This window comes from Mustela putorius, unplaced genomic scaffold, assembly GCF_011764305.1.
Source record: "Mustela putorius furo isolate JIRA1106 unplaced genomic scaffold, ASM1176430v1.1 tig00003909_pilon_pilon_pilon, whole genome shotgun sequence".
NCBI lineage: Eukaryota > Metazoa > Chordata > Mammalia > Carnivora > Mustelidae > Mustela > Mustela putorius.
In genome coordinates this window covers 41,232,807-41,483,663 of record NW_025422057.1, presented here as the reverse complement: position 1 = coordinate 41,483,663, position 250,857 = coordinate 41,232,807, and the positions used below count along the sequence as shown (strand labels likewise).

Below are 250,857 nucleotides of genomic sequence, written 5' to 3'. Positions count from 1 at the left end.
AGTCCATAGTCTCTCATGGTTCACCTCCCCTTCCAATTTCCCCCAGCTCCCTTCTCCTCTCTAACTCCCCTTGTCCTCCATGCTATTTGTTATGCTCCACAAATAAGTGATATTATTCTTTTTTTTTAAATGTTTTAAAATTTATTTTCAGCATAACAGTATTCATTATTTTTTCACCACACCCAGTGCTCCATGCAATCCGTGCCCTCTATAATACCCACCACCTGGTACCCAACCTCCCACCCCCTGCCCCTTCAAAACCCTCAGATTGTTTTTCAGAGTCCATAGTCTCTCATGGTTCACCTCCCCTTCCAATTTCCCTCAACTCCCTTCTCCTCTCTAACTCCCCATGTCCTCCATGCTATTTGTTATGCTCCACAAATAAGTGAAACCTTATGATAATTGACTCTCTCTGCTGCCTACAGATCTTCAGAACTTAAGCTATTGTTAGGAAAACTGCAGACAGTTTTATAGAATTAGACATTAAAATGGGTTTTGGTCCATATGCATCTGCACATGGTGTATTTGGGGAAATATGGGGAAAACACTAAACACAATAAGTATATTATCTGAGGGAATGTATGAGTTGAATATATTTGCCATGAGAGATGAACATAAATTGAAGTATTTTATTTAGCGGACATGTCTCTGCATACTAATCTTTTATCAATTGTTGCAACTATTCTTTTCTGGAATGTGGCTTGTTTCCCCCTCTATTTATTGCCTTTTAGTAAGCCAGAAGTTCTTGATTTTAATGGGTTGGCATGTCATTTTGGAAAACGTTTAAGATTTGTATTGTTTTATATCCTTTTTTGTAGCCTATTTAAGAAATTCTTCCTTGTTAAATTGTAACACATTTTATATTAAAGTTTTGAAGATTTATTTCATATTGAAGTATATAATTGATCTTAAATAAGAAGTGTGATTTATGCCAGGAATCTAACTTCATGTTTTATGACATATAGAGCAACATGTCCCAGCACTGTCCTTTTCCATTTGTTGACTATTCCATCTTCTTCTGAATGGTTTGCATGTCACCTGTGATGTGTTGCAAGTCCCATGCAGGTGTGGATGTGGATCTGTGCTCTCTTATCCATTCCATGCATCCATCTACTGGTTTATAGTGATAGTGTCAATACCACACTTTTTAAAATTATATAGTGTGGATGACTGTATTTTTCCTTGCTGTCCCTTCCTCTTGTAGGGAAGGATTGTGCTTCCCTACCACATTCATGGTAGGCTTGGACTTGATTCCACCAGCGAAATGTTAACAGAAGTATACATGCCACTTCTGGACAGAAACTTTAAGAATCTAGGTATGATTCAGGTGGACCCAACAGCCTGGTACCTGAGCAGCTGTGCTGTTCAGTGCCCTCCTGGGAATCTGAGATGGATGTATATATGTGGGAGAGTGAGAAATATGGGTGGAAAATAACGTTTGTGCTTTTAAGTTGATCAGATTAGGAGAGGGTTGTTATCAGAAGACAGCCTGGCCAAATCTGATACACACAGGGCAATGCTTACTAATCTAGCATACAGAGTTCTACAGCAAGCCCTAGCAGGGACAGGATAAATCATCCACCTTATTTTTCTTTATAGCCATTGTTCTGTCATGTAAATTTTAGAATCAGCTCATCAATTCTCCACTCCCTCAAACTGTCTTAATATTTGATTACAATAACGTTAAAAATATAGATACATTTGGAGAGAGTTGAATCTGCTATCTGGACTCCACATGCCAGAGAACCTGGTTTTTTCTCCATTTATTTAGGTCTTTTTGTTACCTTTCGTGTAAAATTTCCCATGAAGATCTTAATCTCTCTTGCTAAGTTTTTGAACTGTTATTGGTATTGTGGAGAAATGTTTTAATGTATTAATTATTAACCCAAGTTGCTGGCTCTCTTATTCTAAAACATTACTGGAGAATCACTATATATTATATAATTTGTATTATATTATATATATACATATTATATATAATATATAGTGATTCTCCAGTAATGTTTTAGAATATATATATATATATATATATATATATATTCTCTACAGATACACACACACACATACACACATTTTGCTACTTCCCCTGTTAAATGTTGCCTAAAAACTGTGATGGAGGAATTCTTGATTTTAAAGAGATTGCTTCTAACACACCAGCATGAAGAATAATCTATATTGAAGGCTTTTGATAGACATACTTTATGAGATTAGGTGTTTTCCTACTAGTCTTGGTTTGCAACAAGTCATGAATAAATGTATTTTCCTCCAGTGATCTATTACTGTAGTTAATTATATTAATGCATATAAAACCAACTTTAACATTTTATTTAAAAAAAAAACCAGCTTGGCTATGAAAATATTGCTAAAACACTGCTGGATTAAATTTACCATTAGTTTGTAATTACCCGTGATTATGAAAGAAGCTGGCCTACAATTTCTATCTTTGTACTATCTTTTTCTAGTTTTAATGTCACATAATACTGGCCTCATAAAATGCACCTAGGAGTGGTTTTACTTTCTTTTCTCTTGGTAAGACTTTGAATATGATCACAACAATCTGCTTCTTGAATATTTGGTATGATGTCATCTGTGCATGTTTTCTTTGTGGAAAGTCTTGAAGTTACCCATATAATTTAATTAATATTTGTTGAATGTTATAGACTTGTAGCGCCCATCCCCAAATTCATATTTTGAACCCTAACCCACAATGTGATTGTTTTTGGAGATGACAGAGACTTTAAGAAGGTGATAAAGGTTAAGTGAAGTCTGAAGGCTGGGGTCTCATCCTACAGATCCGGTGTCCTCATAAGAAGAGGAAGAGAAACTAGAGCTCTCCTTCCGTGCAGACACAGAGAAAAGGCCAAGTGAGGATACAACAAGAAGGCAGATGCCTGCTGCCTTTTGTCTTTTCAGACAATGTCTGAAAATGTCTTTTTCAGAAATGTCTTTTCAGAAAACAACCATACTGGCACTTTGATCTTGGACTTTCAGCCTCCAGAACTGTGAGAAATAAATTTCTGTTTAGTCATCCAGTCTGTGGTACTTTGTTATGCCAGCCAGACCCAACACACACTGGATTATTTAGTGCTTCTATTTCTTTTAGAAGTCATTAAGGGGGCGCCTGGGTGGCTCAGTGGGTTAAGCCTCTGCCTTCGGCTCTGGTCATGATCTCAGGGTCCTGGGATTGAGCCCCGAACCCGGCTCTCTGCTCAGTGGGGAGCCTGCTCCCCCCCCCACTCTCTGTCTGCCTCTCTGCCTGCTTGTGATCTCTCTGTCAAATAAATAAAATCTTTTAAAAAAAAAAGGTCATTAAGTATTAAATTTTTCTAGTAATTTGAACATGTATTCACATATATTGGAATAGTGTTGTTCAGAATATATTTGACTTTTATATTTCTGCTCTATCTGCAGCTATACTTTCTTTATAATTCTTATAACTTAATTATGTCTTTTCTTACTCTAGGAGGATATTGCCCCCAGGGGTGAAAATTAGTCTTTTTTTTTTTAATTCAATACCTTTCCTTTATTTTACTTTATTTTTTAATTTCTTTTTTTACTTTATTTTCAGCGAACAGTATTCATTGTTTTTGCATCACACCCAGTGCTCCATGCAATCCGTGTCCTCTCTAATACCCACCACCTGGTTCCCCCAACCTCCCACCCCCCACCCCTTCAAAACCCTCAGATTGTTTTTCAGCATGGTTGACCTCCCCTTCCAATTTCCATCAACTCCCTTCTCCTCTCTAACTCCCCATGTCCTTCATGCTATTTGTTATGCTCCACAAATAAGTGAAACCATATGATAATTGACTCTCTCTGCTTGACTTATTTCACTCAGATGAATCTCTTCCAGTCCCGTCCATGTTGCTACAAAAGTTGGGTATTCGTCTTTTCTGATGGAGGCATAATACTCCATAGTGTAGATGGACCACATCTTCCTTATTCATTCGTCCATTGAAGGGCATCTTGGTTCTTTCCATAGTTTGGCGACCGTGGCCATTGCTGCTATAAACATTGGGGTACAGATGGCCCTTCATTTCACTATATCTGGAGCAAATAATCCTAAAATTTATGGAATCAGAATTTATGGAATCTTGAATTTTTTCTCTTTCCTATTTTAACTATTTTATCAATACCTTTTTTTTGAATTATTAATTTTTTATTTTTTATAAACATATATTTTTATCCCCAGTGGTACCTTTTTAAAAATCTTTTAAAACTTTCATTTTTATAGTCACATTCTGTTATTTCATTGTATTTAACCTTATTTTTGTATACATATAAGTTTTTCTTTCTTTAAAATCTTGGGATATGGTTTCTTCTAACAGACCAAAATATACCCTAAATCTAGCATATAGCTTTTTTTTTTAAGTCTTATCCTGATTGTATTCCCTCCTTTTTTTTCTTCATTTTTTTCAACCAACTTCTTATCTTATTAATTCCCTTTCAAAATCTTTTTAAATTTTCATCTTTACAATCATATTCCACCCCTTCATTGTGTTTACTCTTATTTTTACATATATATGGTTTTCTTTCTTTAAAATTTTGGGAGGCAGTTTCTTCTAATGGACCAAAATACACCCAAACATGTGTGTGGCTCTGATCTATTCACCAGCCTAATCATATTTTTCCCCTTTCTTCTTCCCCTGGATTCTGATATTTTCTAATTTGGTTAATGTATATTTTTCTGTAGCATTTTGTTCTCTCATTCTTCTATTCTTCTCTGGAAAAAATGATGAGGCAGAAAAACTCACTGCAAAACAAAAACAAAAACAAAAAACCAAGGCATTATCCACTGCTAGAGACTTAATCAATAAGGGCACTAGTAAGATGTCAGAACTAGAGTTCAGAATGATGATTATCAAGGTGCTAGCTGGATGTGGAGAAAGGGGTTTTTGCTGGGCTCAAAAGAGGCATGGAAGATACTAGAGAATACCTTTTTGGAAAAATAAGACCCTTTCTGGAGAAATAAAGGAACTAAAATCTAACCAAGTTGAAATTTTTAAAAAAGCAATTAATGAGGTACAATAAAAAATGGAGGCTATGGTGGCTAGGATAAATGAGGCAGAAGAGAGAATTAGTGATATAGAAGACCAAATGATGAGAATAAGGAAGGTGAGAAAAAGACAGATAAACAACTACTGGACCACAAAGGGAGAATTCGAGAGATAAGTGATGCCATAAAATGAAACAATATTAGAATAATTGGGATCCTATAAGAAGAAGAAGAGGGGGCAGAAGGCATATTGGAGCAAATTATAACACAGAACTACCCTAATTTGGGGAAGGAAACTAGCATCAAATTCCAGGAGGCACAGAGAACTCCCCTCAAAATCAGTAAAAATAGGTCTACACCCTGTCATCTAATAATAAAATTTACAAGTCTCAGAGACAAAGAGAAAATCCTGAAAGAAGCTCAGGACAATAGGTCTGTAACATATAATAGTAGAAATATTATATTGGCAGCAGACCTAACCACAGAGACCTGGCAGACCAGAAAGGACTGGCATGATATATTCAGAGCACTAAATGGGAAAAATATGCAGCCAAGAATACTATATCCAACTAGGCTGTCATTGAAAATAGAAGGAGAAATAGAAAGCTTCCAGGACAAACAAAATCTAAAAGAATTTGCAAGCACCAAACCAGCCCTACAGTAAATACTGAAAGGGGTCTTCCAAGCAAAGAGAGAGCCTAAAAGTAAACAGACTGGAAAGGAACAGAGACAATTAACAGTAACAGTCACCTTATAGGCAACACAATGGCACTAAATACATATCTTTCAATAGTTACCCTGAATATAAATGGGCTAAATACCCAATCAAAAGACAGGGTATCAGAATGTATAAAAAAAAATAAGACACATTGATATGCTGTCTGCAAGAAACTCATTTGGGACTGAAAAACTCCTCCAGATTTAAAGTGAAGGGGTGGAAAACAATTTACCATGCCAAAGGACATCAAAAGAAAGCTGGGGTGGCAAACCCTCTATTAGACAAATTAGATTTTAAGCCAAAGACTATAATAAGAGATGAGGAAGGACACTATATCATACTTAAAGGCTCTGTCCAACAAGAAGATCTAACAATTTTAAATATCTATGCCCCTAACATGGGAGCAGACAACTATATAGACCAATAAATAACAAAATCAAAGAAACACATAGACAATAATACAATGATATTTAATGTCCCCTTCACTGAAATGGACAGATCATCTAAGCAAAAGATCAACAAGGAAATAAAGGCTTTAAATGACACACTGGACCAGATGGACACCAAGGATCTCTCCAGAACATTCCATCCCTAGGCAACAGACTACACATTCTTCTCCAGTGCACATGGAACATTATCCAGAAGAGATCACATCCTGGGTCACAAATCAGGTCTCAGCTGGTACCAAAAGATTGGGATCATTCCCTACATATGTTCAGACCACAGTGCTTTGGAGCTAGAACTCAACCACAAGAGGAAAGTTGGAAGGAACTCAAATACATGGAGGCTAAAGAGCATCCTTCTTAAGAGTGAATGGATCAACCAGGAAATTAAGGAAGAATTTTAAAAATGCATGGAAACAAATGAAAATGAAAACACAGCTGTTCAAAATCTTTGGGATGCAGCAAAGGCGGTCCTGTGCAGAGTATATAGCAATACAAGACTTTCTCAAGAAACATGAAAGCCTCAAGTACACAACCTAATCCTACACCTAATGAAGCTGGAGAAAAAACAGCAAATAAAGCCTAAACCCCATGGGAAAAGAGAAATAATAAAGATCAGAGCAAAAATCAATGAAAAAGAAACCAAAGAACAGTAGAACAGATCAATGAAACTAGGAACTGGTTCTTTGAAAGAATAAATAAGATTGGTAATCCCCTGGCCAGGCTTATTAAAAAGAAAAGAAAAAGGATCCAAATTAATAAAATCATGAATGACAGAGGAGAGATCACAACCAACACCAAAGAAATACAAACAATTATAAGTGCATATTATGAGCAACTATGCACCAGCAAATTTGACAATCTGGAAGAAATGGATGCATTCGTAGAGATGTATAAACTACAACTGAACCAGGAAGAAAGAAAACCTGAACAGACCCATAACCAGTAAGGAGATTGAAGCAGTCATCAAAAATCTCCCAACAACGAAGAGCCCAGGGCCAGGCAGCTTTCCCAGGGGAATTCTACCAAACATTTAAAGAAGAATTAGTACCTATTCTCCTGAAATGGTTCCAAAAAATAGAAATGGAAGTAAAACTTCCAAATTCATTTTATGAGGCCAGCATTCCTTTGATTCACCAAACCAGACAAGACCCCACCAAAAAGAAGAATTACAGACCAATATCCCTGATGAACATGGATGCAAAAATTCTCACCAAAATACTAGCCAATAGGATCCAACAGTACATTAAAAGGATTATTCGCCATGACCAAGTGGGATTTATTACAGGGATGCAATGTGTTTCAACACCAGCAAACCAATCAATGTGATACAATACATTAATAAAAAAAGAACAAGGACCATATGAGATTCTCAACAGATGTTGAAAAAGCATTTGACACATTACAGGATTTTTTATTGATCAGAACTCTTCACAGTGTAGGGATAGAGGGACATACCACAATATCATAAAAGTCATCTATGAATAAACCACAGTGAATATCATTCTCAATGGGGAAAAACTGAGAGCTTTTGCCCTAAGTTCAGGAGCTATGGCAGGGCTGTCCACTATCACCACTGCTATTAATATAGTACCAGAAGTCCTAGCCTTAGCAATCAGACAGCAATAAGAAATAAAAGGTATCCGAACCAACGTCAAACTCTCACTCTTTGCCAATGATATGATACTTTATATGAAAAATCCAAAAGACTCCACTCCAAAACTGCTAGACCTCATACAGGAATTCACTACAGTGTCAGGATATAAAATCAATACACAGAAATCAGTTGCATTTCTATACACTGATGACAAGACAGAAGAAAGAGCAATTAAGGAACTGGGTGCATTTGCAATTACACCCAAAGCCATAAGATACTAGAAATAAATCTGACCAAGAAGGCAAAATATCTGTACTCAGAAAACTATAAAGTACTCATGCAAGAAATTGAGGAAGACACAAAATAATGGAAAAAATGTTCCATGCTCATGGATTGGAAGAACAAATATTGTGAAAATGTCTATGCTACATAGAGCAATCTACACATTTAATACAATCCCTATCAAAACACCATCAACTTTTTTCAAAGAACTGGAACAAATAATTCTAAATTTATATGGAACACAAAAGACCTCAAATAGCCCAAGGAATGTTGAAAAAGAAAGCCAAAGTTGGCAGCATCACAATTCCAGACTTCAAGCTCTATTACAAAACTGTCATCATCAAGACAGTATGGTACTGGCACAAAAGCAGACACATAGATCAATGGAACAGAATAGAGAGCCCAGAAATGAACCCTCTACAGCCAACTAATCTTTGACAAAGCAGGATAGAATGTCCAGGAGAAAAAAGAAGTCTCTTCAACAAATGGTGTTGGGAAAATTGGACAGCCACATACAGAAGAATGAAACTGAACCACTTCCTTACACCACACACACAAAAAAATAGACTCCAAATGGATGAAAAACCTCAATGTGAGACAGGAATCCATTAAAATCCTTCAGGAGAACACAGGCAACAACATTTTCAACCTCAGCTCCAGTAACATCTTCCTAGATACATTGCAAAGGCAAGGAAAGCAAGGACAAATGTGAACTCCTGGTATTTTATCAAGATAAAAAGCCTTTGCACAGCAAAGGAAACAGTCAACCAACGATAAGGAGAAGATATTTGCAAGTGAAATATCAGAAAAAGGGCTACTATCTAAAATCTATAAAGAAATCGGCCACAGCAACTTCTTTCATGACTTGTCTAAAAAGACAGAAGGAAAAAAAGCGAAAATGAACTTTTGGGAGTTCATCAAGATAACAAACTTCTGCACATCAAAGGAAACAGTGAACAAAACAAACAGGCACCCCATGGAATGGGAGAAGATATTTGCAAATGGTGCTACAAACAAAGGTCTGATATCTAAGATCTATAAAGAACTCCTCAAACTCAACATTCAAAACATAGATAATCACATCAAAAAATGGGCAGAAGATCTTGACGAAGTCCCAAGATCAAAAGCTTCTGTACAGCAAAGGAAACAGTCAATTAAACAAAGAGGCAACCCACGGAATGGGAGAAGATATTTGCAAATGACAGTACAGACAAAAGGCTGATATCCAGGATCTATAAAGGACTCTTCAAACTCAACACACAAAAAACAGACAATCATAAAAAAATGGGCAGAAGATATGAACAGACTCTTATCCAATGAAGACATACAAATGGCTATCAGACACATGAAAAAATGTTCATCATCACTAGCCCTTAGGGAGATTCAAATTAAAACCACATTGAGATACCACCTTACACCAGTTAGAATGGCCAAAATTAGCAAGACAGGAAACAGCGTGTGTTGGAGAGGATGCGGAGAAAGGGGAACCCTCTTACACTGTTGGTGGGAATGCAAGTTGGTGCAGCCACTTTGGAGAACAGTGTGGAGATTCCTCAAGAAATTAAAAATAGAGCTTCCCTATGACCCTGCAATTGCACTCCTGGGTATTTACCCCAAAGATACAGATGTGGTGAAAAGAAGGGCCATCTGTACCCCAATGTTTATAGCAGCAATGGCCATGGTCGCCAAACTATGGAAAGAACCAAGATGCCCTTCAAAGGACAAATGCATAAGGAAGATGTGGTCCATCTACACTATGGAGTATTATGCCTCCATCAGAAAGGACGAATACCCAACTTTTGTAGCAACATGGACGGGACTGGAAGAGATTATGCTGAATGAAATAAGTCAAGCAGAGAGAGTCAAGTATCATATGGTTTCACTTATTTGTGGAGCATAACAAATAGCATGGAGGACAAGGGGAGATGGAGAGGAGAATGGAGTTGATGGAAATTGGAAGGGGAGGTGAACCATGAGAGACTATGGATGCTGAAAAACAATCTGAGTGTTTTGAAGGGGTGGGGGGGTGGGAGGTTGGGGGAACCAGGTGGTGGGTATTAGAGAGGACACGGATTGCATGGAGCACTGGACGTGGTGCTAAAACAATGAATACTGTTATGCTGAAAAGAAATTTAAAAAATTAAAAAAAAAATGGGCAGAAGACATGAACAGACACTTGTCCAAAGAAGACATACAAATGTCTAACAGACACATGAAAAATGTTCATCATCATTGACCATCAGGGAGATTCAAATCAAAACCACATTATGGAGGGCACATATTGCATGGAACACTGGGTGTGGTGCATAAATAATGAATTATGTTACGTTGAAAAGAAATTAAAACAAAAAACAAACAAAAATAACCACATTGAGATACCACCTTACACCAGTTAGAATGGCAAAAATTGAGAAGGCAAGAAACAACAAAGGTTGTTGAGGATATGGAGAAAGGGGGAACCTTCTTACACTGCTGGTGGGAATGCAAGTTATTGTAGCCACTTTGGAAAACAGTGTGGGGAAAAAAAGGAAAAGTGAATTGGGGCAAGTTGGATGGGGAGGTTAACCATGAGAGACTGTGGACTCTGAGAAACAAACAGGGTTTTGGAGGGGAGGAGGCTGGTGGTTGGGTGAGCCTGGTATTGGGTAATTAGGTGGGCATGTATTGCATGGAGCACTGGGTGTGATGCATGGATAATGAATCTTGGAACACTGAAAAAAAAAAGAAAAGAAAAAAGAACTTATAAAATTCAATGCCCGAAGAACAAATAATCCAATCAAAAATGTACAGAAGACATGAATAGACATTTCTGCAAAGAAGACATTCAAATGGCCAACAGACACATAAGAAAGTGCTCAACATCACTTGGCATCAGGGAAATCCAAATCAAAACCACAGGGAGATACCACCTCACACCAGTCATAATGGCTAAAATTAACCAGTCAGAAAATGACAGATGTTGGCAAGGATGTGGAGAAAGTGGAACTCTCCTACAGTGTTGGTGGGAATGCAAGCTCATGCAGACACTCTGGAAAATAGTATGGAGGTTCTTCAAAAAGTTGAAAATAGAGCTACCCTATGACCCAGCAATTGCACTACTGTGTATTTACACTAAAGATACAAATGTAGTGGTGATGAACATTTTTTCATGTGTCTGAGAGCCATTTATATGTCTTCATTGGAGAAGTGTCTGTTCATATCTTCTGCCCATTTTTTGATATGATTGTTTTGTGTCAGCAGACGAATGGATAAGATAGATGTGGTCCATATACACTATGGAGTTTTATGCTTCCATCAGAAAGGACGAATACCCAACTTTTGTAGCAACATGGACGGGACTGGAAGAGATTCATCTGAGTGAAATAAGTCAAGCAGAGAGAGTCAATTATCATATGGTTTCACTTATTTGTGGAGCATAACAAATAGCATGGAGGACATGGGGAGATAGGAGAAGGGAGTTGGGGGAAATTGGAAGGGGAGGTGAACCATGAGAGACTATGGACTCTGAAAAACAATCTGAGGGTTTTCAAGGGGCGGGGGGTGGGAGGTTGGGGTACCAGGTGGTGGGTATTATAGAGGGCACGGATTGCATGGAGCACTGGGTGTGGTGCAAAAATAATGAATACTGTTATGCTGAAAATAAATAAAAAATAAATTAAAAAAAAAGATACAAATGTAGTGACCTGAAGGGCACATGCTCCTGAATGTTTATAGCAGCAATGCCCACAATAGCCAAACTATGGAAAGAGCCTAGATGTCCATCAATAGAAGAATGGATAAAGAAGATGTGCTGTGCTCTGTGTGTGTGTGTGTGTGTGTGTGTGTGTGTGCAATGGAATACTATGCAGCCATCAAAACCACAAAATCCTGCCATCTGCAATGACATGGATGGAACAAGAGGGTATTATGCTAAGTGAAGTAAGTCAATCAGAGAAAGACAATTATATGATCTCACTGATATGAGGAATTTGAGAAACAAGACAGAGGATCATAGGGGAAGGGAGGGAAAAATGAAACAGGATGAAACCAGAGAGGGAGATAAAACATAAGAGTCTCTTAATGTCAGCAAACAAATTGAGGGTTTCTGGAGAGGATGGGGGTAAGAGGGTTGGGTTGGTGGTGTGATGGACTTTGGGGAGGGTATGTGCTATGATGAGTGTTGTGAATTGTGTAAGACTGATGAATCACAGACCTGTACCCCTGTAACAAGCAACACATTATTTGTTAATTAAAAAAAAAAAAGAAAAGAAAAGATCCTTGGGGAGTTTATCATGAAAACATAGGCTGGGAAGCACTGTCTTGTTTTTTGTTTGTTTTTAATTCATTTATTTATTTGAGAGACAGATAGTGAGAGAGAGCACGAGAGGCAAGAAGGTCAGAGGGAGAAGCAGGCTCCCCATGGAGCTGGGAGCCTCATGCAGGACTCGGACCTGGGACTCTGGGACCATGACCTGAGCTGAAGGCAGTTGCTTAACCAACTGAGCCACACAGGTGGCCCGCACTGTCTTGTTTTATGATCAACTTCATTATAACATTATCTATATTAGTAAACTTTTCAAATAACCTTTAGCTTTTTTATTACTTTCTATTGAATTTTCTCATTCTAGTTAAGTTTTTCTTTCTTCAAAAACCTTTTCCCTTTTGCTTTATAGGGTTTATAAAATTATTCTTTTTCTAATGTATTTAGTTCCATGCTTAGCTCATTTATTTTCACTCTTTTCTGTTACATGAAGTTCTGCACCTCATATTATCCTCTAAGTTTCTCTTTTAAAGAATCTCCTAAGTTTCTAGATGTGATATTTAATGTCATTTAATCTTAAGAATATTCATTTATTTATTTTTAATTTTATTTATTTTTAAAATTTCTTTTCAGTGTTCCAGAATTCTTTATGTACCACACCCAGTGCTCCATGCAATATATGCCCTCCATAATACCCACCACCAGCCTCACCCAAACTCCCAACCCCTGCCCCTCCAAAACCCTCAGATTGTTTTTCAGAGTCCATAGTCTCTCAAGGTTTGCCTCCCCCTCCAATTTCCCCCAACTCCTTTCTCCTCTCCATCTCCCCATGTCTTCTGTGTTATTTCTTATGCCCCACAAATAAGTGAAACCATATGATAATTGGCTCCCTCTCCTTGACATTTCACTCAGCATAATCTCTTAAGAATATTTAAATTAAAAATTTGATTTGTCCTTTGATCCATTATTACTTACACATAATTTAAAATTTGAATTTTATGTGCTCTTCAAAAATTATTTTTGTCATTGGTTTACAACGTAATTGCATTATGAGAACATGGTCTGTATGATGTTGCTTCTTTGAGTTTTATTTGGACTCCTTTTAATACATGACTGGGTAGAGGATGCTTTATAAGTCCATTAAGCCAAGTTTATTGTGTTATTCAAATATTCAACAGTTTGATATTTTATAATCTTAAGAAGTGAGTTTTGCAATTTCCTAGCATAATAGTGAATTTGGCAATTTCTTCTTATTGTTTACCATTTTCATTTTATAGGTGCATATCATTTTAAAATTGTGTAGCTTTCTGGAAAATGGAACTCTATCATTAGGAACTCACCCTCTCTAACCCTAGTACTGTTTTCCTGTACTGAAGACTGTAGTCCTTTGGTTTGTCCAGCATTCCTGGCATATCTTTTTTCCATTCTTTTACAATCAACTTTTTCATTTCTTTATGTATTAGACAAGTCTCCTTTAAAAAGTTTATAGATAGCTTAACAACCACCACCTGAGGAATTCTGCCTTTAACTGGTGAGTCAAGTCAGTTTGCCTGTGGGACCTCTGGAAATACACCAGCCAGATCTCTGACCTCCAGGGAGATGGATGCTCTGGGATCACTACTCACCATCATCACCCACCCCACTTTATCAAGAGGCAGTACCCTTGCTGGCAGCCAAGTACTAAGCCCAAAAGGGACAGTGTTGCAGACTCCTCCAGTGGCCCCAACACTTCCTGTAAAGATGGCTGAAATTTTCTGGAACTATTCCGTTCTTTGAGACCATCCTACTCATCCTACCTTGATTTTCTCCATCCTTTTTAAGAGATAAACTCTCCCAGATGGTGACTATCCCTGTGATTTTCAGTATAGAGGTATTTCCAGTGGTCAGCATGTTTTCCTGGCTCTGCTGCTCACCAATGGTTCTTGAAACCCTCTCTTTTATCTGAGTTCAGTTTCCTTTGTTCTGAAGCACTTTTTTATGTTCTGTTACCAGATTTGTGTGGGTGATAAACTTAAGCTATGTACATCTGAAAATATCTGTTTTCTGCTTACTCCTGAATAATGGTTCAGTCAGATGCAAAATTCTAAATGGACAGATTAGTTTTCAGGCTATCCTACTAGATATTTTGCAATTTCACTTAGGCTATATAAATAAAACAAGTTTATTATGTTGTTCAAATATTCTACAGTTTAAGGAATAGTTTATAATCCTAACAGATGAATGTTGAAATTTAGGGATTTGGTATCTCATTTCCATATTCGCAAATGGGCTTTCTTCGCCAAATAAAGTTTTGCTTTGGGGATGATCCCCCAAAGTTTTAATATATCTTCTGAATCAGCTCTCCCCACCTTAGATTTCCCATTTTTGTCTGTTACAATCTTATCTTTGTAATAGATTCTCCTAAAGCTTGGGCAAAGTACAGAGCCTTGACATCTTATGTTGCTACACCATTTCTCCCTGGACATCCTGAGCTTTTACTGAGTGAGTGAATTAAGGAATGAAGGAGCAGGGACTCAGGACTAGTTTTTCTTTCAGTCCCTGAAGGATTCTCTTTCTTTTCTAATCTGCTTTACACTCCCTGAATCCCTGAAGCCCACACCTGCTACCATTGCACCAACGGTTCAGTTACTTGAGTCACTTCTCCCATCTCCTCTCAAGTGTCACTACAGGGAGAAGTCCTATGTTGTTCAATTATTGGCACAAAGGATGCCTACTCAGAAGCCATTCCCTTAAGCCCCTTCTTAGACATTACCTACTCCACCCTCAACCAGTAGTTAAGTTCCCAGACTCATTTGCACTCTGTCAGGTCACAGAACTCACTACTATCTGGTATAATCCTCCCATATCATAACTGTGGAGGGTCACCAGAGGCAGAGTGGCAGAGGGAAAGCTCCCAGTAAAACCTGGGAGATTCTCAGGGTGTAGCAAAGATACAACTTGTGTGGCCACTCAGCTAGGATGGGGAAGGAATATCTTGAACTCTAATGTGGACTCTTGGTTATACATGGTGTATTCACAAGTGTGGGATGTGACCAGCTGGGTTGATATTTCAGCTATCACTTGAGCCAGCAAACCTAAAAAGGAAAGGTCTCAGCCCCAATGGTGAGTGAGCAGTGGCTAGTGCAGCCTTAGCTCTGGCCCAGGTGCCACCTCCAAAGACAGCATGGGGCCGAATGCACCATGGGGTGGCCTATGCCAAGATGTCTTCTTATGTACCACAGCCTGGAGGAAGCCAACACTGGGCAAAGCCAAGTGGGAAGGTGGATCTAGGTTCCAGGAGGTGAGTCTGCAGTCAGTGTCTGGTGAATGGGGAATAAAAAGAAACATGCTTTTAACACTTTGTTATGGGTGAGGCTTCATTTCTCAGAACATAGTATATCTTGTATTAGTCAATAGAATCATGGGTAGTGGCCCAGGAAGGTTGAGAGATTGAGGAAGAAGTATCCTTTATGGCAGGGAATGCTGGATATTGCCAGAGACCCTATTGACTTGGGGAGCCCAGTATCCAAAGCTTTCTAAGACCCATCAGTTTATATCCTATGATCCAAGTTCTTAGAGAGTTTGGAGAGTCTGGGATTGAAATCAGTTTCAATAGGACAGCCATGGGATGTTACTGAAAGATATGTGTATGACTCTGAAAGTTATTTTGTTGAACTTGGCCTGAGAAGAACCAAAGAAGACAAGAAAGCCTCCTCTAAGGACACAATATTAAGAGTGACAAGAACACATACTATCAGTGATGAGAACCCAGAATGAACCGAGTTTCTTAACGACAGTGGAGGATAGCAAAGTGTTCATTAATATTGGATGGGAGCAAGAAGAAGGGGGCTATATAGACCCATTCACTGCCAGGGGAGCTTCTGTCTTATTACTGGAAGTTTGTAATTTCTGACCATGTTTTCCCATTTCTCCCACGTGTTTCCTTTCCTCTGGCAACCACCAATCTGTTCTCTGTATCTATGAGTTTGGTTTTTGTTTTTAAGTTCACAATAAGTAAGATCATACTGTATTTATCTTACCCTGTCTGACTTATTTCACTTAGCATAATGTCTTCAAGGCCTATCCATGTTGTAGCAAGTGCAGAATTTCCTTCCCTTTTATAACCATATGTATATATATATATGTATATATATATATATATATATATATATATATACATATTATCTATCATCTATTTATCTATCATCTATTTCCATTCATCTGTCAGTGGGCACTTACATTGTATTTTGGCTGTTGTAAATAATGCTTTATTAAACATAGGAGTGCAGATATTTCTTCAGGTTAGCAATTTTGTTTCCTTCTGATATATACTCAGAAGAGGAATTACTGGATAATATGATAGTTCTATTTATAATTTTTAAAAAATTTTCAATATATTCTTTAAAATTTCTGTATAGTTGACATGCAGTGTTTTATTAATTTCAAGTGTACAATACAGTGATTCAACAGTTGTACAGATTACCTAGTCCTCATCAGTATGAGTATACTCTTAACTCCTTTCACCTATTTCAATCATCTCCAAATCTACCTTCCCTCTGGTAACTAGCAGTTTTTCCTCTATAGTTAAGATTCCATTTTTTGGTTTGCCTCTTTTTTCTTTGCTCATTTGTTTCTTAAATATCAAGTATAAGTAAAATCATATGGTATTTGTCTTTCTATGACTGAGTTATTTCACTTAGCATCATACCCTCTATAATTTTTTGAGGAAACTTCTTAGTGTCCACAGTTTACATTTCTATCAACAGTGCACCAGGACTGCTTTTTCTTCAAATCTTCATCAGCATTTGGTATCTCTTGTGTTTTTTATGATATCCATCCTACTAGGTCTAAAGTGACATCTCATTGTGGTTTTGATTTCCATTTCCTTGTGATTAGTGATGCTGAGCACCTTTTCATGTACTACTGTCATTTGAATGTCTTTACTGGAAAAATGTCTGTACAGGTCCTTTGACCACTTTAAATTGGATTATTTGTGTTTTTTCCCCAGTATTCCAAGATTCATTGTCCATGAACCACACCCAGTGTTCCATGTAATACATGCCCTCTTTAATATCCACCACCAGGCTCACTCAAGGGTTTCCTTATCTATCTTGTATATCAATCCCTTTTTAGACATGTGGTTTGCACATATGTTTTCTCATTCTGTAGGTTTCCCTTTTTATTTTGTTTAACATTTTTTTTAGCTGCACAAAAGCTTTTAATTTTCCCAGAACCATTTATTGAAGAGAATGTCTTTTCTTCATTGAGTGTTTTTGGCTCCCTTGTCAAATATTAGTTAATGGTATATATAAAGAATTATTCCTGGGTGTCAGTTCTGCTCCTTTGTTCTATGTGTCTATTTTTAAGCTAGTACCTACTGTATAGATTACTATATCACTGTTACATACTTTGAAATTAGAAAGTGTGATGCCTCCAGGTTAGTTCTTCTCAGGTATTTTGGTTATTTAGAATCAACTGTAGTTCCACATGAATTATAGAGTTTTTCTTCCTATTTCTATAAAAAAAAAAACTCCATTGGGATCTTGCCTGACATTGTCTTGAACCTATAGATGGCCTTAAGAGCATGGACATTTTAACAATATTCTTCTAATCCATGAATACAGTATATCTTTCCATTTATATATTCCTTCTCTAATGACTCACAGTTTCAGTGTGCTGATCTTTTACTCCTTGGTTAGAGTTATTCCTAAATATTTTGTTGTCCTGCTATTGTGAATGGGATTGTTTTCTTTTCTTCTTTTCCAGACAATTCATTGTTAGTGTATATAAATTCTAGTAATTTTTATATGTCGATTTTGTATTCTGCAACTTTACTGAATTTGTTAATCAATTTTAATAATGTTTGAGTTCTTTGGATTTCCTATATATAAAATCATGTCATCTGTGAACAGATTATTTTACTTTTTCTTTTCTGATCCAGATGACTTTTCCTCCTACATTATTGCTGTGGCTAGGACTTCCAGTACTAAGTTGAATAGAAGTAATGATGCTGGGTCACTTCGTCTCGTCTTGTTCCTGATCTTAAAAGCTTTCAATTTTTTTATTAAATTTTCAGCATAACAGTATTATTTTTGCACCACACCCAGTGCTCCATGCAATCTGTGTCCTCTCTAAACCCACCACCACCCTCCCACCCCCCGCCCCTTCAAAACCCTCAGATTGTTGTTTCCAGAGTCCATGGCCTCTCATGGTTCACCTCCCCTTCCAAATTCCCCCAACTCCCTTCTCCTCTCTAACTCCCCATGTCCTCCATGCTATTTGTTATGCTCCACAAATAAGGGAAATCATATGGTAATTGACTCTCCCAGCTTGACTTTTTTCACTCAGCATAATCTCTTCCAGTCCCGTCCATGTTGCTACAAAAGTTGGGTATTCGTCCTTTCTGATGGAGGCATATTACTCCATAGTGTATATGGACCACATCTTCCTTATCCATTCGTCCATTGAAGGGCATCTTGGTCCTTTCCACAGTTTGGCGACCGTGGCCATTGCTGCTATAACATTGGGGTACAGATGGCCCTTCTTTTCATGACATCTGTATCTTTGGGGTAAATACCCAGGAGTGCAATGGCAGGGTCATAGGGAAGTTCTATTTTTAATTTCTTGAGGAATCTCCACACTGTTCTCCAAAGAGGCTGCACCAACTTGCATTCCCACAAACAGTGAAAGAGGGTTCCCCCTTCTTCACACCCCCTCCAAGACATGTTGTTTCCTGTCTTGCTAATTTTGGCCATTCTAACTGGTATAAGGTGATATCTCAATGTTGTTTTTTTTTTTATGTTTTTTTTTTTTTTTTTTTTTTTATTTTTAATTTTTTATTTTTTATAAACATATATTTTTATCCCCAGGGGTACAGGTCTGTGAATCACCAGGTTTACACACTTCACAGCACTCACCAAAAAAGCTTTCAATTTTTGATGATAGATTTATGATGTTGTTTGGGAGACTGTCCTATATGGCCTTTATTATGTTAAGGTACAGTCCTTCCATATTCAATTTGCTGAGGCTTTTTTATCATGAATAGATGTTGGTTTTGTCAAATGATTTTTCTGCACTGATTAAGATGATCATAAGGTTTTCTTCTTTCATTCTATTAATGGGATGTATCACATTTATTCATTTGTATATGTTGAGTCATCCTTGCATTCCAGGCATAAATCCCAATTGATCATGATATGGGGCAATTTTTGCATTATAATCATCAGTGGTATTGGCTGGTAGTGTCCTTTCTTAAGGAGTCCTTATCTAGTTTTGGCATCTGGGTAATACTAGTCTTGTGAAAATGAGTTTGGGAGTTCTTTTCAATGTTTTGGAAGAGTTTGAGGACAGTTGTAAATTCTTTAAATGATTGGTAGAATTTGCCAGTAAAAGTTTCTGGTTCTGGACTTCCTTTTTTTTGGGAGGATTTTGATTACTGATTAAATGTCCTTACTCATTATCAGTCTTCTCTAATTTTCTATTTGTTCATTATTCAATATTGGTAGGCTGTATTTGCTAGGAATTTTCCATTTCTTCCAAATGATCCAGTTTGTTGGTGTATAATTGTTCATGGTAAATTTTTATGAACCTTTTTATTTTTGTGGTATCAGTCATAATGTCTTCTCTTTCATTTATAATTTTATCGATAAGTCCTTTTTCTCTTTTTCTTGCTTAGTCTCAGTAAATGTTTGTCATTTTTGTTTATCTTTTTAAGGAACCAACTATTAACTTTTGTTAATCTTTGTATTTTTTAATTCTTGATTTCATTTATTTATGCTCCAATTTTTATTGTTTCTGCTCTTCTGCTAATTTTGTGCTTAGATTATTTTTTCTAGTTTATCAAGGTGTAAAGTAAGGTTACCTATTCAAGATCTTTTTTTTCCCTTGCCTTATATGTTTATTGTATAAACTTTCCTCTTAAACTGTTTGTTCTGCATCCTATATGTTTGGTATGCTGGGATTCCATTTTCATTTTGAAAGATATGTATTTTTTATTTTCCTTTTATTTCCTCAAATTCCACTGATTGTTCTAGAATGTGTTCTTTAATTTGTGTCTATTTAATATTTTCTAGGTTTCCTCATGTTATTAATTTCTAGTTCCATACCTTTGTAGTTGGAAAAGATACTTGTATTTCAATTTTCTCAAATTGGCTAGGGCTTGTTTTATGGCCTTTCACATGATCTACTTTAGAAAATGTTTCATTGATTCTTTAAAAAATTGTGTATTCAGCTGTTGTTGGATGGAATGTAATGCATATGTCTGTTAGGTCTTGTTAGGTCTATAGTGTTGTTCAAATCTACTGTTTTCTTATCAGTTCTGTTTGGATGGGCTTTCTACTATTAGAGTATAGAATAGGTATTAAAGTTCCCAACTGTTATTGTATTGCTTCTTTTGTTCTGTTAATAATTGCCTTATATATTTAGGTGCTCTAATGTTGGGTGCATAAATGTTTGCAATTATAATATCTTCCTGATGGTTTGATCTCTTTATCATTATAATAAGGACCTTCTTTTTCTTTTGATCATTCTTGAATAAAGTCTCTTTTTGTTTGATTTAAATATAGCTATTATTGTTATTTTTTGGTACCATTGCTTTAAATATCTTTTTCCATGGGGTGTCTGGATGTCTTAGTCAGTTAAATGTCTGACTCTTGGTTTTGTCTCAGATTGTGATCTCAGGGTTGTGGGATAAACAGGTTCTGCATTCAGCAGGGAGTCTACTTGAAGTTTCCCTCCCTTTGCTCCATCCCCAACTCATGTGCGTGCATGCACATACTCTCTAAAATAAACAAATCTTATAAATAAATAAATAAATATTTCCTTTCCTTAATTGTCAAACTGTGTTTCCTTAAGCCAAAGTGAATCTCTTGTAGGTATCATATCATTGGATCTTTTCTGGCTTTTATCCATTCACGCACTGTACATCTTTTGATCAAAGAATTTATTTTTTATGATTAAAGTAATTCAGAAAATCAACAAAGAAACAAGAGCTTGGAATGACACACTGGACCACATGTTCTACATATATCATAGATATATGTAGGACATTCCACCCTAAAACAACAGAATACTCAGTTTTCTTGAGCGTGCATAGAACTTTCTCCAGAATAGATCACATACTGGGTTCACAAATCAGGTCTCAACTGATACCAAGAGAATGAGATTATTCCCTGCATATTCTCAGACCACAATGCTTTGAAACTAGAGCTCAATCACAAGAAAAAGTTTGGAAGAAATTCAAACACTTGGAAGCTAAAGACCATTCTGCTCAAGAATGTTTGGGTCAATACCCAGTAGGGCAATTCCAGGGTCATAGGGAAGCTCTATTTTTAATTTCTTGAGGAATCTCCACACTGTTCTCCAAAGTGGCTGCACCAACTTGCATTCCCACCAACAGTGTAAGAGGGTTCCCTCTTCTCCACATCCTCTCTGACACATGTTGTTTCCTGTCTTGCTAATTTTGGCCATTCTAACTGGTGTAAGGTGGTATCTCAATGTGGTTTTAATTTGAATCTCCCTGATGGTTGGTGATGATGAACATTTTTTCATGTGTCTGATAGCCATTTGTATGTCTTCATTGGAGAAGTGTTTGTTCATATCTTCTGCCCATTTTTTTATATGATTATCTGTTTTGTGTGTGTTGAGTTTGAGGATTTCTTTTTAGATCCTGGATATCAGCCTTTTGTCTGTACTGTCATTTGCAAATATCTTCTCCCATTCCGTGGGTTGCCTCTTTGTTTTGTTGACTGTTTCCTTTGCTGTGAAGAAGCTTTTGATCTTGATGAAGTCCCAAAAGTTCATTTTCGCTTTTGTTTCCTTTGCCTTTGGAGACATATCTTGAAAGAAGTTGCTGTGGCTGATATTGTCAGCTTTGGGTCAATGGGACCAAGTGCATTTGACATCCTATGACTACTCAGAGCTATACACATGGACTATCAAAAGGGATAGATCTGGCATTTAGAAGGACTATTGGCAGTACTTTCAGCCAGGTATTTGAGGGCCTCTAAACATTTTGCTAATTGAGTCTTAATAGTGATGCCAATGTATCTAATTCTTAAAATTAAAGAAGACATGCACAATAAAATTGTGGTGAAACTGTCCAGACAACACACACTTGTCAAAGCACCCAATAAAATGGGTTCTCTGATCATTATGAAGCCAGAGGTTTTCCCAGGTAGGGACACTCTTTTCTAGCAGAATTTTAGCCACAAAAAAACAATGACCTATTTATAAGGGAAAGCTTCAGTCCAGTGGGAAAAAAACCCCAAATCATCACAACAGCATCTTTATATTTATATATTTATATTTATATTTATGAGATGGGGAAAGCTGTATGAAATATATTTGTGCAGATAGGTTTACCTGGATTATGCTTTGAACAGGTGGGATAAGAGCAGTAGGTGCTTTTTGGGCCTTATTATCTCCCCACAAATATTGGCTCATGAACACTATCATTTTGTCAGTAGACTAATGTATATACAATGTTAAGTAGTGAGAATTTTATAATTTCTGGTAGGGCTGGATTTTTATTTGGTAAAAACTAGAGTTTTCTTTTTATTAAGCCAATAGTTATTTTTTTAATTTAAATTTTATTTTATTTTTTCAGTGTTCCAAGATTCATTATTAGATTTCCAATATTGGTTTTCCCTTTCTGGGGCCAGTTGTTGGGTATCTCTTGTTAGATTTTTTTTTAATAATTTTTTATTTTTTATAAACATATATTTTTATCCCCAGGGGTACAGGTCTGTGAATCACCAGGTTTACACACTTCACAGCACTCACCAAAGCACATACCCTCCCCAAGGTCCATAATCCCACCCCCTTCTCCCAAACCCCCTCCCCCCAGCAACCCTCAGTTTGTTTTGTGAGATTAAGAGTCACTTGTGGTTTGTCTCCCTCCCAATCCCATCTTCTTTCATTTATTCTTCTCGTACCCACTTAAGCCCCCATGTTGCATCAACACTTCCTCATATCAGGGAGATCATATGATAGTTGTCTTTCTCCGCTTGACTTATTTCGCTAAGCATGATACGCTCTAGTTCCATCCATGTTGTCGCAAATGGCAAGATTTCATTTCTTTTGATGGCTGCATAGCATTCCATTGTGTATATATACCACATCTACTTGATCCATTCATCTGTTGATGGACATCTAGGTTCTTTCCATAGTTTGGCTATTGTGGACATTGCTGCTATAAACATTCGGGTGCACGTGCCCCTTTGGATCACTACGTTTGTATCTTTAGGGTAAATACCCAATAGTGCAATTGCTGGGTCATAGGGCAGTTCTATTTTCAACATTTTGAGGAACCTCCATGCTGTTTTCCAGAGGGGCTGCACCAGCTTGCATTCCCACCAACAGTGTAGGAGGGTTCCCCTTTCTCCGCATCCTCGCCAGCATCTGTCATTTCCTGACTTGTTGATTTTAGCCATTCTGACTGGTGTGAGGTGATATCGCATTGTGGTTTTGATTTGTATTTCCCTGATGCCGAGTGATATGGAGCACTTTTTCATGTGTCTGTTGGCCATCTGGAATACTCTTGTTAGTTTTTCCAAATGATTACCTGGGGAATATCCCTTTGGTCTATGACAGTGGTTTAGCCAAACTACTGGTTTCCTTGAGAGCAGAGTTTTTGGTGGAAATATCAGTGAGGTGGTTTACTTCTGCCTCTAGGGATTGAGGCTGGAATGTCCAGGCACCTTAATAATAACCAGAGCAACAGGTAAATATATATATCTAATAAATTTTGGGTGGAGGAGCCATTTTAAAATTTTATCCTCAGTGGAAATAAGGACACATCATTGTTTCAATAATATTCTAAAGTAACGAGGTTCCCCAAAGGCATACCAACTATTGGTATAAATATTTGTGCTTTTTACTCTTGGCTAAGGTACCATCTCAAGTAAGGGCATTAACTTAGCCTACTGGGCCAAAATAGCCAAAGGGACTGACTGACTTCAAGAAGAAGTTGCAATAGCATAACAATCATGATTCTTATCATTTTCATCGTTTCAACCATCAATAAATCATGAAAAATCTGCTGTTGGTAGGGAAGACTATTGAAAATTGTCATGAGAAGTCAAAAGGTAATCTGTCAATAATAAACAGTCATTAAGAATTTTGCATGGATCCATATAGAGTCCTTGCTCCAAGGTCAAATGCCCGAGGAATCAAACATGAGCTTGAGTAAACTGCAATTTTTCTTTGGCTACTGGATGTTCTTTTAAGGCCAAAGGTTTTCACAGGTGGATGCTATTTTCCTGTGAAAAGGTGTGAGAAGGGAAGCAGAGCAAACTGTTTAAGTATTTTAACAAAGCAGAAATTTTTCTATCATCCAAATCAATTTGGAAGGCTTATAAAAAGTAAGAAGGACTCTGTGAAACTCGGACTGTTATTGTCCAGGAGGATTTCCATTCTTCCCAAGTAAAAGCAAAATGATATTGGCTATGCTTCTCAACTGAAATACTAAAAATACATTGCATAATTAATTACAGTGAAAAATTTGCTGGGATGTTAGGGGGTTAGGGGTTAGAATCAATAAAGTACCAAAGGAAAACAGTGTTATTTATTACTTGAAGATCCTGGACAAACTTCCTTCCTCAGTTATTGGCTTTTCTCACCGGGAAGATAGCGGCATTATAGAGATTAGTACAGGGGATAGCGAGACCTTAATTCTTGTAATCTTCTGTTATGGGCTTAATGCCTTGAAAGTCGTCTTTATTTATAGGGGATTGATTAATTCTGGGAAGAGGCTTTGAAGGATTCATTAGAATCTTGATGGGAGTTGTACTGTGGATTCTGCCAGTATTGGTTGAAGGATTTTTTTTCCCGTATAGAAGATTGTAGCTGATCGAATAGGAACAAATGATCATTGTTCCCAGCTGTAGGGCCAGATACAGCAAACAAAAGGTGCTGAAGTGTTACTTAATTCTCTGGCTGGATATTTTGATTACTACTGTCAAATTTCATAACTATTTCCCCCCATTTGAAAGAAAGAAATTCTGGCATGATAATTTTCTAAAATATCTCAGCCCAATATGTGAATAGGGCAAAGGAACTAAGGAGAAAATGGTATGTATCTCTCAAAGGGCCTAAACAAAGGAGAATAGGTTCAGAGACAAGAACCTGTTGAGGTTTATTACAAACCCCTACTATTTGAACTGTTTTAGTACTCTGAGACTGGGGCTGCTTTATAGCAGTGGGGTTGAGTTCTGAGAGTGTAGCTTCAGTGTCAATAACGACAGAGACAAATTCTGTCAATAGCAATTGAAGTTCTAAAGAAGAAAGAAACCACCTGGAGGGTGGTTTTCTTTGAACTGATTAAAAGGGAGGATTGTGAAGGATCCCTGTAGCTCCTTGCCCCATCATTAGGAAATAAGGAGAGACTGGAAAGAACGACCAGAGGTCTGAAGCTGCCTGGAGTGTGTAAGTTTGTAATTGCCTTCCCCATCTCCACAATGTCCTGGTGCTTTTCTTTCTTTTCTTTTCTTTTTCTTTTTTTTTTAATTTCTTTTCAGTGTAACAGAATTCATTGTTTATGCACCTCACCCAGTGCTCCATGCAATATGTGCCCTCCATAGCTCACAGCCTTCCACTGAGATCAGGATGCCCACTTTCACCACTCTTATTCAACGTAGTATTAGAAGTCCCAGCAACAGCAATCAGACAACAAAGAGAAATAAAAGGTATCCAAATTGGCAATGAAGAAGTCAAACTCTCTCTTCGCAGATGACATGATACTTTAGATGGAAAACCTAAAAGACTCCATCCCCAAACTACTAGAACTCATACAGCAATTCAGTAATGTGGCAGGATACCAAGTCAATGTACAGAAATCAGTTGCTTTCTTATACACTAACAATGAAAACACAGAAATGGAAATTAGAGAATTGATTCCATTTACTATAGCACTAATAGCCATATAATACCTGGGAATAACCTAACCAAAGAGGTAAAGGCTCTGTACTCGAGGAACTATAGAACACTCATGAAAGAAATCGAAGAAGACACAAAAAGATGGACGACCATTCCATGCTATTGGATCAGAAGAATAAACATGGTTAAAATGTCTATACTGCCTAGAACAATCTATCATTTTAATGTCCTGGTGCTTTTCAATAATAGCAGAGACTAGGAGATTGTAAGTTCTGTAGAGTAGTCTTCATTTGCTGGAGCTAACAATTTAGAATTGTAGTGGTTTTTCTTTTAGGTGAAACAGTTTGCCAAATTAAATAAATCTGGAGTGAACATAGTTTCCCATTCCTTCTTGGTCCTTTTATCTAAAGAAGAAAGATTCTACCTCAGTCCATTAACAAACACAGAGTTAAATGCTATTTCGAGGGCTTCCGTATCTAAAGGAAAACCAGAATTTTCTTTAAAAAGCAATTTGGAGTCAACTGTAACAGTCACGGACAGGTTTACTAGGCTTTTGAGAGTAAGACTGAATTTTGTTTCAATCAACAGCCTTAGGAAAAGCTACTACAATTGCTCAGTGGAGATTTCTAGCAAGTGTTCTAGCATCTTGACAAAAAGGGTTCTCTAAATCTTTTTCAGGATGTTCCCACTGGGCTAGTTTTATCCAGTGTTTAACCTTGCACTTACCAACAAGCATGTGGAGTAATTGATATAAACCTGAGAAACCTGTTGGTAAGTTTGAAGTACTTCAGCAAACTTTCCCTCAGTTGCTTTAGGGAAACTCTTTAACTATGTCTTGCAATTCAACCTTAGTCCAAGGAACATAAAATATCTGGGGTTTATTTAGATTCTCAGAACACTTAACTTTAAAGAAACAGGTTTTAACAGATTCAGGAGAGGAGGGAGTAAGGACAGGTTTGGAGGAAAAGTAAGTTTGACAGAGAGCCTAGGATTAGGGCCTGAGCACAAAGTGGTTGCCAAGTGTCTGTGGACAAAGAAGACAGGAGAGGGGGAAAAAGTTCTCAGAAGCCATTTTAACTTATTTTGATTGTTTGCCTCAGTTAATTTAAGAAATAGTCTTTTGCAAAGAGCAACCTTAGAATCCTGAAAATGTTTGGAAGTTTCAAGATACCAGTTAAAATAGGCAAGCCATTCGGTTGGTTGTTTGTTTTTGTTTTCTGGAGCCATGACTTTCTAAGTTAATTTAGAGAAAATTAAATATGGGGAGATTGAAAGTTCCCCATAATAGCGATTGAAGTTCTAAATTAGATTAGGTTGGCCCATTTAGTTATAAGTGTGCATAAGGAGAGACCATGGTTTTTAAATATAAAATCAGCTAGCATCCCAGTGGTGGTGGTGGGGAGCCTCAAAGCATTTTGATAACTGGGATCCCATTTCTTGGAAGTTTTTTCCCCTGGAGCATGAAGAAAAATTTCGAAGTGGCACAGTTTCAATATGAATACCCTGGTTTAAGAAAGAATCAGACGAAAGGCCAGCACAGTACAATTGGAACAGTCCAGTTCCAAACAATAGTCAGGCCAAAGGCTAAACAGGATTCCCAGAAAGGACAAGGCCTTAAAACAGATTCTGAATAAAGCCAGGAGAACTCGAGCACAAAGAGTAGACCTCAAATCCAGGAGAAAACTTACCCTCAAACTCCAGGGTTGGCAAGAAAGTAGTGAGTCCAATTAGCTCTGGGGATACCGGCATCTTTTTACTCACCAGCCTTGGAATTGTTGGGGGTCTTCTCTGGATCCCACTTCTGACTGCCAAATACTGTTAACTTTAGAAGTAAAACTGTCAGTTATTTTACCAGCACAGATAGGTTTATTCAGGAATAGCAATTTGGAACAGGCAAGTTACTGCAAAACCATACACAAGTCCTGAGAACAAAGGAGAGGAATGTTCTTTTACAGAGGAGTAGGTAAGTTGGGAAGGCTATTATGAACAAAAAGTCACTAGAGAAAACTGAGAGTCTGAAATATAGTGAATCTGCATTGGCTGAGTTAAGACACTTTCTCATTGGCAGGGCTGTTGCTGGAGTGGGAGGAAACCTTTCTTCCTCCTGTGGTGTATAAGCTAAAGTACTGGGACCTTGCAAGATAGGTCTCTTCACACCTGTGGAGTCTGCAACTGATGCACCGAGAGAGGGGTCTGAGAGCTCCCCCTGCTGGCCTCCTGACTCCACTTCAGTGAGGCCTCTATTTCCTTGACCTCCTTTGGTTCTGGCATTGTTTTACTAATTTTGTTTAGTTTTGTGTATGTGTGCTCATGTAGTTCACTAAAATTCTTTAAGAGGGTTATTCTGACTTCTCTTTCAGAAAGCTCATATATCTCCATTTCTTCAGGCTTCACTTATTGGAACTTGATTACCTTCTTTTCATTGTGTCATTTGTACTAATTGTGATTCCCGGCGTTTTATGTTGGTATGTGTACATTTGACTGAGCAGTCTCCTTGTTCTGACTTTACAAGTTTGCTCTGGCCAAGACAGTTCTTCACCAGTCAGTTCAGCTTGGGGTTCTGGAATGGTCAGTAGACGGTGTACTTGAATAAGTGGGGCTTGCTATTGGGGTTTCTATTTGGGGGAGACCACTATCCAAGCTCAGAGGTTAGTGGGATGACACGGGCTGGGAACAGCTGGATAGCACCACTTTCTTGATTCCAGCCTGAGTATGCTTGTAGAATGGGCTCTGTAGTTGCCCCAGTTGTCTGCTCAGGCTTCCTCATGCTCTACTCAGTAGTATGTAGAGCCATGAACCATTTTCCTTAACTATACAGGATTGCAGAACAGATTCCAAGGCCAGCATGGTTCACTGGTTAGGGGAAAACATCAGGCAGAACTGTCCACAAAGTTCCCTGCCCATATAGAGCCACCACATTGGTTCTGCAGTTGGGAAGAGTTAGTGGATGCGTTCTTTGCTTGGATGCCATGGTTACCAGTGCAATAGGTTGGGCAATGCAGCTTTCAGGTGTTCTAGTTGGGCTTCCTGAGCAAGAACTTGGGGCTATACTCTTCAGTGGATGGGGACAGAAATTTGCTTCCTTTCCTGGGTGAGGGACTACAACAGGCTCCAAGGGCTGCATGTCTTGTTGGCTGGAGACCTGAATCAGGAGGAACTGCCCCAAAGTTCCTTGGCTATATGGGACCATTGGCTTGAGTCTGTGGTGGGCAGAACCATTGGCTGAGGTCTCTATTCAGGGACCACTGAGAAGAGGAACAGTCTGCCAATATCTGAACACTGGTTGCTATAAGATCTGCCTATCTTTTCCATCCCAGTCCAATATCACATTCAATCCCTGCAGCTTTCTCCTTTGATTCTGGTAAGGAGAGACTAGAATGGGCCTTCTGGGAATGTGCCCTAAAACTGGGAAAAGCTAGATGTCCACCTTAGGCTCTCTTCTTCCCCCTCAAGAAACCACAGGCCTGGTGGGAGTCTGGGGGTTCTCCTGCAGTGCAATGACAGCCTGGAAGAGGGGTGATGAAGTCAGAGTTCAGTCATTTCTCCTACCTTTCTCAGACACTGGGGTCCATAGAGATATTTTAATCTCACTCCCATGTTCTGGGATTTTCAAAATGGAGTCTTTTCTATAGATAGTCTTCAAACATGTTAGTGTGGAAGAAAAATGTTGATCAGGTCAACAAAGGCTTAATGAGAAAGGATTTGAAAAATTGGGCAGTCTGCCTCTGTCAGGAGGAAAGCAGATTTTAAAGCTCAGGAAAGTGGGTACCATAATTTTCCTTTGTATCATGAGAAATACTAAGGGTATGGAAAGGGAATTAACATTTCTGGAGAAGGCAGTAGATGCCAAGGCCTTTCCCAATGGTGTCATGGCAGTCACGTAGCAGGGTGGATCTGAGGGTGTACTATCCCCATGCGCTCATGTCCAAAGCAGAAAGGCTCAGACATGGCCTCCATTCTGACTGCCCTGACCTCACCAGATATGTCTTGATATCTCTTGGCTCATCTTCCTGTCCACTCCTGGAGCACAAAAAGAAGACATTAGTTACTGGATACCTGAGTATTTACCAGGCACCTGGCCCTGTGCTGGGCTCATGGCAGCCCATATCACTACCCTCAAGGCGATTGTGTAGAGGAGATACAGTTATCCCCATCTTTTCAAAGAGTTAATTGAAGCACAGGGAGATTAAGTGACTTGACAAAAATATTAAATAAGAACCAATGACTGGTAGACACAGGGTGTACTTCAAGGACATTATAGACTTTCTTCAAAGAACAGAATTTGGCTAAACCCACATGTGACAGATGAAGAACAGGCTGTGGGGAGTGAAACTCATCTATGTCCACACCCACAGGACACCAGAGTGCTTTGTCCAGACAAGAGCAGTACAGACTGTACATCTCATGCAGTGAAACAATGTTCACCAAGTAACAAATTCTTGTTGATCAGCAATAATTTCAGCTCCTTTTGACCATAAGCCAAGCCTCAATATATATGTCCAATTCAGTACACAGAAGGCAGCAGAACCTATGGGTCTCTTGGTATGAGAAGAAAATGAAACTGGCTCAAAGATTCTGAATGACCACAAGCCCAGTCACAGATAGTGAGTGTCTGAATGTGACCAAAGCAGTCCTAGCTATAGATACGGGTGATCAAAGTGTTCTCCAGACTTCTGGCCCAGTCTGAGCAAAGGATCTGAACATGGGAAAACCTAAGCATGTGGCTCCCAGATGAACCAGGAATGTGCTCTTCATGGGGTCTAGGTCTGAGCCCTACAAATATTATAGAGTAGCTATCATGAGATTACTGACCTCAGTGCTGACATGACAAGGGGTTCAAGTGTTGACCAGACCCTGAGGTTCAAGACCAACTCTGCCATGCCCAGGGTTTGTGATCTGGGGCAGGTCACTAGACCTCTCTGTGCCTTATTTCCCTCCTTGGTAAAATGGGCATATTACTTGTAACTGCTTGGAGAGATACTGGCAGGATTAAATACTGAAAATACGGAAACTTCTTAGACTGGCAGCAGGCCCACAGGAAGAACTCTATAAAAATGAGACATCACTACTATTCAGTTCCATGGAGGACACCTTTAATAAGCTGGCTTCACCCTACTGTCAAAGGCAATGACAGAAGGAGGGACTCTACTACCTGGTAAGGCAGTCAGTGTTGGCCAAAATATGGAGGTGTCACCACACCCCCCACCAGTCCTAGCATGCGGGTCAGCCACACAGGAGAATCTCAGTGGGTGGGGGAAGCCAGCAGACCTCCAGGGGGGAGCTCAGTGGTGAGGCATGATGGTGAAGGGGTCAAGAAAACTCTCTGGCTGGCTCCCAGTAAAGGAAAATTCCCTTTACAGCTTCTTTGACTTAAGTTTGGAGGCACTGGGTCATAATAACTTTCTTGTTATTCTGGAGAGGATGTGCATGAAAATGTAGGTGCCAGACCCAAATTGGCCTGTGAGCCTCAGGAACACCACCTCTCCATGTCTTGGAATCCTCCTGGCAGGTGCCTAGACACAATCTCTGACCCACAGTCCCGGAGTGCAATGGTCAAGGGCAAAGAGCAAAGGCCTGCTGGCCCATGGCGAGCATTCCCATGCTCCTGCTTACCTGGTCACCAGGCTGACACCGACACCACATCAATGGCAGCTGGTGGCAGCTTTGAACAAAGTCACACAGGGTATCCAGTTTGTCCTGAGAAGCAGATGTAGCCATGAGGAAGCTGTAGGCATGGCAGTCACCTCCAGAGGGTACAGTTCTCTCTGGCTTGAGATGGTCCCAGAGGGCTCTATCCCCAGGAACACACTGAGTGAGCCCTAGAGCATCTACCTGGGGCAGGGACCTAGTAGCCTTTTATATTTGGGGTCTCTGGAATCGGAAACATGTCTTCCTCATGCTGGGCTGCCTAGGGCCTACCCATCCTGGTTTTCACAACCCCCTGCAGAGCTGGGGGCTCCCTATTGGGTGGGGGCCTAGCACATCCTGAGGTGAGAACATTTCCTGCAGGCCTTCTCCTTCACGAGGCCCTGGTCCCTCCATGTCACTGGATCCCCAGGACAATGGAGTTAGCTCAGTCCCTCACCCTCCTGAGCAGACACATGAAAGGCTCGCAGGAGCCACTGGTATTTCTGGATACTTTTAATAGTGAATAAACCTTGCTCAGAATTCTCCTGTAAAAAATTTTGTTTCTGACCCATAGGATCCTGATTATGACTGAGCTTGTGTTTCGTCATCCCCCTGCTGGCTGGTGAACCCCAAGCCATTGCTGGAGCTGCTGAGCAGCTCTGAGCGAGCCCAGGACTGCCAAGCTATAGCCAGCTACCAACTTCTGCAAACCTGGGCCCATGCCAAGGGGGAGACACTAGTGCTGGGTCCCGCGAGGTAGTGGAGGCAGGGACCATCCCTTCTGTTCTCTCCTGGGTCTGGGGATCAGGATGCAGTCTGCTTTTCCTCTAGTGCCAAGGGATCAGTGTCCATTTCCATAAAGTTCATCTCCCCGAAGCCACGGTTCCCGTGGGCCATGAACGGACTGTTTCCTTTTCTTCCTCAGCCTACCTGGTGGTCATAGCACCCTCCCTATAGAGCTCTTCCTACCTCTATGCGACTCATGTCTTCCTCGTAGGGACAACAAGGGATGACCACTGGAGTGCATCTCTGTATACACGTGTCTGACTCCTACGAAGAGAAAGCACAGCTTGCTTCTTTGTCAGCAGCTCCTGGACAGAGGCACATGACATGTGGCCCCTCAGTGGCCACTCAGGAAAAGAGCACTGCTAGGAGGTTTAGAGGAGCCTCAAGGAGCACCGTGCTCTGTGACAGTCTCCCCAGGGGAAAAACAAGCAAACCCAATGCACTTGCAAATATGGCACTTTCCCAGAAGACCACCAAACTCTACCCCGTCCCTTTGGTCTCCTGGGGCTACCCCTGGGGGAGAAGCCCAGTCGTGTGTTTCTGCAGTGTACAGGAGGGCTGTCCAGGTGGGAGCACTGGCAGGGGACAGGGCCGCACTCACCCGACCCTGGCAGATTCTTTCTCAGCACGTGGCACTGCGCCCAGTCCCTGTACAGCCACAGGCAGTGAGGCCTGCTTCCTACCAGCCTAAAGGGGGTACCAGACTCTGGTACCCCCTTTAGGACACGGTCTAGCCATATAACTCTTTTTTTCCAAAACCAGGTTTTGGCTCCCACCCTGGGATATCTGAGCCTGCTCCCTGACCCTGGCTCTCTGTGCTCACCTGGACTGGGTCTGTCTTCCAGCTTGATGCCAGGTAAGACACCTTCCAACCTCCATAACCCTTCATGTCCCTAGAGTCCCACCCTAGCCAAGCTCCTGGCCCTGCCAGGGGACAGGGATGGAAATCAATGACATGCAGCCCAACATACATCAGAGTCCAGGCAGAGGACCAACGTTTGAAGTCTAAGGTTCCTATTCTCAAAGTTCACCCGACTCTCTCAAACAGTCCTTTGGAAATTGACCCAAAGTCCCTAAATTTTAATAGGGATCCCGGTGCTTGCTGAAACGGGCTACCTCAAGTTGCTAATTCGGGGGCAAAGTCCCTGGAGCAGCAGAGCTGCACACATGGGAAGGGTGTTATGAGTCCCAAGTCCTTCTGAGCCACCCCCCCCCACCCCACTGTCCCTCAGTTATTCTCTTCTTTCTGCCAGCTCTCTTTGCGCAGGGAGCTGGGAGGTGCTGGGGCAGGGAGTGCAAATATCCCACAGGCAGCAGGAGCCCTTGTGTGTGAAGTTCAGTGTGGGCATCGAAGATGCAGACCGCATCAGGACCAAAATCATGACTTACACTTTCTATTATCTCCATTGGTGGTGGCTCCTTGTCAGTCTAGAATGTTAAAAAGAGACACGGACAGAGGCTGGAGTGGCATGGAGGGAGCTGGGTCCACCATGCAGACAGGAGGAGACCTTATTCAGCAGCAGGAAAACAGAACATGGACTTTAGGGTGACAGTCTATGAGCCCACTGCCCATGATCTCTGGCTAACCAGCTGCACCGCCCTGAGCCTCAGGCTCCTGGGTTATTCAAAGGGGATCGGAGCTCCCTCCAGGGTGCACGGGGAGACAATCGGAGTAGGCTTCCTGGTCCTTGGCAGAGGCACCCCAGCTGGTAGTTTTTGTCAGCAGCCTTTCCATCACATGAAGATGGGAGAACTTCCCCCACTTCCCTTCCTCCCCTTCCCGTACCTACCAATTCCTAGCAGCCCTCTCTGATCCCCACTGTGGGATGGCAGTGCCCACCTCCTCTTTCCGTCTTCACAGCTCCCCCTCCGGCCCAATGGGACCTGCTTGTGTCCTGCAGGTTTGTTCTGTCCTTTCCCACGTCTACTGTCCCCTCCTCCTTCACCAGCTCTGGCCGGGGCCCTTGCAAACCCAGCGGCCAGTGTGTCTGCCCTCCTGCCTCTCCCAGGGCCAGTGTCTGTCCTTTGCTAGGACTCTGCTTGCCATACCCATGAAGGTGACAATTTACCCTCCATCCCCAGATACCTGTCCTGACCAGACACTAGACTGTGAGTTCCTGAGGGCAAGGCTGGTGGCAGGTCCATTCCTGTCCCTCTGTGGCCAGCAAGGGGCCCAGCATGCCCTGGCCAGCAGCAAGGAGAAAGGAAAGCCAGGCCTGCTGTACAAGGGCAGAAAGTCTTGTTGGTGTCCAAGGCTCAGATGTCCTAGAGGTCAGGAACCCTCCTAGCCTGGAGGGTTCTCCCTTAGGGCTCTCAGTGCCTCCTGTAGGGGCCACGCTCTTCCCTCAGCACCAGAGGCCTTATCTGGTGCTCAGTCTGCCTGAGTCTCCAGAAGCCTGGCTGCTGTGAGGCCTCCCTGGCATCTGGGTCCTGGAGTGGCTTCTCCCCAGTGGCCAGGACAGCTCACAGGCCACCTCCAGAGACATGCATGAGGCCAGTGGTCCCTCAGACACAGTCTATCTCTGCCCAGGAGGAGAAGACAGGCCGTGCCTCTGGTTCTTCCTGTGAGGACCTGGTTGCTGATGGGCAGCAGCCCCAAGGCAGAATCTAAGGGTGGAATGGGCTTGGATCCCTTGTGGTTTAGGCGGGCCATGTCCCAGGCTGTGCAGCCAGAGCTCACTCACGTTCTTACAGCAGCAGATGCAGCAGATAACCACAGGGATGATGAGCAGGGTGGGGACGAGCACTGGGTAGAGGAGAGATTTGTCAAGGATTGGCTTTTCTGTGACAACCATGGGCCCTGTGGACACTGGTGTGACTATTGCTTTCCCAGTCATCCCCCATGTGACAGTGGTGGACACTGTGATCGTCTACGTGGTTGTCATAGGTGTTGTAGGTGTCCGCTTGGTCGTTGTGGGTGTTATGGTTGCCTGTGTGGTTGTCATAGTCATAGATGTGGTTGTAGTGAGTGTCGTGGTTGTCCGCGTGGTCATTGTGGTTCTTGTGGTCATCGTGGTCGCGGTGGTTGTCATGGTCATTGTGGTCATTGTGGTTGTTGTGGCTGTTGTAGGCGTTGTGGTCACTGTGGGTATTGTGGTTATCTCTGTTCATTTTATGGACTTTAATGGGTCACCCTGCAAAATCCAGTCATGTCAGAGACAGGGGTGGGCATGAGTGACCTCTTACTGGGAGCATACCCTAGTACCCACACCAGACCTCCCCATCCACCTGTTCCCATGGACCTCCGATTTCCCCACCCCAGGGAACACTGAAGGCTGGAGGACAGACACAGCACCCAGAGAGCGACTGAAGAGCCCTGGGCCACAGAGTGCACCACCAGCCCTGCTCAGAGGCTCTGTCCCAGAGCCCTGACCAGGGAGCAGAATCTGCATGGTGGGACAAAGCCAGTGGACAAAGACACTACACCCCTCGGCGGACATGTTGCACAGCCCTGCCCTAAGCTAAGTGGTCTCCTTTCCCAGAGGCAGAGGAGGGAGAAGACTGAGGGTCTGTGTCGAGGAGACAAAGCGGCTGAAGTGAGAGGCAGGGTCAGAGCCCAGGGTGGTGTGGCTCCTCCTGAGGTCTTTCTGACATGTGTCTGCAGGGGGCGGGCTGTGGTTGGTGGGACTCCTGGTGGGCACATGGGTGAGTCAGTCTGCTGATTCAGGAATGTATGTCCGGACATAAGCGAAGACACAGTCGGAGGACTGTCAGCACTGCTGGGACTCTCCCCAGCTGGGACAAGACACTACAGTGGTAGCAATTAGGCACCATCATCCCTCCTCCCAGGCAGCTGTCTTCTCCATCCTAACCCTCTCTGTCGCCCATGTCATGGTGCCCTATGCCAGGTATCCAGGAGACCTGGAGCTCTGAGGAGGAGGAACCTGGGAGCAGAACCTTCTTTGTTTATGTGCCTGTCCTTGAGCTGAGCCCCAGGCCCTTCCCACAGCTCTGGTTGCTTCCCCTCCCATTGCAGGAGAGTAGGGTTAGAGAGCGCTAGCAGAGAGGGACAGCTGAGGATCATGAGAAAGCAGTGGAGGTAGAGGGGAGGCTGATGATCTCTGCCAAATGACTGCGGGGGGCGTGGTTCCCAAGTGGGCTGGGGCTTGGGCCAGTGATGGGCATGTGTGGGTTCGGCTGTACCAGCAGCTGCATCCATATGGTGGAAACACACCCTAACCCACCCTCTAGATGTCCTGTGTCCGGGACCTGGATTTGGAGTGTCCCAGTGTCCCAGAGGTCCTGGATTCTGGCTCCTAGCCCACAGCACCCAAGCCTCTCTCAGCTAACTGGCTGGAATGCAGGATGGAGCCCTGAGCTCCCCCACAAAACAGCAGGGCCAGGAGAGGTGGCAAGGGGGGAGGCAGGTGTCAGAGCTCAGCACCATTTCTAGGGTCTGCTCAGGGCTCTGGCTGTCGTCTTTCATGTGCCTCCAGTGACATGAGTTTCTGCAAGGCCTAGAGAGGTGGCTGCATTGCAGGGACTCCTATGGACCTCCTCTCAGGGCACCTGAGAAGTCTGAGTATGGGGACAGCTTGCCGATGACAGGATGAGGGCCCCAAGCTGGCTGTGAGAAGCTGCCCCAGCTGCCTGTCTGCAGGAGCTACTTGCTCAGGCCCTTGCTACCATGTCCCCCTCTTTTGCATCCAGTACAGGCACCCTGGACTGCCCATGAGGAGGGCTGCAGTTCCACCATGGCACTCACAGAGTTCAGGCTGGTGGCTTTTATGTTCTCCTCAATGAAGGTAACCCCATTGTTTAGGCTGTATTCAATGATGATCACCCTGAAGCACAGAAAGGTCATATGGTAAGAACCACCTGGATAGGTATAGTTCTTATACTCTGTTCACACCACAGCCCGCAGCTTTTCACATTGCAATGGATTGCTCATCACACCTTGGGGCCACCTTTGAGCATACAGCATAGGTAAGGGGGCTCACCCTAAGCACTTGAGGTCAACCTCTACAGTAAAGGCTGACCAGGCATGAACTGTCTTCCCTGGGGTCAGAATCCCTCATGGCCATGGGCTAAGTTTCAGGGAGGGTGGCTTGGTGACTGACTCCTCTATTTACAGAGTACATTGGCTTAGCTTGGAAAGGTTGCCTGGAGCAAAAGGACCATCCTTGGGGACGACAGGTCTTATACTTCTATCTTCAGTACAGACTGGGCCACAGCAGATCCCCAAGCATCTCAGAGCACCACTGGTAAGAACAGTCATGAAGAATGCCCTGAGCATTCTGAAAGACATGTGGTGCACCAGGAAAAGTACCATCCCACATTCTATACACCTCGTGGTGACAAAAACTGCCCACATGGCCGCTGACCTGAGATACTTACTTTCCAGGCTTCTCAAAGATATGTCCTGGGCAAAATAAAGATTCATCATCCTTAAATATGGCTTTTTTATCTAAAAGAAATATCACAATGGAATAATGTTAATGCCATGTCCTTTCATCCATCTCTTCCTTTCTGCCAGCCCCTGGCAAGCAGAGTTAACACTTTGAAAGACACCAGCTTCTCTCCTCTGTCTTCCTCTGAGCCCCTACTGTGCACCAGGTTCTCTAGAATGTTCCAGTTGGATGGAAAAGCCTGGCTGAGTCCCAGTTCGCAAGGGACTGGAGGGAGACAGACATTGAAATAACTAACAAGGAACAAAATAAATGCAGACAGTGAAAAGTGCTGAGACAAGAAGCAAGGGGAGGACAGAGAGTGGAAGGGAAAAGACACAGCTTAGGAATGGGGAGACCTGTCCTGTCCTTAAGAGATACCATTTCCTTTTACAGAAGTAGAAATCTGTATTCTTCAGTGACTTCACTGATGTGATGGCTGGGATTTGCTTCAAATACTCCATGGTGAAGGCATCAATAAAACCAGATTGTCCAGCATTGATAATTATTGAAAGTAGGTGAAGTTGTGTCAAACTCATTCTACAATTTTTGTTACTTTTCTTTACTGCTGAAAATTTCCACCCCAAATGAAGTATCTTTGAGGAGAGGATGTTAGAACTGAAACCAGGTGAGGGGAAAGCCAGGGAAAGATCCAAGGAAAGAGTGTCTGGCTCCTGTGAGCAGCATGTGCCAAGGGCCTGGGGCATAACTAGCTGAGGTTATTGTGGAGAGAAGTGAGTGAGAGGTGGGAAGGTCATTGTGAGCCCTGGGAAGGGGTTTGATTTTTATTCTAACATGATGAATCTGACCAGGGGCTGGCCAGATCCGCGTGTTGGATATTGAGGTTGTTGGAGCAAAAGCAAAGAGGAAGCAGAGTTGATTGGCAGGGTTTGGCCACAATGCCTGGGTGGATGGTGGTACCATTTAGTGAGGTAGCAAAGTATGAGAAAGGAAGAGGCCCTCTCGTTGTCTTTGTTCTCTCTCTCTCTCTCTCTCTCTCTCTCTGTGTGTGTGTGTGTGTTTTAAATGGGATCCTGGGAGTTGGCACTCAAGAGGCTCAGAACAGTTCTGTTTCTTGCAGCTCTGGCACCCTCTCTCTCCTGAGACCAAACTCTTTTCATCCCTCTAACTTTGGTCACAAGCCAGGACTATTCCCTACAGAACTATTCGTTTCCATATGGACCAGCCCTGGCTTAACTCAATGCTCATGTTAGCTATGAGCTCCTGAACTGTCTGACCCCTCCACTGGGCTGATGATGAATGCTAACCACCACATAAGATTTCAAGAAAGGCAGTTGTGGCTGAGAGGTAATTGGGGTTAATGGGGGAAAAAAACCCCTAAGAAATGCAATTTACTTTTCAGTAGGGTGTTCACAGTCCAGAGCAGAGAGGAACTGATGGCAGGTAGCTGGCATACTGAGGGCCCAGAAGCTTGCTGAAGTGGAAAGGAATTTTCAGACCACTATTAACTGATTAAGCTGAATACTTTATTTATTTAAACTAGTATAAAATTTCTCAAAATGTAAAAACATTACACACTAAAGACAGAAAACATAAGGCACATTGCAATACTGATTTTAAAATTTTCTATAGGCTTCTCTGTATTTTCTAAAATGTTTTCCCAGACATACAAACCTAAGAAAAATATAATTAGAAAAAATTGTTTCACTCCCCATCAGTACATCAGAGGTTTTGGCAATTAAAAAAAAAAAATCCTCCTAGGCCACTTGCTACGAGCCATTGAATGCATGCAGATGGCCAACTGCTGAAATGCAGAGGAGTATGTGTTGGATTCTCCCATGTAAGGCCCTGGCACCAGCCCACACTGGAGAGAAACACTGGTGATCTCCAGGGTGCGAACCAGTACAGTCACAGGCCACAGAGGAAGTATCTGAGCACATTTTCTAGGAGATAGGTTGCGTCCACCACTCCTTAAAAATGTCACCTGAGAGGGGAGGAGTCAAGATGGCGGAGAAGTAGCAGGCTGAGACTACTTCAGCTAGCCGGAGATCAGCTAGATAGCTTATCTAAAGATTGCAAACACCTGAAAATCCATCGGCAGATCGAAGAGAAGAAGAACAGCAATTCTGGAAACAGAAAAACAACCACTTTCTGAAAGGCCCCTCCCCCAGAAGATCAACAAGAAATCCAGCCGAGACCAAGTTCATCTACCAAGGAGTGCGGTTTCAATACCAAGGAGAGCAGCAGAATTCTAGAAGAGGAGAAAGCAAAGCACGGAACTCATGGCTTTTTCCCTGTGATTTTTTTTAGTCTCGCAGTTAATTTAATTTTTTTTTCATTTTTTGTTTTTTTTCTCGCCTTCGGGTAAATTTTTTTTTAACTGTTACCTTTTTCTTTTTTAACGATTTTTTACTAGTTTATCTAATATATATATTTTTTCTTTTTTATATTTTTCTTAGGTGTTTTCTTTTTTTTTTAAATTCTTTTCTTTTTTTTTTTTCTCTCTTTTTTCTTTTTTTCTTTCTTCCTTTTTGAACCTCTTTTTATCCCCTTTCTCCCCCCTCAAGATTTTGGATCTCTTCTAATTTGGTTAAAGCATATTTTCCTGGGGTTGTTGCCACCCTTTTAGTATTTTACTGGCCCCTTCGTATACTCTTATCTGGACAAAATGACAAGACGGAAAAATTCAACACAAAAAAAAGAACAAGAGGCAGTACCGAAGGCTAGGGACCTAATCAATACAGACATTGGTAATATGTCAGAGCTAGAGTTCAGAATGACAATTCTCAAGGTTCTAGCCGGGCTCGAAAAAGGCATGGAAGATATTAGAGAAATCCTCTCGAGAGATATAAAAGCCCTTTCTGGAGAAATAAAAGAACTAAAATCTAACCAAGTTGAAATCAAAAAAGCTATTAATGAGGTGCAATAAAAAATGGAGGCTCTCACTGCTAGGATAAATGAGGCAGAAGAAAGAATTAGTGATATAGAAGACCAAATGACAGAGAATAAAGAAGCTGAGCAAAAGAGGGACAAACAGCTACTGGACCATGAGGGGAGAATTCGAGAGATAAGTGACACCATAAGACGAAACAACATTAGAATAATTGGGATTCCAGAAGAAGAAGAAAGAGAGAGGGGAGCAGAAGGTATACTAGAGAGAATTATTGGGGAGAATTTCCCCAATATGGCAAAGGGAACGAGCATCAAAATTCAGGAAGTTCAGAGAACGCTGCTCAAAATCAATAAGAATAGGCCCACACCCCATCACCTAATAGTAAAATTGACAAGTCTCAGTGACAAAGAGAAAATCCTGAAAGCAGCCCGGGAAAAGAAGTCTGTAACATACAATGGTAAAAATATTAGATTGGCAGCTGACTTATCCACAGAGACCTGGCAGGCCAGAAAGAGCTGGCATGATATTTTCAGAGCACTAAATGAGAAAAACATGCAGCCCAGAATACTATATCCAGCTAGGCTATCATTGAAAATAGAAGGAGAGATTAAAAGCTTCCAGGACAAACAACAACTGAAAGAATTTGCAAACACCAAACCAGCTCTACAGGAAATCTTGAAAGGGGTCCTCTAAGCAAAGAGAGAGCCTACAAGTGGTAGATCAGAAAGGAACAGAGACCATATACAGTAACAGCCACCTTACAGGCAATACAATGGCCCTAAATTCATATCTCTCAATAGTTACCCTGAATGTTAATGGGCTAAATGCCCCTGTCAAAAGACACAGGGTATCAGAATGGATAAAAAAACGAAACCCATCTATATGTTTCCTCCAAGAAACACATTTTAAGCCCGAAGACACCTCCAGATTTAAAGTGAGGGGGTGGAAAAGAATTTACCATGCTGGGGCGCCTGGGTGGCTCAGTGGGTTAAGCCGCTGCCTTCGGCTCAGGTCATGATCTCAGGGTCCTGGGATCGAGTCCCGCATCGGGCTCTCTGCTCGGCAGGGAGCCTGCTTCCCTCTCTCTCTCTCTCTGCCTGCCTCTCCATCTACTTGTGATTTCTCTCTGTCAAATAAATAAATAAAATCTTTAAAAAAAAAAAAAAAAAAAAAAAATTTACCATGCTAATGGACATCAGAAGAAAGCAGGAGTGGCAATCCTTATATCAGATCAATTAGATTTTAAGCCAAAGACTATAATAAGAGATGAGGAAGGACACTATATCATACTCAAAGGGTCTGTCCAACAAGAAGATTTAACAATTTTAAATATCTATGCCCCCAACGTGGGAGCAGCCAACTATATAAACCAATTAATAACAAAATCAAAGAAACACATCAACAATAATACAATAATAGTAGGGGACTTTAACACTCCCCTCACTGAAATGGACAGATCATCCAAGCAAAAGATCAGCAAGCAAATAAAGGCCTTAAATGACACACTGGACCAGATGGACATCACAGATATATTCAGAACATTTTATCCCAAAGCAACAGAATACACATTCTTCTCTAGTGCACATGGAACATTCTCCAGAATAGATCACATCCTCGGTCCTAAATCAGGACTCAACCGGTATCAAAAGATTGGGATCATTCCCTGCATATTTTCAGACGGCAATGCTCTAAAGCTAGAACTCAACCACAAAAGGAAGTTTGAAAAGAACCAAAATACATGGAGACTAAACAGCATCCTTCTAAAGAATGAATGGGTCAACTGGGAAATTAAAGAAGAATTGAAAAAAATCATGGAAACAAATGATAATGAAAATACAACGGTTCAAAATCTGTGGGACACAACAAAGGCAGTCCTGAGAGGAAAATATTTAGCGGTACAAGCCTTTCTCAAGAAACAAGAAAGGTCTCAGGTACACAACCTAACTCTACACCTAAAGGAGCTGGAGAAAGAACAAGAAAGAAACCCTAAGCCCAGCAGGAGAAGAGAAATCATAAAGATCAGAGCAGAAATCAATGAAATAGAAACCAAAAAAACAATAGAACAAATCAATGAAAGCTGGTACTTTGAAAGAATTAATAAAATTGATAAACCCCTGGCCCGACTTATCAAAAAGAAAAGAGAAAGGACCCAAATAAATAAAATCATGAATGAAAGAGGAGAGATCACAACTAACACCAAAGAAATACAAACTATTATAAGAACATACTATGAGCAACTCTACAGCAATAAATTTGACAATCTGGAAGAAATGGATGCATTCCTAGAAACATATAAACTACCACAACTGAACGAGGAAGAAATAGAAAGCCTGAACAGACCCATAACCAGTAAGGAGATTGAAACAGTCATTAAAAATCTCCAAACAAACAAAAGCCCAGGGCCAGACGGCTTCCCGGGGGAATTCTCCCAAACATTTAAAGAAGAACTAATTCCTATTCTCCTAAAACTGTTCCAAAAAATAGAAATGGAAGGAAAACTTCCAAACTCATTTTATGAGGACAGCATCACCTTGATCCCAAAACCAGGCAAGGATCCCACCAAAAAAGAGAGCTATAGACCAATATCCTTGATGAACACAGATGCGAAAATACTCAACAAAATACTAGCCAATAGGATTCAACAGTACATTAAAAAGATTATTCACCACGACCAAGTGGGATTTATTCCAGGGCTGCAAGGTTGGTTCAACATCCGCAAATCAGTCACATCAATAAAAGAAAGAACAAGAACCATATGATACTCTCAATAGATGCTGAAAAAGCATTTGACAAAGTACAGCATCCCTTCCTGATCAAAACTCTTCAAAGTGTAGGGATAGAGGGCACATACCTCAATATCATCAAAGCCATCTATGAAAAACCCACTGCAAATATCATTCTCAATGGAGAAAAACTGAAAGCTTTTCCGCTAAGGTCAGGAACACGGCAGGGATGTCCATTATCACCACTGCTATTCAACATAGTACTAGAGGTCCTAGCCTCAGCAATCAGACAACAAAAGGAAATTAAAGGCATCCAAATCAGCAAAGAAGAAGTCAAATTATCACTCTTCTCAGATGATATGATACTATATGTGGAAAACTCAAAAGACTCCACTCCAAAACTGCTAGAACTTATACAGGAATTCAGTAAAGTGTCAGGATATAAAATCAATGCACAGAAATCAGTTGCATTTCTCTACACCAACAGCAAGACAGAAGAAAGGGAAATTAAGGAGTCAATCCCATTTACAATTGCACCCAAAACCATAAGATACCTAGGAATAAACCTAACCAAAGAGACACAGAATCTATACTCAGAAAACTATAAAGTACTCATGAAAGAAATTGAGGAAGACACAAAGAAATGGAAAAATGTTCCATGCTCCTGGATTGGAAGAATAAATATTGTGAAAATGTCTATGCTGCCTAAAGCAATCTATACATTTAATGCAATTCCTATCTAAGTACCATCCATCTTTTTCAAATAAATGGAACAAATAATTCTAAAATTTATATAGAACCAGAAAAGACCTCGAATAGCCAAAGGGATATTGAAAAAGAAAGCCAACGTTGGTGGCATCACAATTCCGGACTTCAAGCTCTATTACAAAGCTGTCATCATCAAGACAGCATGGTACTGGCACAAAAACAGACACATAGATCAATGGAACAGAATAGAGAGCCCAGAAATAGACCCTCAACTCTATGGTCAACTAATCTTCGACAAAGCAGGAAAGAATATCCAATGGAAAAAAGACAGCCTCTTCAATAAATGGTGCTGGGAAAATTGGACAGCCACATGCAGAAAAATGAAATTGGACCATTTCCTTACACCACACACAAAAATAGACTCAAAATGGATGAAGGACCTCAATGTGCAAAAGGAATCCATCAAAATCCTTGAGGAGAACACAGGCAGCAACCTCTTCGACCTCAGCCGCAGCAACATCTTCCTAGGAACAACGCCAAAGGCAAGGGAAGCAAGGGCAAAAATGAACTATTGGGATTTCATCAAGATCAAAAGCTTTTGCACAGCAAAGGAAACAGTTAACAAAATCAAAAGACAACTCACAGAATGGGAGACGATATTTGCAAACGACATATCAGATAAAGGACTAGTGTCCAGAATCTATAAAGAACTTAGCAAACTCAACACCCAAAGAACAAATAATCCAATCAAGAAATGGGCAGAGGACATGAACAGATATTTCTGCAAAGAAGACATCCAGATGGCCAACAGACACATGAAAAAGTGCTCCATATCACTCGGCATCAGGGAAATACAAATCAAAACCACAATGCGATATCACCTCACACCAGTCAGAATGGCTAAAATCAACAAGTCAGGAAATGACAGATGCTGGAGAGGATGCGGAGAAAGGGGAACCCTCCTACACTGTTGGTGGGAATGCAAGCTGGTGCAACCTCTCTGGAAAACAGCATGGAGGTTCCTCAAAATGTTGAAAATAGAACTGCCCTATGACCCAGCAATTGCACTATTGGGTATTTACCCTAAAGATACAAATGTAGTGATCCAAAGGGGCACGTGTACCCGAATGTTTATAGCAGCAATGTCCACAATAGCCAAACTATGGAAAGAACCTAGATGTGCATCAACAGATGAATGGATCAAGAAGATGTGGTATATATATACACAATGGAATACTATGCAGCCATCAAAAGAAATGAAATCTTGCCATTTGCGACAACATGGATGGAACTAGAGCGTATCATGCTTAGCGAAATAAGTCAAGCAGAGAAAGACAACTATCATATGATCTCCCTGATATGAGGAAGTGGTGATGCAACATGGGGGCTTAAGTGGGTACGAGAAGAATAAATGAAAGAAAATGGGATTGGGAGGGAGCCAAACCATAAGTGACTCTTAATCTCACAAAACAAACTGAGGGTTGCTGGGGGGAGGGGGTTTGGGAGAAGGGGGTGGGATTATGGACATTGGGGAGGGTATGTGCTTTGGTGAGTGCTGTGAAGTGTGTAAACCTGGTGATTCACAGACCTGTACCCCTAGGGATAAAAATATATGTTTATAAAAAATAAAAAATTATATTTAAAAAAAATGTCACCTGAGCAAGGCAAGGCCCAGACTAAGCAATAAGATCGCCTCTGTCTGCTTTCCAGCTCTTTCTACAGTGGCTCCAGACCTTGGGCAAATTCATTATTACCCCTCTGCCTCATCCCAGAGCTATACTAAGAAATAACAATAGGTCTGTTTTGAGAAATTAGGGACATGGTATATGCAAGGCGCTTAGCGCATTACTTGGTACAGTAAGGGCTCCATGAACATTGTTCTCCAAATAAAGGCTTCCTCAGTCCTTAAGCCACTCCTGAGAAAGTACTGAGTGAGGAAAATCTAATCCCCTGAGGCCATCTACACACTGCAGCTGTGGGAATGTGGCCACAGCAGGGCCCTATCTTGTTCTGTGTGCCCACAGGAAAGAAGAGAGACTAGAGATACCCCAGGGGAGAGCATTTGCTAAGGATTGATTGGAGGAGGATGTCACTGAACATACTATAATCAGGTCAAATGATGGCATCAGGGGGCTAAATGGGAAAGCAAAGGACGACACAGCAAGTCTTCCTGCCCCCCAGATCTCTGGGGAGAATCACACCCACTTCAGCACTAAGGGCATATCTGCCTGTCCACCCGTGTACTTCCTCAAGCCATTCGACCCTACAGAGGTACACCTGAGCCTGTTTCCCAAACGTTGGTTTACATAGGCAACATGGCTTAGTTAGTTCAGCTACCATATTGGCCTCATTTTATGGCAGAGAAAAGAGAGGCTGAGAATAGATTCCTCATTTGGTGAAGGTCACACATGTGACATACGCCTGTGCCAGGATTCCAGGGTCCGGGCCTGGCAGCTGGCAGCCTCTCTCCGTCCCAGGTGATGTACCCTCCGGGGAAACTACCAGTGCACCTGGCCCATGCTCAGAGCCCCAGGGCTGCCTCTGTTTCCACCAGCAATCTTCATGGATTTGGGTCCTTGTCACTCAAAACAAGTGAGTGCTGAGCCAAGGGAGGGGAGAGCAGCTCTGGGGCACACCCCGCACCCAGAGCCATTCTCAGTAGGGGGAAAGCCCTGCTCCAAGAGGCTCTTGTGTTTTGGGGTTGATGACTTCCCAAATTCTCAGTCAGATCCCTCCTTCCCCTTGTCCACATGGGTCTATCCTCACAATGTTCACAGTGCATGGTCAGCAAGGGCTCTGAAGGCCTGGCTGGCTGAGGGGAAGGCAGCCTGAAGTGGGGGACTTGTCACTTGGAGGCAACATTGGGGCTACTTACCCGTAGAAAATGCTGCTTTGAATTCCAACTTGTATCTGCAAACAATTTCATCCTTTGTGTATAGATCTAAGGCAGTATCATAAAATGTCACAGCATATTCTTCTGCAAAGGCAACATTTGAAGGTCTGTGTGAGGCAGAACTTAGGGCTGCCTCCCGTCTTATCTGCTAGTTATAGCAGGTCACCCCAGAATATTATTCCCAGGGTCTCCTCCTGAGGAAGCAACTATGTTCAAACCAACATGTGTGACACTCCAGGGCCAGATCCTCACCCAGTGTCACTGAGAGTCCTCTCGGAGTGCTGAGGGGACTTGAACACTCAGGGTCCCCTCACATCCATCCCTGACCCACGGAGCCCATGAAGGCATCCAGCCTCATCTCCTCCATGGGGGCAATGCTAGTCCTGGTTTTCAAACCCTGAAATGCCCAAGTACTCCCTGAGGGGTACAGGCAATGCTCTCCATGGGGTCTCCCACATGAATGAGAGAAGAGCCAGGACCACAAGCCTGGAGACAGCCCTGTCCCATGCCTGAGCTGGTTACCCAGGCCTGGTGCCTGTGTGACTTTCTGATGCTTAGGGTTTTCTCATCCTGCCTCTCCTCCTCTGTGCAGGCTGGAGATCCCAGGAGTAGGACCTGGACTAAGGCGTGGCAAGCAAGGAGCCCAGGACCCTGTGCAGAAGAATTTGCCAGGGAAAGAGAAGTCCAGTCTCAACTGTGGTTCTGGAAGTTTACAGATGATTACATCTCCACTGCCTCCTCCTGAAGCTTCATGGACATTACTAATCCACCTGGGGTTCAGCAAACACTTCCTCTCTCAGTGTGGAGACACTGAGATATTAGACCTTCACCAGGCTGCTATATGCCCCTGGTGCTTCCTGGTGCTGGAGGTAAACAGCAGGGGACAGAGAGGATAGTTAGTAGATAGGCTCTAGCCAGGAGGGATAAATCCTAGTAAGGATTTAGCCAGGATAACAGGCAGGTCTTCAGCTGCAAGCGCAATGTCATTAGCATCCTCCTCTGTACCTTTCCCAGCATAGGTCATTCCAGTTCCTAAAGCTTGATTTGCCTTAGGTCAATGAGTTATTGGAACAATTTCTCAGAATTCCAGTGCAACCTTGGATATGGCTGTCCTGATTTCTCCTACTTCAGTTCTTACTGCATCTCCCACTGATTGAGGGAAAGTTTGAAAATTTTCTGCTTTAAAGAAAACAGATTCTTACTCTGTATATTTTGCAGACCTCCTGACATGGTATGTTTGTCTTTAAAGTATTTTCTAAAAATGGAAGTCAGCACTCAAAGTCTACATAGTTTCCCTAAAAATCCAGATTACTGGATTTTTGGAAAATGGGAACACCTGGCATCAGTGGGTTTACAATTCTGCAAGGCAACAATTGGCTTAGCCAGGGGCCACAGTCCTGCTCACAAGGGAGCATCTCCCTGGCGCCAGTGGCTGCCTTTTCTCCATTACACTGCAGCACATCATCCTTGGCTTTCCCTGACTCACTGTTTCAGCTCATGGTACCTGCTTGGCCTCTGAAGGCTCCTGACACCAGCGTCTCTGCCTTAAAGGAGCATGAACCACATGGAAGCAAGATGAGAGTACTGAGGACTTGATAGAGGACAGAAAAGTCCAGCTGTTGGCCTATGCAAAGAAATCTGCATGTAGTCTACTCCGGGTAGACTTCATATCCCTAAGGAACACGTCCTTTCCCACATACAGTAGCCAGTACCACAATGCTGCTTTGAATTCGATTGCGCTAGGCTGCCTACTCACTGCTCACCCTGCCAGCCATGACACAGCGCTCCGTAATTGGCCTGAAACAAGCAGTTGGGGTTATTTCCCCTGAAACCATTAGCCAGCCCAGCTAAGGCCACCCTGAACACAGCTGCTGCCCCTCAGTCTCACAGAAGTAGCATTTACACATTATCCCAGGATTTTTTATTGCAAAAAAGTATTTCCTTGCAAGACAACAGTAAATGCATAGCCCACATTGTTATTAGATACAGGCAGAGAAGGGAAAATTCAGCGGGCTGTGTGTGTCTGCAGGTGAGATCAGGCTCCAGAGGAGGCCAAAACAGCAAGTAGACTCTTCCTGCCACTAGCAAACAGGCAGAAGGAACCAGAAGTGGGCAAATCTGTGCCAGGCCAAGGTGTGTAATGCCGGTGTTCATCCAAAATAACACTCCCCACGAACAGCATATTCTATGGGCTGATCTATACTTTCCCTCACCTCCCAACATGCCCGCACTAGGCATTATGCCCTAAATTACACAGAAGGAAGCTGAGGCTAAGAGAGGGCAGGTGGCTTTCCCTGGAGCCCTGGCAGGTACAGGGCTAGGATCTGGCCTCATGTGCCCAAGGCAAGTCCCACTTCTGCTCTTCTCTTAGTTCTGAGCAGCTATCACCAGTTTGCGCAGGATATAGGGCGGCCGATGAGGGCAGGGCTGCCTGACAGCCTGGGACCTCACAGAGCCTGCACTCCTCGGGAATCTTGCACACTGTCCTTCTGCCCACATGCCCCCTTCCCATGAGGTGTGCACTGTAGCCCTCGGGGCCCTCCTCAATCATCACTCCTCCTCTGTAGCAGTGCCATCTGTGTCCCCAGGCACTGCTGCTCTCAGAGGGTCCTGTCACTTTGGCAAAACTCTGTAAGTGGAAAGCAGGGTGATGGGCTCAGATTTTTGAGCAGAAGAGATGTGGAGTTAAAGGATTTTGCTCTGTCCAGTAACTGCGCCTTCTGCTCCAAGACCCCCCACCCAATTCCTCCAACAGTAACCACCACTGGATGAAAATGAAGCACAGACTAACATCGGCTGGAGGGAGCTGCATTTCCTACACAAGGGGCCATTGCATCGCAGCAGTTGGGTGGCATGAGGACCCAGATCCCCTGGAAGGGAGACTGGTCCTTCTGGATGGAGAATTTTCTTTCTGGAGAAGAAGTTGTACAGTGGGCCTCCCAGGGCTTCAGAGAGAGGAGCTCCCCAAGGAGGCCAGGAGGAAACCAGCAGTGAGGAAGGGCAACCCACTGACCATGTGACTGACAAGGTCACACAAGTGGACGTGACTGCCCTGGGGAGGGTCAGGCTCTGGGAATACCCCCTGCTGTTCAGCACAGGCTCTTTGGGAGAAATCCGACTCTACTGACCAATACTTATCCTGTGTGTCCTCTTCATGCTGCAATCCTACTTGTGGGATTGACCCAGGGAATCCTGACCCATGCCCACAGAGTGAGCCTCACGGTGTTCACAGCCTGCTGTAGCCACGTTAGGAACAACCAGAATATTGACCAGGGAGACTAGTGAAATAAACTTCCTCCATCTGTAGAATGGAATATGTGCTGATGGTTGGGGAATGTTACATACTGCATGACCCCATTCATGTAAAAACATCCTTGGAAAGCATATTTAGATAGCTCTGTATAGACATACGATGAACTGTCTATGGTAGTTATCTCGGGCAGACAGAGGATGGGATGAAAGGGGAGCTTGATCATGGTAGATGGATAGCAGCTACCCATGTTGGTGGCAAAGGTGTCTCTGCCCAGCACCGTGGGTCCTGCCTTCCCCCTCTGGGGGCTCCTGCCCCACACAGCCCACCCTGCCCTCTGCACACAGTGCAGCCCTGCTCACTGGATCTCTGAGGAGAGCCCTCCTCTGCCCTGGGTCCTGCTACGTGTCACCACGGACTCGCTCTGGGCCAGTCACAGACAGAAAAAAGAATGACAGCGTGCCCCCTCCAGCCTTCCTCCCTGACACAAAACTCCAAGTCCAGCCAGCACACACACAGGAAGGATGAATCTCCAAACCACCGTGCCAAGAGTACCAGAGCAAGCATGATGTTCAAACACGGTGTTCGTACCACATGAGTCCACCGAGAGGATGTTTTAAAGCAGCAAACTAGCCTATGGGAGAAAAACTGAGAAGGGCAGTTGCCTTCAGGATGGGGGGAGGGGGATCGCCTGGCAAGTGATCTGAGGGGTTTTCTGTGTCTTCCTGGGGTGTGCATTTACCAGAAGTCATCAAATGATACACTAAAGTTTGCTGCAATTTAAAAAAGAGAACTCTTAACAAATATCGGTGTAAACAGTGAAATACATACAGAATGATGGGTTTTGGGGATGAGGTAGCCTGATGCCTGTAACTGGTTTGAAGCGCACAAAAAATTAAGATGCATTGTGTCTGTATTTGTGTGTGGGCATAGATGGGTGTTTGCAAGACAGAGAGAAAGCATTAGATAGACAAAATTATAATGAAATATGGTCAGATATTAAATATGAACTGTAAAACCCAGGTAGTAGAGATGGGGCTGTTTCTTGTACTGGTGTTTCCACTTTGCTGTAGGTTTGGAAATTTCCTTCACAAAGTCTGAGAAAATATCAAAGTACTGAATGGTAAAAATAAATGGTGACACAGCCAAGGCAAAGTCACGGCAGGTACAAAGTGACAAGTGACTAATGAGAGGGACAGACCAAGGGCTGTGTGAATCCAGGGGGCCAGTGAATCAGGGAAGGGGCAAGGGGCAGACTCCTGGGAGTGAGGCCTCAAGGGAGGGGTAGACTGAACCCGGGAAAGTGGACAGAGGGGCTTGCAGAAAGCCCAGTGTCACCCCGTGCCCCAGCCTTAGAGCTGAGGGAGGACCTGCCTGGCCTTGATGGGGGCTAGGGACCTCACACTCTCAGGCCAGGCGGGGGTTGGGAAGAGGCTTGCTCAGTGCCCTCGGGCCCTGTGTAGGAGATGCCAGCCTGAGCCACCACAGTGGAGAAACTGAGTCTGTGCTCACCCTGCCAGCTTTTCTAGGTGCTCTGGCCATGGGATTTATTCACCATGCAAAGACCAGCACTCAACAGAAGTCACACTAACACCAAACACCCACACAGGGCCAGAGGGCACTGAGCTGAGGATGGGCTGGGGACCAGACATAAAGGCAGGAAGGCTAGCAGAGGCCTCTGCCTCACCCTGGAGAGTACCCTGAGGGGCTGAAAAGGTCCTGAGTCTCATGTTCGTCCTCTGTCTGCTTCCCAAGGCTCTCTGACCCACTGATTTATTTCAACTGACAGCCTGATGAAATGCCTCCTTTGATTTCATTTGGGGTCCAGGATCCTGCCTTGAGCTTGGCCTCTCAGTGACTGTCACGTTGTGGCAGCTTCCTCAAGAGGGCAACAATTGAAAAGGTCAGAACAGGAATGCTGAGTTAAGCTGTCAGTGGGTGTGCGGCAGGCACGTGTCACCCCGGCCTGGCCACCATGGGGGACGGACGATGACTGCCATTTGCACCTGCAGTTTGACAGGCTGCTGCGACGCCATGGCCTGTGCGTGTCCAGGGGACATAATCAGAGAAACGAAGCTGTCAGGTCAGCTACACGGCTCAGTGCTTTAAACCAGAAGAGCCTACTTATGTGGGGTCTCTTGCCCACCTCCCTCCTCGCGCAGCAGGTTGGTGCAGAAGACAGGAGGAATCAGAGAGTTGCGGGCCCACAGCTTATTTGGCTGGAGATGCTTTCATCAGGGATGATTTCCCCACACCCTCCACACATGGCCTCAGCCCTGGGGTCGGGGGCACCATGATGATGGGAATATTAGTACCACTACTCCTGCTTAGGGCTGACCAACTTCTAGACCCTGTGCCAGTCCTCATAAAATCCCCTGGCCTTCCATCTCACATCTGCTCATGGGTGTTATTGCTACTTCTGGGAGACAAGACGGGAGCTCACAGATGTTCAGTGGTTTGTTCTGGGTGGCATTTCATGGGCAGCACAACCAGATGTGAACACAGGTCTGTCTGACCCCATGGTCTGTGGCAGTATGCCCCTACAGTTAGGAGTGCAGAGGCCAGAGCAGGCCTCTGGGTCTGCATCTGGCTAGATCCAGCTCAGTGCTGTTAGCAGTGGAAGAAATGTGCTTCTCCCTCCACTTCCGCTGTACTGATCCCCAGTGGGCACACACAGAGCCCATTACAGAGAGGGGGCTTCTGTCCCAGTAGTCACTGCATAGGAGTTCTCACCAGACTGACACAGAGACCCCTGGATGGGGAGAGGGCACCCTTGTGAAGTTCCAGATGTGAGGGAGAGGAGTTCCCCATATAACCACTGGATGAGATGTTAGCTGTATTTGTATGGATGCCTTCTGTCTGGCTGTGTTCCCAGTATGACGCTGGCCATTGAAATGTGTTCAATTCTTTAGTCATCCATTGAGATAATGTTTCTCTTCTGCACGTTGCTGATGTGGTAAGTTACACTGATGCTTTACATACTGAATCGGACTTGTATTTGTGGGAGTTGTCTCTAATTCTTCTTGATGTGCTGTGCTTTTTATATATTCTCAGATTTCATTTTACAGTGTTCTGTTGAAGGTTTTTAAATATATCTTTTCTTGTTATGTATAAACTTTTGACTGTGATATTTAAAAAGTAATGACACTGTTCTTATTGTGGTAATCATTTCACGATATATGCATGTCAAGTCTTTACATGGAATACCTTAAACTTATACACAGGTATGTGTCAATTATATCTCTATAATAATGGGGAAACAGTTATTAAGGATATCATCACACCACAACCCATGCTTGACATGCACACTCCAGTGAAACATAGCTGTACTACTATGCTCCATGCACACTCATATGCCCAAAATGTTTCTGTACAACTGTGTTACATGCACATACGACACTCATGCAATAAACTTTGGCACCCATATCTCGAGCCTTCTCAGCCTAAGAGAAAGAACCCTTTGAGTACAAAGTACCAAATACATGGAACAAAATGCTGGTAACAACTGGTTGGACTCACTTCAGACGTAGTCTCCTCAAATGCCTTTTTTTTTTTTTAAAGATTTTATTTATTCATTTGACAGGGAACACAAGTAGGCAGAGAGGCAGGCAGAGAGAGAGAGAAGCAGGCTCTGCACTGAGCAGAGAGCCCGACGCAGGGCTCGATCCCAGGACCCTGGGATCATGACCTGGGCCGAAGGCAGAGGCCTTAACCCGCTGAGCCACCCAGGCGCCCCTCCTCAAATGCTTTTTGCGTCAATGGTCCTGTGTTCAGAGCAATATCAGACTGGCAGCACTGTTGCCTGCAGGGGAAATGGGGAGTGACTCCATTGGTAGGGGCATAGAAAATGAGGCTTTGCAGGCTGCTGGAGCCACAACACTGCTCCCCGTACCTCCTTCTCCAAGTGAAAAGTGCCAAGACCTCAGCACCTGCCATCACAATCATCTGGAGGACTAGAAGGCCAGATCTGGAAGGAAAAGGAGCCTTAGCCAGGATGTTAGATGAAGATGGTCTGGGCAGAGCACAGCCTTTCCCAGTGTTGGAAACACAGTCGCAGGATGATATCAGCCAAAGGGAAGGAAAGGAAGGGAAAAGAGCCAGGACCAGAAATGTAATGGAGACAAAGTGTGGGCAGCAAGGGGGGAATCCATCACTTTTTTCGGGAAATGGAATCTTGTCTGCTCTAGGTCCCCTGGCTTTTCCGTTTTCTTGTTCAGGCATCCCAAGTATAGTTCAAGCACCTCTCAGTTACCAAGAACTTAGAAGGTACACATATGGCCTCATATTACTCTGAGACACATCACTAGGGATGGTTTTCATTTTCAATGCACAGAGGAGGGAGCCATGGTCCAGAGAGGACAGCACCTTGCTCCAAGAGTCAGTGATAGTAAGGGGCTGACCAGGGTCTGCACCAGACCTCCCTGAGGCCCAGGCCTGCTCTGCCCCCAAACCTGCCCATAGTGAAGTCACCAGGCAATTTACCTTTAGCATTTTCTTGTTCAATATGCTCATTTGCCTGCAAGGAAATGGAAGAGTATTGGGGGAGGACAGTGGGAGGACCCAGGAATACTCTAAAAACTCCATAAAGCAGAAGTCATCAGAACTCTAGATTCGGTACCTTTTTAAATCCTTCCTGCATATTTGTGGCTCCGGTAGGCACTATATTCTAGAGTTTAGTGAGCCCATCACTTATTTCATTTCTAAAAAAAAAAAAAAAAATCAGAAAAGTGGTTGAAGTGTAATTTGGTCTTGATATTAAAGGCAGCCCCAAGCCGTTCTGGAGCCACTGTGCAGTGTGTACATGTCTGGCTGGGACAGGACATAAGTTAATTAGCTGGGTCATGACCTTCAGCCCCCTGTCCTTGCTATTGACAGGCCATGCTCAGGCCTCCACTGTCTCCATTCGGGTGAGCATAGGGTGGGGGATGCTGCTTTGCTAGTCCCATGGGTATGGCCTGGCTTTCTCTGCACTCATCACTGTGTCAGGCACACAGACCTCGGGGACCCCCAAGGGCTTGCCTTGACCATCCACGGTCAATATGGGGCACACCCATGGAGGTGTCACTGTGAATCCCACTCACGATGTGATGGGCAGGGATGCTAGAAGTTACTAGGTCCCTCAGGAAGGCACACTATCCTCCAACATGTAAGGCTGAGTTTGGAAAAGTCATCCTTCTGATTGATGCTCCTGCTCTGTCCCATCCTCCCTTGCCACAGACCCCTGAGGTTGACCCAGTACCCCCAAGGTTCTTTCCCTTCTGGACTGGTGCTAAAGGAAGTAGCAAGATGCTTTGTGAGTACGCTGGGGCTCCTGAGCTCATGTGCTCCTGAAGAAAAAGGCCAAAACCTGGGGAAGTGGCCCTGAGGAGTGATCCCCTGGCAGCCACGGGTCTGTGGCCAGACAACTGCTGTGAAGGCAGATCTCATAGGTGGGATGGGGACATAGGAGGGGCTGGGTGTTTAGGTTCAGGCCAATCCCATGTGACAATCTGGACTGGCACAGCCAGTCTAGGAGAGTGTGGACCCTGAGAAGGCTTCTCACTGTGCAGATGTTGCTGTGGGGGAGACTTAAGAGCCCCAGGTCCAGCCCTGCCCAGCCCACCCAACCCAGGAGGTGAGGCCTGGGACCTGAGGCCAGTAGAGGCCACACCAGGCACTACCCAGCCCAGCAGAATCATTCTCCTTCTTCTTGCCATATTTTGGATTTTTTTTTCCTGAACCCTCAAATATGGGGTAACTCTCATCCCTTCTTAATCTCTGGCCTAGGAATCCCCTGGCCAGGCATACACTTGCTTGCCCCAATGCCCCCAGGGAAGTGTTGCCTCTCCAGCCCTACTCCTAGCTCTGAACTTGGAAGGAATACAGGCTCTTATCACCCTCAGACAGACTCCTCTTAAGGTATTACTCCCTTGCCAAAACATAATTACTCATCATTTCCACTCTTCTGGGCACACTGATACTCCGTACCTTCATTTGGGGAAGATGTCACTATATTCACTGTCCAGAGAGGACCAGGAGGCCTTCCCTAAGCCCCCACACAGCTTCTCACATCTGGGCCCCGAGACTCTCACCTTGGAGAAGGCAGAAGCCTTTCCCTCCCCAAAGGACGGCCCTTCCACCAGAGCCCCATGCCCAGTAGTCTTGCATCTCTCTGCCACCTGCCAGCATCACCCCCAATGAACATGCTTTCTTCCACCTCATATGCACTCAGGTCTATCTGTTCTAAACACGTAACCACACATATGCACAAATCCATGCCTCCACTAATGCTTGGAGCAGCCAGCCCACGCCCTGCTTCTCCTGGAGTCAGACATGGGAGTGCTGTTTCCATGCACTGACATCAGCACTCTGCTGCTCCTGATTGGTCTCCATGGTATTGAATGGCGGCTCTATGTTCCAAATCCTGTGTCCATCCAGTTCTAAGGGTGCTCAGCCTCTTTTATGTATCCCCCCTCTCTAAATTAGGTTTCAGCCATTTGTGTTCATGAGAATCTTAACCACCATAATTTTCCACTTTCAGACTTTTGGTAAACTGCTGGGCCCACCATGGTCCACCTAGGATGCAGGCACATCATGCCTTTCTCAAGTGCCCTATCCCAGCCTTGTGCTCAGAACCCTACTCATGTTCTCTCTTGTCTCAGACCCACCAAGGGAGCAAAACCCCTCCACTGAAAACATCGATACTTCGATGCTGCCCATCCCTTCCTTCCTGTGTCTGATCTGTCTCCCATCCACCCCTCCTCCCACACTGGACCAGGGCAGAGAGTGATACACAACACAGGTCACTGTTCATAAAGGACCTGCACATCTGCTCCATACAATCCTAGGAGTCCTCACATATAGCACATTCTTCAAAAATCAAATAGCATGGAGGAAAGCATTTAGGACAGCTCTAGGTCAGGGCTTAGAGTGGTGGAGATGGTCTAGCAACATATCATCTGCCAATGTCAGTGAAGCCAGGGCTCAGAGAAGGCTAGGGAGCCAGATCTGGGAGTCAGGGTGCACAATGAGTGGACCTCAAGCCAGAGCAGCCTGCACTCCATTGGCCTTTCCAATGTGGCTTCAGGGAATACTTCAGCTTCCTGGATGTCCCTGAGACTCTGCTCTTCATGTCTGCCATGGGGGATCCAATCAGTGCTTACCTGTCTGAGGTGAGCTCCATAAGGGTGTGGCCCTGTGTGGAGTAGGTAGTGAAGGGCATCCGCATTTTCAAGCTAGGGAGGAAGCATGTGCTTGTGAGAAGCCATCAACACAGGCTCAAAATGATGCCAATAAAGCTAAAAACAAAAAACAAAACAAAACAAAAAAACACCCAAAACCACCCCCCCCCAAAAAAAAGTTTCACTGCAGCCAGTGAGAGGCAGTCTATGTCAGTTTCTACAGTTCCCACTATAACTCTTCTGATTTCAGGTCCATTTCCCAAACACTGGAAGTTCCCACAAATGTAGTGAAAAACTTTGAGGCTGGTAAGATGTGTCACCTCCTCAGAATAGAATGCCAAGATGGCATCCTGCTCCCTTCTTACATTCTTAAAGAATGTATTCCACACACACATGCACATGCACATACACACACACACACACACACACAAAGAGGCATATACACAACATATCACAAGGAGATAAACACCTTCACATTCCTGCATGCGGAGCTCGCCCCTGTCTTCTCTTCTACTTTAACATTCTTTGGACCTTCATTCCCTTCCCTCCTAACTCCTTCTTCATCTCCTTCTCTTGCCAAAGAAATTATTCTCTTTCTTGGAAGCCATTTATATACATCCCTTCCTTTCCAACTAATTTTATCCACTTAGTAACAGACTTCTTTTTATGAAGCACATCCTTGATCATGTGAGACCCCTACTCAAGAATCCTATACTTTCTATAGGAAGTAGGAATTTCCAGCAGGAAATTCAAGCCCTGTGGCTTGGCATTAAGAGCCCCTATACTCTTGGCTCCAAGTTGACTGGTCCAGCCTCATCTTCAAGTCTTCTCCTGACTAAACATTTTCTACCATTTCCTCCACAAGACATCTTCTTAATGGTTCCTGTTACTTTGGCTTTCCCCATTCTTCAAGGTCTAGTTCAGATTTCCACATATTCTAGGTAATTATCCTTGACTTTTTCCTCTAGGAATTCTTGCTTTTACCTTTATATTGCCGTGTAAGACTTTTGTCCCTTTCTCTTGGCCATTGGTATCATTTAACCAGGTGTTCAGTTACTGAACTACTGGTCAGTGTGCTTTAACTTCCTTTCCAAGCTGGTAAGGTTCTCAGAAGCAGACTATGTCTCCTTTAATTTCACCTCTCAGGCAAGAGCCAGCAAAATATGCTGAGAAGCAATGGACAATTTGACTTTCCCTCTTTCCTGTTTCAGAACACCATTGTGAGCACTGTGCTTTTGGCCTGAGGGACTCCCATGTCCACTGAATCTAAGCAGCTGTGTATCTTCCTGGCAGAGGAAAATACCCTGCAGCATGGAGAGCCTTACTTTGGAAACTTCTTCACTGCATCATCCAATTGTTGTTCACACTCTCTGACCTAAAAACAAAGACTTGAGTCAGACAGAAGAGGCATATACATTGGGTGGGAAGTTTCTGCCCAATACCTCCCATAGCTCCTTTAGCAAGTCCTCTTTATCCCACATAACTGAAGTCTGCCACGCACCCTTGGTGACCTCTTTAGGTCACCCTGGTGGTGATTTTCATCAGTGTGGATGGTGGGAATGTTGAATAACCAGACCCATATGCTTGGGACCATGTGAGTTCCAGGGAGGAAGGACTTTGGGTGGCAAACCAGGATGGTTGGTTTGGTTATGGTAGGTGGTTACAGTAGGTGGACAAGAAATGAAGGAGGATACATTTGCTGGAAAACACATTCTGATTCTGACATGTTAGCTCTCTTGGTTCCCCATTTTCCTTTGGAATAGCTATTAACAGCCATATGCTCCTCATCTATTCTTTAAAGTTGTATAGTGGGGTGCAAGGCAGGGCTTTTAGCACTGCATTCTATTATATACCTTTTTGAACCAACAGATACAGCCTCAGAAGGTAGCCCAAGCCAGTCCTGTAATCCTCTGCTGGATTCTGGATTCTTGGGTATCAGGCTACCCTTACATACTTCCTTAGATTGGGGATCCATTGTAACCCTAAGTCTGACCTGCCAACCATCCCTCATGATACACACAAATTCTTCTCACACCTTCATGGTTTCCAGCACTCACAGAGCAGGAAGAGACATTCACAATAGGGGACTACACCTCAGGCCAGGAAGGATGTGCTACTCAGACAACTTTATTTTCCTCCATCCTTCAAAGCTGAGCCACTCTGGACATGAAAGGCCTATTCGAAGACCACTGCAAGAGGAGAGATAGGAATAGACCTGGGACACTGATGTTCTGTTGCCATCATGCGCTGACCAGCAAGGAAAGCCACAGATCCTTCCTCTCCCTATTTTCCATTTCTTACTCATCAGCTCCCACCTTAGTTCCTGGATAGTGAAGATGCTGAATGGGGGTGGAGCCTTATGATATCCCCTATGTCTAGATGAGAAGTTCTTAAATGTGCTCTACCAGCCCAGGGTTCAAAGATCTTTGCAGTCCAACATACATAATCTATAGTTCTGTACTAATTCAAATTTATGATTCGCAAATGAGGTTCACTAAGTGTTTTGTTCAAGATCCTGCTGATGACAAAAGGTGAAACAGTTGGATACCTAGCCTAGACTCTTTTTCTGGATCTATGACAAGTCATGTCTTTCCCATGTCATATGAATTAAAGAAACCCACAAGGAGGCCCTTCCTCTTTCCTCCAGTAATGACTACATCAATTTCCAAGTAAGATAAAACATGGAAATATTAATTACTCAACATAAGTTTATCTACATTGGTCTTTTATTACAGAGGAACTAAAGCTATTTGGGTTTAATAAACATGTTGTATGCAACACTGAAAAGTTTATAGTGAGGAAGAATATACTTCCAGAAATTATGAAATGTATTCATAAATTTGCCAATCTTCAGAATCTTGGGAGAAGAGTACATAATAGCTCACCTTTCAGTTTTCACTAGTAACTAAAGTTTCCAAGGGCTAATAATTTTAATTAATATGTGCAATTAAAACTACTAGAAATCATAAGACAAATGACTCTCTACTGGGAGAACAGAAAGTATTTTTGTTAAGAAAAGGTATGAGATATGAAAACGAACTTTTGTTAAGGGAAAAGAAAGTAAATTTGTTCTAAAGAGGATGGTCATTTTAGAATGGAAAAAAAAAAGGAATAGAAGATAAAAACCAAATGGAAGTAGAAAGCAGAAAGCAAGATAAAATCTTATTTAGTAAAGCTGATGAAAAATGAATGAATTTATTGTTGGGTTTTAAAAATAATGGTATACCTATGCAAAATTAAAATGTAATTCTTTCTTTTGTTGAACAGAAAGTTTTCTTAAACTATTGGTGTGCTCTTCATAAGAGATTAAGAAAGGTTGTTATTTACCCTGTAATCTATTTTGAAAGCAAATATATTTCATCTTACCAGAATAATTTCTTGTGCTTCATGTTATCATTATCAGGTCTTTGATTATTTGGGGGTACTGAGCCTTCTCTATTAAAAGAGCTAAACTTTTTTTTAGCAACTATGTAACTTTTTTAGTTTGCCTTAGAAATCTTTGTCACTTTTGTTGAATAGCTAACCCAGATCACCTTTTCTTTTTTTTTTAAAGATTTTATTTGTTTATTTGACAGACAGAGATCACAAGTAGACAGAGAGGCAGGTAGAGAGAGAGAAGCAGGCTCCGTACTGAGCAGAGAGCCTGATGTGGGACTTGATCCCAGGACCCTGAGATCATGACCTGAGCGGAATGCAGCGGCTTAACCCACTGAGCCATCCAGGCGCCCCCAGATCACCTTTTGATATTTTTTATAAACTTCCCATAGAAATTCTAAATGAAGTCCTTTTGATCTTGAATTAACTTTGATATATATAAGAAGGCCCCTGGAACATCTCAAAAGATTTTTTTCTCTCTTTATAAAAGATACATGTTAGACTAATTAGGTTAATTTAACATGTCAAATTACATGGGAAACATTGTCAAATAATAAGTGATGCTAAACCTTCTTTAGGTTATATTTGTATGGATATATGTTACTGATATATGTTCCAGAGATTGTATGACATTTCTAGAAATCTGATATGTGTTGGTATAATGTTATCAGTCATAATTTTAATTATTATCTTAAAATGTCTGTCAGAAAAAATAAAATTTTCTTGTCAATTTCATTGTAACAGACTCTCATGAAATCTTTCCAATTGGCTACCTTTAAGTCTTTTGACATTTACAGTTATTGCTTTACTTTAATGCTTTTGCAAAAGTGCTTCCTCTTCAAAGAGATTCATGAAAGGGACTGACAAATATTTTACAGGTTTTTTTTAAAAAAGATTTTATTTATTTATTTGAAAGACAGAGATCACAAGTAGGCAGAGAAACAGGTAGAGAGAGAGGGGGAAGCAGGCTCCCTGCTGAGCAGAGAGCCCAATGCAGGGCTCCATCCCAGGACCCTGAGATCATGACCTGAGCTAAAGGCAGAGGCTAACCCACTGAGCCACCCAGACACCCACGAATACAGGTTTTTGATAACTTTAAGAGCATACTTTCAGCTGGTTATACTACAAGAATTTTTTTTAAACTCTAATTGAGAGAATTATAGATTCATAAAACTGTTAACAAGAATTAAGTACACAGGACTGAAATAACTGATAAGGATGATTATAATTTTGTAAGACTTTGAAACATTGCTGTTTTGTCTACATTTTGTTTTCCAGAGTTAAGAAGCATCATTTCTCTTTTCTTTTAATCTATCTATAACATAGCAATTTGCTAAAGCAAACTTTTTACAACAAAAATGGAATACTGTTGGCCTTTGTACAACATGGGTGTTAGAGGAGTGCCAACCCCTTGTGGAGTTGAAAATTCACATATAAATTTACCTCCCCTCAAAATTCAACTGTATTTTAAATCACACTGTGATTTAAAAGTAAGGTAGAAGTTGCCAAATGACTAGAAGTGAAGGGAAGGTGGAGGAAAGATGTAGGGAAGGCTGGAACAGCAAGCAGCAGGGTTCTGATCTGTTCCTGGCCCTCTTATGTGAAGCTTAGATCATGGAGATCCCAAACTGAGAGGCATAAAGAAACCAGTTCTGTGGAGGGATTCTTGCCAAAGTGGTGGGTCCAGTCACTGGCCAGAGTCAGCGAAGGACTACAGAAAAAGGACCTCTGGGATGGGGGTCTAACAGAACACCAGGTGCGGGATAGCAGCAGGCAGCAGACAGCAGACAGCAATAGGGTGCTGTTCATGGTGCTGAAAATTCTCTGGGCTTGGTAACTAATACCACCAGGGAACTGGAGGCTTAAGGCTTGTCATAATTTCCTGCAAGTAGGAACTGCATTACAACCACATAAGAGGGGCCAGATGGAACAAGTGACCTAGAGAGATGATTAAAAATGCTCTGTCTTCCCCCAGACTTTGCTTGGAAGAAGGGTTCCCGGGGCACCTGGGTGGCTCAGTGGGTTAAGCCTCTGCCTTTGGCTCAGGTCATGATCTCAGGGTCCTGGTATTGAGCCCTGCATCGGGCTCTCTGCTCAGCAGGGAGCCTGTTCTCCCCTCTCTCTCTGCCTACTGCTCTGCCTACTTATGACTTCTTTCTCTGTCAAATAAATAAATTAAAAAAAAAAAAAGGAAGAAGGATTCCCATATTCCTGGGTAGAGAGCAAGGAGTGGTATAAGTACTGCCTGCTAACTGATTCCACCACTGGAACTCTGTGAGCTCCTAAAGGAGGGCATGTGATGTGATGAGCACTGGGTGTTACATGTAACTAATGAATCATAGAACGCTATGTCAAAAACTAATGATGTGCTATCTGTTGGCTAATTGAATTTAAACTTAAAACAAACAAACAAAAAACCCCAAAACAAGAAAGAAAGGGAAGGGAGGGAGGGAGGAAGGAATGGGCATCATTTAAGGATCCAGCTTTGCTAACTTTGGATGCAGATGAGGAGAAATGTAATGTCTCTTTCTACTGATGTCCAGTATTTATATTAAAAAAATCTATGTATAAATGGACCTATACAATTCAAACCCCTGTTGTTCAAAGGTCAACTGTAGCTGTCTTTTTCTATCTGACTCCTCTATTATCCAGAAATTCTTGAGTATTTTTGTTTTACATGACAATATAGGTATTTGCATAAGTTCAATGAAAATTTGTTCTTGTTATAGGACAAAATTGGGCAACTGCTTAGTCTGGTTTCTTAGCCTAAAAAGGCTTTTAAAAATGAAATCTAAGTTATGACAAGGTTTAAGAAAACAACATGGACTTTATAAAGGCAATAAATCCCCTTAGCTATCACCAAAGCTTTAACTGGAATATTGTATTTGAGATTATATGCTAAATCACTATTCTTGCTCTACTTAGGAAAATAACCATACCCAGTTTAATAGGATTAGACATGTTTTGCAAACAGAGTAGTCTTACTATGATAGTCTCTTGCAGAAATTGGAGGAATTGTAGAGATAAAAAGTATTTTCAATAGAAACTATAACACACCCTGATGGGTATCAGATTTTAGACCTGTTCACTGACTTTGAATGTTGTTATCTACTTGTAAAATGAAATGGATTCTAAATTATTGTTTTTCTCCAATATTTGTCTCCAACTCTCCAAACTAATGGTTTCAATTTTCTTCCACCCTTATATTAGGAATTACCAAGAACAAAAACTGCCCTTTTCCCAAAGCCCTGCAAACTGAGCTGGATAACTTGATATGAAACTTCATAGAAATCAACACAATGACTCATGAACAGATAATTTTTGTGTCTCTTGCTATGTGGGCCACTCAGAACATTTACTTTAGGATCCAGTAACATCACCAGAGACAATCAATTTACAGAAGATGCTTTGAACCAACATCTAGGAACCCAATGACTAGAAGTCTTCTCATCTGGCTTCTCTCTGAATTTAGAACCTTATGAAGAGTCTGCTTCAATCATTGACTGTTTTCACTGAAATGCCTCGAATTAAATACCTGATTGCCGACATGGTATAAGTCAAACTTTGGAAGTGCACCTACAATACCATCTCCTGAAATGAGATGTCACTGTTTAACTGAACTGACCTATTCTTGAGACTAAGGGATGGGTTCAATGGGAGGAAACAAACTACCAACTCAACTTCCAGACTGAAAATTCTTGAGGAAATTTCAAAGTGTGCCTGATTTAAGGATTATTTCAAGCTGTTAAGGTGGTTTTATTTATTTATTTGACAGAGAGAGAGAGGGAACACAAGCAGAGGGAGTGGAAGAGGGAGAAGCAGGCACCTCGCTGAGTAGGCAGCCTGATGCTGGGCTCGATCCTAGGACCCTGGGATCATGACCTGAGCTGAAGGCAAACGAGTTAAGGTGGTTTTAGATACAAGACTCAAGCTAACAATGAGGAGTCTCTGACATAGCAATTACTTCCTGCTGTAATTATTTCAACACTGATATTATATACATTAAAATATGAGAAATTAATAAATAAGCCACTTAACTAAACAGGTGGATGTCTCTTCTGGTATTTTCTTTGATTTATTTGATACCAACTGGTTTTATTCATGTATGCACTGGCTAAGGTACATTCTTCAGTTTCTTACTAGTGTCCTCCTGATAGTCAGCATGGTAGTCTCCCTGGTGTGCTATATTCTCTCAAGAGTCTTAAATATATGTCTGCAACCATCATCAGTACATCAGATGGTCTCAGTGCACTTGGAGAAACAAAAAAGATGAACAGATAAATAGCAAAAACAATTCTTCCAATGTATCTGACATCATTACCTCAAGCTTAATGACAAGACAAGAACAATTTAACCCTAATGGTAACTAAAAGTGGCACTAATATCAATTTTTTAAATTTAAATTCAATTAGCCAAGGTAAGCTCATTGTTTGTCTTTGACATAATGTGCAATGATTCATTAGTTGAATATAACACCCAGTGCTCATCATACTGAATTGTTGATCAGTCTCTCCTATATGAAAGGATGACCAAAAGGGGGGAATTATTAAAGTGTTAACACAAAGAGCCATTGTACTGAGGTGGCTCTAATGCCTTGAAAGCATACATATGCACACCAAACACAAGTAGCGAAATAGGCTTTCCCAAATAAGGCAACTGCTTAAACTATAATTATTCAAATAATTTCTTTGATTTTCTTCCACATCTTCTCTATATAAAACTCCTATCAGTGGAGTGTCCCTAACAACTGGGCTTTTGAGCTTCCTGATTCAAATCTATGCACACTCAAATCCTTAAAAATTATAAAGTGCCTCAGTTTATCTTTTAACACCAAGGAAGGTGGCTGTGAGCTCCTCTCCCATCCCCAATGCGCCCACAGTGACAATGTCTAGAATTCCAATGTCCTTAGAATGAATGGATCTTGAAGCTCTGCTTCTCCCCTCTACATCAGCTTCTCTTTCCACATCCATACCACACAGGCAGGAGCTGTCTTGGGGTCAGTCCATCCATTCTCCTTTCACGGGACACATCTGCCCTGGGATCCTACCCATTTTTCCCTAGCCTTTCAGGCCTCCTGGGAACTCCCAAGACCTTCCCCTTTTCACTACAGCTGTTACTTCTATCCTTCACTCTTTCTTACCCATGCTCCCCAAGGAAGCCAACTGGCTCTAACAAAAACAGATCTGATCCATCTCTCGTCTGATAAGAGCCCTCCTTCCATGGACTCCCAGTTACCCTTAAGGTGAAGTACACACCTCCTCCTTCAGCTTAAGGTTAAGTACCACTCCCACCCCCATCAGCCTGTCTTCTTCCTTCACCCTCTTTCTCCTTACACTTGGATCCTCTGGGATCCCCTGAGAGCCTCAAAGCTCAGGTCTTTGCAAAGTCCACTCCCTCTGCCTGGAGCTCCCTGGCTTTCACATACCAATAAGGCAGGCACACTGGGAAAGTCACTCATTTTCATCATTTTCAGTCTAATGAATGACCAAATAAATAAGGAATCCAATGAATAAACTGGAAGCAAACCTTCAAGACCTTCCTACAGGTGACAGATTCCTTTTATATTTAAGATGAGCACACGTATTCTCAGAAATTTACCCAGCCTTGAAGTCTTTGAAATGGGCTTTGGAATCAGACATTTCGGAGTGTCAGTTCTGGTTCCATGTCTCTCTCCTTGAGGGATCTGAATCAGGCAATGCCAAACCTAAGGGCCTAATTCCCTGCCCTGAGAAGCCTCCCTCCATCATCAATAAAATAGGGATAATTACATTTATCTACAGTTGTGAGGAAGATTCAGTGATGAAGCTGTTTTCCTACCTTACTCTTACCCCCAGTCTAGAGCCATACTTGGTCTCCCCCATCCAATCTGTCTGGATTCCTGTGAACTCTAGTTTCAAATTAAATGTAGAATCTGGCCATTTATCATTATCACCCCTACCTTATTGGTCTATACCATTATCAGGTCACCTGTGGACCTCTGCACCAGCTCCTCACTGCTGTCTTTGTGTCCACAAACTATGATCCTTTTAGAACAGGTTCTGATCACATACTTCTCCTCTGCCCAAAAACATGGTCCCCACACCAAACCTCCTCATAGTCCTATCAGTCCTGCCTTTTCTGACCACCTCTTTAGAATGCCTTCTCACTCCCCCACCTCACACCTTCTTTGGGAGAGAGGAGAAGAGACCAACCCCTATTGTTTAATGTTGTGCAGCAAACTAGCTTAAATGATACTGAGAAAATCACTTGACTCTCCAGAATCTGTTGCATTACCCCAAATAGAAAAATAGATCTTGCTCCTCCAAGCAGGAGGAGGCTTAAAGTGGTCAACACATTGCCTGGCATACAAAAAGTGCTCAATTAATATTGTTTTATATTCTACCTGTGACAAGAGCCCTTCATATCCATTGCAGGGTTGGACTGTGCCCACATTGGGCATAATAGCAGAAAGAGAGGTTTGGACTGGGGCACTGTAACAGGATGGCACCAGAGGGAGCCCTTTGGACTCAATGCTATTCTCTGCAAAAACTGACAGAAAGGGAAACTTCATTTCCTCACAATTCCCATCCATACCCCAGCCCCAATGAGAGAAGTGAGAAACCACCATCCCTTTGGGCTATGCCAGGTACCAATGAGGCACAATCTGCTCAGGACAACTCAGAAGTCCCTCCATGGGACAGTGTGAAGGGACTTATTCAGTGGGCACAGTAGCTTCCACCTCTGCTGGCTTTCCTTAAATGCTAGTGGACCGGGCATACATCTCCCCAGTCAGTAGCCTCCATGGAGAATAGAAGGAATCAGAGGCAGTACAGCCTAAGAAGCTGCAATCAGGGCATGCAGGAAGCTACTTCAAACCTCTAGATGCCTCCCACCTTTCTAGGAGATCAAAAATGCAAATACCTTCCCTACTCTACATCCCAGGATGCTTTTTTTCCCCCAGTGTGGCTTTGAGAATGACAAAAGTGCAGTAAAATGGGCTCTGGAAATAAAAAAGTGCTTTAACATTTTATTGACAGTCATGTTACTGTTACTGTAGATTTAGTAAAGTTCATTCTCAACCTATTAGAGAAGTTGAAAATGGAACCAAGGTAATGTTTGCAATCTCTCCAAGCATGAAGATCCACCTTCTTTCCTTCTTAAGGGCCACAAATTGTCTAATGCATAGCACAGCTGCCTAGGACAAAACCTGGTCAGATCAAACTATTCTGAAAGTACACACTTTCAGAAAAGTGGTCTCCAAGTTGTCAAAGAAAGAAGGAAAACACTTAGCAGCAGGAAAGCAAAGAACTTCCCAATCAGTGATACTATAAGAATGCCCAATGGAAGCAACATGTCAATCTCTGTGGTCCTATAAAAACAGAACTCATTTGGGTATAAAACAACAGACAAAAGCCCAGACCCATAGATAGCTTCTAACAAGTGCTGAGGAGGAGCTTCTAGCAATCACCTCCCCTCCGACTGTTTAAGGGCATTCACATTACAGAACCAGGCCATGCTGATGGAGGGACTGAGAGCCACCCAGAAACTCTATGGTGGCCTTTTTTCCTTTCTAAAAGGAAGAGTCTCAGGGAACAAATTCTTGGGGCTTTCCTGCTTAAAGAGGGTTTTATGTTAGGTCTGTCAAGAATTTTACCACCTCCCCTTTCCCAGAGGCTGGGGTCTCCTTGAACACCTTCATGCCAGCAGTGACCATGGGGTCAGAATTGCCCTGAGGGGCACCCCGGATCAGGGTGGGAGGGCTGCTTACGTGTTCAGGATAAAGTAGAGATCAAAGGCACCCTCGCAGGTTTTCACCTTCTCTGTCTTGCTCCTGTAGTACCTGGTGCCCTGGTGGGAGTTTCTTCAGCCTGGGAGGTGGTGCAGGAAGCTCCCTGTGCTCAGCAATGGAGGTGGCAGCAGCAGGAGCAGGAACAGGGAAAGTGCAGGGCCTGGGATGCAGATGCTGCTGCTCCCTATTTTCTTAGCTGTCCCTGAGGCCCCACTCTCTCCTGGAGCAGAAGTGGGATTAGTGCTGGCCATGCCCAACCACCACAGGCCTCTGCCTCACCCACTGTCTCCCCGCAACCCCTGTGCCCTGAGGCCTTGTCCCCTCCAGCCCTTTCCCTAAGATGCTCTGAGAGCCCCACCTGGTACCTGCCCTTTGGGCAGAAGAGGCCAATGGCTGGCTCTGGAAAGATGGCCCCACTGCCTTAGTGGCCCTTCCCCTGCCCCCACAGAGGCAGAATTCCCTGTGGTGTTCCTTATGATGGACAGGAGGGTTGGCATGGTGACTTTGTGACCTGCAGCTCTGCTCAGTGTCCTGCCTGTTGACAACCCCATGTGGGAGTCATGGGATCTTTGAATGGGGGATAAGATGAGGCTGCCATTTTTCCCTTATCCCAAACCCTCCAGATGGCCATTCAAATTCTCAAGACCCTGCCCTTTTGTAACTCAAAGCAGGTAGCTGAGGTGGTTTAGATGAGGCCATCCCTGTGGGTGAGAAGGTCCAGGAACCGGGATACTAGAGTACAATAATAGTCATTGGTGTGAACACCCATGGACATGGAAGGATCTAGAAGGTCAAGAAGGTTTGTGCAAGCATTCCAAAGTCCTTTGTGAATGAGGGACACTCCAGTTAGGTACTGCTGTGTAACAAACCACCCCAATGTAATGACATACAAGAGAACCATTTCCTATGTGCACAGGTTCTGTGGATCAGAAATGCAGAGAAGGCTGAGAGGGGATGGCTTGCCTGTGCTTCATGGAAAAAACACAGGCATGGACAACTCTGAGTCAAAAGTGATTGCAAAAAGTCAGTAAGCAATGTAAAAAGCATTTAGAAATTCATTAACTGATTTTATTTTCTTCATTTTTTATATACACAAAACAAGAATGATATATACTAAATATCCTTCTAAGTTTAAAATAGATCTTCCAATGTTTATTATATAAAAATTACAAGTGATAAAAAGGCAGTTTTGTTTTCTTTTTTTGGAGTGGTATTTAAAACCATGGAACATCTTTTTTTATTAATTTTTATTAACATATAATGTATTATTTGCCCCAGGGGTTACAGGTCTGAATCGTCAGGCTTACACACTTCACAGCACTCACCATATCACATATCCTCCCCAATGTCCATAACCCCACCACCCTCACCATACCCGCCCCCCCCAGCAACCCTCAGTTTGTTTTGTGAGATATAGAGTCTCTTACAGTTTGTCTCCCACTTGCTCCCATCTTGTTTCATTTTTCCCTTCTCTACCCTCCAAACCCCCCACTCTGCCTCTCAAACTCCTCATATCAGGGAGATCATATGATAATTGTTTTTCTCTGATTGACTTATTTCACTCAGCATAATACTCTCTAGTTCCATCCACACTGTTGTAAATGGCAAGATTTCATTTCTTTTGATGGCTGCATAGTATTCCAATGTATATATATACCACATCTTCTTTATCCATTCATCTGTTAACGGACATCTAGGTTCTTTCCATATTTTGGCTATTGTCGACATTGCTTCTATAAACATTTGGGTGTATGTGCCCCCTCAGATCACTATGTTTGTATCTTTAGGGTAAATATCCAGTAGTGCGATTGCTGGGTCATAGGGTAGCTCTATTTTCAACTTTTTGAGGAAACTCCATTCTGTTTTCCAGAGTGGTTGCCCCAGCTTGAATTTCCACCAACAGTGTAGGAGGGTTCCCTTTCTCCGCATCCTCTCCAACATCTGTCCTTTCCTGACTTGTTAATTTTAGCCATTCTGACTGGTGTGAGGTGTATCTCATTGTGGTTTTGACTTGTATTTCCGTTATGATGAGTGATGTTGAGCATTTTTTTGATGTGTCTGTTGGCCATCTGGATGTCTTCTTTGCAGAAATGTCCGTTCATGTCCTCTGCCCATTTCTTGATTGGAGTATTTGTTCTTTGGGTGTTAAGTTTGATAAGTTCTTTATAGATTTTGGATACTAGCCCTTTATGTGTATGTCTCAATACCATCCTTTTCGATTTATTGACTGTTCTATTTTCTTCTGAATGATTTTCATGTCACCTCTGATGTGTTGCAAGTCCCATGAAGGTATGGATGTGGATCTGTGCTCTCTTATCCATTCCGTGCATCTATCTACTGGTTTATATTGATAGTGTGAATACCACACTATCTCAATTATTATAGTGTGGATGTTTGTATTATTTTTCCTTGCTGTCCCTTCCTCTCGTAGAGAAGAACTGTGCTTCCCTACCACATTCAGGACAGGCTTGGACTTGATTCCACCAGTGAAATGTTAACAGAAGTACATGTGCCACTTCTGGACAGACACTTTAAGAATCTAGATATGATTCTGGTGGACCCAACAGCAATCCCAATGGTAGTGCCCTCCTGGGAATCTGAGGTGGTTGTATATATGTGGGAGAGTGAGAAACATGGGTAGAAAATAATATTTGTGCCTTAAGCTGATCAGATTGGGGGGTTGTTATCAGAAGACAGCCTGGCCAAATATGATACACACAGGGCATTGGTTACTAATCTAGCATACAGAGGTCTACAGCAAGTTCTGGCAGGGGCAAGATAAATCAGCTACCTTATTTTTCTTATAGCCACTTGTTCTTTCATGTAAATCTTAGAATCAGATCATCAATTCTCCACTCCCCCAAACCCTCTTAATATTTGATTACAATAACATTAAATATATAGATACATTTGAAAGGATTTGAAATTGTCATCTATTTTTTAAAAAATAAATAAAATAAAATAATTTTAAAAAATTAAAAAAAAAATGAAATTGTCATCTAGCCTCACCTATTGGTGAACATGGCAATAGCTCTGTTTGGTCTTTTTTAACGCTTTCATATAAACTTCCCTACGAACATCTTAAACTATTTAGCCACATGCCTTTCTATACTGTATATATACCAATATATGTCTGCTTATGTACATGCATACATATACACACATATATTTACATACATATACATATACATATAGCTGCTATTATAAATGGCATTTTAAAAATACAGTTTTTAAACTGTTAATTGGTGTTGTGGACACATTTATTAATTTATTGATTATTCAGCTAACTTGCTAAACTCTTTTATTCTAAAATATATCTGTAGAGCCATTTGGGTTTCTATAAAAAACAAAAAACATGGTGCTGACTAGTTCTCTAATGACATGTTGACTGGAAGATGTGATAGAGGCATTCTTGATTTTAGAAAGAATACTTCTTTTGGTGGACATCTTCTAACAAATTAGGCAGTTTCACTACTCTTCTTAGTTTGCTACAAATCATTAATGAGTTATCTAAGTTCTTTTTCTGACCGTTTTGTGATGGATTTAATTTTTCCAGTAATCTATTAATATGATTAACTACATTAATGTGTACAAAACCAATTTTAATATTTTATAAATAAACCCAACTTGGCCATGATTTCTGTAAATACTGCTAGATTGAGTTTAATATTTGTTTAGAATCTTTTTTTATTTATATACATGAGAGGGGCTGATCTGTAATTTACTATTTTTATGCTGTCCTAACTCGTTTGTTAGGTAATAGTAGCCTCAGAAAATGTGCTTAGTGTGTTTTTGCTTTTCTTTCCAAGATCTTGGAAATACTTTCAATGTGATCCTAACAATCTGCTCCATGTATATTTGGTATAATATCATCTGTGTCTGGTGTTTTCTTTGTGAGAATTTTTTAAACTACTGGTATCATTTATTTAATGTTTCCTGGACATTATATATTATTATATATTATATATTATATATTCTTGATTTGTGTTCCCCAACCTCAATTCATATTATGAAGCTCTAATAATGTGACTATTATTTAACTATATATCTAATATATAATGTCACATTACAGTCACATAGTACTCTATACTATGAGGAGGTGATTCACGTTAAAGGAGGTCATTAGAAATTGGCTCTCATCCTATAGGTCTGGTTTCATAAGAGGAGGAACTTTTTTTGTGGTACTTTGTTATGGCAATCTGAGGAGATGAACACACTGGCTTATTTTGTGCTTGTATTTCTTTTATCAGTCATTTAGATACCTTTTTTTTCCTAGGAATTTGGACATTTGTTTCCATGTATTGGCATAAAGTTGTTCAGAATATGTTTGAGTTTTCTATTTCAGCTCTATCTGTAGTATATCTTTTTAATTGCTAATATTACTCATATCATTCCTTAGCCTATGCATTCACAACAGGGAGCATATTGCCCCAAGAGGGTGAAAATATTTCTTATGGTTTTTAATTACAAAGCACAGTACGTAAAGAAATATACAGTAAGTTCTTGGTATTAAGATTTCATGGGGGTCTATAAGGAAAAAAATTTTAAAAGCTCCTGGGGGAGGTTATAATCATCATCATAATCATCATTGAGAAGCACTGTCTTGTTTTATAATCAATTTCATTAGAATATTATCTATAGTAATAATCTTTTCAAGTAACTTTTGGCTTTGTTTTACTACTTTACTATTTTTTGGTGTTTATTTTTTCTCTAAAATATTCTCCCTTTCATTTTCTTTGGGTTTCATTTTAGTATTCTTTTTCAAATACTTTTAGGTTAATTATCAGCTCATTTATTTTTCACCATTTTTTCCCCATAACATAACCATCTTTGGCCACAAATTTTCCTCTAAGCTTCTCTTTCACTAAAGCTATATAAATACTCACATTAGGGATTTGATGTCTCATTTCCAGATTCATCAAAAGAAAAGTTTTGCTTTGTGGATCTTCTAATGTATGTTCTGAATCAGCTTCCCCCCCACCCCAGATTTACCATAAAACATTTTTTTCTTTTTTGACGATGTTATTCGTTTAATAGATGCTCCAAAACCTGGGGAAAAGCAATGAACCTGTCCCCTTCTGTCCCTGCATCCCCTGCCCCCCACGGGCATCCAGAAAACTGACTGAGTGACTGAAGGAAGGACGGAGCAGGGACTCAGGGCTGTTCTCTCTTCAGTCCGTCAGGAATCTCCTTTCCTCAGTCTAATCTGCTCTGCACTCCCTCGCGCTCCAACAATGGGACCCTCACGTCTGGCTGCCATTGCAACCATTCTGGTGACCTGACACACTTCTCCAATCTCTTCTCACCTGTCACTACGAGCTCATTCGAGTCCTGTCATGAATGTCCCCCCTCAGAAGCCGTTCCCTTTCGCCGCCCAGCGGCGCGTCCCACTTCCGTGGGTGCTTAAGTTCCCCGACACCTTTGCTTTCTGTGAGGTCGCAGAACTCACCGTGGTCTGGCGCAGTGCTGCCATCTCCCCGCAGAGGAGTCCCCGAAGCAGAGGGACAGTTCCAACGAAGTTTGGGAGATTCTCGCGGCGATGCAGAGATGCAGTGGGCTCCGCGGCTCAGCGGGCAGGAGGAAGAATTGCCCGGACTCCGGGAGTGTGTGGGGGGGGGGATCCCCGCACTAACACCCGAGCCGCAACCTGGGACCCCGAGCCCCACGGAGAAGTCGCGGCGTCTAGGGCGGGTGAGCAGCGGCAGGGGCGGCTCCGCCGTGGCCTAGGCGTCACCTCCCTAGGCACTCGGTGGCGTGGCCCGCATCGGCACGCTCCGCTTCAGCCCCGCTGCTGCGAGGCGTGGGCGGACGCCGAGACCCCTGGAGGCGGATCGGGGCTGGCGGTGCAGAGCGCGGGAGGCCTGCACGCCGCTCCTCTCTGAGCGGGTTGCGTCGACTCGCAGGCCCCTCCCGGAAGGGGCCGTGGGGGTGGGCTGCCCGAGGCCCCGCCCCGGAGGCGGGAGCAGTCCGGGAGGGCGGGGTCCGGCCGGGCCCCCGGGGTTCGTGCGCCAGGTTCCCACTCGCGTGTGGTGCGGTCCGACCTGGAAGCGGTCGCGGCTGCCAGCGCCTCTCCAGCGCCCAGCGCCGCGGAAAAGCCGAGGTGAGACGCGCCGTCCTGCCCCCGGGACGGGCTGCGAGTGGACGTGGGGGGTGCGTTTCATCCCACTTCTGCTGGCCTTTCCCCAGGGCATAGTGAGCAGTTCTGCCCTCGACTGCCTGGCTTTTTCCTCCCCTTGGGCGCCAGCGTCCTTCACCGCGCGCGCCCCCCCCTTTTTCTCCCCGTGCCCCCCAGTCCCTGCCTTCTGCCTCTGTCTTTTGTCTCCTTGTCTCTTCCTGTTTTTCTCCGTCGTCTATCTCACTTTTTCTTGTCTTTCTCTTCTTCATTACCTACTTTCCCTGTCCTACCCCTTCTCTTTTTCTTTCTCTCTCTTGGTCTTCGCCACCCACCCCCCCCCCACCGCCCCAGGAATTTTGTCTTTTGATTTTTTTTTTTTTTTCTCCTAGGATGACTTTTGAGGCTGCAGTTCTTTTCATCCATCTATTTATCCATCCACCCATCCTCTCATCCTGGGTTGCTCTGTTATACTCAGTTGGAGCTTGCGCTGGGCACTAGGGTAATAATGGTGCCTCTGTTCCAGATCCTTTCTCCAACAGACTCTATCCAAACATTTGGGCATTCAGCGCCTGTTTTGGGAAAAATACATAAATGATCTAGTTATAAATATCTGAGGTTTAGGGTGAGCTGGAAGAAAATAGTTCTTAGAGACAAGGCATTGAATGAATCGTTTTCTTGACATTTGCCTGTAGTAATAGGCACAGACAGCACACCAGGAAGCTAAATCATGCAGAAACATTGAGGGGACATTGGGACCCACACCATCCTTCCTTGGAAATCGTGTAAGGCCAGGTTGATAGGGAGGGGATGGGTGGAATTCAGAGCTTACTTGTGGGAAGACAATAGAGATGACAGGGCTTTTCATGTGAGACCATTGATAGTTAAAATATGAAATTAACTGTATGTTTCTAAAATAGATACTTGTCAGTGCTGCTGATGTGCAGAATTTAAGTTCCATAATTATGGTGAATCAGGCAGGCATTTTATAGCAATTATTGTGGCATTTAAGATTAATGTTTTTGTGTACATTAGGTTGGACCACAGTTGAAAGTATCCTCATCTTAATATCAAAGATTGTCTTAGACACATACTAAGTGAAGAAATCTAGAAAAACAAACCTGATTCATTTGGGGAGAATAAAGTAGAAGTATTGTATATTAAAGCAATGTTTTTCTTCTTGTTAAAAATGTGATTTTGTTGGAGGGATGTGATTTCATTGTTTTATGTTATTTTTACAACATATAGCTGTATGTTCAAACACACACATGCACTATATATATATAAAATTATATATATATATACATATATATATGTATGTATGTATATATATATATATGTTTGTTTTTAAAGCTAACCTAACACAGGTTTTTAAAAAATAATTTTACCTTTTGGTTTATTATGATTTTAATGATATTTCAGTTTCTTTGACTTTTCAGTTGTTATGGGAAAGGAAATGTGACCTTCCATAAATCACACAAACAAAAGTGAAGCATGATGGAAGAGGATTGCAGTGTATTTATTGAAAGAATTTTTTCATTTTAAATCAAAGAACATTGGACAAATTCTTAAGTATATGCATGGAACTTTGATTCAGGGGGTTGTTTTCTGTGCTGAAGAGTCAAATTGACTTTTAAGTCATTGTACTGTGGACTTCCAATGTATCAGAACTCTGGAGAGGTGGGATGGAAGGGATGCTTTTGCAAATGATTTAAAACCATCATGTCTGCTTTGCTTAGCAGATTTCTTTTTCAGAAACCCAGGAAATGACAACTTTTCTTTAAAATAGGTAATACTGTATGGTGACTAACATAATAGAAAAATAAAGTTTTATTTACTTGTTTTAAACATTCATTTTTTTAAAAAAGAGATAATTACAATAAAAAGATTTTTTCAAGGTTATGTGTTGAGCTGCAATGCTTTTGAATTTCATTTCCTGCTTTTGGTAGGCTGTATCTCTCCTTTCTAGTAGATGATGATGCTATGATTGGCATCAGGTAAAGTCTGGATGAACAGTTTGATATACAAGCTATAGACTTTCCCCAGAAGGTTGCCAGTGGCATTGGTCTACATGGCCAAGCTATGTTAGGACTCCAGTTGAACATATTATGGGCCTGGTGACTGGCTACATTCTGGGAATTCTGCATTTGGTTTTGCTTGAACACAGCAGGCATTGTTGCTGAAGGAGTATAGGCAGAGCTGGACGTAGAGCCTGTGGGGATTGGCTGGAAAGATCTCTTTTCTCCCAGCTCTGTGGCATCATCAGCCAGCCTCCAGGAAAGCCTGGATAGCTCCCCAGTTTTTAATTTTCTCAGGGTTCTGGAGCTAGGAGGATGCATGTGTATTTCCCTTTCAGGAAAACCCAGGACGTTAGAATTCATATGTAGAAGAGGTGGATAGATAATTATTCTCTGGCACCTTCCAGAATGGTCTGAGAAGCATCTCCAAGGTCTAAGGAAACCAAAGGATTAGAGCACAGGAGATATTATCTGCCTTGTTTGTTTTAGCTAAAGAGGAAGGCAGGCAGAGGAAGACATAGGTGGTGGTATAAATGGTATCACTGAATAAGATCCAGTTTTTAAGTGAGATGCAGCTTGGAAAGGCTGAAGACTGGTCAGCTAACTGAGGTTCTAGAGTACCCCCAGATACCTCAGGAAAAGGAGGTCATCCAGTTGTTTACTAAAAGTTCTTTCTTACATGAATGAAGGGGGAAGGAGGAAAACAGGCAGGCCATTTGGTCACTCATTGTGCACTGGTTCACTGTGCACTGGTCACTACTGTGTACTGGCTCCTGGGAGCACATGAGGAGAGGAAAGGCAGCCAGGAAGTTGACTCTTACCCTTTGCACTTGTGTGATAATAATGAATAAATTAATGCTACCTAACATTTATTGAACCAGGCTCTTTAGCACTTTCGATACCTTAATCGATCTAATATTTACCAACCACCTGATGAAGTAGGCCCCAAGGTGATCCTTTTTCAGAAAGTGTCTTTTTAGTTGAGAAGATAGGCAGAGAGAGGATCAACACCTTGCCTGTGGTCACCGGGTTGGTAAGAGCAGAGTTGAGTTTGGTCGCCGCATCTGACGTGAAAGCCCATGCACTTATCCTCTGTGTGATATGTGGCTTGATGATCATGGGATGGCCTGGGCATAGCATGAACGGAATGTGACCAGGTGAAAGAATGATCAGAGTCTGCACTTGGTGCCCTGGAAATGGGTAATAAACAAGGACACATGTGCTTGTAACATTGTGAAGTGGGTGAAGCTTCATCTCCCAAGAATGTAGCCCTTTTTGTGTTCATCAGTGGAATCCTCACTGGTGGCCCAGGAAGGTTGAGAGCCTGAGAGAGAAGTATCCTGTATGGTAGGGAAGGATGGATATAGTCAGACACCATGTCAACTTGGGGAGCTCAGATTCAAAGGGTTTCAAAGAAGATCACTTATAAACCCGTGATCTAAGGGCTCAGAAATGTTGGAGAGTCTGGGATCAAAATGAGGTCCTTTCAATAGGAAGACTATGGTGTGGTACTGAATGATGTCTGTGTGGCTCAGGGGGTTTCTTGCTAAGCTCAGACTGAAAAAAATCCAAGGAAGACAAGAGAATCCTTCTCAAGACACACAACAGACTGATGAGGACGAGCAGATCGTGTCAGGAGGTGAGAGCACAGAATGAACTGAGACCATTGAGGAGAGTGGAGGGACAGCAAAGGGTCCCTTACTATTGCATGGGAGCAGGGAGAACAAGAGCTGCATAGATTGAACGTCTGGCAGAGAACCATCCTCCAGTTACAAAGGGCATTGGAAGGTCCACGTAGGAAGAAGGAAGAAGCAGCAAGGCAGCACGAGCAGCTGTGCATGTGGTCTTCTGACCCAGAACTCACGGTCAGGGCACGATATGACCCCAGAGATGACATCGTGTCTCTGTACAGGTCATCTGGGAGGTGGATCACAGGAGAGGTGCGTGAAGCCTGGAGCTGGATGAGACCCAGGGTCCAATATTGACCCTGGGAAAGGGTCTGTGAGCCATTTGACAGGAAGAGATGAGCATCAGGAGTTGGCACAGGCTCACTGGGGACAGGCCACGTCAGACACACATCATTTTTCTCGTTGAGAGGCTTCTATCTGGCAATGTCACATAGTAGACCGGTTAGATGGAGCCTCAGCCAGTGTTGTAGGACGTGGTTTGTACTTAGCTGAGTAATCTTAGCCCAGCAAGGCTGATGCATGAGAGAGGTGACCCTCAGGGAGCTTGGTCATGCCAAAGGTCCCCAGCCAGCCAGTTCAGTACCCTTGTCTCCTCCTTTTCTTCTTCTTCTGCTCCTCAATATTATCATCATTATTATTATTTTATATTATCTCCTTTTCTTTATCCTCCTCCTATTGGTCCCATTATTATTATTAAGATTTGAATAATAAAATTGATGGAGAATGAAATCGGATGGATATCTAATACAATGATTGACAGAAATCAGACCCACAGTGGTCTCAGGAAGCTGGAAGGCAGCACTGCACTCAGCAATATGGCATTTGGCAGGTTGGAGATGAATACACTTGGGTTGAATCATGCAGCTTCCCTCATGTGGTTATGGTGAAAATTCCATGCAATAAGGCGTATGAAGCCTCTGTTGTCTCTGGCATGTGTTCACCTACATACTCAACAAACAGTCACTGCTATGTTTACATGATGAAGCATCTCTGGCAGTAAATATTTCATTCTGCAGTAAGATCCCATGTTTCAAATCTGAATGCTGAAAGCAGAGTTGTCACGTCTGTGGCTCAGGGCACTCTGGGTATTTCTGATGATTGGGTCTACATGGCTGCGGTTGGCTGAGGTTGCCCAAGCTGAGAAGGCAGCCCAGTGAGCCTGTATGCAGAGGGGTGCAGGGTACAGCCCAGCCCGCTGTAGCATGGGTGGACATGGGAGGACAGTAGCATGGGTGCCTGTCCAGGCTTGGGAAAGACATCATGTCATTCTAAATTGTTATCTGGAGGGTTTTCTGAGGCATATCTGGGGGGAGAAAGAGAGATGGATTGGGGGGAATGTGTGTGTGTGTGTGTGTGTGTGTGTGTATGACGATATAAGTGCGAGTGTATGTGTGTGTATGTGTGTATGTCTGAGTGTGTACAGGTGAGTGTTTGTATATACGTGTGTATATGTGTTTGTTTTTCTGAGTGTATGTGTCTTTGAGTGTGTGTGTGTGTGTGTGTGCATGTGAGTCTAGTTCAGCCAGTGCTGCTCACAGTGGGGGGGGAAGCTTGAAGATGGGTGTTCTAGCTTCAAGAACTGGCTGGTGGAGTTGATTAGGGAAGGGCAGGGAGGAAAGCCTCCCCAGCAGAGCTGATGGTCCTCTCTCGTCCTCATGGCCATGAATGACTTCCCTCCAAGCCTTGAGCACCTCCAGGGCAAAGTGGAGGCTGGTCTGCCTGAGTAGGCCCAGCAGACCGGCCCAAGAGGACAGTTGAAATGTGAGCAGAGGAGAAGGAAATGGATTAATGTCTGAGGAGAACCAAGTGTGGGCACTCTGGCGAGTGGATACAGGGTAGACCCACGCTTGCTCCAGGGCCAGGGCCAGGTGGAGAAGAGGTGGCTGTCCCCCAAGAGTGGGGTCAGGGCCCAGACCCACACAGGCATGCCTGAGCATTTTATTGTTCAGCCTTTACCCTCTGGCCACGTGTGCTGCAGGAACTCCATTCCCAGGTGCTCAGTGTCCTGCCACGTCTGATGGTGTGGAAGGAAAATGGACACACTGAGCAGCAAGACTGCTCTAAAAAATTGAAAGCTTTTCATAAATCAGGGTATAAACACATTAGATTTGTCAGCTGGGTCAGAACTCCCAGGTGGTTGACACCTTGTGTTCTGTGCGAACACAGTAGCTGCTGCCTGGATGCGGGCAGGTGCAGGGGCAGTGCTGAGCCTGGTTCCTGTGGGGCAGGGCCCGTGGTGTGGTCCTTCCTCCCTGAGGGAGTCCTGGAGGTGAAAGCAGGTGGCACAGTGCTCTGAGTCTGGGTGAGCGGCTGCATCTGCAGCAATCAGGCTTCTTTGGATGCACAAGACAAAGATGAAGAGCGCATGTCTCACTGGTGTCGCTTCCTCTCTGTGCAGAGTCCTGTGGTCCAAGCGTGGCTGGTGCAGCCAAGGGGAGCTCTCCAGTCTCAGGGCTCCTCCCTGGGCCAAGCCCTCCAGAACACCAGCACCCCCGAAGACCAACAGCTGTTGGGGCCTCTACCTTCGTCAGCCGGCTTACACCCTGCTGGTGAACATGGCTGCTGGGAAGGGTGCTGTGTGGAGCTCTTCGGCTGAAAACAGATGGCGGCTTAGTGAAGCCGACCAGGGCAAGGGTTGCAAGCCAGTGCTGCTGGAGAAAACCAACCACCTGGACTCTGAGGCTGCCCCAGGCAGTGGGGGCCAGCATGAGGCTTGTGCTGAACTGGTGCCATCAGCCACCCCAGGCAGACTCAGACTGGGAAGGCCAACGTCGCAGAAGGTATGCTGGGGACAGGGGCAAAGCGCCTTCACGGAGGTGCCTCGGCTCAACAAGAGGCTGGTGGGTGTGCAGGCCAAGGAAAGGGAGCATGATAACCCCGCAGGCCAGCGTGATCCCCAGCAGCTGACCCAGGATATCCCCAGGGATCCAGCTGGCAGCAAGGTCTTCTCTGTGTGGCCCAGCGAAGCCCGAGGGGAACAGAGAAGTGCCTTCAGCAAACCAGCCAGGTGTCCCACAGGGAGACCGGGGCCAACCTCTATATTCCAGGCAGGCGGACCGGCAGATGTCCTTGGGGAGCTGTTGGGACTCATCAACACGGTGGATGTCCCTTGTTGGGGTCAAGTTTCAAATTCTAAGTTTTTGGTAGGTGATTTCTGGCACCTGCAAATGTTGCCACAAAATGCTCCTGTCTGGAGTGCTTTAGTGGGTACCCCTACACTGTGGCAAAAGCATGCCATGGGCCAGATGCCCATGCCCTCATCGTCCTCCTCCTCTGCCTCTTGGGCTCTGCTGCCACCCACGTTCACATCCCTGGGCCTGTCCACCCAGAACTGGTGCGCAAAGTGCAACCTGTCCTTTCGCCTGACCTCTGACCTGGTCTTTCACATGCGGTCCCACCACAAAAAGGAGCACGCAAGGCCTGACCTACATTCTAAGAAGCTGAGAGAAGAAGCCCTCACATGTCCCATTTGCCATGAATACTTCCGGGAGCGCCACCACCTGTCTCGGCACATGACTTCTCACAGTTAGTTAGTGTCCGTGGAGCAAACCTGTAGGGGAAGCTTCTAGGCTTTGGCATGGAACCAGAGATGGCTCACGGGTGTTTCCTTTGGAAAGGCTGGTCAGACTTGTCTGCAGGACCATCTGCATTGAGTTTGTAGACGAACAGCTTGGTCATCATTTGAAAAAGAGAAGTCCTTGAAAAAGAGAATCCTCAGCTCTGATGTGTTTTGATCGAAATAAAGTCATGCAATAAAATGATATGCTTTGTAAACCTAGGGCATCGGGACTGTGAGGCACAACATGGAGGTCCTGCTCCTGTCACCTTTCTGTTTGTTCCATGTGGAGGCAAGTTTGGGCTTTGGAGGCAGACAAACCTGGATTCAAAGCTTTCACATATTAGCTCTGACCTTGGACACATTGCTTTATCCGAGTTAAAGCCCCAGTATTCTTATCTGTAAATGCAGAGGGTGAACACCTGTGTCTTAGGGGTGTTGTCAGGGTTATTTGGGAAGATGTGTGGAAATAGCTTGCATAACACTTGGCGCAGTGTGATCACTAAGTAAATGATATTTATTATTGTCCAGGTTGGTCAGCTATTGTTAAATAACAAAATTTCACTGGCAAATAACTTAAAGAATCTATTTCTCACTTGAGGGTCTATGGGTTGGCAGGGTTGAGTTGGTCTTGGCTAGGCTTGGCTCCAGGTCACAAATCATCTCTAAGTTCATATGTTTTACTCTAGTACTGATGGGCTTCTCAGGTAATACTTCTCTCATGTTTATGCCAAGAACCCAAGAAGGAAAATCCAAATACAGAAGCACACGTCAAGTCTCTGCTTGAGTCACTTTTTCCTTTTTTTTTTTTTTTTTTTTTTTTGAGAGAGAGAAAGAATTCAAGAGTATGGAGGGAGGGGCAGAGAGATAGGATCTTAAACAGGTTCCATGCTCAGCATGGAGGCGGACATAGGACTGGATCTCAAGACCCTGAGATCAAGACCTGAGCCGAAACCAAGAGTCAGATGTTTGACCATTGCCTGAGCCATCCCGGCATCCCTTGGGTCACTTCTACGTACATCCTCTCAGCCGAAGCAAGTCAATGGCCAGGCCCAAAGTAAATGGGTGATGACCACAGTGAGGCCATGATGAGGGGGCAGATGTGAAATCCTACCGAAGGGGCATGAAGAACTGGGACGAGTAATTCAACCAACACTCGCTCCATTGTTTTTCACATTCTAAATATGTGAATTCAGACCCACACACCCCTTAGCTCTCAGGAAGTGATCATGTACAACAGTTTAGGCTTAAAACCTTGTGGGAATTAAGAAAGCTCTGGCTACCAGAACCTATTGCATATTGTGTTTCTCTCGGTAACTGCTCTGTTTATCTGCCTTTGTCCTTGTAAACCTCCGGTCCTAAACTCTGAGGTAACTCAGGCCAGTCTGTGTGTAAGGCCATCAGCTGGGAGCTCTTTTGAGTCAGTGAGTTCTTTTGACTGGTTTCCACTTCCCTTTGAGGACATGTTCATTTGATCTGCAATTTTCAACCCTCTGGTGGGGCCACCCATGCAGAGCTCAGGCTGTGGTTGGGAAACTGCTGCTGGGGCATCTCAGAGACCAGGGATCCACCCACATAGCCCCCAAACCTGACCTTTTCTCTCTCTTTCCATGTGCCCACCTGGTGCAGGCAGCAGCTCATCCCTCCTGGCCCACCCGACCCCCATCCCCTTGACTCTCTTTCCCCTCCCCTTCCACCCACACACCCCTCTATTCTCTACCCAGAGCCAGCCATTTATTCACTCATTTATTGATCTCCCCCAGGCACCCCTGCTGTGTCATGCTCAGTGCCAGTCCCCGGGGGAGACCCCTGAATTCAGCCCATGGTCCTTGTTCGGGTCTGTAACCTAGTGTATGGCGTGACAGATGCCAAACAGAGGTCTGTGTGGGGTGCCGGGCACATGGGAGCAGGCCCACACCAGACTTGTGGGAGGGAAGGGCAGGGCTCCCAGAGGCTCCTGAGGATTCGGGGCAAGAGCAGATTGTGGAAGTTCAGCAGGTGCTGGAGGTTTAGATGCAGGGTGTTGGATTGGGGTGGGGCACCATAGCTACAGATGCTTTAGGATGCTACAAGGTCTGTGTGAGAACCGAGTGAGATGGAGATGGAGGAAGGCCTCCAAGGACAGGAGTTTGGGTCAAAGCACAGGACTGCTGGCTCTAAGAGGCACTTCGGGGAATCCTCTGGCTGCAGGGGGAAGAGTGGTCTGGAGGAGAGGAGAGGACCTCCTGAAGGACCCTCTGCATCTGGAAGGAGCCAGCGGTGCTCCCTGCTGGCACCAACGGAGCACCTCCATACTTGCAGGCTCCCTTCCCTGATAGAGACAAGGGATGCTCTGTAAGATGGTCCCTTTCCCCACAGAAGGGGACTGAACCTTTGGGGAGCCTCCTTCCTCTGCCATCCCATGTGGCTCCCCTTGGAGTGTGAACCTGAGGCTCTCCATGATTCAGGGACATACATGGTTGAATCTGCATGACACACGTGGAAGGTAGGTCTTTAATTCCCATATTACTGCAGAAGAAACTAAGCTCCAAGAGGTTAAGCGTCTCTTCTAAGATCATAGGTTCAGGAGAAATGGTGCAAGAATACAGTCCCAGGACCACCGAGTTCTGAGCTCACATCCTTCCCAGCCTGCCTTGTGTCTGCTCAGCATGTGGTTATGTGGCATCATGGATGGTTTACAAATAGGATTAAGGGTCAGGTACTAACCGCTTCTAAAATTTCACCTTGCACCCTCCATACACGCCCACATTTCCTATCACCCTTTCCTTGAACACTTTTCTATTATCATGTATGCTACATGAGTTTACTGATTTGTCTTATTTACAGTGTCTCTCCCATTACTGGAACATAAACTCTACAAGGGATTTTTGACTTTGTTCACTTTTGTATCTGCAGCAGGAAGAACAATGTAGGAACGTAGTAGATGTTCAACAGATATTTGTTGAATGAATGAATGAATGAGATGCCTGATTCCAGTCTCACCCCTGACAAACCCGGAATCAGCTGCTCATAAGTGTTTTGACAACTGTCAGATTATGTGCACTGCTGTCCTCTTCTGGCTTATTGGATTGGTCCATATTTCTGTGAAATCACTTTGAAAGGCACAAGTGCACTACACTAAAGCAGAATCGAAATTTGGAATGGAAAGGGACTCTAGAGCTCTCCTGCATCCTCTCACTTTATAGCAGTGAGCACTGAGGTCCCCTGATGAGCAGACCTGCAAAGTGAAGCAGGGTAAGCAGTGGTGAGGTCAAGGCTGGGACCCCTGAAATGTCAGCCTGGGCATCTTCTGTGATGTGCCCTCATGCCTCTAAGAACATTGGCTATAGCCACACGCAGAATTACTGCTAACAGTGACCCCATCATTTTAAAGCAAGGGAGGCATTTTGAAAAATATTAAAGCTAACCAAATAAAAGTTATGAAGAAACATAACAGAACATCATCCCCCAACTTTATAAGATGCAGTCTGTTTAATAAGTAATGGACACGCAAGTTGCTTTGCAGCCATTGAAATTGACAAACTCCAAAATGACTTGTGGAAATGATGATTTACAGATTATGAATGTGGCAGCTCCTACTTGTCACCAGACTGGATTCCCAAAGTCCCTTTAGCCGTCAAATCCTGTCTCATCCCTTCTTCTCTCCTGCCCTTCCAGAGTAGTCACTCTGAATCATGACTTTTTTAAAGCTCCCTCTGCCACCTTCCATACTAGTTAAGAGTTGGCTGGTGAAGTTGCCACAAAACATCACATCAGCAGATGAGAACTTTCTTCTTTAAGTCTGGGGTAAGAATGACAACATTCCTTAAATTCTCTATATCTAATTTGAACTGCTTTGTATCCCAGTCCTGTGGTTCTGGTAAGATATGCCGTTCGTCATTTTCAAATTCCTCCCCTGTCTTTCAAGTTCACAGAAAGTTCCCCCAATGTGCCCCACCTAGGATGGTGGCCTCCCTGAGGGTCACATGGTCTCCCCATGGGGCACTGGTATCTTTGTCCCTGTCTTCCAATGTGTTTAGACTCCTCCTCTCTTCCAGGATCTTGGGTCTTGGCTCTTTTCTGGCCATGTTGTCATTACTGATGTCACACAGAAACCACTGAGTCAATGAACAGAAAGGCTTGGCTAATTTCTTGGAAGAGGCGAGGGAAAATACCTTCTAGTGGTTGGGACCATGGCAATGTATATCTTAATCTCCCAAGAAACAGACATTCAGTTTAGAATCAGGACAAAATGTGCTAATGAGGAATTCTGAATTCAGGTCGATTTTAGTTCTCGGTTGTAACCAAAATCTGCTTTATACCTCCCTGTTTTTATCTGGACAAGAAGTAAAACCTTAACAAGGCTTGGATCCTAGATTTCAACTTCTGGCCAGTTCCTGAATCTTAGATTGTAAAGACAGGGTATCCTACTCAAATGACTCTATAATTAGATTAATGAACATGAGTGAAGTCCCCTGGGCTTAGGGAAGGGGAGGGAAGAAGAAGGAGGGTGGCTCTGACACCTAGAATTCCTGTGTCCTGGGTGAAAGAAAGTTCTTCAGTCACAGGATGAATGCAGGCCTCAAGAAAGGCTAGAAATAAGTACTATATGTGAAATTAGTGATTCAGTTGGTTTTTGAAAGCTGATGGACAGAATAACATGGACTTAAGGAAGTACATTTGTGGTGGTGGTGATGGGGAGGGAGAGGAACGGCCAGCTGGAGACCCCTGACTATTACGTATCCAGACTTGGAAGAGGCTGGGTGCTGGGCCCAGTCCTGCTAATCGCACACAAACCGCCCTATTCTTCTGAGCAGAAGAAGAGAACCTCCGCAAGGAGCTGACACTCAACTAGTTGTTCTAAGGTTGAACCAGACATCCTCCCTTTTCTTGAAAGGTGCTGGCGCCCCCTGGAGGCAGCGTGCCTCCCCAGCAGTCCACTTATCTTCAGAGAGGGTTTTATATACCTTGGTTAATTGCATAGCTTTTTTTTTTTTTTTTGGTAGTAGAAGTCATGAGAAAGGACTAAATATCATATTGTAAGAGATAAATCCCATAGAAAAATGTTTGGTTTTTCAAAATAAATTATTCTCCACAGTGTTTTGATTTGTGCCACTTCCCAGGAGAGAATTTCCAGAAACCAATTTTGAATGGGGGTTGGGAGGCAGTACATTCTGGGGGGAGGGTTGGGGTTCCTTAAATTTAACATTTTCTTCCCTGGCTGTCTTGTATTTTCCTGGGGGAGGGAGACAGGAAGCCAGTGGCCTCTGATACCCTTGCGATTCTAAGCTGCTTGGATTAGCAAGCTATTTTCACTGCCAGCTGTCCTCATCAGCAAAGGAGGTCCTCAGGCCAGGTGGCGGCTAATCCTATAGGGCCCAGGAGGCAAGAGATGGGCGCCCTCCAGTGGGGATCTCCTAGGCAAGTTTCTTGACCCACAAGTGTTTTTTTTCTGAGCCATGTCCTCTCATTGCATTAAAGGTGTTATATACAAACAAGGAATCATGGAACACTAATTACATCAAAAACTAATGATGTTCTGTATGGTGACGAACATGACACAATACAAAGATAAATGAAGGTGTGTGGATAACCAAGGCCCTCACTGACATGCAAACATGGCCAATGGCTGTGTGGGGAGATGCAGAGACATAGCAAGAAGGAGGGCAAGACGGAAAAAGGGCTGGGGTCCTTCTCTCTGATGCTCTAGTGTGGTCCCTGGCTCCTGCTGGACTGGAGGCTTCAGACAAGTCTCCATCAAGGATCGGGACGGTGAAGGTACAGCCTGTCTGTGGGCTGGGGTTACCTTGGGAAATGGGGAGGACAGGTTGGCTCAGCCCTTCTCACTGCAGGTCGGTGGGTACCTTGGTGGGGGTTAGTTCTTAAGCAGGGGGAGACCTGAGAAGGTTTCATGTCAGAGCTATAGCCCTGACTGCAGGCTGAATCACAGAAATGGGGGTAGGGGTCTGCAGTGGGGATTTAAGAAGCAAGCCAGGACCCCAAAACAAGGGACAGGGCATGCCAGGTGAGCCCAGGGCAGAGTGCTATTAACTCAGACAACTCATCATCCTGGTGACTGTGTGGACACAGTGGGGTGGGGGTAGAGAGGAGGCAGTTTGGCTTAGTTCTCAGATCTCTGCCCTAATCTTAGGAGGGAGGTGTGGCTGTGCACAAGACAGGGTCTTGGGGACAGGAGCAGGCCTTAGCCAAGCAAGGTGAGAGAAGGTAGAGGTGATGAGCTCATACTGGGGTATCAAGAGCTCAAGAGGCCTGTAGTCTTTTGGAGCAGAGGCTCCTAGACAGCTGGGGGTCACATGACTCTCCCACTAGAAGAGAGGCCTAGTGGGATTTTGTTTTCCTTTTCCTATTTCTTGAGTTCTCTGTCTCCAAGCGGGTAACAATGCAAGAAAACTGGTTCAGGAACACTGACGCTTTCTCTTTGGTCTGAACAGGACCCTTTTGGTCCATTTCTCCCACCTTAGTCCCTCTTCCCAGACCAGGCCCAAGGCCTCTTCATGATATGGTAGAAACAGCAGGGTTTTTGGAGCCAGGCAGGTGTGGGTTCAAAGCTCACCTATCCCCTAGCCCAGCTTCACCAGACAGAGCAGTGTGTTGTTTAAAAAAAAAAAAAAAGTCTGTGGTTGATGGAAGCAGAAAAAGAGGTCTTAAGAGGAGCCTGACCTGCACCCAGTTTTGGAGAGCCATGCTGAGGGCTTGGGGTGGACAATGGGCAGGAAAAATGAATTACTCAGCAGGACCTCAGCCATGGTCAGGCAGGGGACTGCTTCTGGAAAACGTTTCTCTCATTCCTGCTGAGTGGGGATATAACTCCGCTGCCCTGCACACTGGGCATCTGGCCACAGCTGCTGCCCAGCTCTCCCTTGCTTAAACATTCAACTTGCTTACACTGATGGAATATTCTACATAGAAACCTCTCTGATTGGCCCAGGAAAGACCTTGTACCTATACCCTACTGGCCAGGGAGCTGGGAAAGTGAACTTCTGCTGTGTCCAGCTTAATGGTGGGGAAGTGGTGTTAGATGGCATTGGCTGGACCCTGGATTGGTTCATTTCATCTTCATAGCCCCAAAGGTGCTATTACGCCTCTCATTGTACAGATGGGAAAACCGAGGCCCAGAGAAATGAAGCAAGTTGGCCAGGCTTACACAGCTAGGAAGTGGCTGGCCTGGCCTTTCCCCCAGGACAGGTTCAAGACAGTTTCTGTCTTGAACCTGGGCTCCCAAACACCTCACTGCTATTAGTGAGTCTGTTTCCCACCCGTTCATATGGGGAACGATTCTCTGAACATTTAAAGGGGGTGCATATGTTGGGTGGCCTAAAGGAGGACACGTGTCCATTGTGCTACCCATGTGACCTCCTGTGAATTACTGAGCTTAACTGAGTGTCAGCTGACTCCTGCTGAAATGGTAAGAATGGTTGTCCAGTGCTCGCTTCAACAGCACATACACACAAATCACAAGGATACAGAGATTAACATGGCCCCCGTGCAAATTTGTGATGTGTTCCATTAAAAGAAATGGTTGTCCATGCACTGTGAAGCTTGGAAGACAAATATTTATGTCATCTACCCTAAGAGCTACCCCATCCCTTCCCCTCTTTAAGACCCATGGAGATGTGTGCCGTTGGCAGACCCCCAGCACCTAGCCTGACACCTTAAACAAAATCAACTGTCAATAAATGTCAGTTGTGTAAATCAAGGACATCCAAATGATGTCATAAGAAAACCCATGGAAAAAAATACGTAATTACTAGTGATCACTAAGGCGTGATTAGTGACTCAAGATGTAATTTGTTTTATTTATTTCATTTTTGGAATAATGACTGCTACATTTGAAAATTATGATCTATGCTTAATTATAAGGATTTAAGAAAAAAAGAAAAGTATAAAGACATACACATTAAAATATTACCCCTGATTCTACCACCCAGAGGAACCATTGTTTGATTTAGGTGGTCCTCAGATAGCTATGTGTGGGGAGGGGTGGGAAGGAGGAGGGAGGAGAGAGAACCCCTAGAATATAAGCATGTAGGGGTGTCACACATCTGCTCGGATATTATTAATAGGTCTAATGAAGAAAAGGGTGAGATCCCTGTATCCATGCTCCCACTAATGTTCAATCATGCACTTAACCTTATTTGAATTTAGCAGAAGGAAGAGGAACTGGAGTGCCTTCCAACAGAGCTTTCCTATTTAGACAGGGTTGGTTCAAGGTTTTCCAGGTGACCATGTCCCTAGATATTGGTGGTGACCCACGGGTGTGCTCAGATTCCACAGCTCTCTGGGACCTGGAGAGGGGGCTGTGAAATCAGCGTTGAGTAGTGAAATCAGCTCAGTGCCCTGGGGGACGTCACCCATGGCAGCCCCAGGATGGACTCACCAGACAGCAAGCCCAGATGACATGAGGACTTTATCCTCATTAGACATCTTGGATCCCAGACTCTGAGAGCACTAACTGGGGGCTGTGGATGTCCCCACTATTCCAGCTTCATCCCTACCATGACTTTGGGCAGGTAGCAGAAGTGTCTTACTTTAGGGTCCCTGGTGATTCCCAGCAGAGTAAGATTGCTTGGATCCCAGGGATAGCCAGGGGCCTCATTCCTCCAGGTTACCCCCAAGCTTCCCATCTCCTTCTGGGGCTTGCTTGGCCTTGGAAAAGGTCTTGAGGGCTGCCAGCTTCTCTTCCTGTTAGGAGTGCATTTGGTTGCTGGAGTCAGCACAGTGATAGACTGCACGAGGCCAAGAAGGGCACCCTCTCCCCTCAAGTTGTAACTATGCATGGCACTAGAGCTCACTTTTTGGTCCCTGGCAGAAGCTGGAGAACAAGGCCACGGGAGGAACACCTGAACGGATGAGAGACTTGCCATATAGAATTGGGCTGGGAGGATTCTAAGTGAAACTGGACCTGTCTTCAAGTGTCTAAGGACTGACATCTGGAGGAAAATAGACTTGCTGCCAGATACTCATGTGTGTTTTTTGGGCATCAGGTGCTGTGCTAAGTGGGGGGCAGTAGGAGCTGGGGTGAGTAGGAGGTCATGGCTCTGGAGAAGCATGATGGTGACAGAAACAATCCTAGAGCACGGGGAAGGTACAGATGCAGGGAGAAGAGAGGGGGACAATGTGCTGGGGAAGTGGGGGTGGTCCCTGGCCTGTGGGCCTGTGCTGTCTCACAGGGGATCCCCCAGCTGGAGGCAGCCCCCGAGGACTGGGTGTATGTGTGTGAGGAAGGGAATACCCAGTGAGTGCAGACTACATACCAACTTTCAAAGTCTCCCTGCAAAACATCTCATTCATGATGTTTATCCTGAGGAGATGACACTACTGTGGATATAGTTGCTTAAATAAATTACACTATGAAAATAAGTATCACCTGTTTCTTTTTACTACTAGAAAATGACAAATGGCGCATGTGCTGGTACCTGCGACTCTCGTTGTAACTCTATTGGTTGGAGCTGCTCTGGACCAGGGGTTGGCCATTAAGAAGCAAGGATGCAGGTGCCCCTGGCCTCACCTCCCCAAAATAACTACTATGGAGGGGGCTGCCTCTGAGGGGTGAGGTCCCTGTCCCTAGAGGCCCAAACAGAGATGTTGGCAGTGGTGAAGAGACCACTGGATGAACTCCAAGGGTGCCTCCAGCTCTGACTCTACCAGAGTTCAGCAGCCCCCTTTGCTGCCCTTCGGAGCCTCAGGCAGGACCCCGAGCTGGAGCGCCCTTTGTCTGTGGCCTGGAAGTCCCGCCCACCCCGGGGCTCCGCCTAGCCCTCAGCAGAGTGTGCTGGAGCATCTCCTTGGCTCTGGTGAGGGCTGCCTCAGCAGGAACAGCCACATGGGGCACCACGCCCACCCCTTCCCAGGAGCTGCCATCCGCAGCCCCCACTGAGCGGGCCGTGGGGATGGTGATGTAGAGATGGGTGTCGTCTACGTGGTAGGTTTGCGGTGGTTGGCAGCCACCACTGGTCACCTCCCCAATGATGAGTGCCCGGCCCAGCCTCTTCATGATGTAGGTAAACTCCTCTGCGGCGCCGGCTGTCAGGGCGCTGGTCAGAATGGCCACGTTCTTCTTGGAGCCGTAGCGTTCACCTGGAAAATAGAAGGTCCTTCAAGATGGCGAGTACTAGTCAGTACCCCGGGGGACCTGCCTTCTCCATGCTGTCTGGACCAGCGGAGAGGAAGGCCTGGAATTTAGTTCTGTGACCTCGTGTCCACGTGCAAATCACTCCTCCCTGAGCCCCAGCTCTGCATCTGTAAAATGGAGATGAGAACGTGTGCCCCAGAAAACGAGGTGCTTCCTCTTCATGAATAATGAGAATGCCTAACCTGACCAGTCTCACTTTTTACTCCAGAATCCAGGAAGAGCCAAATGTGAAAATTCAGGGCAACAATCTCTAGGACAGCGATATCTGATAGAAATGCGACACAAGCCAAAATGTGAGCCTTAGATGTCACTCTAAGTTTTCTAGGAGTCACTTTAAACAAGTGAAAAGATACAGACGAAATGAATCCTAATAATGTTTCATTTAACTCAGTAGAGCTCAAAAATGTAATCCACAAAAATTATTGAGATATTTTACATCCTTATTTTTCCATAAAAAGTCTTCCGAATCTGGTGTACACTTTCCACTTTCCGCATCTCAGTTCATATGAGCCCTGTTTCCATGCTTAGTGTGGTGTACAGATCCCAGGTTAGACTCCACAATTCTAGGGCCTCCTGATCTGCAGATTGGAGTCATTTGTACCTCTCGGTTTTGAATGTCTATTTGAATTTACAATTCACCTGGTTCTAATTTTTATTTACATTTTACAGTATTTTTGAACGTATGTGTTGCAGCTCCCCTTAAATCCTCGTTTGATAAGGCGTACCAGTGAGAATTGTGGGGTGATTTTCTGGTAATATGCATCCCCCACCGTTGGTCCCCCAGCCCCTTGTTGGATGGGAGTATAAGTTCCTTGGTTTGTCATGCTGAGCAAGGGAGTCAGAGTAAGCCTGTCACCCACAATGGAGCTGTGAGACCCCTGGGCCCGCACTTGCTCCTCTGGCTACTGCTCTGGGCCCAGAGTCACAAACTTTCTTCAAGCAAGTATTCCGAGCTTCTGCTGGGAGCTCAGGCAGGATGGGTGGGCGCTAGACACCATCTAGGGTTTGGCGATGGGCAGGGGGATCTTTCTAGTTTGGGATTTGTTTTGTAGTCTGATGCTTGTAGTGGTGAGAATGGAGGGCATTTTGGTTTTAGACAAACCAGTGTTCAAATTCTGGCTCTTTCACTTACTAGCTGGGTGATGTTGGATGAGATACTCAACTCAGTTAAGACTCATTTTTTCTCCTCTAGAAATTAAATATAATGGTAGCATTTTGCAGGGATTAAGGATCATTGTAAAAGTGCACAGCATAGGGCAGGGGCTTTATATTCCCATTTACTATTACTTTTCCTTGAACTCAATCTATCTTTCCTTTCCCTGATTTTCCAGAAGCTTCTGGAGTGAGAACAGGAAAAGGAAATCTTCTACACATACCTGCGAGCCGGGAGTGGGTCCAGAGCTCACTGACAGAGTCATTGGGCCGGCTGTAGATTTTGTCCAACAGAATTGGAGGGCCTTCATCGAAGAAGTAGGAGCACAGGGCAGAGATGGAAGAAGTGGGGCCGCCAATGTTGAATCTGAGGGAAGGGAAGGAGGAACCACTAGGGAGGAGTTCACAGGGAGGTCCTCAGTTCCCCTCTGAAGAGCCTGGGATCTCTGCCTTGAGGAGGACACTAATACCAGGCAGCCTCAGTGCCCCATCCTAGTGCCCCATCTTCCTCCTGCAGAATTCCTTGGTTGGTATTTCCCAGCATATAAGTCTTAAGAATAAGGAGACTTTGTGGTCAAATTTGTATAGAAAATATTGAATGCCATAACTACCCCTTCTGATAAAATATTAATACATTATATGGTATATACTGTAGAAATTATATTAAAGCCTCTGACAAGTCATGGAGTTGTGAAATTTTTGATAAATTTTCCCCACTTACTGATTACGGACGGCTCTCCTGCACCCTTGATGCCTGTGAGGATGCAGCCTTCCCTAGCTGTATTCTCCATAATTCCACAAAACCCACTGGACTTTTTTGTTGTTGTGTCCTCATGGGGCACTTAGTGTAGTGGAGTGCTCAGAACTGTGGAACTATATTGGGTGGGGCAATGGGGTGGGGGAGGGTAGAGCCTGTGCCTATCCTAGGACATGCACAGGGTGAACTACTTGGGCCTCTGTCTTCTTATTTGTGAACAAGAAATGTGGGCTGGTAATATATGAGGAGTCTCTTCTGGTTGATGGTCTAGGATGGCCTGACAGGGCTTAGGACAGGGTTTAGGGTCTGTGACCTCAGCATCTGAACCTCCCCCAATCTCTGGGTGGAAGGGTCTTTAAGCAAAGCACACCTGTAGGCTGGGCCACTTCCTTTTACAAATGTGGCCTCACAGTTCAGCAGAAAGGGACTTAGCCTGAGCAGCATCTGCATGTTCAATATATGTTTGAAGGATAAAATCTTCAGGAGTACTACAGAAGCACTCGAGCACAAGTTCTGGACATAGACACACACACACACACACACACACACACACACACACACACACACACACGAGTCCTGGGAGGTGTTTCCTCTTCCAGGGAGAAAAAGCCTCTGAGATCCAGACCCCCTAGTGATGACCAAGAGCCATGGCTGAGCTGCAGGTCATGACTCCATCAATTCTGGCAGCTTCCCTCATGCAGCTGGTGGTGGAGGTTTTGGCTCAGTGGGGTGGGGAGTGGGGGAACAGTCTGCCTTGCCCTGTGTCCACAGAGGGTGCCCAGGGCAATCATGGAAGCCTGGGCCTGGTCCCTGTAGGCCCGGACTGTGTTCTCCCACCTGCTCTAGGAGAGAGGTCCCTAGGTGAAAGCATCCCTCTAACAGTCATTTTGTGATGCAAAAAATTCTTTTTGCAAGAATAGTGGCTAATTTGAAAATTCTCTCTGGGACTCTGGCTTTCTTTCTTTTTTTTTTTTAAATTTTATTTATTTATTTGACAGAGAGAAATCACAAGTAGGCAGAGAGGCAGGCAGAAAGAGGGGAACTCTGATTTGCCTCTTTCTTCTTTCTTTCTTTAAAAATTTACTTAAATTCAATTAGCCAACTGACATACGGGACTCTGGCTTTGTAATTCTCATGATGGAAGTGGTCATAGGCTGATTTTGTATGACATGAGAGGCACAGCTGCAGGTGGTGGCCTAGATGTCCCAAACATCATTGATCATCAGAATCACCTGGGATGATGTCTTTCAAGTACACAGATGAGGAGCCCTCACCCCTGGTGCTCTGGTTTCAGTAGGATGACATTGGGGCCTGAGAGTCTGTTCTCAATGTCTTCCTTTGTCCCTCTCTCTCCACTGAATCCTATGACCAGGCAAGCCTGGGAGTCAAGGGGTAGCCCAGTGACTCTCAGCCTGGAATTAACATTGGGGTCATCTGAGAAGCTTAAAAAGACCACCATTGCTGGGGCTCTCTGCAGCCAATGAAGCCAGGACCCCCAGGGCCAGAGACCTCTGCCCACACCTCCCCCTCCCTGGACCACTGACCTCATGTCAATAATCATGGCGTCCGTGTGCACAATCTTCTTCCAGACATGCTCCACCAGCAGCTCTGACACCTGGGTGAGCAGCTCACAGTCTCCAAACATGTCAAACCTCAGGTAGCCAAGGTTGTCCTCAAACACATTAGTATGAAAGGAGAACTTGATCAAGTCCTCAAAGACTTCAGGGGAAGGGATCTGAAAGATCGGTGGGGAGGGTAGGGTGGTGTCAGCGAAGGAGCAGGTTTTACAACTCGGGGAAGTGGGCACTGGAGTTTTCCTTTATACATGAATGACACGGAGGGCCGGGAGGGGACTAACACTTCTGAAAAAGGCAGTAGGTGTCAAGACTTTTTCCAGTGGAGAATCTAGGACATTATGTGGGTCATGGGCCTGGGATGTGGACCCGAGTTTGGTAGGATGTGGTTGGCAGACTCCTTACAGAGAACACTCTGTGTGCCAACCCTACTCCAGGGGCCATTTTGTTCAGAGCTGCAAGGCCCAGGTGTCATGGTCTCCACTCTGACTCCTCCTCCCACCCAGACCTCACAAGACACTACCTTGATGATTCTGAATTCAACTTCCTCTCCTTCCCTGGGGAAGGGAGGAAGACATTAGCTAGCTCCTGGGCCTCTGAGTCTTTAGTAGTTTAGTAGGGGTTTGGCTGAGCATATTGGAGCCCTTACCATCACCCTCAGGGCACCCTGTAGCATCCCTATCCTTTCAATGAGGAAACTGAAACACAGAGTGATTAAGTAACTTGCCCAAGGTCACACAGCCAGTGTAGAAGCTGGTATAGAAGCTGAATCCACATGTGACTCTAAACCATGAACCCTGGCTCTATTGGAAAGGGGTGAGTCCTCAATTTGGAATCTGGTGGGCCTGTGAGCCTAGCACAGTGCTGGCACATACAAGGCTCCCCCAACCTGCCTTGTGCCTCCTCTTCTTTCTGCAGGACTGCTAGAAGGGCACAGGCTCTGTGGGCTGGAATGAGAGCAAGCAGTGTACAGGGACACTGCTATTAACTGGGACGCCTGGCCTCCCAGGCCTCCTCTGCCCTCGGTCTCAAGCTCTTCGACCATTGACCTCTCTCCTCTGCACCCCCTCTGGGGTTCCATTCACTTTTTTGTAAAACGGGAATGGCGATGCTGCAGTAGTTGCTTCTGGTGCCCTTAGCTCTCCTCTGACTCTGGCTGCCGCCGGCCTTGGCTACAGGGGCCTGCCTCTGGCATACTCCACGTCTTGCCACCCTCTCCTTCAAGACTTCTCCAAGCTGCTTCAGAGTCTGAGAGAGTTCACATTGGCAGGGGGATGAAGGACAGGAGCTGCAGGTCTTATCTGCAGATGGACAGCCCCGGAGGTCTTCCCCACACTCGTTAGGATCCCACTGGAATCTTCAGAAGCAACAGCCTCAATAATGCACCCACCTGTCCCCCTGCCCGGTTCCCTCCTTCCCACTCTCTTTGCTCCCTCCTGCTTCAGAGACTGCCTCCCCCACAAACTGCCTGCATCCAAGACCTGCTTTCCAGGGAACCCGAGACAAAATCTGCCCTGCCTACTCAAGACAATGCAGTGAAATGATGGATGATAAACCAGGTGGAGAGATATTGCAAATGCTGCCTTTCGATGAAGCTCCTAGCTGACAGGAGCGTTTGGGGAACCCTTGGTTCATCTGGGCCAAGGGTCTGGAGAACTTGTCCCTCAACCACCCGGCAGCGGAAATCCTCAACCTTGATTGAAACAACTTTCCAATGTTTCCCCAGACATCCTTACTGGCTTCAAATAAACTGATCACAATAGCCTTGCTCCAAATTTCCCATCCAGCTGGCCCTCGGTTCAGAGTGCACACCCACTGAGCGAGCTCCTTCCAGATATAGGGAAACCCCAATGACATGCGTGGTGGGAGGGGAGGAGAAGACAGTTGGGGCCTCCTCATGGCTGTGGTTCTTGGGACTGTGCCTCGGCACCCCTGACCATGCCCCAGCTCATGTCCCAGCTCCATGCTTCAACTCTGAGGCAACTGTGAGGCCAAGACTTCTGTCTGCTTCTCTCTCTACCCCCTCAACTCCTTCCCACAAATTGCAACCTCCCGAGGTGGGCAGGTGGTGAGAACAAACACAAACCCCGTGTTGCTAGAGGAGGAAACTGTTGTGACTTCTCGTGACCTGACCTTTACCTTACCACTGACTATAAGAAGTGCTGCAAACACTTGCCTTCTGCCCCGCTAAGAGTGAAACTCCTTCTCTACGAGGGCTTTTCACACTGAGCTCCTGTGGGTACCAGTGTTCTACAGAGCTGCTCAGGGACCTCATGGATGCGAGAAGGGGAAGGGATGACACGAGGAGAGGAAGGAAAAGGTGTGACTGGTGAGCCCTTAAACCCAGAAACAAGTCTGGAGGCCTTTGTCTTGCACCATGCACAGAGTCCTAGGCTAAGTGCCCCTCGTATCTCACCTGCATGGGCACGATCCCGGGAATGCGGTCCTTGGCATCCTCGGGGATGTGGGCTGTCTTCAGGTGTGGGTCTCCAGACAGCATCTGCAGGTCGGCACCCAGCATCTCAGCCAGGGCCCCTTCTGAGGTCACCCTGGAGTAGCGGCCCTGCAGACGGCTCAGCTTGGCAGCCATCTTGGCCCCCAGTTCTGGGGAGGCATAGTTATCGGCCACCAGCTTCCCAGTGGTCTGCAGCACCGTGGGCACCTTGGCACGCAGGGCCACTATGTCCCGGGCTGTGGAGAGGGCCTCGCTCATGGGCACAGTGATGTCTGGCTCCACCCCAGCCAGGTCCCAGGCCTCACCTGTGCTGGCACTCAGGGCCATCTGCGTGGGCATGGAGGCATACAAAGGGCTGCTGCCCACCTGGTAGATGCCCACGGAGAGTGCTCCTCCAGCAGTGGGCTCCCCAATGACCGTGGCTCGCTGCAGGTCCTGCATGGTGTGAGCAAAGGCCTCAGCGGCTGACCCGCTGATGTGGCTCATCAGGATGTAGAGGTCCTTGTGGGGGCCGTAGCGCTGACCGGCCACCTGTGGCAGGGTCCACACTTCCGTGACCCTTGAGGTGGCCCTGTCAAAGACAGAGTAGAGGTGCTGGCGGGGCTCTGCCTCGAAGAAATAAGAGCAGAGCAGCGGCACTGCGGTGGAGTAGCTCCCGGGGTTGTACCGCAGGTCGACGACCAGCGCTGCCGTGTCTACCAGCCTTTGCCACACCAGCTGCACCAGCTGTGGCCCGATGGCCTTCACTGTCTCCAGCTCAGCCATGGCGTCGAAGCGCAGGTAACCCAGGCGGCCGGGCAGCACCTCTGTCTTAAACAGGGCTTCGATGAGGTAGGATACCTCCTCTGGGGAGGGGACGGCAGGAGGTGGTGGGGGCACCTCCTCGGCCACCATCTCACCGGGGCTGTGGAACACCAGCAGGCGGTGATCCCCAGACATCTCCTGCAGGTCTGCGGTGAGCTGGGAGGCCAGCGACTCCAGGTCCACAGCAGTGCGGTATGCCCCCTGGGCCAGCTTGGCCCGCAGCAGGGCGCTGGTCTGCCCCACGACCTCTGGCCGGGCGTAGTGCGCCTCCACCAGGTGCCCCGTGCCCTCCACCAAAGCCTCCAGGCTGCGGTGGAACTCTAGCACCTCTTGGGCCCTGTCCAGGGCCTCTTCGGCCAGCACGATGGCATCAGGCACCACGCCGCCCCCCAGCCAGCATTCGCCATGGTTGTCAATGAAGGTGAGAACGGGCACCGTGAGCACCAGGTCCCCCTCGGGCGTTTCCAGCAAGGGTACCGTGCGGGTGTGCAGCAGGCTGCCCGCGGTGATCTCACCCACCAGCGTGGCCCAGCCCAGCGACTGCATGAGGAAGGCCAACTCCTCCGCGGCGGTGGCTGTGCGGTGGCTGGTGAGCAGGTACACGCCGCGCTGGGTCGGGTAGCGCTGGCCTAGCAGCTCCATGCGGCTGAAGTGCTCCTGCGTGACGTTGGTGCGGCGGTCGTACGTGGTGAAGAGGCGCACGGAGCCGGCGTCAGGACCCTGGAAGTAAGAGAGCAGCAGGGGCACAGCCGAGGATGGCCCCCCGGGGTTCTGGCGCAGGTCCATGATGAGGTGCTCCGTGTCCTGCAGGGGCCCCCACACCTGACTCATGATGTAGGGGCTCAGCGCCTCCAGCACCGAGGCGTTGGCAAAGCTGTCAAAGCGGAGGTAGCCCACGTTGCCGGGCAGCACGGACACCTGGAACATAGCGCCCACTAGGGCTCGCCGGGCAGCCTCATTGTCGGGCACCGTGGGGACCACCTCCGGAGGGTCGTCCTCTCCAACTTCCGGCCCAGAAGTTTCCTTGGGCCTGACCGCCCGCACCAGGAGCCTGGGGTCCTCGGACGCAGTCTGCAGACCTGCGTTGAGCTTCGCGACCAGGTCTTCCTCAGAGACCACCGCAGAGAAGTCCATATTGGCCAGGTGGTGCAGCAGAGCGGGCACACGGTCCACCAGTGTGTAGTAGGCCTGGAGGGCCCCCTGAAGGCGCCGCACCACTCCAGGCAGGGCCCGACGCAAAGTGAGGATGGCCAGGGCTTTCTCTAGGGCCTGCTCCGCTGGTGTCCCCACACAGGGCAGTACCCCGCTGCCCTCCCAGGTCTGGCTGCCCCCTCCCAAGGGCCCTAGAGACCTGGACACCGGCACAGTGAGGAAGAAGTCGGACTGGCCTATCCTTAGCTTCTGGAGGTCAAGGGCACCCCCCACAGTCCGCTCGCCCACCACAATGGCTCTGCGCATCTGTTTGAGGATGTAAGTGATGTCCTCAGCCACACCCCCCGTGTGGCCGCTGGTGAGGACCACCACATCCTTGTCCGCACTGTACCTTTCTCCCAGGACCTGGGGCAGGGTCCAGATCTCAGTGGTTGTATTGGAGGGGCGGTCGTAGATGGTATCCACGTGCAGGACTGTGTTCCCTGGGTGCAGGTAGGAGATGAAGTAGGGGATACCAGAAATGTGGCCCCCAGTGCAGTGTCGGAGGTCCAGGACCAAGGCAGAGGTGCCCATGAGCTTCCTCCAGACGCTGGCCACCAGGAAGCTCCCCAGCCTGCTCACCACCTCCTGGCCTGGGATGTCGTCCACACGCAAGTATCCCACGTTGCCTTCCAGAACCTCGTGGCGGATGCCCTTCTGCAAGCGGGCAAGCAGTTCCTCTTGGGTGAGGTTGGTGAGGGCTGAAGCTTGCCGGGGAGCCTGGAGGGTGCTGGGCTCATAAGAGATGACCAGGCGAGGGTCATTCAAGGAGCTCTGCACCCCAGTGGTCAGCACATGGGCGAGAGTCTGCGGGTCTGAGATGGCGAGTATCTCCCGGCTCTTGATGGCCTGCTCGATGGCTTCCTGCATCCCCATCAGGTTCTCCGGGAAGCAGTAGTTATCCAGGAGGACCTTGGCCATGTCCAGCACCAGGCTTGGCTGGAACAAGTGCGTGGGGCCGGCCAGACCACAGAACAGCGTGGACAAGATCAGGGCCCATTCTCTCGTCATGGAGATCCGGCAGGAGAGCTGCACAAAAGCTCCCTAGACTATGCGTGAGGCCACGGCACTGCTGTGTGGCTGCCTTCCTCCCTCGTCCTTCTCAGCAGGTGGACAGAAGGTCTGGGGCTAAACTCGGGAGTTGGGGTGCGGCTTCCAGCTCCAGTAAGCCTTTAATCCTGTCTAATTCCAGCGCATCAGCCCTGGGGACTGGGGAGCAGGGGCCCAAGTGGTTTGACCCAGAAGGTGCGCTGGATCTCGTCTTGCTGTGCCACCTCTGTATATAGTAATCTGAGTAACTACCATTTACTCTGAGTTCCTGCCACACGTCAGGCGCTGCGCTACGCTTCGCAAGGTAACCTTTTTTTTTTTTTTTTTTTTTTTTTTTTTTTTTTTTTTTTTTACTAGAGCCTAGCAAAATAAGAACTATTAACTGGCTCTCAACAGCATTTCCTCACCACACCAGGTAATCCGCATGCCAGTAACTAGGTAGGACTCATTGGAGCCCTGGCTCTGTGACTCTCTACTCTGTGGCCTTAGGGAAGTGGCTTACTTATTATCTAAATTAAGTAAGAAACTATGCGTAAAGCATCTCTTGGTTTCAAGCAAGAAGGGAGCATTCCCTTATTGGTAATTTCTCCGTGGTGGAAATGATCTCCACCGCATGGCTGAAGAAATGGAGCTCTGTAGCTCCCTGCAGCCCATCATTTTAGGTGGGGGTTGAGGAGACATTGAGACCAAGTCTGGGGAGGGTGGTGTAGTCGGCTCTGACAGTGCAGAGGCTGAGTCTGAGGCTGCCATCCACTTCAGAGGTGGAAGTTAATTTCTATGTCTTGCTAATGCATCCAGGGAATTGGCCCCCCAACCCCTTTCCAACAGTAAGAATACAATGTCTGGACCTCACTGGTATATGTGGTGTATGGGTGGGGTGTCTGCCTTCCAGACACCACGGGATCAGTGATTCCAGGTCTGATGAGGTGGTCTCTGTGACCTAACAGGTTCCATGCTCCTGGCTCAAGAAGGCCCCTGCTGGTTGAGGGCTCCGTCCATGGCCTGGTGTTTGCAGGGAGAACCCAGCTGTAGAACTTGGGTCTCTGCAGTCCCAGGCCTCCCAGGCCTCCAGATCATTCCCCCACTTGCACAGAGAACACAGGCTTGTCTCAGGTGACCAGCCAGACTCTAAGCCTCCCTCCCACATGGAAGTTGACATGCTTGCAGCTGACTTGCCCGAGATCTCCAAGAATACCTGCCAAGGACCCTACGTCAAGAGCCTCTGCTTTGTCTCCGCATCTCTCTGGGGATGGGCACTTCCCATATTTAACAGACACCCACCGCTCAGAATACGCATAGCCGGGGAGAGCGCTGGAAGAGTGGTTCCCCTCAACTCACTTTGCCCCATTAGCCCCACACATCCTCCTAGGGGCCTGCAGACAGCTAGCAGGTGCACACGTGTGCCTCAGCAGGCAGCTGCAGGAGCTGTGCCCAGGGACAGGGGGCTTTCTCAGCACCCTCGAGAACCACAATCTGCTCTCTGGAACTCATTATCTGGGGATGTTTACCAAGTGGTTTATGAAGGCCAAAGAGGTCAATTAGCTAAAACAAACATATTTTTAGCTCATTAGGATTTGTTTAATGCCCAAGTGACATATGGTCACATCACTCCACTGTTCACAGCCAATGAGGTAAGCCTGATTTATTATAACAATAAGGTCTCCTTAGCCCCCACTGGGAAGACTGGGCCTTCTGATCTGCCTCTACTTGGGGAGTCACATGTCAGAGTGTGCCATCCCGGCCCTCCGAGAGCACTTCTCTGTCCTTGCTTGAGCTCAGGCAAAGCCTTGGGACCTGGAAGGGCAGAGGATAAAGATGACCAGGAAAAAGTCCTTCTTTGGGGAAAGTGCTTCTCCTGGACTCTTCTTAAAATGCAGTTATAGGATGGGATGCCTGAAGCCATTGCTGGGCACCGACTTGTGGGGATGGATGGCCCAGAGCCTCGCAGAGGATGTGGGCAACAGAATGGAGGTGCGTCGCATATCACCACAGGGGCAGAGTTAGTGCCTGCAGGGAGACATGGTGTTTCCTCCTGCGGGTGTGGCCAGAGGCCAGTGGGAGAAAATTCTCTCCCCAGAGTTCATCTTTCTTTCTGTGTTCTTTATGGACATTTTCAAGCAGTACAGCAAATATCCATGTCCTCAGATTTTAACATTGATATTTTATTACCCTTTCTTTATCTCACCTCTGTCTCTCTGACTCTCTCTCTAAATCTCAAACTAGCGTATTTTTTGGATGCATTTCAAGGCAAGTTATATCCTGTCTTTATTTTATTTTAATCCTTTTTCTTTTTTTAACTTTTTAAAAAATAAGAGTAAAACATACTCATTTTACAAGTTAAATAATTCATAAATGTGTGAACAATATTTTTCCAAAGCTGTTCCAATCCAGCCAATAATAATGTGTATTACACATACATAAATAATGTTTAATGTGTGACTGTCCTCTCTTTTCTCTGGGTTCATACACGAATGCACATATATAGGAGATGTACAGTCTGTTCATCTAAGGATGTCCATCCATTCACCCACCCATCCATCCATCCATTTAGTGTCATCTGTGTTCACATAGAGTCCATACTGTGTATACATGGTAATTTGCCTTTTGTTTTACTTACTTAAACATACAGCAGAAACAATCTCACTGCTGAAGCATATACATAAAGTTCATCCTTTCAATGACTCATTGTAGCCATTTTACTGATCTATTTTCCTCCTGAGAGAGATTTTAAGTTGTTTCTGTTTTTATTTCTATAAACAGTATCATTATAAATGTTCTCAAAGATGGGTTCTTAAGGACTAGTGTTTCTTGTTTCTGTAAATTCCCAAAACTGGGCTCACTGAATCGGAAGAGTATGTGTATTTGTTCACTTGTTTCCTTTATCATATTTTTAGTAACTTTTTAAAAAATTTCTTTTCAGTGTTTCAGAATTCATTGTTTATGCACCACACCCAGTGCTCCATGCAGTATGTGCCCTCCATAATACCCACCACCAGGCTCATCCAAACTCCCACTCTCCTCCCCTCCAAAACCCTCAGTTTGTTTCTCAGAGTCCACAGTCTTTCATGGTTCATCTCCCCCTCCGATTTCCCCCAACTCACATCTCCTCTCCATTTCCCAGTGTCCTCCGTGTTATTCCTTATGCTCCACAAGTAAGTGAAACCATATGATAACTGACTCTCTCTGTTTGACTTATTTCACTCAGCATAATCTCTTCCAGTCCTGTCCATGTTGATACAAAAGTTGGGTATTCGTCCTTTCTGATGGAGGCATAATACTCCATAGTGTATACGAACCGTGTCTTCTTTATCCATTTGTCTGTTGAAGGGCATCTTGGCTCTTTCCACAGTTTGACAACTGTGACCATTGCTGCTATGAACATTGGGATGGTAACTTTTAAGTTATCTGTAAATGTGTATTTTTTCTGTTTTTTTGTTTTTGTTTTTTTTTTTTTCTTAAAACAACTTAATTAATGTATGACTGACACCCATGGAACTGACCATATTTGAAGTGTACAGTCTGGTGAGTTTTGACATGTGTATTCTCCTATGGAACTATCACCCAGCTCAAGATCATGTACATTGCCCTCATCCTCAAATTTTTCTTATGCCTCATTGTTATGCAACCCCCCCTTACATCTCCATCTCCAAGCAGACACTGATCTGCCTTCTCTCACCACTGTGGATTCATTCTTATTGTCCAGAACTTAAATGGAATTATAACATGTGTATTGTTTTTTTTTTTCCCCTTCCTGTCTTCCTTCACGCAGCATCATGAGTTTGAGACACACCTATGTTGTTGAGGGCACCATTAGTTTATTTATTTAATTGCTGAGTGGTATTCCATGGTATGGATCTACTGCCATCTGTTATCCACTCTTGGGTTGACTGACCTGCAGCTTGCTTCCACATGTAACTTTACAAACGCAGCTGCAGTGTGTGTTTAAGTATAGGATATATGGTTTTATTTTCACCAGGGCAGGAATGCATGTTTAGCATTTTTAGAAATAACTGGTTTTCCAAAATTTAAATTTATACCAGCAGTGTATGAGATTTCCAATTCCTCCACATCAATGCCAACAATTGGTATGTATGGTCCGACTTTAATTTTAGCTATTTTAATGGCTATGGAGTGATTTCCCATTATGATTTGAGTTAACATTTCCTTGATGACTAATAGTGTTGAGCATCTTTTAATATATTTATTGGCCATTTGTATATATTCCAAGATGAAGTATCTGTTTAGATCTTTTGCATATTTGTTGGGGCTGATGGGGATGTCTTGGAGTGGAATTGCTGGGTCATGCAGTAATCGTCTGTTTAACTTTTTGAGGAACCGCCAAACCATTTTCCCCTTGCAGCTGCACCAGTTTGCGTTGCTGCCAGCACGTCTGAATGTTTGATTCCTCTACATCCTTGTCAACACTCATTATCCTCTGGCTTTTTGATATTAGCCATCCTAGCGAGTGTGAAGTAGCTTTGATTTGCATTTCCCTAATGACTCGCAATGCCAACAATTTTTTCATGTGCTTATTGGCTATTTGCATATCCTCCCTAGTGAACTGTCTATTCAGGTTCTTTGTCCCATTTTTAAATTAGGTCACTTTCCCCTTTATTACTAAGTTATAAGCATTCTGGTACAAGTCCCTTATCAGATACGTGATTTGCAAAAATCCCCTTCTATTCCATGGGTTATCTTCTCACTTTCTTGCTGGTGTCCTTTGAAGTCCACATTAAAAAAAATTGGGGGGTGTCTGGGTGGCAGTTAAGTGTCCAGTTCTCGGTTTCAGCTCAGGTCATGATTTCAGGATCTTGAGATTGGGCCCCATGTCAAGCTCTGCACTGGGCATGGAACCTGCTTAAGATGCTCCCTAAGCCCCTTTCTGCCTCCCTGCTCACACACATGCACGATCTCTTAATTTTTTTTTTAATTTTGATGATCACCAGTTTATCTAGTTTTTTTTGTTGTTGTTCTTGTTGCTGTTGCTTTTGATGTCATACCTAAGACTCCTTTGCCAAATCCAAGGTCATGATGACTTATCTTTATATTTTCTTTTTTTAAAGATCTTTTTTTTTTAATTTGACAGGGAGGGAGAGAGAGAGAGAGAGATAAAAAGTAGGCAGAGAGGCAGGCAGAGAGAGAGGGGGAAGCAGGCTCCCCGCTGAGCAGAGAGCCCGATGTGGGGCTCAATCCCAAGACCCTGGGACCATGACCCGAGCCAAAGGCAGAGGCTTAACCCATTAAGACACCCAGGCTCCCCATCTTTTTATATTTTCTTTAAGAGTTTTATAGTTTTAGGTCCTATGTTTAGGTCTTTGATCCATTCTGAGTTGATCTTTGTATATGACGTGAGATAGGGGTACAATTTCATTCTTTTGCTTGTGAAAATCCAGTAGTCCCAGCACTTTCTCATTTGATCTTTAGTAGTAGACCCAAGGAACAAGGTACGTAGATAGATGTATAGATAGATAGATAATAAAAATGATTTATTTTTAGGAAATTGGCTGGCTCATACAACTGTGTGGGATCACAAGTTTGGAATTTATAGTGCCAGTCCCAGCAGACTGGAAACTCAGGCGTGATTTCTGTGTTTTAGTCTTGAGGAAGAATTTATTTTTCCTCAGAAAACCTCAGTCTTTCCTCTTAAGGCCTTCAACTTATTGGATGAGGCACATTCACATTATAGAGGATAATCTGCTTCACCTTGAATCAACTGAGAGTAAATGTTAGTCACATTCACAAATACCTTCACAGCAACATCTAAACTAGTGTTTGACCAAACAACGTGGCACCAAGCTTCCTTGACATAAAAATTAACCATCACAGGTGGTATTGTTCCCATTTTATAGGTGGAGAAACTGAGTCCTGGAGAGGTCAGAATTCTTCTCCAAACACACAATAAGTAGCCAGGTGAAAACTTGAACTGAAAACTAGCTCCAAAAAGGTATTCAGTCCTTACACTCACATGAGGTGTTCTGATTGTTCCAAGAACAGTCTAAGCTCAGAGAACCCTTGAGTATTCTGCAAATGGGTTTCAGAAAAAATAGTTTCATTGGCCACAAATTCATGCTGCAAATGACTTGAATTTCTCTAAAGCATATATTCCTCATCCCATTGTCCCTGGATTTTTAGCCCCAATAGTGTCCTACGTCTCACCAAACATGAAGTCGGATATAGACTTTCTCAGCCCATGTTCTCCAGATTTCCAGAATGGCTGGAGCTCACTCGTCCATCTGCTCTACCACGGCCTCCAAGAATTGTGCTTGGGTTAGCACAGCCTCTCCTCTTCGGTGATCCTGTGAGAGTTTGAGAGTTTGCTTCATTATCTTCTATCCTCAACTTTAAATAATGGACTGTGCTGTCCTCTTTCCCAGGTCTAAGCAGTCCAGGGGTTTGGCCCAGAGCATGGGCTATGCTGACTAGTGGGGATGGCCCATCTCTGCTGGGCATTGTGCATGTGTGGGTGTACATGGATACACATGTGTTTGCACACAGATATGTGTGTACATTTGTGTATTCACATTTGTGTGTAGTTAGGATCAAACTGTGCTTTTGAGTCTACACTCCGTGCTTAAGAACATGCTCAGCTCTGCAGACTACATGGCTGAGAAACAAACACAGAGCTGGTACACACAAGTCTAGTCCCAGGGCCACTAGGATAGGGCCATGCTCTGTATTGGTTTTCTGTGGCGCCTGTCACAAATGACCACAAACTGGATGGCTTAAAATAAACAAAATGTATTCCCTCTCCGTTGTGGAGGCCAGAAGTCTGAGATAAAGGTGTTGAGAGGGATTCATTCCCTCTGGGGCCTCTAGGGGACAACGTGACCTTCACTTTTTCCAGCCTCTGGTGGTGGCACCATTCCAATCTCTCTCTCTGTGGTCACACAGCCTCCTCCTCTTTCGTCAATCCTCTTCCTTATCTCATTAGGATCCACATGATTGCGTCTAGGGCCCACCTGGATAATCCAGAGAATGGATCTCCTCTCAAAATCCTTCCTCACATCTCTTGCCACTAAGATGATAGCCATTCTTTGTGCCATATAAGGCTACACTCATGGGTTCTGGGGACTAGGTCGTGGCCATGTTTCAAGGCCCATACTCACCCCAGGGCAGAGCCAGGGTTGAGATCCTGTTAAATGATGCCAACAACCCTTGTGCTCTGTGTCCTCTGGGTCCCGACACAGAGTGTCTTCCTGAAGTCCTGGGTCTGTTTCTCTAAAGGACCCCTCTGTCTTCCATCCTCTATCAGCCCTGGCTGCTGCTGTCTCCTGACTGATGTCACTTGCAACCTCCAAGTCCCCTGTCTCTTTACATTTAATTTAAATCTCTCCAAACAAATGATGCTTATTGTAAAACAAAGAGAGAGGGAAAGGCAAAAATGGTCAGAGACAGAACATGGGAAGTGGAGAATTTAAAAGCAGCTCACACTCTGCTTTAATGGCGACACAGTTAACAGGAATGTTGGTCATCATCATCATCTGCAGCCTAAGGATGATTTTCCAGATCTGATGAGCAAATCCATAGTCCAATGGATGGATCTTCATGGAGACTGACTTCCAGTGTTATGGACGTGCATTCCCTGCGTGGTCTGGCAGGATAAGAAACTTCTAACATGGGATCCCCCCGGGGTCTGGGAGCTGGCTCCTCTGCCTGTGTATGCAATTTCAGACCAACAGATTTTTTCCCAGCGTAGCCAATATGCTGTGCATAATCCATCCTGCCTCCTAGGAGGTCCCCAGGATTGCCCTTGGGCAGACTGCATAGGGTAGTAACTCTCACAGGCCACTTGCCACTGGGATTCTGGGCTGGTGGGTGGCCCTGGGACCCCACCCTTGGGGCCAGCATGGCTGTGGCTGCTGGACATTGTTTGGCATTTAGCTGGTATGTTGGGACCTACACTTGTCTCAGTTTATTCTTAGCTTCTGCCGTTTCTCACTATTTGTGTGGCACATATCTGTCAGTAGTTTCCCTTGTAGAATACTGTTCACTGATCCTAGTTCACAATTTCCAAGAAAGGAGGTCTTGGTCAAATATGTTGTTGGAGTCTTGCCATGTCTTTTCAATATCTCTTCTTCTGGATCCTGGAATCTTCTGTGGAAGGTTATTCTGCCATGTTGTGTGTTGTGTGTTGTGTGTGTGTGTGTGTGTGTGTGTGACAGCTACTCCCAGTGGCACTGGGACACTGCCCTGCTCAGTCCTGAGTTCCTGTGCAGACCCCCCTGTGTCCACATGCCAGCCCCCTGAGCTGCTGCCTGGCTGGAGCCTTGTCCAGCAAAGGAAGGAGAGTCCAGCATTGACACAGAAGACCCTGAAGGCTCTGGGAGGTGGGGCCCAGCACGGCTTCCAGAATGTGAACATGACACTGGAGTCCTGAGACAGCCAATCTCACATACCCACCGTCTAGCTCTGCAGACCCAGCAATGCTAACCACCCCAAACCAACACTCTTGACACCTGTTTATCACTGCTTTTCTTGTATCTTTTTTTTCTTTTTTTTTAATCACAGAAGTAAGGAAAAAAAAAAAACAACCTTTATGGATAAACCAAGCTGTCTTTTCGATATTCCTTACCTTCCTGTTATTTGCCGTATGTCCTCCTCATTCTTTCACAGACTACTTCCGTGTGTGTCTGCATGTCCCTCGGTGGGTTTTTATTGACATAACGAGGATCACACTGCTCATCTCGTTCTGCAGTTTGCTCTTTTCCTTTGCTTGGTATGTTTGATATCTAGCCATACTGGTGGTGCACATCAGCTAGTTGGCCTTTTAATTGCCTGACCTCATGTCACCATAAGCGTGTGGCATCCCTTTGCTGATGATTGCCCACTGATGGAGACTTCCTCTCTTGCAGGTCAGGTTCCTGGAGAAACAGAGTGAGCCAGGCCTGGCTGCAGGAGGCACACGGGTAACAGCACTGCAGGAGCCGCGCCTCCCAGGGAGAGGAGAGTGTTGGACTGGGCAGAGAGAGAAGTTGAACGTGATACAGGTCTCATGGGAACCTCAGCCAACTTCGACGGACTCTGAAGTGGGGATGGCCCTATAAGAGTCACCCCAAATTGGGGATATCTGGGTGGCTCAGATGGTTGAGGGTCCAACTCTTGATCTCAGCTCAGGTTTTGATCTCAGGGCATTGAGTTTGAGCTCCATGCTGGGCGTAGAACCTACTTAAAAAAAAATAATAAGTGTTGTCCCAAATTAAAGCTAGGGGCCAGGCCTTCATACCCCGCACAATCAGTCATTGGATGAAGGTTGTCCCTGAGGAGGGGACATAATCTGGGTGAGTTATTCCTTGTAGGCAGCCAAGAACAAATCCTGGGAAGAAGTGACTTGTTGGCTGATGGTCCTGAAGGGGGGTCTGGTCAGCACCCAGCACCAGGCCATCTGCAGTGACTTACAGTTACAGTGTGCAGCACTTGTCTCTGAGCCTGCCTCTGTGCCCATGTGCACAGCTGTCGCTAGAGTAGGTATAAAGAAAAGGAAAATTTCTGGATCTCTTCACTCTCAAGGATATAGCTGAACTGTCCTCCAAGGTGACAAACCACTGGCTGTCCCTCCTGACTCCTGTGTCCTGTGACAGTGCTCACCTCCCCCTCACCATGGCCTGTGTGCTCTTGAGTCACAGGGCTTCACTCTGGCAAACCTAATGAGTATAGGATGGAATCTCATGATCATTTCCGTTTGTTTTGCTGTGATAATAAATGAGGCCAAACACAAAAACTCGCAGGTGGTTAATTCTCTCTTCGATATTGTACTTTCGCTCCGAATAGAAGATGCACTACCCTGTCCTCATGCCTCTTTTCTGCCCCTCCGGACTTTTTCAGTTTGCCCAGGAAGAGGGGCCCTCCTCTGAGATTTCTTACAGTTCACAAGTTGCCAATGTGTCAGAAAGTCCTGGAGATTTTGCTGACCTTTGGGTTAAAGGCATGTGTGTGTGAGTGTGTGTGTTTGTGTGTGTGTGTGTGTGCATGCACACGTGCACCTATGTGCATAACTGTATAAGATGTACATATGTGTGGTATGTTATGTGTGGTGTGTATGTATGTGTGCATAGGGTATCCATTCATGGGTGCAGTGCAGGTGTGGGTGAGGGGGCTGCCACTCCTGCTTTGACCCTTCTTGAATTCAAACCCTATGGTATGCCTGGGTGCCTTATTCAATTAAGTGTCTACCTTCAGCTCAGATCATGATCTTAGGGTCCTGGGATGGAGCCCCGCATTGGGGAGTCTACTTGTCCCTTTCTCTCTGCCTCTCCCCCTGCTCGTGCTCTCTGTATCTCTTGCAAATAAATAAATAAAATCTTAAAAAAAAAAAAAACCCTAAGGGACACCTGGGTGTCTCAGTCACTGGTTAAGCATCTACCTTTGGCTCAGGTCATGGTCCCAGGGTCTTGGGATCATGTCCCACATCAGTCTCCTTGGTGGGTGGGGAGCCTGCTTCTCCTTCTGCCCCTCCCCTGCTCATGCTCTCTCTTCTCTCTCTCAAATAAATAAATCAACAAAATCTATCAAAAAACAAAAACAAAAACAAAAAAACCTGAGTAATTTGGAGCATAACCAGAGACTGATACTCAGGAGTGACCTGAGACTACACGGTCTGCAAAATCTTTCTTTCCAAGCTCAGCGGACAGGCAGATCTCCCGCTGGCTCTCAGTTGTTGTTCCAGTTACTTCTGGAGAAAAATGTGATGCTGCCTATTCTCACCATGAACCAGGTCCAGGAAGAAAGAGAAAGGGAACGAACCACAGTTCATTACATTATTCTCCTATTGTTGTTCATATTAGATAGTTTTCTGCTTTTCACTGTGAAAAGCAATGTTCCGCAAACATCAAGATTTCTCCATATTTAATATTTTTTAAGGTGTAAACTCAGAGTCGGGATTGCTATGTCAAAGAGTAGAGCATTGTGAGGCTCTTTAACAAAACTTTCTTGTTCTGATCTGACGTCTGCTGATTCATAGTAACAGCCACCTTTCACCGGGGCCTCAGAGAGTGCTAGGCGTGAGGCTAGATGCACTTCTGCCCCCGTTCTAGCTCCTGCTCCCATTCCCCCTCTCTGCACCCCTGCCTTCTCAGATCCTATTTTCTTCTGTCTGGTCCATTCTTTCTTCATGGTGCAACTTTGTGTCTTTTCCAGTGGAAACCAACCAGGCTTTCCCAGCTGCTTCCATGTTTTTAGCTCTACCCATTACATGCATTAGCACAGAGCAACCCAGACCAGCCTCAAGGGCACTTTCTCCCCCCAAAAAATGGGGAAAGGAAGAAGACAGTGAACACTTAGGTGATTTGGGGTCCATTTTGGCACTGCAGTTGGCTCAGACAGACCTGCATGAGGAGGCCTAGAGACCCCAGGTTGGGGACTCAGAAACACAGCCATTTCTTGGGTTCCTTCTGGAGATGACCCCTTCAGTGCTTCTCAGGCTGTGTTTCTTTCCAGGTGGGTAGGTGTGTGCCTGCTATTTGCTAGGCTGGTCCTGGCTTCTGCATCTCATTGATGCGAGGTGCTTTCCGAGAAGAACTGCAGGTATGGGTCCAACAGACCAGGCAGCAGGCAGGGCATCACCAGTCATATGAGGAGACATAGAACATGATCCAAATCATATCTGAGAGTGAGGGTCAGTGTCAAAATCAGAGAGGAATAAACATCCCCTGTGGGTCTGTGGTGCATAGTTGCTAGAAGCTGGTATACAAAGTCTACAGTTTGCAAAGAAGGAAAGAGGAGGACCAGGGGAGGCACGATGGAGGCACCAGGGTGGTCTGCCCAGATTCTGGAGTCCAAGACTGCAACTAGGGCTGAGGTTGACAGGCCCCAAGTAGAGGTTGGCAAGGCTGGTTCCCCAAGGGAACCAGCATCAGTAGGCATGCCTGGCTGAGTGGCTTCTATCGAGAGCTCTTAGGTATGTACATGGGTGGGAACCAAACCTAGGAAAGTTCAAAATCATTTTGAACAATCTAGACTTGTCAGTATGTATTTTGTCAAGTATGGACATTATAAAAGAGAAGAGCCTATTACCTCTGATCTCTATCATTTTGTAAAAAGGGGGAGATAGTTGAGCTGCATTTGGCTGTTAAAAACAATATTTGTTTGCCCTTAGTTTGTTTACTGGATCCAGACTAGAGAAGTCCCTGGACCCCTCACAGGCCCATGCTGTCCATATGTGCCGTGGCAGAGACCCAGCAGCCCCATGCAGACAGCTGGCATGTCAGTGCTCTCTGCAGTTACTGGACCCATGAGAAGGAACAAAAGCTTTACGGGAGAGAGCTTCGGAGAGGTCGACGGGTGTATCCTTCCGATGAGCATAGCTGCCCACTAATGCAATGGGCTTCCTGGAGGAGGGCCAGTTATCTGAGTAAGAAGTGTTCTGGGAAGCTGAGGCCTGAGGTATGAGTTTTCTTCTTGATCTGGGAAGGAAAGAATTTCTGGAAGTTTTTTTCAGTCTGATCCAATGTAACCCACCTGTGTACGGTGCTGCTGTCTGTCTGTTTTGTGCAGTTTTCAGTCTCCGCACTTAAGGCAAGTCTGGGAAAATTCAGACCTCTTCATGTCAGGCTACTCCAAACTTTCTTTCTTTCTTTCTTTCTTTTTTTTTTTTAGATTTTATTTATTTTATTTATTTCACAGAGAGAGACACAGCGAGAGAGGGAGCACAAGTGGGGGTACTGGGTGAGGGAGAAGCGGGCTTCCTAGTGAGCAGGGACCCCGATGTGGGGCTCAATCCAGGACCCTGGAATCATGACCTGATCCGAAGGCAGACACTTAACGACTGAGCCACCCAGGCACCCCATGCTCCAAACTTTCTCAGCAACCTCAGCTCCCCCAGGAGCTGCCGTATAGATATGACAGGCTTTGGTCACACACTGGAAAAGCCTCTGGGCCTCTTCAGCATGCACGTGGGAGAAGGGGGCAAGGCCGGCCCTTTCACTCAGACCCCATGGCAAGCTCTCAGGAGCAAAGCGCAGACTCCTTGGCACATAGGGATCACGTCGATGTTGAGGCCTGCAGTAGCCTCCAGGGTGTCTCTGGGATTTGGGAAACCAAGATGCTAACTGCACAATGCATTGTGCCAGCTACACCGATGCATGAGGCCAAATGCCGAATAAAAATATGAGACCCTTGATCAAAAGTGACTATGGATTTCAAGATGGCGACAGCAGATCATGAAACCAGAAGGCCCCATGCTACCACCCAGGACACACCGTGCGCTGTTGTGCCTTCTAGAGTGTGAACAGTGTGGGTTCCCTGTGGTGAAGAGCCCAGCAGGGGCCTCTGCTCATGTGGCTCAGTGCCATCATAGCTACAGGCTGGAGTCCACTGAGGGCAGCACCCACAGGGATGGGCTTGCGCCAGACTCCTCACTACACCGTGGGGAGGAATTGATGTCCAGGACAGAGGGCATAGGTCAGATGAGCTAGATGGAATCACAGCCTTTGAACATGGGAGAGGAAGAGTTTCTGAGTTCAGAGAGATGTGACCTTCCACACCTGCCTGTATTGGCCCTACCAATTCAATTGGGCTAGGAAAGAGCAAGATGCAAGGAAGGACTGACCCAGGGATTCCTGCTTTCTCTCAATTTTGATAGAATTTTGGAAGAAGTAGAAGCCACAGTGTTTCTTTTACCAGTAGGAAGGTCTGTGTTGTGTGAATGGAGGTCTCAGTTCTTGGATTCGCCAAGAAAGATTTATGTGAGGATCTGCACTCCAGAAAGGACAGCCAGAAGGAAAGGAGCACGCACGAAAGAGTTAATTAAGGGCGGTACACTCTCGAGGTGGGACAGTGGGCAGGTCCAGAGGTGGTGACTGTCCTGGCTGCAGGGGTTCTTCCTTTTCACATGAGCTGGGTCTTGCGTCATGGACAGACAGGGTGGTCTCTAATAGAGGCTGCTTCAAATCGTTTGTGAAACTTCTCCCACAGGATGGGAGTGGCTGTTTTTGACCCTACGAAGTTTGTATCCAAACTATCATGGCGGCCTTCCCCCATGGTGGGAGAGAGCAAAACTGCAATGCAAATGCATAATAATGAGTCTAGGGGTTACCCTATAGCAGAGATGGAAGAGAAGAGCACGTATTTTGCACCTGTGGCTCTCGGTCTGTTAGCTCCGGGGTCCTGGGAGCCACAATGTCAGGATGTTGAGGGGTCTTGGAGGCCACAAAGTGAGGATGTTGTGTGTGCAGGCATCTAACGCATAAATTATCACTGTCCTTGCCTCCAGCTCAGGTCTAACTAGCTGCCTGCTCTGTCCCTTCATGACCATGCCAACCGAATGTTAATCAAAGGGAAAAGGGTGTCCTTCTGTACCTACTCCCCGAGTGGATGCCTGGATGACTAGGGAAGCCTACACGAGTGAGGCAAGAGAGGCAGTGACCAAGGAGGGCCGAGCCCACAGGAAGGCAGCACTTGCCCAAAAGAGCACAGGCTTTGTCTTTGATTCTTCCTGCTCATGAGACCATGACCTTTACCTTGAAGAAGGTCATCAGAACAGAGGCCAGTGCAACAGAGAGAACGTGGGGTTAGCATCACAACCAGGGTTCAAATCCTGACTCCAGCAGTTCCTGACTGTGGCTCTGAGCAAAGTGTGAAGCCTCCAAAAGCCTCCATCTCTGCTTCATTTGCAAAAGTCAGGATAAAAAGGTCTTTTATTCTGTGGTTGTTGTTTGAGCTACCAAGTGCAAATTCCCAGCATGGCCCGCTGCACAGGGAACCCCCCAGGCCTCATCCCCGGCTCTTCTCATGATCTATCCACACCACTGCTCAATTCACTGTGTCTGCCTGTGGCTTTCTGTTCGGCAGAACAGGGGACAGCCCGTCAGCCCTACCAAATGGTCACTTTTTTGGGCTTCAGCTTCTTCATGGTAGTGATAATATCACACCCCTCCCCCCACGATATGACAAAAATGAACAGACTTTAGGAAATGTTACGCATGCAGCAATAAAAGCAGACATTAGGCAGAGGGTTAAATAGCCATGTAACAGAGTGTCCAGAGGATGGCGCTGTTGCATTTCATTCTCTGGCTGGGGGTGAAAACCCTTTGGGGAATCCAGTGGGAAGAATAACCCGTGAAAAGGAAGCCAGAAAGCATTTCTTGGGGGCGCTCCTTGGAAGTTCTCTTCCCAGCACATCCGTCCAAGTCAGTCTGCCTTGAGTCACAGCCTTCTGAGAGTGACCCAGGCCAGAGGCTCTCAGGCCTTGTCCCCAGCAGATGTTGTGCCATAGACAGCTCCTAAGCTGAGCAGAGGTGAGCAGGTCCCTATGCCCAGCCCATAACAGCCACAAGACAGAAGCATTGTAGTGCTCCTCAGAGTAGGAATATCAGAGCCGAGGCATCGGGAGAGGGGCCAGAGGGGGTGCCACTAGAGTTGGGTCTTCACAGACGGTGACTTCACAGGCTGTGCCGCTGGGAGTGGGATGGCCAGGGCAGTTGCCCCCGAGACTGAGGGTGTGGCCCTGAGGAAGTGTGGCTGGAGCTGGGGGTTGAGCAGGGACATAGTAGGAGCTGGTGCTAGAATAGTGGGGCAGGTCGCAGGCCACAGGGCAGGGGAAGATTCATGGCCCAGACCTCTCTCCCCTGGCATGGGGGAGATCAGGGAAAACGTGGGGCTAACTGTTGCCCACTTGCAAATGTCTACTCTCTCACAGAACCACATACATGCCCTTATATGGACATTTCCACCCTCCCAGCCTACAGAGACACTGTCCCCATGAGTCCGCCCACTGCTATGGCAACACTTTCTCCCTGACCCCCAGAGAAAGAAGGGCCTATGGGGAGGGGTGGTCAGGGGACAGCATGGAGGGACCATCCTGCCCAGGTCTCACATTCAGGAAAGTCCACAGTTTAGACGTTTGATTTTATTTCAAAGTGAAACTTTGATGCAGGCACAGAAGTACACCACCAGGACTAAAAGACATTCCTCCTCTGTCTTTATGATTCAGCAACATTGTCGTACCAGGAATTAGTATTTTCTACCATTCCAGTAATTAATTGTATTTAAATTAATTAATTTGTATTAACTGTGTTAAAGCTCTTCATTGGTTCCACGTAAACATTTAACACAAACTTTTTTTTTTTAAATACACTGGGAGCTTCAACCAGGCCTTTTATAGGCTTTGCCCTGGCCAGTGACCAGAAAGGCCACGGACTGGAATCTTCACCACTTCTAGACTCTTCCTCACTCCACCCCATTCCATGCGTGACCTCTAGAGTCAGAGAAGAGAATGGAACTCAGAGGAAACGGAAACTCTGTCTTTTTTCGGGATCAGTGGGTGCTGAGTCCAGTCCTGGGGTCCAAGGTCAGGACACACAGCTCAAGAAAGCCAGCAGGTGCAGGCAGAGCTGGCCATGGCTAATAAGGACCTGAGTTCCCCCGTGGCTGGGAGCCCTCACCTAGGAAGGCTGCATGTCATTACTTGAGCACCTGTCACCAAGAAGTAAAAATAGGGACATCGCAAATACCAAAGCAAGGACACATTTATTCCAGCAAATTCAAATCCAGGTTCGGTCTCCCACAGAGTCCTGGTGGGAGGGAAGCCCACAGTTGTGTTATGCTGGTGAGCCAGTTATGCTGAGTAAATTAACAGCAGCCACGTGAGCTGTAGGCTGCCCTGTCCCTCAGGGTAGATCATACCTGCTCCTTCCAAACCATCTCAAAGTTCGAAGCCACAGGCAGCTGGTGGTCACATGTGAGATGCTGGTGGGAAAGGGCCCATGTCCCTCCAACCCCAGTGCATACTGCAACCCAAGGGCTCTGGCACGCACTCTCTCCATCCTGCAGTTGGTTTGGGGAGTGTTCCTCAGTGGTTTGAGGGTCATCTTAAAAATCATTGCGCCATTGAAACATCATAGGCACCGAGCAGTTGGAATGGGCCCTGGGACCTCCAAACAGCCCAGTCATACTGGTGGTACTGGCCAGGGCTGAATCCAGCTTGCCCCATGCTCCCTGCCTCCCAGAATCTAATTATTCTTTCGCTGCAAGGTGACCCGATAAACTTGGATGGGATATTTGAGAAGCCCCAGGGCTTTGGTGGTGGACAGACCTATGCAGGCCTACGGGTTGAAATTACGGCATTGACCAGTGTTACTTCAACTGCCTGCATTTTGGTTCCTGCATGTGTAAATTGGGACTCATAACACCCATCTCATTGAGTTCTGGGAATCCGTAAAATGATGGGTGTCGAGCACATGCTGTCCCCGTCCCCTTCATCCCACTGGGGTTATTGGAATGTGTCCCACCCTTCTCGCCTCCTTTAATCCCTGTACATCTCTGCACCTCAACTTGTCTATACTCCCCTGCCTCATTTGTGCTATTTTCTGCTGACTCCGGGTTATTTTTCTCTTGTCCTCTTTCCATTGTCACCTCTTGCCCCCCAACAATCCTTCTAGGCTTTCCTCTTCTCCCCAATCCCCACCCTTCATCCCTGGCCATTGCCTACCCCTGCGGTTAGACCCAGTGGTGTATGCTTGGTGTGGGCCGGCATTTACCTTCAGGACATGGCAGCTCCCTTTCCTCCCTCAGGCTGCCATGCAGGCAGACTTAGTCCCCATGATGCCCAGAGGGACACAGGAGCCCTCCACCCTGCTTCACCCTGTCCCTCAGGCCAGCACTACCTGCACCCACACTCTGCCACGCTCATTCCTTCGTAATGGTATTTGAGGGTGGGGACCCCCATGTCATCCTTGTAGAGGATGGAGATGGGGCTCAGTTTGGTGGGCACGCAGCATGCCTTGCCCACCTTCATGGGGAACTTGAGATGCACCAGGGTCTGCACAATGGCATGCTTTGTCGGCGTGACGTCATCGGCTAGGGGGAAGAAGCAGCCACCTTTACATTCGTAAGCATCATACTCCTTGGGTGCAATGATCCAGCTGTCCCAGCCAATGTCCTCGAAGTTCACCCGTAGGGAGGTCTTCTGACAGTGGTTGTTGGCACCGGCACTCCTCTTCCGTCTGGCTAAAGAGGACGCTGCGGCTGTGTGAGCTTCCCCGTCCTCCTCATCCCTGTGGTCACCTGCCTCTGGCAGACCATTCTTGGACACCTTCTTGAACATACTGTCCTGTTCATGGCCAATCATCTCCCTGAGCTCCAGCCTGGTCTCCTTGGTCCCATTGCTGCGGTCATTGGAGAAGACAACAAAGAAGGGCAGGTTTTTGGAGCCTGGGGGGACACTGATATCCAGCTTGTCACAGCCCTTCCTGTGACTCTCCACAGTCACTTCCAGTTTATTTTTGCTCTTGGTAGAGTCCGCTCTGACCCACCGCTTCACAGCACTGGAGACCTCAAAGGTTTCCCAACCCTCATCCGAAATGTCCTGGGACACAAGGAATGTCTTGGTGTCTGCAGAAGCTTCCCAAGCATCTGCTCCATCCAGAACATCATAAATAGCCATGTTGCCTCTCAGCTCATGAGAAGTGTCTGCATGACTTTGACAGGAGACATAGAGTCGGAGCTCGGCCCTGGTGATCTGCTCATGCCTAGGAATGGAGATATTGAAGAGCAAGATATGCTTCTGGAAGGGGAAGTCTTCTGTGGCTGTGATAGATACAGCATCTGAAAGGCAAGTACACAGGGATGGTCATCTTCCATGACATCAAAACTGAGACTCATGACTTGGGTCAGAGGGCATCCAGGACGACTCTGACTGATTCTGTCAAGTCTTCATTTGGTTTCACTCAAGCCCTTAATGTAGAAGAGAATTTCAAAAGGTACATGTGGGACCCTCCAAAGCAAAACAGAGACAAGAGAAGCCTTGCATTGGAGTGGTCAGATCCAACTTTTTAGTAAGCATCTACTCTGCCCAGCATTGCCCTGGGCACTTTGCATTCTATACTGCCCTATACTTTGCATTCTATACTCTTCACAGTGGGCCTGGGAGGATCTAATTAGTATTCCACTTTCACAGATGTGGAAACTGGATTTAGGCTGTTTAACTGCCAACTGCACACATCCTGTAAAGCTCTTCACATAAAAAAAAAAAAAAAAGTCAAATAAACGACATAGCAAAGCATATTGTCAGCCTCAGAGTGCAAATCCCGAGTGTGCGATATTCAAACAGATACCCTGGGAGGGGATGGTGAATTTCCAACATTAAGACAATGTGAAAAATCTCAGCAACTTAATGGCATAGAAACAGAATTGTTATTCTGAGCAAAGCAAAAGTGGATTTTTTTTTTTTAACGTTTGACGAGAATAAAGAAAGAAAACAGATCAGTCTCGATTGCTTTGTCATGTTAGGTAAAAATGAGGTTTAGCTTTGAGCTATACAATTGTCTCGGTTTCCAACTTCTCCTGGCTGGCACACAGTCGTCAGGACATCTCTATTGTGCCATGGCTCGGTCACCAATATGAAGTCATGACACGAGGGGAGTCTGTGTGGTGCTATGAAATCCAGCAGTGTCTGACAGACTGCCTTGCTAATCTGGACTCAACCCCTTCCTAGGCTTATGACCTTGGAGATGTCCTGAGTCTCTCTGTGCCTCAGTCTCCTCATCTGTAGAATGGGGCTCATCCTAATGGTCTTTCAGGGTTGGTGTGAGGCTTCCACAAGATGGCACACAGAACTTATTGTCACTTTCCCTGGCCCATAGCAGATGCTCAGTCAATATTTCTGTGACTTCCCAGGCCCTCCTCCCCAACATGCATGTCCCCCTCAAAGCACATGGCCCCTCACCCAGTCTTGATGTGCCTGACATTCTGGCCCCTGCAGAACATTTGTGAATAGTGAATGGTGTGTATGAGCGTTAATGGCCTACTGTGCTCTTACTGTGCCATGCTTTGAAATCACTATGGGACTGTATCACACATCTAGAAAACAAACAGCCTCTCTACCTGAGCTTCCCTTGGGCCGTCCATGGAGGGAAGCCTAATTGGCCTTCACAGGAGTGCTGGCCATAAGCACAGCTGGGACTGAGTCAGAAAACTTGTTTAGGGTACATGGAAAATGCTGGACAGGGGAGGGACTGATCATCGAGATGGTGCCAAACGCTGGACTCCGAGACTATGGGATTTGGTGATTAGGTCCAGCCAATGAAACTCAGCCTTTTCCTAAAGCACAGGCAACAGACATGCCCCAGGGGCATGGTGAGATACTGGCAGCCACTTGGTGATCTGCGGGTTGTAGCATCCTTCAGACAGGACGTGTGCTCTGCAGGCTGGGCAGGGGTGAACTGCCGTGGCACTGAGCCAGGCCTTTTAGGGGTTTGCAGGTGTCAAACCTGGGAGGAGAGAGGCCCCATGTGCGTGGGTGTTCAGAGACAGCGGCAGCAGGAAAAGCCCAAGATTTGTAGGCACATGGGATCTGTGTCAGAATCCAGCTGCCGGACCACTACGTGACTTGGGCAAGCTCCCCCAGCATCTGCAAGCCTTGGCTTCCATGCTCACAAAATCATTTCACTTACGTTGGGTGTATCAGTGGGGGGGGGGGGCAGGGTGAAACAAGGGTTTGTTACCTTCCAGCCCTTTCACATCAGCTAAATCATTTTCTATTTAGAAAATAAGTTGTCCTCTCAAAAAAATTTATTGGACTTGTAAATACCTTTTGGTGGGAGAGAAGCAGACATCCTTTCAAAGTTAAAAAATACACCCATGGGTTGAAGGCTAAATAGGCTGTCTGTTTCAAAGCAGGGAAGGGGAAGAAGAGAAGGAAGGGATGGAAGAAAGGGAGCTGGCATTCCTGTAGGCACCGAATGCGTAAAATTGGCCCTGGGCCCAGAGAAGGAGAACCTTCTACAGCAGAGCTGTCCAGTAGAACTTGGTGCCAGGATGGGAATGTGCTATATACTCTGCCCTGTACTATAAGGTATCCATTAACCACACATGACCATGGAGTGATAGATCCCAAACCAGTGAACTCAGTTATTAATTCTATCTCACTTTAATTCATTTAAATTTAAAACTTAAAGAGCCTCCTATGTCCAGTGGCTGCAGGACCGGGCAGTGCAGCCCTCAACCCTGCATCCCCCCCAACCAGGGGGAGGGCCCCGGAGGAGCCGACTCTACCTTCCACACTGAAGCTGCGCACGATGTTGGACGCGGGGGTGGTGGACTTGTCGGTGGTGTATCTGTTGTACAGGTCGATCATGTACTGGGGTGGTTCCGCTCGGGTTCTGTCCTGGGAAGGGATGCCGCTGAGGTTGAGGCTGCGCAGGAAGTCCACCTTCATGTTCTCCAGAAACATCCTCAGGTCGAAGGCGCCCCCCTCCCGCTCCCCTCCAGGCCCCGGGAGCAAGCGGTGGGCATCTCCCCCGGCTGACGCCCTTCCCCGGCTCTCCAGGGGCTTCCCCGGCGCGCAGCCCGCCAGCAGGGAGAGCACAGGCAGGGCCACCCAGAGCGCCCCGCAGCACATTTTGGGACGGCGCTGTCGCCCTGAACGGGAGACTGCGGGCGGTGGCCACGGGTGTGTTAGCGGGCGCAGGGAGAGGCCTGGAAGGAGCGGGCCGGCATTTTCCTGCCCACGGCTCAGCACCGAGCCCTAGGGCCAATTCACAGGCTCTCACCCACAGTTCCCCAGAGTGGCCTCCGCTTGCTCTTATCTGGCCCTCGATGCCGTGCTCCCACCTCTTATCTAAGGGAGCTCTCTGTTAATGAAGGCTCTATAAACATCTGACAAACACGCAGGGCTTGTGGGAAGGACACGGCCTGCTGCAGAGAGCCCAAATTTCTCCGTGGGGTTATCACCCCCTAATTAGGATCCTTTCTCATTTCCTTGCCAGCTCTGGTCCGAAGAATCTTGAGACAGGGTGACACATGCTCCATCCCCTGGGCCACACAGAGAATCCAGGAAACAGACAGGACCAGAAAGTCCTCCAAATATAGAACAGACCCCAAACTCTCAGAAGACCTTGGTAGGGTCGATGCCGGGCAGGGTGTCCCTGGGTGAACAGGAGGCCTGTTCCCTGGGGAGCACACTGGTTTGCCTGAGTGTGTGGTTGGAGAGCAACCTGCATGCTTTCTCATCTGTTGAGGGAGTCCTGAACCTAGGGATCATGGAGGAATGCAGCACCAGGTGAGGGAGGCTTTGGAGTCCCCGAGAGGAGGACTCAAATCCTGGCTCCCTTACTGACTGCCCACAAGTGTCACTTGACCTCCCCGGACCTCAGGTTTAGAAAAGACATGTGAGAGATCAAAGATGATCGCATACAAAACTTCACGGCAGTGTCTGCAAGCTCAGATCAGCCGGGTGGGCACATTCTGGCTGCCACTTCCCTGCACCTCCCCAACCTGCTCTCCAGAGGACACCATACCCATCCGGACACTGGCTGCCCAGCCCTTAGAAGAGCTCTGTCTCTGGCTTGGGGCTGGGGACGGTCCTTGCTTGTGTCAGCTGGGTGATTGCTTGGGCCACACTTGTCAGCCAGGAGAAGCAAGCAGTCTGGGGAAAGGAAGGAAAGAGAACAGGGAAATCCTGAGGACAGCACGTGCCCAGGAACTGTCCCGCTGGCCCCAGGAGGCCAACAAGCTGCAGCCCAGTAGGGATCTGTGAGGTCCTGGGGTCTGTGTTATGGTGAAACCATCATGCCCATTAGTAGACTGTCCATTCCCATTATGTGTGGGTTTGACTGAGCTAAAAAAAAAAAAAAAGGAGTAGTTGCACATCTCAGGGGTCTGCTCAGAGGGGGATTTGAACATGAAGTCTTTCTGTGCTGGCAGGCCTCCTAGGGAGAGGGAGCAGGGAGCACTGAGCTGAGCAGCTTCAGGAAGATGGAGGAGGGGCAACGCTGGCCAGAAGGCGGAGGTCAAGGATCCCAGTGTGTGCCCAGCATTCTTTCCACCCTTAGTGGGGGCAGGGTGAAACCAGGGTCCTCAGACTTGCCGGGCTTGGACAGAACTTGCTGTCCCCATCCTTTGGGGACACTGTCAAGGGAGGGTAGACGGGAAAGGGTGCAGCTTCAGAAGTGGCTGCTTGGAGAGGAGGCAGGAAGCACACTGGGCCTTGAGCCAGCTCAGTGCAAGAATTCGCTAGGGCAGGGAAAGGAGGAAGGGGTGCAGAGCCTGGAAATGGAGCTGCAGTGTGCAGCAAGAAGGGTCTGGGAGGAGCTGGAGGGCCAGGCAGGCTTACCCTATGGTGCTCCAGTTCCTGGGGGGCAGCCCAGAAAAAGGCCGCATTCAAGAGGCAGAGCCAAGGGACACATGGGAGTGGCCTGAATGTGGTCAGGGGAGCATAAGGGGCTGCTACCTGATGTTTTCTTAAAAGCATGGTAGATCTTATTTTCTGGTTGTAACAGTAGTATAGAGTGCAGATGATTTGGGAAATGCAAAACATTGTGAAGAAGGAAATAAAAATAACCTACAGTCTCACTCACCAGTGATGCCCACAGTTAATATTTTGAAATCCAGTATATGAGCTCCACAATCCCCAATTTACAACCCTTTGGGCCAGGAGTGTTTTGAGATTCAGAAATGTGCAGATCTTGGAAATTTGGTATGGCATAAAAACTGTAATATTCCCAATGGGGGTGGGGTCAGTACCTTATAATCAAGTACATTAGCGTTTCTGCAGTGAAACAAAAACACACATACCCATTCAGATCAGGTTTTGCCACCAAAGGAGTCAAAAGGAACTTCAGGTTTTCTAATAGTTTTGGGTTTGGGATCTCAAATAAAGGACTGTGGACCTGTTTACATGTGGGGTCATCACATCTGGCCACGGAGGCTGCTCAGGAGCCCTGCCTGTAATGTGGGTGATGCTCCCAGAGCTGTGTACTTCTGGAATTATCTGCCCAGTGAGCTCAGGGTATCACTACGTCCATGGGTCCTTCCTTTACTGTTTTCAACTAATGGCATCAGGCCTCTTGATCCATATCACCAGGAAGTCTGATCCATTTCTTAAACTGTCCGAGTGCCCTACAGGTTTGTTTAGTCCAAAGAGGTAGAGGTGGGATGATATCAGTCCAGCCTCTTGGTGCTAGAAGTGGCGAGGGAGAAAGGAGTTCCAGCAGGTCCCACCTGCTGTCATTTTCAATGACACCTAGTTTTGCTGCTGGAGATGGGTCCCACATACCTAACAGCAGCTTGAGCACAGGTGCTGGGATGCCCTGACTGGTTCAGGTTTCTTCCCTCCATAAAGTCCCCCCTTTGGGCACTGAGATAACTGATTTCTTAAGCACACTCCCAGGCTTACCCTTTTTCAAAGGCAGGTATCTGGACCAAGAGAAGAAGCCATCTATGGCCATATTGTGACCCCATTCTGCCCTCTTTCATAAACCTCTAGGTTCTTTTGGGGAGCCTGCGCTGCTAGCTCAGACTCCCAGTCTCCTCAAGGTGGTATGATTTCAGAGACCCTATCAGGAGGGGGAGTGGGAACAGAGTTCTAGGTTCGCAGGATGAAAGGATTCTGCAGAGGGACGGCAGTGGTGGTTACAGAACAATGTCAGTGTACCCAATGCCACTGAGCTGCCGATGGTAAATTTTATGATATATATATTTTACCACAATTTAAAAAAGAATTTTTTAAATTTTTTATTTTTTATAAACATATATTTTTATCCCCAGGGGTACAGGTCTGTGAATCACCAGGTTTACACACTTCACAGCACTCACCAAAGCACATACCCTCGCCAATGTCCATGATCCCACCCCCTTCTCCCAAACCCCCTCCCCCCAGCAACCCTCAGTTTATTTTGTGGGATTAAGAGTCACTTATGGTTTGTCTCCCTCAAAAATATATCATTTAGAGTTCTTTTTGTGGTAGACTGCAGAAAAGCAGAATCCAAACAGTTGTAAGCAAAGTGGATTACGGCTAACTAATGAAAGTTGCGAAGTCCAGGGAAAGTTTGGCTGTAGCCCAGCCTTGTCCAGAGTACAGGCCAAGTTGTAGTGGTGTTTTTTTCACGCCCAGAGTGGCCTTCCACTGTGTGGTCTTCACCCTCTGCCTCCCTGTTTAGAGAGATGGCTGCAGCAGGTCCACACTGCATCCTGGGTTGGGGGTGGACTGAGGGCAAAAGTCTCTTGTCTAGGAATTCCCCGTTAGTCTCAGTGTGGCTTCTCGGTCCTGTTTGGGTCATCTGTCCATGCCCTAGCCAATCACAGTGAATGAGGGGAATGCAATGTGCTGATTGGCTTAGAAGGGGGTGATGCTACTGAGGTCGAGGAATGAGAATCAGATTGGGATAATCCCTAAGAGACTTCTAGATCTGGTCCCTGGAGGAAGCCACTACTAAAAGATGGTAAGATGGTGTCAGTGTCTTCGCATGCCATGAAAAATTTCCATATATTTCACTTTTAGTGACTGAATAATATCCAACAGTGTGGACCTATCCTAATGTATCCAACATTCTCCAGCCATAGGACAATTGGGGTATTTATTAAAGATAATGTTGCAAGGCACAATGTTATAGGCTAAATTTTATATTACTTTCTGGAGACAGTTCATCATAAGAGGGATGTCCAAGTCAAAGTGTATGCGAACAACTTCAAAGCTCTTGGTAAACATCGCAAGTTGCTTTCCAGAAATGTTCCTTTACTATTCACTTCCATTAGCAGAGCCTAAGGACCCGTCTTACCACCTCTCAGAGGTAGCTCTTTCTAGTCTTTAGTAATTTGATGAAAAAATGTGTTAACTTGCCTTACTAGCTAACAGGACCCTATTTTCTCTATGTTTTGATAAGCTACTCCACAGGGTCTGGACTTAACTTTCTAGAAGGTACAGCAGTAGCTGCCCCGTACCCTCACTGGTCCAGGGCTGTGTTCAGGAATCTTGTTTGGCTCCATGTTGTGTGTCCAGGAAGAGGACCAGAGTGATCCACAGAGGCCTGCATGCTCCTAAGGAACACTGAGTGCCATGAGTACAGAGCCTGGCACACGGTAAACATTCATCAAGTACTTGTTCTTGTTCTTGCTTTTGTCTGTACAATGTCCAATCTTTCCGTCCCTGTTTTGGTTACCCCTGGAGTGGCTCTGCCCTTCCCTTCCTCAAAGCCCCTGCCTTAGCTGTGCTTTCAGTTTAGAATGCCTCATACTCTTCCTCACTGCCCTCCACCTGGGCCAGTACGCCCTGCCTTTTAGTGCCTGCTTAGGACTGCCTTCCACTGCTTAGCCTCTGTGTTCTGAGTGACAGCACTCAGACATCTGGATTCATCTGACAACCACTGTGACGGACCCTAGGACCACTTTCTGCTGTTGGCTTGAGGTGGCATATCCTTCCGGCAATTTGACATGGCCAGAGTGTGGGCCCTGTGTTCATGGTGGATCGGACACCTCCTCCGGGCAGGCCTCCATGCTTGTCTCTGCACATGTCCTTGAATACTTCTGGGTACTCCTGGCCCTGTGTAGGTCAGTCTGGCTCTTCCCTGGTGGGTGCTGACACAGCCTTGTCCCCCTGTCTGTACTTGATGCCCAGACAGTTTGGCATTACTATGCTATGGTGGTATTTAACCAAAGCCCGTGTAATACCATCCCTCCCAGGAATTGTGAATTACAGAAATAGAGTCGGCACATGCAATTGCTATGGGAGAAGTACAGTTTAATGAATAAGAGAGGCATATGTGACTCAGCTATTTATTTCAAGGACCGTTGAAGTTCATCTCTCTAACAAACAGACTTCAGCCTTCATTTATGGAGGTGGGACAAGATCTGCCTATATTTCTGTGACACAGCTGCCTCCAAGGGGTCAGGAACCCCTCTGTCCCAGGAAGTATGCCATGAAGGCACCTCTCTCTGTGAGCTTCTCAAACTCTACACTTACCCACACACTATCCAGAAAATGAAAACTGGACCCACTCTGAGGCTATGAGGAGAGAGAATGAGTCAGGTTGAGCAGAGCCTATGCCTCTTCCCAGCTCTGGGCCTAGTCTCTGGGAGACCCTGCTGGCATCTGGCACATGGTATGTACTCAACCAATGTGAACAGCTATCTCAGGACCGTGCTCAGCTGGTCATTGCATTTTTTTGGAAGAGTGGTTCTTGAAGTGTGGTTCCTGGACCTCCAACAGCAGCACCTGAAAACTGGTTAGAAATGCAAAATCTTGCCTTGGGTTGGCAACTCTAGAGGTAGGGCCCAGCAACCTAGTCAAGCCTCCATCTGATTTTGATGCACATTCAAATCTACACATTGGGTTTGATAAAAGAGGAAATTGGTACGAGCCTTCCAAGAGATAAAGCATGTCAATATTGCCTACTATGGGATTGGGCACACAGTAGCAGCTAAATAATGGGACAAACAGGTGCATTCCTCTGCTCATCCCTACTCATACAGACAGGATTGCTGGCACAGACTGAGGGATTTAGGGTGGGATTAGAATGGAGAGGGAAGAAAAATATTGCAAAGCTGGAACGAGCATCATTCTCTCCGAGAGTAGAAAAGATGACAGAATAAAAATCTCAGGGACATCAGTTTATCAGTGAAGGATTTTATGTTTCCAGCTTTTGGTAGAAGGAAGTAACCTTGAAGAGACAGGGCTGGCAAGCTGGTCCTGCCCTGCTGGTCTTTGTCCCAGAGTCCTGTCCCGCCGCTAAATGCACTTTGCACAATACACTATGCCCCAGCCAACCCAGCTCTTCCATCCGGTGGAATCAACTCCATTCCTCTCCCTTAGGATCCCCCTCCTCAGACCTTCCCATCTTTACCCTAGACTTCTGCAGACTCTTCCAGTCTGGCCCTGCATGTGTCCTGGCCACAGAAGCATTAGTGGTAGGCTACAGCACATGTGGAATTTTATAAGTGACTGAGACATACAGAGGCACCTGCTGGTGCTAAACCAAGGCTAAACACTCGGTGACACCTAGACTGAGTTTCCCCATTTGTTACAAAAAAAGGTTACATCAGAAGTTTTCCAAAGTCTCCCCACCCAACCCTGGCTGCCTTAAAGTTTCTACCTTTCAGTTGTACGGTCTCTACCTGTCACATGAATTAATCTATGAGGCCCCGACCCTTTCAGAGGATATAAACCTTCAGGAACAGGGCTCAGTGGCAGGCCACCACACTGCTCCCTCCAAGCTGACACCGATGAAGATGCATGACCTCAGGGATCCATGCACATCTAGGTTGAGTGCTGGAGCCTTTTACTTTTGTGACAATGTGATGCTGATATTTGGCTTTTAAGAGGAAGAAAAAATTGTTTCATATAAACATTTCTTTCTAAACTTTGCTTTACTGTAAGGTCGCTCAGTGCCATTGGGAAAACCCTAATCAGCTTGGGGTGGAGGGGCAGATCACTCTCTGGGAAGCTGGGGAGCAGCACCAGCCACAGAGGCCTTAAATCAGGCAGCCTTGGGTGTGAAAGCCTACATTGTCCATGGTCTAGTTAAGATGGAGTTGGTGGCCATATTATTTATCTGTCCTGAGCCTGTTTTTCTGTCCCACCAATTAGGAAGTTAAGTTGCTGTGAACCTACAAGATGCTGTATCTGAACCGTGTAGTCTTTATAAAGGTTAGCAGCTACCGAAGACACCAGTTCCTTCCAGCACACTCCAAAGTCATCACCGCTGGGGAACATCCATCCTGACACAAACGTAGAGCCCCTGCATGGCTGGACACAGGAGTGATCCTCCCAGCCTGCCCCCCAGCCTTGCAAACTGGACATAAAGGCTTGTAGAAGCTGTAGGGCTTTGGAGTGACCCAGATCTCCCAGGAACTGTGAAGGCCAGAAAGCACAAGACAGAACTCTTACAGGACACTGCAGCTTCATCATGAAATAGAAGGGGAGCAGTGTATAAGAAAAAACTGAGGGGCACAAGGAATAAGCAAGAATCTATATTGAGAAGAAGAGCCTTGGGAGCCTTATTAAGTTGCAATATTTTTACTCATTTTGCTATTAATGTATATCCTATTCTGTTCCAAAAAGGATTAGATGTGGCGAGCCAGACCCTCCGTGTGCAGATCAGCTTGAGACAGCCCAGCACCCAGGGCACGGGTCCTGTAGGCCCAGCGCAGTCTCTGCAGGAATCAGGCAGCGTGTGTGCTAAGGACCACCTGATCTCTGCCTGTGGGGTGGGGAGCGGGGGCTTGCTGCGTGTCCAGGGCTGCTGTCCCCACACGACCAGTTGGAGTGCTTCAGAGGAGACCCTAGGCAGACTCTGCTGGGCTCTGCTGGGGGACCCGCAACCCCTCCCTCCCCCACCTACCTGTTCTGGGCACTCCTTCCAGGGTCTGTTGCTCTGCCCTCGGCTGCAGCCACCACAGCCTTCTTCAGAGGCCACATGGGCTTCTAGAGCTACCACGAAGAGGTCCAGAGAACTGGAAGCTTCTGTCTCCCCACTGGGTGCCACCCGGAGAAGAGGTCTGAATGTCCAGCTCCCTTGCTTCAAGGCTGGGTGAACCCTAAGTTATAATTAAGCTCCAGAGCTTCCCACAAGAGCCAAGATCTGGGATGCTTGGCTTCTTGGCCTCCTGACCAGCTTCCCCCCGTCCTTGCCTGTTTCTCTTGGGAGCATTTCCTCATCTATCCCTTGCCCAGACACGCTCAGCTCAGGAGCCTGACCTAAGATAGATGCCATGGGATTCTTTTCTGCTCCTAAGTGTCCCCTCAGGGCACTGCTTATGGCTTCTCAGATTCCTCCAAGTAATATTTGGGGCTGCATCACCGCCTAAGGTCCCACCTGAAGGGCTATTATACACCTGCCCCAAGTCGGACCCAGATTCTCCTTCAGAAATGCTGGTCAGTCAGCTTTGGGCACTAGAGTTGATGTCTGCTTGGGGTGATGTCAGCTCAGGGGTAAGAAAACCATTTATGGGAAGCTGTTTTGGGATGGGGCTACTGATGGGGAAGCAGAAGCCCCTGGACCTTAGGAGATACTCCTGACTGCTTCCGATTGAATCTCTTGCTTGAACTACCCCAAGTAAGAATTCTCTACGCAGGACACCTCAAATATTTCTTTAAATGTCTTAGACATCTTTTCACTGTTCAGTGTCCCCTCTGAAACTAAGGATGTGAGGAAGTTCTGTGGGGCCACTGTGCCTGTCTGGGGCCCTGTCCTGCCTCGATGAGTCCAGGATGGCATCTGTGCAGCAAAGTGGGCGGGTGGGATGCTGGAAGGCATGGGGCAGCTGGTTTCCAGAGCTTAGGAAAGAGACAAGAAGGTGTAGAGAGTCCTAGGGGGTCTCCGCTCCTAACCAAGGCCTGGCGGCCTCCAAGATGGCATATTTGTAGGTGAGGATCTATCCATATTCTGAAATGGGTGACATTCAGTTTTTCAAGATACCACTGTACCTTCAATTTATTAGCTTTCCATAAAAACACATAACATAAACAATCTACAGTATAGAAAGTATAACTTACAAAAATATAAAAATCTTGGTTATTTTTTAGTATTCCAACATATTACTGCACATGTTATTTCAATAAACAGGTTTAAACAATGCACACTTAACCAGCCTGATTACCTCTGTGGGGAATGGTGTCCACTCCCTCCTCTTTATTTTAAAATAAAATATATATTAAGAAAAAAGAACCACAATGGGTTATACGTGCATACTGTATGTGTGAAAGCTTTTGTAGTAGGGTTTCAAACTTCATATCATTATTGAGGCGCTTCGTCTCATATCAGTATGTGGCCCAAAGTGTTTTCAACTGACTGTCTGAACAGAGGTTCATTCCTTATGATGAGAGCAGGTGTCCTCACATTTGCAGCCTTCTTCCCTGGTTATGAGATGATGGTCACAAAAGCCAACATGGTGGCCACATTTGACTTTCGGGTCTTCAGAGCAGAGGGGATGAACCATGAGCAGCCTTCAGGCAAGGGCTAATTCCCTTCAGGGGATTCAGACTGGCATGTGGAGAGCTAAGTCATCAGCAATGAGAGACTCCAGAATGGGCCTTGGGGGACAAATCTTTCTGGAACCCGGTGAGGGTGCCTGTGAGCTCTGCCCCGCATATGCAGCTGTATCCCTCATGAAGCCCTTACCCCGGAAGGCCCTGAGGATGCTGCCCTGCTGGAAGTGGGGCAGGGCGGTTTCCTTCCACCCCAGAGTGGCTGGTCTTACCGACAGGCACAGGTCTCCACAGACATGTTAGGGTACACCTTCAGAACCATGTTCCGGTTCTCATCCAGGAAGAGGACCCCAAGAGAGTTCATCTTGTCAGGAACACAGCAAGGCTCTGGGATGCCCGGGACGATGCCCACAGCCCTGACGATGCTCTGGATGGTGGCGTGGTTGGATGGGCGGACAATCTGCCAGGCAGGAAAGGAACACAGTTACCTAGGCGCTCAGCCCTCACCCACCTGCTCTGCCACCGGCACATCCCCGAGAGAGGCCACAGAAAATGTGTCCACCTAGAAGAAAAGGTAAGATTCCAGGGGCACAGATTTCCTCTGAAGTCAGCCACAGACTGAGTCCCAGGGAGGTGTGCCAAAGCCTCAGGCCTTCCTGCCCCTTGGGTCTCCCCGAGGGAAGTCACATCCCTACATGAATGACCACTTGGGGGCACCTGCGTATCGCACATCCCCAAGGAGCCCTTAGACCTGGGCAGGAACTGTCCAGATGGTGATGCCCAGCTACACTGCCCAGGCAGCAGCCTCCCACATTTCACAGTCCCAGCAGTTCCGACACACTTCCCGTGGGAGTGTGTTCTTAGTCCTGGAGGGGAAGGACTACAGGTATGTGTGCACCAGCACGAGGGGGCTGGAGTGCACATTTCCCAGATGGGTCTAACTGTGGGGTGTCAGCAGCTGCCCCACCTCACCACCCCATCTTGTCATAGTATCCACTCTATGGGGTGGCATTACCTTAATTTTACCTGTGAGTAAGGGGAGGTTTAAAATGTCTAAGTAGAAAGGGCACCTCGGTGGCTCAGTGGGTTAAAGCCTCTGCCTTCGGCTCAGGTACTGATCTCAGGGTCCTGGGATCGAGCCCCGCATCGGGCTCTCTGCTCAGCGGAAAGCCTGCTTCCCTTCCTCTCTCTCTCTCTCTACCTGCCTCTTTGCCTACTTGTGATCTCTGTCAAATAAATAAAATCTTAAAAAAAAAATGTCTAAGTAGCTTGACCAAGACCTCTCAGCTAGGAAGCATCCAAAAGTCATAGAAAGTTGGAAACCATGCTTGCATGTGCCGTGCAGGCTTTCTCTCCCTCCCCGGGCAGCCTTGCCCACCCAGAGGAGTCGGGGGCCGAGCCACAAACACAGAGAAGGCTGTTCTCAAGCACTTCCAACAAGAGAAACAGGACCAAGCCATGGGAGTTTCAGCTCACTGCGGACCAAAGGAAGTTTTATATGTAGCGTGTTGATGAGAAAGGCCCCTTGCGTGGGGAGGCAGGGAGGACAGCAAGGTAGGGATGTCTGAGCTGTGGGCTCTGGCCGCTGTCAGGGAAGGCGGCAGGCAGCCAGCCAGACTGATAAAGGTGAGTGCCGGGTCAGCCAGCTGGAACCTGCTCACTGCTCATCCGGCAGCTGCCCAGGCCTGTGCTAGGTTCTGCCAGCCCACCCCTGCCTCTCTGTCCATCCCCTCCCTTCCTCTCCCCTGCACATGCAAGAAAAGTCCCCGAATTCCCGAGCAGGTTAATGCTGCCCCATGTCTGCGGCTGGAAATCCCAGCGACTGATTTATTTACATTCAAATTGGATTTATGCACGGACTTCCTTTCTGGAAGGGGAAAGAATGACCTGGACCTCAGCAGAGGAGCTAAGCAGGAGGAAAGTGTGCACTCCGTGGGGAGGGCCGACCTCAGCTGGCAGCCAGCCCACCCAGCTCTGATCGTGGGGAGATGGATGGACAGAGCCGCAACCCAGCCTGCAGGGAAGGGGAGACTCTGCAAACCCAGGGGCCAGCACAGTGGATGAAACAGCCACGTGCTGTGTTGCCTGCAGACTCGTGTGCAGTGAGAGCCAGTTGCCCCCTGGGTCTCCATTCCTCTGTGGGAGGCAGGGGTGGGTGGGGGTGGGAAGAAGTCCCTAGGAAGCCTCCCTAGGAGGCCAATTCTACTGGTCACAGACCCCAACGCCCTGAGGTCCAGGCCAGGAACAGAAATGAGAGCCTTAAGGAGGAAGGGGCTTCAGAGGCCTGGCTTGCCTACGGTGTAGGGAGTGGGGGTTGGGCAACATGTAATCAAGGTCTGTAAGACCATTGCTATGTGGGAACACACACCTGTGGGAATGGATTCTCTGTTTTTCGAAAGAAGACATGCTCAGATTTAAAATTCAAACTCAGTAAGTCAGCCCTTTCAAAAGCCCAGCCGAACTACATCCATCTGTGGGCTATGTTCCCCTGACAGGCTGACTCCTGAGGACCTCTGCCTAACCATTCCCACCTTGAATAGAGATGGGAGGTCTTCTAATGCCCAGTTCACAGCTGGGAAATAGGTCACAAGGCAGTGAGACTTGCCAGGAGGGGCAGAGCTGGGAGGCACAGCCAGGCAAGGGGCTGGACGCAGCGGTGTTGCTCAGACAGCCTACCTTGGGCATGGGGAACTCGCACACCCCAGCACAGTAGTAGGCATCGAAGGATTTGGGCAGGACGATCCACTCATTCCACCCGATGTCTGCGAAGTCCACCTTCAGATACCTGCGGGAGCAGACCCTCGGCTCGGCCCACTGCTTCCTCCGGGCTTTCTGCATCGTCTTCTCGTCGAAGTCCAGCTCCCGCGAGGAGGCCATGAACACATCCTGGCCCTTCTTCCTTCGGTCCTTGCGCCCTGGCCGTGGTTTCAGGGCCCTGAAGGGGCCGGGCCACAGTTCGTGCCTATGGTAGTGCTGGGCGTGGGAGGAGGGCGCCGGCCTCTCATCCAGCCCTGGCAGCTCATTGTCCTGGAGGGGTCCAGTGGCCTGAGTGGCCCGGCGCACACGGGGGTCCGCCGAGCTGTTGGGGGCTGTGCCAGGCTCCGGGTCTCCAGCCTGGAAGGGGTCATATCTCTGCAGCGTCACTGCCACACTGTTGGGCTCTGAGATGGCCAGGTCATCAGCATAAATGAGGATGTAAGGCGCATGGGGGCTTGGCCTGGACACCCCTGGGGCCTTCTCCCCAGAATCCAGCTGGGCAGAGAGGAGCAGCTCGCCATCCTGGCGGGCTGCCTTGACGATAGGGGAGATGTCCTTGGCCTGCCACAGGCCCCGTGGCGGGGGCTCCAGGGCCATGGCCCCACGGAGCAGCCCCTGTGTGGCCGTGTTCTGAGAGACACTGCGGAAGACCAGGTGCTGGCGTGTGGGCAGGCCCGGGGGCAGGAGGCGGCATGACACGTTCTTGGCCCGCTGCTTGCAGGGTACCTCTCGTGCCCGGGGCCACTGAGGTTCCGAGTAGAAATGGAATGTGGCTGAAAGGATCATTTCTGATTCCTGCAAGGAAGTCAGGTTGAAGAAATACACAGCCTTCTGGTCGACCATTTCTGTGAGGGCAGGACAGACCACAACAGGTTAGGTTCTTTCTTAGATAGGTCCGTCCCGGTGTTCATGGGGTCTCCCACCCAGGGCTGGGATGGAGGAAGTGTGTCCATTTAGGGAGCCCCTCCAGGCCAGCCAAGCCTTCCTGTCTCAGGTCATCCTCACAGTAAACTGAGGAGGGTGCCCTTACTGATCCTCAAGGGACAGATGAGGAATTGAGGTCAGAGGGGTTGGGGTTTATTACTATCCCATTACAAAAAGGAAAAGGTAGCAGATGGGGGGTGGGGGTGCTCAGACACCTCTGTGCGTCCTGTTCCCACACTTCAGCGCCCTCAACGCACAAATGCACAGATGCCACTGATGCTTCTGGGGAGGAGAGAAGGTGGTGTCAGGTTTTTGGGATGCTCTGAGTCAGGTGCAAGCCCTGTGAGAGCGCCCCCTCACCCACCGTATGTACCCAGCCCTCTAGTTCACAAATATTAAATGCGGTCATTCTTCCAAACGAGGTGAGTGAGGCCGAGCGCCCCTGACTCCCCCCCCATGTGCCGAGTGCCTTCTGGGGGAAACTGGACTTGAGGGCGCAGTGGTCTGGGCTTCTGCTACATGGTCTGCCCAAGGGCTTGTCAAACTTGTTTGACAAAGGAAGAGCAATTTCAGGGTTGTACAAGGCCACTCAACAAAGTCTACAAAGACCAGCTTTGCTCTCAAGAGGCCCGTGTCATGAGAAGGCCTGGCATTCCTCAAATATCCCGTGTGCAGCTTGAGAAAGCTCCAGGCCCGACATCCCTGGGGCTGTCAAGCACCTTTTCCTTCTAGCCTGGTTCTCCCAGGTGTACCCCAGGGCCAGGAGGCATAGCACCCTCATCTGTGGCCCCAGGAAGCTGCGCCGAGCTCTAGCCGCATGAGTTCTCTGAACGGCCATGTCCTCTGGAGGATTCGGGTAGGAGGGAGGAGTTGTTCCCAGGCCTCGCTGTGATCCTGCAGGCTGGCAGGAGACCAGAGCTGCCAGGGTAGCTGCCTCCCTCACTGCTCTACTTCCTGCTGCCGGGTGTCTGTCTGCGGGTACAGACTGCTGGGTAAAGCTGCCCCACGTACAGAGCTCCGAAGCACAGGACTGTGTATATGTGAAGGGACGCCGGGCCCAAAGGCCCTGGTTCCCGGACACCTGCACCCACAGAACGAGCTGAGATTTGTTTTTTGTTTTGGGGTTTGTTTGTTTTTTTAATCAAAATCTTCCTTTTAAGGTTGTTTCCTTCTATTGTGATTAGGAACTGTCAGGTACTCTTGAGGGACCATAAAAGAGAGGAAGGAAGGAAATAGCGTATTCACGGAGGACCTGATAAATGTTAGTCAAGATACAGATGACACTGTAAAGACCCTGCCTAACCTGACCCTCGGAGCAAACCCATGGGACAAGAGTGGCAGCCCCTCATCGTGCTCCACACATAAGGAGCATCGCAGGGCCTTGATGGCCGTTTAAACTTGGCCTTTCCAGATGCTACAACCTTCAGTGTCTCGGGCTCCAGAGCTGCGCTTTCCCAAACATTCTGCTCTCTGCCTTCCTCCCCTGGAGATGCTGATTCAAAGGGTTTGGGACAATGAGGCCAAGGGATTTGTGTTTTAGCCAGCATCCCAGAGGACTCTAACCATCAGGCAAGGTCATGTATCTAGGGTTGATGTGTGGGTGGGGTGAAAGGTCGCCAAGAGGGCAACCTCCTCATCCTCCAAGCTAGACAGGGCCCTAGGAACCACGTCTCCAGGCCACATCGGGACCATACCAAGCTCATCTGCCTCAGATGGATAGTGGGACCTCTGTGTCACATGATTAAATAAATAGCACAGATAGTATGCTGGGCACCAAGGAGGAGCTCCTAAGTATGGTTCTCTGCCACTTCCATCTGAAGAACCAAGGCCGGCAGAACAAGCCAGCTCTCCCTCCACCAACTTGGTATCCCTCCAGTGATCCAAATTATCTGAGTTGTAACCCAGCTAACAAGGCAGATAGTGTTCTTTGTCTTCATCTAGTTGAAGTCTATTGTCTGCTACAGATTCCTTGCTAGGAAATGCGTTAGGTGGCTCTAGGACAGACATTTTGGACACTTTCCAAAGAGCTGGTCCATTGCAGCAGGAAGGAAGCATCTCTGGCCCAGGAACTTCCAGCCTTTGGTGAGGAAGGGCACGGCAGACTGGGGCAACAGGGATAGGCCTCCACAGTGGAAAAGCAGTTCAGCCACCCTCCCAGTGATGAGCTAACCGACTGGAAGGTCTATGAAGAAGGTCGACTGTGACCACCATACCAGGAACAACAGCTTTGGCCTGAGGCAGGTGTAGCCCAAGGACGGTGCTGGGAGGCCTGCCCCTGAGGAGCAAGAAGTGCCTGAAGGGGGACTGGCCTTCCCTGATGGTTATTCCTGCACAGGATGTGGGGGAGGGGCAGCAGATACAGCTCCTCTTCAGCCAGAGAACCATGGAGACTGTGCTCTGAGACCGGTGGGGGAGGGACCTTTGAGGTCACCCAGCCTGATCAATCCTACTCAGGATAGGAGTCCTTCTCCTGTGTGGCTTGAACACCTTTTGCCATAGGGAGCTTGTCCCTCATGAGGTAGCGTGCTGCCTGGAGACCCTCTCTGTGGGAAGGAGGAGGAGACGGGTCATGTGCATTCTCCAGCGTGTGAAGGGCCACAGACTGGCTCTGCTTTCTGTGTCTGCATGCCCGCCATGCAGTCTCTGGGCTGTGACGAGAGAAGAGGAACCTGCATGACGTCTCCAGCTCGCATAAGCCCAGGCCTCAAAGGAGAAGCCCCTAAGAGCTGTCCCTATTCCCTGTGAAGTGTGCTGGTGCCATGTCTTGTGGTCAGCAAGAAAAGGTCCTCCCTTTCCCCGCCCCCCCTCCTGTCCTTTTCCTTCTCTTTTTTGTCCCCTTCTCTCCCAGCCTCCCTCCCTTTCTCACTACACATTTAGGAAGCTCCTACTTTGGGTTCAGTGTTGCACAGACTGGGGTCCTGGAAAAGTTGACCAGAGGGGCTCAGCCCAAGGATGAGACAGATGGGCCATCGTGATGATGCCCTTCTGCTGTCGTGTCACAGCTTTACAGAGCACTATCCAAGTGAGGCCCCAGGAATGCTGGATGCATTCACTCACAGGCCACTGCCCGGCTCACAGTCCTCCATTGCCCAGAAAGTAAAATGGAACCCCTTGCCTCGGTCCTGCTTGACCTGGCCTTCCTCCTTCCCCACCCCCATCTCTGCCTCAGTCACCCTGGCTTCTGGTCCCTCCAACAGAAAGCTTCCCCACTAGGGGCTCTGCCTAGGTTGTTCCCTTTGCCATTGTCCTACTCCTCCTCCTCCGGGCCCGCTACCTCGCCTTCAGCTCTCCACTCAAAGGGCATCTCTATTAAAGGGCACCCTTGGCTCCTGTGGCCCGAAGAGAAACCCATCACTCTGTTCCCTGCTCCATTTATCTTCATGTCACTTCTCAGCATCCTGATATGTATCTCTTTGTTATTATTTCTCTTCCACCATGGAACACAAACTCCAAGGGAGTGGAGCTTTGCCAGCTCTGTGTGCAGCTGCATCCCCAGATCCTAGCCCCAAGACTGAGTGAGAGGCGGTGCCTACAAGTGAGTGGTGAATGGAGGGGAAGCATGGAGTCTTTGCTAGATCTGCTTCAGTTAACAAAGGGGAATCCCTGGCCTGCTGCCCTCAGGCTCAGCAAACACATTCTGAAAGAAGTCCAGAAAGCCTCATTCTATTGGAAGATGGAGCTAAGGATACAAAATCAACTGGAGACATTGGGCAGCAGGATCTTTGTCCAGTGACTTCCGCTTAAGCCTCAGTTTTCTTGTCTTTAAAATGGGAATAATATCGTTTACCAGTTATAAAGGTCCAAGCTCCAAGTGTGTATGCATGCTTGATTTCCCATTTTCACTAAAAGGAGAGCAGCTGGGTCATTCATTCTCTGGAAAAAGATGGAGCTTCAGGAAGGATATCTAATTTGCTGAAAGTCACCCAGCTGCAAAAGGGCAGGCCAGGGCGTGTCTGATCCCAAGGCCATGCTCCCCTGTTTACTCAGGTCAAAATGGTGATCTACCTAACAGTGAATGTACAAAGACCAGGTGTTGTGAAGTACAAAACATTTTGCAAACACAAGTCATTATGTGGATGTTTTGGAGTTCTAACTCTCTGAGAAAGAAAGGACTAACTTTATTCAGATGAGCTATTCTCTCTTTGGACTTTCAGAAATCTTAGAATCCTAACTGGGCCCACTCTGTGGGCATGCAGTCTTCTTCCTAAGAGTAGCAGGTAATCTGAGGTGGGAAGAGGTGGCTCCAATCCATGGGTCGCTCCAGGCACCCTCCTGGCAAACCTTCAGGCCACGAGGACTCTCCATCTGCTCTGTCTTACAGGAAAAGAATCTAAGCCATGTGGAGATTTGTCCCTTCATTCACTGTCCTGGAAACAGCCATCAGGGTGACCAGAGTGAGAATGTGGGGCTAAAGATTCAATCACCAATGTAAGCTGGAAGAAGGGAGTCATGGGTCACCAAGGGTGCTGCACCAAAGGGAAGAGAATGACTAAGTATCAAGTGTCTATTTTCAGGCAGGCCTCAGAGGAAATCCTGCTTACATCACTTACTAGCTATGGAGCCTTAGGCAAATCATGGTGCCTCTCTGGGTCTCAGTTTCCACATCTGTAAACTGGGCAGAGGGTTTGTAGGCACTTCCTAAAGTTGTAAGATCATCTTTGCTGAAGTCACACCGTGGTGCCTGGTACCCAACACATGCTCAGAGCATACTCGCTGTGTGGTGTCACCAGCTGCTACTGCTCTCAGGGCACCACGTCCTTGCTCCCTGTCCTCATGCCCAATGGGAGGCATTGCCACCCGTCCACCCCTTCAGCAGGAGCCAGAGTCCCACGGGCTCTCCTTCTTGCATCTAACCAATCCCAGCTCCTGCTGGCTTGGCGTCCTATTTCTCCACAACGACCCTGAACTCTGTGTCCCTCCACCACTGTCTTCACCTGTGGCCCTACCTCCACTGCCACCGCAACCCCAGATCCCTGTCACCACTCATGTCACCCACATGCTTCACAAGGAAATCATCTATTATAGATGAAGAGTCAGCATCCTTACTATACAAAAAACCTTCTATTTGTCAGTAAGAAAAAGTCAAGACCACAGGAGGAAGCCATTTCCATAGGAATAATTACAATGGCTGAAAGGCATGAAAAACAGTTCAGGATAACCAATAATGGAAAAAAAGAAGTGATTTAAATGAGAGTATAGCAGGATGCCTGGGTGGCTCAATTGGTTAAGCATCAGCCTTGGGCTCAGGTCATGATCCCAGTGTTCTGGGATCAAGTCCCGCATCGGGTTCCCTGCTCAGAGGGAAGCCTGCTTTGTGCGGTTTCTCTCTCTCTCTGACAAATAAGTAAGTAAAATCTTAAAAAAAAAAAAAAAAAAGTAAATTAGGATATAGCAAGTTTTACCTACATGTTAAAGATACAATCCTACTAAGGTAAAATAGGATGCATATATAATATGTAATGTATAGAATATGGTAATATATTTATGTCACATACAATATTTATTATTTATATTCCACTAAACTATTAACTCTGGTCATATTTGGGTTTGTGATTAAGAATGACTTCTTTTCTTTATGGTGATTTTCTATGGTTTCCAGGTCAGTGTGAATTGATTTCATACTCTTCTCTTACCACCTCCTGCATCTCTCTTTCCCTCTTTCTCTCCCCTCCCTCTTCCCCTTCCCTGCCCTTCTTCCCCCACCACTGTTTCTACACCGTACACTGTCCCACTGCTGCAGCCAAACTCAGGCCCATCAAGACTCTTAATGGCCTGTTTGGGCCTTCGGGTCCACCTCCAACTCCTATTTCTCTGCTCTCACTGTTTCTTCACGGAAACGGAATTCCTTATGGTCCCCAGCACACAGTAGGCTGCTTCACTTCTACACCCGGCCAAGCACCATCTGCCCTTCAGAGTCTATCTGGAGCCCTACATGCTCTGCGAAGGTTTCGCTGGCCCCTCCCCCCAAGCCCTCCCCCTGCTGGGTCAGTGTCCTCCCTTGGCTCCCAAGCAGACCGACAGCCCCTCCCCACAGCACTGTCCCCAGCTCTGCCGCCCATACTCTCCCACTTACTTCTGACTTTCCCCCAGCTCGTGAACTTTTCTGGGCAAGGCCAAGGGTCTGTGCATCTTTATGTCCTCTTGAGCTCACAGCACCTGCTGCCTAATGAGATGCTCAGGAAATACTTGGGGAACTGAACAAATGTGACCTTTGGCATTGTGGGTAAATAGGTATGTATTATTATTCTCATTTAATGATGAAGACATCAAACTCAGAGAGGTTAAGTAAATTGCCCAATTTCACACAGGTCAGTGGAAAAGCTTAGAGTTAAACACATTTGTTTAGGACAGAGGGGAAGGTCTAACCTTAAGCCTAGGATCAGGCTCCGAAGTGCTCTCCACTGCTGTAGGCTTAATAGGGAACAGGACACATTTTAGGGAGCAATGGAAGGGAGGGAGGAAGGGGTGGCTAAAGTAATAGTAATAGCATCTAATAAATTACTGAACCCACACTCAAGGCACTGTCTTAAGCACTTGACATACCTCAGTTCATTTTAAAAACCCTATAAGGAGGGGCGCCTGGGTGGCTCAGTGGGTTAAGCCGCTGCCTTCGGCTCAGGTCATGATCTCAGGGTCTTGGGATCGAGTCCCGCATCGGGCTCTCTGCTCAGCAGGGAGCCTGCTTCCCTCTCTCTCTCTGCCTGCCTCTCCATCTACTTCTGCCTGCCTCTCCATCTACTTGTGATTTCTCTCTGTCAAATAAATAAATAAAATCTTTAAAAAAAAAAAAAACCCTATAAGGAAAGAGCATTGTTAGCCCCATTTTAGAAGTGAAAAAACACAAAACACAAAACACAAAAAACAACTGAGTCATGGCCAAATTTAGCCCCTTGCCCTAGTCACAGACTCAACATCTGGAGCTCTGCAGTCCAACTCACAGCCCAGCTCATGACCGGCACTCTGAACTTGAGCCACGCTGCCTGGTGGCCAGCGAGCGACTGGCTCCACTGCCTCCAAGGCTGCAGGGCCTACCGCACCGAGGCTTCAAAGGCCACTGTCATGCCACAGGATGGTGCTGGAATGTTCCAGGACTGGAGCTAACCGCCCCCCCCCCGCCCCCGACATTGGTGCCTCATCCAGAAGATGAGGAGTCCCTGCCCAGGCTCATTGTTCCTCACAGCCCCCAGGGAGTGGCTCACAAAGCAGGCATCTCTAAGGGGGGTGGGGTGTGAACCACTTGATAATGTGAATCAAGGAAGGAGGTGAGAAACCAAACTGCCTGCGTCTATGCTGTCAGCACAAATCCCCCTCATGCTACTGACCCTTCCCCTCTGCACTGTGTGCACAGAAACCCACACTCAGAGAGAGAAAGCTGGTAGAGCTGGGACTTGTACCCATGGCTGCCAGATGGTTCCAGATAAGCATGCTGGATTTGTCAGACAATCGCAGACTGGTCCACAATACTCCTGATCTCCCAGAGAATAGTCTGCTGTACCCTCTGTGTCCTAAGTCCTGGGCTGAGTTCTGATGGAGGTGGGAAGAGGAGGCTAGCAGTGGGAATGGCATTGGCTTGGCACATGGGAGATGCCAGCCCCTGCTGCTGTGAATGGCCCCCTAACCCAGCCTCAGTTTTCTTATCTGTAAAATGGGAGGGTTTGATATAAAGCACTGTCCTCAGGTCCTTTTCAGGGTTAACGTCTATGTGTCAGTGTTACTTGTGTTACCCCTGTTCTGTGAAAAAAGAAAGACAAGATCGAGCACCTCCATGGTGGGGCAGGGGGGCGGGGGGCTGCAGCAGTGAATGTACTCAGTGCACATGCTCACCCCGTCACCCCTGACAGACCTTGCTGACCTTGCTTTCCTCGACTACAAGGCTCTGAGGACTGAGTAATGGATGCAAGGTCAGGTGTACACCTATCTGAACACAAATGCTTTGTAATTCCATAGGAACAACATGCATGGACACCTAATTGGGCCAGTGCTAGGCTCTGGCCACAGGAAAGGCACTGGCATGACTTGCCTATTTTGTTGATGAGTACAGTAAAGTCCAGAGAGGTTTAATGATTTGCTCAAGGTCATGTTCATGCTAGATGATTCTTGAGTGGCTTAATTTAATAATGATGCTCTGGAAATGGACCCCATGTGATGAAGAAAAAATACCAGGGAGGACAGAGTCCAGGAACCATACCCAGTTGTCTGCTCAGTGGAGGATGGGGGCACAGGCCTCTCTGTGGCAGGTATTCCCCAGGACACCATCATGCAAGGCCAAACTTCCCAGGCAACAGGTGTCACCTTGAGTCCCACAACCAGCAGTCGAGAGGTGGCCGACCTGATCCCAGACTGTCTGGCCCCAATGTTGGGCTTGCTCCTCTCCATCTCAGGAGGGATCGGTCTCTCGAGACAAACAGTCCCCCCCCCCTCCGGATGAGTGGACTTTTCCCCCACAAGGGCTGCTGTGGACCCCTACCCACACTTTCTGGAATGGCTTTCTGTGACCATGGGTGGTCTCTATGGTAACCAGGGTTTTCCAGCCACCCTTGCCATCAGGCTGCACCTCCTCTCTGCTTGCCCAGGGCCCACAGGCGTAGGCCAGCTAAGCTGGCAGACGACTGAGGCCGCAGGCTGGAAGTGCTCTTGGAGCAGGGCAGGGAGGACTCTGTAAGTGACCTCTGTCCAGCTCCATCCAAGGTGTGAAGACAGGGGAAAGGATCTGCCCAGGTGGAGCAAGGATGGGAGGGGACTGCAACCCCCCCCCCCGCCACTGCCCAAGTTTCTGGACCCTTCCTCAAAGCCCCATGGTCTAAACATTTCATGTTAGTGTCTTGCAGGCCTCAGTGTGTGTACCCAAGACCAGAACCCAAGGCCCTTCTCTATTCACTCTGTTTGCCCAGCCCCAGTACCCATTAAGTGCCCCCAGCTAGAGTTGCACGCTCCCTGCCTGAGCCCAGGTCAGGCACTTTCATGCCAGCTGCCTTATGCCCACCTGACTGGCCCCACTCTGTGCCCTTCTCATGCGCCAAGTGCCAATACAACCGAGCCCTCTGAGCTTCCCCAGCCCAGAACCATCTCCACACTGTGCTTAAAGCCTTGTGTATGGAGTATTCTACACCAGCAAGGGGGACATCCTCCCAGTCTTGGCAACACCCTAAGGGCAGGAACTCTGTGTCACTGCCACTCTGGTGTCCCCACTGGAGGCTCAGGGCCTGACATAGAGTGCTTGGTGAATGATGAATGAATGAAGAATGAATGAATGAATCCATGAAAAGAAGGAAGAGAAGTGAGTGTAGTGGTGGGGAAGATGAACAAGTGAGGAAGGGGGAGAAGGAGAGGAGAGGGTGTCCGGGACCCCCTCTACTTACCTAGCCTGGACCGGAAGCTTCGAACCGTGTTGCCCCCTCCCGGCTTCGCGCCCCTCCGACTGTATTTCTCATAAAGCCGGAGCATGTGGACAGCTACCATTTCTTGGGCGCCAGGGCCCAGAGTGGTGGCGGCGTCCCCCGGGGACCGCCAGGGGTCCTTGATTCCAGCCTGGCCATCAGCGGCTGCTGGCGGGGCGGACCAGGCGGGTGCCTGGTGGCTGCCGCCTGCGTCCCGGAGCAGCAGCAGAAGCAGAGGCAGCAGCGGCAGCAGTTGGGTCGTCTGAGCAGGGCCACGGGCCATGGTGGGTGGCGGCGGCGAAGGGTCGAAGCCGGGGAGGAGGAGAGAATGCGAGGGCGCACGGGAGGCTGCGGACCAACCCTGTGGCGAGAAGGCGCGAGGGGCGCTGGGTGCCGAGATCCGCGCAGGGCGCGGAGTGGAGCGGGGTGGTAGCCGAGCGCTCGGGTCTGTCCGAGCCGCGCGAGCCCCGGGCCAGCGGTCACGGCCGTCCGGAGCCCCGTGGAGCCGAGCCAAGCCCGAGCCGACGCGACGCCCCTGCGGACTAGCGCCGCGAAACTTTGCAGCCCACAGCGCGCCCGGCTCGGCGGGTTCGAGGGGCGGGGCGGGGCGGGGCGGCCGGCGGCGCCCTCGGGGGGACCGGCTGTGCGCCCCAGACCACGCGGGGCCGCCGCCGACAAGGTAGTCCCTGGGCAGGCTGCGGTGTGCGTGCGCCCGTGTGTGGCGGCGTGCGCGCGCAGGGGTGTGCGCCCGAGTGTGCGCCCAGGAGTGTGGGGGGCGTTGGCGTGGGCGAGCGCGCTCTCCGCTCTCCAGCGAAGAGACAGAAACCCAGGACCCGGCCGGTTCCTGTGTGTTGGCGCCACAGCTGGGCAGGGTTGCGCGGGGGCTGGGGCGGCCTTGGGAGGGGGGCCCTCCTGCCGGGTTGCCCCTGTAAAGGCATGTGATGACTATGTGGTTGCAAGATGACAGGTCCCCCGTGAGGACCCGAAAGGGGATGTGTGTGCGCCGGGCTGGCTCTGAGCAGGGTATCCAAAATGCAAGAGTGAGGTGAACACAGACCCTCTCTGGGCAGCCTCTGAAAAGAGAAATCCTAACCTCCAAATTCAGCCAACCCAGGGCAATTGGAAGAAGATCCACATTAAAATTCGGAATTAGTCCATTAACTGACTCTGGTTTTAGCAACAATGATTCCAGTTGCTGAAGAAGCACATAAAGGTCTTTATTAATCTTTGGACACGTAGTCATCAGGATTGTCCTGGAAAAGGACGTGGTTTTACAAATTGCCTTTCAAAACGTCATAGCGTCAGGATAGGAGAAGAGAAAGCAGTAGCTTTTCCAAGGTTTCACAATAAAGTGAGGGTACAGTGAATCCCTGCCCACATCTCCTCCTCTTAGCCCTGGGGCATGAGGTCCTGAACTTCATCATGCTTTCAGTGCGGTTTCTTGTCCATGGATAGAATTTCAGGGGGCCTGCGAATTTGGATGGGGAAAATTTACATTTTTATTTTCAATAACCTGTAACTGAAACTTAGCATTTCCTAATATTAGAAATGCAAGCAACCAACCACAATGGTATTAACTATGCCTGTGACTTCCATGAATTAATAAAAAGGCAGATATAGTGCTATGTTGCAAAGTTATTTTTCATAATATTTGGGTAAGTGTATTTTAATGTAATTGGCTTCCTTGGTAGTATTGTATATTAAAAGCGTTCTTTTGAAAAGGGGTTCACAGGTTTAATCAGACTGAGAAAAAGGTCCAAGGGCCACACAAAATATTTACAAATTCTTGTGAGGGAAGGAAAGGACCTCTTCAAACCCATGTTCTTTCAGAACTATCTAGGATACTGCCTATGCTACATTTCAAAGGACTGTTTGCAAACTTGTGAACACCCTGTTCCCTTTACTTGGTAACTTTGGGCTCTGTGAGCCAGAATCGTTACTTTTCTTGGAGGGCTCACAATGCAATAATTGAAAAATTGCTGGAAAAAGCTTCTGTTAGTGTGTGAAATACAACCTATTTGTAATTCTTTTTAAATCTTGCAGTGTCCAATTAGAGGCTATCCTATTGAAAGTCTCTGAACCTCAAGCCTATAGCTTTTGGAAAACTATAGAGAAGCATTTTATTTATTTTGATAATTATCTCACATGGCATTCAACTTCCCGTCAATGTAGCTCCCGTTTGTTCTGTGAAACAGCTTTCCAAAACTGCTTCCCTGGAGGTGAGATGATCAGAGTCACAGTCTTAGACCTGATGAATCTGTCCTTACAAATGATCTGTACCAACTTTCAGTTCTCCCTTTCCCCCACCCCCACTCCCCTCCTTCTCCTTGTGCCCCTCACTTCCCCTCTCCCCTCCTCTCCCCTTCTCCCCCAGAATGCCTCTGACCTGTACCGGCTGGGGGTAACCTCTGCTCATGGGTAGTTTTGTCTCTGCTGGGGCCATACACAATCGAGGCCTGTGAAAAGGAGGGTTAGTCTGCAGGAGGTCGGGACAAGCTGGGCTATTCGGGATCTGTGTCCATTAAAGCCTTCTTGCTCTCCTTAACTCATTCCCCCTCCATTCAAGCTAGCCTGAGGGTCAGGCTTTAGCCAGCCCTAAAACCTGTAGGGTACAGATTCTCTGAATTGTTAGGAAAGAATTAAGGCATCAGCCAGGGACGGCTAATATTTCTTGCCTCATTTTATTGCTGAACAGCGGGACTGTAAAGTCTTGAACACTGGAGCACTATGGCTCCCTTTCATGTAGCCGAGATGATGGGATAAAAATGTGTTTGGTGAAGCAATTCAGATTACCACCGGGTCACATCCTCGCTGGCTCTCAGAACGGCCTGCAAACAGCATCACTGAGACAAGAAACAATCGCTGTGCAATTCAGCTCATGCAGAACAGGGTTTCTAGTGTGGAAATGAGGCTAATTGTGGAGTTGCCAATGAGAATGTTTTGTTTTTAATAGCTCAGGCTGTAGCTCAAAATAAGAGTTGAGATGGCGGACTGTGGATTCAAGTCCCAAGAGCTGTGATTTCTGATAGCTTCTTCCTAAAAGAATCGGGGTCTTGGGAGTATCATACACTATTCTTACCTAGAGCACTGAGGTCTTGGACTTGCCTGCTGGGACAGAAAGGGCTCTTCCAGGAGAGATAAGAGGTTGCTTGGGGGCCCTTAGTCTCTCAGATCTGTCTGCCAAACTCTCTGGGTTCCTTAAACTCAGAAAACCCCGAGGAGGAAGTGAAGAGGCTCAATGGTTAGGAAGCCCCATGCCTGGGACAGTACTAAGAAGCAAGCTCATTTGTTTTCCTCTGAATCTCTCCCCAAATAAACACCCCATGAAATGTTCCTGAGCAACTGTTTCTTGATATTGTCCAGTTAACTTGGGGTGGAGTCAGTTTTCAGCTCTTGCTAGCTCTGCCACTAGCCCCATTGCCTCTTTGGAACCCTAGAGGTTCCCCTTTACTTGAGAAGCCTGAGCCCTGGGCTCTGTTTCAGCTCCAGTGCTGTATTCCTGGGTCTGTGGTCTCATGCCAACCCTTTATTGGAAGTGAGAGAGTCAACGTGACTAGGTCTGTGCCTGTTTTCACCACCACCTAGCTGTATGGCCCTCAGCAAGTTGCTTGAGCTCTCTGGGCCTCAGTTTCTCCAGCTCTAAAATGGGGACAGGAGCAAGGTATTCTGAGGATCATTAGTAAGGGTTTAGCACAAGATAGAACTAAATAACATTAATCCTATTACTACTCTTTGTATTTCTTGTGCATTCGAAAGAGATTGTAACCTATTTGAAGCGGACCCAGACTCTGGGAGATTTGGTGAGAGGTTCAGCCCAGGCTTGTTCTGCAGAGGAAATGCATTTCTTAGTGCACAGTGCCAAGAGCTAAAAAGAAAAGGAAAAGAAGGAGAATGTTTCCACGATTAGGAAGTCACAGACCTCTACCGGTGGTATCTGTGGGTCCCTGTCCAGCGGTTGGGGGGGATGACTGATGGCTCTTCATCTAGACTTCCAAAGCTCTTGGCCCTCCAGGACAAAAGAGTTGTGAGTGAGTCCCTGTTCCCTTTTGGGATATGAGCTGTGAAAAAGCAGCTGAAGAGTTTGCAGGGGCGCTGGAGACAAGAATCCCAGGGCCTCCCCAGGCCGCCGGGCCCGAGTGTAATAAATCTGTGAAATAACAAGCACAAAGGACTTTATAATCAATGACAGATTTTATTTTTGCTCTGGCAAAATCCATCCGTGGAGCTAAGGTTTTATAGGGAAATAACTACCCACTTTGTGACTCCTCCTCAGCCCATATTCTCTTTCTTAAAGTCGGGAAAAACTCAGAGAATCAAAGTCAGCTCCTCGGAGAACTGCGGCAGGAGAAAGCATGACTTCCCCTGGGCGGGAACCCAACCCTCCCGTTACTTCCTAGGGTGGCTCGGGCCATTCATTTCTGTTTTGCTAAAATAGCCGTGACATGTGAATAAAGCAGGATTACAGAACATTGTCTCGGTCAGTAATCTGAGCCGGCATGGGCTCTGGTTCGATGAAATATGGTGCTCTCTAAGCAAACATGGGAATTGGTATGACTTCTCGTTAAGGCTGAACAGTGGGACTATTTAGAACTGACGCATGAATGCTGCACTGTGGGGAGTGACAATCTGAAGGCAGCCGATTTGGGGGAGGGGGTGGAGGGGTGTGTGAGGGGGCCAGAGTGAGGCTGCAGGAGACGCAGCCAAAGAGACACTTGGGAGTTAGCTCCCCCTTCAAGGCTGGCTATGCTCCTGACAACCCCAGAATAATCCTTCTTAGAACCTTTGCAGGAGGGACAGAGACTTATGTCCTTATCCTGGCATTTGAGCCCTTCTGGTCAGGCCGGCATAGCCACTCTGTCTTGGTGGATGTCTCTCCAGTCTCTCCTCCTACCGGTTGTCTTATGTCCTGAGTTCAGAAGGACACGCATCCTCTTGATACAACAGCTAGCCTTCTCTGCCAGTGCTTTCCTGGTGTGCTAACCACCCAGCACCCCTTCCACGACCCGGGTGCTCATTCCCCAGGGCGGTGGTCTGCTGCTGGCCCACCACTGAAAACCTCCCAAGCGACTGTCTCACCCAAACCTGTCCCCTTGCTCCCGACAGCCCCAGTGCAACCACTGGGCACAGATGGGTGTGAAGCCTCGACCTGCTAGCCCTGAAGCAGGTCAGCTCTGAAGGCTTCTTGGCTCCAGGATTTGCCTTGGGCTCTGCCGGGATCCTGTCCTAGCCATATCACATTTGCCTTCCCAGTGTGATGAATCCGGTTTCCATGAGCACATGCCCATGAACTTCTGCAGACAAAGTTTCATCTCAGAGTCTGTTTCAAGACACCTGACCCATGGTCCTTGGTGCCAGGACAGATCTGAAGAAGTGGGCTCTAACATGGGACCTGGGGACAGGGTCATCTACTCTGATGTTGGCAAAGAGGACTCTCTCTGACTGGTGTGGCTAGAGTCCAGATAGCCCTTGGTGTGTGTAGTAGTGAACCTGAGCATTCAGCAGCTCAGATATGAAAGGTTCAGGGAAAGTGATCATTATAAAGACAATGGAGAGGGTTGGTTCTTGCTGAGTGAGAAATGTTCCTGGGAGATAGATCATGAAAGGTTGAGGGTGACCAATCATTAATTTAAGCCTAAGTGTGTAAATCTGAGAGCCTTTCCAACAGCATATAAAGAACCCCTTACAGCTGGTGTGGCTGAGGATCAGGCCCAGGACTTCAATATGAAGGTAGCAGAGCTCAAGAGACAGTCGAATTTTCAATCCCAGCAAGTCTGTTATGCTAAAGTCAAGGTATTAATTGGGAAGGAGTGGGACCCTGAGATTTCGGATGGGAGCATCTTGGTTAATGCTCTCAAAAACCTTAAAACTCCATCCCTTCTTGCTTGCTCCAGGCCTGAAGAAGTAGGTCACACTCCCCTTGCTTGGAGAAGATGCGGATATAACATGTGTCCCTCTTGCAATCTACCCATACCTCCCTTCCTGGCTGCCGGATGAATATTGGGATCATGTCACCACGTAACATGGAGAGTGCTGGGAGCACCAACAGGGAAATGTACTATATATTGGAGTGTTTTAGTACAGAGTCAACATGCATGAGCAGAACATGATTCACACAGAGAGAGAGAGCGCCTTCTGCTGGCCTTGAAGAAGCAAGATGCACTGTTGTGAGGAGGGCTTTGAGGGAACCAAGGGGAGCCTCAAGGAGCGAGGTGCTCACAGCCAGCAAGAGAGTGGCGAGCTCAGTCTCCCACCAGAGGAGGCTGGGAAGAGGACTTCAAACTCCAGAAAGGGCTTCAGCCTGGCCAGCAGCAATGTGGCCCCCTGTGAGACCCTGTTGGGAGGACCCAGAGGAGCCATGCCAGACTCTGGACCCCTGCTAAGGCCATGCGATCATATACGTGAGTTACTTCAAGTCACTGCATTTGTGGAAACGCAGCCATAGCAGACGGCAGGGCAGGCAGCCTCGGTCAACAGTGGCTGCATGAGCAGAGGAACTGGGCAGGTCTCTGTTCACCTGTGTCTGGTCAGTCATCAGACTGGTGGGCTTTTCCCACCACAGGAAATGGGGTAAGCGAGAGGGGAAGGTTAGCATCTGCAGAATCCTATGACTTGCCCCCTGAGCTTGCTTGGTGTCGATGAGGAACAGGCCTGAGCATTGCTCCCCATCATTTCAGAAGGGGCCCTCTTAGCCCCACCCTTGGACACTGGCCTGTGTGCCCACTCCATAGCTCGTTCTGGAAAAGACATCCCAATCCCCTCCCTCCCCCTGGCCTGTCTGCCCGCCCCCTTAAGATCTGAGTTGGGAATTGAATGTGGCCACGACTGCTCTTGTGGACCCTCTGAGGATGGAGAGCCTCTCCTTCACCTACCCACCTAGACCTTCATCCTTGACCTTCAGTTTGAGCACCCAGAATGGCCTGGCCTCTCTGGGATGGTCCAAGCCTCCACCATCTACCTGGCCTTCAGCCAGAAGCACTGGATCTCCCCCAGGTCCCCTGCTGGTCCCCACCCTGGGTTTCTCAGAGCCTCACACCAGGCCCGGGCCACTGGTTCCTAAGCCCGCCAGCCCCACCCCAGCACCTCCTCTCTGCTCGTCCCAACAGGTCTCACCCCTTCTGCAGGTCCTCCAGCTCCCCAGCTGCCCAACCTCCCATTCCTGAATGGAGAACGAAGCATCTACACCCCCGAGGACACAGAGGTCCCTGTAGGGCTTCTCCCCTTCCTGTGGAAAGAGCCCCCTGCTTTCTGTGGAGGAGGGCTGCCCCCCAAAGCCCATATGTGGCTCAGTGGGGCTGTGTGTCTGAGAGACCACCCTCTGGCTGTATCAGTGGGTCCAGTTCACGATAAGCCAGTCCGACACCTGTCTGGGGCACCGTGAATCCCAGGGAGGAATCCCAAGCTGGGTCAGTCATTGTTGGTAGCATGTTTCCAAAGGGATTTGGTGGGATAAGCCCCATTTATCAGGTTTTTCGGGTAGAATGACATTAAGGCCAGACCTAGCTGTTGTTGCCACGTTCGCTGGAACACAGAGACGCCCGTCTCTACCAGAAGAGACCTCTACCAGCTGAGGGAGGCGGAGGTGGAGAGGGCAGAGATGAAGATAGGAGGTGAGGACAAGGTAGTTATCTACTGCTGTGTGACAAATTACCCCCAAGCTTACAGTGACGTAAAAGAGTACACACCTCAGAGTTTCTGTGTGTCGGTCATCTGAATGTGGCTTAGTTCAGAGTCTTTCTCAAGGCTGCAGTCAGGCTGTTGGCTGTGTCCAGTCATCTTGAGGTTCAAGTAAGGCAGGATCTGCTTCAAAACTCCCTCAATGAGGTCCCTGGCAGGACTCATTTCCTCGCGGGCTATTGAGCAGAACGTCTCTGGTTCTTGCTAGATGCCAAGCTCATGCTTCTCTGGCATTCCTCTCCTTCTCTTTCCATCCCCAGTCCTACGTGTCAACCCAGACCTAGGTCCGGATCACAGGCCAGGATGTCCCATCAGTTTCTGGGCATCGGACCCCGTTTTGGGGTCTGAGGTTTTCCCTTCCACACCTGTTGCTTCTCCTGTGATGGGCGGTACCAAGTATGTAGACCTGAAGCTTCGGGGTCCCTGCTGGGTCCTCCCTTCTTTAATCACCAAGCTCAACCATGCACGTGGCCATCTTCTTCTCCAGGCCTTTGTCAGCTCTTGCTTCTTGTCCCCATCATGGCTTTATCCCTTTCATTCCCCTCCTCCTAAACAACACATTAATCCTCCTCATGTCAGAGTTGACCCTGTCACTCTCCTATTTATAAAGCATTGCTTGTTCCCCTCACCCCTCGCACAACAGACCCTTTCAGGCTAGGCCTGACACCCCCTGACTTTCCTCCACACCCTCTCCCATTGGCACCTTGGTTTTGTTTCTCACTCCTGCCTATGCCTTTCATTCTCCCAAGCAAGACTTCCCTTAGCCTAAAACTTCCCCCTATCCCAGACCTACCTGTGCAGTCTTCTCCACTTCCAAGGTTCAGGGTCACTCCATGTTGCCCCAGAAGCCCTCCCAGAGCCTCCCAAGCTTCTTAAAGCCCTTTCTTTACCCTCAGAATGGGAGTTGGTCTAGATGGCTCTGTAAAGAGTGGTTCCTGTGTGTGACCCTTCCCTGTACACTGGGTCTTCCTGGGGAGACAGTGGTTGTCGAGAGTCTGTCCTATGGAGGTGCCCAGGGGGCAAAGATGGTTTTGCTCTAGGGCTATGGAAGCAGAAAGGGAGACTCAGAGGCCTGGGAGTGACTGCTTCTCCAGTCACTCACCGCTCTTTGCCCCTGGTTCCCTCTTGCCTCCCCTCTAAGCCCTTGAATATAAACTAGAAAGGAGGAAGAGTAAGGGAACAGAGCGTCTCAGCTCTGAGCATGTTGGTACTTTCCTCTGATTCTAGAAGGGGCACTAGGCCTCCGTGATTTACTGAAGATAGATAGAATCCTAAGTTAAGCTAGCACTGCTGAGAAAGAGGGACTGACCAGCTCAGATAAACAGACTGTCCAGGGTAAGCTGTGCAGCCAGCCCTGGGGAAAACTCAAACACCAGACTTCTATGTTGCTAGCACCCTCCCCCTGTTTCCTTCCTTCCTTCTGCTCTAAAGTGAAAACAGCTTTCATGTTAACTGGTTATATGATCACTATTTTGTTATTTAAAAAATGAGAACAATTTATAAGGGAGCCCTATTAACATTCTGGCCACCATCTGAACAAAGGGTAGGCATTTTTTTTTTCTATAAGTGTCCAAATAGTAAATATTTTAGGCTTTGTGGACCTTATGATCTACTCTGCCCACAAAAGCAGTCACATAAGTGATATATAAATGAATGGGCATGGCTGTGTGCCGATAAAACTTTATTTACAGAAATAAGTGATGGGCCAAACTTGGTCTGTAAGCTGTAGTTTGCCAGCTCCTGGTGTGGACATTTTCTTTCTGCCTCACATATCAGCTCATTCTCTCCTATACCAGAATAATGGGGAGGGGGGAGTGGAGGGGTCATGGGTCCAGTGGCATAGCTTATGGCCTTTCTCCTCCATAGCTCACAGCCAGTGGGGAAAGGCATATGGCTCCCTACCAGCCCAGTTTGAAAATCTTAGTGGAGGACTTTGGCTTGGCTTGTCTGTTGTCCAGCTGTGGAGCAATCTCAAGGGACACCTATAGGAGGAATTATCTGACTGCTTCCTGGTGGTAGAGTGACATACTGTGCCTTAGGTCAAAGTATATAAAATGTTGTTTGAGATATATAAGATCACCAATGCTCAGTATATTCTGTATCCCTTGAACATAGGTCAGCTTCTGTGAAACCAGTCTTGATTATTACTATGACATGATTTTTAAAACCCAGATTTTTTCACCTGTCATGTCCCATCATCTATGCTTCCCTCCTGAGAGTTTAGTTGGTCCCCTGACCACTTTCTACCTTTGTAAATACACTTTGAGCTAGTCTGTTTCTCCAAGTTGGTATTTTTTCATCCAGATGGACTCATATTATTGGTCTCCTGGGCCTACTTAGTCTCTTAATGACCTTTCTTCCTTTCCCCATAGCCTTTCTCCAAGTCCCACTTCCTGTCTTTAATAGGTCGGCCTCTAGGGGGCACGAGCAAGCTCCTGTCCCGTTAGACCCTACGATGGCCAAAGATGTGCTCTGTGACCTTCCTGTTTCTGACCCTGATGGTAGTACTCCTCATGCCCACCCCTACCTGTGGACCTAGAGCAGCCCAGAGCAGATGTGGGCATCTGTCCTGGCCCAGGCTAGCAGTGCTGTGGATTAAGACTATTGAGACCTTGGTGCCCTAGTGTCCCAGGAGGAGACCTTGCACTCTGTCTCCTTCCCTGGCTGCCTGGGTCCCCATGCCCAGTTTACCTCTTGGGTCAGTCTGCCTCTCTGGTATGGCTGCCTTCTCTCCCTTCTCTGGCTTCCATGCACGTCTGGCCTCAGCTTAGGCCTCAGCATGTTTTACTTAAATTTTGGTCCCTGGAAAGCACCATGGCCCATAAGACAGACCACGTTGGGATCAGTGGACAAGAGTCAGGCCCCTGGTTTCATCCCGGAACAGGTGTGGGACCTTGGCAAGCCCTATTTCTTTCCTCTTCTGTTAAGTATAGATAATAATGAACTTTCCTCACAGGGTGATTATGAAGAGATAACAATTGAGATAATATGCACTATTCTGGGCTCATCACAGGACAAGGGAACCATGTTGATTGGCCGGGACCTTCCCAGTCTTAGCACTAAAAGTCTTGCCCCCCGCCCTGGGAAATTTCAGCCCCAGACAAATGGACACGGCAGTATATGCCACAGAGTCATCCTTTCTGGTTTCCTCCTCTCCCAATGCAGCTCTTTCATGGGGACCAATATCCTCACCCACCCCCATTCCCAGCTTCGAGACATTCCCAGGCCATCCCAGGGCTGCTGAGTTAAGATCCCAGAGACCGGTCTGGTAGCTTCTGTGTGCTAGACTCAGCCTTGGCTTTCCCTCCAGTCTGGCCTGTCCCAGGAGGATCCAGACCCTGCTGGAAGGGCTGAGGCCATGTCTGCTGCCACTAAGCCTAAGTCCAGGCTCCCCCCATGTTCATGCCGGCACTCACTCAGGCCTGCCTGCCAGAGACAGGATGAATGTGCCATTGGAAACCACTGCTTCCCAGCCACCCGTTTCCTCCCCAACATCTCACTGTATTGCCGGGCATCGTGCAACCCGTCTGCCCAGCCAAGCTCCGTCTGCATCCCTGCCTCCCCTGTAGGTGCTGCCTCCCAGAATTCCCTCTGTTCTTGATAACACGCATTTGGGTTCTTCTGTGATGCCTGACTATTTTCAGGGAAGAGGAGATGGCTTGGTGGGCTTGACATGGGGAGCCCTGGGTGAAACAGGTTGGGAAGGGCTGGACTGACAAGGCAGCTCGAGGCCAGGCCGCAGCTTCTGTGGACGTGGGAGCCATGGGAGGCTTGTGAGCAGGGAAGGACTGACCAGGAGGGACTTGGAGGACTGACTGCGGACAACCTGGATCTCAGGGGTTCCAGGAGGGAGGTCATGAGTTACTGCCCCTCACCACCACTGCCTGCTCCCCGGAAAGGATTCAGACTGTAGGCCTTCTGTTCTCCCCTGTTCACAGCACCTGGCAAGGGCTGCGGATTCCACACATTATACCAGTTGACAAGGCCCTCGATTTCTCCCACTTTCTCTCTTGCCAGGGCTGAGTGTGACAGAGTGAAAGCCAGTGCCCCTTGGAGCCAACTGGACTCACAGGCCATCCTGGTGCTGGTGTGCCCAGAGGTGCCCCCACCTCAAATTCAAATTAGTCAAGTTAACATTTGATACAGGAGAGGATCACCTCGTACAAGATTGGTGGTAATCTCTTGGGAGTTTTTCCCTGATGTCTGCTTTGTGAACATTTGTTTCTACCCAACCTAGAACCCCAGTATTTATTACATTCATCTACTTCAAGTAAAATCCGCCAGATGTAGGGTTTCTCAATATGTATTCCTTTGTGTGGTTTAATGCCCACTTGTGCTCGCTTTTGTGTATGACGCAAATCTGTGTGTCCATCCCTGCTTGTGGGGGCATGTGACCAAGGACCCTGAGCACATGGCTGTATTGGTCCCAGCTCAGCACAGCATCAGACTGTCAAGCAGAAATGTTGACTTGGGCAGAATCCTTTTAGCTTGGCTGAGAAAAGGTGTTTGCTTGCTTATTGTAGATACACTTAAAACTCATTGAAGACCACACCGAAAATATAAAAAGCAGAGATAAAAGAAATGCCCTTTTTTGAATCACCCAAAGTCATTGTGGGTGGGTTGTTCAATTCTCTTCCATCCTTACTCTGTGAATGTTTTCCTTTTCACACAGCTGAGACCCTTCTACGTTCATGTCTTCGGATTTTGCTTTGTCACTAAACATTCTTTATATCACAAGAAACTTTTCAAAAAGCAGATTTTAGTTGACTGCGTACTTCACTGGTTAGCTTTACCACTGTTCAGTGGACCAATCTTCCCTTATTGATTACTGCAGTTTTTCCTACTATAAAAAATACCAAAAGGGACATCTTTATGCAATAAATTTTTCCCCATGTTTAGAATCATTGTGGCTTTGGCAAGTAATTTGCTCAATAATGCCAAATAACAGATTTATAGAAGTAGAATTAGTTGATCAAAGAATAAATTATTTACAGATCTTATACATATTTTAAAATGTTTCCCTCCCAAAAGTGCCATTGCTAGGATTTGTTTTTTTAAGGTACCGCATTTTACATTTTTTATAAAATCAGGTCTGGTTCTTTTGGTACGATTGATGCTTCTAAGCCTGTCACATCCCTTCACCCCACAGGGGTTAAATATTGAATTATACTTTCTTCCTGTGAGGTGGATTTTATTTCATTTGTATTATATATTTGTATTATATATTATTTCACTTGCTGTTCTGTCTGGGTGGGATTTCTCATGTGAGGCGTGGCGGTGGGCTGGGATCATTGCCTTATCTCTCTCTTACTTGGGCCATGGAGGTCAGGCAGAAACAGACATCCTGAGCTACATTCCCTCCTCTGAGCCCGTCGTTCAGCCTTTGTATGTCCTCCCTGGTGACACAGAGGCTTTCCTATCAGGTTTGTGAGGAAGGACGAGAGGCAGCCATGCTCCATGGAGCCCTCCAGCAGAGCTCTGCCATGGAAGGGGCAGCCCACACACCCTTGTGGCAGAGGAGGCCTCCCCCGATGTGGTCAGCCTGTCTTCTCTGCCTCCCCCTGGGGGACCCAAAGCTCTCTGAGGAGTCAGGCTGTCCCCTCACCCCTCAATCCTGGGCAGCCACTCTGCCAGTGTGGGTTCTGGGGAAAGTATCAGCTCTGGTCCCACAAGTAGACCAAAGGAGATTGGTGTGCGGTTGCCAGAATGCCCCTCATGAGCAGCTTGGGTTGGCGCTGACCCTGCCCTCGCTGGCCCTTTGGAGTCCTGCTTCTGGACTCTCGCTGCACTCAATGGGATTTAGAGGTTTTTCCTTCTTAACATCCATTTGACAATGTTTTCCAAAGTTCTACAATCTGCTGAACTCCGGGGCAGGCAGTTCTGGGGCTGTAGAAACAAAGAGCAGGGAGCTCAAGGCTCTAGGCAGGAGGGGGCACAGGTGAGGATACAAAGGTGGGTGTGGAGTAAGAAGCAAGCATAGCTATCTCACTGGGAGACCCTAACTGAGCCGAGGTGAAGTCTGGGAGGGCTTTCTGGAGGAGGTGGTGGCTGGGCTGAGAAGGAAGCAACATCGGGAAAGAGGAAGAGAAAGCATTCCATGTCAAGGGTTCAGAATACAGGGAGACAGAGGAGGAAATAGACATGGTCTTCCCAGGAGAGGCAAATAACTGGGTCAGGTGAGAGGCAAGAGTACCCATGACTTTGCAGACCTTTCCAACAATCACAGCCACCAGGACCACTAAGTTGGGCCACTGGGAGAGGAGGAGGCGGCGTGCGGCATTTGCTGAAGCAGAGAGCAACTTTGCAGTACATCTCAGAGGAACACAAGGACTGTTCGTGGGTGGAGGCATGGAGCTGGGGTCCTCCCGCAGGGCAGGGAACTGAGGGGGTCATGAAGCAGGACTCGGGTCTAGCCTTGCCATCCATTCACTATCCCAACAGCTTTATCAGGGACTGGGATTCTAGAGCTTTCTGCTCTCACTGGGAGGGGTGTCTGGCCTCTCACAGACCCTCAGAAGGTTCTCTGATGCCTGGTCCAAAGAGGGGAGCAGGTAGGGAGAATGGCCATCCCTATCAGACAGCCAGGGTTGGAGGACAAAACTCTGCTTGCTGCCCATGTGACTTTGGACAACCTTGAACTTCCCAAGCACAGTGAGTGTGTGTCTGGTGAGCTCTGTGACTTGCTGGTGCATGCCAAGCTTGCCACATAACTCCTGAAATCACTTGTGGTGATGCCAGGTCTCTTCCGCCTCCAGGACAGAGGGCAGCCGGGTGGTATTCCCAAAAACTGCCCCTGCAGCCTTATCTTGGCAGCCTTCTTTGCCAAGGTGCCAGGTGTCTGGGGATCCCACAGAGCTGGGAGCCACTGTGTCCCCGACCCTCACCACCTGTCTCCAGGGCTGGTCAGAGCCTCTGCAACCAGCAGAGGCATCCAGCAGTGCGCTGGCAGGCAAGCGGCTCTTATGTGCCTAGTTAGGGTTGGGCCAGGCAGATCTGTGTCTGACAAGGCATAGGGGTGGCTTCAGGCATCTGTTGGAACTCCTGGCTGGGCCTGCATGGAGAGCATAGGGCCTGGGGCCACGCCAGCAGGCCCAGCCCACAGTGTCCCAGCCACAGAATAAGGGCACCAGGCTCTCCCAGACCTCCCTGGCTATGGCTTTCCTCTCCTGAGATACTTGTTTCCATTTGTTCATGAAAGGGCTACACTGAGCCAGCACCAGGAGTGGAGAAGGCGGGGTGGGCAGGCCCGGAGCTGGGAACTTGCCCTGTCTTCTTGTGCAGGCAGAGGGCAGGCTTCTGGGGGCCTGGGGCAGATGGGGAGCTTCAGGGCTGCAAACATCTTAGTGCAGGAGGGTATCTGGCCATTCAACCAGATTTCTCCAACCCCCCGGCCATGGCCAATGCTGGGCCCTGAGAACTTGGGACAAGCAGAAGGTCCTGTCCCATGACCTCCTATGGAGATAAGCAGACAAAGTACAAGATCTTTTCCAGCGGGGTGGGCTCTAGGAAATACTGGAATCAGGGCCATCTGTTGGAACATGACGGTGGCTGGGTGGTCTGGGGCCCTCTGGGGAGGAGAGACCTGCAGAGACTGGGTGAAACATAGAACTTATATTAAACATATCAGAACAGCTGTTATGGGGGGATGGGGTAGGGGAAAGAGACTATGGCTTGTGGATGCAGGGAAAACAGACTGACACAAAGAGGGGCATGCATGGGCCCGTGCTCTTGACAGGTGAGTTTGATGTACTCAACTTTGTCTTTCTAAAATCAGAACCAAACATGAAATTAACACCCAGGCTGAGGCACCAAAATCGATCAGAAACTCTAAGTACAAGGTGTGTGTGTGGGGGGTGAGGATTGGAGCTGGTCAGTGGAAGGCCTTCCAAGTGGTGTGATCACATAGAGACCTGGCTGTTACCCCGGGGGACCCAGAAAGTCCATTCGCTTTCTCGTGGGCAGATGAGGAGGGCCTTCATCCCCTCTCTGGGGATGGGCACAGGTGGTCACCAAGGCTGAGCAAGTGGAGGGGGGAAGGGCTGAGGATGAAAAGCTTCACCTCTAGAAGTCTTCTCCCTTTCAGTCAGGGGCCTCTCCCAAGTCTGTGGCCGTGGCTGCTGTCCCTGAATTCAGAGCTGCTTCCCCTCCATTTCCCCAGAGAGGACATGGCATGTGTTCTAAGGGAGGGCCTCTGGCTGTGCTGGGTGAGGCAAGGATGGGACAAGATAACCTTCCGGGTTTCCACAGTACCCCTGTCCTCAAGACCCACTCCTCAGCCCCAGCTTCACTCTTCCAGGACCTCCAGTTCCAGAGCTTTCCCCATGTTTTATTGTGGGATAAATCAGTGGATTTCTTATTTTTCCACTTTTCTAACTTCCCCAGTTATATTGACATCTCTACCTATCATCATCCCTTTTTCTTTTTTTCCTTTATAGGTGGATGGCTTTTATTCCTTTTGGCCATTTTTTTTTTTTTTGGAATTTTGGGGAGTAAGTGGACACAAGGCCACATCTACCCACCATGTTCAATTGAAGTGGACAGCCCATCGTTTTCTTCCTAACATGGAGGTGATGAGCTCCTGGAGGCAGCCGGCTATGGGGAGGCAGGATGGGAGGGTTTGGGTCTGGCCCTACCACACGCAGGCTAGGTAGTTTGACCAAGTCCTCTACCCTTTCTGGGCCTGAGTTCTCCCAGTCATAAAAAAGGAAATGGTAACACTGCCCCTTCCCAAGCCAGGGGGCAGAAGGTAGGTGCTCACACGATGCTCTTTCCCTTCCATTAAGGACACATAACCCAGCTTTCAGCACCATCCTGGAGAGGTCCGTGACATGCCCCAGTCCTGGCACTGTGACCCACTGCAGGGCAGCATCTGCTGGGGTTGCATCTAGGGGGTGTCTCTCCCAGCAGTTCTACCCCCCTTACTCAGGGGCAGACACAGATTCCAGACCCACCGTTGGAACTCTCTCGCCTTCAGATTTCAAGTAGAAGGTGGGCTTGTTTCCACACAGGAACTCATGGGTCTGAGCATTATGGAGAAGGATGGAGGAATAAGGAATGTCTTTCCTTTATGTGTCCTTACATGGAGGGAAGGAAGGTGTATGTGGCCCACTGGCTAGTAACCAATGATAGACCTTCCAGGGTGAAAGCTGGAACTCTTTGAGCTCTGAAGAGCCTATGATTCTGGAAAGACTTCACCATCCAGAAGTGATACATACAAGTTCTAGGTATCTGTTCCCTGGGTTCCTGTGGGACCACATGCAAGTGAACAGTGGCCCTTTAGTCCCCAGGATGCTAAGGGTAGGATATGTCTTAGACCCTGCCCTACTTCTCTAAGGCATTTGAGCCAGCCGCTACCCTGTTCCCAAGTCTGTTTCCCCACCTGTAAGAGAAGCAAGTTCACAGCATAAAGATGCCCCAAGTAGGCAGCTCTAATAATCTCTGGCCCAAAGGGCCCCACACTCGCTCAGATCTCTAGCTGTCCTAGTTGGAAATGAGTCTTTGCATTGATCAGTAGGAGATTTTGTAGCTAATGGCTTTGCTGATGGTTCTTAATCCCTTAAGAGACAGATCCTCTTTTGGGGACTATAATATTATTTTTTTACAAGTCTACGGGGTCCGGAAGCACACCCAACTGAAGGACAAAACATCCTCTCTTGGTGGGGATAACAGGAAAATAACAGTGGTGATGAAGAAACCAAAGAAGTGTGCCAAGTCCTGCCACACATGAGTCATCTTGTCACTCCTCTCCAACAATGGTCAGGGTCTCTGGGGATGGTAAATGGGACAATGTGGCAATAGTGTCTCTCTGATCCATGGGAAGAGTGAGGAAGTTTTTCTTTCTGTGGCCATCAACATGAGGACAGAGAGGTGAGATCAGGTGGATTAAGCACACACATCAGTTCACTGTCTGGGTCTGTCCAGCTGTATCCAGAGGCACCCAGGAGGGCAGCCAATGGGGGCTGAGCACTACCCCTGGAGAATGGTCAGGTTTCTCTGGGGCCTTAAGGGGACTCCTGTCAGGAGGACAAACTGAAGCTCTTACCAATGGCCATATTGTGGAACTAGCACTTTTGTCCTCAGGAAACTTTCTATGGATTATGACTCTTCGGGTTCCATCAAACTCCATCAACGTGCAAAATTCCTGCATTGAAAAACTTCTCTATTACCAGCTCCTCCTCCATGGTGCCATTTACAGAGGCATAGAAAGGCTGCTGATTTGCTTTAAGCCTAAAGTTACTGCAAAACAACAAAAAACTATCAGACATTTCCATTCATTGGAGGCAGTTTGGAAAATACCAAAAAGAAAAAATATATAATCATCATTCCTATCACACAGTGTTGATGACATTTTGACAGCATTCCATCCTTGACTTTTCCTGTTTGTGTTTTTGTCTCTTTATACAGTTATGGTTATGCAATTGTGCACTTTCATATCATGATTTTTTTTTTTTTTTTTAACAAATGTTCCCTAAATATCACAGGCAATGGCTGGGGACATGTAGTAGTTTAGCCAATCCTGATTGTTGGTTAACTAATCCATTTCAAACTTTGGCTGCTATAAATAATAATGTAGTGACCATCTTTGGGTATTTTAATTTCTTTTTAATTTTTTAATTTTTTATAAATGTATAATGTATTATTAGCCCCAGGTGTCCAGGTCTGTGAATTTCCAGGTTTACACACTTCACAGCACTCACCATAGCACATACCCTGCCCAATGACCATAACCCCACCACCGTTTCCCAACCCCTCTCCCCCCAGCAAGCCTCAGTTTGTTTTGTGAGATTAAGAGTCTCTTATGGTTTGTCTCCCTCCCAATCCCATCTTGTTTTATTTATTCTTTTCCTACCCCCATAGTCCCTACATGGCATCTCCACTTCCTCATATCAGGGAGATCATATGATAGTTGTCTTTCTCCAATTGACTTGTTTTGCTAAGCATAATACCCTCTAGTTCCATCCATATCATCGCAAATGGCAAGATTTCATTTCTTTTGATGGCTGCATAGTATTCCACTGTATGTATGTGTGTGTGTATATATATATATATATATATATATATATATATATATATATATATATATATATATATATATATCTCTTCTTTATCCATTCATCCACTGATGGACATCTACATTCTTTCCATAGTTTGGTTATTGTGGACATTGCTGCTATGAACATTCGGGTGCACATGCTCCTTCAGATCACTATGTTTGTATCTTTAGGGTAAATACCCAGTAGTGCAATTGCTGGGTTGTAAGGTAGCTCTATTTTCAACTTTTTGAGAAAACTTCATGCTGTTTTCTGGAGTGGTTGCACCAGCTTGCATTCCCACCAACAGTGTAGGAGGGTTCTCCTTTCTTGCCAGCATCTGTCATTTCCTGACTTGTTAATTTTAGCCATTCTGACTGGTGTGAGGTGGTATCTCATTGTGGTTTTGACTTGTATTTACCTGATGATGAGTGATGTTGAGCATTTTTTGATGTGCCTGTTGGCCATCTGGATGTCTTCTTTGCAGAAATGTCTATTCATGTCCTCTGCCCATTTCTTGATTGGATTATTTGTTCTTTGGGTGTAGAGTTTGCTAAGCTCTTTATAGATTTTGGATACTAGCCCTTTATCTGATATGTTGTTTGCAAATATCTTCTCCCATTCTGTCAGTTGTCTTTTGGTTTTGTTAACTGTTTCCTTTGCTGTGCAAAAGCTTTTGATCTTGATGAAATCCCAATAGTTCATTTTTGCCCTTTCTTCCCTTGCCTTTGGTGAGTTTCCTAGGAAGAAGTTGCTGCAGCTGAGGTCAGAGAGGTTGTTGCCTGTGTTCTTCTCAAGGATTTTGATGGATTCCTTTCTCACATTGAGGTCCTTCATCCATTTTGAGTCTATTTTTGTGTGTGGTATATGGAAATGCTCCAATTTCATTTTTCTGCATGTGGCTGTCCAATTTTCCCAACACCATTTGTTGAAGAGGCTGTCTTTTTTCCATTGGACATTCTTTCCTGCTTTGTCAAAGATTAATTGACCATAGAGTTGAGAGTCTATTTATGGCTCTCTATTCTGTTCCATTGATCTATGTGTCTGTTTTTGTGCTAGTACCATACTGTCTTGATGCTGACAGCTTTGTAATAGAGCTTGAAGTCTGGAATTGTGCTGCCACCAACTTTGGCTTTCTTTTTCAATATTCCTTTGGCTATATGAGGTCTTTTCTGGTTCCATATAAATTTTAGGATTATTTGTCCCATTTATTTGGAAAAAAACTGAATGGTATTTTGATAGGGATTGCATTACATGTGTGGATTGCTTTAGGTAGCATAGACACTTTCACAATATTTGTTCTTGCAATCCAGGAGCATGGAACATTTTTCCACTTCTTTGTGTCTTTCTCAGTTTCTTTAATGAGTACTTCATAGTTTTCTGAGTATAGATTCTTAGTCTTTTTGGTTAGGTTTATTCCTAGGTATCTTATGGTTTTGGGTGCAATTGTAAATGGTATTGACTCCTTAATTTCTCTTTCTTCTGTCTTGTTGTTGGAGTAAAGAAATGCAACTGATTTCTGTCCATTGATTTTATATCCTGACACTTTAGTGAGTTCCTGCACAAGTTCTAGCAGTTTTGGAGTGGAGTCTTTTGGGTTTTCCACATATAGTATCAAATCATCTACAAAGAGTGATAGTTTGACTTCTTCTTCGCTGATTTGGATGCCTTTAATTTCTTTCTGTTGTCTGATTGCTGAGGCTAGGACTTCTAGTACTATGTTGAATAGCAGTGATGATAATGGACATCCCTGCAGTGTTCCTGGCCTTAGCGGAAAAGCTCTCAGTTTTTCTCCATTGAGAATGATATTTGCAGTGGGTTTTTCATAGATGGTTTTGATAATATTGAGGTATGGGCACGCTATCCCTACACTTTTAAGAATTTTGATCAGGAAGGGATGCTGTACTTTGTCAAATGCTTTTTCAGCATCTATTGAGAGTATTATATGGTTCTTGATCTTTCTTTTATTAATGCATTGTATCACATTGATTGATTTGTACATGTGGAACCAACCTTACAGCCCTGGAATAAATCCCATTTGGTCGTGGTGAATAATCCTTTTAATATACTGTTGGATCCTATTAGCTAGTAATTTGTTGAGAATTTTTGCATCTGTGTTCATCAATGATTATTGGTCTATAATTCTTTGTTTTGATGGAATCCTTGTCTGGTTTTAGGATCAAGGTGATGCTGGCCTCATAAAATGAGTTTGGAAGTTTTTCTTCCATTTCTATTTTTTGGAATAGTTTCAGGAGAATAGGAATTGATTATTCTTTAAATGTTTGGTAGAATTCCCCTGGGAAGCCGTCTGGCCCTGGGCTTTTGTTTGTTTAGAGATTTTTGATGGCTGTTTCAATCTCCTTACTGGTTATGGGTCTGTTCAGGTTTTCTATTTCTTCCTGGTTCAGTTGTGGTAGTTTATATGTCTCTAGGAATGCATCCATTTCTTCCAGATTGTCAAATTTGTTGGCGTAGACTTGCTCATAATATGTTCTTATAATTGTTTGTATTTCTTTGGTGTTTGGGTATTTTAATTTTTAACAATTAAATCAACTTTAATTCTTTAGGGTCAGTTCCCAGAGTGGAGCTGTTATATCAAAGGACATGAACACTTCTGGGTTCTTCATCTCCTGTGGGAAAAGCTGACCTTAGGATTCTACCTCCCGTGTGCGCAGAGGGATAGGGAGAGTCCTCTGCTCACAAAACTCTTGTCCCTTTGTCCTAGACCAGCTAAATAACTCCCCCCAACTCTTCCCATTCTCTCCATTCTCCTCTATTATCCATAATTGTGGGTAGCCACGGTCTTCAGAGGGCTTGAAGAGCATTCTGGGATGCCATTGCTCCTGAGCATGCTGGTACCTGTTCATGGAGAGGCCTGTGGTGCTAACACACATGAGCAGGTCTTGCCTCACAGCATAGCCCCACACAATCAGAATGCCTTCCTGTCTCCTGAAAGTTCAAGCCAGGGGCTCTAGGTTCAAAGAGATATGTCTGACTCATTTTTTTCCTATTTTCCAGAAGCAAGTGCCTTTTGAAAACACTGAAATCACTTCCCACCTTGCCCAAACAGAAGCCCATCCCTGGGGCTTGCCTGGTCCAGGGTCCATCAGGGCTGGCAAAAACAATATCCTGACCAGGCCAGGCACTCATGGTGCCTCTGCCCCCACCTATCGGAGCTTCTCTACCCCCTCCACACCAGGCGCTGCATTTTCCACTCTTGGTTTTAATTTTCCCTTGTATTTAGACACTGGAAGGAGGGCTGGTCTGAGAGTTTCTATGAGCCTGATAGAGGGACCAAGAGACTCAGGTCACTCGGGCCTGGGGAAAAAACAGGAAAAGTGAACTTTATAAAAGCGACGTGTAGTTTTCAGGAGAGAAGAAAGTTCCAAGCCACCTTCTTAACTTCACAAATATGCAGGGGTAGCTGACGGTGGGCTCTGATGCTTAGGATACTGAGGAATAGGTAGCTGGTAGGTCCTCTGGGCTCCATGGAGACACTCCAAAGGCTGTCAGGAGTTGTGTCTGCACTTACAAGCCGAGGTCCTCACTGAACAAAGGCCTTCCCTCTGGAGCACATGTAGCCACCACTCAGATGTCTCCAGTAACACAGGGCCTACAGTCTCCCAGAACAGCTTGCTGCCTTGGGCAAACATCCTACTCCTTTCATGTACTTTAAATCTTTTCAGGAATAAGGGGGGGCATAAGTAAATAAATACATTCTTCCTTATTGGAGCAAATCACCTGTCTCCCAGAGAGCCCACCTCCTGGCCACTCTCCCACCCAGAGGAGTCAGCCGAGTGAGGCTAGATCTTTCTTCACATGCTGTGACTCCAACATTTATCAACTCTTTTCAATGAAATACTCCATTCCTCCAACAGTTTCCACAAATCTTGGTTTTTAGCTGTTTATCTTTCTTGGGACAAGCTCCACTCTTCAATTTCCCTCTGAGAATGTGGTGTGGACAGCTAAACAGTCATTAAGATGAGGCCACTGGAGTTGTTGGCACCCATGTTCTGGACACCCCAGGCCTCCCTACTCCATATGCCACATCAAGGAGTGTGGGCAGCCACAGCCCAGCGCAGCCTGGTCTTAGACCCAGCTTAGAGTCACAGCCAGGAGGAAACATGATGGGATATTTGGGGTATCTCAACTATATTTCATTTCAATTATATTTTGCAGACTGGCTGTATGAGGCTGTCTATCTCCAGACCCCAAGGAGTGCCATCACGTGTGGTTTCTGGAGCCACTGTGAGGCCCCTGTGACCAGGAGTTGAGAGCCCCATGTGAGGCTTCTGAGCTTCATGGAGGTGGGGGTGGAGGCGTGGGCAGGTGACCATCCTCTTTTATAACACACAGCCACAACACTGATCTGTCACAATTCTCTACTTATCAAGGACAAATTCCATGTTTTAAAGAAACACAAGCAGATTAAGTCTAATACAGTCTTCCCCTCAAAACTCAAACCTTTTCATGCAGAATAACTCTGAGGACTTTCTCTTTGTGGTTTAACCTGTGCTCGCTCCCTGTGTCTGCTCGGAGCTCCATCTTTGTGAGGACCCCAGCCCTGCCATGGTGCCAAGTAAGAGAGTGTGGATAGCCTGCTTTTCCCTTCCTGCGAGCGAGGGAGTTGGAAACAATCATTTATGGGGTTTCTCCTAGGTAACAACTCCTGCTAGGCCTTCTATGTGCCTGACTCCTCCTGATCCTCACCATCACAAGGAGAAATGCATCCTTATCTCCATTCCACACATGGGAAAACCAGGGGTCATCGAGGTAAAATCATTTGCCCTTGTTGACAAAGCTGGTAATGACAGTTTGGATTGGAGTACAGAGCTGTTGACTCAAAGGCCCAGGCTTTGTCTGTGGCCTCAGCCTCTACACCAGCACCATCCAATAGAAATAGAATGTGAGCCGCAAATATGAGCCAGATACGTAATGTTGTATTTTCCCATAACCACATGAATAAAAGGAAAACCAGGTAAATAATTCCAGTAATAATTTTTTTAAAGCTCAGTGGATCCAAAATATCAGCACTCGAACATGGTAATCAATATAAAATGATTAATTTTGCCTTCTTTTTTGGAGTAAGTCTTGGAAACCCATTGTGTAGCTCCCACTTACTACACATCTCAGCTTGGACCAGCCACGTTGCAAGAGCTCAGTAACCAGCTGTGGCTAGTGGCCATCTTGCCAGCCAGCTTGGCTATTCAATATACACACGCTGTTCCATTTTTCTCTCTAAGCCATTCTGTAAGGAGAACTACATTTTTCTCTTAATGTTCTTGGGTACATTTACATTTTTTATAAGAAACAGGCAATGCGTTCCTAATAAAAGTGAAAGAAAATGGTTTCTTCTTCATCTCAGTCTGCTTGGGCCGCCATAACAAAATCCCACCTACTGGGCGGCCTAATAACAGACACTGTTTTCTCAGGGTTCTGAGACCAAGGGGTCAGCATGGTTGGATTCTGGGGAGGACCCTCCTCATGGCTTGGAGATGCGGCCTACTCTCTGTCCTCACATGGTGGGGGAAGAGAGAGCAAGCGCGAGCAAGAATTAGCTCTGGTGCCGCTTCCTATGAGGGGAACAATTCCACTATGCGGATCCACCCACACGACCTCATTTAGTCCTATCTCCCAAAGTCCCCGTCTCCAAATACCCTCCTATTGGGGTTTAGGACTTCAACTTATGAGACCTGGAGTCGATCGCAATCACTGAATAAAAGGCGGGATGAGAAAATTGCTAAGTGCTCAGTGTGCTTGGAGGCACCTCTGAGGCTACTTGGAAATGGTTTGTGTCGCTGTAAGGCCTGCATGATGCAGAAATATTCCTGCCAAGAAATACTTGCATTCAAGTCCTGTTCTTCATGACTCTTTACATGCTTTTTCCCTCAGTCTTTATAGCAAGGGGCAGTAACCTTGACCTAATGTTTACGATTCAGACCTGGAGGTGCTGAGGTTTGGTGATAAGTTGGCAATCAAAGTGGGTAAGTAGAGTAGGCACCAGGGTTTAACCCATGGCCTTCTGAGCATAGCGTTCTCTCCTCCATTTGGCTCTGTGAAGATTTGCTGATGTCTTATTGCTCTGGACCAGGGAAACTGGGGTTACTGGGGACCCCGTTCTGTGCACTGTTTTCTTTGTGTCCTTTCCGAGCAGTGGAGAGCTTTAACAGGTGTCAGATCAACATCTGTGCCAAGGGTTTGGTGGCTTGTCCTGTAGGCTTCTGTGTTGGTGCCCAGGAAGACAAGAACCCTTTGTATGTGACTGGGGGAGCTTCTGGAGTGGGATTCTGGGGGAGCAGACATTTGAACAGGTTTCGCCTTGCAATAGAAGCTGCTGGTCTCTTCCTGGATCCTTCAAAGCCTCACTTGAATCTGCCTGACCCTGGCTCATCTGGGGTTGATCATGGCATGGCAGATCTTGGCTTTCAGCAATCACAGGATGGGGACACAACAAGGGACAGAGGCAGATTTGCTCCTAAACAGAACCTGCGTCAGTAAGGCATGGACCTACCAGCAGATGACTACAGACAGAAGCCCCTGGGGCTCAGGGTGGATGGCGTTGACCACCAAGGAGGCAAACACCAGGATGGTCTCATTGAGGGGAACACTCATAGGAGAGGAACGGAGTAGGATGGCTATCACCCCACCTGGAGATGCAACCTCAGTCAAGGGGGGTCTATTTCCCCCCTTCATGACCTCTTTACACTCAGAGGATAGCAAAATGAAATATGATAGGACAGTCAATTCTACATATATTACTTGTTATGAGTTGAATTGCGTCCTCCAAAAATTCATATGCTGAAGTCCTAACCTTTAGTACCAAAGACAGTGAACTTATCTGGAAATAGTCATTGCAGCTGTAGTTAGTTAAGATGAGGTTATTGGCTGCTGATCAGTCACACTGTCTTTATTTTAAAAAAAAGGAGAAATGTGGAGATAGATAACACACACATTGAGAGAACCCCACAGGCAAATGAAGACAGGAATTGGCGTTATCCTTTTACAAGCCAGCAACATCAAGGGTTGACAGCAAACCACCAAAAGCCACAGAATTGGTAGTCACACATTCTTCCTTACAGCCTTCAGAAGGAATCCAACCTGTTGACACCTTGATCTTGAACTTCTAGGCTCCTGAGATCAAGTCTCAGGTGTCTATCTGGCTCAGGCCTCCTCTGGTGTAACTGAGACAATGAGTTTCTGTTCTGCAAGCCCCCAGATTGTGGCACTCTTTTAGGGCCCCCGAGCTAACTAAATTAATCATCTCATTTAATAAGTATACCAATCTGGTAAAAAAAAAAATGATGGTATCATGCCCACTTCATAGAAGAAGAGAACAGGGCTCAGAGAAGTGACTTACCCAAAGTTACTCAGAAGTGGGGTTTGAAACCAAACCCATGTCACACCCAAGCCCACTACATCCTATGACTTGGGCTGTTACTTTCTCTCGGGCTTTGTGTGAGTGTCCTTAGGGGACTTAGGGAAGGGCCAAACCATTCCCTCATAAAAACATTACATTCTCTCTTTCTCTTAGGAACTTCTCCAGATTCATTTGAAAGACAAGACCTACTGAGAACAGGAGCTGGGGATAACTTTTCAGGAGCCCAGCTTCTGGGCAAGCCAGCTCCACAGGTCCCCCCGAGCCAGGCCATAGACCAGCAGGGGACAAAATGTTTATATCATTCAGGCCTCCCCCAGATGGAGCTGTGCTCCTGTCTCAGGACCCGCCCTGCCTGGAGGCCCCCTTCTGACAGCAGAAATGCCCCTCACATGGATAAACGGGCGACCGGATCGTGCCTGGTTCATGAGTTTCTTTCACTTGGTCCCATTACGGGCGTGCACATCTTTTCATCTTCTCTACAAAATGGAATGGAAAGTGAGGCAAAATCTTTAAAGAATTTTTATTGGCCCCGCCTGTCATTTGTTTTGGCTTCATAAATCAAAGAGACGTCAGGCTGCAAAATATAGGCAGCCCTCTAGTAATATTCCATCAGGATGTGCCATGGACACTGTATATTGTACTAACTGGGTCAAGCAAACATCTTTTCAGCTGTCTGTGATTCCATTTACTGCGTGGGGACTTTCTTTCCAGTTAGTTTCACTCCTTAGACGGCACATTAAGGGACCCGGTTCTTTTTTTTTTTTAATTTTTTTATTTTTTATAAACATATATTTTTATCCCCTGGGGTACAGGTCTGTGAATCACCAGGCTTACACACTTCACAGCACTCACCAAATCACATACCCTCCCCAATGTCCATAATCCCACCCCCTTCTCCCAAACCCCCTCCCCCCGGCAACCTCAGTTTGTTTTGTGAGATCAAGAGTCACTTATGGTTTGTCTCCCTCCCAATCCCATCTTGTTTCATTTATTCTTCTTCTGCCCACTTAAGCCCCCATGTTGCATCACCACTTCCTCATATCAGGGAGATCATATGATAGTTGTCTTTCTCTGCTTGACTTATTTCGCTAAGCATGATACGCTCTAGCTCCATCCATGTTGTTGCAAATGGCAAGACTTCATTTCTTTTGATGGCTGCATAGTATTCCATTGTGTATATATACCACATCTTCTTGATCCATTCATCTGTTGATGGACATCTAGGTTCTTTCCATAGTTTGGCTATTGTGGACATTGCTGCTATAAACATTCGGGTGCATGTGTCCCTTTGGACCACTACATTTGTATCTTTAGGGTAAATACCCAATAGTGCAATTGCTGGGTCATAGGGCAGTTCTATTTTCAACATTTTGAGGAACCTCCATGCTGTTTTCCAGAGTGGCTGCACCAGCTTGCATTCCCACCAACAGTGTAGGAGGGTTCCCCTTTCTCCGCATCCTCGCCAGCATCTGTCATTTCCTGACTTGTTGATTTTAGCCATTCTGACTGGTGTGAGGTGATATCGCATTGTGGTTTTGATTTGTATTTCCCTGATGCCGAGTGATATGGAGCACTTTTTCATGTGTCTGTTCGCCATCTGGATGTCTTCTTTGCAGAAATGTCTGTTCATGTCTTCTGCCCATTTCTTGATTGGATCATTTGTTCTTTGGGTGTTGAGTTTGCTAAGTTCTTTATAGATTCTGGACACTAGTCCTTTATCTGATATGTCGTTTGCAAATATCTTCTCCCATTCTGTCAGTTGTCTTTTGATTTTGTTAACTGTTTCCTTTGCTGTGCAAAAGCTTTTGATCTTGATGAAATCCCAGTAGTTCATTTTTTCCCTTGCTTCCCTTGCCTTTTGCGTTGTTCCTAGGAAGATGTTGCTGCGGCAGAGGTCGAAGAGGTTGCTGCCCGTGTTCTCCTCAAGGATTTTGATGGATTCCTTTCGTACATTGAGGTCCTTCATCCATTTTGAGTCTATTTTTGTGTGTGGTGTAAGGAAATAAGGGACCCGGTTCTTAACAAGATAACTACTACTCTTCTCAGTGTTTCCCCGTTAGCTTGACTTAGACTCAAAAGCAATTTTTCGGAGGCCATAGGATAAAACCAGGCACCCATTTAGGTTCCCCCACCTACCCCCTGCAGGAAGGCACAGGACAGAGGGGAAGGTCTGACCCATACTGAGCCCCCAATCCCAGCAGGTTCACAAGGACACATGACACTGTTGAATTACCCCTGGTGATTTACCCCTAGGATTCCTGTTGACTTCAATTCCTTTCTACTTTTAGTTTTTCTGAAAAACCATGAAAGTCAAACATGCTCATTTTATAATATTATCTGTTACAAAGGTGTATGGGTAAACTATGATCATTGTTTTGATGAGAAATGGAATTTATATATATATATATATATATATATATATACGTACACATATATACATATATATGTATATATACATTCTATATGATATATATATCATATATCAAAACATATATATATATATATATATATATATATGTTTTGCAATTGCTTTTTTTTCTGCCACTGAATAAACCAAGGAAACTTCTAGACCAGTAGAGAATTTTAACACATTTGAATTCCTTCTGTGTTTTCCATATTTTGTTTAGCCATTCCCTTATTGGTGATATTTAGGTTGTCTATGATTTTTGACTCTTATAAATAATCCAGCTGTTAACATCTGTGTGGTTTGCCAAGTGTTTCTACAGGATAAATACTTAGAATTAACATTTTTTACATTATAACCTTTTTGAGTAGAAGAAATCCCACTTTAAGTACTGGGAGATGCCACCCATTCTCCAAAGTCAAAGGTCTTTTTTTCCCCCGGCACACTATAAGAGAGCTTGCCTTCCACCAAGTTACACCTTGAATATCATATATTGTTTACATTTATTGCTATCCGGGAGGACAAAAATGGTATTTTGTTTTAATCTGAAGTTGGTTGAGTATTAGGGAAATTGAGCATCTTATATGTTTATCAGTCTTCCTTCCCCTATGATATGCCATTTAGTAACATGTCCCTTCCTTTTTCTATGGGGTTGTTCCCAATCTTTGTGGCTCTTTGAGTCAATCCTTTACTTTCCAAAATAATATTTCTGGTTTCATACCTTGTTTACAGAAGCCTGTCTTGTACTTAAGATTAGAACACTCTTTGTCCCAGTCTGTCTGCTTTCTTAGTTGCAAACAGTGGAGACTAGTTTGATTTAAGGGGATTTATTAGAAGGATACTAGATATCTTAGGGAAGGGATAGGGTATTTGGAAATGAGTTTTGGGGAAAGAACAAGTCATATTGGAAGGAGTCCAGCAGACCAAGAACACAGTAAAATGATACTGTGAGGACAGTGGGATACTGTGGCTACTGTGGAGACACTCTGATACCCTCATGCCCTTGTTCCCAGATGCTTGCTGCCAAGAGGCTGTTCTCTTGATTCTGCGGCCATGGTCTACAGTTGACCCTGGCTCTTGGATGCTGCCATCCCACCATTATCACCCTCCACCACCTCCATTGCCATCGCCCCTGCTCCATCACCGCCACTGCCACCAGCACCTACCACTACCGTCTCCATCACCATCTCTCTGCTGCCAGAGGGAATTCTGAACTGTCTCCTGATGCCGAGCACTACTGCTTTCAGATTCAGCATTCTCAGTGGGAGTCTTAAATTGTCCGTACATAAGCTTTAGCTGCCAGGAGTCAGGGAGAATCATCTAACATTTGATTTAATTAGGGGAGGATTAGCATCCTTATTAAGTCTTCCCACTCATGGTATGTGTTAAAAATCTGCCACATTTCCAACAATTTTTGCTAACAAAATGCCAGTCTGATTTTTATTCATTTATGGGTGTTTCTGTAGTCTCTCTCTGTGTTCATGATTTTCTCTTTATCCTCAGTGTTTTAAAATGTTATATGGTGTTTTTTATTGTTCATTCTAATAGGATATATGAGTCATTTTAATATGGAGTTCCTTCTCCTTGCCTTTTTGCTCTATGTTCTGCCAGATTTCCTTGACTTTATCTCTTGGTTCATTTACTGATGATGATTTGGGGGATGGCGACATGGCGGAACACATTTAAAATGTCTAAGAAGATGTTTTGTTTCTAGAATGTTCTTTTATGAATGTACTATCTTCCTGAATTTTTGAGAGTGCTAATTAGAGGGGTTTTTTTGTTTACTGAATTCTCTATATGTCCGCTGAGTCTGTTCTACTGTCTGCCCTTGTAGGCCTCATGTTGTACATGTTAACTTGCCTTGTCTTCCTGTTTGAAAACTAGATTGGTTCACCTGATGTGGGTGTAGTGGCCTTTTGTCCAGGAGGCTTCTTTAGGGATCTGGGCACCTGGGTCAGTGTGGTGACCTGCCCCCACGAGCAATGGGGAATAGGTGTTCAGACCAAAGTCATGGCTACTGCATGAGCCCAATGGTGTAGAGGTCAGAAAGCAGGAAATTCCCTCTGGGTTTACCTGCCTCCCCTCCAGCCCCCCTGGCTGACCTGGGGTGTGCCTGCCTGCAGAGCGAAGACCCCTTTTTTCAGATTCTTTTGTCCAGAGGAGCTGACAAATGGCTTCCTCTGAGTTCCCACTTTCTGCTGGTGATTTTCCATTCCCATCTCTGGCCTATGCCAGTAATAACATTTCACACTTGTCTGACACCTTTTCTCCTCTGAGCCCCGAACACTTTACAAGCAAACAGTTACTATTATTGCTCTCTGAATTCTGATGGAAAACCTGAGAGTTACCGGATCAAAGCTGCCACGGTTGGGGGTGAAGGTGAGGCTCCCAAACCCCCAGACCAGCCCCAGCTCACGCAGGACCAAAGTGAGTACCCTGGCCCCTGGGGAGAGGGGGTGGGGCCCTCAAGACGAGGTAGTCCCGGGAAAACTGATTCCCTGGAAGCCTCCTCAGGGCCCTCTGTTTCAGGGTGAAGTTGGTGCATTTGTTCTTTTTGAGTGACAGCAGAAGGCAGTGGGACTTTGGAAGCCATTCCCTGAAAGGAAAGGTGGGCCGATGGTTTGTGGGTTTTTCTGGGGAGGAGAAGACTCACAGAAGCCGTAGGGTGTCATTAGCATGTATGTTGAGGAACGAGGATCAGTATGGTCCCAGACAGCAGAATAGAATTCAACCATTCCAATTCCAATTCCAGTTCTAATTCCAATTCCAATTCTAGGGGTTCAATGCCTACAGGCCTTGCTGACACAGTGAGCTGCCCAAAGCAGGGTAAATGCCTGCCCCTGGTGGGTCTAGCTGAAGCTTCTTTAGGTCTCTGTGTGGCTATGCGTCACCCCATGGGGCTCAGGCAGAGTGACACGTAAGACCTCTTCCCACACAGACGTTTGCATCATAAGATGTGACTCTCATGCTGTCTGCTCCAGGTGGGAGAAGCACCGGGGCTGAGACCCTGAAACCCTGGGGCACGAGACATCTTGCTGGATCTGCGAGGCTTCTCAGTACCCCCTCCTTCTTTCATTCTGTAAGCCTTGATGTGGGGTTTGCATTTCTCCTCTTCTGTAGGCGGATTTGCCGACTGGCAGCTAAAGGTCTAGCTAGAAGGAACACCTGTATCCATACGATTTTCGGCAGCCCGACGAGGCCCTGTTGACTCAAGTGTCTGCAGAGCTGGTGTTGAGAGGTAGCAGTGGGCAGAGAGGGTAGCGTGTGTGCTGAATTCAGCTGGGAAGTGGCCCTCACTGACCTGGGAGCGTGGCAATCTCAGGAAGGATTCATGGATCCATGAGGTTGGAGGGAACACCTGGCCAGGGGGCAACTGAGAAGACGCCATCCCTGCCCCGCGGAGGCGGGAGGAGGCTGGCTGCTGGGGCACGCGTGCGGACATGCATGGGTGTGTGGGTGTGCGTGTGCACATGCACGGGACTACATTTGCTAAGCAGATATAATGCTGAGCATGTTTGTATATGTTATAGCTCAGTGAAACCTTTCCCAGTGGAGAGATGGGTCTCATAATCCCATTCTATAGGTGGGAGATTGGGGGTTAAATAATCAGCCCAAAGTCTTAGCACCAGCTAGAGTGGAGGGAGGATTTGAACCCAGTTGTCCTTGGCTCTGCTGCCTTTCCTCTTCAGTAACGCTGCCAGGCTCAAGTGCCACAAACAGGGTCCCACAGACCTCGTCTGACAGGCCTGGAGCCTTTCCTGGCTAGCAGAACACTCCCAGGCCCCACGTACTCTTTCCCAAGGGCTGGCTGCCCCACAAGTCCAGGGCAGCTCCTCTCCGGTCCACCCCCAAGCCTCACAGACACTATAGAGAGCTCTGGGCCCAGGCCAAGCACCGCAGGGCAGCCCTTGTCCAGCCCTGTGGTTTGCGATCTAGCCATTCATAACTGGCTCAGAGCAGGCACTTATCATTCTTCCACGACCACCCAGTCAGCCCCACGCTGCCTGGAAGTGAAGCCTGGCTGCCCAGGCCAGCGGCTGCTCAGTCCGGCGCTCTGCCGCTCCCGCCTCCATCTGCCACCCCGTCTGCAGCCGGCCCGGCCTGCCCAGCACAGGGGATGTCGGAGCCCAGAAACAGCAGGGCCTGAAATCCCCCACAAGCCACAGAGGGAGATTCACAAATCAAACGGGTGTGAGAGGACAAAGCTGTCACATCAGTCCATCACGGATCCGGATCTCAATAACACCAGACCAGAGGCCTGCCAGCTGTGAGTCACAGCCCAGCCAGGACAGCCCCAGTGGGCCCAACACCTTGGTGGCCAGCCAGACCTGGGAGGTGCGGTTGTCTGCTCCACACTTCCCATGATGGGGTACTGGGAGCAGAATTGGGGGAGCAGGAAATGGCCCTATCGATGGTGACTCTCTCTCTCCCTGAGGACATAACCTGGCTCCCTCTAGCCCTTCGCGGCTCCCAGCCTCTGTGTTGAAGAGGGTGAGGCTGGCGTAGCCATGGAGGTCATGTTCTAGCCCAACAGTGGCCCTACGCTGCTGGCCCACTTCTTCCTGGGGACTGAGGGGAGTCGAGAGGCTGACATGTGTTGAGCAGCTTGTCCGATCTGAGGCCTGTGCTGGTTTGCAGACCTAGGGCTCGCACTCAAGCATTCTGATTCCCTCACTGCGCACCGGTCCTTCCTCCCTCCCCTCAATGCCTCGGGGCCCATGGCAGGCATGGGATGCACAGGAAATTCGCCATCATTTTCCTCTCCTCCTAGTTTAAGAATTCCTCTGACATTGTTCTTCTCCATCACCACACTATCCTGAAGCCTTGCTCCTTCCAGCAACCTTACTTCTGCTGCCCTCAAAGCAGTGACTCATGTGTCCATAAATATGAAATGGCCTAGGTGACAAAATTCATGGTTCTAATTGTGTTTTGTTACTAGCTCCTTTCTCCTTTCTAGGCTTCATTTCCTCATCTCTGGGATGACAAGGTGATCTTGGAGACACATTCTGTTCTAAAGTTTCAGGAGGTCAGATGGTTGTTAGTGGACTAAACATTAATTAGAAGAATACGTTTAACCTTCCGGAAGGAGGCAACAAAGGGTTAATCTAAGGAAGGATAAGAAATCTGTCCTTGTCCTTATCCCCCCACCCCCACCCCACTGCAGCTACACACTGTCAGAGCTGACTTTGGGCACCATGGTGATCGGGCAGAGGAGGCCAGGGCTCTGATGATTCGAATGAGGTCTCACCAGGCCCGGGACAAGTGACCAGGACCTGCCTTGACCTTCTTCACCCACAGCCTGAGTCCACCTGTCCCCAGCCCAGATGTGAGCAGGTGGGGAATGGGAATTACAGTGTCGCTTTCAGACTTAGCTGGCCCTTTCCATCTTCTGTAGTTCCTCTCTATACGGCTGGCAGGTGACATTCACATAATGTCAGACAATTAACAAAGTGTACAATTCAGGGCTGTTTCTTGTATTCACAATGCTGTGCAACCATCTGCTTTTTCTAACTTCAAAAGTCTTTCATTACCCCGTAAAACACCCCATATTCACTAGTAATCACTCTCCAGTCCCCCCTTCTCCCAGGCCCTGGTAACTTCTAATCTGCTTTCTGTCTCTGTGGATTTGCCTACTCTGGATAGATCATATAAACGGAAACATACAATACGTAACCTTTTGTGTCTGGTTTCTTTCACTTAGCAAAAGGTTTATGAGGTTTATTTCCATTGTACCTTGGATCAGTACTTCATTTCCTTTTTACGGCTGAATACTATTCCAGGGTCTACATAAACCATAATTTGTTTATCCATTTACCCATTTGTAACACTTAGGTTGTTTCTATCATTTGGCTATTATGAATAATGCTGTTACAAATGCAAGATTTTCTGTGGACAGATGTTTTCATTTCTCTTGAGTATATGCCCGAGAGTGGAATTGCTGGGTCATATGGTAATTCTTGGTTTAACTTCTTGAGGAACTGCCAAAGTGTTCTCCAGTGCAGCTGCACCATTTTACGTTCCATCAGCTGTGTATGAGAGTTTCAATTTCTCCACATCCTTGCCAACACTCATTATCATCTGCCTTTTTATTATCGTCATCTTAGTGGGTGTGAAGTGGTATCTCATTGCAGCTTTGATTTGATTTTCCCTAATGGCCAACAATGTCAAATATCTTTCATGTATTATTAGCTGTTTGTAAATCCACCTTGGAAAAATGTCTACTCTGCTCCTTTGGCCATTTATAATTTTTTTTATTATTACAATGTAGGAGTTCTTTATGCATTCTGGATACTAGACCTTTGTCAGATCCTTGATTTGTGAATATTTTCTCCCATGCTGTAAGTTGTCCTTTCACGTTCTTGATAACGTCACTTGATATACAAAAGTTTTAATGTTTTACAAAGCCCAATTAACCAATTTTTTTTGTTTGTGCTTTTGATGTCATTTTTAGGGCCAGGTCGAGGGGGAGGGACAGAGAGATAATTTCAAGCAGACTCCAAGCTCAGTGCAGAGCCCTACTTGAGGCTCAATCTCAAAACCTTGAGATCATGACCTGAGCCAAAACCAAGAGTTCGATGCTTAATCAACTGAGCCACCCAGGTGCCCCACCACTTCTCATTGCTTCAAGTTCATGGTTGTTTTGGAAATTAAATTAGATAATGTATGTAACACTTACATAGCCAGAGTTGAGTGGGATCTAATAGTGACAGTTACAGTCAGCTTAGGGGACATAAACTGTCAGTCTCTTAAGCAGGAAAAAAAAAATGATAAGAATCCATCTCTTCAGGAGAGCTTTGCCTGCCTTGCTGTGTTTCCCTCTGTTTCTTTCTGAAACAATAGCTGCTCCAAAGCCCCATGTCATATGTCATCTCACCTTCACCTTATGAGTGCTGGTGGCATCTCCCCTGTTGCTGGGTCATTTGGGTAGACAAGGCCAGCCCCCAGAGATGGTCCTTGTCCTGGAAAGACAAGACTGTCCCCCTGGAGCCTCCCCAGAGACCACAGTTCCCTATGTCTGACTGCAGGCTCAGACCAGGGTGTCTCCGCATTCGTGGAGGACTGGTTCTCAGCTCTCACCACCGCGCACGTGGGGGACCATCAGCAGAAGAGGTGCTGTCCTGGGAATGTGATTTTTCATGGGCCCACATCCCAGGAATGGGGTGCTGGATGAGTCCCCACTAAGCTGAGAGATTCTGGAGTCATCCTAGGCAGCAATGTCGGGGGTGATGGTCCTCCCCCTTCCTGGACTCCAGCTTCTCACCCAAAATGAAGGACTGCTCCTGCACCTCCCACCCACCTTATCATCCAGAACTAAATGCTCTCGCTTCCTGCATAACATCCTTATAGTGCTCTCAACTGGTCAAGCTGGAATCGCAGTATCAGACCCCCCAGACAATTGCTCCCTCTGCTTTCTCCCTACTCCTGGCTCCTGCCTGCCTTCATCCATCCCTCTCCCGCTCAAGTCCACGAAGCACTGCAGCCTTTCCTTTGCAGGGGTCTTTCGGTCTCAGTCTCCGGCTTTCCTCTGCCCAGGCTGAGTACCCCTGGCCACGCCCCAGCTGTGGACTGATGTGACTACCCCTTCTCAGAGCTGACATTTGACTCTTTCCTGCTGCTGGAGAAAATCGGACCACTCGTTTGTGCCCGGCAGAGCCCTCCGAACACCGTTCTCCACCATGGCTACCTCCCATATCCCTTTCACTCTCACCTGCTACCTTGCAGCTGCCACTGAACCCAGGGAGCCCTCCTTCCAGAACATCCTCTAGCACGCCTCCAGGTGTGCACGCTTTCTGGGGCTTTGCCTTTGGGGGCCCCATTTCTGCTCTTGTCATTTCCTTTATTTTCCCTTACTTGCAGGTTTCTGCTTCACTCTACCTTCTTATAAAGAAAAGGGACTCAGTTCTCCCCGGCCCCACTATTGCTTCACTCTTTCTCTCTTTTCTTACCAGATTTCTTGTTTCCCAGACTCGTGCCCACGCCCCTCCTCTGCTCACTGGCTTCCACCCCATCCCCCTACAAGCCCGCTCTGCTGGAATGCGGGTTGCAGCCCTGCCAGCTGAGTGAGCACCCTGTTGAACCCAAACCGTGGGACACCTCTCCGCCTTTGTGAATCCGCGGGAACATGGGCGCATGCGCACCATTTCCCGGCTCATTTTCTCCAAGACCCTTTACCTGTGCATCTCTGTGCCCTCCTGGTGTGCCCCTTCCCCATTTCCTTTGCAGGCTGCATTCTCTGCTGGTCTCAGATGTTGGGTCCCCTCCAGACCTGTCCTTGTGTGTCCCCTCTGTTGCACCTCTCCCTGGCACACCTTGTCCACTCTGAGGTATCTCGCGGTCTGGGAGGCACACAGGCGGATGTTCCCTTCCTAGCGCCACTGCGGGTCATAGCCTGCCAGTTCTCTCTGCACTGCGGTGGGGCTGGAAGTGTCTGCTGCCTCCACCAAGAGTGCCATGAAGACTTGGCCTCTGGGGTCTGCGCAGAGGACCCTCTGTAGAATAGCGTTCTAGCGAGATCCTCCACCCTTGAGACACTGTAGCCCGTAGGGCAGCAGCATGGACATCACCTGGGGACCGAGTGGGACACTCAGCCTGGGGTGGGGTGTGGTGGGGGGCTGAACCAATGTGTTCAGCCTGGGGTGGGGTGTGGTGGGGGGCTGAACCAATGTGTGTGTTGACAGGGCCCTTGATGGGTATACCCACGCAGCTGAGCATGAGGGGCTGCTTGAGACTTCTGCTAGACAGTGCAGGGTCCCAGAGCTCAATTTCTTCAGCTGCTTTGCCTCCAAATAAAGGCCTGGTTTCCAAGATAAATTTGACAGTAGGGGCCCTGTATCCCACCTCCCCCAGCCCCCCACCCCATGGAATGGAAGCTTATGCTCAGTGAGCAAAAGAGATTCTTATTTGAAAGTAACTCTTGCCCCAGCTTTGTGGGCTACCAATGAGAATCATATTAAAGGGGGAAAATGGTAGCAGCATAGATGTCTGATTGTGCTAGAGGCAGGTAGATGTCTGATTGTGCTAGAGGCAGGCAGACCCCAGGACTGAACTGTGCCAACCATGGTCTGGGGCCAGGCCTGGTCCTGATAACAATCTGGAGGAAGGAGATGAAGAGGAATTTCTTTGAGGAGCTGGAGGCCCCCTTAAATTCCAGCAAAGGACAGAGCCCCACAGGGTGCTGCTTCCTCCCCTGCCCTCCTTGCTCTGGCCCTCAGGGCGGACACCCATCCCTTTTGCTCACCCCCATGAGGACTGCAGAGCTCCAGCATATGGCTGAACACGACCAAAAGCAACCCTGGCTTTTGAGCTGCCTCCTGAGGCAAAAAACAATGGTCCCTCCAGCTGCACATTAACAGGGTGGTTTGGGTTTAGCTGGTAACTCACCCTGTCACCGACCCTGCCTCCTTAACCAGCACCCCTGAGCCAGGCAGACAAGGCCAAGGTTGTTTGCAGGAAACGAGAGCCCCGCTGTGGGGCCAACATGCTCTGATTCCACGCTCCAAATAAAAATGATGGGGATGGAGAGGAAGTGAGCTTGGGACAGCCCCAGGTTCTATGGTTTCAGGCCGATTTGAGAAGCCTGAAATAGAAAACTCCTGCCAGCCTCCCGGAAAGGGCCAGGACCCGAGCTCCAGAGAAGCCTTGAAGCCGCAGTCCAAGGCCTTCACTGTGACTACCATCTTGTGACCTTGTACTCACCGATCCCAGGCTGGTGGCATTTTCCCCTTTCCCGCTGGGCACCTGTCACTCACCGTCAAGCTTGAATCTTGGCTGTCACTCTCAGAGTCTCCTTGTCCTCCCAGGGCAGGTGCTTGGGACATCTTCATAGCACCTTGGCCCACCAGCCCCTGGGCATGGGGCTCAGTAGTCCCTGCCTCTTGCCTCCGCTTATAAGGCCACCACGGGAGGCTCTGGGGTGTATTGCTGGTCCCCCTTTAAGGGTGGCCTCGCTATTGCCCAGCAGCCAGGGATGTAGTTAGTTGGTGGCCTTGGCTGCCTTCTAGCCTCGGTACACTCCTCCTGGGGCAGGCTTTGTCACCACCAGGCATGGCGGTGATGCCAGGACATAGGTCTTCCAGCCCAAGGGGGACTCCTGGCAGCTGTATGCTCTGGAGCTTGCTGGGCCTGGCAGAGATGGGTCACGTCTGCGTCACAGCCTGACTGCTCTCTGTCCGATCCTGTGCCCTGGCTTCCTTCATGGCTGGGGCTCCCTAGCCAAGTCGATGCTCTTAACTTCGCCTTAAAGCTGCTCCCAAAGAACTTGGCGGGATCAGTCTGGCAGGCCTGGGGCTTCAGAGGGCCTCAGAGAAGATGTGGTAGGAAGCTGGTTGGATAGATGGATGGATCGATGTGGAACTGAGCACAGCATGTCCTCCCCAGCATTCCACAGGACAAGGGAAAGTTCTGGGCCCAGCCCTCACTTCGGAGAATATCTGACAGCCTGGAGGACCCCATGAGCTGCTTGCTTTTGAGAGTGCAGCTGCTGAGCCTGGCCAGGAAAGCAACAAAACAGATGCATGGAGGCCAGCATCGAAGCTGACATGCGTGATACGGCCAGGCCAGACTTGTAACCCTCACCACAGACCATGCTTCCACCTCCTAGAAAGGGAGTGCGAGGAACCTGTCTGGTCCAGGGGCTCCTTTCCCACTTAGGCTGCCTGAGGCACACATTCTCTGACAGCACGGTTGCAGGGTACCCAGCGGTGTACCCTCAGGAGGAGGGGACGTCTGAGGGGAGAAAGGGTGTTTGTACATGTGTGTGCATGCATGTGTATGAAGGCAGGGGCCAGGTAAGAGGTAGTGCAGAAACTTGGGCCCTCTAACATGGGCCTCTGAGGCCTGGGGAGTGGGCTTGGAAGTGGCAGTGTGGACTAACTCTGGGTCACAGCCCCAACATCCCCCAACAGAGGCTGTGAGAGCTAGATGGGAAACTGGCAGGCCCCATCTGTGAGAATGAACCTCACAAGGCTCTGTGTTCCCCCTGGGTGTGGCAGAAGAGAAACCTGGAGAAGGTCCTGGATCCACGGCCGTCTCCCTGCCTGTCCTCTAGGACTGAAGACACCACACTGGGGAGGCTTGTCTTTGTATCTGTAAGGCTTTCCTTTTTTGGGGGGGGTAAAATGCTGAGGAGGGGTGCAGCTTTAGAACATCGACCCAGCCTTGTGGAGGCTGCCTTAGCCTTCAATGGCAGACCCATATACCCTGCCCTGGGCTGCCATGTCGGGGCACCATGGTGGTGGTGTCCCCTTGGCCACAGGTCTGTGCATAGCAGTCTTAGTCAATTACATGTCTGTGTCCTTCAGTTGAGGCTTCCTTGTTTCTCTGTCCCCTCACCTGGCACGGCCTGGCACGTAGCATAAGCTCATCTGATGGAGACTGGGGGCAGAGGCAGACCCAGCGGGATGGAGAGAACACTAGGAGCTAAGGCTCTGTGTTGAAGGCTGGTTTACTGCATACGGATGGAGCTGTCTGATTGTTTCACTTAATCCCCCAGGCTTAAACCTCAGGAAGTCAGTGCTAGGGTTGTCTCCATCTCCCACGAGGGGACAGAGACACAGAACAGTGAGGGCACTCAGGCAGGTTCACACAGCCGGGGAGTCAGGACACAGAAGGGGAGGGGAGGTCTCCCGGCAGGCTGATGCCAGCTGGCCTGTGTCGGTTCCAGCTGCCCCTCCCAAGAGCTGTTTGTGTCCTTGCCCATGCAGTCCACACTGTGCCAGATTGTCTCGGAGGCCCAGGAAGCCTGGTAGAGATGAGAGAGAGCCCTTTGGTCTGGGGCATCTGTTTCCAGTGGTGCATCCACACTCTGTAGACGGCAGCCGGACCTCCTTCCAGACAAAGTGCCAGCTTCAAAGCACTGCTCACTGGACATGCCTTCTTGGGTCTATGCTGTGCTCTGAGGCCCCATCTGCCTAATTGTCCCAAGGAGGCTGGGGCTGGGGACACTGTGATGCGGTGCTTGACAGCAGGCCTGGGCCTCAGTGTAGAAACCACGCTGGCATGCTCCGTGTTTCCAAGTTGTTCAGACCCCTTCCTGGAAGACCCGGGGCTAAGAGTTGGCTTGCCAGCACAGGTGAGGTGCCGTCACCCCTTTCCTGACTCACTGAGTCCCTCAGCACTTCTGGGAGCCCCCTTTCACAGATGAGGCAATAGGCTCTGAGATCAGGTGATTGTCTGAAGAGGGAATGGACCAGGACAGCAGCCAGGGTTTGGACGCAGCACACAAACAGATATGTCTACACTGCGTGTCTGAGGCTCTGTGGTGGGTTACTTGGGGGCCGAAAAGCAATCTAGATCATACTCACCGAGATGAGACATGTCCGTGGCATGTGGAGGGGCATCCGAAGAACCCTGAACCCCACATGCAGGGGGGCCATGGCCCTGCTCCCCATCCTCCATGTTCCATTTGTCCTGGCCATTTCCCAGGACCACATCTGGGTGCACGGAATCAGGGCGCAGGGGGAGCACCATCATTTAGGCTGGGAAGCAGACAAACGGCAAGCAGCAAAGGGAATTCGGCAGAGGGGCTACGGGTCTACGTGGCACACTGGGTCCTCACATAGACGCCCTTGCAAGGGGCAGCTGCGGTCCTGCTGGCCTGGAGTCTGCACTTGGTGTCTCCTGAGTCTTGGCTTCTTCCTCTGTAAATGGGGAGTCATCACACCCCCTCACAGGGTGGCAGGGAAGTTGTGAGGTATGGTATACAGACTAAAGAGCCACACACATAGGAACTTCTACTACGGTGAGCAACTGAGAAAAGCATAGGGGTGGCATTCAAGTGTGCAAAGTGAACACTGGTCTTTAGAGCAGTGATTTCCAAATTTTTGGCCAGGCACGTCATCCATGCCCTGCCCGTGCCCAGTGTCATCCCTGAGAGACGTGCTTGGCTTCTATGACATACTGGTGGGATGCCATCTGGGCTTCTATTGAGCAGCCCTAAACCAGGCTGTAAAACCGACACTGGGCCTTGCTTTGGCCATGGAGGAATGGGTGGGCCTGGTTCAGGGGGCTCCTCAAGGGCTTCAGAGAGGCGGCTAGCCATGCTGGGCAGAGGGGCCCGTCTGTCATTTTTCATCCCTGTTAGTGACAACAAGCTGTTACTGGCTCTGCCCAAGAGGACACAGATGACACAGCCCAGTCCCTGGAGGCCTATAAGTCAACAGAGGCCTGAGAGTCTTTCCTGCTGTTGGCAAGATTGCCCTGAGTCCTAGGCGGCTCCTCTGGTTTCCTGTTGCTTCTTTGGGGCCCGGTAGGCTCCTTCTTTCTGCACCTGGGATGAAGGGAGAAGAGCTCACTTTCTAATCCTGTTCAGAACTTTTAGCTTGGGCCTGGATTGAAGATTTGCCCCTGTGTCTGCCATTTGTCCTCCCCTCCAACATTTTGGTTAGTCCTGAGCCTCACAGGTGGGCTGTTATCAGAGAAGCTGCCATGTTGGGTCACACGGGCTAGGAGGGAGTGGCAGGGAGCTGCCTGGGCTTATTTTCGGGGGTCAGGAGGCCTGGGCTGTCCTCATACAGGAGAAGTAGCAAAGAGCTAGAGAACCACCCAGAGGGCCACAGGCCCCCTGTGGGTAATGACAGATGGCACTTACTGTCCCCCAGTTACAATGGGGAGAAATAGAGCTCAGCAATCCAGAATGTGGGCATTGATGAGACAAGACCTGGATTCAAATTCACATTCTGACTTTTCATCTGCATAACTAACCCTCTGAGTCTTGGTGCCCCCGTTTTCCAGTGGGGATAACAGTTGTCTCCCAGGGCTCTGTATGAGTATCCTGTGTGATAAGAGGGATAAACCCTTAACTAAAATGTCTAGACCTTGCCTGTAAAGTTGTGAGGAGACCACGGGATTATTACTGGGGTCATGACAGGCATTGTGTATATGGTTCATCTCAGTCCTTATGATGGAGGGCAAGGTATCAGGATACCCATTTGACAGATGGGGTAAGCTAAGGAAAAGAAAACTAGAGATGTTACAGATGATATTTGCCCCAAATCTCACTGACAGTAAGAGGCAGAGCCTGTTTTGGAATCTTGAGTTATTTAGGCCAAACTCTAAGCTGTTATTCACTACATTTTACATTATCTCCAGGGGTCGTGGCTTTCTGTACTTGATACTCTGGAAGCTTGTAGAATTATGTTTCTCCAGGGTGAGCCTTAGAGTAACAAGCTTATTTTGGTATGAACCCAGCCATTACTGAACATTTGAGAGAGAAGAAGAGGTATTGCCTTTTTCCACCCCTCATGCCAACTACATCCCCACCCCCAAACCAAGGTAGCTTCTAACAGAGATAAATATAATAATATTATGATACGACAGAAATAACAAGCCAGGTCTAGGGAAAAATAAGTAAAAGTAGAGAAGCAAGACCAGGTAATAACACACATATATCAACTGTGAGGACCAACCTAGGTGCTATATTTGAGCTTTGAGTTTCACTTTGAGCTTTGGCAGCAGAAGAGAACTTTATTGATTACATCATTCTAATGGTCCCAAAGAGAGCCCACCAGTTGCTCAGGAAACCCAAGGTTTCCACAGTAGAGCCTGGCAATGTTCTTCTTGTGTGGTACTTACATAGGGCCTTCTAGAACTTTCCAACTACAAACACAGCAATAGGCTTCCCTTGGCTACCCCAGGGGCATTTCCTCCATGGAAGCTGAGGCCTCCAACTGTATGAGGTTTCTGTACTGTTGCAAAGGGACAAGCCTGCTCCCCTACTATAGAATATACCCAGAGAGCTGGTCAATTCTGTCCAAAGTCTGTCACTGGATTGGGGGAGTGATCTAGTGGGGGAATATCCATCAGAAAGGCTGTTTGGCTTCTAGACAATGACTGCATATGTCCCAGAGGATCCCATTTTCCAGAGACATTCTAGTTTCATGGACACGCACAGCAGCACCCATGGAGAACCAGGCAGGAGATTCTGATGTTGAACTTGGCCTCAAAGGGCTGGGAGGTGGGTTTGGGGGCATGTGGGGCCATTGGTTGGGAAGGTGATGTTGTTGATGAACCAATTCATATGTCCTCTTGCTTCATGCTGGCACCTCAAAGGGAAGTCCAAACATTTTCTCAGCAACATGTACTAAGCTGTGTGCCAGGGGGTGGTTCCATTTGACCTTTCGTAGGGCCGATGCCACAGAAATATTCCACAGAAATGCAAGTCTGTTTATTTCAGTCTCCAGAAGGTATTCCCAGTTCAAATGCCCTGCTCCTGTCCACTCTCCTGCCCACCCCTAGAGGGACCTCCAGTGTCCCAAGAGAGAGAGTGAGGAGCTGCCTGGGGTCTCTGCTTGACCGCTCTCCAAATTTCACTCTCAAAATAGAAGTGTGAGCATGGAGGGGAGGTGATAATTTCCAACCACCCTCTGTGTTTCAGTAGGGCAACCAGCAACCCCGGTTTGCCCGAGATGGAGGGGTTTCCTGGGACTCTGAAGCTGGAACAACCCAGGCTCCATCACTCCTCCAGCATTCCCGCCAGGCCAAAAAGGTGTCACTGCATATTGCAGAGGAGAAAATAGGGGATTAAAGAGGCCATTTGACCTACCTGGGGTCCCCAAGATCACAGTCTTTCCACTAGGGCATGTTGTCACTCTGAGGGGTTGGGAAGACATTCAAATCCCACTAAGAAGTTGAATCTCATTTCACTGGGAACGCCCAGGTTTCTGTTTGCTGGTGGGGAGGATTTTCTTTTCCTTGACTCCATGTTTCTGTGGAAAGGGACCATGCCCCTCTCCCTCCAAGTAGCACTCTGGGCCTCACTCTTCTCCCCAGGGCTCAGAGTGGGAATTGCCAGTCTGTGCTCAGACTCTCCTCCCTGTCTTGGGTTCCTCCTCTCCTGCAGAGAATCCATGCTCTGTGTACTCCTGGCCACATAGGATTGGGGGAGGAGAAATGTCTAGGGGGTCCATTTTGATGTATAACTAGGGTCATTTTCTTTAATCATCTTTGCTAGTAATAGAGGTGGGGTTTTGACATCATTTGGTGTGACTCCTATGTTTATCGCCCAATGGATGTATAAGAGAAGTACTATATTTTGAACCCCCAATACTTAAGGTTTTGTTTGTTTTGCCTCTATCCTGAGACCTCTGGCAAGATTTCTATGTGCAAACCTTTGCACCTTGCCCTAGGGACCCCATGGAGACCATAAACTTCTTCCTTAGAAGAGAGGAACACAGTGCAGAAGATGGTGTGTGTCCTGTGAGAAGCCCAGGAAAATGGACTCCAAGCCAGCACATTGGGGCCAAATCCTCTTGCTGGTCTCAGAGATAGGAAGGAATTGAGAGCCTATAGGGTTGCTGAAGACCGGAAGGGCTTTAGAAATATCCTCTGCATGTGGGCAGCAGGAGAGCTCTGTATCTTTCCTGCCCCAAGACAGCCTTCCCTTCTCATTTCTGGCTGGAGCCAGAAAGAATTCTGCCCTCCTTCCCCTTCTCTCCTCCTCACTTTCCCTGGAGAAGGCGGAAATCAAAGGGGACCTCATGCCTGGCTTGCACTTATCCTGATTGGTACCCCAGGCTGCCCAGCTTTGCATTTTCTATTTTCAGAGGGCTTAGGTTAATCTGAAAGTCCTGCTAGAGACCACCCACCTCCCTTAAACAAACAGCTCACCTTTCAGCCCAGAGCCAACCTAGCTGCCTGGGATGTTTGATAGGCCTTGTGGCTAATTAGCCCTAACATCTGTGCTGTTTTCACAGACTTCAGAGCCAAAAAGCTGGGTCAGTAGAGCCACTTCTTCAGAAAGCCATTTATTTGGCCAGGCTCCTTGCTCCTGGAGAGTGAAGGTCAAATCTGTGGAGGCATGAGGAGGTGATAAGCACTACAGACACGCAGAACCGGGAATGCTCCAGAACACAGAGCCACACAACGAGTTCCTCGCTCTTCTCTGCTCCAAGATCCTCTTGGGACGGGGATGTGGGGGTGAAAGTCAGAAGGAGCTCAGAGTTTGTTTGCAAGTCTTTAGCGGCTTATTCTGGCTGTCCTATAAAGAAGAAGTCACCACCTCGGGCTAGGAATGGCACGTATGGGGCATGCTGGCTCCTTCTGAAGTCACTTATATGTGCATGTCACTCTATTATCTCATCTTTGCCCCTTCAGGGAAGCTGTGGAAAGAGACTTAAACCAAGAAAGCCCCTGGGCTTATCTGTGGGGATGGCAGAAAAGTGAGGAATGATGCCAGGGAACAGAGTGAGAAGGAAAGCTCCAACAGAAAAATGATCAAGCAGTTCAGACTCTAGGGCTCAGGCAGGGCAACCAGGGAGCAGAGATGCCTGTAGGTCTATGAAGAGCTATTTCAATTGGATATTCCACTTTTAAACATAGTGGCTTGCTTTTTTATCTTTCCTGGTACTGTCCTGGGTTGACTGGGCTTAGCTGGGTGGTTCTTATTTGGGGTGTATCATACTGTTGCAGTCAGATGGTGGCTGTGCCAGAGTTGTCTGAGGGCTCAGCTAGGCTGCACATCCAGGATGATGCACTGACATGGCCAGCTATTGTTGCTGTAGGCTGGGAGCTCAGCTGGGATTGTCACCCCTACACGTGGCCTCTCCATGTGGCATCAAAGTGAGCAGCTAAGAGGGCATCCCCAAAGCAAGTGTTCCAAGAAGCCCAGCTGCAAGCTATAAGGCATCTTTGGCCAGAACCTGAGATGTCCTTGAATATTACCTCCATACACTGTATGGAGGTGAGTCTGAGGCCAGCCTGTTCTCAAGAAAGGGGATTAAAGTTCATCTCTAGACATGAGGAGACAAATGTGCCCACAGGGCAGTAAGGACAAGATGGTGGCAGTCTAGACTCTCTCTGCTCCTGGACTTGCCAGGTAGGATGTGGAAGGCTGGTATGAGGGGTTTCTCCAGGTCCTGTCTGATATTGCCGTTGGCTATAGTGATAATGGTGAAGGAACATCGTATATGTACTTTACATAGCATTTTTCACATCTACATGATTTGCCAAAGAGTAAGCAAGAGGCTAGTAAGGGGCAGAGTATACTTGGATCTACCCATGTTGAAGAGGAAGAGATAGGCTTAAAGCAGCTGAGGGACTTTCCTCGCATGACACAAGTCTTTTGATGTTGGCTCAAGCTCAAAGCCCACTCATCCTGGAAGGAGATGCCCTCACTGGATTCAGGATCCTCTTGCCCCAATATCCCCAGCATTGTCAAGCTCTGGTGCTGCTCTCCATGCCTCCTGGGCAACAGGGTCACTCCAGGGTTCTGACCTGGCTGCCTTGCCCCATACTGAATGTCCAGCTAGCTGGCTTTACTTCCCCATGGCTCAGTTTTTCCATCCTTAGGGAGGAACTGGATTTAGGACTGGGAAGCAAGGAAAGGAGTCAGAGAGAGCAAAACCACCCTGGGTGGTGCAGAGTGGGCTCTGGGAATTGCCAAGGGGCAGATGAGGCCGCCATTTCCAGCTGGCCTCACTGATCCCTTCCTGGCTGTCATGGTGTTGCTCCTTTCTATGCTGCTGGTCCAATAAGAGCACAGACCAAAGACTAACTGCTGGTCGATCCCCAGCCTAGGCCAAGCTCTGAATGTTTAGTTGCACATATAGCCTTCAAACTGTACCAGTTGTTAGGCTTTTGAAATATGAAAAATAATACTGTCAAAATGCACTTAAATCATTGAGAGGTATGTGTGTGTGTGTGTGTGTGTGTGTGTGTTTAATGAGTTGGTTGATATTTTAAAACAGATTGCATTCATAGACTGCTGCTCAGGCCCCTACCCTACTCCCTCCAGGTCTTAACTATCTGGGGCTGGCCTTGGCTAGTAGTGGGGTAAATGCAGATTAAGGCCATCAATAACATGGCTGGAGGTCACTGAAGGTGCAGCCTGAATGCCCACAGTAATGATGGCTGACCCCTTAGTATCACATACTAGTACTTTCTGGGACCCCTGGCCTTGAAACTCCATGGTCATACCTATGAAGAACAACACCATATCCATACCCAAGTTTGCGGGGGTAGCCAGGAAGTGCTTCATCTATGGAGTAAGTTAGTGTGTCTCCCAAAAGTGCCAGGCATGGGGTAAAAATGGAATTTCACCCCAAGAAGCAAACCCTGGTACAGGACGAGGAGGAGAAAACTTACAGCATACAGAGAATACATCTCTGAAATATGGATTTCCTTCTCCAAAAATGCAACCCAGGAAATGCCGACCCCCTCATCACCACCCCCCTTGCTAGCATCAATGCTTATCTGCGAACTTGGCCCAGTGCCAGCAGTAATTCGATGTAAAATACATTTTTACATTTGTATAAATGTACAAGCCCAAATCAACAGGCAGGGAGAGCCAGGGCATGTGGTGTGTTCCAGTATGGCCTGGAGGATTCTGTTGGGCACCAATTCCTACAGCTTCTTTCCTTGCCAGATCTGGACTAGATTTCCTGGGACGGGCAGCGGCAGAGCCTCTCCTAGTTCTAGGGTGAAGAATTGGTGACTCAGGCAGGTCACAGATAACAGGGTCCTAGCTGTTGCCCAAATCCTGGTGTGCTGCCTGGGAAGTTAACAGCCAGAAGCGGGCAAACCCAGTGGGCCCTGTGGACTTTAGAGACTCTCAGGTCAAGAGAGAAATGTGGAGAGGGCTGGTATCTTTGGTGCTCCACATCTGGAAAAGCTTTTAAAGGCACTAGGGCACTAGGCACTAGGAGTGACAGCTCCGCTCTTACCCAGATCAAGGGAATAGTCTGAGTGTCTGCAGAAAGAGTGACCCTCACATGGCTCCTTAGGGTAATATTCTAGTTATCTGTTTCTGTATAATAAACGACCCAAAAACTTGGAGACAAAACATTTTGTCATGCTCTTTCATGATTCTGTGGGCTGACTGGGTGCATCTGGGTGATTTCTTTCTCATTCACAGTCAGATGTCACCTGGGGCTAGAGTCAGATGAAGACTATCTTAGGCTAGACATTCAAGATGGCTCTTCCACTCTTGGCCTGGTGCTTTGGCTGGGATGGCTAGGACATCTTGGAGCTGGCTGGGAAGATTCCTTACACATGGTCTCTTCATGTGGCTAGCATGGGTATCCTCATATCATGGTAGCTTCAGGTAGTTGGGCTTCTTACATAATATCAGTTTCCCCCACAAGGGCAAGCATTTCAAGAGACCAAGGCAGGAACTTCAAGGCTTCTCATCACCTAGTGTGGGAAGTTACACTGTGCCACCTCCATTGCATTTCACTGGCTATATTTGGTTCCCCAGATTCCATAAGGGAGTGGATTAGAAGAAGATGTGAATATTGACAGTCATGAGTTACTGGAAGATATCTTTGGAGACCAGCTATCACAGGTAGAAAGAGAGGGACTAAGATTGGGAAGGTCCAGAAACCTTATTCTTTCTTATACTCAACACAGAGCCAAAATGGCCAACGAGAGTAACACTTGATTCACTACCTCTGATTGACATTTGGGACTTCTGGAATCTTCAGGGTTCTGGAACAATTGTCTGGGCAGACTCCCTTGTCCTTTATCAGGCCAGTATCACTATATCCTGAAATGCTCCTCAAACAACCCTGTTCCTTGTTTCCATGTGTTTTGGTATTCTGTTTCCATAGAACTTAGTATTGTTCCTTGGCTCTTTATCTTTTGTAGCACCTTTTTTTCAATTGCTTTCATTGTCCCTAGTCTCTTATCTGTCTTCTCAATCTATGGGACCTGTGGTTGCCAGGATAATTGTCATCAGATGCTGCTCTTAGACTCATATTCTCATTTATATTTGAAATACAATTCATATAACCACAAAATTCACTCTTTTAAAGCTTCCAATTTGGTGATTTTGAGGAACTGCAAGTCCATTTTCCAAAATGGCTACACCATTGTACCTTCCCACCAGCAAAGTATGAGAGTCCAACTTCTCTACATACTCCCTAATACTTGCTATTTTCTGGTTTTTGTTTTTGATTCTAGACATCCCAGCAATGTCCACAATAGCAAAACTGTGGAAAGAGCCAAGATGACCTTCAATGAATAGATAAAGAAGATGCGGTATATATATACAATGGAATATTACTCAGCCATCAGAAAGGATGAACACCCAACTTTTGCATCAACATGGATGGGACTGGAGGAGATTACGCTGAGTGGAATAAGTCCAGCAGAGAATGCCAAATTTTTTACACTGCTTCTGGGTCCAACACAAATGCTCTCCTTCCCCCACCCCTCATCCCCATCATAATTCCATAGTTGGGTTCTTCAAACTCCCAGCATGGTTGTGACTTTCCCAAAGCCCTAAATAGCAAAAGCTATGACTTGGCCACACTCTTACACCTGGTCAGATCTTTCCCTAAAGTTCAGCAACACAGTCTTTGGATAGTGTCTTATTATCTTCAATTGCAGAAAGCTTGAAGTCCTTCCCCATGCCAACCCTGGCTTTTCTGCAAAAGAAAAGAGAGAAGTAGAGATGCCAGTAGAAAGGTGTGCTCCTGGTTCTGTGGTTTTCACAGAATGGAATGTTCCCCAAACCACCAGCAACATCAGCATGCCTGAGAACTTGCTAGTAATATAGTTTCTCAGCCTGACCCCAAACCTACTGGACCAGAAACTGAGGGGGCTCAGCATTCTGTGCCCTAACTAGTCTTCTAGGCAATTTGGGAGCGCACTGAAGTTTGAGAGCCACTGGCACGAGGAAGTGTTTTAGATTTCTTGGAGAGGTTGATAAATCAGAAGACAGGGAATGAAATGCAAAAGATAGACAGCATCCAAGTGATGAATGCTAGCTAGCTCTCTGCTGTCTGGCGTACAGCAGGACCAGCATGAGCTGTCCTGGCAGGAACTGTCCCTGGGGACTTCCAGGCCCTGGGGGCATAGGACAAGGCAAGCCTTCAAAGAGCTGAGGAATGGGTGGCCTGGCTCCAGTTGTGTTGCCACAATGAGACAGCTCATCCTCTCTACTTGGGGGAGGATCCGAACTGTGGCATGGGATGCATCTATTTTCCTTGTTCTGAATCTCAGGGGGTAAGTGCTGAGGTCTGGTGTGTTGAAATAATTACAAAGGGTAGGAAACCCCAGCCTTGCCCTAAAGAGACAAAAAGGAAGCTCCCTGAAAGGGAGTTTTTGTTTTTTGTTTTTTTGTTTTGTTTTGTTTTTGTTTTTGTTTTTACCAGCAACAGCAATGTTAATCTTTCCAGCAGAGTTTATTCTTTTACTCTTACTCAGACCCACCAAAATCGCTCAGTCTAGGGGAATTACTCTTTGATTTCCCCAGGTTCACTTTCTTTCTGTCACCAACTGCGCCACCCTGGCACCTCAATCAGCATAAGGCTAAGTGCTTCTTGTTCTGCTCTTGGAAGCTGTGTGTGTTTGAGTGTGTGGAGGGAGGGGAGAGACTGTGTCAGTGAATCAGCAGGGGCAAAGGTAGTGACCACAATAATTGACCATCACTTCCACTTAGCAATTGAAATAGAACTCACCTTTTCCTAGAAGAAACAAATAAAAAAAAAAAAACCTCTTTTTATTATAAATAATACTCATTATAGACAATTAGAAAATACAGAGAAAATTTTAAAATAACTTTTGTTAGTGCCACAACTAATATTTAAAAAGTATTTCTTTTCCTTTTTTTGATGCAGCCTCTTATTTTTACATAGTTGCTGCTGAGAAATTAATGCAAGTTTCTGTCTTGCATGTTTTACTTTTATAGCATTAGGATTTTTGATCTCTTCACAAATTTCGTTGTAATGGTCTAATAATATTCCATGATGTGTGTGTCAATTTGGGGGCATAAGGTCATTTCTATGGGGTTGTAGGAGGAATTTGGCTTCTGTTCTTAGCTGTTGTAAATAAAATCTCCATATATACCCTTGGGCATAAAGCCTTTGTTATGTATAATGTTTCTTAAATTCCCACAAGTGGAAACAGTGAGTTGAAATATACACCTGGGATTGACACAGAATGTCAAATTATTTCTGCAAAATGTCATGCCTGTTTATACTTTCACCCACAGGGCAGGGGAGACCCACTTCATTAAACACCACTCATCCTCTGAGGATTTCTCCAGAGGAGAGAAATCATTCCTCAAGGGGCTCTGGCTTTTTGTTTCATTGATAGCCAATGAGGCTAAACCTTCCCTTTCTTGTTCATTTGTGTGTTTTGCAACCACGTAATTTTCTATTTCTGTCTTAGTGGATGAGTCCATGGCAGCAAACCCCAATCCAGCTTTATTCTGCTCATATTTTCACCGGCCAAGTCAGGAGTCAGCTATCCCTTCCTCCCTCTAGGTAAGCTTTCTGAGCACCCTGGGAGACTCCTAAGTCAAGATCTGTTAATGAAATGAACTGAATGCAACCTCCACCGGGGCAGGGAGGGCTATCTTGTGCTCCATCTGTCTGCGTTGCCCTCATCTCGTCTGCGCTGCCCTCATCTTGTCTGCGCTCAGTGCAGAGGCAATGCATGTCCTCATCCCTCTGATATCTGATGAGACTTACTTCGAGCTGTTGGCATCTTGGCCTCTGGGTGTAGAACTGTGGCTGCTTCTAGTGATAGAAGCCCCTCCAACCCTCTTCCATTCTCTCATGAAGTCTTTCTGCGATTCAGGAATCTCTAGTGCCTTCCCTAGAGCACCCTCATCCACCTCCTGGGCACATGGATGCTCAGTTAATCCAGCTGCGAAGCTTGTCTGTTCCAGAGAGTTCAGTAAACTGAGATGATCAGTTTTATCAGTTAGTTAAAGGCTTCATTTAGCCCCTGCCCTGAGGCTTGCACAGAGAGACGTTTTCTTGGGCAAACTTAATTATTGCATCAGAAGAAAAAACATGTTCTCATGTTAGTCTGGGGGGGGGTAGCAAGAGTCAGCAAGGCTTCCTGTAATTTTCATTACCAGTAATGACATTTTCCACGATCCTGAATTCATCGGGTTATTTTTATTCTTCTTACATTCCTTCTCTAAATGGCAGCAGAATCTATCAAAGGCAGGCTTGATAGCATTTTAGATAAATTCAAGGAATTGTCAGAAATTTTGAAAGGTCACCTAATCCATGCCTCAACCCTCTGGCAGCAGAGTATGCCTAGGTTTTCATGGCTAGAAACCTCACTGATGGGTCAAGATTTCCAGGGAAATGATTTTTGCCATGTCCCATAGAAAGAGCCATTCTATGGCCTAGAAACTCCCAGTGTCGGGGGGGCCTCCCGAGGTCTGACAGCTGCCTTTTAGAACAGCAGCTGCAATGGAAGAAGGCTGCTTTTCATGTTGCCAGAGTGCTGTCTGTCTGGGTTGGATACTGAAATCATCTGGAAGCTTTAAAGCCTAATGCCCATATCACCCCAGAACAATTAAGCCAGATGTGAAGTCAGAGTTGAGACCAATGGCTCTGTCTCTACCAATTTGTCAAATGCCTTACCTGGAAAATGCAATAAAAAAAGAAAGGACTTCAAAGGTTTATTGGTCCCACCCTCTCTGGTATTAGAACTACCCAGAGTGATTAAATAACCTATCGATGTTGTGGCCCCTCACAGTTTCTGACTCAATTGGCCTGGGGCTTGCCTACTTCTTGAGAGCTCCCAGGGCTCTCTGTCCAGGGTTGAGGGTCCCCCTAGTTGTTCCTTTATGAGAACTAGGGGGTGCTTTAAGGAATATCCTTTTGTGCATGAGAACCATTTTACAAGGGGCTTACAGATGACTTGAGGCCCATATAGAGACGCTGATGTTTCATAGAAACTGATTTACTTCCATCAGTTCATTTAAGAAAGAACAAGTAAATATCTAAGAGATCCAGTGACTCACCTAGGACCAGGACTCAGGGACAGCAGCACATCAGGAAATCCTGAGTTCTGCTGTCAACTAATAACTCTTCCAGAACCAAGCTGTCACTCCCAAGTGGATAACTCAGAAAGATGATGTCTCATTGCCTCAGAGGGTAGCCTGAGATATAGCCCCCAGAAGATAGCCCCATCCTAATTCCTATAACCTATGAATGTTAATTTATATGCAAAACCAAGGTCTTTGGGGGATGTGTTTAGGGTAAGGATCTTGAGTTGAAGAGATGGCCTTGGATTTTCTCCACAGGCCCTACATGCCAACACAAGGGTCTGCAAAAGGGAGACAAGGGGAGATTTTATGCAGATCAAGAAGGTGATGTGAAGATGGAGCAGAAAGGTATTTGAAGATTCTGGTCTTGAGGAGTGGGGTGGCATGACCACAAACCAAGGAGTGCCCACAGTCACCTACAGCTGAGTGAGGCAAAGAACAAATATTCCCCCTTGAGCTTCTAGAAGGAACAAGGCCTGATGGCACTTGATTTTGGATTTCTGGCTTCCAGAACTAGGAGGGAATAAATATCTATTATGTTGAGCCACCAGGTTTGTGGTAAATTGTTGCAGTAGCCATAAGGAACTCATGCACCTAGATAATGGAACTTTAGGATTATGAAATGGAATTTGGAATATATGTCTACATGACTAGTTCTAACCCACATTTTCCTGGGGTACCACTCAGGGATGCAAAGTTACAGTCCATGCATGGGGTTCAGATCTTTCCAGATGTTCCCCCAAAGTTGAGTTCTGGCCCTATTGTTGCTTGCCTTGGCCTTTCAGGGAACATTCCTCACAACCTGGGGCATCAAACATCAGCCTCTACCAGGTCTACCTATGTGGAAAGTCTACCCATATGGAAGGTCTACCTGTATGGAAGGTCTACCCATATGGAAGGTCTGCCAGCAGACACATAGCCCCTGCAGTGCTGAAGGAATGTGAATTGCCTCTTTTCCTTTCTTAGAGCTGAGCCCAGGCCCATCGACACCTTACCTAAGTATGGCTAAAAGAGGATGGGCTTCTTGGGGTCCTTCTCTGCCCTCCCCACCCCCTTGATTGCAGCCTTGGGCTCATTAGGACTCCCCTTACTGACCAAACACACACGTTAGATCTGCCCGTTAAGAAAATTTGGAATTTCACCCCTCAGAGCTCAATTCAAACATACTTTTTTTCTGAAAACTTCCTTGACTTCCCAGTTTAGGTCACTGGGTCAATTGGGGTCCCAGCAGGAAACAGATGGTATATTTAAATTGGGTAATTTGATGAGGGTTCAAGGAAGACACTGACTACAAAGTGTAGGCCGGGGTTAGGGGAAGTCTCCAAGGGTAGAGTGGTCCTCTGAGACAGTGGGGCGGAATTATTGGGAGGGGATCCCTCTCTCTCTCTCTCTCTATGCATAGAAGCAGAACAAGAGTGGTTCTCAGAACCCAGATGCAGTCTGGAGGCAAATAGGGGCAGAGCCCCCTGTAAAGGATGGGACCAGCCTAGGCTTGCAGCTGGCCCGCTTCCCACCTCCCTCTTCCACCCTTTGGTCTCCTTTGGTACACCCATGGGTGAACCCCACTGTAGACGACAAGTCCTGCAGGGACTCACCTGTGGGCCTTGAGAATTGTGTGACGGTGGGACTCCTGCCTGTCTTACCCCACACGGGGATGAACTCCTTGAGGAAGGGAGCGTGCACCTGTCTGTTTGCTGCGTCACACAGGAGCATACCTGCTGCTCACCAGATGTCTGCTGACGGCGGGGGTGCATACTGAATGAGCTTGGAAGACATCACTAAGGAATGCAGTAGGTGTTCACAACCCCTCACTTCCTCTGTCCTCTCTCATCTCTTTATGTACCTCAAGAGGGCCTGGATGAGACAGCCAAGGGCAAGCTCTGCCTCATCTCCAACCCCCATCAACATAGGATGTTCACCCCAAAGATGCTTTGTGCTGACAGGCCATCTGCAGGGCTTGACCTTTCCCCAAACAAGGGCCGCTCTCCTGAACTGTTTTGGTTCTTTCCCTGCTGATTCCCCTTACATCTGCTGCTACAGACTGAATGATTCCTCCAGATCTGCATTTTGAAGTGCTAACTCCAGTGTGATGGTACTGGCCGGTGGTGCCTTGGGGAGATGACTGGATTTCAATGACGTCACTGGAGTACAGTCCCTTTAATGAGATTAGTGTTCATATAAAGGGACCAAAAGACGAGAGCTCTCTCTCGTGAGGACACAGCAAGAAGGAGGATATTTGTGAACCTGGACTTGAGCTCTTGCCAGAACCCAGCCATGCGAGCATCCTTGCCTTGGACTTTCCAGTCCCCAGGACTGTGAGATATAAATGTCTGCTATTTAAGCCGCCTGGTTTGTGGTATTTTGTTAAAGCAGCCCAAATTTACTAAGGGTACCTGACAGCCTCCTTCAGGCCCCTCACTTCCCTGGGCCTCGCCCCTGACTCTACTCAGGAAGTTTCTCTGCTGTCCCATGTATGGGACACCTATGTACGGAACAACCCCTAGGAGAGGTTGGTGTCCCTGCCTGGTGGTAACAGAGTCCCCGCCTGGAAAGGATGCTGAATGATCAAAGGAATGGCTCTGGCTTCCCACAGAGCAAAAGTCAGTCCTGGAGTGAGAAGTCTGTGATGGAGGGAACCACCCTTTCCATCCTGAGGGGAAGCTGCCGGCCCTCAGAGACATCTCTTCACATGAGGAGGGAGACAAGCTCACCAAGTGATAAAAGAGAAGCAACCCTGGCTCCAGCTCTGTGGGCTAGCTTGGAGCTGAATGCTAGGGACAGGAGGGCAGCAGCCTCCAGAGGCTTACACCTGACCACCAGGCAGAGAGCCACAGGCCATATTAACCATGAGTTGGGAGCAATTAGGAGAAAGTGGAGGACTTGAGCTAGACCCCAAGAGGACCAGGCTACTTTCCAAACTCAGGGAAGATTTTGGCAGAAGGCCTGAAGGGAAACAGTGTCTGCTGAGACCAACAGACAGGCTGCCTACAGGCAGACACAAAGGCATGATGACCTTGAAGCAGGTAGGTCTCTACCTGCTCTTGACCTATCTTCAGGTAGGTCTCTGACATTCTTCTGTTGTCCCCAGCCTCCTCCCCTTGGACTCATGACAATATTAGCTTCAAAGTCTCCTAACCAGGTGTCCTCAGGCCTGGCTACCCACTGAAGTCACCCAGGGACCTCTAGGAAAAGATGCAGACCCTGGGACCCCTCCCCCAGAGATAAATATTGACCAGGCTGAGGGGTGGGGACTGGGGGATTTGGCAGTTTTTAAACCTTACCTAGTGATTCAGGTGTGCAGCTGAGGTTGAGAACCACTAGTCCAAGGGATATCAGAAGGAGGAGTGAGCTCTTTCTGCACATGCCTCAGTCTATTGGGTGGAAAACACTACTCCAGAGTCTGTTCTTTCCACCTTGGAAAACAAGACGTCATCCCATGGATTTTAGCTTAGTTTTGTGTTTTTCAAATCAATGGTCTTCTGCAGAGCTGAGTGCTTGTAGCTCAGGGAGGAACAAAGGCTGAGTGCTGGCTTTTCTTTTCCTGGAACATCAGCTTGTGGGAGCAGGTGGAATGTCTGCAGGGTCACTCAGAGGGGCTTGGGAGGGAAGCTTTGACTGTCCCCATGAGAGCTTTAGAAAAAGTCACCATGAGGTATTAAATGTCATCACTTTCAAATTGCCATGATTCTATGCATCTATAACTTGGAATAGTTGTTCTGAAGATGTGTGGACAGAGTATTAGGCACAGATATACATGTTGGGAACAGCTGGCTTCTTCAGCAAGAAGACGGAGGTTATGCAATGGAGAATAAAGTTGGACAAGGGGAGATTATGTCTAATGTCAAGCCAAAGAAATATAAGATCCATGCATAAAATGTCAAAAATATCTCAGTTGAGTAACATGCAAGGAAATAGGCAGCAATTTGCAAGTGTTGATGTCTTTCATGGTGTCAGGTAGGAATTATTATTTTCTTTTTCTTGTGCTTCAGTATATCCTAAATTATATATCAATCATGTGTTATTTTCATAATCAGAAAAGAAATCCTTCTTGAAGGTAAGATTTCTATATTTAGCAAATAAAAAGGGCATTCAGTTACATTTGGATTTTATTTTAAAGATTTTATTTATTTATTTACTTGACAGACAGAGATCACAAGTAGGCAGAGAGACAGGCAGGGTGGGGGAGCAGGCTCCCTGCTGAGCAGAGAGCCTGATGCGGGGCTCGATCCCAGGACACTGGGATCATGACCTGAGCCAAACAAAGGCAGAGGCTTTAACCTACTGAGCCACCCAGGAGCCCCTACATTTGGATTTTAAACAAGCATCAAACTTTTGGTATAAGTAGATTGGAATATTGCCTGGGCCCACACATATTTTAAAAAAGTATTTATTACTTAACCCGATACCAAATTTCACTAGGCATTCTTTACACTTATCTGGCAACATCACCTAGAGGAGAAGGTAAGTAGGTCCAGGCTAAGTGGGAGGTTTCCCAACAAGGGCCCCTGGGAGCTCCCAGGGCATCCAGGACAAGGGCCACTGTGGCCTCCCTGTCCAGGGCGATGGAGGGTACTGTCCAGACAACAATGGCACTCTCTCCCACACTCTTCTTCAGGTCCTACTACCAACACTCCCCTTGTTCCCTTGACTAAACTACACCAGCTTCAGCAGATACATCTATCTTATGCAAATGGTAAAAATCATGTTTATTTGTGTTGTATGTTAAAATTCCCAACGGGCATCATGTTCTTAATCTCACTAACGGATCCATATCTCTGACAGGTCACTCAGCAAGGGTCAGCTTCTTAACACACCTTGATTTCTTGCCAATCTTATCTTGTCTAAAAGGAACCAATGTCAAGACTTTTAAGGGAAACCCCTATATGCATTCAGGCGAACTTATTTCTTTGTGAGATCCTTAGACTGAGTCTCATTGCAAACAAAGTGCTTCTCATTTTTCTTATTTCTTTCAATCCCTTCAAGGTCATTCACCAAACCCAATTCTCAAACTTTCTTGGAAATCTAGAAAATTAAGTGAAACAAGAGCGCTGTAGAAACCCAAGAATATATTAAATGGTCTGGCACAAATTAATGAAAACCTCTTTGCTTGTAAAAGAAAAATAAAGATCCAGTTCATTCAAACAAGGGGAGCTTTGTGGAGGAAGCATACATTTTCCATTTGAGTTCAACACCTCCAAATGCCATGAGTAGTGAGAAACACATGAACACATGCCGTCCACACATGTGTGTGTTGGGGGGGGGCGGGTAAGGGCCAAATCCTCTCGAGCATGGTGAGAGATGAAGTGTCAGCTTCACTTTCTGAGCAAGGAGACAGTCCCCAAGTGGTCCAGTGACTTGCCCAAAGTCACTTAGCCAGTAGTCGTGATTTCAGACCTGCCCCCAGGCTCTGACCCCACCTTTCCTTCACACAAGCTTACCTCCCTATGGGATCAATGCCTCCCAAACCTAAAGAAGGAAGGCTACTTCAAAGTTTGAAACTGACTCCATGAACCTGTGGTTGGCCAGGGACCATCTTCAAGGCCTGCCTTTTGGGCTCACCCTCATTGCTCTGGAAAAGCCCCTGAAGATTTCTCATAAACCTCATGGGCATCCTTGGTCCCCCTCTACAATTCATCCAATGATAATATCTTTTCCAGCTTCAGTATAGGGAAGAGTGCAAAGATCATGGATCCCCAACCAACAAATAAACTCTTTTAATTCTCTTCCTGAACTTGGTGGCTTGGGGCAAGTTACTGGACCTCCACGACTTAATCTCCTCACCTGCAAAGTGGATACATGAACTGTCTCTCTCTCAGGACTGGTGTAAAGCTTAATTAAATGCCGATGCTGCTGAGTGGCCTCCCAGCGTTTCCTGCAGATGCTTTCCGCAGCTCCTCCCAGCCTCAAAATGTTCCAGATCAGCCGGAGTCCTGCGTGCATGGGGAAAAGAGCTTGTGGATGAAAGCTGGCACAGCACCTCTCTCTTGGCACAAAGTGATGCACGTCTGGTCCTGAGAATCAGCCTTGAGTGCAACTCTGTCTAGGGAAGAATGATGGGTGAGGATCCTTGGTCTCTCCCTAGGGTCAGTAGGGACTCAGGACGTGGAAAGATGCTCTTCATACAATCAGGGATCAGATCCAACAACTAAGCACCTGCTGCCTCATGCTCAAATAACTATTGAGAAGCTCTTGGAAAAGGGAGATCCTGCTGACACCCTCGGATGGTGATGTGGCCAGTTCAGGTGACAGACTCCCAGAGACCAGGGAGGAGGAATGGAGAAGCTTCAAACTCTTTTCTGGCCCCAGCCAGAAGGAAACGCCCTTGCCAGGCATCCTGGCGCTGGCCTGGCTCCGAGGCCCATCCACAGCTCTCTGCCAATGACTGAAGTCATGGTCACCTCCTTTTCCAAGGCCCCCTCTGTGGCTATGCCAGGAGTTGGGCATTAGCTTCCTTTCACTTATTTGAGAGGATGAATTATGCTGGGGCCGTGCTAACCATCATTTACAGATTATTTTTGGAGACAGAAAACTCTTTAGCAACAGGCGTTGCAGGTCACACAGTGACTATGAGAGCAAGGCTCTCGGATGGTCCAAGCAGACCTGCCAAGGGGAGGCTATCATCAGACGGCACTCTGGGGACCATGTCCACAGACTCACCTTTGGAATACGTGAGCGTGCTGTCACTCCAGCCAGCTTGTGGAGTGTTCTGCTAGACAGGACTCACCCTCATTTATGCTGGGGCGGTGCTCAGGGGTGGACTGGTGGAAGGAAATGGCGCAGGACCCAGAAACACTGACTACCTCACTGATGTTATCTCTTCGCACAAGGGACCCAGTGTTAGGAGACAGAGCACCTGATCCTGACGTTTCAAAAGTTGGCTCTTTTTTAATCCTTTGCTGCAAAGCGCTGTCTGGCCCCTGGACTCCTTTGGCAGGTTCCTGCATGCCTTATGTTTTCCTGTCTTCACGATCACAGCCATAACACAGTCTTGTGAACATGCTCAGAGCCCCACTCAGAGGTCCATGGTGTGCCATGTCTCTCCCCTGCATGCATGGCGTTGGGGTACTCTCATGGGAGGGGCGGAGGACTCCTGAAGACCCTAGGGAAGTTTCCTTGCAAACTGAAGAGCAGGCCTTTATTCTTTCCAACCTCCACTGAGTTTTAACATTTGAAAGGCCCTTAGAGACAATCTAAACAAATGACTGTCTGACTTTTTCGACCACGAGAACTGCATTATTTGTCTGCATGAGTTTGCTAGGGCTGCCATAACAAAATATCAGACTGGGAGTTTGACCTACAGAAATTTCTTTCTCACAGTTCTGGAGGCTGGAAGTCCAAGATCAAAGTGTCAAGGGTTTGGTTTCTCTCTGGTCTACAGACAGCTCCCTTCTCCCCATGTCCTCACATGGTCTCTCCTCTGTGCACGTGTACTCCTGCTGAATAATTGTGCTTCCAAATTTCCTCTTCTTACAAAGACACCAGTCCGTTTGGATGAGGGCCCACCCTAATGGCCTCATTTGACTTACTCACCCCTTTCAAGGTCCTGTCTCCAAAATACAATTACATTCTGAAACACTAGCTGTTTGAGCTTCAAGTATGAATTTTGAGGGGACACAGTTTAGTCTCTAATAGTGTCAAAAATCAGTACATCAAGGTAAGTTCTATATGAAATATGTTTTATAAGAAACCATACTTACTATGTATGAAGCAATTTACTATTTGCTATCCTGATCTGTTTAAAAATAGGATTATATTCTATTAAAAATGCTACTTATAACCCACCAAAATGATTTCACAACCCACTAATGGCTGCAACCCACAGTCTTTCAATGGTCAAGGCCAAACACTGTAAGGATTTATTTCAGCACTGATCTAAGGAGATACGCAAACATGATCAGAGCCAAAGCCCTTATCTTAATGACAAGGGAGCTGAGACCAAGAGTAGTTTTGAGTCAGCCTGGCCAGGGAATGTTTGTTCTGTCTATGGCCCAGAGTTGGGAACCAGGGGATTTGGGCTTCTTTCAGAAAGGAGAATGACAAGACAAAGTCAGGATAAAGGGTGATTGAGAATGTGCCTGAGACACGGTACCAAGGGTCAAAGTAGACCAAATCTGTTCTCATTCAAAAAGCAAATGTATGATAGAGACACACACCCCCCAACACATGCCCTGTCCCCAATGGGGTCAGAGTCTGGACAGACACAAGGATAAAGAGACAAGTCAGGGACAAGTGGCATGAGAGCGTCTTGAAGAAAGTCAAAGCTTATCTGTATTTGGGGCTGGCAGTTGGCATGGGGGTGAGCCCCTCTATGCCCTGGGCTTAAATAACTGTTGTCCTACAAGACCACCTCATCTTGTTAGCCTTTTGCTAAAGGGCAAAGAGGATTTCTGGTTGGGGCCAACCAATATGACAAGGCAGCTCATAACTGAGCAGTGCCCTAAATTCTTCACCATGAAATCCTTGGGGAAGCTGAGGAAAAAAGGCTTCTTCTGGTAAGTCACCAAAGTATGTCAAGTTGCATAGGAAGTCATTTCTAAAATTCCAAGGTAATTGCCCTACTACGGTGCCAATTACCTTCCTAAAGCATATGTACAATCCGATCACTTGTTTATATACACGTTTATTGTTTCTTGATAGAATATGCAGTTATTCCTTTAAAACAGTAAAAATTCTTTATACCAGGGCATTTGAAATCCAGGGCCCTTCGATATTTCCCTCCAATTTAAGTTTTTCCAACTTTCTCCCATTTATAGCTCCCAACACTACTACCATATAGACAAATGCCTAACATGATTGTTACTAATACCAGATAGAGAGCCCCTGAGTGGCTCAGTCAGTTAGGCCACAGCCTTCAGCTCAGGTCATGATCACAGGGTCCTGGGGTCCAGTTCCACACTGGGCTCCCTGTTCAGCAGGGAGTCTGCTTCCCTTCTGCCCTTCATTCCATTCTCTTGGTCTCTCTCACTCTTTCTCTGAAATAAATAAATATAATACTTAAGAAAAATTAATACCAGATAGAGATAGTGCTTTGCTGGTTTTCATAATAAAAAGTAATTGCAAGCAATACCCTACTTAAGGGTATAAACAGCTTTTTTAATAATAAGATAATTGCAAAAATAAATCATACCTTAAAAGGGGTGCAAAAAAAGTAACTGTACAATTGAAACAAGAAAAATAAAATTGACCACTCAGCTTCCAAAACACATTCTTTTGAATGTGTTAGCAGCCCCCATGTGCCCCTCCCCAGATGAACTTCACCTCTCCCTCCCACTAATGGTCATCCTGAATATTGTCTGAATCATCTTTCACTTTTCTGCATAGTTTTCAGGGCATTGTATTTCTTAAAAATTACATTTTATAATTGCATACTGCTGGTGTTCAGAAATGCAGCTAACTCTTGTGTATTGCTTTTTTAAATCCAACAAACACAGTAAATTCTTTTATTAATTTTAAAACTATATCTGTGGGTTCTTTAGGGTTTTCCAAACAGAAAGTCTTAACTTCTGTAAATAAAGACAGCTGTGATTACTGCTTTCCAGATCTTCAACTTTTATTTCTTATTCTCTTATTGAACTGGATAAGGCCTTTATGATATTAAATAGAAAGGTGAAAACAGGCATTCTTGTCATCATTCTGATATTAAAGTGTCTTAAACACCTTTACATGTAATTTGTTGTAGGTTTTGTTGGGTACCTAGCAGGTTAAGAATTCTCATTTCTCTCATTCTTTGTTCCTTCCAAGTTTTGTTCTGTTTTGTCTTATTTATAAATCATGAGTGGATGTCAATTGTATGAAAGAGATCTTCACATCTATAAGCATGAGTATTTGGTCTTGCGTTTTTATCACTTCTCGGTCTTTTGGCTAAGATTAAGTGTGATCTTGAGTTTCATCTGCTGATATGGTGAATTACATTAACTTTAAAAACTAAATCAATGTTGTATTCCTGGGATAATCTCCAAGTGGTCATGATGTATGATTCTTAACCCATTTTCCTTTAAAGTATTTTAAGGTCTTTATAGAATTTTGTTTAGAATTTTCCATTTCTATTTATAAAGGAAATGAGCTGTAGCTTTATGTTTTTCCAGTTTCTTGTCAGTCTAGGTATCAAATATCAGATAGCTTCATAAAATAATTTTGTATGTGCTTTCACTTTTTCAATTTTTTGGAATGATATATATGAGATAGAATTATCTGATCTTTGATGTTCAGTAGAAGTAACATTAAGGTGGTTTGGGTCTGTTGCTTCCTTAGTGGAAGAATTCTGACATCTAATAAGTTTTCCCATTTTCATCTTGAAGCATTTTTAGTAACTTGTATTTTTGTAGATATGTAGCATCTGCTCATTTTTGCCATGTAATTATTCATAACTTTTTTGTATTAGTTTAATTTCTGGAATATTTTGTCCCTTCCAATTCCAATTTTGATGTGCTTTACTTATTTTCCTTGATTAATCTTACCCAGAGTTTGTCTACTTGATTAACATTTTCAAATAATTGATTCAAATTTTGCCTACCCTCTCTGTGTTTGCTTTTATGCCATTAATTTCTGCTCTTGTATTTGTTTTCTTCTGTCTATATTCTTTGCTTCTATGTTTCTAATTTCATATTTGAAGTCCTTGGTTTTGTGCCCCTTTCTTGCTCTAAGCATTTCAGGCTATAAATTACCCTCCAAGTACCAAAAAGGTAATACATAGTATTTTTATTATATTCATTTATAAATATTTTCTCATGTTTATTTTCTTCTCATGATTTATTTAGGAATATGTCTTTATATAATTTTAAAATGTATTTTTACCTTATCTGTTTTATTACTTGTTTCTAACTTAATTATGTTGTGGTCAGAGTACATGGTCTATATGATATAAATTTTTTGAAATTTGTTGAGGATAACCTTATGATCAGTGTGTGGTTAGATTTTATGAATGTTTTCTATGTGAGAAAAGTGTGTATTTTCCATTTGTAAAGTGTGATAGCTGTTTCTTGTTTTAAATACTAGGAGATGCTGTGTTAAAATATTCCTTTAATAAAGCCAGCAATAGCACTACTGGGTATTTACCTTAAAGATACAAACGTAGTGATCCAAGGGGGCACATGCACCCGAATGTTTATAGCAGCAATGTCCACAATAGCCAAACTATGGAAAGAACCTAGATGTCCATCAACAGATGAATGGATAAAGAAGATGTGGTATATATACACAATGGAATACTATGCAGTCATCAAAAGAAATGAAATCTTGCCATTTGTGACAACATGGATGGAACTAGAGCGTATCATGCTTATCGAAATAAGTCAACCAGAGAAAGACAACTATCATATGATCTCCCTGATAAGAGGAAGTGGTGATGCAACATGGGGGCTTAAGGGGGTAGGAGAAGAATAAATGAAACAAGATGGGATTGGGAGGGAGACAAGCCATAAGTGACTCTTAATCTCACAAAACAAACTGAGGGTTGCTGGGGGGAGGGGGGTTGAGAGAAGAGGGGTGGGGTTATGGACATTGGGGAGGGTATGTGCTTTGGTGAGTACTGTGAAGTGTGTATACCTGGCCATTCACAGACCTGTACCCCTGGGGATAAAAAGATATTATATGTTTGTAAAAAATTAAAAAATTTAAAAAAGTAGTTCTATCAATTTCTTCTTCTTGTTCTGAAAATTCTTACCATATATATATATATATATATATATATATATATATATATATACACACACACACATATATATTTGAGGCTGCTATTAGTAGTACTTGAGTTTAGCATTTTCTTTTCAGTTTTTTCTTTACCTAATTCATTTTATTTTATTCCATCTTTCAATTTAAATTATTTTGTGTCTTTATGTTTTACAGCTATCTCTATCTCTTATAAACAATATATGGTCAGATTTGGTTTTTCTTTTTATACTCAGATGGTTCTCCTATTTTTGGAAGATTTTTGTTCATTTATACTTAGTGTAATTTGGATTTATGCCTGTGATCTTACTATGCAATTTCTATTTGTCTCATTCTTTTTTTCTTTTTTGGTTTTCTCTTTTGTGATTTAATTTAGATGCAGTGTCTTAAACTCTGATTCCTTTGTTTTCCCTCTACTTGTTTTAAAGGTATACGCTTTATATTTGTTCTATTATTGGTTACCTCATCTTTTTCAATGTGCATATTTAAGAATTTCTGAAGTTTATCAATATCTTTATTGTCATCTCAAGGGATACACTTGATATACTTTTTCTATGTTTGTTACTATCTAGAAGTAGATTTACTGTGAAGCAAATGAAACATGAGCTTCAAGAGTCCTCATTTGCATGGATTCTTCCATGATGCTGATCCTCTTTCTGTTTTTAAAATTTAGTGTTCTTTCTCTTGAAGAGGTCCTTCAAAGTTTATAAGTTTAAGATCTTGCAGGAGCAGGATTGGTCTGATATTTCTAAATCATTCTGTGGATTTCTAACTCCTGGGATAGCTCAGCACTATACTTGACAAGATGTTTCTTATATCTATTGTTTTTCTGCTTCAGTGAGGAGATTCATTCAAGGGATCTAAATGACCACACTGCTATAGCAGGGACTGAGATTGTGAAAATCCCCCAAAGACCTCTGGATGCCTAAATAAATATCAGGGATCAAGCTGATAAAGCTACTTGGCTGCAAACACAGCCATTTCTTATGGAAAAGGGAGGGCATCAAAAAGCATGGCTCCAAGACCTTAGGAGAACAGTGAATTAGAAGTGACTTCCAGGGAAAAGAACCAGTCTGTAATCAGAGAATGGTCCTGCAATCCAGCCCGCAGGAACCCAGCTGGGTTGCAATATCTGTGATGTGCCTCTGTTTCATCCTCTTCTGATAGAAGGGTCTATTGAGTTATCCTGCTTTGTCACATCTTGCATCTTAGGGTGGGGATGGGAGCATCCAAGTTGTATTTTTAGTTTGCAAGTTCTTGGGCCTACCTCAGACCATAAGACTCTGGCCTTTGAAGGGCCTGATTCTGTAATGAGATGAGAGTTTTGGGGGTAAGAGTGAGGATATTTTACCAGAGGCCCCCTGCTCTGGGCTTGGGAATGCCCCTGACTACAGACTGGTTGTGCTCCCTGGAGCGGCTCCAGAGTTGTTCTCAGGGGCTCCCAGAGCTGTTCCTACTTTGTTTCACATCAAAGCCTGATGATTGCTGGAAAGAGATGTTCATCTTGGGCTTCCTTTTCTTAACATTAAGCATAATAAACAACATATTAAACATAATATTTATCCATGGTGTCATACCATTTTTATTACATTTTTTCCTAAAGATTTTACTGATTTGTTTGAGAGAGAGAGAGCATGAGAGGCAGGGTGGAGCTGAGGGAGAGGGAGAAGCAGACTCCCTGCTGAGCAGGGAGCCCAGTGTGGGGCTCAATCCCAGCATAATCCCAGAGGGATTATGACCTCAGATGAAGGCAGATGCTTAACTGAGACATCCTGGTGTTATATCTGAACAAATATCTTTAAGTGGTTACCAGAGTCAATTAAATTGTCCATTTAGGGGCGCCTGGGTGGCTCAGTGGGTTAAGCCGCTGCCTTCGGCTCAGGTCATGATCTCAGGGTCCTGGGATCGAGTCCCGCATCGGGCTCTCTGCTCAGTGGGGAGCCTACTTCCTCCTCTCTCTCTCTCTCTGCCTGAGTCTCTGCCTACTTGTGATCTCTCTCTGTCAAATAAATAAATAAAATCTTTAAAAAAAAATAAATTGTCCATTTAATTTAAAATATCCATGTCCCTCTTCATATAAACCATAACATTCATGCTCCCTTCACATAAATAAATATCCATGCCCTTCTTCATTTAAACAACTATTGGAGGTATTAATGAAAACTAATATGGGTTAGAATGAAAGTCAGAGTAGAAATAATAAGATGAAGCATGGAATGTCCACTGCAAGGTCCTATACATGTAGGATCTTAAAGGTGTTTCTGAGGTTCCAAGGAACCCACAAGTAGAGGAAAACATGATCATGTGACATGATTTACAGTATCCTCAGTACAAACAGACCATGACAGCTACCCAGGAGAATCACTTTGACTTATGCTGCTGAGACTTGGGACTCCTGTCACTGTGAGCACTCACTGTTCAGGGAAGGAGACAGGTCCTTTACCAAATCCTTTCAGAGTCAGCAACTGGGAGTTTCTCTGAATGTCTTTGGGTTTACTTTTCTGGTCCTGTGATGTGATCCCAAACTGAGTGGCTTAAACAACAGAAATGTATAGTTTTACAGTTCTGGAGGCCAACAGTCCAAGAGTAAGATGTTGGTAGGATTGCTTCTAGGCCTCTTTCCTTGGCTTGCAGACAGCCATCTTCATGTTCATGTTCACGTGGCATTTCTGCTGTATGCACATCTGTCTCCAAATTTCCCCGCTTTATAAGGACAGCAGTCATATTGGATTAGGGTCCATTCTAAAGATGTACCTTAATTTGATGGCCTCTGTAAAGTTCCTATCAAAAGAACATATATTTAATAATATAAATAAATGATAATATAAATATAAATATGTATATATACATAAAACAGCAACATATGCTTTTGGGGGGGACATAATTCAATGAATAAAACCATTGTATTTCCAGTTTTCCAGTTCCTAACAGTGTTAGGCACAAAAGCAACCTAAAAGAATATTTGGAGAGTTAATGAATGAAAATATAAATGGAGATTTATTTTATCAATAGACAGAGTGTGTTCAAGGCTCAAGATTTTTATGTTATAGCAGTAATTCTAGACTGGAAAATCTAAAATAGGTGTTACTAAATGCTCATGTTAGTCATAAAAACCTTGGTAAAGCTTAGCAAAGGATGTCTCACTTTAAGTTATGTGACTTCCTGTTGAACACTCCAAGATAAACCAGTTTGAAAAAGTACCTCTAAGTAAATGAATGGGTTGAACCTACACAGGGTCATTATCCAAACACAGTTAAATGTGAGAGGAAATCTTCCAAAAGTGATGAGTTGGGCTTCAAATGACTGGTCCTGATCTGACACTAATGAGATGTCTGGTTAGCTATCTGGCCTCCTGGTTTACAGCGAGCATGCCTCCCTACTCCAAGATATTCATTTCTCTGCTCTCTATACTATATTAAGTCTGGGAGGTTGATGGTAGGGAGGCATTCTTCATTTCCTCCCTCTCCCCCAAAATGACATGTTTTGTTTTTATTTTTCTGATTATAAAGGCAATGTATTATGAACAGCTAACAATGAAGGTATATATAATGCAAAACACCATCAAGATACATATTTACATTTTGTATATGATATTTATAGTCACCCAAATGAGATCAGGTAAGATACACTGTTTTTTCACTTGAATTTTGAACTTGATAAAGCATGGTCATGAACCCATGCAGAGCTACTAAAGCAGCCTGAAGCCTATGGGTACCACTGTACAATGTAACTCCCCCAAGTGCCCCAGCACTTTGCTGACAGACATGTCTCATGTCAAGTTTTTTTGCTACTATAAATATCATTTAATAAAATTCCCCAGGTGTACATATTTGTATAAATGCTGGATTGTATCTTAATGTGAAACACCTAGAAATAGAGTTGCCTTGTCAAAATGAGTGCATTTTACCCTAAAGATTTTTTTTAAATATCCTTTGGAAATGCTGGTCCCATCCTCAATGTCACCAATAAAGCATAAAATTATGTTTACCACATTGTAGACAACATTGGAAAATGTTCCCAATTTGATGGACAGATCTGATACCTCATTGTTACAATGACTTAGATTTCTTTGATGACATGATCTCTTTGTTGGTCACTTGCATTTTGTTTCTTGAGTTTCTTTCCCACTCCTTGCTTATTAATTATTTTGATGTTGTTTTTAGTTTTTTGTTATTATAAGTAGTACTAGAGAAAGCACTTTGCATATGTATATTTTCTTTTTTAAGAATTCTTTTTTTAATATAATTTTTGTATTGTGTTATGTTAGTCACCATACAGTACATCATTTGTTTTTGATGTAGTGTTCCATGATTCATTGTTTGTGTACAACACCCAATGCTCCACACAATATGTGCTCTCCTTAATACCCACCACTGGCTCACCCATCCCCCATGCCCCACTCCTCCAAAACCCTCAGACTGTTTCCCAGTGTCCATAGTACCTCATGGTTTTTCTCCTCCTTCAGTTCCCCTCCATTGTTTTCCCCTTCCTTCTCCTAATGTTCTCCACACTATTCCTTATGTTCCACAAGTAAGTGAAACCATATGATAATTGACTTTCTCTGCTTGGCTTATTTCACTCAGCATAATCTCCTCCAGTCCCATCCATGTTGATGCAAAAGTTGGGTATTCATCCTTTCAGATGGCTGAGTAATATTCCATTGTATATATGGATCACATCTTCTTTATCCATTTGTCTGTTGAAGGGCATCTAGGCTCCTTCCACAGTTTAGCTGTTGTGGTTATTGCTGCTATGAACACTGGGGTGCATAAGGCCCTTCTTTTCACTACATCTGTGTCATTGGGGTAAATTCCCAGTAGTGCAATTGCAGGGTCATGGGTAGCTGTATTTTTAACTTTTGGAGGAACCTTCACACTGTTTTCCAAAGTGGCTGCACCAACTTGCATTCCCACCAACAGTGTAAGAGGGTTCCTTTTTCTCCACATCCTCTCCAACACTTGTTGTTTCTTGTCTTGTCAATTTTGGCCATTCTAACTGTTGTGAGGTGGTATCTCAATGTGGTTTTGATTTGAATTTCCCTCGTGGCTAGTAATGTTTAACGTTTTTTCATGCGTCTGTTAGCCATTTGTATGTCTTCTTTGGAGAAATGTCTGTTCATGTCTTCTGACCATTTTCTGACTTGATTATTTGTTTTTTGAGTGTTGAGTTTGAGACATTCTTTATAGATCTTGGATACCAGCCCTTTATCTGTAGTGTCATTTGCAAATAAATATCCTTCTCTCATTCCATGGGTTATCTCTTTGTTTTGTTGACTGTTTCCTTTCAGACACAGTTCTACACATGGAATTTCTGAGTTAAAGAATATGGCTTTTCTTGTGGTTCTTAATGTTAAATGATTTCCAAACAAATTAAATAAGTCTGTTTTAGACTATTATGAGAACACCAGCTTTATCACTACCTCTTTGGATTTAGACACGAAGGTGCAGGAAAAAAAAAATCCCACACTGTTGATCTCTGTTTTTACTCATTTTTTTCCCTTACAAAATACATACTTTTGTATTCTCCATTGTCCCATTTTGAAATTTTAATTCTTCCAATTTGGGATGTATATATTTTTTTCTTTTTGCTTTATATTCTGAGAGATTTCTCCCCTTTATTTTCAAGAATGCCTAATGAATTTGTTGTGTTGATAAATATATCTGTGATTTCTAAGAATTCTTTACTGTTTATTGTTCTCTTTACATGATACCCTCTTCTTGCTTTAGGTTTATGTTATTTTTTCCATTTTTGTTGCTTCTTAACTAGTTTTTTCATCTCTATTTGTCTATTTATTTGTACTTTCGTCTTTTGATTATTTTGGTTTCAGAAAGAAGAGGCTGTTATGCCAATGTTGTTACTTGATGTTAGGTTGTCCATGCCCTGCATTCCTGGCAGATTCTGTTTTATTTGCAGGTTCCATACTCTGCAGATAATTTTTGAAAGCATGGTGAGAGAGAGAGAGATTGATGGATCAGTGCCCACTTTGTAGTTCCCATGATCCTGTTTCTTCTTTCTTTTGCTATTGAAACATCTGTTTTCAGAGAAGCCAAGATTACTGTATTAGTTAGGTTCTGCATTTTGCCACAAATAACAAAACCCCCTCAAGAGTAACATAAACATATTAGTTTTGTTTTTTCCCTCATGTGCCAGATCCTGGTTCAGTGGCTTGGGACTGACAGGACCATGGTGTCTGAAGTCTTGTGGCCTTTCTTAATTGGAAACAGACAATGTTGTTTTCTGAGAGGAAAGGGGAAGACAAGAAAAAGAAGAAGGTGCAGTACAGAGCAGAAAGGAAAACTTGCCAGAAAGCCCCAGCAGACATCTGCTTTCATCTCACTGGCCTTTGAAAATATTCTTTTCCCAGCATCCCTATAGCTAGAGGTTGTCATGTGACACCATGGCTATTGTGGATGCTGTTCGCTTCCTATCTTTTCTTCATCTAGTTTTGTGGGGGGTTTTCTTCAGATGTACTTTTGGGGCATTTAAGGGAGGCCCATGAATTACCTTATTTTAAGCCCCCCTAGACTTGAGCACACAGACTGTTCACAGTTCTTGGAATTTGGTTGGCTGCCAGTCAAGAACTTAGTAAAACATAAATACTACTTCTTGAATACTTACCATATGCCAAGCATTTTTCCAAGTGCTTTACATATATTAACACATCTTATCCCATCACTGCCTTGTGAGATAGATACTATTATAATACCCACTTAACTGATGAGGAAATTAAAGCGTATGGTGGTTAGGTAATTTGCCCAAAGCCACGGGGCCAGAGAAGAAGAGAACTGGGAACCAGAATTTGAAGACAGACAGGCTGCTTTTTGAGCTTGTCCTCTACTGAACTGTATCAGTGAGCCATAAGTAACCTTCACCATTGAATTTGAATTATATGATGAAAAGGAATAACGAGTAAAAAAAAAAATACACAACCATTTGAGGCCTATACTTTAAAAGGAAAGATGACAGATATTTAAAACAAGGGAGTTAAGGAAATCTTTGTGCTGAAGACTGTATATGCCTCATTTCTCATCAGTGTAGATGAGGTTAAAAATGTAATCATCTTCTTCTTCATTCATTCTGTGTTTGTGGAAACTTTTTAGTGATCAAAGCTGTCCTGGGGCAAAGTATGGGTCCGGCTGTAAATGGAGCTTCTGTGAGGACTGCGGCCTTTCCTCACCAGCCCAGGGCTGTCGACACAGTGCCTGGGGAGTGTTGTTTGAGTCTCCTTTGAAGAGATAGGTTCATTGTGCACTCATTGTAGCATGGCCTGGTGAGAAGACAGAAGCACAAAGGACCCAGTTTTGAGCTCACTGGAACCTGTGAGATCTCAGTTTCTATATCTGTAAAATAAGGGTAGTTTGGATTCTTTGAAAATAGTTTATAAAATGAGCAGATTCTGTGGAGACCCAGATGTGCTCTATTGGCAGACACAAGGGTGTTGGCTTTTTCTCACGAAGGGGACGTCCTTGGTCTTTGCATAAAACCAAGGTGGCAACTCCAGAGGACTAGTTTAACTTCATTTTGGATCTAGGACACTCTCCTGGGCAGCGCTCCTCCATATTTAGCAATTCAGGTGATGTTCTTCTTTTGGCCTTTCTATCTCAACACCCATCTGTTGCAGATGATGGAAGAGTCAGAAGGTCAAGCATCTGTAGTTAATTGCTTTGGGTCAGAGTTACACATTATTTCCATTCACATTTCTTTGGTAAGAACTAGTGGTATGGTCAACATCACTTCAAGAAATAGGACTTACACTCTTCTATGTAAGTGAAAGTAGAGAAAAACTCAATATTGATGAACATTAGCTATCTTGACCATAAAGATCAAAGCTCTCTTCATTAGACTGACAGCTCATCAAGTTAATCTCTGAGTGTCCATCTTTGGGTTAGCCAGAGTTAATGTTATGGAGTGTTGATAAGGAATAAACCTGACGGCCACTAGTTCAGTTCATCCTAAACCAGGATCATTAGGATCAATCCTAACAAACTACCATCAAACCTCTCTTTGGCCACTTTAATGTTGGAGTCTCATCACCTCATAAACTGGAAAAGTCCATGCTGAGACCACTCATTGGAAACCTCTTACTTGCTCTGCAACTACCCTTTTTTTCTGGCACAGCCAGGATTAGTTCTCTACCCTTACAAGAAGCTGCTTCTGTCCTCACCACCTCCCCCATGACCCTTCAAATGCCTGAGATCATTAACACATGTCCTTCCGATCTAGGTTACGTAGTTCCATTTTTCTCCACCACTCCTATGTGACCTCAACTTTTCGCCATCCTGATTACCACTCGCTGTGTCACCTGTCCTTTTAGTGTGGAGCTCAGAAGCAAGCACCATTTCCCTATAGTCTGACCAGTGCCAAATAAAAGGTTATCACTGCTCCTTTTTGGGTTCTACACAATTCCGGCAAGGCCACCTACGATAACACTAGTTTTCCCAGCTGTCATGTCATACTCTGGGCTTATATTCCATTCAGACCCATTGGGAATGGAGGAACACCTCTTCCCTTCCAGGGTTCTGTCCAGTGGTGTATAGAATTTTTATTGGTGTGTTTTATTTTATGAAAATAAAAGCAAAAAATCTTTATTAGTGGTTGGGCATGTATCCCAAGATTGACAAAAGGCAGATGTCTTTGAGTGAAACTGGAACAGAGAATTCATTTTGGTTCACCAAGGCTGAGGGTGACCTCAGTTCTCTCCATCCTGTATTGAAGACGACTGGGAAATACAATAAGGCTGACTTAACTCATTCATGTGTGAGTGAGTGAAGAAGTTAGAACACACATGGTCGTGTTCCTCATGACTGAAGGAACTAGAACACACAGGGGTTTGTATACACAGACACACGTAGCAAGATGCCCAAGTGGGTTATAGGAGATAAGTCCTGGGCCATAACCATCTATACTTAGGAGAGAAGGAAAAGGAGAGATTTGGGGATCCTCTTCTGACCATGAAGTAGGCTACTCAAAAAATGGGTAAAGCGAACAAAGTGGCCCTGTCTAATAGTTAAAGACTCTCAGTGAATACACTTGATTTCATCTTGGCTTCAGACTGTTTCCCTATTTAATAGAATCACTTTGGATTGTGATTTGATAATACACCAGAGTAACTACCCTCAGGCTTTGCTTTATTTGCTTCTGTGTTATCCAAGTTACTTAGAAGGAAAGGAACAGTTACAGAGAAGTAAGACACACACCTTAATATTTCTAACTAGGTTGTACTTCTTGAGTGTTATTTGAGTCATAGATTCCATATCACATAATGCAAAGGGAAATAGTCTTTGTATATGCTCTGAAAAACTTAATCAATAGAAAAATCTACCCTAAGAGGAAGATAAGTTGGTTTGTCACAACTTGTTCTTTTTTTCTCCCAAGTATGTACGTACGTATGTATGTATGTATGTATTTGACAAAAAGAGAGAGCAGAAACAGGCAGAGAGGCAGGCAGAGTGAGAGGGAAAAACAGGCCCCCTGCTGAGCAGGGAACCTGACATGGGGCTCAATCCCAGGACCCTGAGACGATGACCTGAGCTAAAGGCAGAGGCTTAACCCTCTGAGCCACCCAGATGCCCCAACAGACTCTAAACTTTAAGGGGATTCTTGTGCAAGGAGAATTATACTTATACTTGTAGATCTTGGATTTAATAAAATGATTATTACTCTTAGGATTTTAACAATAATATATTATCTTAGCAACAGTATATTATATATATTAACAATCAACATTTTCTCCAGCTATACATTCCTAAAATAATCTCTCATAATTATGAATATGATTAAAATATGAATGAAAAATTTCCCAATGTGTATACATTATTAAAAAATCTCTTTAATCAAATGTTCCAAATATTTAATTAAAAGTACAGGTCAAATATATATAAGATTCTCTTTAATGTCTTCAGTGTTTTGTAGTGGAGACTTATAGTAGTTGTCTCTATCTTAGTCCTCTCTTTACTTGTGTGCAAGGGAGGACTCCCTGGTCCTTGCAGTTTGGCACAAATCTTTGGACCAATTCTGGCTAATGAGATGAGAAGAGAAGTTAAATGTGCCTCTTTTGGGCCAAAATACTAACTTACCAGAAGAAGACACTTCAATGCCCTTTAGCCCTATATCAGTGTATTAGTTATCTAATACTACATAACAAATTACCCCTAACACTTAGTGGCTTAATATAGCAAACATTTATTAACTTGCAGTTTCAATGGGTCAGGAATTCAGAAACAGCTGGGTATTTCTGGCTCAGGGCCTCTCCTGAGGTGCTAATCAAGATGTCAGCCAGGGCTATAGTCACCTGAGGGCTTAACTTAGGCCAAAGGGTCTGCTCATATGATGGTTCACTTACATGATTGTTGGCATGAGGCCCCAATTTCATGCCGAATATTTGAAGAAGGCCTTGGTTTCTAGCCTTTTGGGCCTTCCCATAGAACCACTTGAAGGTCCTCACAACATGACAGCTAGTTTTCTCCAGAATGAGTGATACAAGACAGAATAAGGAGGAAGTTACAATGCCTCTTATGATGCGGGCTCAGAAACCACATGTCATTACCACTGCAACATGGTATTCATTAAAAGCAAGTTACCCAGTACATTCCACACTTATAGGAATTTTACTTTTTGAAGGGAAACTATAAAAAAATTTGTGGTCACATTTTAAAACCACCATACTTACTGATGGAAGAGGCTGCATGTTCCAGATGATGTAACTACAAGGCTGTGGGGCCTCTGTTAGCCTGGGTTCCTGTGTGACTTGGTGGAGCAGAGAGCCCTTCCCTGAACTAAGATGGTTATGAGTATAAGAAGGAGTAAATCATTGGGATTTTGAGATTATTTGGAATCACACCATAACCTGGTCTATCCTGACTGGTAATAATTTTAAGACAAAAATGTTAACAAAGACAGTAATTTATAGTAAAAGTGGTGTCACAATTACAAATTCCCTACATTGACATGGTTTTTGTCTTTACTTGTAATATTCCAAAGATTTTACCTTTCACCCCCACATGGACTTCAGTACTTCTATCAGGTACTAATATGTTCAGCAGACCCCAAAGTAAGTGCACAAAAACCAGGATACCATTTCAGAAGAGAAGAGGTCGCAGATTCTGATCTAGGACAGGTTTGTATAGTGCAGAGTGATCCAAACAAAATTACTGGCTGAGTTCCTCTGAATAATGAAATTCTGTGGGTTATATCCAGACTTTAAGGCCACTGCTTTTCAAAATCTAAATTCAAAGATTTAGTTTTTTGAAACTTGGTGTCTTTCCCAGAAATGATGTATTTCTAGAAGTTTCTTATAGTTAGCAATACCTAAACTATTGTCCTGTCATTATGATAAATTGGCCGGCTCTGTAAATATGCACTGGAAACTTATGTCGGCCTTATCGATACTGCATTATAATTAGTAGGGTCAGCTCGAGGTTCCATCTACTAGGAGTTGAGAGATGGAGTATGTGCAACGTTCAGCTAATTAATCATCTTAGAATACTCTCTGGGATTCTCTGTTTCATTAATTTCTGTGTAGGACCACAAGAGGAATCAGTTTCTTGATTTTTTTTTCCACTTGCTTATTACATGACACAATACCCTTGGTTGAGGTACTCCCTGTTTATTCTTTCTTATTAACAGAGATGGTGTGAAATAGAACTCTCTACTTTGAAAATAAACATATGCGTTGTAGAAAAAATAAATACAACACACTCTCAATACAATTTTAATATTGATACAATTAAACATATCTTTATACATGCATTCTTCTTCTGCTTACATTATATTAAGCATCTTCTTTTGAATACTATTAGATCTCATGATCTTCCACAAAATCAACTTGTTTCAGGTAACCTTCATTGATTATTTTCTTCTTCCTGATCAGCCTGATAGATTGGATCACTTCAAACTGGTTGTTTTGTCCATTCTGTAGCAAACTTACTGTCACTTTTTGAAAGCAACCTTATTTATTGGCATTAAAAAAAAAAAGTCTTCCCTACTCATTAATACTTTTCCTGCTCTCAGAGTTGAGAACAAGAATCGTGATTCCTTTTGGTGGTAAATAGTACTAAAGACCCAAGTCTGAACCCCAGGCACACAGGAACTATAGTAGACTCTGTAGCTGTCTTGTCTGGTTCCTTCCCACCTTCCTCCTTATGAGAACTCTGATTGCATTCAGGTGGCAGTGTACTCTGTAGACATACTGACCATTGTGGACACTTGCAGCCAAAGATGGCCCCACCTGGCCTGGTCTGGGCCACCATCATCTCTTGCTTGAATGATTATAGTAGACTTCTGTTTCCTCCTTGTTCCCCAACCTTAATTCTTCTCATAATGTGCAGATTAACTCCCCCACAATGTAATCTGGGTCACATCACTCTTCTGCCAAGACTCTGCAATGGACTCCATCCAACAAAGTAAAAGCAACACCTGTATAGTGGCTTTCAAATCTCTTCATCGTCTCTCCTACCTTCTTACCTATCATTTTCCTTCATACTCAGTTGTTTCCAGAACAACAATTTTTTTTTCTGTTGGTCTTTGATAGCTAAGCACTTTGGGACCACAGGAATTTTGTATTTGCCATTCCCCTGAAGGGAAATGCTGAAATGTTCTTCTTCCAGTGGTTCTGTAGCTGACTACCCTCTCTAAAAATGTCCTCTCCCTTCTTCACCCTCTGCTTCCCCTCAGTGTGCTCTGTTTTCCTTTATAGGCGGCATCACTGTTCATTGCTGCTCCCCCCGCCCCCAGGTAGATGCTGAGCCTTGTGATGATAAGAACATTCCCTGCCCTATCCCCAACTCTGAGGGCAAATAATAACCCACTGTCTTCCATAAATAGGTGTGGAGCGAAGGAATACATCAAATGGATGAATAAAGATGTGTCTCCTCAGGGCGGTGAGGTTTCAGGCATGTGTTGGCTGGGCAGTAGCATACATGCTCTCACGCAGTCATCTGGGTCATCCTCTCCACTGCCAAAGCTCAACAATGGTGTCCATTTCTAAACAGCAAGCATGACATCCGTACAGAGTCCTCTGAAGCCATGTGTGATCTGAATAGTAAAAGCATGTCTTAAACATAAAAATTGAATTCTACTTCTAATTTCTCCCAAGTAGCCCCTTTACTGTTCTTCTGCAAAATAGCAGCGTAGAGGGAAAAGCCAAGTCCTGTGGGATTCACACTCCTGAGGCCCCGCTATCTTGTCTTGAGTAAGTTTGGTACCAGCTGACTCACTCCAGGCCTCACATCCCTTCACAACACCCTGTCTTTTGTGCATCTCTTGTGGTAGACCACCCCTGTGTGATGTGAGGTCTGGCACCTCCAAGGAGAGCCACTGCTGTGGAGAATGACTCACAGACAGCACTCAGCCTTCTGTGTTACAGCCTTGGACTCCTTCTATAAAGGTCCAGAGAGTACAGCATGACCAGTGAGGATAAGTAAGAATGATGTCAGCTTGGCATTTTTTTTCTTTCATTTTGTCTCATAACCAACCAGAGGGGGCTGTTTTCTAGCTTAGTGTTAGAAAAAGCTCCCCAACGAAGAGTCCTAAGGGAATAGGAGATTTTAGAAGACAGTGAGTTCCCCATCTCAGCAGGCACTCAAGCACAAGCTGAAGGACCTGCTGAAGCACCTGCCAGAGCTGCTGGAAGGTATACCAAGAGCAGCCCACAAGGATGCCCCATCAGCTTCTCATCCTCAATGCCAGTCCCATCTCTGACCTCCCTTCTTCTGCACTCCATTGGCTAAGTTAAATGGCAGTATAGTCCCTTTAGAAAACTCAGAAGAGCCAAGGACCTTCCTCATCACCATGAACACGCACAAGTGAGAGACACTCTTGTGTCTTCCGCGGGCTTGTCTGCCGACAGCAATGGTACAAAGCAGAGGGAAGTGAGAGCGGCAGACCTCCTGATCACATTACATCAGCAGCCCGGGATGCATTAGAGGTTAGGCTGCTCTCCAAACCAATAAAGTGAGTTTGATCTTTCCATCGTTTCTCGAGAATGCCTCCCTCCCTGTGGCTCATTCTAGAGAATTGATATTTAAAAGTTATTTTTGGCATTTGTTGATATACATTCCTTCCAGATGTTACTCAAAGGTCCCTGGCCAGTTTAAATGACATGGGAGGCTCAAATAAGTCCTATGACTTTCAATACAGTCTAAATTGATGGGCAAAGCTACACTGGGTCTTGAACAAGGTTTTATTTGCTGAAAGCAGCAAAGGCAGTCTTAGCTTGTCCTCAACTCTCTCCTGGCCAAAAACATTATTTACATTTAAAGAAAAATAATCAACTGCTTTTTTTGGTGCTCACACTAATTTTCCCTCTGTTTAGACTGGGGTCAGGGTGGCTCTGTTTTTAGCTAACCCCAACATCCCCAAGCTTCTGGCCTCCTCTCTAATTAAAGAGATAGGACAAATGGCATTTTCAATTTCTTTGAAAGTGTTCAATAAGCAGCTGTTTCAACATGCAACATTCTCCTTATTCTGGGATAGTCTCTGTTCCTTCCTTCATATCCTATGCCTTTAAGGAAATTATCTCCACCACCGCCTCCTTCCCACAACCCGGCTTTCCAATCTGACATTCATTCCAACTGGACGAGATGGAGATCCTGACTTGAAAAACAGTGTCTCTTTTAGCTTGCCCAAATTCCTACAGAAATGAACAAAGTGGAGCAGGAGTTCTTGGCTGGAAGGAATTTTCTAATGGAGACTAGGACCTAATGTTCTTCTTTTAGTTTTCAAACTTAGATCGAGAATCAGTCTGATTCTGGAAGCCACCCTGCAGAAAATATGGAAAAAATAATTTCTTTGTCACATGGTCTGGGATGTCATATTTTAAATATGCACAAGGATATGTGCTTGCAAAGGAATTTTGTTTTAACATGTTTTTGAAGCCATAAATGAGCTCAGTTCCTTAAGTTGATTGGTGTTTGCCTTCTTTTCTTGTGCTAAATTCCTGATTTTGGAGATTGGGACTGGGGATCAAGAGGGAAAGAGAAGAAAACTTCAGTTGAGTACATACATTTTCACATCTCTCTTATCCATTTTGTGGCAGATTGTATTTCTGAAGACAGGTGCAACGATCCCATCTGTCCTACAAACCCTTCTATACAGTGACCTCGTCACCCTCACGGGGGCAGACAGAGTCCATGTCTCCTCCTCTTGAATCTGCTAGACTTAGGAAAAAAGTAGAAAGGAAAACAGAAAGGCAAAGCGCCTTCCTCCTTTTCCACTGGGACGCTAATGCTGGAGACCACGGCTGCTGTGTTAAAATTTTGACCGGCCTGCAGCTGCCGTCTTGTGGGGAAGCCCAGGGCATGTGGAGAAACCACATGTGGGAGCTGGGTGAAGGAACATCAGGTAATTCCAGCCTCCTGCTGTCAAGTCACCCTCATGAGTCCAAGGTTTCCCAGCAGAGGTCACACACCTCTCAGAGAAGAGACAACACAGCTGACTGCCTTGTGACTGACTTCCAGATTCGCAGCATCCATGAGCACTATTTAATATTGCTTTCTGCTACCACATTTGTGATGCTTTGCTACCCGGCAACGATGACCAGAATACCTGGCTTAACTCAGACAAGTGGCCTGCCCTGAACACCACCCCAGGGGCAGAGTCCACCCGGGACCCTGTGGCCACGGATGGAGACTGTGGTCCAAAGCTTGTCAGTCTAGAGCAGGGACCAGACATATGGATGGATGTGGAAGGGCAACCCTAGAGGTAGAACCTGGTAGAACCCAGCGAGAGCAAGGGCTTAGGGTGCACGGTGGGGTTGGGCGAGCAGGTAGGAAACTGTCTGACAGGCAGAATCCTAGAAGGCATCTAAAGAAGATGACATTGAATTGGTTTTGAGTAGGATTTGGTCAGCAGAAGGAAATGAAACAGTTTTGGGGGCGAGCATAGCCTTCTGATGGTGGTGAATCATGAAAGACTTGAGATGGAGTGAGAACTGACTTTCCCTTGGCCTGAGCTCAGTGTGCACAGGGAGATGGGAGCGCAGCAGAATGCAACAGTATTGGCCATGGCTGGATCACAAAAGGCCAAGGTACTAGGCCAAGGAGGTGACACTTGGCAGTGAGGCATCGCAGAAGATGAGGGGGGTGAAGAGTGTGTCCCTCATTTCTCCATGGGAGAAATGTGGGGGAGAGGATAGAGCTCATGCCCCCTGTCATTGTTATGACAAGGGATAGAGCCCCTGTCTTGTTATGACCATGACATGCCAGGAATAATCCTGTGTCCTGGATTCACCAAATGACCTCTTGGTTCCAGCCATTCTGGCTTGGAGGCCCTCTGGCAGGGGGCATGATGTCCTGCTCTGCAGGAATGATGGGGACATATCCTTCTCTCATGTGGATCTCCCCAGCTGTGTTACCTCCCAGGGGCTGGTATCTGGGGCGGCTCAACAAAGCCCCTGTGACATTCCTGTCTTCCCAGAAGCCCTTGGGTAGGGCTGCGGGGGGTGGTTCTCTGTGCTTCAAAAGCCCCTGAACAGCCTCTCTGGTGAGCTGTCTGTTCCCAGGCCCTCACTGCCTTTCAACAGAAGCCGGGCCTCCTGCGGAGACCCTAACTTCAGTGCAGCCAGTGCTCTTAAGGCCGCTTTGCTTTGAACTCTAGGGGAACTCCAAGAGTCAAAAGTGCCATTTACCTGAATGACTGATCCTTGCATTCATGTGAAAAAGTCACCATCATGGTTGGTTTGCATTTATGGAGGGATTGTTAGTAAACCCGTGTTTATGAGCAGCCCCTCTGTGTTGGGGCCCGGGGTAAGATTCTTGCAGATCCAGGACTAGAAGGCCTGACCCTCAGGGAACCTCCATTTCCTAGAGCCGCTGGCTCAGCAGGGTCTGCAGCTGAGCTGAGACAGGTATGTCAGGCACCTGATGTGTGCCTGGTACCCGGCAGGCAACGGGGAGCAGTCACGGCCCTTATCCTATTACCTAAAGGTGACCCCACGAAGCACTGTCAATTCCACCTGTGGAGGTGGAAGACTCTCTGGGGTGCAGTGCTGGGGTGGGAGGGGGGACTTGGGCTGGACCTCAAGGCCAGGTCTGCCCTCCAGGCTGGGCATCTGTTGGCAGCCCAGAGGCCTCAGGGCAAGCAATCATCTTTTGCTGGGACCCCTGCAGCAGCCACCGGTGAGAACTTTCTCGAGCCCACTTCCTCTCCTGCAGATACTGTGGTGGGCTAAACCAGCCCCCTGCCAGGTCACATTTCCCAGGTTGAGATGAGGACCCCTTATTGGAGGGTCACATCCAGAAGCAGAAAGGAAGGTGGCAGCCACCAGGGCTGGGAGGAGGGTTGTGGGGGGCTGTTGTTTAATGGGTGTGGAGTTTCCGTTTGGGATGATATGAAAGTTTTGGACGTGAGTGGTGGGGACGGTTGCCAATGATGTGACTATGCTCATTGCCATTGAACTGTAGAGTTAAAAACGGTGAAAATGGTAAATTTTATGCTATGTATATTTTACCACACACATAAAGATGCATCCGCTAACAGAGGAAGCCCAAACTCCTGAACTTGGCACTTGCAACCTTTACATAAAGTCATTTAGTCAGACTTTGGCTGCCCCTACCAGCTTCATCTGTCTGTCCAGTGGTCTGTTTGTCAGTCTTGCCAGGTTCCCCATTATGCTTGGGAACTTCATTTTCTTGGGCCTCCTTACACACACACACACACAGCCACCTTACACAGATACAGCCCATCCTTCTGCCTGGGATTCTCCTGAATGCCCCCTTTACCTAACTTCTGGAAGACTCTTTCCAGGGGCAGGACCTTAGCAAGGGAGCCTTTTCTCACTAGGCCTCAGGGTTCTTCCTACCCACACCCTGGGCTCTGACATGTTTGGGCCCCCACTGCTGAGGACTGTAATGACTACATGTTTCTCTCCCCACTAAAGGGGAACTACCCCTATGCCCTCTCTGTGACTCCAGCTCCTCGTCCCAGGGCTGGCCCCACACTCAACAGGGTAGGCCAGGTGACCTGAGCGGCAGCTGGCAGAGTGGCGGACCTTGGCAGCGACCTGGAGTCCTTCCCTGGAAGCAGAGGTCTTAGAGAGGACGGATCCTCTCTGGCAATGACAGCCACACCCTTTGGGCGGTGACATCACATGGGGGTTGGTGGGCAGAGCTCCAGGCATGTCCCAGGCAAGGGGTGGAGGTGAGAGGGATGGAAGGACTGGACCAGGTGTGCCCTCCCCATCTCAGCAGTGTGAGTGCCACCCTGTCCAGGCCAGTCTAAGCCACTGTCTACAAGAAGGCAAGGGATTCCAGAACTCAGTAGTGACTGCCTCACCAAGTAGCTAGCACAGAATCCTTCTCCTAGCTTCCTCCCATGATGAATCTCTTGGGGACGGCATAGATGTGCTCCAGAGGATGAATGATGGAGCCCGCCTTCTCAGCCTGGAACTCTGATGCTACCATTATCTGTGTGACCTTGAGCAAGTCACTTAACCTCTGTGCCTCAGTCTCAACATTAAAGTGGAGCTAACTGTCACAACAACTGCGTCCTAGGACTGTCCCATCCGTGCCAGACCCAGAGGAAACACCATGCAGACCTTTCCCGGTGTCCTTCTGACTGTGCCCCGGAAAGGCTGGCAGCAGGGTTTTGAATTACCATTCTGTAAATGACAGAGCCAAAGAAGCCCTGTGATTTGCCACCGTGCGGACAAAGCCAGGTCACGGTTGCCTCTGGGATGGAGACCTTCAAGCGGGCATGGCAGTGGGGCCTGGAGCGGGGCACTAGGGGGCTGCTTTCCTGGCCTGTGCACAGCTGCCAAAGGGGCCAGGCTGGGCTGGGGGGCTGCAGAGTGGGCCTGGGGCTGGAGGCGCTGTGGGCACCCTCCCCTCTCTACACCGGCCAGGAGTGGGAGGTGGGCACGCTGAGAGCCAGAAGATAAACATATTAACTGAACTTTCCATCTGTCATTTCAGAGAGTCATTTACTGCCTAGCTGTGGTTGGAAAAATTAAGTCCTTGTAATTTAGAGTCAACATTTCTCGCGGAATCACGTTAGACGAGCTGGCGGAGTTCGCAGCCTCTCCGCAGAGCCGCCTGCAATCAAAACAAGCTTGCAACAGCGCGCCATCGGCTTCCCCGCCCGAGGCCCACAGGCCTGGGCTGCACGCCGGGCTGCTGCAGGCCACAGGGCAGGCCTGGGCTCCTGGACCCAGGGGGCCATGCAGGGAGGGACGCAGGCACCAGCTCGGCTCCCGGGGTGAGGGGATATGAGAGGTGCTGCGAGGCTGGAGCTCCAGCCCCCGCCCTCCTCCACTCTCTGCCTCAGGCAAAATAACTGTGGCCCCGGGGCGGGTGTGTGTGTGTTGGGGGGTGTCTGGTGAGCCTGGGCTATCCTAACAAAATACCCTGGACTGGGGCTCAAGCAATAGATCTTTATTGTCTCAGTGTTCCGGAAGCCGGAAGTTCAAGATGAAGGTGTGGACATAGTTTCTTCCGAGGCCTCTCCCCTTGTGGGAGATGTCCACCTTCTGCGTGTGTCTCTATGTGGTCTCTTCTCTGTGCATCTGAGCCCTAATGTCCTCTTCTCCCCCGACACCAGTCAGATTGGGTTAGGCCCACCCTAAGGACCTCATTTTATCTTAATAACTTCTTTAAAGGCCCTATCTCCAAAAATAGCCTCATTCTAACTAGGGGTTAGGGCTTCAACATAGGGCTAAGGGGGTGGGGGATAGAAGTTTGACCAGGACATCCTGTAAACTGTCTGTTCCAGATTGTTTTGTTAGTTGGATTTGTTAGTCCCATTTTTCAGAGGGTCTGGAAAGGCAGGGATTGCCACCCAGGGCCCTCCCCTTCAATGGCCAGTAAAGGCATGTGGTGGACCTGGGGCTGGGATTTCAGGCGAGTTTTGCTGTCCACCCCACAGCCCCAGGCTGATCTGTGCCAGGAGCTATGCACACAGTCTGCCAGGCAGAATGGCAGAGCCGTCCAGCAGCGAGGGAAATGAACGCTCTGGGCCTCCTTCCCTGGTGAGTGTCAAGCTGAGTCCCCTGTTTGGGTTGGGATGGTCTCTCCCTTGATGGACTCTTCTAATATATAGTCTTCTCTGGCTAGAGCCACAGATTGGTCCAGCCTGGGAGTCTTCTCCAGAGATTTTCCTGCTCAATCTGGTTTCTCTAAGCAAATTCAAGGCCTACTAGGCATTAGATCATTTAGTTTTTAAAAAGATGGTTCAAGTCACAGCAGGCTTCCCCAAAATCAGGGAGGCTCAGCCCTAAACCTTACGCAGCAGAGTGGGTATTTTAGGACTAGTCCAATGTTCTTAGTTTGAGATGGGGAAACTGAGGCACTAAGTGCTGCCCTGCTTTATCAGATCTCAGCTGCAGCCCAGGCTGTGGCTTTTGCTCAGTCGTGTGGCCTTATGGTCATGGGGCCACCTTTGATTTCCCTGACCCTGTCTGACAAATGTTGTCATAATTGCATGTGTGAAACCCTTTAGGTCTGCCTGGACTCTGACTCCCACTCTCCTGAGCACTGCTGAACAGGCCATGGACACAGATCTGCAGTGAGACACCCAGGAGCAAAAGGTATGGGGGAGTCACCAACAATGTGTGATGATCTAGAAAGCTGCTTTCTTGAAGGAACCTCACTCCATCTTGCCTCCACCCTGTACAGTGCTGGAAACTAAGGCTCAGACCTCAGAATGGCACAGACCAATAGCCAGTAAAAAGGCTGAACTGGGACCCAAGACCCTCAGCTACAACCCAATATAATCCCTGGGATTCAGAATTACCTTTTAGGTCCCCCACATGGGCTTCCAGCTGCCGGGGGAAGGTGGGGGAACGTCTCTAAAGAATGGCCCATGGAGACTTCTGAGTAGAGACCAGAGACACAGAGCCTGTTTTCAAAAAGCAGGCTGTGGGGGATGTTCTCTGATGTCCCTCACATCATCAGCTGTCAACCAAGGCCCCACCTACATCTGCTATCATGCCCCCCCATTCCCTCCCTGAGCCCTCTGCTTCCTCTGACACGTGAGAAGGAAAGATTAGTGTGGCTGGCCCAGAGGGGCAAGGGCAAGACCCTCTGTGTGTGGTGTTCCCCTGATCTGATGACCCTTCCCTCTCCAAGGGCTGCCTGGTCCTCCCTGTGCTTCCTTAGGAAATCATACAGAGAAGGAAGGGCAGTGCCTGTGATTTGGAGGGCTCCTAGTTTCTGCTCAGGGGTATAGAAGTCTCCCCTCTGACCATGGGTCTGGCATGTGAGAGCAAAGAACTCTCCTAGCAAATGTGGTGGCTCTTTTCCCCATCCAGGGCAGCTGAAAGTGCCCTGTTTGGAGGATCCTTGTAGGGCTGCCCCAAATCTGATCATCACAGAAATGCAGACTCTACTATGAGGATGTGAAGATGGCCTCAAGATTCCTGTCCCTGTTGTCTATGCCTTTGGTAATTCATTTTATAATTTCATTGAATGTGGACAGGCCCCATGAACATGATGTCATATTGCTCCTGTGAGTAGGTGACATTATATGGCCAGAGGAACTGTGCTGATATGATTAAGGTCCCTAATAGTTTGACTTTGATTTAATAAAAAGGAAGATTGTCCTGGGTGGACCTGACCATATCAGGTGAGCCTTTAGGGAGACAGACAGCTGCAGCCCTCCCACTGGCCTTGGAGAAAGCCCACAGCCATGGCCATGGAAGGGACCATAGTGAGGAACCATACGATCTCTAGGAGTTGTGAGAGGCCTTTGAATCACAACCCCCAGGGAAATGGAGACCTCAGTGCCATAACCACAGGGTCCTGAATTCTGCCAACAATTTGAATGAACCCCAGACAAGAATGCAAGCAGCTGCCACCAAAATTAAGGAGGGCATGTGATGTTCTAAACACTGGGTGTTACATGCAAGTGATGAATCACCAGATTCTACCCCTGAAACTAATCATACCCTATCTATTAACTAAATTGAATTTAAATTAAAAAAAGAAAAAAATTCATTTATTTTTAAGCCTTTTTTCTTTTTTTAAATTAACATATAATGTATTATTTGTTTCAGGGGTACATGTCTGTGAATCATCAGTCTTACACAATTTATAGAACTCACCATAGCACATGCCTTCCCCAATGTCCATAGCACAGTCGCCCCCATCCCTTTCACCCCTCTCCCCTCTGGCAACTCTGTTTCCTGAGATTAAGAGTCCCTTATGGTTTGTCTCCCTTCCTGGTCCTGTCTCGTTTCATTTTTTCCCTTCCTTCTCCCCACAATCCCCCCTCCCTGCCTCTCAAACTTCTCATATCAGAGAAATCATATGATAATTGCCGTTCTCTGATAGACTCATTTTGCTTAGCATAATACCCTCTAGTTCAATCCATGTCATTGCAAATGGCAAGATTTCAGTTTTTTGATGGCTGCATAGTGTTCCATTGTATATATAAATACTACATCTTCTTTATCCATTTATCTGGTGATGGACATCTAGGCTCTTTCCTTACTTTGGCTATTGTGAACATTGCTGCTATAAACATTCAGGTGCACGTGCCCCTTCAGATCACTACATTTGTAACTTTAGGGTAAATACCCAGTAGTGCAATTGCTGGGTTATAGGTAGCTCTATTTTCAACTTTTTGAGGACCCTCCATACTGTTTTCCAGAGTGGCTGCACCAGCTTGCATTCCCACCAACAGTGTCAGAGGGTTCCTCTTCACATCCTCACAAACATCTGTCATTTCCTCACTTATTAATTTTAACCATCCTGACTGGTGTGAGGTGGTACCTCACTGTGGTTTTGATTTGGGTTTCCCTGATGCTGAGTGATGCTGAGCACTTTTTCATGTGTTTGTTGGCCATTCGGATGTCTTCCTTGCAGAAATGTCTGTTCATGTCCTCTGCCCATTTCTTGATTGGATTATATGTTCTTTGGATGTTGTGTTTGATAAGTTCTTCATAGATTTTGGATACTAGCCCTTTATCTGATATGTCATTTGCAAATATCTTCTCCCATTCTGTTGGTTGTCTTTTAGTTAAAACTTTTTTCTAATAGTGCCAGGAATGAAGCAAAACTCAGTGAATTAATCTTCATGGCCTCTGATTAGAATTTTTGGTCTGGAGAGTGGAGCCTCCCTACAGACCAGGTTAGTCTGCAGAGAGAGCCCATCTGGGTATGGACCTCATGCAGCTCCGTGCTGGTAGTGGCCTCAGGCCATGTGGGTATGAAAATGTTGCACACTCTATAAATTGTCCAAATTTGAATAATTTTGTAGATGGTAAATATCTCCATTTTGCAGTTGAAAAACAAAAGTGCAGGAGAGAAATCATTTCCTTTGGTTTCTGGAGCCAAACATCTGGTGTTGCCTTTCTTAGGTGGTTGTCAAAGCAGTGGAGGTGAAGCTGGACCATCAGCACTGACAAACATTCCAAAGTGATTTCCTGGGGACCCTTGGACTCCTGGAAGGCCCTTGTGGTGGCCAGCACTCAGAGGCTGCAGGTTCTGTTCTTCCCAGTGCGGAGGTGGACCTTTCTGGTGGGAGAAAGGGCCCCCTGCAGGGTGTGAGAGGAAGTGCTGTGCATTTTTTCTGGGATGGAGCACTGAATCAAGAGGGAGCCGCTGACAGCTCCTACCCATCTCCATCAGCATTCCAGGGGGTAGAGGCCATCAGCCTCATGCTGGTTGAGGATGGTGAGGAACAGAGTCCCCTGTCACCCTGCTGTGGCCATGGGATCTGAATGAGGACTCAAGCTGTGTTGTGTGAAGCCACAAGGTGTAATTGTTGTCACTGGAGCAATGTTTCACTCATACTGACTAATGGGGCCAGTTAGGGCACCTTGGGACAGGCGTTCATTCCTGCGGCTCAAGAGTCTGGATGACAGGCCATAATTACCTGAGCTGTGTAGCAGTGCTGCCTTAGACAGGATTATCTGGGGTGAGGGTGTCCTAGACAGCTAGATTTTTTTGGTTAATAGAATATCAAAATGTATTAGAATTCTGAAGGCATGGGATTTCACTTTTTCTTACCCATACACAGATACAAACATATAGGAATTCTATTTCTCAGTTTTTCACACATTTTAAACATTTCTTTAGGTTGTTACAGATTTGTAAGCATCGTTTTTAATGACTGAACAAATATGTCATGGTGGATTATGAAAGAACTTACTTAATCATCACTTCCCTGTGCTGGGACATCTAGATTGTTTGCAATTTTTCAGCAGTGTAAGTACTACCGCAATAAACATCTTTGTGCTTAAAGCTTGTTTTCTGTTTAATATTATTTACTTTGGCTAAGTCCCCAGAAGTGAAATACCTGGGCATAAATGTCATGAAACCTTACCTTTTTCAAACATTAATGTTAAAAGCAGAGCATTCACCCGCCCCGATGCCACAGGCTGGCCAGTCCCATGAAAGTAACACACTCTTTCATTAATGAGGAAAATGGAGTCAGGTCTTGGCCATCATCCTGTCTATTGGTTATCACTCTCCAGGACCACAGTGATGTGAGTCAAGCTCTATAGGGCCAAGCCAGCCTAGGGGGGTCTGACCAAGGAATGAGGCCTCAACAACTTTAGCTCAGCACTCCCTGGCTCTAGCCTGAATTGTGACATTCCTGAGGGCCCACCGCCATCCCTTCCAAACACTTCCATTCTGTCCATTCACCCCTGGGGTCCACCATAGTCCTTGTCTTCCACCCTGTGGACCCCATGCCCTCTGCATGTCCAGAGCCAATATCCCCTTTCCAGACTCCCGGACATGCATCCCAGTCATTGTTTTTCTCTCCTAGGAACAACCCCCACCTTTCACTTCGGTCTTAAGGGCTAGAAAATGGGAAGGATCCTCTCTCCCCACTCATGCAAAACACCTTGATTGGGCTATATGCCAGGATCCCTGGGGCCCAGCTTGTTCCTGCCACCTCTTCTATATCCTTCCTTTAATCCATGGACCAAGCTTATATCCCTGGGGGCCTGAAAGACATGTGAGTGGTTTCTCCAGGTGCTGAACTCAAAACTTCTCTCCTTCCATCCCCAAACCCAACCCGCAGCCTGGGCAAGGCCTTCTCTTCTTAGGGGTGACAAAGACATCCTCCTTAACCAAGGGGTAGCCAGGCTCCTCTAAATCTTCATCTGGACTTGGTCCTATCCTTGGGCTGCCAGGCTCACTTAGAGCAAGCAATCCTGCTCAATCAGTTTATCAAGAATTCCTCCCTCTGTCAAGTTCTTCTTAGCAACTTTCTATCCTATCCCGCACCCTGCCTGCTGGTTATAAGTTCCCACTTATCCCTCTTGGCATTTGGAGCTGAGTTCATGTTTCTCCTTTGCTGTGGTAATCTCAAGGGAGGTCTTCCTGCCCTGTATAACAAGCATCAGAATAACTTCTCTTTGAGCAGGGACATTCCTTGCCATCCAGAACACACTCAAGAGAAATTAACTGGTATCAGGGAGTTCTTCAGTCCTGTGGGATGGCTGCCATCCTCACCCACCCGGTGTGTCCTTCCCACAAAAGACTCCATCGTTGGTGTCAAGCCAGCACTGGCCAGCTTGCCATGCGTACCACCTTGGTGAGCCATCCTGCCTATCACAGACACACACAATGGCAAGTTGGGAGATGGCAGGAGCTCTTTCTGGCCCATGGAACCTTCGGTATCTCTCTAGACATGACTGCTGGGGAATTTCTGTCCCATATACCTCCAACCATTGGAGAGGTGGGAAACCCTGGTAAAGTGATGTTCTGAGAGTCTTCCCTGGAGAACTGAGAAGCCCACACCATGCTTATAGGACATCTCTGCCTCACTCCCACCTCACAGCAATTCCTTTAAGGTCAATTCATTCATCCACTTGACTCCTATTTATTGAATTGCTCCCATACCACCTTGTCTTAAATTATGCATGGGGATTTGATATCTTCAGAGGGTTTCTCCCCACCCTGCTGTCTTTAGTTTTATTGCATTTATTCAGCAAAGATTTTGAGCAACTGAGTATTTTTAGGGTTTTGGGGCCACCACTGTGAGGCTGCCCTCTTGCAGCTCCCAGCCTCAGAGGGAAGTCTGCAAGGAGCAGAGGCTCGCGCCAAGGGTCGATGTCTAGCCTCCTTCCCAAAGATTGCTCTTGTCCCCAGAAAGGAAATGAATCCATGAGACAGGTGTTCCTTTGTGTCTCTAGAATGAGAAACTTTTAAAGTAGATCAATTGAGATGATTTGTAAAGTGTGACTAACAATAAATGCTTCATATACTTCCTGCTTCCTTCCCTACTCCCCGTCTCCTTCTTTCTCCTTTCCCTTCTTTTCTTCCTTCCCAGAAGATTCTTGATGTCATTCAACTCTGGTCATGTGCAAACTTCCCCTCCATCATAACCTGAAAGGAAGGTGGGGTTCCAAATGCCCCAGAAGAAATTAAAATGACACAGCCATGATCCAGAGTCCCCCCGGGAGAAAGCCTTACCTGGGGGGCTGGCCCCCCATGAAGCCCCTCCCTGGTCCTGTAATAAGGAGACACCTACCTCACCTCCTTTCCTTATGACGCTAGAGCCCAGCAATGTTATGACTCAGGCTGTTGACATGAGTCTCTCCCTTGCCAGCTAGCGTCAATGTCCAATCTTCTATTAGTTACTCAATATCTTCTTTAAATTGATTCACTTATATTGCCTAAAGAAATAAAATTTAAAAGGAAACTTTATAAGTATAAATATTAATATCAATACTTGCCATAAATAGAAGAAAACTATATTAAAAAGACAATGAAAATAAAATAAGTTTATTAAATTCTTGCGAGATACTATTTTGCCAAGTTTTTCAGACAAAAACTGTTCTGTCTTTATTATGAAGGGAAATTATCATGTGTGAGAGCAGTGTAACAGACACACTTTTATGGATCCAAAGAGAACAGGAAAGAGAATAACGTTCATATTACAAAACAGTGTTACTTTATTCATTCATTTATTAAATATTTATTGGGTGTCTGAGTGGATGGTCCTTGGGACTAGGAACATGGCATTTAATATAAAATAAATAAGCTTTCTTTTCTGTAGGATTCATAATCCAGCAGGAAAGCCAGACAAGGAACGAGTACAGAGACGAAAGACATCTAATTGTAAGAAGAAAATAAAGCAAAGAAAGGGAATAGAGAACATAGTATATATTTGAAGTAGGAGTATGTTTTGCAGCAGGGGAGGTATGATAGATCAAAGTTACGTTCTGGGTATACTCAGTTTAGGACATATTGTTTCCAAGTAGGTCCAAATGATGACTTGAACTAGACCAATGTGAAGAGGCTGGGGCTGGCAGGATCCACGGAGGGGTGTTGATTGCATTCACCACTTGATCATGGGTCCACATAGGATTTCCCAGGGGGTGGGTCTCAGTAGAGGCTGCGGCCCTTGATGCCCTGCCCCCACCCCCATATTAATGGTCCAGCGTGATGAAGAGAGGCAGCGCACTGCAGTCTTCTGGTTCAGTGAAAGTACAATGAGGAGAAGGTATTTACTGATGATGAAGTGGTCCCTGACAAATGTTGCTGAAAGGTCAAGCCAGGTGAAGACGAAGAGTTCACCAGTGGGTTTGACAAGATGGTAGCCATTGGAGCGATGTTGTTGGAACAGCAGTGGGGCAGGTGGACACCTGATCTGAGTGTGTTCAAGACAGGTCATGGGTCAAGGGAGGGGAGGCTTGAAATGGAGAGGAAATGTGCTGGTCCTTCAGAGCTCATGTGGAACATCTCATGAACCACCAAACATCCCGCTGTGCAGAACTCGGCCTAAAAATTCATCCTGGACACCCCAGACTCACGGAGCCCCTTTCCTCCTCACCCTCAAGACTGGCAGCGCTCCTGGCGCTGAGGTGCCCTTTTCTCTGGGCAGGTTCCTTCCACCCCGGGGTGCTAGCAGGCTGCTGGGTCTGCGTGCAAGGACGTCTTGCCGGACAGCCAGCCTGCCAGGGCTGCGCGGCCACGTGCCACCAGGGCCCTTGTTCCAGAACTCAGAGAGGCGCCGGGGCCAGCCATGTTCCAGCACAGACATTTATTGATCTTGACTTGCGTGTTCCAAGAAAAGCTTGGCCACAGAGCTTTCTGGTCCAATCACAAGGATGTGGGGGTTGGGCACCAGGGAAGGAAATGGGATTTAAAAAAAATTGTCCTTAAGAAAATAACTCTTCATAAACCTGCTCTCTGTGAGTCCAGTGCACGCAATGGGGAAATGCTCTGTTCCTTGCAGAGGCAGCAGTGAATAGGGGCTCTGTTAGCGGCCGGTGGGGCCTCCAGGGGCAAAACACGCCAGGCAGATTGGAGCACAGCCTTCCTGGAGACCATTGTGAGCAGAGCCTGTGAGGAAGTGGGCCTTCCTCCTGCAAGGCCTCTGCCTAAGTGAGACAGAAAAGCCCTCATGTTCACGTGCATTTCTATTTTGTCCTCATAGAGCAATTAAACACCCAGGACCCCAGGACCCCAGGACCAGATCAGCCTCTCCTCCATGGGCTGGTTCAAGAGGCTGCCTTCACACCGGCCTCCTCCACACCTGCCTATGCTTTTGAATCTGCAGCCACCAATATTAAGAAAAGCCTGCACTAACCTTCGGAGAAAATTGGGGCAGTGCTACTTTTCATTCTGTGGGAAGAAAACGACAGAAACAATCACTTCAGAGCTTACCCTGTGGCAGGTGTCTGGAGATTGTTCCCCCTTCCATCTTCGAGGACACCCTGTTCTGCAGACAGGAAAGACCGGCTTCAGGAGGGAAATGACTTCCCCAAGACAATGGTAATGGAGAGGCGGGCACCCTCTCATAAACGATTTCTTCTGATGTTTCTAGCCCATCTGATTCACTGGCAGCCAGCAGAGATTTCTGTCCTTGACTGAGAGATTTCACAGAATGAGGGAGAATGCGCAGTTGCAGGCACCAGCTGTCCAGAGGTTTGATCCTAGACCCCGGAGGTCGGCCTGCTCTGTCCGGCTCACACAGTGAGTGCAGTTCCGGCTGGTGGGCGTGGGGGGGTGTTTGTAGCAGTGAAGGCGAATGCCCTTGGTCCAGCATGCACGCCTCAGACCCTCTTCCCACCATGATTTCCTCCCACGGGCTGTCCCTCACTCCTGCACCAGGACACTGGCTTTGTGGCCTCTGTGTAGAGTTCTACCCACTCCTATATCCTTTCTCTCATGTGATTATTAGGACAGTTCTGGGTCTTGAGTACCAGAAGCCCCCTTTCTCTAGATAAAGAAGCTGAGGCTCAGAGAGGTTCAGGCACTTGTCCCACCCAGGATGCAGAGCCAAGACTCAAGTCTAGGTCTCAAGGCCTTAGATGGCTCCGTATGGCCCCACTCTGAGAGCTGGGAAGACTCCACTTTTATTACTTTCAAATACGCTAAGACTGTGAGAAGAACCCGTGAGACCTCAGCCAACCAGCTCACAGGGCCACAGACCCCTCTTCCCCTACCAATGGCAGCCCCATCACCATCTCTGCATATTATTGTTTATTTACCACTTTGTATTATTTATTAAGCAATTTGTATATCCTCCCTTAGCACCAAGAGATTAATACTGCTATGCCCATTTTACAGAGGAAGAAACTGATGTGAAAGGATTTGCTCAAATTCACATAGTTAGTAGGTGGTAGATTCAGAAGGCACACTCAGATTTGTCCGGCTCCAAGACCACCGGCTTTGTGCTATATGCTGCCCTATGAGCCCCATGGCCTGGGCAGAAGGGAGACAGACCCCAGCACCATGCATCTGGCTTGCTGATGCACCTGTTTCCTCCTGTATATAATCACTGGGTGTTTGTGGCACAAGCAAAGGGAAGATCTGGACAGAGCCTGAGCAGTTCACTCTGTGCTATCCCTGAAGTGTTCTACCAGAAGGGTGTGCCTTTGCTCTACCTCCCTCTTTCCTTCCCTAGTGCATGGCTCTCCAGAAAGACCATGTTTCCTTCTGTTCTTCTACCTGGCTACTGATACTAATTTGGAAGGACAGGAGTTCAGATCCCCAGTCATGTCGCTCTGCTCTGAACCAAAACAGTGGTGGAAACGACATGCTGACAGTGTGAGGACTTTTTTTAACTTGTCAGCTTAGGAGACCCTGGCATCTCTCCTCCCGATGCCTCAAAACCAGAAGGCAAAGTCACCAATTCTCTGCCAAAGCTTCATTTCCATAACCCCCAAAGATCACCCATGATCAATGAGAGCCTTTTGGCAGTGTTAGATTTGATCATAACACAGCGAAGGCCCAAGAGGAGCTGCAGAAAGTGAACTTGAAACACGCATAGGCTTCAACCCCTCCCCCGAGATCGTCCTCCCTGAAGCCTGACTCTGGGTGGAGACATGAGCGCTCTCTGAGCTAAGCTTCCACTCAAGCCTTATGGCTTCAGTGTTACAGACCCAGCATGAACCTTCTGAGATGCCAATTCATTTACACTTGGCGAAGCTCGGCTTCCTCTCTCAATAGAAATGAAAGCACGGAAGGCTTGTAAAGCGGACTCCAAAAGCATCATGCATATCTACAAACTCTTAAAATCCAACATTTGGATGAGCTGCGTGGAGATGGATCAGAAACACATGGAGTGGCTTTTCTTTAAAAACTGCACCGTGAGCCTCCAAAATTAAGGGGAAAGAGCTTGGCATGGTCCACTGGGGAGTCACAGATCTCTGAGCACTTGAAGCATCAGCGAATGTTCCCCAGGCAGAAGATTCTTTGGCTGACTTCCCCACCACCCCCGGCTCTCATTTTCCTCCCAGGGGGACCTGTTAAAGGGGAACGGAAAGGAGGAATGGGAGAGGTCACGAACGGGCACGGAGAAGGTCCTCAGGAAGGTGGATTGTGAGGATGGGGGTGAGAAAGCCAAGTGGGTGATCTGAGGGGTTTGGGATGAAGTTCAAGTGTATCTTAAAGTCCGTGTCTGTAAACAGGTTCCATTGTCTTGTTCCCCCGTGATCAGGCAGCGTTCCTTTGGAGCTGGCTGTGGATCTCACAAATGAGCGTGCACATCATTTAGAAACTATTTACATCCTGGAGTGGCCAGAGCACGTAGGGTGATTGGAACCATGCGGACCGTTTCCATGAAGCTTGGTAACACATAGGTCGTGCTGTCAGGGGCCATTAGTCGGCTGATGTTTGAAAGCATGAGCTGTTATTTTCCACCTGTTTACTTTTAAAACAAAGCCCTATTGACTAAGCGAATTCTATTTTGAAGATTTGAAATGAGACTTTGAGATCAAGTCAGCTTTCGACATCCAGCCAAGTCCAGATCCCATATGTTCAAGGTTAAGAGCCATCTGGGCTAGAAAAGGCCAGAAGGATCACAAGATGTGTGGAAAACACATTGAAGACCAGCTCTGTCTCTCTGAAGCACTTACTGCCCCACCCCCGAGCTGACGGCCCCCTCACTAAGGCCACCACTGAAGGAGTCACGCTGATTTTGAAGGGTCCGTCTCCATGTCAGGGTCTGGCACCAGGTGCTGCATCCCATTAGGATGGTCTGATGCTTCTTGGCTGCTGGGTGGGGGCGGTGTGCAGCCATGGGCAGAGCGGGAGATGAGGCACCAGACAGGCCTAGGCTTCAACCTCACCGAGTCTTGCAGCTTCAAGAGAACCGACGGCTCACCTTGTTCCTGTGCCGTTCACTCTGGCATGTGGCTCAGGAGGAGCGACTCAGGCTTGCAGCCCTCAATTCTGGGTCAGACATCAGATTGACACATGTTTGCCAAGCGCGTGGGCTTGAACATCAGCGTTCTCTCTCTCTTAGCTGAACATTTGCAGCAAGCAGTCTGCATGGGCTTTGTGTCGTGACCTTGCCCTCCTGCTATCCTCCAGAGGCTTATGGTGGGAGGGCCGGGCTGTAGGAAAGACTTTGGCATCGGGGACCAAAGAACCGAAGGTTACAGGCTTTTGACATGACCCCGAGAGTGAGTGGACCCTCCTATCTACGCTCTCCAGCTCTGCACCAGGGACTGCCACCAGGCAGGGCTCCAGAGGGCGGTGGGGTGACACAGCCCCTCCAGGAGCACCTCGTGTGGGGATGCAGACATGTAAACCTGGGGATCGCTGAAATTCACACGACTTGGTAGCTGAGTGACAGGACATGGCCACTCTTCAACTTGTGGGTTCCTATACTTTCTATTTTATAGTAAACAGGTAGCCCTTCGGTCATTAGAAAGAAAGAATTTCATGTTTAGAAAAGGGCAATAGAATAGACAAAATGACAAGACAGAGGCAGGAACAGACGTACAGCATCACAGAGGAGTGAGGGGTTTAACTGTTGGGGTCAGGAGAGGCTTAGAGAAAGAGGATGACTGGGGTTTTTCAGGCCATCTGTAGACGCAAGAACCCCAGGAGTGTGGGTCCCCACCCAGCAGACCGGGTGGCAGGGCCCGGAGCTTGCATCAGCTCAGAGCTGCCAAAAGGCCCCGCGAGGGGTGGCTGGAAATGAGGAGGACAGGATCAGGGCCGGTCGGAGCAGCCTGGGGTGCCGGCTGCACTTTTATCCCGAAGGGAGTAGTGGAAGGTATCTAACCAGGGGCCGGACCCAGGGGCCACATTTGCATTTTCCACTTTGTTTGGGGTGTGTGAAAACTGGGCTCAGGAGACAACTTCACTGGGATTTATTTTTAAGCTGCTTATAAAGGCCAGCAGTGAGGCAGCCCATTTGGTGAGCAGCCTGTGTCTGTGTGAGGATGCAGCCTGGCGGCCCCACCACACCTGCCTCCCCCAGGCTCCTACAGCCTCCCTTCCCACCGTGAGGAAGGGGCCCCAGCGGGCTTCAATGGACCATCCATCTTCATTAAGCTGGGCATTATCTTCAAGAGGGCGGCCGTGCTTGGAAAGGCTGTTTGATGGAAGCGCTGTGACCCCAGGGTATTCAGAAATAAAGGCTAATTGACCATAGGAAAATCAAACAGATACCATCACTGGTGCTGTGGCTGCTCCCATCACACTTCTGCCTCAGCCTGGACAATGGAGATGCCTGCGGACAGATGCCTCTTCACTGGGCATTGTCCAGTGGGAATGACATGGGATGGTGGGATGGAGCACATGTGGTTGACGTGGGGCAGGGGCTCTCCACAAGAGCACAAGGCCCTTCCCTGCCAGTCTGGCCCAGTGGGACATTCTGCCCCATCATTTGGGAGATTTTGTCATCAGAATAAAAAGCCCTCTGCTAGAGGGAATTCAAAGACAGGGCTGTGTTAGGTGTTTTGCTGTTCTTGGCTGGATCTTTGATAGCATTCAACGTGTATAGAAATTGACCATTGGGGGCGCCTGGGTGGCTCACTAGGTTGAGTGTCTGACTCTTGATTTCAGCTCAGGTCATGATTTCACGTTTGGGAGGATCGAGCCCTGCATCCGGCCCTATGCTCAGTGTGGAGTCTGCTTGTCCCTCTCTCTGTGCTCCTCCCTCTGCTTGTGTTCGCTCACTCTCTTTCGCAACTAAAATCTCTTTAAAAAAAAAAGAAAGAAATCCACCATTGACAAAGTGCCTTCTCCTACAACATGTAGTGACTTTTCACTGGGCTGGGACTAGCGATTTGGAGGTAAAGACTCTGCTTCCAAGTAGCTCAAGGTCACTGTTGGGATGTGTGTGTGTACACAAGTATGTGTGTAGGGGACATTAAACAGCAAGTGTCACCAGAGAAGCTCAGCGACAGATTGAGAGCATAGACAGGGTCAGCTAACTAGACCAGAACCCATTTACAGTCAGGGAAACTGAGGCACAGCCTGCCTAAGACGACGCAGTTAAAACAGAGATTCAAATCCAGGCAAGTGACTTAGGCCCCTTCGAGCTCCATCACTAGAATGTATCCTATCATGAAGGACATGAGCCCCTCAGCCTCGTAGATTGTCACCCGCCACTGCTGGAGCAGCTGGACAGAATTTGGTATGGGTCCTCACTCAGGGATCACTACTGCTCTTACCAGTGGGGGCAACAAGGGGCTCATTCCTAACTTCCCAGGCTGCTGCTTTACCTGCCAGTGTGCTTTGGGGAGGGGTATGTGTGACCTCTGATGAACCCCTTCCTTCACTTGTTCTGCCCATTTCATAATCAGAGGTGCCTAGCTTTCCAACTTGCTCTTGTTGATGTGTGTCACATAGCATGACTTTCAAAGGGCACGCCCTGACCAGCTCACATCCCATCTGCATCTCACAAGCTTTCAGTCCCTTGCTGTCTCTTCAGCACGAGCTCTTGGACAGCTGCCGCTCTCCACACCACGGATGGAGAGGTGAATAAAACAGAACCAACCTTGGCAACAGTTGCTTAGAGCATTTGGGGTCAGAGCTGACTCCAGGAGCAGCACAGAGAAGACACCACAGTAACTGGCCCCTGGACGCACGACTTGCCAGGTGCTGTTCTGAGAACTTCCTGTTTTATCTGGGGGCAGAGGGTCCCTACTTGCTTAGCCGCCACTGGCTGAAATAGCAGTCCTCGAGTATGCATTGGCTTCCCATGAAGGGTTTCAGACAATGCTGATCCGATCACGGGGCCCTGCCTGGAGCTCCTGATGCAGTGGGGAGAGGTTGGGGTCTGAGACTACCCTTTCATTAGCAGCTTCCCTGAAATGTTGATGCTGGTTGGGGGTTCATTTGCAAAAACACTGCTCTGGAGCAGGGTCTCAGGAGGGTAGTGTCAAAGGGGGCGAGGGGCCCCAGGCAGAGCAGCCTTGGAAGAAGGAGAAAGAGGCAACCCAGAGAGCCCCCCAGACTGCTGTCCCACAGAGAGACCTGACTCAGATGTACCTTCCATCCTGGGAAATGGGGCCTCCAGGCAGTGCAGCTGCGTCTGCATATTCCCCAGGAAAGGGTAGCCGGACAACATCAAATGGAATTTCCACTGGGTAGGATCTCAGATGAGAAGGGGACCACAGAGCATCCTCGGTCATGTGAAGGGCCATGAAGGAGCAAGGAGTAAATGACTGTGGGCTGCACGCTTTGCTACATGTAACACTGCACGCTCGACACAGGGTGTCTCCTGAGTCCTCCCCACAGCCTTGCGATCAGCGCTGTCCTCCCCGTGTTCCAGATGAGAATGTTGCAGACAGAATAGTGGATGGGAGAGCCTGTCTCCGAGCTGACAACCACAGCCTTATGGGCACACGACACTAGTCCAACACAAGGGAACCAAACAGAAACAAGGAGCAGCCACGGGGCAGAAGTTGGGTCCCCTAAAGCCCTTTGGTGGAGGAGGAATGGAAACAGGCTCAGATACAAGCTGGTTGTATGCCCAGTGAGAAGAGAGGGTCCCAGGTCACTGTGGATCTTGTAAGAGTTTCCTGCTCTCTTCCATGAATCGTGGCCACTGGTCCCTGTGCACGTGGCTCCTCAGACATTGTTATAGACAGAATTGTGTCCCCCCAAATTCTTATGTTGGAGCCCTAATTCTTCATGTGACCATATTTAGAGATAGGGCCTTTAAGGATGGTATAGGGGTTAAATGATATCGTAAGGGGGATCCCCCCTCAGACAGAACTGGTGTCCATGTGACAGAGGAAGATGTAGCAATTCTCTCTCCGTCTTCCTCTCTCTCTCCCTCTCTCTCTGCCATGTAAACATCAGTGAGAAAGCCACCATCTGTGAGCCAGGAAGGGTCCTCATCAGAGCCCAACCATGCTGGCGTCCTCCTCTTGGCCTTCCCAGCCTCTAGAACTGTGAGAATATGAATTTCTATTGCTCACATCACTCAGGCTATGGTGCTGGTTGCGGTAGCCCGAGCAGACAGGCACAGGAGAGTTTCAATTGGACACTGGTCCTTCAGTTTGAAGCCACTCAAGGGTTTCAGAGTAGTGGGATGGGCATTGCTCCCAAAAGCCTGGGTCACCTGTGTTAGCTCCCCAACCATGGTCCCATGTGACTGGAGAAAGGGAATCTTGTCTTTAAAAAGACCTTCTTCTTCTCCCTGAAAATTTACTTAACAGACACATTTAATTATCCAAATGTTCTGTTTCTTAGCTGACATGCTATGGGTCAGTGTTTTCCAAGCCAAAGTTTCCCAGATATACCTAGGGACTTTATACCCAGGCCAATGTACAACTGCTGGTAATTCAGGGGACACCATAGTTAGGGTGCCTTATTAGTGGATTTCATTAACCTTTGATTTATTGATGTAGCTTGGTTATAGACAAAGTCACATGAGGTCAACAAAACAATGATGCTTTCGAATCATGGGCTAAGCTAGCAAGACTTGTACCATGAATAAGGAAGGAGGAATCATCTTTTGGCAGAAACGTAATTTTTCCAGCAGTTATTATAGTTCAAAATAGTTGACTATCTACTGACCTATTATCTATCTATCTACTTATCTATCTATGATATGCACCAAATTGCTAATGAAAAGATGATCAAGAACACAGAGGGAAAATGTTTACAACAGCAGCGAGAAGAGGAAGAGTAGGCCCCTGCCGACTGAAAAGTGTTGTGCCTGGCTCTGTATTCATGATCCCAATTCAATCATAAATAAGAACCAACAATGGAAGGTCATCCAATTCGAGGGAAATCATTAACAAATGCGACTAGACTGCCAGCAATCTCCTGCCTCCCGCTCCCTTCACTTTTAGAGGCAGCTGGGGCCACCCATGCCCAGCCTGAGGAGGGATTGGAACATTCAACCATTTTACCACAGGGGGCTTGGGATTCTGCTCAGCCACTGAGCATTTATTGCTCCACTCTTTAGCTTACAATATTTATTGATGATAACTACTCTCCTGTCTCTTCAACGTATGCTTCAGGAAGTCACTTTATTGTCATTACAGCGGGGTTTGGTAAGGGAGCAGGGGTAAGTGAATATGCATAATTGGAAACACACTTTCTTATTTCTCTTCTGAAAAACGTTCCATGAGGATGTGCTACAAAAGCTGCAGAGGGACAGGAAGGGATCTAATGAAGAGGTGGACATGTATTGTTTTCAGGAATACGAAGCCATCAGCCAGTACTCAGTGCTGGGAAATCTAACAACGGCAGCATGTGGCAGGGCTGGAAACAAAGTGATCAAACCAAAGGGTCCCCAGCAGAGTATTTTCAAGAAAAAGTGGATTTCACGACATTGAGTATGATTTTAGAGCCAGACCATCTTAGTGCTGAAGGGAAGGCAAAGTATTCTTTAAAAAAAAAATAAATAACAAGAAAAATATATATAATAGACATTTCAGGAATGGTATATTAGAAAACCCTATGAAGAGTAATTAAATATTGCATGGTTTGGGGCAAATTATAGACTAAAGAAAAGAGCCTGGAGCAATTCCATTTGAGAAGCACTGAGTTGGTGACAGAAGCTTATATCCCTTCCCTATTGTCCCAGTCACCTACCAGAGTACCACACAGCAATAATATTACAGATGTGGTTTATTTAGAATTAAACCGTAAGGCAAAGCACTGAAGGCTAATTACCTCCTTTCATAGATTCTAAGACTCACCCCCCGCCAACATTTTAGCCTCCCTCAAGTTGGGATGTATTTTATGATGGGTCATCATTGGCAGTGTTTATGTATTTATTTACGTTTACTTCCTGGAACATAAAATCATGGTGGGTGCTAGAATTCATGACATGTTTGAGTCGATAAAGTGTATTGACAGAGGATAAAGAAGATGTTCTAAACCTTGGCAGTTTGAAGTAAGAATAGAAAAAACCGTGCATATGATGGGGGAGGGAGGAGAAGAGTAGGGAAAGCAAAGGTTTTCATCTTCAACTTACAAAGTCAAGTTGTAAAAGGTGCTCTGTAAATAGAAACCAAGAAACAGCTTTGAGCATATTTTAAAATTGTACTGGTAAGCTTGGAGAACTGAAGAACTAAATTGTATACAGAGATGAGGTGTAGGCGGAGTAGAATCTGATGTAAGTTTAATTTAAATTCATTCTTTCTTTTTCTTTCTTTCTTTCTTTCTTTCTTTCTTTCTTTCTTTCTTTCTTTCTTCTTTTAAATGAGGAGAGCCAAGAGGCGCTGTTGAGGGATGGCAGATCAAGAAAAAAGAGCTCTGGACATATTATTTAGAGCTATGGGGTTCACCACCAGGAAAAGCAGAATCAGACATTTTGAAAAGTGATTACCCCTGGAACACAGGATCCGAAGGGAAGAGGGGAGAGATTTATTCTATACTTTCAGCATTGTTAGGCTCTTTTATTACTAAGTTCTCATTGGTAATTGAAGCATTAGAAAAAGATACTGTATCACTGAAAAATATACCACCAAAGTTGTTTGTTAATTATTTATACTATCCCCAGGTGAGGTGGATATGTACTTGCCTGATACAGGGAATGCATGTAATATAAACGCATGTGTTTCCTTCTATGTTCATGAGAGATGTTGTGTCTCAGTCTACCTGTGGCCCAAACAGTGAGATACTATAGCCATGCACCGCTTAATAGAACCTACCAGAACCTACCACTCAAAATTTCCAGATATAGTTTATGTAGTCAACCCTCTACCTAGGTGGCTAATAAACAAATATTTCTTTAAGTAAGACTCTCATTTCACAATAAATCTGCTTACTATCCCTGGGAGGTAGCACTGTTCAAACCCGTGTGTGGAGTGCTAGAATTTATGGCGATTATTTGATTGGGGTGGTTCACTGATTTTGCTGGCTCTCAACCTTCTTCAGACTAACACTATTGTGGCCATTTGATAAGGTGTGTATGTTAGGGCCTCGGTCCCTCGTCAAAGTTTATATTTTCTAGTGGATTCAAAATAATCGTCTGTAGAGGATTGCGGAACACACAGACATATACACACACTCCTAAGCAAGAACCTGGGCCCGGGCCATGGCCAGGCATCGCTGTTTTCCCAGGAGGAGGCCAACACTTCCTGCACTCAACTTCTTGCCAAAACTCAGGGGGTCTGCATTTAATCAACAACCAAGAGCATCTGCCCTTCCTGTAGCTGTTAGAGAGGACAGTCTTCAATTTGTCAACAAGTGAGAGCGATCATTCCTGGAAAGATCGTTCTTCCCAGCACTGTGACGTCTACATCTCCGTCAAGTCAGCCTAGCAACGAGTCGGCACAATCCCTTTCACTGAACTGCTTTGCTCCATGATGCTGTTGTCCAGGCCGGCAGGTTGCCCTATGTAAGAACTGATAAAATTTCCCAGGACATCAATTATTTTTCCACATGACATTCTCTTTAAGAAGACTAACAGTCTTCATTCCCACCTCATCTTGGTAATAGGAACTGTTGAGATTCTGGTGAGACTTGTTCCACTCCATTGTGTGACCCCTGTGAACTGTGGAACCCAATGGGTCCCATTACTCACGTTGGGAGCAAGAAGCAAGGTCAAAGTGTTCTTCACCCTTAGCAAGTGAATTATCATGGTGTGTGATTTTTTAAGCCTCATTCCCAGAGTCACTGTTCTCTCTTTTGCTTCTCTTCCCTCTTTTATCTTCATACCATTTGAGTCTGTCCTTTGCATCCTTGTAAGTCACTCTGAACTTCTTGTAACAAAAGGAATACACAGACAACTTAAGTAACCTCCACACCAAACCATAAGGTACATAGTCTTGTGTCCATTTCACAGGCAAGAACACTGATGACTGGAGACTGAGTCAGCAAAGAAGGTCTAATTTTACAGTCCACTGGTCGTGGCACCCTTTCCTGTCAGATGAGAAAGAACATTAGAGATGTTTCCCAGAACGTGCAAGGAAATTACTAATTAAGTGAATATCCTAGGGCATATTTGTTTATGAACCACTAAAGCTAAGTGAAAACCTAGTCACTGCTATGTGTGACCTATGTCCAGGCCATGACTGCTAGTGAGGCCAGCTGTCTGGGCTGGGACTTGAGTGCACGGTGTCGCTCTTCCCGGTGAGGGCCAAAAGAGGAGCCCCACACCCTGCAGTAGAGAAGGGGATGTGGACCTCCCACAGCAAAGTAACACAGTTGCCCACCTTGGGCTCTCAGGATGTCCCTCCTCCAGCTCCTTTCTGCCCTTCTCTGTCCTGACCTGGGCATCTGTGTTCTCGCACGGGGTTCCCTGCAACTCCACCAGGCTCACAGCCACCTGCACACTGATGGGGGGCAAAAGAAGATGACTCAGGACACCGCAGCTTGGCTTGCACAAATTCGTCTCCCCTGGATCTTCAGAGGAGATGTGAGGACAAAGTGCTGGTACCCACTCAGCTTCATGTGTCCTCACGAACGTTTGCTCAGAAGCATTCTCAGCAGGGGTCGGGACAGGCGATCCGTTTGCTTCTCTCTCTGCCCCCGGCTTAGCCTGGCACCTGGCATGTAGTAGGTGCTCCCTAAACCCTGATTCCTGCCTGTTGTTTAGTCCTGATTTGGCCCAAGACACTCGTGCTTTCCAGTCTTCCCCATGTGGATTTTGGGGGCTGTGTTGGCTCCTTGTCCCTCTCCTGGCTTTTGCTCTCACACACTAGACCTGATAAAAGCTCCAACATGATTTATCAAACACCTCTTTCCTCCAAGCTTGAGACTCTTGGGGATTTTGAAAGGAAACAGGCTCCATGTGCTTCCAATCGGGCTCATCACGTTGTTCTGTCGGAGCTGGGGGATGTGCAGAACACCCTGGAACCAGTTCATGGCTCTGCTTAAAGATGTTTTTCTTAGAAGCAGGAAGTTACGTCCTGCCAAGAAGAAATGAAAATAGAGCCCCCAAGAGTTCACTCGGGGTTCGCTGGGAGCTGTGCTGAGCTGTTGCAGCGAGACGGGCCCTGCCTGGGAGGAAGCGGAGATGGGGGAATGCAGGCAAAGTGGACCCTGGCAGGGAACTGTCTGGGGTCAGTCAGACACATATCTCTGCTGATATGTGTCAGCAGAGACACATATCCCCCCACCCCCGGCCTAGGGGCTCCGTGGTGGCCCTTCCTTCTCTTGGGTAACCTATATGCTTGTACTTATTGGCTACTCCATTGTCCCTCTGACTTTCCAGAGAGGCTCAGGGGCATGTGGGAAGGGCCCAGGCCGACCTGGAGTCCAGATCCTGGCTCTTATCTGATGAACGTGAGTCCTTGAACAAATTGCTTCACCCTTTGGGCTACAGACTCACACTAGGAACTCGGAGGCTGCTTTTCTGCCCACCCTTCCTTATATGCTCACCAGCGGTCCCAGCGCCGCGCCGCCCCCACTCCACCGCCCCACCGCCACAGTCAAGTTCAGACGAGGCTATGGGTTCAAAGTCATTTGCTGGGTGAGAGGAGCTGAGCAAACAAACATCCCAGGAGTGTGAAGAGGAGCCCTCTGGGCCTTGCTGGGGAGTAGAGGGAAGGATTCTTCCCTAGGTTGCCAGTGCTGTGGTGCTCCTG

The 250,857-nt window shown here is 46.4% G+C and overlaps 4 protein-coding genes and 2 long non-coding RNA genes across 7 annotated transcripts; 1 reads left to right on the top strand and 5 right to left on the bottom strand.

Moving 5' to 3' along the window:
- Nucleotides 1–33,761: 33,761 nt before the first annotated feature.
- Nucleotides 33,762–37,328, bottom strand: LOC101694353. The gene is made up of 3 exons (XR_200443.3): nt 37,250–37,328; nt 35,229–35,290; nt 33,762–33,972 (listed from the first exon to the last, which is right to left on the bottom strand). It is a non-coding gene; the product is annotated as an uncharacterized LOC101694353 (long non-coding RNA).
- A 16,727-nt stretch (nt 37,329–54,055) lies between these two features.
- LOC101694550 lies at nt 54,056–69,115 on the bottom strand. 2 transcript variants are annotated; one of them, XR_200444.3, is made up of 6 exons: nt 69,021–69,115; nt 68,642–68,882; nt 58,845–58,894; nt 57,502–57,573; nt 54,978–55,059; nt 54,819–54,875 (listed from the first exon to the last, which is right to left on the bottom strand). It is a non-coding gene; the product is annotated as an uncharacterized LOC101694550 (long non-coding RNA). The 2 variants fall into 2 exon arrangements; XR_001181739.2 differs by lacking the exons at nt 54,819–54,875; nt 54,978–55,059 and adding an exon at nt 54,056–54,161.
- Nucleotides 69,116–74,209: 5,094 nt separating this feature from the next.
- On the top strand, nt 74,210–82,169 carry ZNF488 (zinc finger protein 488). The gene is made up of 3 exons (XM_004765886.3): nt 74,210–74,353; nt 74,566–74,762; nt 80,879–82,169. Exons 1-3 carry the CDS (start codon nt 74,210–74,212, stop codon nt 82,008–82,010), a joined length of 1,473 nt encoding a protein of 490 aa, XP_004765943.3. The 3' UTR covers nt 82,011–82,169.
- An 8,459-nt stretch (nt 82,170–90,628) lies between these two features.
- RBP3 (retinol binding protein 3) lies at nt 90,629–101,112 on the bottom strand. Its single transcript, XM_004765887.1, has 5 exons — nt 98,068–101,112; nt 95,622–95,812; nt 93,545–93,687; nt 91,776–92,113; nt 90,629–90,718 (listed from the first exon to the last, which is right to left on the bottom strand). Exons 1-5 carry the CDS (start codon nt 101,110–101,112, stop codon nt 90,629–90,631), a joined length of 3,807 nt encoding a protein of 1,268 aa, XP_004765944.1.
- A 14,988-nt stretch (nt 101,113–116,100) lies between these two features.
- On the bottom strand, nt 116,101–122,700 carry GDF2 (growth differentiation factor 2). The gene is made up of 2 exons (XM_004765825.2): nt 122,137–122,700; nt 116,101–119,688 (listed from the first exon to the last, which is right to left on the bottom strand). Exons 1-2 carry the CDS (start codon nt 122,480–122,482, stop codon nt 118,745–118,747), a joined length of 1,290 nt encoding a protein of 429 aa, XP_004765882.1. The 5' UTR covers nt 122,483–122,700; the 3' UTR covers nt 116,101–118,744.
- A 5,766-nt stretch (nt 122,701–128,466) lies between these two features.
- On the bottom strand, nt 128,467–145,569 carry GDF10 (growth differentiation factor 10). Its single transcript, XM_004765826.3, has 3 exons — nt 144,823–145,569; nt 134,459–135,384; nt 128,467–132,242 (listed from the first exon to the last, which is right to left on the bottom strand). Exons 1-3 carry the CDS (start codon nt 145,121–145,123, stop codon nt 132,051–132,053), a joined length of 1,419 nt encoding a protein of 472 aa, XP_004765883.1. The 5' UTR covers nt 145,124–145,569; the 3' UTR covers nt 128,467–132,050.
- Nucleotides 145,570–250,857: the final 105,288 nt, after the last annotated feature.

Bases quoted from the DNA above. Each gene is read 5' to 3' on its own strand.
- ZNF488 (XM_004765886.3), top strand. From the start codon at position 74,210: ATGCAGTGGGCTCCGCGGCTCAGCGGGCAGGAGGAAGAATTGCCCGGA. The intron at 74,354-74,565 runs GTGAGCAGCGGC...GTCGACTCGCAG, and splicing joins AGTCGCGGCGTCTAGGGCGG to GCCCCTCCCGGAAGGGGCCG. The intron at 74,763-80,878 runs GTGAGACGCGCC...CTCTCTGTGCAG, and splicing joins AGCGCCGCGGAAAAGCCGAG to AGTCCTGTGGTCCAAGCGTG.
- RBP3 (XM_004765887.1), bottom strand. From the start codon at position 101,112: ATGACGAGAGAATGGGCCCTGATCTTGTCCACGCTGTTCTGTGGTCTG. The intron at 93,688-95,621 runs GTCAGTGGTCCA...CCCTTCCCTCAG, and splicing joins GCCATGATTATTGACATGAG to ATTCAACATTGGCGGCCCCA. The intron at 90,719-91,775 runs GTGGGCGGGACT...CACTCCTAACAG, and splicing joins GGGCTAGGCGGAGCCCCGGG to GAAGAGAAGCTGGCAGCCCT.
- GDF2 (XM_004765825.2), bottom strand. From the start codon at position 122,482: ATGTGCTGCGGGGCGCTCTGGGTGGCCCTGCCTGTGCTCTCCCTGCTG. The intron at 119,689-122,136 runs GTAGAGTCGGCT...CTTGCCTTTCAG, and splicing joins GCGCAGCTTCAGTGTGGAAG to ATGCTGTATCTATCACAGCC.
- GDF10 (XM_004765826.3), bottom strand. From the start codon at position 145,123: ATGGCCCGTGGCCCTGCTCAGACGACCCAACTGCTGCCGCTGCTGCCT. The intron at 135,385-144,822 runs GTAAGTAGAGGG...CTGCCCTCACAG, and splicing joins AAGCTTCCGGTCCAGGCTAG to AAATGGTCGACCAGAAGGCT. The intron at 132,243-134,458 runs GTAGGCTGTCTG...CCTGCCTGGCAG, and splicing joins GCGAGTTCCCCATGCCCAAG to ATTGTCCGCCCATCCAACCA.